Here is a 243,793-nt window from a genome sequence, read left to right as displayed (position 1 = left end):
TCGGATCACTCAGTTCTGGATCTGTCCGAAAACTGTTAGGTTTTTTGTCTTTTGTCAAGACACCTGTGCTGCGGAGAACACATCAAGCCAATAAATAGTTAATGCTTACCAACCCGTGTTAGAGCAGCGTAAAGTCTTAAGCTCAAAATCCCACTTTCTATGAAAGAAGAGGGTTGTGCTTAGCATTGGGATACACTTAGGTTTATGCTAAGGATAATAATAACGCAAGGTACGTTACTGCGATACTTTGGATATATCTGAAAGTCACACTATCTTTATTATTTTCACTTTGCGCGACAGTGTATTGTCTAGGCAGCGAGACCCTAAACGCATAATAAAGGGCACTAGAAGTACATTAGTAGTAAGTGCCTGGAGAACTTTATACAGCGCTAACACAACGGCTAAACGGATAAATACTTAACTAAGGGTATTGCACGAAAAACTGGGGGTTGAGTTAAATACTACTAAGTCTACAATGTACATAATTACACTTAAGTAACGGTCCCATCCGACGCACTTCACCACAGCTGTCCACTGAAACACCTTCAAGATAAAGTTACATTTCAATTCTTCACATACATCCATTGATCAATCGAAATTGTCCAGCAGAATCTAATACCTACGTATGATAATATAGTACTCTGTACTTAGTAGAAAAGAAGAGACGAATTGTTCTTGATATCTTATTTTATATTATCATCTAATCGATCAATAATGCCCAAATAAAGTCACGTTTTCTCGCTTTCCAGATATTTGGCCACAAATATTCTCAAACATTTACTTTTATCTGATTTTTGCCCAAATAAAGTCACGTTTTCTCGCTTTCCAGATATTTGGCCACAAATATTCTCAAACATTTACTTTTATCTGATCGAGGTTAATATACTATGGCATCAGGCCAATCCATGAAACGGTTATTCTTAATTCATTTTTGTTTATTTATCGGAAACTACCTTCTCTGAGGTTAGTCAAGTTTGACCATTCGACCTAATGACATAAACTCATCGTCATTTAATCAGACATTAGAAATCAATATTTTATTTTATTTTTAAATAACAATTTTAATTATTTTTTTTGAATCGTCTCATCTGCGTAAAATACTCCCACAAGGAATAACATCTAAATAACCATCTTCAATATTTGGTACTGCGATTAACTGCTTTTCATATCCTGTATTCCTGGTACAAGTAAGTCTCGATCGTTGATTTTATAGCAACATCCGACCAATACGTAAGTTTGGGTTGGAATTTATTTGGTGGGTAGCACGTGCGCTCCATACACCTGTTGATCTTCATGGCGTGGCGCGACATCTCGCGATGCTTGTCCGTGGTGAGGGTCGTGTTCAGTCAGCTGGCTGGTGTAGAGCTGCTGAAGGTCGGGGGGTCAGTAAAGCCGCGTGGTGGCATCGAGTGGGGGCGGCTCGGTGCCCACGTCGATGTCCGCGGGCCCGTCTTCGTCTACCACGCTCGCTGCGCCGCTCGCTCGTTGCATGCCACGCACCTGCAAGAAAGAGATAGAAACATTAACTAAAAGCCTTTTAATACTTCGTTGAGACATAGCCATAAATTAATATTTCAGTTTAGTGATATGTTAAACTAGAGCCCCGCCAATGGAGTCTGACTTGCATAATATGTGGGTGTTTAATAGGCATGTTTCCTACTAGAAATGTAGGAATGCCCGTTATTCGACGCTAAATTGCATTGCTTCGTGGGAACTCAGATTGCATCATAATAAAGCTTTTTAGAATCTATTTAATCATGTCTGGAAACCAGCGGAGAATATATTTTTGTCTAATTGAAACTAACTTTAAACACATTTTACGTTCCGTTCCACGTGCCATTTGTCACACAATAGTTTAAATATCTATCCTTCACAGCAAATCACGCGGAATTAGATAGCTTAGTAGTATTATTTCAAACACAAGTAATAAATCATTATCATCATTGCCGGCCCACTACAGGACACGGGTCTCCTCTTAGAAGAGAAGGGTTCAGGGTTTAGTAGTTCGTAACCTAAGACAAAGATATGGGTAAGGGAATGTTGCTCTGAGCCAATAGAGGTAGATATAGGTACCTGAAGGTAGATGTTGTTAGGCTGCAGTCCATCTTGGTACTCCTGAACCTCAGCATGCAGGCGGGCGACTATTTTCTTCCGGAACGCCTCGAGATCCTCGTACAGTTCTCTACCATCAGACGCCTGGTCTATACCAATGGATGAAGGTACCTGAAGGAGAAGGTTGTTAGACAGCAGCCGCGCCTGGTGCTCCTGTGCTTTGGCGCGCAGGCAGGCGATGCTGTTGTTGCGGAAGGCTTCGGGGTCCTCATACATTTCCCGGCCCTCCGGGGACGCGCGGCCCTTCGCTGACGAGGATGCCGTGGTGCTGCTTCCGGGGGAACTTTGCGCCTGTGAACAATTAATTATAGCCACTCAAATCTCAAATGTCAACTTTGTAGATTTATAAGCTTAAGAAACTGGTTAACTGGTTGCTTAAAGTAGCCCTGCGTTCTGAAGACTTCTTTCAACTTCTTATTAAAGGAAAATAAATGTCTTTTGAAATTCTAGCGAAGCTCTGGTCGACGTGAACGGTCGCTCGGACCATCGTCTATAAACTCCCAAAAATTATAGCAGAAGAAAAGTTGAAGTCTTTAAATGCTGAAAGATATCAGTGTAGCTATTTTCCATGAAGGGTGTGTAAAATATCAAAATAGATTTAATTTTATAAGTTTGAAACATTCGGATTAGGGTAAACCGATGCATTGACAATAAATTCGGGTTGTGGAAATTTCATTGGTCTATGTGATACAAAAATACGGCATTACTTTTATGTATAATTATACTGTTTGTTTCCCTTGAAAAGCTAATAAATAAATAAATAAGATAGAGACGTGTAATATTAGTGGTATAATGGGAGCGCGCGGGGTAATGCATCGCATTCTAACGAGAGACATTTGTCACGGCGTATTATGCGATGCGTGGAGTAATGAGCGCACGACGGCGGCATGCGGCATGCCGATTAAATGCAGCTGCATGCGTGAGCGTTCTGTGAAGCTTAGGCCGTGGCTTTGAGCAGTACGAGCATGCGAAGCTAAGCTGTGACCTCTACCAACAAAGCTGAGCAGTGCAACAATGCGCAAGATGAGCGAGGTAGATTAACGACAGAGATCATCAGCAACTATAATACTTATTAGAATGTGTGTCTAACAGACTATAGATCTAATCTAGCAGCAAGCAACGATAGGTATGAATAGCAGAGCGAACTTAGCTACGCCATTATTGAATTAAATGGCCCGGACGAGACAGATTAAAAAAGAATTTTTGATATGAATTATTGCTCTAACCGAGTTGTTTTTCATATATGTAGTTTTAAATGTCAATGTGAGATGGTGATAATATAAAGTACAACTGCCTCAGTTGTTGTTGGCTTCTTCATAATCCAGGGCGAGTTTGGAATTCTCATAGGTACGTTTAAACAATTTTATGTAACGCTCATATCATACGGCCTTGACCCTTCTAATTGCAAAAGTGCCGTGGCTGGTAATGGGTCGACATGACGATGATGATCATAGCAAGTGAAGCTTGCTGCGCGTTGCTGGTCTGCGGAGGGTACCTGCGCGTCGTGCGTGTCGTGGCGGTGCGGCGACGCGGAGGGCGCTCGCTCGGCCTCCGCCTCGGAGCCCTCGCGCTCGGAGCCCGACTCCTTGAGGTGGTGCGCCGCCTCCAGCGACTTGCGGTGCATGCCTGCAATAGACAAAACCCATGAGCGTCCTGCTTCACTGATCTCTCTCTTATACAGGGTTCAAGAGAAAATACCAGAAAGCTCCCGGCCTGTAGTTGTTTACTTTAAAACTAATAACTTTTGTTCTAAGACTAGCTTTCTGGCGTTCAGGCTTTCTGATACATTTTTTTTATGGTAATAATCAACGGTCCAAGCACATGGCCCACCCGATGGTCAGTGGAAAAGCATCGCCTATAAACAGAGTAACATTTCGCAGGGCATGCTCCTTGCATGCCCTGCAAGAAATATAAGAAAATTTATTATTCAATACATATTCTTGGAACGTTTAAGATTCCACTTGAAATAAAGTTAAGTAAAACATCGTGAGGGAACCTGCATGCCTGAGAGTTCTACATAATGTTCTCAAAGGTGTGTGGAGTCCACCAATCCGCACTGGGCCAGAGTGGTGGACTACAGCCTTAACCCTTTCTCATTGTGATCGGCGACCCGTGCCCTGTAGTGGTCTGGTAATGGGTTGATGTTGTTACAAATCCGCAGGCAGCACTCGGCCAGTGTGGTGAACTACTGTCTAAATCCTTTCCTTTTAAGAAATTATATTCCTCGAAATAATAATAATAATTAAGAATTGTCTAAATACCTTCGCAATGATCGGTCCAGCGTTTGAGCAAAGTATAAATAATAAGACATTTTCCATTATTTCGCTAAAAATAATCAAATGGATTGTCACAAATCAGCTAAATCAACACAGAGTGATGTGCGTAGCAGCGGCTCGCGATACGCGGAGCATTCAGACAATGCTTTCAATAGGACTCTATTATCCATTGTGGCTCCTTAATGAGAGAATAGACAGACAATGCGACGCGCGTACTTAATAAACAAGCGTTGCGCAACCCAACAAGCCTTTTGGGTTAGTTATCGAAGTTATTGTATATTCTCTTTAAACTTTTATTGTTGAAATGAAACTTCTTTAGATACGTTGTGATTTGAAAAGAAAATCGATGATGAAACGAAAATACGTCAAGATAAAGAGGCGTACACATAAATGTATAAAAAAGAAAATGTGTTAGAATAAATAAATACTACGAAAATCATCATCATCAGACATCGCCATCTAGCCCCAAAGTGAGCGTAGCATGTGTTATAAGTACTAAGATGACTGAAGATTTTTTATTGAATAATATACCTACATAATTAATTTTTATAATATACAGATTAATACCCAGACACTGAAAAAAAATTATGATTATCACAGAAACAATTTTTCAAGTTGTTGGAATCGAATCCACAGCCTCGCACTCAGAAAACAGGGTCGCTGCCCAATACGTCAATCGGCCGGCCGAATACATTACACATTTTGTAACCTTTATTATAGTTATAATTGACGGTCCAAGCAGACAATAATCGCATGTGTATCCAGAGCAATACTTCGTATGACATGCAAGGAACACGTTTTGCAACGCGCTGCCATGTGTTTATAAGGCGAAGGTGTGGAAGGCACCCACGCCCTTCAAATTAGAACACATCATTGTAACAATGCTGCTTAGCGGCAGAAATAAACATGGTGGTAGTATTTCCCCGGACGAGCTCTGCCACGAAAGCTTTACTAATACTAAAACTTCCTATTTTAGTTGCCATGGAAACTGATTAATAATATAAACCTAACTCCGGGCTAGTGGGTACAATTTTTGACTTGCCTTGAATCGAAAACGGGTCTGCCCGATACGTAGTGAAACATACGAACCACTAGACCAACGTGGCAGTTCTCGGTGTACACGAAAAGAAATAAAATATTATCAAGGGGCGCGTTCTGGTTTAATATCGTACGGAATGGCATTTTACGAGATTTTTACAGCACAAGACGTCTGCACTGAATCTCTAATCAGCAGACCTTATTTATGACCACGCAGTGTTAGACGGCGCCTCGCAGCGTTAGAAATTTATTAATTCTGTTACACTCGACTAAGTACCAACATCTCACCATCAACTTCTACATAACCATTATAGCGATAAAATAAAATTAACTGGTATATTATTAGTTAAACTGACACTTAGTTGCCGATTGTGAAATCAACATTTCTCAAGAACGAATTTTAGTGTTCAAGCTAAACGCTATTCGGAAAGATTTGCAGCGAGCGACCTTGCTAGATAGGCCAATTAAAAAACGCACCTAACTACAAAGTTACAAGTGGAGACCAAGTACCATCCGCGGCACAAACCTGTTACGTTTCAGTGTAATGTACGTCTCTATAAATCCTTTTGTTGTCTTCAAGGTTATTTAAGTTTAATGCACACATCTTCAAGATAATGTGTTAAGTGAAAGAGGAGACCTTTGCCTGGCAGTTTATTATTGCACTACACGTTAGCCCTTGCAATCTCACCTGGTGGTAAGGGATAATGCAGTCTAAGATGGTAGCGGGCTTAGATACCTACCTGTTAGGGAGTATGGCAGTTATACCCTCGGTTTCTACACGAAAACATACCGGCACGCCTTTGTCGGCCGGGTGGTAACTAGCCAAAACAACTGCGATTTATTCATTTATCAATCCATAAAAGACTAGAATAAGGTTTTTAAACGTGACATTCAAACTTATTCGCTTGCAGATTTTCCTTATTAGTTGTTTCGTTTAGTTATTACATCGCTTTTACCAGTAGGTATAGGTGTAAGATCTGGTTGGAATTCTGTAAATCATTAAGTGCTTCTTAGCATATTTAATTTTCAAATGAGGAGGTGAGGTGTAGAACCAAAGTACTAGAAGTTTATTTTGTTGGTTTCTTTATTTTTTGCTTCTTCTAGCAGAATATACTTAGTTGTCAACACCCCTTTACAGGCGTCATACGAGGCAACTAAGCGAATATAACTGAGCACGAGCATCCGGCTCCGCTTTCATCTCGCACAAGACAGAAAAAAAGTGTTATAATGTAAAAGGTAAATTGTTGATGTTGGAAAAGAGCAAATGCTGAGTTTCTTGCCGCCTTCTTATCGCTAGAATCTGCCTTCCGAACCCGTGGTGGAGTCACTACATACAGACAGATTGGACGTTTTAAAAGTGCTTATATTAGTCCTGCTTGAAATAAATGAATTTAGAATTTAGAATTTGAGCAGCAGCGTCCTCTGTGCTACTACTACCATCTTCTGCGACTACACCCGTCTGACCAGTGCGGTGATTATGGACTCACCCTGCCAATGCCAATGGTCCATAAGTCCTGCAGTGGACTGTTATAGGCTATTGATTAGGTACTTCTTCTATTTATACATTTTGAGTTTCTGTATTGTTTGCAAATTCTGTTTTAGCCTTTTACTTTTCTTTTTCATAATATATCAATGCTATTATGATATAAGAGAATATTCAGGTTAACCTTAAAGAACTATAATATTAAGAAGAGTAATCAACTTGACATAACTTTTTGCTATTAGCTGCAATTTATTACGGAGATATGTTAATATTTAATATAGTTATTACTTTGTTAAAGAACTTGTAATTGTAATTTACTCCATTTATTTAACATGTTAATATTTTAATAATTGTTAGTTTAAAACAATTATAATGATTTTGCAGGCCAATCTTTGCAGGATATGTATATCACGTCATAAGCTTAACATCAATGTTTATGTACCAATACAAGTTCAAGCAAAAATATTAAATGAATGAATAAACATTTTCTTGAAAAGCCTGTAAGTGATATTCGATTAAAATGGTTCGGGCACAGCCAATAATCGATACTCAAGAACCCTGTTCAGAGGAGCAAGCTGTGCGGTCATTATAACCGATGCGGAGTCCAGCTAGTGGAGCCGCCGCAAGTAAATCAAGTGGATTTATTACCTCCGCCGTAATGGAGGAAGTTGCTCTAATGCCCTCCTGGCGATTAAGGCTTGATGACCGACCAGCCGTATGCCTTCGAGAACTAACGCTCAGTTACCAACTTTAGCCTGCATTTTTGAGCCTCCGATGTAAAAAGTTGTGTGTGCCTGTTTGTGTGGCTGCGTAAACGTAGCTATCAAATGCATTTATTTAAGTATAGGTGTTGGTAATTTGAACCAGCACACGAGAACCCGATCAGCAGGTCCTCAAAATAAAAGGTACTAGGAAGAAGAATAAACGACCAAATCTTGCAGCGGAGTAAACGAATTTACGAGTAATTAAAATTTTGGTATTTAAACTTTTGATCATAAACAATATAGAATTATAGAATTAGGCACTTTTCACACATATCTAGTCACAAACATAGATAGTCCACACTATCAGCTTAATCGTGCTGCTGTCATTGTCGTTGACAGTAGGTATATGTTTGTTTGTTACCTATGTTTGACTCAGTCGCTGCAGAGCAGAGCTTCCATTCTAGAGACGGATAGGATATGATTACGGTCGGAAAATTACTCGGGCCCGATCGCGCAGCTACTTTATCTATGTATGGCGCAGGAGCTACACCAGTATTGATGAAATTTTGTACAAAGGTGGCCTACTTACGTCCTAGTTGCTGACATAGACTAGGGTCTTGGATGTAGGGCCTTTTAAGTCTCGCGTCTGCAGTATCCTAGAGTGGCTTCCGTTTCTCTAGAAACCTAATCGGCTGCTTTTTACATTACCCTAAGCTTGGTGGTAGTACTTCTACGGACGAGCTCTCAACTCAACTACTACTTCACCTATAGGCCTCAACTGAAATAAAGTTGTTACATATTATATTTAAAAGATTAGCTATCAAGCGTAATTTATTTGTGCTAGGTTGTTTATACATTTACCCTAAACTAGAAATGTGAAAAAGGCGAAATGGAGAAGTGTCCTAAGCGGCCAAGTATAATTTTAGGTCGCGTGTTAATTTACAAAGTTGTTAAAGCTAATACGGTTGTGTCAAGGCTCTCTTAAGGCTAACTTACACCGTTCACGTTAAAGGTTTTTAATGTTTTTTAATTTTTTTTTCTAGTATAAAAATGACATTAGCGCAGGACAAAACTAAAGCACTATAGCACTAAAAGATAAATTAACTACTTAATACTAGCAGGCGATATCAAAGGGAAGCATTAATTTTGATGCGGTTTCTTCTAAACATCCTTTTAGGGCGAGGGGTGTTGTTGCAAAGTTGCAGGGAAATCTTCAGAGGAACAATTCGATTAAGTTTTCACCGAAGAGTGCTCGCTGAGATTTTTCACTCACAGAAATGGTAAGGCTGCGGTCACACATGACTGGAATTCGTGAAGGTAAATTTAATTTTAATGTAATTTTAAAAGTAAATGGTTATAGACTTATATTATAATTATTATAATAAGGATAGTTTTAAATTGTGAACGTCACTTACGATAATAAATTGAAAAGTAAAAACTGCGCATGAAATTTATTTAATATCTAGGATAAATAACTATATGGCAATGGCCATTTCATAAAAATAATTTTTACAAGCACTCGTGCACTGTTAAAGCTATTGAATTGTGGAATGCACTTCCAAAAGACAGCCTAAGTTACTAGGCATGGTTGAAAATGCTGTTAAGGCTCATTATCATGCACAATAAAGATGACTATTATTATTTAAATCCTACTTATATTGAAGTATTTATGCAATGCTAAAGTATATATTAGTTTGTTTCTTTTATATTTATTTAAATTATTGTTTTATGTGTGTAGTCTAGTTTATATATTAGTATGTAATTATTCTATCAATAGAGTACGGGCCTTCTTTGTTTTCTTTTTAGTTTTCCTAATCCTAAGGTTGCCTGGCAGAGATCGATACTTAGCGATATTTTACCGCCTTTTGTATCCTATTAAGTACTTGAAAAGTCTGATTTTTAAAATTTTCTTACGTTGTTTTTCTACGTTGTGGAGCACAAATAAAGACTAAAAATAAAATGTTGATCCTTTTAATAAATAGGCCCCTAATTGAAAAATATACCTTATTTTAATTCATTAACAATATAGATAAAATAAAAATCATGTTGAATTAAAAAGCAAAGCAATGTGTTTATTAATTTAAGATTGGCAACAAAAAATGCTAAAGATTATATGATGTCCGTTTCCAACAAACTTGAAGCCTTCACTTTAGAACACATTAAAAATAAAACTCATTAAAAACAAATAAAAAATATAGATAATTTAGTAAATGAATGCTTTTTATTTGTTAATTCAAGCTTTTAAGGTTGCTGTGAGCTTTTCTAGCCTCAAAACAGCAAACTTACTTTTTGGGCTAATAAATACTTTCAGCCAGACCAATTATCGATTGCAACTGAATCTTCACCTCAGCGAGACGCGTGTAACGCGGGGCACGAGCGCGGCGTGCGCGTTGCGTCGCCCAGTGTGGCGGCAGCACGACGCGGTGGTGTCATTTAGAAAGATAAAAGAGTGATGTACAAAGCGAGTGTATAATAGGCAGATAATTCCCCAAGATGCACTCGGCATGCATTACGGTCCATTTGCCGGCACTCGCACTTTGATGTCTGAGCGGACACTTTCGTTGGCAACGTTGCCGAGTGGATTGGATAATAGAATTCCTTATTGTTTTCGAATATATTTTAAATTTCACTTTTATTAAGCACCCGCGTGAATTATGAACTTTCCGATGAGTCGATAGGTTAGTCGTGTGAAGACCCGGGAAGTGCGTGGATTCAAGGATTCACAAGTGATTCGATGAAATATGTTATACAATTAACAGTCGCGCAACTATCGTCCGATCGTTTCACTGTCGCTCACGGGGGAGAATAATGGTGACAGATAATTAATTCAACAACTTGACACTTGAGTCTAGACTACAGTAAATAGGTTCTCCATTGGCAGCCTAATTGATATCTCACTGTTGGGCATATGCCCCCCTTCTCATAGGACTAAGAACTGACGACCACCACGCTACTCTAAGGTGGTTAAGTGGGCTTAAGTCACAAACTCCGAATCTTAGGTAACGATTATCATCAGGTGTAAGATATGTGCTTGTTATTATAGAAGCGTAATTTTTATTGATTTAGTGTTACTGGAGAACTTTAATTAATAATGACTAGTGCATATACCCGACTTCGTCTGCGTTATTTTTTTTTTCAATATAAAAGTTACCCTAAGATATTTAGGAATATGGAACACAACGACGCTTCTAAAAGGCACTTTTATATTTTTCTAGTACAACATCCTTCTATTTAGCTTAGCTTGTTTTTAAAATAATTATGTCATTTTTACTTAAGTAAAAAAAATAATTCTCTTATTTATTTTTGTAAACAAAAATATTATGCAGTTCAAGTATTTTTAATAAATTATTAATAAACCTAAAATAATAAAAAAATTATAAGAACATGTTTGTAACAGTCACTCGACCTTAGAACCCTTAATTTTGAAAATGGACCCCCCTTCTGAATACGTCTAGAAAATACTATCTACGGTTTTTTAATCAGACATTCATACTGATATTATTAATTTAAAAGTGTTTCTGTTTGTTTGTTTGTCCCCTATGTTCGATTTAACCACTGTATCTGTATTGATAACATTAAGCAAAAGTTAAATTTTAATGAACATGGGATGTTTTTAATCCCGAAAATTACCCTGAAATTTTCCCGTAGGGTTCAAATACTTTAATACTTATGTACCTACAGTACCGTACACTCACACTTAGCAGCTGAAATAATCTTGACGAAACTTTAGATAGCTAGGCTAACATCTCCGGAGAATAAACGATTAAATGTAAAACCGAAACAAACGCATGTGAAGTCGTAGGCAACAGTTAGTTTTTACTCATAATAATTTAATATATTTAGATCGGATTCATTGAACAAATTAATTTCTTTGGGATGGTTTTTAAAATTTTAATTAATATGATAAAATAAATAAATAGGCATACGACGCATTGCACACATCACCATCGCTTACTTTGGGGTTCTAAAATAAATGAAGCTTGTATTATGAGTACTAAAATGACTGAATATTTTTATGAATATTTTCATAAATACTTAAAATATGCAACTGAGAAGCAATCATGTTCATCACACCAACATTTTCCAGTTGTGGGAATAGAACCCACGGCCTTGGACTCAGAAAGCAGGGTCGCTGCCCACTGCACCAGACGGCCGTCGTGCTGCTTAATAATTCTGTTGAATCTTTTTTGAATAGCGAAAATTTTATAGAGTTATAAATGAGTAAATTGTAAATTGTCAGGGGCGTAGTATTTACCGTGCCAATATCATAAAATATAATATTTCTGCCGCTAAGCAGCATTGTTGCAAAGCCGTGTTCCGGTCTGAAGGGCGTGCTTACCGGTGTAATTATAGGCTCATGAAGCTTAACACCTACGCCTCAAATTGATGGGCACAGGGCGGCATATTTCAGGGCGTGCTCCTCCCTGTTGCACTGTTGATAGGGGATGGTTTTCCACTTACCATCAGGTGGACCATTTGCATGGTCCGTCAATTATTACTATAAAAAACCATTAACCTGAAATAGCATGTTCACATGACCGATTGCAGTTAATTTGATAACATTGCGGGAGGCAGGTAACTGTCATCTCCCTAAAGCTGTTCCTATCGGCGTCTTATAGCTTTAAACTATTTTGTCTGTGGCATATATTCGGCATTCCCGTAGGAGATCCCGTAGTGTCCCAATACATACCTAGGGTGGCCACCGAAGTTGTTTTAGTGAGCAAGAATCCCAGATACCTAACCCAAGCATTTCCCTCGGGAAGCTAGATATCTCAGTATGAGATTTACATCCCGTGATTAAAAAAAATACCTTCATTAATACTTTCGAATAATGGTAGATTTGTGAAATGAACTACAGTGACAGAACAAATCAATTCAATTGTGATTAATATTTACAGACAAATAACGTTCGATCGTCTGATATAGTAGCAATAGTAGCATAGTGAGAATAATTAACTTATACATATCCTAGGCTTGGGCTAGGCTATTGAGCTAGACTATTAACAACAATTATGTATAAAACACATTTAATAAATCGTGGTTACGAAACGACTAATAATTTTCTTAACGACAAGGCTTAAGCTGCAGGCTGCTCCGCTTTAGAAAAGATACAAAAAATCTCAATTTAAACTGTAAAATGATATTGAAAAAGAGCAATTAGCTGAGTTTCTTGCGAACTCGTCTCGGTAGAATCTGTCTTCCTCAACGGCGGTAGAATCACTATAAACAGACTGACTCGACGTTCCAAAAATGCTTATAAACTAAGGCCTAGTTTTAAAGCTTTTTTTTAACGAGAAATAAAAGTAATTGTCGGTGTTAAATGGATTATACACTAGAATTCCAAACCTTCTATCACTATTACAGCGTTTTTACGTTTTTACTATGTCAAATGACTGGCAAATTATAACTTGTTTGCTCAGGATATGTAATAATTACAAACTAGCATATAAAAAAATATTTTTTTTTTTCTCTTTAAAGTATTAAAACAGATTAGACTAATAGTCTTTTTAAAAATAATATCCTATTGCTATAGAAAACTCTTTGGTAGATATCACTACTAGAAATAAGGACGTTCACAACTTTATTAAGGTTCCACTTTTTATATTGCCCCAAAAAAAAGTATGAATAAAATTAAACTATTTAAGAGAACATATTTCAGAGAATTCAAAATATGTAATTACTTAAAATGAACCATCTTTTCAGCTTCGAGAAATAACTATGCCAGTTCCTACACTAAATGGCCGTGGTTTTTGGTCTCTACTAATTTCTATACAATTTCAAGTTCAAGTATTCAATTTCAAGTTTTACATATTTAAGTTTAACATTTCAGAATCGTCTTTAGTTTTATGTGTCAAAAACATATAATAAATAAACAATACATTAAACTTTACAGTGTGCCTGTTAATGTAAAAATAAATGTTATTTTCCAGCTTCTTAGGTCAGCCGGTCTTAGTCTTCGGTCAGCTTATTAGCGTGCAGCATGTTATTCAGTCGCATAGTTAAGGAGATAATGTAAAATTCAATATTAGTAGTAAACGTGCGGGAAAGGACTAGGCTTAAATATCCTCTTGGCAAATATAGCATTACGTTACGACCTTTAGCTAACGCGGGTGAAACCATGGGATCCAGCTAGTACCTATTAAAGACCCAATGAAGATTATTAAAGCAATAAATAAATTAAATGAAAATAAATAACTTTATTAATGGGAGTCATAGAAACAAATAGGTTCTTTAATTAATTGTTTCAAAAACAGAAGTGAATTTACCGTCAGTAGGTAAGTAGGTACACCACAGAGTAAAGAAATACTAGAAATAGAGAAAGTTTGGTAGAGAAGATACAATTTGGTGGTTTTTACGTTACTTAGCGATATCTTTCAACTAAACAACCAATTCCATTGAATAGTTCCATTAAAATAGATTCATTATCATCATAATATCAACCCATTACCGGCAAACTACAGGGCACAGGGGTATTTTCCTACAATGAGAAGAGCTTAACGCCTTAGTCCACTACGCTGGCCCAGTGCGGATTAGTGGACTGCACACACTTTAAGATCATCATGGATAACTCTCAGGGATGCAGGTTTGCTCACGATGTTTTCCTTCACCGTTTGAGCAAGTAATATTTAAATTGCTTAAAACGCACACAGTTTAGAAAAGTTTGAGTCAAAGTCCTATCTACTGGGCTATCTATCACCTGGATTATGTTTTACGATTTTGTATTTTTTTCGTTTTATGAACAATGTACAGAATTCGACAAAAAAAATTCGTAAGTAATTAAATTTTATTTTCAAAAAGGAAAAATATTGCTCCGTAATGTCGTTAGCGTATTACAGCTACTAACAAGGATCTCAGTCTTATGTCATACTAGTCTAATGTCAGTACACTACATCTGGAATTTTCCAACTGTCATCAGCTAGAACTGTGCGATGAAGTTGAAACAATGAGTGATGTCAAAGCTGGGCTATAAAACTATGTGAACGTTTATACTAATGCTATGTTGTGTGATGCTTCCTGCAAATCCCTAGTTCACAAAACTTAATTGCCATTCTAACCACTCATTTATCTGTAAAACGTTGTTTCGTAAAAGGCATTTCCAGCATCGCGTAGCTTAGTTATGAAAAATCCTTAGCACATCTCAGTGGAAAACCACGTTAGTCTCTCACGTAATGTTCAGTGGGTATATTGATATGATTTTGTCATCGGTTACTTTTTTTTTTTACATTTAGAACATTTATTTCGGATGCGTTTTCGGTCAATGCGACCTCTGAACGAGCGCGCCGTGTCTTAGGTAGCCCCCCCTAAAGTACAAGAGTGAGGGCTTGTTGGCAGTGTGGTGACCCTTGACGGAAGATCAGAATACAGTTGTCACTACCCCCCTTCTTCCCGTGGGTGTGGTACGAGGCGACTAAGGGAGACAACGGAGATCGAGCAGCAGCGTCCTCTATGCTACTACTACCATCTACTGCGATCATCAACCTGTCTGCCCAGCAGTGGACTGTTATAGGCTCCTCGTGACATTTATTTATTTCATTATTAGCGGTTGCCCACGACACCACCCATATTTGTTTCGATTTTTAAATATCCCGATGACCGAGGACCATTTGTGTTCCATGGATGTAAAATCTCACATCCATGTAACACAGATGGTCCTGGGCTTCGTTGGCATAAAGGCTTAGACAAATCTGTCTAAGCCTTTATGCCAACGAAGCCCAAAGGTGTAAGAAGGTAACATAGGCATTTTTTTTAAATCCCACGTGTATCTTGGGTGCTTTTCTGGGATAAAAACTCCATATAGCAAACTATTTCATCAAGATCGGTACAAATGTTCAACCAAACATAGGTGCCAAACAAACAAAAAGGCAAGCACAAAATAAATAAACGATATACGCTTCATAATGTAATGGTATAGGTTGGGCATATGAATATGAAGCCTCGTCAGGGCAGTGCACTATAGACGAAATTATATTTGACATTTTTTTTATTTAAGTTATTTCATATCTAATGCCGATAGCGACTTTGGGCTATAGATTTTCATCCTTTTGTTAATATAAAGCAGTGTTTCTTCAGAAGTTATAAGGCGTGCAGCGAGATAAATTCCAATTTGGATAATCCATTCAATAAACGTAAGTAAATCTAGCAATAGAAATTCATCTGTTGAAACTTACAAGGCCTTAAATACCAATCGGTCGATTATAATTTGGATTTTTACTGACAGAACGCAACGTACTTTTCTTAAGGTCCACTTTAAATCAATCAATTAACTAACATATTGTAAATTAAGATGGGCAAACGAATGAATATAAGCAAGATTAAGATGAGCATAGCAGAAAACAGCGCTCGACTACGTAACCTAGGACACAAGAGCCAGTTAGGTAGGCCCAATAATGCAAAAGAAGTTAACCGTCTACCTAAATATACCTCAGTGCTTCAAAAACAAAGTTTTTGAATCGTAGTCGCTAACTGTGGAAATCATAAGAAGATTCACTTAGCGGGAGTTGAAGAAAGAGTGATCAAACCAGGGTTTGCTGGGTCGTAGATAAACCAGAGTTGCTGACATAGCTCATCGAGTCGCAAGCTCTTGTGGCAATGGGCACATGATGCTCTGAACCGATGGCCGGTGAGGTCCCAAGGTGCTGAATGGTGACAATGTGAACAGACTACAGAACTGCTGGCTCAAAGCGGCACAACACCGTGGAATTCGGAATTTCCTACAAAAGACCTATGTCCGTTAGAGGAACATTGGTTGACATGGCGATGACAGGTTGGCCATCTGCCGAGATACTTCATCCGCGTTTAAATTTTATTGTTTTCTACGATCCATGAAACCACATTACCCACCCCGCGCTTTTGCTTCGTTTACACTAAGCGTTCTATCTTAACTTTTTTTTCTCGTTGTTCGGCTGATGAGTCACGTGATGTTATATAACCCTCCTGAAGAATTTGGCTATCCGTTAAATGTAAAAAGACCAGCCCGGATGTTCATGTATTGCCTGAAATCAGCGCTGTACCTACTAGTAGTGAACTCCAGCAGTGCAGCATTACTCCGCCGTGATACACTTTTTGGATAAGCAAAATCAAAGCTATGCCTCCATAATATATAGCTGTATATGCAAGTAATAAATAAACATAGCCTCAAAAAGGATCCTAAAAAGAGGCTTATGGATGTTTTTGTGAGGGACCTGTAAATGCTAATAAAATAACCATTCATGAAAGCATCACTTGTTTATTGATGCCTACGTATTCATTTAAATATCTAGCAATTTTCAACGTCATACAAAATGGAATTATAAATTTTGTATAACATGTAATTTTTTAATATTATAATATTGTAACCTTAAAGTGTAACCATGAATAAAGAAAAGTAAATAATTATGTTTGCCACGCTACAGTTTGTCAGAATGTTTGTAAACATAGGATTTTTAATTTCGAAGCTTTTTTTGTTTTTTGGTATATGTTATTTTATAAAGTCATAAATTTTTAATTTAATTTAATTTTTAACTTCGTCCGCATCTGTTTTTGTTTATAAAGCATCGCGTAGGAACAGTTTATTTGAGATATGTGTGGCAGTAGCAGCAGCAAAAATTGGCGATTGCGCTGGGAAAGCAATGTTATCTGGAGTTAGTAAACGGAGTCGTTCACTTTGGAGGTTTGAATGAGAATTTAGTGCACGACAGTTTCAGCTCGCAACGAATAGTAATCGTAAAGTTAAGAGAGAAGATACTTACATTCGTAGTTCTAGTTATATTTTTTTATTCAACAGTAAACATCGTGATATAATTCCAATTAGTACACACATACACACATAATAATAATTGCAAACTAACATTAATATTTACAAAAAATATAAGCCGTCTAACTGTACACTTGTGGACATGGCACCCAAAATGCTGGCGCTATTGAATTTCTAGACTTAGCTGTTGGGCTTAATAAGCGCTAGCTCTGGGGTCACCAGATGTCAAGACCAAATGTTTAATGATATTGAATCGATAATAAAAATAAATAGTACAGAAATGAAAATAAATCAAACGTTGGTATTTTTTTGCGTGGGTTGATATTTTTTAACTTTAAATGCCCTATAAAGGCAGGGTATATTATAAGAAATATAAATGTCTTACATCATTATTTGCACATTCGAAATATTTTCCTTGTGTAGTTACATGTTACAACAACTTTCGTTCTGTAAGCAGTGAAATAACTTTATGTAATATATAATACGTCCTCAATTAAAGTTTTCGTTCATAAAATAATATAATGTAAACACTTTTACATAAAATAAATGCGACCCCCATTCTTTAAACCAAAATAAACGAATACAAGCCCTCCACCTAGGTACTCTCAGGTGAAAACCCATACAGCTAAGTACATAATTAATATGTAAGCGTGGCAACCCTCGTCATCAGGGCTGAGACAAAGCGGCGGCCATCTTGGAACCGCCCCCCCTCCTCCCCACCCTGCGCGCCGAAGGCTGTATGCACTGCCATGGCGATATGATTGTGCTCTGATTTGCCAGATTCATTTATGTATGCGTTAAGGATGGATTCACACCGGTGTGGGTTTAAGGCTTTGTTTTAGTTCTTTTTGACCGGTGGTTTGTTTTGATTTATGATTGAAGGTTTAGGACTGAAGATCAGGTTATTCAAAGCTTATCGAGCCTTACATTTAAGCATATCTTTTCTACAAGTACGCTTCAGCCTCGGTAAGTATTCCTCTCCTATGAGGTAGGACAACTGGAGGTGTGCTAGACAAAGAGTTTTTAGAAGAGCGATGAGGAAATCCTACCATCATCATCACCTTGCTTCACATGCATCACCTATTAAAAGTTTGAGAAATATTTAACGTTTGTACTAATTTTATTTCTCGGGACGGGTCATTGTTTGCTTCCTTTTTCCTGATTCTACTAGGCTGTTGATGTGTTTAGTGCATAACATTTCATTGAAATTATTCTTGCATTAGATAAAAATAAAGAAAGAAAGTGTACAGCAGCCACACACAAAACCAAATCGGTAAATGACACATTGCACACACACACAAATACATTTCGGATAACTGTACTTTTCGGTAATAAGGCGATCTTGCAATAGTTCGCGATTGCGATCTTGTTAAATATATATGTAAAAAAATTGACGGAAATTTTTTACTACTATTATTTAAACATTTTTTGTCACTTACAAATTTTAAAAATTAAAAAAAAATATATTCAATACTTTAAATAAATTAATTAATGTGCCCTACACGCTTTTGACGCCGCGCGCGCAATCGAAAAATTAGCGTTAAATTAAAATTATAAATAATGGAGAAAGTGTTCCGGGAGTTGCGAGTTTTTTATTGGAAATTTCCTCCTCTTTCAGAATATTTTTTGAAATTTCTCAAATATTAATAGTTTATGAAATATTGGCTAAAAACAAAATGCCATTTTTTTTTCATCTTCAATTGTTTCAACTTTAGCAAATTTTTATGTATACACGCTTTTGGCACATTTCTCTGGATCCAATGAGCTACCCCATATCATTTTAAGAGCAGTTTCTCTATTTTGTATCATTTCAAATCGTCGACTAAAATTAGCGATATATGAATTGAGCTTCTTGACATAATATTACGTATGCTTTAAAAAAAGATATGCATAATAGGCAATTGAAAATAACACAATTCAAAAAATAATCTGATTGGTTTATAATCTTTACATTATCAGAAGTAAAAATACACACTACTACGACGTATGCTTTACACTACTAGAAACTACAAAAAATTAGTGATTCCTGCTTACATTTTTATAATTATATTAAATAATTAATTTGAATCTCAGACAAATCTCAAAATAAGTTTAAAGTTTATGTAATGTTAATGAATGATACAACCTTCTAAATGTAAAAGGTGAACGATAAAAAAGATTGGGTATAAATGACTGGTCTAACGATGTAAGGTAATAACAATAATAACCAGCTAAGTGTGATGTGGGTTTGTAAGACCAGGCTTAAGATAAAAATAAGCAGACTATCTATCGCAGTTTTACATAATTTATCTACTATTCGCGACTATAATGCGTTGTGTCAACCGCCTTTTACTTCGTTTTCTCTTCGCCTAAGGGTCGTACAAGCAAAAAAAGATTTTTCTAATCCGGTTGGTAGTTTCAGAGATATACGCGTTCAAACAAAAAAAAAAAAACTATTCAGATTTATTATTAGTATAGATTTTTAAAACTCTTGAGATAATTTTATAATTTTTACTTGTAGTGTTTTTAACTACACTTAGAGGAATTAACTTTATAAATACTATATGCAATTTAAAAATTTATAAATATTGGCAAGAATGATACCCTACGGACGAATCTACACCAAAATGACCAACATCGATGTGTTGTGAAGAGCAGTAAATAATATTCAAAAATATATACTGTTTGCTATAATATTACACTGGGTGAACAAGACCCTACTAATATATTTGTGGGTGACCTTCAAAGTTTTCAGCCATTTGTAGTCTATGGACGCTCGTAAAAATCTATACTTTTCTTCAAGTTCGAATACTTCATTTGGAAAAAAATATGTTAGTTACTAAAAACGGTTTTCACAAATGTTTTCTTTACACATTCAAATAAATTTAAACTAAGATAAATAATCAAAATATAACTTTTGCGTCATTCGAAAAAAAAACTTTCGTATTTGACTTTCATAACTAGTGTTGCCCAAATTCAGTCTTGGTCTTGCAGTCTTGGTCTTGTTCTTGCGTTTTTGCAAGACCAAGACCAAGAACAAGACCGCGTATTTTTAGCAAGACCAAGACCAAGACTGACCGTGCAAGACTTGAGCAAGAACAAGACATAGCCTGCAAGACTCTTGCGTCTTGCAGCTAGGACTTAGCGCTATTTCACGGAGTAGTTAGGTGTAACAGTTCGGTGTATAGGTAGGTAGGTACGCTTAGGAATTCTATGAGACGCAAAAAACTATATCAAAGAATATGAAAAACTGGACCTATGCGCATTACGACTAATACCATAAACATAGCGAATAAAAAAATATCTATTAAAATCAAACTGAGTGCATGCATAGTTATGTTTTAACCATCGGCACTTTGATAATGCGGCATCAAAGGTTTTGTACTTACTTCTCAAAGAAATTTGCCGCTTTTCGGAAGTACATGGTTATGATACACGCGCCGGCGGCTTCTTTTGAAATCTAAAACAATCGTTGCCGCCGCGGCGAAATCATAACATTTGACACTATTCATGCAAAATAATTTCGAATTTTAAGAGTACCTACAGGTGTTCCAAAGAATAAATAAGTTTCAGAGTGCTTAGAATGAAAATGAATACATTATACTGATCACGCAAGTAGTATTATGATTAGGATAAAATGGTGAGGATAGGTAGTAGATGTCATAATAATTCATTCTAGTAAGTAATTATAATATTGATTACTTATATGGTTTTAAACTAATTACTTAGGTACTATTATTGTACATTTAGTCATTATATTTCTTAAGTTTTTACAAGAAAAAATAGCAAAAAAGTGTTCGAATATCTCTGAGAGAGATGATGAGAGTAAGTATTTACTAGCTGTGCCCGCGACTTCGTCCACGAGGAATAGTAACTTTGGAGGTATAGTGACGTTCAGGATTTATTTAATTATTTTAAAACTTCTGTCATCAAACATACAAACGAACTCTTCAGCTTTATTCAAATAAATGATAAATCGTAAAACTCTTTTATTAAATTTCTTATAAGTTGAGGGTTCAATCTCTTTCTAGACAGATAAGTATTGTTCTTTAAAATACAGTCAAGTTATTGTAATTAATTTGTTTTTTCACATGTTTTAGCAAATGTAAGCTTATAAATCATAAATGTTTATTAAGAAACAGTTACTTCCATGGAAAACGACATATAGGTCAGTTGATTTTTCGAATTTCTTATCAAATCTTCAGTTATTTATTAATCTGCTTGATCTTTACTATGGCTATGTTAATTCAAGCTCACAATGTTCCAATTCTAATACGTTTTTCTAAGATTTAAAGTAAACTTTAATAAATAGTAATAGACTAATAGGTAATTGCAAGACTTGCAAGACTCTTGCTGCAAGACCAAGACCAAGACCAAGACTGGGAGCGCAAGACCAAGACCAAGACCAAGACCAGGTGTATTGGCGCAAGACCAAGACCAAGACTGGCTAAGTCTCGTCTTGTTCTTGCATTTGGGCAACACTATTCATAACGCATAAAAAAAGACTGTAACCTTTTTGCAAATAGTCAAAGTTTAAAAAAAAGTAATGATTTCTATCCCTCTTGTCTCTCATCGAGAAGGTTCAACATTCAACTGCTATTAAGTACTGCATAAGTAATCAACAGCCTATACCAGTACACAGCTGGGATTAAGGTCTCTCCCAACGGAAGGGTATGCCTAAAATCACCGTGCTGCGCTGGTGATCGCAATAGATGGTAGTAGTAGCACAGAGGACGCTGCTGCCCGTTCTCTGTAACATTATTCCCGTAATATCGCCTCGTACAACACCCGCGGGAGGAGGTAAGTCAAGTCAAGTCAAGTCAAGTCAAATATTTCTTTATTCAAATAGGCACATAGATGGCACTTTTGATGCGTTATTATATACAAAATGTGTACATAGCAGTGAGTAGTGATGGCGATAACTACAATCGTAAACTTAAAACTAAAGCTACGAGGGTTCCAATCGCGCCCTGGTCTAAGAAGAAGCCCACAACAAACTTAGCCGGGTGTTCTTTTTGTTATCACCATCTCACATTGTCATTAGAAAATATTTAAGAAGCAACCTGGTTAGAGCAATTGTTTACACCCAAGCTTTTTTATCGTTTACGTAATCCTTTATACTATAATAGGACTTTTCTATAAGCTTTCGCTTAATACAGACTTTGAACTTCTTTAGTGACATCCCCAAGATATCAACCGGTAATTTATTGTAAAATTGTATACAATTTCCTTTAAATGAATTGCTTATTTTGTGTAGTCTAGTGTACTGCACTGCAAGTTTATTTTTGCTTCTAACGTTCAAATTATTGCAGTCACATTTTCTTTTAAATTTTGATATATTTTTGTGAACATACATTAAATTTTCAAATATGAAGTATCTTGTTGTTATTAGATATGAGAAATTTCCCTACGTAAAGATATATTTTTTTGTTATTTTAGATACAAAATGTAGTCCTCAGAACCATTTGTCTCAATTTACACTTCCGCGAAGCCACAACAACACTATTATAGCGCTACACCAACGCTACACACCCACTGGAAAACAAATAAAAACTTTGCTCATAACGCTGCACGTGCATTTGTACGCACAGCGTAGTACGTTACGCACGCGAGAAAAATGCTAAAGGCATGTGTAGATAATGATAGGGCAGATAATTGATGGGATATCTATATTATCATAAAGGAGTCTTAATTACGTGCAAGATATATTTTGTGTATCCAATTTGATAGCTGTTATTACGGTTTGAAAATTTCCTTCCCAACCTTCCCAATTCTATCAATATCTGCCTAAAATACCTAGGGTTTGGCAGAATAAAATACATATATAAATAGTAGTAGCAGTAGTGTATTTACAATATACAGATAAATAACATGAATGTTTTTCAGTATATGGGACACTGAAACACGATCATGTTTATCACATAAACATTTTCTAGTAGTGAGAATCGAATCGAGTCTTTGACTCGGAAAGCAGGGTCACTGTTAAGTGCGCCAATCGATCTTTTAAATATCAATAAAATACAGAACTGTGTAATAATGAGTATGTTACTTCGGAATTATTTTGCTTTTGTACCATATCGGAGCCACTCAACTAATATATCCATATCGGGTAGGATATATTAGTGGATTTAATCAAAACGTATATATTTTATATTTATAAACGTTTATATTCTTTCTAGTGTACTTGTCTTCCAAATTCCGTTGGTTCCGTCTATTTTCTGGTAGTTTATTTCAGATTCGCGAAAGCAAGGCGCCTGTAAAACTGTGATACAAATGGAAAGTCAAGATAACGCTATAACTAAAATACGTATATATATTTATTCGTAAAATCATACCAAATAATAACTTAAGTATCTAATCATTGAATGAGCAGCTTCACTTTAGAAAAAAACATAACGCTTATATCATTTATTGAAATTATAATAATAAAAAAGATGGCTCTTAGTCCTTGATGGAATATAGATAGGTGGCGTGACAATAAGAGCGGATGAGTGCGCAAGGTAAATTAGGTTGTTCATATAACTGTTGTTCGTTAGCTAAAGGTCTTCAATACACTAGGAGATTTAAAATCAAACAAACAATATCTTGGCTATTGGCACTTGAAAAATCTTAAAGTTAAGAAAAACTTTGCGTGCGGTGCGCGTTTATGTGAGAATATGTGTGAGATCAGCTTAAGCTACGTGAATTCACAGCCACAATATAAAGATACAGTTCTCATATCCACTATTGTCACTACATAAGGTCCATTATTGTGTGCGCGGTGTTTGAGTGTCGAGAGGCCGGGAAGCTGTGAAAAATGAGCATCTCTTGAAGCTGAGATTAAAAATTATATGCTTTGTCTTGAAGCGAGTGTGGTTTTTGCGAAGATGCATTTTATAATCTTACGTTTTGTAGTGGTTAGGTATCGCATACGTTCTCTCTATGAGATATTTTGCTTTTATATAGATTTCAATGGATTATATACGTATTTAGATTAAGTGAGTAAGGAGCTCAAACTTTTATTATAATTATTATTGTCACGTATAAGACAATAGACACAGTTCACAGTAGAAAATGTAAAGTCCAAAGTTTAATCTAATTCACGTAAGTATTTATCGTGAAAAAAAAATCTTTTTAAATAATTAGTATTTTTAAGTTCATACATTTGTGTACGTTATCTTAGCCATGAGCTGTAGGTACTTTGATATACAGCAGAACAGGATATGATATAAAATATCCATGCAAAACTAAATAGTTTTCCTAATATAACCTTCAATAATGGAGACTGCATATTATGCTCTAATGATAACAGTACAGCTCTACATGATTATCTGAAAATATTTTTTTTTTATTTATTTAATTTTTTTTTATTACTTGGAAATCCAACATACATAGATGTTTAGTCAGAAAAATGATAACCCTGAATAGTCTATGCTATTATTGCCTAGGAGTATCTAGGCTTAGACTGGGCTTGTTCTTTATGACTTCTTCAATATCTCGTGGGTGACATAAATCTTCTCAGTATTTCTATGAACAGATGTCACAAATGGTGTTATAAAATAATAAAATTTTGCAATGATATCAATCTCGTAAACAATCACGCCCAGGTGGACGCCCGGGTGGTGGTTACTTTATGCTAATTACCTACTTCGCAAATCATATAACATATTTAACACACATATAACATTTTAACAAGCCCAGCCTGTTTAAATACTAATTACTGTTGCATATAAATCAATACAAATCAAAGTGGGCCTGTCGTAATAAGTTTATTTAATCACTAGTGAGTTTATGCCGCCAATGGTATACGCGTGGTGATTTTGTTCAAGCTAATTAGAGCGTGGGATTGGGATTGCAGGAAGTATCGCGAGCACTGAGTAAGGGAGGGGTAAGCGGTGAGTAAGTAAGTAAGTTGACTCACCGGGCGGCGGTGTTCGGCGCTACGGGCGGCCCGCTCTCCCGCTCGACTCTTGAACAAAATCATCACGTCAGAATTCGCTCAAGGTATATTGTTTAGATCGTGTGGGGAGGAATGACGTATACAAGGTGACTCATTTGGCATATTCGTCACTTAGCAATTCTGCGTTTAGGAGTCAACATTTCCTGAGGATGCTCTGGTATCCGAGCAAAATGTGCGTTTTGGATGATCTGTGTGGTGTTGCGTGCACAAAGAACTTATACACTACACCGTACAGATTTCCCTGGTAGTCACGGATTGAAGTTAATTTAACAATTATCAAGAATTGTTAATATTAATATTACGTGTTGGCACTAAAATGATCTCGACATTATCACTTTTATCTAAAAAAAATAAAGTAGTTCAAAGTCTACAGTTTACAAATATTAAATTTTCCGCCTAAGTGGTAATTTTTATTTATTATTCACATTTATTTTTATGTTTATGTATTTCTATCTATTTCGGATATGTATGTATGTATATTTGCCCGATCCCGCTCTCTGGCAGCTGCTCCTTAATGTCAGAGGTCACCTGTAAGAGATTGTTTGCAGCGGGAAGGCCACCTTTGCATGCCTACAATTTTTGTATTATTTTATTTTGTTCACCATGTTATTTTACGTATATTTTGATGTGTTTGTGCAGTAAAGTATTTCTTCTTCTTCTAATCTGCATTGCTGACCAAAAATACAGCAGTATGTTTGAGTCCGGTCTACGTTGGTCTAACCCTACAACAGTATTCTTCCTGCCTATGGATTGTACCAGCCGTGGTACTTTTATTAGGTTAATGATAAACAAAAGGAGAAATACTCAGGTAAACGAAATCAATTGGTAGTACCTACTTGAATATGGCACGGAAAATAATGCTGAATATAGAGGTTAAGTCAATGCTCGAACATGAAAAGGAACACGGCTCCCGGCTGCTGGCTCTTTTCCAAAATCAAAACATAAAAACGTCACTTTATTATGTGGTAGCTATTAATCCTAACTAAGTGCGAAAGTGTGTTTGTTACACGCCCTAACTAATCAAACAAGAAACTTTATGCATCCCAGGTAAAACAACGGTTCCGAAAACCGTAATAAACGCGGACGAAGAACGGTCAAAAGCTAGTAATTTCATTATTTCAACCGATTTCAACGATTCTGTATATTTTGTTTCGTTGCTCTCAAATAAGTTGTATAAAGAATTTATAAAAGCAGCAAAAGATGGAGCGACAACAAGGAATCAAACGTGAACCATGCAAATGTTCATTAAACTTTAACTTTTGCAACAAGTGCAGCGTGAATAACAGTGGAGATGGTTCGCCAAACGCACTACAATCATCATCATCACATCAACCCATTACCGGCCCTCTCCAGAGCACGGGTCTCCCTCCCACAATGACAAGGCCGTCCACCACGCTGGCCTAGTGCGGATTGGTGGACTCCACAAACCTTTGAGAACATTATGTAGGCGCTTCCTGCGCTATCACCGCTTCTTATACTCGTACTGAAAGCACTACAATACTAAAGTGAAATACACGAACACTCTGCTCTCACTTCTACTGAGTTCTTCTCAACCTGTTCGCTGATGCGTACCATTCTTCCTGGCATGAAATCGCACATCACAACATCTAGGCTTAATAAAGAACATTGACAAGACACATGCCGGGGTCTGATATCTTTAATAGGGTTGTCATAAGTAAACACTGAGAATGTATTGAAGTGGAAAAATAAATATGCTTATTTTGATTTAATATTACAGGGTGATTACTTATGAAATATACTTATGCACCCTTCAACAGATTATAAATTGCACCGAATAGATTTCCCAGGTTTTCCCGGATTATAGCAGTTAAGCTTGATTTTCATTGTATATATCATCTGTAATAATCGATTTTTTTAATCGATGACATGACGTTTAATATCACAATCATCTATTTAATGGTTTCAAAATAACAGTCAGTTTAGGGGTACCATAGTCTATTGAACCGATAACTCTCACTGGAAGTTTAATTAGCGGTCGTTAGAGCATCAGAATAGAACCAACTAAGTTAAGCCTAACTAAATTAAATTCCTAAATAGTCATGATCCAAGAATCTCACCCTCCACTTGTAGCCGCGGCGGCTACGTCAGTGGAAATATTAAGCGTGCTTACATAGCTTTTCGCGTAATGCTTAAAAACGTATCTGGATCAAGGTAAACAAAAGTTGGTCTAATATACCCTTTTTGTTTCAACAGCTCACATTTCCCTGCACTTTACGTGTTTCCCACGTTCAAACGTTAGGGCAGGTTTAATAAACGTATTTTCTATCTTTTTTTCCCTTTGCTTTCTAAATCCAGCGAATAAGTGAATAAACGCAAACTATGTGCTTAGACTCTAAAAGCACTCGCGAACCTTTCCGACTAGGAGTCTGCTCCGACGGTGCATTACAATGCTTTTTGTCTTCTATGATAACGCACTCAGCACTCTTTCAGTAAAATAATTTATTTCTATTAAAATTAAAGTTAGAAATTTTTAAAGACAATAATTTTTCACTTAAAACGTTCAAAGCTTCACTTAAAAGCGTTTTACGACAGCGCGCGTGTGTAATTATTTCCACATTATTTCCATGCAGGAACAGTTTTTAACTGTGCAATAAGGTTTATGGAGCATCTAGTTTTTTAACTCTAAGTTGACGTAGGTACCTTCTACGCTGTGTGGAGTTGGGTATGAGGCACCTTTATTCTACTCTTAATATATTTCATACCGTGGGCTTGCATAAAGTGACGCCTGCTTCAATCCAAAATTATCTACTTTGGGTTGTAAGGTTTCAAAGTCAAAGCGAAAAGTATGCTGGTTACGAGTATCTGGTACATGTCGGGCTTACACTCTCTTCCATAAGTCTCCGGCTGGGCTACAGTCACAGTATACAAGAGTTGAGAGCATGCAATCGCAGTTTTCGTCGCACTGTCTAGCACAAACGAAATTAAACAAGAGGCCCAAATCCAATACTATTTTATTAAAACGGAATCAAATTTAGCACGCTTTCAATTTAATCAAGTTCTAAATTATTACTAATTTATATTAATATTTTAAGTCAGAATCAGAAATTAAGATATTTGCCTTTGGTTCAACTGGTAAAGGTTATAAATCTATTAGCTGATACTGAATTTTTTAAAATATTTGATTAGGATCATCAACATTGTTAATGAGCTTGTTTGACAGGCCATATTTTCGTTGTCCTTCCTAATAATTAATTTCAGTGACATCTGCACAAAAGGAACAGGAATAATTTGTGAGATTGAAAATCTGACTTATGCATAAGTTTAAACTATATAGTAAAACAAATTTATTACAGCGAGGTTACTTCGCAATGATGAATTTCTTTAGAAATATGCTTAATTTTGGTAAAGAGAAAACTGTTGGTCTGTCTTCCAAACCAGTGGTAGTCACTACAAACAGATTAACCTGGCGTTTCAAAAGTGCTGTTAGAAGCCAACTTGAAATAAATGAATTTAGTTTTTATTTAATTGTTTGCTGTATACGCTAACTAGTTCTAGTGCCGTTATCCGCCAGAATCATGATAAAGGCAGTCTTTTTTCTCCGCTTCAATCTGATGGCCGTGGGATGATTCCGTGCCATCACGTGTATAAGTTTCTAAATGTACTCCACAATTATTTAACAACAACCTCTTTTTAACTTAGTTTATTGTTGTTTATTTTGCCAAAGTTCCCTTTCTTTCTTTTTTTTTTTTTTTGATCAAAACAGATTGTGCAGCACGCTGTAAATACGTCAAGAATTCTGTAAACAGTTGTTTCTTGTTTGTAGTAAATACTTATTATAAGAAGATTTTCTGTACTTCATATTTTATATTGAGACTTCACAAAAATCACTGTCCCCAAGTCACCAAGGTATTATTAGGAAACTTCCTATAGCTTTCCCTGCATTTAGAGTTTTTAATTTATTTTGGCATTTCTAAGTATTTGTGTGTATCCGGCTATAACCAGGGATCATAAGCAAAGGAAGTTTATAGGCTCTTTGTTGGATTGATGAAGCAGGTCTACCCTAGAGCTCAAAGAAAGTTTCTATATAGATGTGATCCCTTACACGGTTGTAGAATACATTTTATCCCTTGCAAAACAAATCAACGCGGCAGAAGACGCAGACGAATATCATACTTACATATCTACTTAATGTGCAATTGTGTCCGTGCGTTTCCCGCCAATACACTTGATGTTACTTGGTTCATATTGCTTCCATTCTGCAGATGGACAAAGAAACGACGTCGGGAACGGGTTACAGCGGGTTTTGAAAACCGATCTTTACAAAACTTGACATTGAATACTTTGTTTTCTATTTGAATTTCAATACAAGTTAGCCCTTAACTGCAATCTCACCTGCTGGTATGATGCAGCATAAGATGTTAACAGGGTAACCTGTTAGTATGGCAGTTATATTAAACCCATTCCCTTAATCGGTTTCTACGTAACATCGAACCGCTAAATCGCTTGTCGGTAGGCTGGTAATTAGCGAAGGGCCAAAGCCTCCCACCGAGACCGTACGTACCACAGGAAATTTAGAAATTATAAATTTTCAAATTCGATCGAACCCAGGACCTCGTACATTAAAATTAAACGGCAGCGCTCACCGCTGCGCGAAGGAGGTCTTTTCAGTGCAGGAAAAAAAACGTGTGTATAACAGTGCAGTCCTCACCGAGCAGCCACGGCGCAACGTTGTCGTTCTCCTTCGCGCTCTTGAGGATGGTCTCCGGCAGCGGCAGCGAGTGTCGCACCATGGCGCCGTACAGCCCGTACTCCGCCATGATGGTGGAGCGGCCCCAGCACTTCTCCGTCTTGCGCCACTTCGCCCGTCTGTTCTGGAACCACACCTGCAACAGGAGTTTGAGATTGAACTACAGATATCTGCGTCTTTCATTCTCATGCGCTGGGGCTTAGAACTATCTTTCAAGATCGGAGCGTTGAATCTTACAACCATTGAAACTGCATTTTCCTTAAGAGAAATTGTGCACAATCGCGAGAATGATTTGCATGACTTTACGAGTCTATTTTGTCGCGCGTTTGCCTTTTTTATAGTAATAACTTATGGACCCAGCAGATGATCCGTCTAATGGTAAGCGGAAAACCATGGCCTATGATTATAGCAACACTTCGCAGGGCATGCAATGTACACGCCCTTCAAAGTGTGTCCACTAATCTGAGGCGTGAGGCTTTAAGCGAACCTGAGGATCTTATGTTTAAAACAATAGTTATTAACAATTGAAATAAGGGTTATTATGTTCTATTCAAGTGAATCCCAATTTAGGCAACAACTGCATCTTCCGTTAAAAAAGCAGATACTTATACAACTTGAATTCATCCTTCTAACATCCATCTCGCTCTCTAGATGTGAGTTTTCGTGAAACTTTTATTAGTGGATGCCTTTAAGACATAACAGCTATCTGTGCCGACTTTCACCTCGATCCGACCAGTGGCTTGCGTGCGTTGGTATATCAACAAGTCAGTAAGTTAGTCAATCATTTTATCATTTTATATTTTGATTTCTTTTTGTAAAGATTTTTAATGGAAGTGACAGTTTCAAGTTAAATTAATTTGTGATTCCTAATCAAGCGCAAGAATTATTACTCTTTATTTGTACACCACATAAAGTTAAGGATATATTATCCATGAAAATAGAACTTAAACACAAAAGGCGATCTTATCGCTTAGTAGCGATGTCTGCCAGGCACACTTGGAAATTATCTCACAGATAAAACAAAACGAAAAAATGCCGCCACAACCACTCGGCACTTATAACTATAATCAGGATTAATATAACCAAGGATTTATGAGAAAAGTAATTACAAAAATAACACTATTTTTAGTAAACAAACTGTTGGCGCCGTTTCTTAACGTCTGGTTAAAAACTTATTCGGGGAGTGTCGTAATGCTCACTGATTTTTGTCAACTTAAGTTTGTATACTCCTTGGACACTACTGTCAACTCACGGATCTATGCTTGTCAAACTTATGTCAGTGTACATTCATGCAAAGTACATAAAGTAAGCAGCTACAAAATGTTTTAAACATTTTACTGGCTGCTACTTATTAAAAAGTTTGCTTTCCGCAAACGACGTGATTGGTAGAAATGGAAAGCACTACTCTGCAGCGGCCGCAGTAACTAAGCATATAAAACAAACCAATTAGTAGAACACAGCGCGGCGGGATTCAATTTTCAAATTTGGGTGCGCGCTGTGTACTTAGCTAGGGTTGGCGAAACATTTCTGTCTTTCGAACATAGAGGTTTATCAAATCAGTTATTGTTTGGCATGTAGCTCCTATCCCCAAAACCTGGGGATAATAAATGAAATAATTTCAGGAACAAAATATGTAGTAACCATAAGCCTACTACTAAGAATAATATTTACAACTATTATCTCTGATAAGTATATTACAGCTAATAGACATAGTGCGCCGTGCAATAATTGTTGACATTACTATTCCACATGACGATAATCTGGTGAAAGCTGAAAAGGAAAAGTATCTAAATACTTGGACCTTGCTCACGAGATTACCGCCATGTGGAATGTTGAGTCGACCTTTATTGTTCCGACCGTCGTTTCAGTCAATGGTCTTCTCGTGAAAAGCTTCGACCAACATCTCGTTTTAGAAGCTTTCGCTTGGTTGTTGGATCAAGGGTCGGATACAGAAGGCAGTCGTCCTTGAAACGGCGCGTATTGTGAGAAGACGTTTTTTCTTATAAATAGTGTTTTTATTTTTTAACCATTGTCAAGAATTTAAAAAAAAATTAAAATCAATAAATGATAGAATATATTTAGAAGAAATATAAGCTGCATTCATTGATTAATATAATCGTTGGATTAGTAATTTGATACATAATATACATACTTTGATTATTTTAGGTTGAAATATTTTTTTCTTTTCGGTGTAAAGAGGCGCAAACAAAAAATTGATATAATACTTCAATAGGATGACTTTATACGCAGGCGAAGTCACATGCAGCAGTAGTTTAATATAATTCGTTTACTTAATAATATTACGCAGCACTACAAAAGTGAGTGGTTGTGTGATCAACTCGAACAGCCAGCCCTGCTCTCCCGTCGGCGAAACAGTTAATTTCTAATTAAATTTGTTAATTAAACTCGATCCGCGCTCTCTGCGCAAATTAATACTCCGCCCCATTATACTCCCAGGCTGCCGCTACCCGCGGCACTGCCACTACCTCGGCCTTTGTAGGTACTGTACGAACGTTACGACCACTGTAGGAAGAAATAATGTTACTATCATCCTAACAACCTATGGATGGAAATGTCTGAAATAAATGTTCATAAGTACTTTAAAATCAATCGATTGAAAACAAACTTAGAAACTACAACCCAAGACTTCATGATCTGTAAACCAACGAGGCACTTAAATGCAGATAAACTTTTGATAAACGCTTAGTTCCAATCCGCTTATCTTCATCGCAAATAAAGTAGCAACCAAACTCTGGCACTGTCGAGGCCGGTAACAGGAAATAAAGCAAACGGGAATGTAATTGTGCAAAATCTAATCGGATACAACGATCCGATCCCGATCGCTCGACACTCACAAGTTCACGCAAGTTCGCAAACCTAATTGAAGATTGTTTGTATAGTTTAAGATCTAAAATGCTTAGTGTAAAAAGGTATTTATAACCTCAAATAACCTATGTACCAAAATAAAACAACAAAATCTAAAACGTCTTGGAAATCACCGTAGCAAGGCAAAATGCCTAAGATGCTTAAAGCATTGCCCCTTTGAATGGTCGACTAATCCACGGTACGGCTCTAGGAGCACCGGTAGAGCTTGAGCCCCGGACGGTCCCGGTCTCAGCCAGCCAATACAAAAGGCACAAGAATGAAACCCTAATCAAACGTAATAATCATTAGCTAACCCTTATCGGCCCACTACAGGGCATGGATCTCCTCTCGGAATGAAAAGCTTTTAGGGACCACGCAGGCCAAGTGCGAATCTTTAGACTTCACACGCCCTTGAGATCATTATCGAGATCTCATAGGTATACAGGTTTCTTCCGGTTTAGAGCATTTGCATAGATTGCATCAGCAGCAGAGATATTTAATAGTTTAAATTAACTCCCGGCTACCTTAACCACTAAGCTATCACCGCTACAATTTTCAACAAACAAATTGGTCGAATATTGAAGCTAGGGGCTCTGCAGTTAATAATTCTCTAACAATCACGTTAACTCCAGCCTAATCTTGCCCCACAATTAGTCTGTCAGTGGGCCGCGCGACCCAATCAATATCGGGCGGGCCCGGCTCCCGGACGAGTCGCCTCGGGAACTGCTCAAGAAGTTTGGCCCCTTCTGTGGTGTATGAACGGACTTTGCCTTTATTAACTGATTTATTAGACCTCGAATAATGCCACAGACTATTTTAGTGACCTTTTGGCTATCGTCTAAAATGTCATAGAATTAGTCTTGGTTGGAAGTGTTTCAACAGCATAAGACTATTAATAAAATTATGAAATCCTTTCCTATTTAAGCATAAGTTGTTGCGTCTAAACTTCGAATGAATAGCAGGAGCCAAAAATGAGGTGGGCAGACGACATCTAACGAGTCTCTGCGAGCCGCTCGAAGCAAGCGGCCCAGGACGTTGGATTTTGGAACTCCCTACAGAAGTCATATGTCCAGCAATGGACTTCAATCGGATGTTGATAAAAAAGTTAAAATACTTAAAAGTACGAGTATATTCACTGTGAGGGAATCCAAGCGCAGAGTGACCGATAATATTTATTTGTTAGCTGTTACAATCAACAAAGTGTTTCTATTTAGCGGAACAGATTACTGGTATAATAGGAGGGCCGAGCCCCGGGGGACGGGCCGGGCCCTCAGCACCTGATTGTGCTTGGCGCTGAGCCCTTTGCGGCGCGGATTACACAAGTGCTAACTGTTGCGTTTAAGTCATAACACTCGCTTTATTTGATGATGGTTTATAACTTTTTTGTTAGTGCGTGATTTATCTGGGCCCTGATTTTCTGATTCGATATTATCTGAACACCTCAATTATGTTATTTCTGGTTATTTTGTTGTTGTACAAAGATAATTAATCTTTTAGCGTAGAAATAATAAATGATTAAACGAACTTGAAAACATGAAGTTCTATCATAATAACGTATTGGATGTACATAACACTAATAAAACAGCCATAATATCTTAGTAGTAGCGCGTTCTTAGTCAAGCTATTTGTCTGAGATCTGCCAGTTAGCTTCTGCAGTTCGTAACTATGAAGGATTTTGATGAGAAGAGGTCACGAATTGTTTTCGGAAAGAAGGACATCACATTTGTTCTTTGTCGTCATATCCGCTGATATATAGGATTAGTTTTAGTTAGATTATGTTCTATATACACTTAGAAGACTAACATGACGCTCAATAATTTAAATGGAAACAAACATTCGAACCTTAGAACATTGTATGGTATGTTAAACTAACAAGTTGTAGTAGAGCTTTTGCCAGAGCTCGTCAGGGGAAGTATTAAAGCCATCCTTATTTTTGCCGATATGGTTGCCAGTATATACAGGCCCATGAGACTCAATACCTACGGCTCAGGTTGATGGACACAGGGTGGCACTTGGTAGGTCATGTTCAGTGCATGCCCTGCCAAGTGTTGCTCCGTTTACCATCTGCTTGGTCCTTAAACCAAGGTAGGTAGTTACGCCGACTCAGCGTAGTAAATATACTTTATACAAGATGATCGCGGTACACTACCTAATAATCAAAAGCTCGATGTTCAGAGTTAAGTTTCGAGCTTTATCCAGTTTCACAAAATTGCCCGCCGTTATTGGAGTTAGCTTTCTAACAAATCCAACTGCTACAGCCGTATGGGCGCCGAACAAATTGTTTTACAAACATTACAAATACCCTTTAAACTAATGCGTCCACCCCGCTGCGACCTGTGTGCCTGCGCCCGGCGCACGGTCCGGAAGGCCAGGTTACATTGGCGTACGTCACATACAAGTAATAAATTGTCGGGTAGCAGTAATTTCCTCGCACGGCGCTCGCGTCATTAAAGCGGCCGAATGTGCTGCCAAATTAACAATTATACGGAACCTTTGCGCCTGTATGTTAATTAGGAAATTCGGGTTCCGTCGCAGTACGAGCGTACACTTGAGTGCCAATTACGCGATATTGTGCGAATAACTCAGCGATGTGATAGTGCAGGTACATCGGTGACTGTCGCCATTATCTGTGATGTTCCTCGACCCACTTCGGTACGTGTTCAACTACGTATCACGACATCGATTCATCACAAAAATGGTTAGGAATATTTCCGTTAAAAATTCTCAGTGCGAGGAAAGTAAGGCCACAAAATTGAACACTTTTGCTTTGTTTATTTCTCTTTAACTATGTTATTTTCCTTGGTGCACAATAAAAGTGACATTCTATCATTCATTCGTAGTAGTAGGACGCTAAGGGACGATGATGATGAATATCAATTAGTATCATGAATATTTTATAGCCAGACACATATATGTGGCGTATTAGGTATATTTTAGTAATAAGGGGAACTACTACCGTCATGCTTATTTCTGCCGCCAAGCAGCATTGTTGCAATGCTGACGTCGTGTGACGGGTGTAGTTGCCGGTGTATTTACAGGCACATGTGGCTTAACACCTACGCTTCAGGTTAATGGGCACAGGGCGACATGTTGCTGGACATGTTCCTTGCATGCCCTGTTCATAGGCTAAGGCTTTTAATATCAGGTGTGCCGTAGGCTTGATTCATCAAAGATTATTAAAAAAAAATATTTGGGAGAAACTCTTTACCGCCAAAACTTCGGTAGGTGCAAGATTAAAATAAGAAGGAACGTTATTTGTTAATATAGGGTGATAAGTGATCAGTTATAGAAGGGATATCCTCAGGGGATAAACTGCAACGACACAATGAGCTGCCGGGAGTCTCTGGGGATTCACACCCCGGCCCGCAACACCAGCCATATGGTCTCACCAGCACTTCGCAGATTATAATTAAGATGGGCTTTTTACACCACTGCACTGCCCAAAAATGGAAATCTTTTTTTTTCATAGTAATAATTGATGGAACAAGCATATGGTCCACGTGGTGATAAGTGGAAAACCATCGCCTATAAACAGATCAACCTAGGCAAGCCCTGCACGGAACCCGTCATAATAAATCCACCTGAAGTGCAGTCATGAAACACCTGCAACCACGTCCTTCATACCGGAACAGAGCGTTGCTGCTCGACGTCTGAAATAAACATGGTGGTAGTATTTCCCCGGACCAGCTCTGTGGCAAACATCTTTACTACTACAAAAATACACTAAATACACCAAACAGTTTTGTCTGGTCACGAATTATTTATTATTTAATAATCGAGCTAGCTCTGTCACTAGCACTGAAGCTACTTCTACTAAATCTTTCAGAGTTCATATATGTATATAATAATATATGTTATGTGAAGTATAAGAGATACTACGATTTTTCACATTTCTGTAAACCGTTTGTTTTCCAGGAATATCAAGTATCCTATATTACGGTCCGTTCTCACAACGAACTCTCTGCCAAAAGTAAAGTTGATTGGTTGCTGAGTTAGGGCGCTAAGCAGGGACAAACAAACATTTAAACAAACTTAACGCCACATAGATCCTCTATAAAATATGGAATTACACGTTTCGCCTTGATCGTGATACGCCTCGATGGCAACGATTGTACTTCACAATTTTTGTTGTGCTTTGTCAATAAGTATTTCCTGAAAATGCTCGGGTACTAGAGTAAACGTTCGTAGAGAGAGTATATGTTTTAGGGTCCCTTGCGATTTAATTTCCAATTCCAAACTTCTTTATTCGCAGGCACTGAAGCGTTCATATATATATTACTAGCTGTTGCCCGCGACTTCGTCTGCGTTTGTTTTTGTTTTTCGAGAGACATGTGGCATTCAATTTAGGTGTAATTCTACTGAAATTTTTAAGTTTTGTATTCTTATATAAAAAAAAGTAACTAAGTCATTATTTAAATCGGTTATCATTTGACGGCGTTATGGTGTAAAATCGTCAAAAACTTTCGTCCCCTCTCCCAAAAGAATTCAATTGATTCTATATTACTTCTAATATCTTCAGGAATATGTGTACAAAGTTTCATGAAATGAAATGAAAATGAAATGAAAATACACTTTATTGTACACCTAAAAGAAATTAAATTATAAACAAAAACAACACAATAAAACACAGGTACAATGGGCGGCCTTATCGCTAAAAAGCGATCTCGATGATGATCGGTTTTGTAGTTTTTGCGTGAAAGCGTAACAAACAAACTTACATTTACATTAATAATATTAGTAAGTAAGTATATATAAGCATGAGTAGGGATAGGGATAATATGGTACCAGTAAAGTGACGTTGATAATTACATTCGCTAACTGATGCTTATAAACAATTAAAGTATTATAAGTGAGAAGAAATGATACTTATCGCATGGTTATTATACCATGCGGTAAACCATGTCAATTTCATTCCCATAATCCACAACAGTTGATTCTATGGTTGGCATAATCGCAAGGTTTAAGGTTCCATTCTAATAATTGTGAGGTATTGAATTTCCTGTTGAACAATTATCAAGAGTACCAGGCCGGAGTTGGCAATGATCCTTTACTCCCTCCCTTAGTTTTTATCTCAAACATCTGATCATGGTGGGCCTAATCATTAAAGCCCACCAACATGCATTGTGGGCAGAGTGGGCACGAAAACCTATCTCCTACATTCACAGCACGGCTAACAGAGACAAAAATGCTATCCTCAGATTATATCCTTTGGCAAGAGATTAAATTTAATGAACCACCTGCAAAAACACGGTAATAGGAAAAAGACGAAGTTAACACCAGTATAATATTACACGTTTATTATTTGCACATTATTTCCACACGTGCGCCAATGCTGTTGAAAATAGCATTTTGTTAGAACCTTGTAGTGTTTTGTGTGTAGCTTCAGGTTTAAGTTGGCGAACGAAGTTATCACCATCCTCTTGAAAATATGCAAACAAATATGTATGAACGCTTCATGAGTGCCTGTGATAGGCATACAAGAATAAATAATTTTAAATAGTTTTTCTTTATTTATTCGGGACTTTTCTTAAGAAAAATAATATCAGCCCCATCGTTCCCTGTATGAAAATAAATAACAACAATTTCTTCTTATCTTAACCCAGAATGCTTTTACATTCAGGCTGCCTCTGAATAAGGTGCAGCCAGTGTAGGAAGATGGCAACATTAAATATCGAAACAGTGTGACAGCACTGCCCTCTCTGTTCTAGCTAAAATTTAAGACAACAGAAGTTTGAGTAAGGTGATCTGGTTAAAATAGTGTTTTTTAATTGTAACATAAACCAATATTCAACAGCCAAGCTACTTAGCCAAATCCTTACATTATAAACATTACTTACATCCTTACATTATAACAGTACCAATAAAAGACAAGTCCTAGCCAGTCTCAGAAAGTATATTTAACAAAACAATTAAGAAATTAACCCGTTACAAACGAAATGACTGCAGGGCGGCTCTTGATCGCCGGGCACGCCGCTGTCGCTCGGACAGTCAGCAATTCCATTACGCCAAGACGCCGAGCCCGCGCCTGTCAGTTTAAATAAGGCCAGTGAGCTCACAAAGGCGTTCTTATTTACGGAGTGCATAATTTCATTTCTTCGGCCGCTTTCAATGGAGTTTCCGAAGCGGGGAGGGCGTGGCGACCAATCCGGTGCAGGCGCTGTTAAATGGAGTTGCGATTGCGTCTGTTGGCAATTTAGCGGCAATTTGCGGTACAATGCCGCTCCGGACGCCTCGCCGCGCGGCGCCTTAACAGGTTATTATTCAATTTGGGGTGCGATGCGTCGGACACGTTTTGATTAGTCAATGAGTTAATGCGCGGTTAGCTGCGGCAGGTTAACTGCTCGCTTGAGCTAATGGTTATAATCTAACTGCTTGTTGCCGCGCAGACGCGGTTTTAATTCGTTGACAAAGTAGCGCTGGGTTGGGTCTCCAGTTTTTCCGTCTTCTGATTCAAATTCACGGTCAATTTATATAATGATCACTTTTGTAACATCAACATCATCTGTCGATCCAATACCAGCCACAGAGGTTGCGATGATGCTCCCACCACTTAAGTTCTATTGTCATCATCACCAAGTCAACCGATGGACGTCCACTGCCAGGTCTTGTTTTTGGAACTGAAGATTTTAAACTAAGATTGTCGTGGTTTATCAACATTTTTATTTAATCAAAAGAACACGAAAGCGGGTAGTTAGATTGAGCTAGTGACATCCAGCTCGACGTCTCGCATCTCTATAGTCCTTTTGTGACCACGGTCCATAAAACTGGCTAACTGGCGACTAATTTCAAAATATTATCGTGGTACGTATATATTTGACTATTTTTAAAAACAAAATTCAAATTTTCATTTATTTTGAATTAGTAGGACTAGTTTATAAGCTAGGCAGATTCTACCGAGAAGATCCGGCAAGAGACTCATCAGATTCCTGTTTTACAATCTTTAGACTTTTCTTGTTAGAAATGAAAGCGAAAAAATTCCAAATAGAGTTCGGGTTTATAGCTTATGCCGCTCTAATGCAATAGGTACACACAAAATCGAACATACAAATATACAGCTGTATAAAATTAAAACTCACAACTCGATGAATCTATTGTATTTCAATATGAGGTATAATATCTAAATATTAGGTAGGTATCTACATCTTAAGGAGATTTGCTGGAATCAGTCGATCTTGTTACTCTAATACTTGGATTAGGGTAAATTGAGATGGGGTGTGGGGGCGGGGAGAAATAAAATTCACTTATCGGATTTGAAAACCAAGTGGAACTGAGCGATATCTCAGAATATCAGTTATAATATTGGATCTTTGACTTAAGCTTCTAAATATGATCAATACATCACCGGTCCACTACAGCGCACGGGTTTCCTTCCTACCACAAAGGTTTAGGCCGTAGTCCACCACATTACCACAGTTTCCTCACGATGTTTACATTCTTAGTTAAAGCTTATATTTAATTGCTTAAATTAATAACGCATACAACTCCAAAATGCCAGAGGTGTGAGGGAGCGAGGGAAGCCAAACTCACTAGGCTATTGCTGCTTCAAAAATAAGAAATAAACGCATGACATTACCACCGGTGAACCAGACCAGACCAGAGATAATCCAGAAATAATAAATTCCTAAATCCCCTGCCGGGGGTCCATTTAAAACCACAGCGCTCACCGCTGAGATAGGGAGGTCATACAGTATATTATATCGGTGATTAAGAAAAACAAGTTCGGTTATAAAAACGCTAGTTGGAGAATAAATGAAATAACAGACGTAATTTCAAGTTCCTGCAGTTGCAATAATAATCCGGTGATTACACGAGCGGCCGGTGGAAGCGGAAACGCAGAAAGGCTGCAATTGTAACGTAACGTTGCAAGTCACGGGCGAACAGATAGCGGCGCACAATGAGGGCAGTAATGAAAATACACGTAACGAGACTTCCGACGGCCGCGACGCGGGCGCTCTAAAATAAACAAGACGGCATGTCGCGGGCCAATTATACGCTGTGTTCAACTTGTTGGGTGTGGGGCAAGAGACAGCCTTATGCGGGTGCTATTAGGGTTACGCCAAAATCCTTACTTAATATTGAAAATGTGAAAGTCGAAAACGCCCTAACTAAGCGAATCAACTCTGATTTTTGGCATAGAGTTGAAAGAACGGGTTTGTAGCATAGTCCACTTTTGTATTCCAGGACTAGGTTACTCCTACAATGACTGGGATAAAATGTAGCATAAGTGTTACTTTAAGGGTAAATGAATATGGGTTTATATTCCATGAATTAACCATAGAATTTTAAAGTTCGTGAACAGTAACAACAAAAAACAAACTCCACTCAGACCAACAAGCTTAAACGAAGCTAGTAATATTGTAATCCTTTCACATTTTTACTATATTTAATGAAGTAATTCATAGACATAAACCCACGCGAAGTATAAATCAGTCAATTTATTAGCTACTTTATTGTAACAGCGAAATGTTTTGATACATACAAAATATCACGTTTGTATATTGCCAAGAAGGACAGTAAAAGAACTACACGCATAAGTTAAAGCAATAAATAGTTACATCAAAGATACAATTGGTGTTATCTTAATCACAAGAGATAGTGGCACTTATAAAACCGCCGTCGTTTATCCCTCGGCCCCGCCGCTCAACAGCTGCGCTAACTAGGCAACTAGCGGCCGTGAATAAGCGATTTTGGGCAATCGGTTCTGTCCGGACGGTTTGCCCAATCGGCGCATAATTGCTATAATATCGATAATTTGCCGCAGACGGCCGCCCAATTGACGTCTAATCAATGAAACACTGTTTGTTTGACGAATTAAAACGAGAGCGCCTATTGCCTATCGAGGCCTGTTGTGAAACAGCCTCGGTCACTGACATGCATTCCGTCATTCTCAGATGGTCAATTCAAAGTAGGTATTACTGAATTGACTGCATAGATACACTTTAATATCGTGTTTATTATGAAATCATTTGCACAAAAACTTATTTAACCTACGAAATAATTGTGTAAAATATAACTGAACTGAAACTATTATTCCACAAAATGACGTACCTACCGCATTTTTATCAGACTTAATGATTTAAACTGTTTGATTTTATATTAATATCTATTCATACAAAGAAAATACAAACAGTTGTAAAAAATCTACGTCACATGTTATTGGAATCAGTACCTATATCTCGTGCGATCAATCGGTATAGGAAGAGACAGTTTAAAAAAAAACTCTAAGATTTTGTCATTAATAAAGCATACGAATAGGTAAATAATCATATCAGCACAAAATAATGGTACGCTTAAGTCAAAATATGTTATCAAAATCGGCTTAACGAGGGAGGTCTCCCTTACAGAGTCTCAACTCCACATATTTTAATTGGAGAGCGTAGGATTAGATTTTCCAAATGCAAACGGTCATATTCGATTGCGGCTTTTCTGTACATCTGCATACCGGTATCTATGACCATGTTGATTTAATACCGGTATTAATATAGATTACGGTGCGGCCAGCTTTGTGATGCGAAATTGAATCCTATTTTAAATATTGGATGATTGCTCAGGAACATTAATATACGGATCCGAGTCGACATAAAAGTAATTGGAATTTTGTATCGTCGTGATGATCGTGTGAATGGTAATTTATTATTTATACCGATTAATATACTACCTATCAATAATTAATTACGAGCTGACTGCTTTTATTTAATTTTTAATTCCATGCCAGAGTGCAGGCTGTGTGCATACTGTCATTAACTTATTAGTATTTTGTCCGGATTATGTAAATATAAAGTTAAAATGTTTCAATGCACCATACAATCTCACAATATTGAAACGGGTCTTTCATATAATTTACTTGCATTGCAATGTTGAAGGACAAGGCTCGCAGAGCAAATCAATTCAATATTAAATAAAGTAATTTGTTTAACAATGTTAACAATGTTAACAAAATTTCTTTTTTTTTTAATTTTGTGGTATAAATGCACGAATTGGGAAACTGAAATGTAAATGAAACTGAAAAATCAATCGTCAATTCCTTATCTAACATTTTACGCATTATGGATGGACGGAGGACGTTAGTTTCTATATTACAATTAGTGGTTAGTAGTAAGTAAGTAATAGTTCCTGAGATTACGCGATTAATTCGGTCACTCAGTAATGTAGTTAGATAGTTTATATAACTTTTCTATTACGTGTTGCTTGTGTTAGTAATATATGTCATCTGCAGATACGGTAAGTAAATACGGTACGTAAAGCATTAAGCCAAACGAAATAATTATGAAATATCAGAGAAAAGCTGTTTTCCCTTAAGGTTTTTGTAAAGATTTTAAAACTATTTTTTCCCCACATTATTTCGCGCTATGTTTAAAAGTTAAGCGACAGGCTTTTTTTTCATTATATTTCCGAATCGATGTGGTATCAAAAATCATACTTTTGTGTAGCTACTTAAAAAGGTACGTACTTACTTTTTTGAGATTCGAAAACAGAATGCATTTAAACGTAAGCTTACAGAAAAGTCCTATTATAGTATAAAGGATTACTGAATGATAAAAAAGCAAACCAGGTTGCCTGTTTTGAGTTGGAGTTGGTGATAACAAAAAGTACACCCGGCTTGTAATGTGCTTCTTCTTGCCCACGACGCGTTTGGTAATCTCGTAGCTTTAAATGTAAGCTAACGACCATAGTTATCGCTATCATCTCACTGGCATATACACTTTTTTTGTACGCATCAAAAGTGTAACATACACAAAAAAATGTTTGACTTAACTTTGACTTATAGTTATCATCTTCAAGTTAAGCGTTCGGTGGGAAAAACCAAGCGGATGTCCGGTTACCCACGTTCCTCTTTCTATTTTTTCTTTCGTTTAAATAAATTACTCCATGCCGTAGTGAAAATATAGAAATAGATAAAAAAAAAACTAATGGAACGATAAGTAAACATGATTTGACGACAAGAGACAAGCCAGCGGAGAGGCTTGGAGGGAACAAACAGACGGACGGAATGCGGTGAGCACACACTCGCTCACACTTGCGCCAACATAATCAGCTTCGTTATTGTGCTATTAGATCAATTCAATTCTTGTTTGCACTGCTGGGTGGGTGATTATGTGACAAAATGCCCAATATTTATTTATTTTTGTATTATTCATTGACGCACCAAGCAGATGGCCCACGTACCTGGTAACTGGAAAACCATCGCTTATAAGCAGAGCAGCGTTTTGCAGGGAAGAACAAAGTACCGCACTGTGTTCATCTGGCTCAAGGCTGAGTCACTTACGGTAGCGGTGCACCATACAACTATACAAAAAATCACTGCTTTTTTTGTATGGTGGGAGGCTTCGGCTGTGGTTAGTTATCATAGTTACTACTGTGAGAGTTTAAAATACCGACCTGCCTGGTGACAAGTGAGGTTGAGGTTGGCCAAATTGCCAACTTGAATTTATAGTATTTTCATCTTTTAAAAAAAGGCGTGCTTCCAAACGATTTAGCGTTCCGGTTCTTATAATGTGGCGTAGAAGTCGATTGAGCCATTATGGGTTTAATAAAGCTTTCATAACCCTAACAGATAAGGCCGCTACCATATTAACTTACCACCAGATGAAGTGCAGTCAAACTAGTAATTAAATTAAAAAAAAATGCAAATCAGTGTTGAATAAGTCTAAAGTATAAGTAGGTATTAAATTGTAATTGAGGGAAATACCTACTCGGTAATAACTGGAACTTTTGAAACCTTCATCACTGTTCATGCAGGCACAAAAGGCATATCCTCGATGAATTATTAATAATTCCATCGTTTAATAACATTAAATGCGGAGTGGCCTCGATGGCAACAAGTGCAACGCTAAAGAGGCCAGCATTGTCGAGTCACGGCGATTAGTGCGCATGCAGCGAATCATTACTGCACGTCGGCCATTTTGTGTCAGCCGCCATCTTGCTGTCACAGCTGTCACACGGTCAATTGGCGCGGAAACGGTGCATGTTATTGTGCACTCGTTATTCTTGGGTTAGGCTTGTTTGGTATTTTCTAACAGTTTATTAGTTATACCAGTGTTTATGTTATACCAAACTTACAAACGTCATCATCAATAGCCCATAAAACCAGTAGTCTGGACTAAAGGAATCTCCAAACGGCAGGATTTGCCCATAACCACCACGCTGGGCAGGCGGGTTGGTGATCGCAGTAGATGGTGGTAGTAGTACAGAGGACGCTGCTACCCGCTCTCCGTTATATTCCCTTAATCGCCTCGTACGAAACACGCGGGAAGAGCACGGGTGATTGACTTATTACTAAGTGTTAAACTAGCGCTTGGCTGCAATCGCACTTGGAAGTTGGTGTAAGATAAGTCATGGTGGAATTGAAATTGCTCTAATAATGCCCATTCATTCTTGCTTTCAATGCTGCTCTTATTATGGTGGTTATATTGGTGGTAGAGAAAAAGAAAACCCTAAGCATATTCCAGGTATTTTTGCCGATTGTATGGCAAGAGTTTATCACATAATATTAATAATTTCTAGTTATAAGAACTTAAGTCTATTAGTTTGTATTTTTTCCTTATTCTATTATGGTAATAATTGACGAATTATAAAGTGGCCTACCTGATGGTAAGTGGAAAACCATCGCCTGTTAACAGAGCAACACCTCGCAGGGCGTGCATCATACACGTATTACAAAGTGCCGTGTAAGTTAGACATCACCTAAAGCAGTTGGTCCTCGTTTTTATAACTGTGATAGTATATATATATATATAGTATATATGTATATATATATATATATATATATATATATATATATATATATAGTATTTATGTATATATCGACAAATATATTTACATGCACGACCTACCTCGCATCTTGATCTGTGTTTTACGCCATTGATTGTCTAGAAGAGATCTAAGTAGTCTATGTAGCGATAAGGCCTCCAAATTAAATATAAATTGTGTAAACTCGTTATTGTAAAATTTCTCCCATATTTTTATGTGATGTGCAATAAAAGTGTATGCATTCAGTCATTCACTCATTGTTCGAAAAAATGTCATCTCTGTCACCTTTATTCTCATACAAGACACCTGTCAAAATTGAGAAAAGACAACATTAGCAATTAATATGCTTAATTTGCCTATGAGAACTTTAAGTCAAATGATTATTCTAAGGTCACACAGTCACTTGTACTGTTCAGTTCGTACAAATTTGTTCCGAGATGTTTACTTAACAAAATTCCGTATGTTAATTTACACTTTGTAGTGACTATTAAATACGTCGACACCACAAAAGACCTCTCGAGCTGTCCATTACCTTTACATAAGCACATAATCGGACATCAACGAGCGCCTAATAAAACAACACTCGGCCCTCCCGCGCGCTTCCTCGAACCTCTCTACCACTAATAATTACTCATTTATTTTCTCTCAAAACCCCTTCTCGACAGCCCGAGATGCATCCCGTGTCAATCCTTTGTACCACCGACCAACTTCACTTTGCCAATACATTTTGAAACTCGAGATTTTAACACCCAATGAATAAGGCTGATTTTTGTATTTGATTTGGTTTTAGAATGGCCCGGACGATTCGGTTGTTGTGTGAGGTGCCTACACACTCATTAGTGTCTTATAAATAATACGGGGTCTCTTATTGTTGGAGTGTTGCAACAATATTAAAATAATAAGGCGATAATAAGGCTCTTTGTGTACGAGTGTTTAGTTTAATAACGTGGAAAGCTGTCCCTTAACTATCAAGAAATTTATAAGGCAGGTGAAGATGGCGATGCGATACAATGTGGTGATATGCAATTTAATATGATTACTCATCTAAAGTTTCAGTTTATTTAAAAACTCTTTGTTATGTTATAAGGTAAGCATCTAATTATAACTTGCTTTCGCGTGAGGAAGAAATCGAATGGAAAAAAAAGAATAAATCAATACTAAGTAGTTTTTATTCAAATGATTTAAAACCTTTAATTTAAAACTCCTACTACAAGCTGGAGTTAAGTTAAAGTTTAAACTTTAAATCTAGCACTTATCTTAGCTTCACAACAAATTATTCGTTTACAGTACGTAAAAATCTACAAATGATAAGTTTTACACCTTTTTAGTCCTTACTAAATATATAGTTAATTGATTCCAAAAATTGCAGACATTGCAGGGTTGATCTCTTATTTTTGGTAATTTCAAAAATCGCCAGTGATCAAATTGGCGAGAGATTTTTTATATATTTTTTGATTAAATTTATATAGTGATAGTTGACTGAAGAAACAGATGGCCCACCTGATGGTAAGTGGATAATCATCGCCTATAAACAAGGTAATATTAAACAGGGCATGCAAGCAACTCGTCCTGCAACATGTTAGGTCATTAATATTTTTTCTCGCCGAGCATTCCATTAAAATGTTTAACCTAGATTGGACAGAGTACCTATAGCAGTACCTATAGGTATGACAAAAACAATTCATACACACATACCTACCTACATCTAAAACTTGGTAGGTTATTATTCAACTGCTATTTTACCTTTTTTTACACAAAAACACCTCAATGTTTTGTTAATTTAGCAGTGGAGTACGCTCGTAGGTGGCGGAGTGTGGCCGCACAAACGGCTGGACAAACAAGTTTTTGTGTATGGAGTGTAATTGGCTGAGAGTAGGTGTGTTTGTTTAGGCTGGTGATAGATATACATTTTTGTATGATGCACGTCCTTACAATTTAACTTATGTTGTTATTTCACGAATTCAATGCGATCCTGAACTCTGTCGTTTTTTGTAGCTCAATGCCTTAAAATTGTCATCATCATCTCTACAAGAAGTCCACTTCTGGATTTAAGTGTTTTGTAGGTTTTACAAGAGCTACAGTTATTCCCGCTTGTATCCAGCGATTCCCTGCGACTCGCTTTCTAGTGTGGGGTCACCACTCCAGCACCTTTGGACCCCAACGTTCATCAGTTCTACGAGCTATGTGCTCCGCCCATTGCCACTTCAACTTCGCGACTGGTTGAGCTAGGTTGTCTTGTAACTGTGGGTTGTCTACGAATATCTTCATTTCTTATTGGATCAAGTAAAGATAATCCAATTTCCACTTCCTTTTGCTCTTTCTATCGTTCGCAGAATGACTCTGAGCATTTTTATGAGCCCATAGTTAGAGACCACGTTTTGTAGTCCGCGGCCTCGAGTCGTCATTGGCACTACGCACTATTTAAAGCTCTTTAGGTTCTGAGACTTCGTAAGATTGCAATCAATGACCGGGCGATCTAGAGAGCTATAGGTACTTAGAGATACTTTTAGTATTTCTACATGATAAAACAGAAAATGAAAAGGAGAATGAGACCCCTAGAAAGAACAAGAGCTACTGATATACTAGCTCAAAAAGATGAAAATCGGAACAGCTAAAATAAAAACCTTATGTATATATAACCTTACCTAGTGTATATGGGTGCCTTTAAATTTTGATTGAGTATTATCTGAATGTCGATAATAGGGACCCTCTTAGGACGCATCGAGAAAACAAAAATAAAAATCTGAGTACGTAGGGAGGCAATTAGGAATATCACGGTATAAAAACACTATTAACAAAGGTAGCAAAGTAATAAACCTAAATACATTTTAGGTTTGGAATTGAGATATACGAGTACAGTCAAACCTGGATAAGCGAGAGTTCAAGGGAGCACAATCTCATTCTCGCTTATAGAGGTTTCTCACTAACCCGTTTCTCGCTAATGCAGGTACATGGGTAGCGTTTCTCTCTTATAGAGGTACGCAGCAATAACAAGACATATATTCATGCACTATGTAATTTTATTTTATTTAGAACTTATTTACATTTAAAAAAATCCGTGAATTTCGTTTGGGTTTCTGTTTTTGTATTTTGAATGTTTTTTTCTAACTCATAAATTTTGTCGAATATTGCTTGCTCGACTGTCGCTTATAGAGGTATAGATAAGTAGCAGTCTCACTTACGGAGGCCCGTGAGGGAAAAACGACTCTCTCTTACAAAGGTTTCTGTTTCTCGCTAATAGAGGTTTTGGGAGCTTAAAATGACGGGTCCTGGTATTACTCTCACTTATAGAGTTTTCTCACTTATCCAGTTCTCACTTACCCAGGTTTGACTGTATAATAAATATTTGATTAAAGCAGCAAACTTTTTGATGTCAGTCATAAATATAACATCACATGCATGGAACATCATACCGCATCCATGCGTTTAACCGCGAGTCAGAACTTATTTCTTCGTTTCAAATTATATCCTCCTTAGCGATATTTAGGGGATAAAGCAATCCTCAAGAAGCTGCAGACAGAAGACGCTGTAGTAAATAAACAAAACAGGGCAACACACAAATCTCCCGGCGGGAGATTATACTAGTAACACAGTCAAGCAATAGTACAGTTGAGTATACATTGTGTGAGTAGTGTTTCTTTATTCCTTGCTTTAAAAATGCAGGGCATGAATAGTTAACCAGAAAACACGTTTGAATATGGTTTAATTGCGACTAGCAGTATCAGGGCATTATGGATATATGTAGCCTAGCCAAGCCTACACAGTAAATGATTTGGGAGTGGAGGGACTTGATATAATTGACATTGACACTCAACTCAGTGTTTGTTTGCGGCAAGAATATCTGGTTAGAGTATAAAAAGTAGTGCTGCCTTTTTCATACTGTCTTGGAAAGAATTCATTCAAGAAAGATGCATTCTTTCTTTTAGATTGTATATTTATATACATCAGAACTGAAATTACATTAAGGTTTTTTTTCGCTGCAGCTCACTCCGTGTCCAATCGATAACATTACGTTGTCCTACGATAAAAAAAAACTTTCGTAGATTCTTTAACTTTTAACTAGCTGAGAAAAAATAAACTATACTTAAAGACATATTTAAGTAAGATTTGAGATAACGAAATCCAAACCAAATTTCTAATAGTAGATTTACCTTTAAATCATTTCTGATTTGTCAATTAAACGATTTAAACGTAAGAGTATGTAACTCGGCTTACTGTACGGTAGCAGTTCGATGTCGGAACTAACTCGTTTACCGGGTCGGGCGTTATTTACCGGCTCGCTCGGCTGTTTGCGGCTGAGGCGATATTATCCGGTGTTTATTGAGGGCCGATTTCCCCGATACGGCTCCGGGGCGGATCTGTCCTGCCGTCCGACAGAAGTACGTTCCGTTAGCTCAGTAGGTATCTATATGCTTGTATGGACTCTTCCAAACAAGCATGGGCTTGGTGGCCCATGGAAAGCTTTCTGATACATACTGTAGCAAATCAATCAATTAATCTTAAGTCATTTATATCAAGTTGGACTAGTTAAAGTAGGTCTAGTTTATAAGCACTTTTGAAAAGTCAAGTCAGTCTGTTTGTAGTGACACTACCACCGGTTCAGAAGGCAGATTCCACCGAAAATAGCTGATAGGAGAATAGGCGGTTGTTTATATCCACATTTCGTTTATAAAGAGTACCTACGCCTCAGGTTGATAGACATAGCGCGGCGTGAGAACGTAACGTTTATAAAGCCGTATTTTAGAAAGTATTTTTCCGAACTAGAGTGACGTAAGGCATCTTCAGTGTATTTATCAGAGAAGTGAAAACGATGTTAAAGCCTCTTTTTTCTCAGCTAGTTAAAAAGGTAAAGAATCTACGAAAGTTTCTACGCTGCTTCAATGTGATATTGGCCATCTTTTAATAACCGGGTCTGGTAGCTTAACCTGATTTAAAATATAGGTGTGCACAGACTGAGATATAATATACATGCTGTTACACATAATTTCTTAGCAGTGAACTCCGATATCTAATATTTTTCGGGTATCTATCCTCGATTTTAGTTACTAAGAAAACATGCAAATATCACTGTTATAACGATGGTTTGAACTGTTTAAATATTAAGTTTAAACAAACTGGCTACCAGTTTATTTAAACCTAGAGTCGACTGCGAAGTTGTTTACATGCCAAATGTTTGTCGGCACCCGATGCTCTTTGGGTCCAACCGAGAAACTGATCGGAATCCGATGTACAAGTACGTTGATAAATAGGTGGGTAAATACATCACAAAATCTCTACTAGTAATAGATTCTACAAACGCAAAACCCATCTGTTAAATTGTTATTCTTCCAAGCAACAAAAGAGCTACGGATATACCTGAATTATTGAACAAATATGTGTAAATATTACCTACTTGTTTGTGATAATAGTCGTTAAAGCCCGCCAACCCGTATTGAAATAGCATGGTGGGTCGAAGCTCTTCACTCCAATGAGAGTCGAGGTCCGTGTGGACGTTAATAGGATGACGATGACGTTGTTTGGGCATTTTGTTTAAATGATATCTTGGAAAAAACACAGTATACCAACTGTTCTCAAATAGATGGGTTTATGTATTTGGAGTGGTGATAGTCTGGTGAATATACTTTAGCCGGCACACTCGCAAAACTTTCGGAGTTATATGCGTCTTAGATTAAAGCAAAAAGAAATCACTTGGTTGAAAACTGCAGGCCTGAGAGTTCTTCATAATGTTCTCAAAGGCGTGGGAAGTTTACCAATCTACACTGGTCAAGCGTGGTGGACTACTGACTTTACCTTCTTACTCTGAGAGGAGAACCAGACCCTGTAGTGGATTAGTAACTGGTTGATAATGATGTATATTGATAGTTTGAACGTCGTAGGTAGGTAGATACTGTAAATTGCCTGTTGTATATTTTCCATTGTTTGACTAACCGGTAAGCAATAGTCCTACAGCTATCTTGGCCGACTGCGTGGATAGCTGGTTAATTATTAATTAATCTCCCCGCGTCCGTCTGTCTGTTTGTTCAAGTGCGCGCGCGCATCGATTGCGCTCACGAGGCGTTGCCGTGTACACCGTGTTGGGCTTGTTACTGCTCTGTTGGCTGCGTTATGATTATTTATGTTGGTAATATACCTACGCAGGAAATATTTTATTCCACTAGCGCAACTTAGTCTGAATTTCTAACCCAACGTAACTTCTAAACGATACGATTTAAATGGAACGATTTGAATAATTTAAAGAGGAATTTGAAAGTACATAATCAATTTTAATTATAAAAATATTTTTTTGGTTAAGGATTAATATCATGATAGGGATGTCACCATCTTTAGATTGTACTCGTGTTTTGATTGACAAATTATAACAAAAAGCGGTTATTGTGATTTTTTGTAGCTAAAAATGATTACTTTAAGCATGTAGTACATAATTCTTATGTATTATCAATCATTTTCGCTCTAAATCTCTAATAAAATACACTTAAACCTTCCGCATGAGTCACTCTGTTCATTAGGGAACCGTATGAAAATCCGATCTCGCTAAGACAGACAGACTTTGTCACTTTTCAGGTCTTCAACTATGCCTATCATAGACGTCAATTGCGCGGATTTTGAAAGACTAATGCGATGATATCCTGTTGGAGCTGTTTGCTTTTCCGGGGTAAAAATAAGCCTATGAGCTATCCCAGACTATATTGTAGGTATGTCTCTGCCAAATTTTATCCTTATCGGTTCATTCGTTGTGGCGTTAAAGCGTAACAAACATCATACATCCATTCTCACAAACTTTCGCATTTATAATATTAGTAGGATGGTACGCATGCATTCGATCGTTGACCCATATGCCTTGTGACTTGCTGTGATTTGTGAACAGTTATGTCTTATATCTTCGACGATATTTATCAGACCTTCCTGAGGAACACAGCCATGTTTCTTGGGGGCAGAAAAAAGCATTGCGTTATTAATTTCCTGGACGAGCTCTGTCACAAAAAAGATCAATTAGTCGTCAGAGTTATCCATTTACTAAAACTGTTCAAAATCAGTGGATTTCGATCAGTTTGGCGTCGCACAAAGGAGTTTTGTACTCCATTTTCTTAGATCTTAAATATAATGTTGCGACTTAAGCCTCACGAATAAAAACGGGTAAAAACATCCTAAACAACAGAAACCTACATCGGTTTGACGACTGTTCGTCATTCAACCCTCAATTTTGGAACCCTCGTAGCTTTAGTTTTAAGTTTACGAATGTGGTTATCGCCATCATCTCACTACCGTGTGGTTCTTATGTACGCATCAAAAGTGCCACCTGTGGGCCAGTTCGGTTCCGGCGCCCGTCCAGTACGGATGTCTCGTCTATCGCTCCTAGCGGTGCGATCTTCTTTGCGTGCTCCAAGTAGTGTCCGATTGTGTGTGTTTCTGCGTTGTGGTTAGTTTAGTTTAGTTCCAGGGTCTAGGATTCTGTAAGTACACTAGAATAATTACCATAGGTACTCACACTCGTCACCTAAAGGCGAGGGCTCATTAGGGCCACACCTTAGGAACTCACCTCCCTGCTTCGGCAGGGAGGCACTGTATTTTGAATTCCGCGGCCACTATGGCCGCGTTAAATGCTAATTTCAACCTACAGGCCCTCATCAAGGACCTGCAGGTAAGAAACCCCGACTACCTGAGTCAGTTTATGACCCAATGTGGTCCCCCCGCCCCTTCCCCGCAGGACACCCCTCTGGGATTCCTGGAAACACCCCTGTCCCCCGACCCCTCCGAGCAATCTGCAATGGAGTCAGAGCCGCAACCGCAGACCACGAAGCAAAACTTTGTGGCTGCACCCGCCTCTTCCGATATGGAAGACGATGGTTTTCAAACCGTCGCTTCAAAGCGCCAGAAGCGTAAGCTGAAGGCAACCACGGCCAACCCACCTAAGCGGGCAACAACGGCCAGTCCCTCCCCCGCTCCCTCTCCTTCACAGACCGTTGTCGAAAACTGCGATGAGTCTGAAGACTCCCCAATGACCGACGAACGCCGCGAGCGAGTCCCACCTCTATTTATTAGAGAGAAATCTGCCTGGGAACGTATTATTCCACTTATAGACGCCGCGAACATCTCCTTTAACGGAGCTCGCTCAACGAACATTGGCATCAGAGTCCAATGTCCCAGCTCAACCGACCATCGGCAACTTTCGGCCCTCCTTCGCCATGAGAACGTAGGATTCCACTCCTACGCTCTAGAGGATGAACGCACCCTACGTGTCGTCATCCGTGGCCTTCCCGTAGAGCTCTCTGCAGAGCATATCAAAGAGGACCTTCTGTCCAAAGACCTGCCAGTACAAGAGGTACATCGTATGTACCATAATAAAACAAAGACTCCCTACGAGCTGTGCCTTGTAATTTTGGATCTCAGCCCTCAGGGCAAAGCCATATTCGATGTCCGCTCGATATGTCGCCTCACAGGCCTCAGGGTAGAAACTCCCCGTAATCGCGGCGCGATCGGCCAGTGCCATCGCTGCCAACTTTACGGCCACTCTGCCCGCAATTGCCATGCCCGCCCTAGGTGCGTCAAGTGCCTCGGCGATCACGGCACTGCCGATTGTCTTCGCAAGGACAAAACGGTAGGGCAGCCTAGCTGCGTCCTTTGCCAGACGGAAGGTCATCCCGCGAACTATCGCGGATGTCCGAAAGCCCCGCGCAAGCCCTTACGTGGCAGTAAGCCCCCCGGCCGCAGACATCCCCCTTCCCAGCCTCAGAGGCCTATCGAAAAATTTGTTCCCGCGCCGGCTCCAGCCACCAACGCCTGGAACAAACCCCTGCCTAAGTCGGCAGCACCCACCACAGCCTCTAAGGTTACTCCACCAACAGTGACTAAAGCCGCTCCCCCCAGCCCACCCGCTCCTAAAGAGCCCACAGGCTCGGGCTCTATTACAGAGAGCAAATCAGTTAAATCCCTCATGAAGGTCATAGCCACCTTCGGCAGGGCTGAATTCGCTCTCTGCATGAGCAAGCTCAATGATCCACACTACTGCAGGCTAACTGCTTGCATCGAACACGCCGACCTTATCCTGGCAATTGAAGCTACTACACCATAATGGGTAGTACGTCAATAATAGGTAGATACAAACCCCGATCTCTTAAAATCGCGTTTTTCAATGCAAACGGCCTTATCCAACAGATTAACGAAGTTAGAGAATTTGCCTGTGCACGCCAACTAGACATATTCCTGGTGCAAGAGACCTTCCTTAAACCTTGCAATCGTACGCCTAAAATATCAAATTATAACGTTATTAGAAACGACAGATCCCACTCCGCTTTGGGTGGCACTTTAATATATTTTAAAAGGTCTCTTCACTGTACTCCTCTCGAACCTCCCGACTTAATCAACATAGAAGCATCCCTTTGTCAGGTCAGTATGACCGGCCATACGTCGGTCATCATAGCATCTGTATACCTCTCTCCCTCTAAAGACTTGCTGGAAAGTGATTTCCGTGCACTTCTAGCTCTAGGCGGCTCCGTCATCTTATGCGGAGATCTTAACGCCAAACATACCAGCTGGAATTCCCTTGCCTTAAATACACGAGGACGACAACTATACAGACTGTACAACCTCTGTCCCGACCTAAGCTTTGATATCTTAGCCCCGGACGAACCCACTCGCTACCCGTTTAAAAATAACTCAAACGACAAACCAGACGTACTGGACATAGCTATTCTAAAGAACGTCGCACTCCATGTGCATTCTTTAGAAGTGCTACACGAGCTTAGCTCCGACCATCGTCCCGTCCTACTCCAGCTAGGACCCCCAGCCGATACTCCCGTTTCGACCAAAACCATCGTAGACTGGAAAAGTCTGACAGACAGACTCAAGACGCTCGAATCTGTGCACCTGTCCGAAATCCCTGAATTTATAGACTCAGTAGAAGATGCCAAATGTGCGGTATCTCATTTTGTGAAGCACATTAGTGAGTCACTGAAGGACTGTTCCCGTACAATTCCCAACGACTTCGGTCGTAGAGAATTGCCGGCGGATGTCCGACAGCTGCTGACACGTAAAAATGCCCAAGCTAGAGCCCATGCCCGTTACCCGACTGACGACAACCGGAGGAAACTCTGGAAACTCCAAAGAAAACTCAGGGCTCGCCTTGATATTCTGAGGAGCGACTCATGGGACAGAAAGCTAGGGGAGCTCACGCCATCCCATACTGCGTACTATGGCCTAGCGAGAGCTCTCAAAGCCGACCAAATTCAGCCACCCCTCCGCTCTTACGCCCAAATCTCCCACCCGCCTTCGAAGATTCGGATAAGGCCGAATGCCTCGCAGACACAATAGAATCCCAATGCACTCCGAGCAATGTGTCTATAGATCCCGACCATGTTAGGCTAGTCAATAGTAAACTTGGTAGCCTTGGTATCCCGTCTCCCGACAGCGACCCCATAGCTCCCACCTCCGTCGACGAGGTCCAAGCGATTGTCAACAAGCTGCACTCAAAGAAAGCACCCGGTCCCGACAACATCACCAATAAAGCATTAAAATGCCTCCCCCCACAACTATTTTACCTACTGGTACTAATATTCAACGCCCTTCTGGCAGGATGCTCTTTCCCCAAGGAGTGGAAAGAGGCAATAGTTATAGGTATACGCAAACCTGGCAAACCCGCCAATCTCCCTACCAGCTACCGCCCGATTAGTCTACTCAACTCCTTAGCAAAGGTTTATGAGAGAATTATACTGGCCCGACTCAAAGCCATCGTAGAAGCAAAAAAGCTTCTCAACGACGAGCAATTCGGCTTTCGAGCCAAACACTCTAGCATCCACCAAGTGCACCGCCTGACGGAGCACATATCCAGAGGTCTCTTTGAAAAAAGATACCCGCTGCTCACAGGAGCAGTATTCTTCGACGTAGCCAAAGCTTTCGACAAGGTTTGGCATGCGGGCTTAATATATAAGCTTCACGACCAGGGCATCCCAGATAGAATCTTGCAACTGCTAAGAGACTACCTGAGCGATCGCACCTTCCGTTACCGGATAGATGGCACTCTGTCATCTACCAGACCCATACGAGCCGGAGTCCCTCAGGGCTCTGTTCTATCACCCCTCCTATACGCGCTTTACACTAGCGACATACCAAAGAGCCCCTACGTAGAGCTAGCCCAATTTGCGGATGACACCGCCCTCTATACAACATACCGAACCATACCTCGCATCATATCCCGCCTCCAAAAGGCCATCGAGCGCTTAGGCGCTTGGTTTCGCCAATGGAGGATAGAGGTGAATCCGGATAAAAGCACAGCAGTGCTTTTCACTGGACGAGCCCGCCCTGACCTCAGGGACAAAAGGGACCTTAACTTATTCAACCGTCCTATACCGTGGCAAAAGACAGCCAAGTACTTGGGTGTAACTTTTGACGGTCGCTTTAACTTCGCAGATCACATTAGCGCAGCCCGTAACAAAGCTGCCTTCGTTCTCGGTAGACTCTACCCCATGTTAAACAGACGTAGCAAGTTGTCACTTCGTCATAAAGTGACACTCTATAAAACCTGTGTCCGCCCCATCATGTCATATGCGAGCGTCGCCTTCGCGTTTCGCCCTCCCTCCGCATATAAGAGATTCCAGACTCTCCAAAACCGCTTCATGCGCAACGCTACTGGGTGCCCCTGGTTCGTACGCAACGTCGATCTCCATAGAGATCTCAAACTCCCCACTATTGCTCAATACTTTAAAAAACTCTCGAAAATCTACTTTGAGAAGTCTATCCGACATCCCAACCCTCTCATAGTTGCGGCTTCTTTTTACTCACCCAACCTTAGCGCCACTCTCAACAAGAGGAGGCCTAAACATATCCTTCACGACCCTGACGATCAGATTACTACTGACAATGCTCCCTATCAGAACACACAATCAACCTATGCACAGCGTCTTCGCCGGCGAAGACGAGGTCCCCGACTTCTAACGTCAACCGGACGTGGGCTCGCACCACGTTCTCGGAAGCGTGCGGATTAATCACCGTCCGTAACCCTTTCACTCCAATCGTCGCCTGAGCCGAGGTTCGGCCTCACATGAGGCGCCCTCAGGCCGACGATCCCTTCGCTTCTTCGAGCCCTAGGGTTCAAACTCTTCCTGGCAGAGCCCCATTCCGAGGCTCGCCAACAAGCCCGCGTTACGCTGTTAAAATCATTAGGGTTAATCAGCTACACACAATCCGAAAAAAAAAAAAAAAAAAAAAAAAAAAAAACCTGTGGGCCTACTTGAATAAAGATATTTTTGACTTTGACTTTGACTTTGACTTTCAACTTCACTTACGCAATAATTCACATGGTATGCAGTAGTTCCTGCGCATTTCGTCAGCGAAACTCTATCAGGTTACTCATTTGCTAACGTTATTTTTAATTTTTTAGTCCATTTGTTAAAGCAATAATCAATAACTAACAAAAGGCTGAATTAAATTAACAAATCCAATTCTAACATCGGCTTAATTATTAAGCCATTAAATGAGTGGCGTGAAGCGGACAATGGATGCATTAACAAATGAATCACGAACGATCACAAATCGATACGTTTGACAAACACAGCGAGTATTGTGTCTGTAATCGATTCGACGCGCGACAGGTTCCCGCACTAGGCGCCGAAATGGTAACTGTGCGGCACGCATTAGATGGTACGTCTGTTTACATGCTCGTTGTTTTTATGAAATTAGAAGCTTGCGGTAGGAGTTTTGTTAGTTACGTAATGAAAAAGCGTTATACTAGTCGTTTCGCTAATCATGTATACATCAATTGTTACTTTTATGTAACTTTTTTGTGGTGATAGCCTAGTATGTAAGCCTTTACCATTCCTCGGCCGAGTTCGGTTCTAAGAACCGGTTCAGAGTGCAAAAAAATTTATTACTTTCTTTGACTATCAAGGATCGTTAGGAAAACTGCATGCTATAAGTTTAAGGGGAGAGATGATAATGTCGGGCTACGACAAAGACTGCAATGGTACTGTATATATTGATGAGGATTGAACACCTAAAGTATTAATTTTTAGAAATAAGTATATATATATATATAATATATCTTTCATTGATGGCTGTCAAACTACGTGAAATCGCTACCGGTATACACCGATTACGGTATGAGTTTAATATAACTGCCATACCCTCTAAAAGGTTAGCCCGTTACCATTTTAGAATGCAGACCTACCACGATGTGATGGCTGTTCGTGACTAACCTGTAGTTGAATAACTCACAGAATTAAGAACATACAGAAACCGTGTATACGACTACTTTTGAAGCATCAGAAACCACTCCACTTTAGTAGTGTTCCTCGAACTGGCGGTTAGCAACTTAATTTCATTTAGCAGTTGACAGTAATTATTTTACCTCTAATGTTCTAAACGCTTGCAATAAAATGGTGAAAATAGGAACTTTCCGCGGGTGTGAAGCAGCGCAGGGCGTTTTCACTGTTTTCGGATACAATGCACTAATGGCATGCAATAATGGCTGAATAAGGGTGGAAGTGGTGATAGCCCAGTGGTTAGGACTTTCCTTCACTTTCCTGGGGCCGATTTCGAATTCCAGGACGCACCACTAACTTTTTTAAGTTATGTGCGTTTTATGGAAATAAAAATATCATTTGCTTCAACGGTGAAGGAAAACATTGTGAGGAAACCTGCATGCCCGAGAGTTCTCCATAACGGTCTCAAAGGCGTGTGAAGTCCATCGATCCGCACTGGGCCAGCGTGGTGGACTACGGCCTTGACCTCTCCTCAGTGTGGGAGGAGACGCGTGCCCTGTAGTGGGCCGGTAATGGGATGAAGATGATGAGGATGAAGAACATACAGAAGTTCTTAAGTCTGTGAAATCACTCGTTATCGTACGTTTTATCGATCAAGTTCGGACTGACAGCAATGTTTACATGATCAGATCACTAAAACAACGAGGACGCGGCATGGCGAGGCAATAACATCGCGATGCAGCGGTCCATTAACTCGCACGAGCTACTGGCGGCGAGGGGGCTCGCACCACTACAATAGATTCGTCGCGGCCTCGTGTCCGCCGGCAATCGATACCAGATACGTTGTAAACATCCATGCAGGGTTAAGTTTTTGACCAACATTCTAAATTCATTCATTTTTAAGCAGCTGTGAACTGATTCTCTACAACTTACGCAACAAAAGGTTACAATACAAGATATTTGTAACGATACAAAGGTTTGACGGCCGACTGGCGCATTGGGCAGCGACCCACAACGACAGCTTTCTGAGTCCATGGCCGTGGGTTCGATTCCCACGACTGGAACATATTTGTGTGATGAAATGTTCATTATAAGTATGTATGTATATATTCATTTTAAATATATAAAGGCTATAAACCTACTTATTGTACCTATTATTTGCATTACTATATAATAGTAGACTAGTAGAATATAACTAAATAACACTCATTACTCTAGGCTAAATAAAATTGGTAGTTCATTGAAGGGAAATTGTACAGATTTTTTTTATTACAAGTTACCGAATAAAATCATTGAGATAGCTCTCAATAAGTTCAGAGTTAATAAACTAGGGCATAAATAGCTCTAAATTCAGCATCAAATATATACTGATTATATATAAAGCTTTAGGTTTAAGTTCACAATAATTATGTTAACATACAATGTATGATCGTTTCATACATACATGTGTTAGGCCAACATGAGGAAATAAATTTGGAATAAATATCTAAAGATCTCTCAGTCATTCTGTCTGCCTGTCTGTTAGTAGAAAATACTACCTCTTGAAGCGTCAAGTCAGCATATTGGTAGCACCACCGGTTCGGAAAGCAGAAACGGGTAATAAACTAAGTAGTTGCTCCATTCCAACATTCTAACCTTTTACAACATAACACGAAGGCCATATTTAAAGTGTGTGCGGAGTTTTTTATTCCAAATTATCGGAAAATATTGACTACAAAGATGGTTGCGGACTAACCTAAGGGAAGTAGAGCAAATTTAGCTTGTTAGCTAAAGTAACGCTTGATTCTATAATAGTGAAGAAGGTATAGATGTTGTTGAACTCTAAAACGTTGACTTCTAAAGAGCAACTGCAGAGTTTTCGCTGGCCTCTTCTCGGTGGAAAACATCATGCAAGATACAGAAAAAAATTGTTAAATCGCAAAAAATATGATGAAAAAGAGCTAATGCTGCGTTTCTTGCTGGCTTCTTTTCGGAATAATCTGCCTTCCGAACCTCTGTTAAAGCCAATACGTACAAACATATATACCTAACATTGACATTTCAAAAGTTTTTATGAGGTCTACTTGAAATATTTTACAGTTTCTTTCTCTTTTTCATTAAATTCATTAAACAGAGTATTTTTAAATCAATAACATAAAAGACTTGCTTTCCATATAACTTGTTTAATTTTAATTAACTTAAAAATTCTTTGGCATACAATTAAATAGTTGTAATTTTCAGGAGACACTAAAGGTCAAATGAACATTTCAAGAAGTTATTCTAATCTGTCGCAAGTATAACTGGAGCACAACAACCGAATCGCATTGAACAAGCCAAAAGCTCTCAAGAGAGGTTTCCGATATCGCCCACAAAACATTTCAACTGAACGCCTTGAGAAGTCGTCAATTTAAAGAGTTGTGCAGTTGCGATCCTGTTCAGTGTTGAGACTTCAGCCGTCGAGTGGGCAGTCGGGACGGACGGGATAAGTTTTAACGGGCACCGCTTTCCCTTTATGTATTTGCTATCGATTCGAGTATGTGTATTTGCCTTCGAGATTTCTTTCTTAAAGAAATGTATTTCACATCATAGTAGGTTAGTAGTACAAATACGGTATAGTAGTATTTGTACTACAAGAATTATTATAACTGAGAATTTTAAGGGTTCTTAACCTCGCAATGAAACAATAAATTGCGTATCTGTCTATCTGTTCATCCGATTAAGCGTATTGCTCTGAAGGTATGAACGGATGAAAAACTATGGATTGAAGTAAAATAAAAATGAAAATAAATACACTGAAAAACTCAGTTATATTTGATGTTTTCTTTTAAAATTTATAAAAACCAAATTTGTTTTCAACATATTTGGTTTATTTCTTGGTAGGCTCACAATAATACAGTATAATAAATTTTTCTTTTCAACTTCTTTGTAAAACTAATTAAAAAAGGCATCCTTTACAAGCTTCAATCTCTTTTTCTCTTTAAGAACGTCAAATAGACGTCGGTAGCCGAACTCGTGTATGTTTTAATGCACTATTTCTGTTGCTCTTCATTAAATAGGTCCATATATTGAAAAAACAGGTAGGTATCTATTACATAATAGAAACTGGAAGAAAACTAACCCGAAATTGAAAACTGGTCTTATTTCACCAAATTTGAGTGCATCGGGAAGCGGGAAGGAAGTTTATTCATTATTATCGACATGGCACTTTGAGGAATTTAAAAAAAAACCTAGGTACTTCGGTGTAAGGATTTTCTTTTCTTACGACTCCTGATACAATGAATAATATTTATCAAAACCAAAAAGAATTATTTTAACATACCGACCCGATACCGATATTTTAGCGTAAGGGGATATGAATTTCTTGCTAAGTGCAGATCGGCTATACCTAATGTAATAAAAACCCTTCGTAGCGTAGTTAAATCTTCTACTCGTTTTAATTCAATCTTATTAATTGAAGTATCGGCCACGACTCAACAATCAACGTAATGTACTGTAATGTATTGTAATGTGCCGTAGTGGGCCGCTCCGCGATTAAGTGTATTAGAAAAGCAATAAATTCCGCCGAGGAGTCGAATCCAGCACAATTGAACGGGTCTCAGCTATCACATTAGCGGACAATTGGTGGTCGGGCGATATTTCGCGTTCGAGGTCCGAGGAGGTAGATATAAGTTTATTTCATTTTTATATAATATAGTCTATGTGAGAATATTACTCTTTATAAACAAATAGCTGATATTAAATAACGACTTAATAAAAACAGACAAATTAGTGATAGCTCTTTTTTTAAATCATTTTACAGTTATAGCAATCTTTAGCATTTTTCTATATTGTAAAAGATGAGAGCGCAGCAGTCTGCATCCAAGCCCTGTCGTTCAGAAATTCATCAACCATGTGGTAACCATGATTTATTAAATGTGTTTTAATACATGTTTAAACTTTTACATTGGTTAAAGTTAACTTTTCCTTGTCCAATAAAATAAAATTAAAACATATCAAAAACAACTCGCCAGGGATGCATGTGAACTGATCCAATTCAGACAGCCGTCATTAGATTAGCAACAAACAAAACAGTCTCAATAAAACACTGTAACAATGAGATATGACCCGCGCCACCCCGCTGTCCGGTCGCGGCGGGGGGTCGGGAACATCGCTCGTTAATCGCGCGTCGCTCGCCGCTCGCCAATTATCGCAAATGAGCGTTTTTTTACAACTATGCGAGCGTTTTGAGCGACGCTTGCGGTGGGTGCGGGTGAGATGGGTCGGTTAGAGAGGGGGGCAAGAAATTGCATCGCCATTGCATTTAGTTTACAGATCTACGAAAACGTAGGAGAGTCAACAAAATTGTTTTCATAGGCAGACCACCCATATGCTTTGCAGATCACATTCTACGTCATCTGCCCTAGTTAATATTACTAAAACGGGATAGTATAATCGTTAAAGCTTGTGACCTTTACCAGCATTACTGCAGCGTAACTCAAAGGTCTAAAACCCTCTGTTCTGTAAGAAAGAGGGTCTTAAACTCCACAATTGGGCATTGTGGATTCAGATTATTGATGCCTGAATTCTATCAACCTGGTCTCGAGTTTGTTCACGTAGATTATTTACGTTTGAATTATCACCAAAGTTACAAAAACACCACATTTCAGAAATATCGAATTGTCAAAAATCGGTTCTCAATTTGGAACCGGAAAGATGAGATAACGAAGTAAATAAGATAAAATAAAAATGGCTGATTGTCTATAAAAAACAACAAGCGATTTCCCCACAATCACAGTAATCCCGTCGCCCGTAATTACGTGATCACGCACAAAGCCTGCGCGTGCGACCCGTAAGCTGCCACTAACGACCGCGCGCCGGATAATGACGGATCATTATGACGTCGTTACATAAATACAGACCAGTTTGTTTTATCACAACCTTTACTATTTACACGACTATCAAGAAAAGAAGTGTTATATTTTGAAGGTGTATATATGTATGTGAGTTTGGTTGTTCCATCTTATTTTATGAATTCTAAGCTAATATATCCCAATGCTACTAATATTATAAATGCCAATGTAAGTTTGTTTGTTACGCTTTCACGCAAAAACTACTTAACCGATCCTCATGAAACTTTGTACACATATTCTTGGAAGTATTAGAGGTAATATAGGATACTTTTTATCTCGACATTAATAGGTAGAGGACAGAACGCCTCAGCGGTCAGCAGCAAACCCCTCATTTAAGGCTTAGCGATACTGATTACATAATTGCTGCCACATTTATGAGGACTAAAGTGCTAGGACTAAATAAAAAATGTTAAAAATGTTCTTCGTTAACCTTTAGCATATGAATCAACTAAAAATGCGATTTCGATTCTTCCTTTAACGATAACTATTCTTTGTGTGAATTGAAAAATTACTTTAGAAACTACACCAGTTTTTTTTATAAGAATTGGTTTTCTTAAATTTTTTTAGGACTACGACTAACTAAAACAAAATGAAACGCAGACGAAGTCGCGGGAAACAGCTAGTATAATATAAAAGAAAGTTGTGTTAGTTACACCATTTATAACTCAAGAACGGCTGGACCAATTTTTATGATATTTGATTTTTTGGATTTCTCTTGGACTGGAATAGGATAATATGTATTAAAATATAACATTCATAAAAAAAATAAATATAAGATAGTAACAATATATTTTTAACTGACTGAAACATTATGAATACTACATTGGAAGGAAGTGAGAGCGAAAACACATTTAATCGTTATAAAATATTAATCCAAATAATATTAAAGGTAAAAGTACTAAACCAGACCAGAAACTTTCACCTCTTATTAAGCCATATGCCACCTTGATATGACGGAAGAGGTCGGTGCCCAGTGTTAGTGTTGTAGGGAGGATGTTGTCGACTTCTAATTTTGTTGAGGGGCGATTGGCGCCGTGGGCAGCGGTCCTGCCTTCTGAGTCCAAGGCCGTGGGTTCGATTCACACAACTATGAAAATGAATGTTTTTCATTTAAATTACAGCACTGACTTTCGACAAGGATTTCTTAACTGACGGAAATCGAAATGAATAAAACGAATTACGGAAATCTGAACAGATTTGACTGAAACAATTCCATATTTATATTAGATAATGATAAAGTGATGATGGCATAATTCGATTGTTAAACATCGCAATGTAGCAAGATGAGTAATTCTGACAAGATTCTAAATCTAATCTATCAATAATAAAAACGAAACGCTTAAAATTTAATTTTGTATCATTACCAAGTCAGCTAAACCCATAAATGGTAGTAATGTTTATAAGCGAAAAGAGGTTTTATATTCATGGCTCTAAAATACATTTTAGAAAACCATATTAATTGTTTACGACTGACATGATAGAATGTACAATAAAATTCTTACAAGTGATATTATTTTATACTCATTTGTAATAAGATACAGTTTAGGGTGAACAGTTTTTTTGCTTCGGATGTGCGGAAGGGTGTAGGATAAATATTAATAGTGATACAAACGAGAAAGGGGACGTTAAGAAGGGGATGTTTTCCGTTATTTGATGATAGATTACTGAGGTAGGTACTTGTTTTTGTAAAATTTCATGAATTTACAAAAGTGGGGTGGCATGTGTTGAATATTACGGAAATAAGATTTAAACGTAATAGCGTCTACATTTTTCGGATTAATACCTCAATAGTGTTAAGTAAGTAACCGCGTATAGTGACTTTGTATCCAGAACTATCTTTAGTGACTTTGTATTACAAACTATCTTTAGTGATAAGGTCAAAGTTAACGTTATGAAGTGCGTTTAGTTTGTGGTTACGATTTCCACGAGACATCGGTCCCTGGTGAACCACAACACCACTCACCAATCAGCAGGGTAGAAATTAAGTCATACAATGAAAGTAACAGATCTAAAAGCCAACAATCAAAGAATAACAACTCAAGAAATGAACCAATAAATCAATATTTAATGGTTCGTTCAAGAAAACGAACCAATACATGAATATTCTGTCAAAAAAAAAAAAAATTTATTACATTATTCTATAGAATGCTAGAAAGTTTTTCTGAGACTCACAAGATAGTTTTTTTACTTAAGGAATTTCTGAGTACTTACTTATTTAACAAAATACAGATTCACATTAACTTTGTTATTAATCTACTTAAAAATGTACAGCAAAAGCTCTGGAGCCAAATATTAAAAGAACCGCCTAACGTTGATGATACGATGTTCGGACCTAGTGTCATGACGAGAAGTATTTTAAGTTTTAGTTTTATAACCTCAATCAGATAATATATTTGTAAGTAATTTCCTAATATTTACACAATATATTGAAATAAAAAAGCTCTTTGAAATAAAATACTAATATAGTTTTGTTGTAATTTGAGGTAGGTTTTTAGATACGTTCCTAATTTTGTTAAAGAAAATACCAAATCATAATAATTAAAAAAATACTCGTAGCTTTGTTATTTAAGCAAATCTCTTTTATTGAAACTAATAACACGTCACTAACTTAATATAAATAGACTACAAGAGATTCGCACATTATGAATCTAAGGACATCGCCCATTATTGCTTTTAATGTAATTATATTTATTGTTGAGCGGTTATAAATGATGCCAAATATTTCAGCCGAAGGGCCGATGTGAGGGCGAGGGTACAATCGTATGTGCCCCTTTCCGTAAAATTGTTTTGTATCTTCGGGTGAAAACATGGCATTGTTTAAGTTATTCCAGTTATATTATGATATTGATTCAATGAAATGTTTCCTGGAATATGTGGATTGGGTATCCAGATTAATTTCACTGGCTGGATTGAATGAATTACAATTTCACTGCCAATCTGGTATTTGATTCCGTCCTGGAATCTTTTCATACGCTAGAATCAAAATGCTGATAACATTATTCATATGAGAATCTTGCGCAAGCATATACCTATTGTAACTACCTGATGAAGGATTTCAGTTTTTATATAGTTTCAAGGAAACTTTCGCGTTAATTTACCTACGTGAAAATGTATTTACACTACAAAAGCTCTGGAGACAAAAAAAACTGGCTAAAATACTCTTTGATTTTCCATGATTAGAAGTAAGAATACTTCTAGGATGTAAGTCTATCTTGGTGCCCAATTTTGTCAAATTTATTCAATGGTTAAACCATCCATTGTTATAAAACAAACACGCATTCGCATTTAAATAATAGGTATGCATTAGTATGGATTTCGAAAAAGTTGCAGGCAAGGGGACAGAGTCTTGTCTTATCTAGATGCTACAATTCGCCGATTACGCAAGATAAAAACATTGTCATTACTTGACAAATAGTTGGGTGACCAATTTTGAAGGTCCAAATTTTACCTTTATTACATTTTCTTCATTATATATATTGACTCGTCCATCCCAGTCATTATCACTGCGATTCTAATTGATAGTTTGAATAATTATTAATGAAAATGAGAATGTTAATGTGTGTTTGTAAACATTGCATCCTGGATATGGACAAAGGATACTTTTTACTCTGAAAAGAACTAGGTTCACTTTCCTGGGAAATTAAAAAAGCCTTTATTAGGTACCTTTTTACACATCTTTTCGATTTCGATTAGTTCGACTTATTATTATTTTGCATACACAGCAGCAAACCGAAAATTAGTTATAATCGTCGAGTGTTATTAGAAATGTCGGGTTGTTGTGTGAAGAGTCTTAGCCCAGTGCCCAGCTGTGGGACAGCATGGTGATGAAGTATTTGACCTTCCGCATTGTACAAACAAGTAACAACGCAACATTGAAGTCACTAAACCAGTTCATTATTAAACATTAGGGCCCAAGTATTTGCTCTCCAAAACGCATCCCTTTGTGTTCTGTCACCCATTTGCACCCCTATTACAACCCTTATGTCCATAGAAATAAGATCGATGATTTTGGAAATGAGATAATTTATAGTTTATCTCATTATAGTCTGAGAGCTGATGGAAAACAATAGCACATTCAAAATAACATATGCTGAAAGTCTTACTAACTTGTGATAATTCTTAAATCTTTGTTTCATATTTTGGCATCTTAAAAAGGATTTCAATAAATTAAAGTTTCAATATGTCTTAAGAATAACAAGGGATTCTGCTAGAAACAGATAAAAATTACGTATGGAGTAGTCATTAAAAATTTGAACATAATGAATTTAAACTTATTAAAATTGCAATTTTTAGCGAACTTCAAAAAAGAAAAAGATATTTTTAGTATACAGTGTCACGCAAATAGTGATTCACAAACCTGACCAGTGAAAATCGTGCATTGACCATGGTTTCTATATTCTACATTACAAAAAAGGTATCCGTTTCCACCACTATTATTAGCTAGTAATTTTGATATATTTGATATATTCTTTAATTTACATATCAATAAAAAATTGATACTCTCCTTCCTTTTAACTGACTCTACGCTAAAAATCTTTTGATTCAAAAATCAGTTGATTGGTTGTTTAGTTAAGGCGTGGAGGAAGTCAAGCCAACGAACATCGCACACTTTCACATTTATAATGTTAGAAAAGATCTCCTTTTTAATTATCCGCTAGCTCTTGGCGCATAAATAGATTATTACGTGGAGGGTGGGATAAGTCAGCCGTAATCGGATTAGGGGCTCGACACACGATCGTTTGCGGTGCTTATTAAATTGTTTTGCAAGTTTTTGTGTTTAATGTGGCGTTTTTTGACAGCATCGGCGATGAATCTTCATAAAATTAGCGTAATACGATGATGTAGTGATATTATTGAATTAGTGTTACGACTTTGTGTATCATAAGGGTTGTTTTTTTAATAGTTTTAACTTTCAAGTGGCTTGTGAGATTACATTTTCATATATGCACACACTTACATATACGAGTATTTGTTATAAAGATTACTTCTTGATTATCCAAAATTTAAGTAAACTAACATATAAAAAAATTACCTTTCGATGGACCTTTCGCGCCGCGCCGTGGCAGTTGTTAAACAAAACATCTTAACTATTTTGTAAACAAAATATTAAACTTTGGTTTATTGTATGAAATATATCACATAACCAAACACTTATTTAGAAGAAGAAGAAGAAACACTTTATTGCACGTATAACATACAGGAAAAGAAACAGTAAGGAGTATACAGTACACAATGTAGACATGCAAAGGCGGCCTTATTGCTGCAAGCAATCTCCTACAGGCAACCTTTGTAGATAGGACTTACAGCAAGAGAACGGGATAGTGCCAAGAGTGTTGATAGATATACATAAATACCAAAATGTAAAGATACAAATACATATATAATTTAAATAAATATTATTAGATTATTTTTAGAGGGTTTTATACCAAAAATCCTGTAAAAGGAAAACTTTTAGTCACTTTGTAGGTCGCTACGCCAAACAGTCTGACTAAAACAATATAAAAAAAACAATTGAGATCTCGACATCAGCTATTGGTGAGAACCATTCAAACGAGTAGGTGCAGCAGAGTGTCGCAACAAGGTGTCTAATAACATTTTTTTTATTTTGGCCTCTATAGCTATGAGGAACTTCGTAAAGCTCAAAATTCATTAAAGGAATTTTATACATAAAGAAGATTTGAAAGGTTAATAGTTACGATTAATAGTTCCTAACAGTGCTAGTTAGCCTTTTACTTAACCAACTTCCTTTAAAAAGGAGGAAGTTATCAATTTATTGGTAGTTATTTTTTCGTGTGGTCAGGCATAATTGAGTCATGTTCGGAAGGGGTTTATTCCAAAATGTCCTATTTCATATAAATCTGATAACCGCTATTGCTTCTATCGCATAAAACAAGTGATATTTCATTGCTTAGAGTTGAAAAGTGAGAATTGTGCTGGGATGCGAACTCGACCCCCAGAAAGTGAAGCCGAAGTCCGAAACACTATCACCACTTTACTTTTTAGTTCGTTTCAAAGTTATTATCAAAGTACCTAAATATTTTTTGCTCTCGGTTTATTTTCTCGTAAGCATTTTAATCGTTCTTCATCTACCGGCATAAAAACAAACTGCAACAAGCAGGGCAGGCCGCAGGCGCCATACGGCATTTTAATCAAGTTGGCCACTCGAACGACTTTGCAGCTTTACTGCGAGCATGCGTCGAGTGCAGCCACTTGCGGGGAGAGATTACACCGCTTGTAATCCGGCGCAGTGCCATAACATGTTTGCAACAATTACCTAACCCTCTTTAATGCTGGTAGCATAGTCAGTAGTTAGAAGGTCGACCCTACGAAAGTTGGGACCGAGTTCGATCAGAGTGAGTGAGATTTTCTTATACGATGGCGTAAAAGGTTACTACAATTTATATAGTATCGAAGGTGCACTCATCTAGTACAATACTGGAAAATAGTACTATCACTAGATGACGCTCTATCGATACCGTATAAATTGTAGTTCACTTCTACGCGATCGAATAAGTGGACGTAGGACGTGGACGTAAAGAAAGCAGTGCGACTCATATTGGAAGGAGAACTGCCCGAAACAACAACCCAGGACAGATTGTCTTGGCGTCGGAAAATTAGGAGAGCTGAACACACCTAAAGTGGGATAGAGCTAAGAAGAAGAAGAGGTATTACTCCCATGGACGGAATGGAACTACTAGTTGAAAGTAGAACTTGTGGTTCTTGTGCTGACATGCGGTGCCATTGGTTAGTAATTAATTTGAAAGCTTGTCAACCGATTTATTTAAACAATATATATTATGGGAAAGACAGCGGGAAAGAGTCGCTATCGCTTAGCAACTATAAGAAAATGTACAGAAAAGAGGCAACTTCATAAACAGGACTTAATATTTTGAAGGGTTTTATGAATGTTATAAAGTAATTTTCCACGAAGCGTTGCAAACGCAAAGTATCGATAACAAGACAGTAATAATCTTCATGTCATGAAGTCAGTATTAGCTTTCGTAGCATGGAGTTTAATTATCCCATAAAATCGTACTAAAATATACCAAATAACTAAGTGATTAGAAGAAAAAGGAAGTTATCTCCTTTAATAAAGCTCTTCGGAACAAACGGGGCCCAAATTAGTTTAAATTCAACTTATTAAGTTGTAAATTCTTTTGTCTGCCTAAGCCGTGCCGGGGTGGGGGGAGAGCGGGCAATGCGAGGAATCCTCGCACGCTAATTGCTAAATTTGCCCCTCTTCCCCCCACTGCCGTCCCCCGCGCCCCCGCCCGCCCGCCGTCTGCACCCGGCTTATTGTCACCGTTCATTAATGAAATTGTACGGGATTGCCAATAACCTAACTAGTGATAAGTATGTTGTGTATTTACCCGCGTGTTCATTATACCTGCTACATCCGGTTCCAAATTTAAGTCTAATTGTAATTGTCTAGCTACTACGTAGCTTAGCTAGCCAATTGCACTCCATTATAGTTTTAACCACTACATATCGTAATTTTTTATCAATAAATTGCTGTTTACAATTTATGCATAAAAATTATGATAAGTAGGTAGTATTATGTTTTTTTAGTAGATTAATCTCTTAGTGTTTGAGGTAATAATACCTACATGTAGCTTCGTAAACCTCAGACAAAAACATGACACGGCTTTTTGAGACGCTAAACGTACTTTTCGTGGCACGCCAATCCTATCTCCAGGCTGTTACGGGAAATTTCTTATCAGGAAAGCACAGTGGGTACGTAACAAGTCGACCAGGGAATCAATGTCACGACCTTCTGAGCCGCAGAAGATCATGCTGACCATTATATACCTTTGTGTGAGGACAATAGTAAGGTAGGTCTTGGATTTTTTTGGTTTTACGGTTTCCGTGGCTATTAAAATTGAAAAATAAATAAATAAAAAATATAACTTCGTTGTCTCCTCCTACAATTAGGGTTAAGGCAGTAGTCCACCACGCTGGCCCAATGCGGATTGGTGGAGTCTAAACGCCTTTGAGAACATTATGGAGAAAATAGCCAGCCATGCAGGTTTCCTCACGATGTTTTCCTTTACCGTTGAAAAGTGATATTTAAATTGCTTTAAACGCACATAACTTAGAAAAGTCACAGGTGCTTGCTGGGATTCGAACTTGCCCCCTCGAAAGTGAAGTCGAAATCCTAACCACTGTACTATCGCCGAATCATCTTTAGTATGTAGACTTATATTTACATTGTATTCGAGAGATATTGTGTGAAGTAAACTAGCTCTGTTTACACATTTAACTATGATCCAATTCGGTCCGGCCCACTATACGTAGTAGCTATTAGTAGCAAGGGATGCGTTGCAGGCTCGGGCACCGTTCGTCCGCATCCGGGGGTAATTGGCGAGAAATTCGATCACTTGTGTACGTACGGTACGTCCGCAGCCTACACGGGTTTGTGCCCCCAAAATTCAATATTAATTTATTTGAAGGTAGCCTTACTTTCGAAATTTCACCTCAACATCAAATTTCTCTGTTCGTAGTGACTCTACCACTAAAAAAGCAATAAAAGTAGAGCCACATGATTCCATGCAACATTTTCATTAACAAGTTAATCAATTGTATAATAACCTTGACATTAGGATAAATCTGTTGTATCTTCAATATCAATCCACTGCTGATCTCAAGGGCCAACGGGAGGGTTGGCCCATAATCTCCATGCCATTTATTTAATCGCCAAACAGCGACAGCTCAGGAGGCAACCTAAACCGGTGGGAGTTCATGCTATTGAAATGTTTAAATGCATATAACTTTTCATCATCATCATATAAACCCGGTGGCAATAGGTCAATAAAAGAGTTATCTTGTAATCCTTACTATTATAGTTAATGTGAAAGTGTGTTTGTTTGTTTGTTTGTGGAAGGAAGCTAACCAATCAAATTGAGTTTCTGCATAGGGACGGGGGAAACATAGGCTCTTTTTTATCCCAGGAAAACAAACTGTTCCCGCAGGATTTTTAAGTTCTTTATTTGTACTTAAGGCGGACGAACTGCTAGGGTAATATATAAATCTACCAACGTAATATTCTGACGGTAATGTGTGCCTGTGCAGGACGCTATGGTCAATATATATATATACCTGTACCTGCTCAGCGATTCAGCCCGGAGAGCGGTGGTATCCGGCGTGTAATTGGCGAGAAATATGATCGCATTCGTTTCCCCTGCTGTGGACCCATCGCTACCTACGTACCTTTGTTGATAAAGCCAACTGAACCGCAGAGTGCCTATAAGTGCGAGATTTTCTACCTACGTTATTCGATCGAGATGCGATTTAAATGGTATGGAGCGCCATCTAGTCATAATACTGGGAATTCATATTGTCACTAGATTGTACTAGACTAGATGTATTAAACTTTTACGAGATGGAATAAGCCAACGCAAGTAGACAATTTCACACGAGGCACTCTGAATAGTAAATTGGCAGTAGCGTGCACCTCATGCATGCATAAAGGCACTGCCTACTTTGATGAATGTTTTTTAAGTAATTTAGTTGTTAATAAGGCCGTACCTACCTATACAGATCTCAAGAATAATCTATATTATCAGGACATATACAACTGTGTGTTGGTACCTACATCTGAATGTTGTAAAACGAAAGTACCACTATTTTAGACTTTAGAAATATTTTAATTAGTGTTTTTTTTTTATTAATATAACTAAAAATAATTTTAAGTCTTATTGGACTATATCGTTTTGTAAACATCGGGTTCTCTGTCTCCCCAGTGTATAATATATTTATTCTAGACCAGGATTAAGTAAATAAAAAAATGTGCGAAATTATTTGTGATTTAAGTTATATATTTATTAATTTACTTATGTCATGAAAATAGAATGAATTAAATTCTCAATAGCTGATTTAAACTTGCTACTGCAGTGGCGAGTGCTGCAGTCTTTCTTATGGTAGATCCTTGGTTCGATCCTAGCCAACAAGCAGGGGCAATTGGGAGATTTAAAATTTCAGATAAACAGCCGTTACGATGACGCGCAGAAACCGATTAGGCTTAATATAACTGCAGTACCAGGCTTAAGTTACGTTAAGACTTCACCTAACCTATTATATGATCTAGTTTATTGTAGTCAAGGGGTAAGTTGTAATGGAATAAAAGATAACGCCCCATAGGCAGTTACGATTTATATTTTATTCCATTCCAAAAATATAAAGTTAATTTAACTTATAAGTAAGGTATTTAATATCACTTGATTTAATTTATTCAGGAGCTGATGGAAAACTTTAACCCTGAAAACGGCATCTCCGATTAGGCTTAACCAGCCGTCACCATATCCCCGGATATGGAAATTCATGCTTCACTATAACTTGGATGAGTGAGGTGTATCTATTGACAAATAAGTAAGAAATTGTAAGCACCGATAGCCTAGTGCATACGACTTCCTTATCGGGGGATCGAGTTCAAAAGTCAGAGGACTTTTCTAAGATATGTGCGTTTTAAGTAATTGAAGTACCCCTTGATCCCTGCATGCCTAAGACCTCTTAATAGTGTCCTCAAAGGCGTGGGGAGACCACCGATCACCCGTGGTAGTCTACGGCCTTAAACTGGGGGGAGACCTGTAGTGGGCCGGTAATGGGTTGATATGATCATGAAGTTGAAGAGATAATGAACAGTTAAGACAATCAGCTTTTCTTTGTAAAACAAAACTTTTTCGTTTTAATTATCTAGGTAGTGGGCTACTTATGAGTTGCGCAGTTTTACTAGGTTAGATAAGAAATTATATATAACTAGCTGACCCCAGCGCCATCTGTCGGACTGATTTGTGTCTGAATCAAAACCATCCAGGGTGCCATCCAAACGCGTACCGAAAAATTCATTCAAATCGGTCCAGCCGTCTAGGAGGAGTTCAGTGACATACACACGCACACAAGAAATATATATATAAAGATATATCCTACATAGTTAGCTACAAAAGTAGGTAGGTACACTCCGCGGATAAACAGTAGTTATTGTAGGTTCACGTCCAAGATGCAAGCAATAAATAGGTAAAAATAGCTCCAAATATCTCCAAGATCAGCGGATGAGCCGAACATGGGTAAAAAAAACAAAGTCACTTTTAGCATTTCAATATTTGTATTAATAATATTCTTACTGATTAGTATTCTATCATCTGACAGCGATTTTATTATGATTTAATACTTTACTAACCTGTTATGAAAATACGATGTAGGTACGGCGATACCTACACGCACGCTGATCGCATGCGTAGGTGTTTGTTATCGAGTAAAAAATAACAAGGACTAAAAGAATATCGCATGACAAATAGAAGGAGCCATTCATTAAACCATAAATCCGCCTCTCACGCACAATAACCACGACGTGTGTTACATACGTATGATAAATTGTGCGCCGAGCAAATAAAACAACGCAAAAAGGCCAACTCCGCTAAGACAAAACCAGTCCGCCATGCCTCCGAGGGGGGCGGAGCTAATCACTCCACCCGGCTAAACAAAAACCACCAAACTTATTACCCACTCACAGATTAAAAACAACTCTAAAACCAGGTAACAAGATTTAAATTTGAGTGGCTTTTTCTTGCAGTTACGGTATTCCAGATAAGTTACGAGTGGAGAAGTGGCCAATCAGCGTTCGGTTGCCATAGCTACGACTAGTTTACACGAGCGCACGATAGATGGCGCAAGTAGTGGAGTCTGTTTTGTAAAAACAGTATTGAACTTTTTAGCAGAACTTTTTGTTTGGAAAACGGTTATTGGTTTTAAATGGACAGCTTACATGGTTCCACGTGCTTGTACAAACTTGAGTGTTAACAATTAATTGTTCGTGTTTCGAATATTTTGGACTGTGATTGGCGCGGGCAACTGAAAGTGACAGTACCTACCTAGTTACCTCGGTAGCAATTTTAGTATCTACTACGCTAGGTTCGGTAGTTTAGTATGTTAAAGGGTTTTTTAAATGTTTTTTCCGATCAACAAGGTAGATTTAAGTAGTTAAGTTGCTAATAAATCCGTACTAATTCAAATCTCTAGGCTAATCTATACGAACAGAACTACAACTCTGTATGTACCTATGTTGTAAAACGAAAGTACCATTACTTTAGACCTGGTATTTTATTTAGCTGTATATTTTTTTAATTTAATAAAACAACTATTAAAATAATTTTAGTAACCTATACCAAGCTACTTACCATAATAAGTATAACTAAGCATTCTCTCATTCATTCATTGTACTCTCTTGATATGTATTTATATCTTTGTAACTACTTTTTTTTCTTTGGTGTACAATAAAAGTGTATTCATTCATTCATTCATTCATTCTCATCAGAATGCGCCATTTAACGGCACTCCAATTCTTAGTGTAATTTTGACATTTCGCTAAAACTGAGTATCTTTGCCCCGCATTTGCCTTCGTAGCTTTCTAGTTTTTATTCGAAAATCGCCAAAAGACTTAAAAAAGTCTAAGCTAAATGAAAAAATTACATTTTATTAGCAAAAGTTACATTGAAATTACCCTAACTATTAACCTACACTTTGCTTAAAATATCAGCTGTGTAGGTCAATGGCAAATTCATTGATATATTATAACTAACTAACTTCACTGTTTATTTATTGAAAGTACCTATCAATGAATAAACAGTGAAGCTTCATTAATATTATGAGTAAAAGCACAGGTTATCCTTCGAAGTTTCTTTAAACAAAATATTGACTATACAAAAAACGAGTCAACTTGGACCTACTAATATAAGAGGTTCTTGGTTTTAATTTTAAAATCAGCTTGCCTAGTCATGCCTGCCGAAAACCATTTGTGAATGAGCATTAAAAATTGAATAAAGTATTTTCAGTAAAATTTCTTTCACTTAAGGTAAATTTGAGAAAAAGGTTAAGTACCTATGTTAGTTTTAAATAAAGTCAAAGTCAAAGTCAAAGTCAAAAATATCTTTATTCAAGTAGGCCCATAATCACCTTCGTAAACTTAAAACTAAAGCTACGAGGGTTCCAAACGCGTCCTGGTCTAAGAAGAAGCCCACAACAAACTTAGCCGGATGTTTTTTTTTGTTATCACCATCTCACAATGTCATTTAAAATTATTAGAAGAGCAACCTGGTTAGAGCAATAATTTACACCCAAGCTTTTTTATCGTTTACGTAGTCCTTTATACTATAATAGGACTTTTCTATAAGCTTAATAATTTATAGGGTACTATGAGCGTACCTTATATATGCTCACATCACTCTGCTATCCAGTGCGGCGTGCACCTCATACATGCACAAAAGGATTTTTCCATTTTATGGCATTTTCCTTCTTTATGGATACCCTGGTCAGAAACTCTGTGCCCGCCACTACTGCTATCACTTAAATAAGTAACATATTCGATTTTCCCGCGTATTTTATAATTTTAATCACGAGATAATGTTTTACGGTTTTATATTTTCGGAAGAACCATAGTACGTTTTCCATACAAGTATCAGGACACTGCTTGCCTAGTTACCATTCAAGTATCAGGACAGATTATGGTACCGATGTATGAAACGCATTATTTAAAAAAAAACCTTTTAACATTCACCAATCTTCCTTCTCTGTGATTGATCTGTGCCCAGTTGAGCTATGAGAAAGGATCGAATTGAACAAAGAAGTTCAATGCGGCGTGTGGCTTTGTCTTAGCATACTAGAACACAGCCTGATCGCACAGCATCTGTTTATGGCAACGACTCGCACGCGCCCCGGCACTGCCCCGGTATTGGGAAAACGTAATCTCCAGAAAGCCATTATACCGAAAATTCCCCGGCATCACTCATAACCGCCTGCCATAACATCCCGCGCACTTTAAACCGCCCGCTATAGATTTCATTTTGCAATGCTATCAAACGATTTTCCTTATACGGGAAACTAAGTGGCAATGTAAATGTGTACCCTATACGCTATTGGTTAGAGTTTATTTCGCATTGTGTGCGCGCTCGTGAGTTTGGAAATGAAATTTTCATAAATGTGGCTGCGGGGTGAGTCAGCGGCGGTGGAGGGGGCGCGGGGGGCGCGGGTAGGTAGTATTTGTGTTTTCCCCGCAGTTTCCGAGGGAAGGCGCCCGATACTTGAGCTCTCGTTGTGTGTAGCCGGCAAACGGAAAAATTATTAATAATAATTACGCCTCTAGTGCCGAGTAATTATAACGTATGTACCTTCCTGAATAGTTGCAGCTGGAACATGGCTACAAATGCACGACCGTTTATTTGTTAAACCTGGCTTAAATGCTCGGCTCGAAATGATTTCAGTTAAGCTGAACCTAATCCTCGCCGCAAAGCCACTGCGCTTATGAAACTAGTTTTTCAGGAACTCATGTTACAAAGCTCTGCATTGCAATTTTGCGGCTTTTGTAATGTGTATTGACTCGAATACATCAGTCTAACCAGTGGGCTACATTTATTTATTTGAGATTGAAAACATAGCTCTCAATTCATTGTCAAGAGTAAATTGATCGTTTAGAATGCTCGAATCTATCAATTTACTCTTTAAGGAATTGCCATGACAAACTCGATCAGATATCTCTTTTAGCAGTACAATCAAATTGTCAAAGCAAAACACACATCACGTCAACTAACAAATCTTACAAATGGTTCTTGAAAGTGCTTCGAAAACACGTAGTTGAGAATAACAGGAACAAATTTTATTAAATTAAACTAGTATTAAACTGTCACTAAGACTATAGGAGTCTAGCTTTATGCTTTATGTACAACACAAATAACACCAATAGAATACATTGTATATATTGTATTGATATGTAGACAACGTACGTACCACACAGCTTTTTTATGTCCACTTGTGCGTCCGTTGTCCGCACAAGTGGACATAATATCCAAATAATATTTAGGTGTAATCATAAACGGGGGTAAATGGTCTCAGTGACTTAGCAGCCTCCTGGTCAAAACACTTCGCACGCCTTTGCTCGCTGCCGCTGCTGCTGTACCTGCTATTAGGCCGAATTAAGCATGGTGGTAGTACTTTTCCCAACGAGCGCTGTCATAAAAAACTCTACTACTACTAGCTTTAGTATATAACAATACGTACCTGCGTACTGTCGATCTCAAATTTATTAAACAAAATCAAAATGCAACTTGATAGGTTCTAATACTACTAACATTGTCTGTCTGCAGCCAGTCCGTTGTTGTAATACAGTCAATCCCTAATTCGATCAGACGTCAATTACGAGACATGCGTTCTCTGCTTCCCTAATTATCAAAAAAGCTCGCGCTGAACCCTCGGATTATTGCGGTCCAACAATTGCTCAATAGAAAGGCTTCCTTCCGCGAAATCTGTGCGATTCTTTGCGTAAAATATCGGATTGCCGCTTTCGGGTGTCAAATTCACCTCAACAAGGATCCCAAAATACGTTGACAAAACTTCACTACTTTCCAAATACTATTTGGGACCTTGAATCCGTGCAAAAGAAAGGTTTTGAATTATTGATATCATACGGGTTCTAGAGATGTGTAGGTACCTAAGGAATGATAAATATAAGATCTAATGTTTATAGCTTCGTCGTGACGGAAGAACTTTTTGCATTTAGGTAAATTTTTAAAATTGTGGTTGTATTTTAGTGGTTTTATTAGTTTTAGTAGAATATTAAGACAATTTATTTCATATCTACAAATACCATCTACTATCATGTATCTACAATAAGAATAATAATAAAATAAAAAGGGAGGAGAATCTGTGTAAAATAAATAAAAAAAACTTTATTTATTTCAGCAAATCAAGCCCTATGATAAGCTGATAGCTATTACTAATAACTTACCAACAAATATATTAAATTGTTAGATCTATAAACTGAAGTCGTTAAATAATTAATTCATATTAATAACAACTCAACTCAATTAAGTTTAATATTATTGATTGATAGACCAATCATTAGGAATAAGCAGTACCAATTAAAATACATGTTACGCCAGTAAATCTTTAGTAAACACTAATTTGTTCTAGTAAGTATCTTATTCGTGTGTCAACTGAAAACGTCGTCTAATTACCAAAGCGCTTCAAAATAAACAATACTAAATAAGTTAAGTTAAAACGTAGATATACATTTGGCGAGAGCTAAGGCTTAAACATTTGGGAGAAATTGAAGTACAAATAAACTCTAAATTAATGCTTCGTTGATAGGCAATCATAAAAATAGTGCAGGAGATAAGGTCAAGAGAACTCCGAAATATGATAATTTAAGTACTTTCATAATAATATGAATGACAAGAAAAATGTAGTCGCGGGGACGAATCAAAATCAATTGGTGTATGTCCTGAAAAATATGTTTGAGCCACTGCCGTCCTAACACTAGTGGTGGTTCGCGTAGCGCTCACAATACCGAGTGTCGAGTTACTGGCAATCGATGGCAATTGACGGCGTAATGGGATAATGGGCGTTTTTGTTGTGCCTGAGACCCGAGCCGAGACGTTTGTGCGGGAATCGCATAATCGAATTATACGATTTGCGGCCAGAGTTAATTGTGCGTACACAATGCGCATTGCACGTCCCGTAAGCAGTTGTAGGCTCAGCGTAGGATGCCAATCGATATTTATTTTTCTTACTTTTTTAAAAATATGTTTAATATGTAAATGTGCCCTTGACTCCACTAACCTTAAAGTAAGTGCTGATGCAGCCATATGCATCAATCGGATATATTGCAGAATCATAAAAATGGGAGTAGTTGTTCATGAACGATCGAACCGAGGTAAGAAGCTTTTGCAGCGTTAAGCGTTTATTGAAGATGCCTTGGTTCTATCATGTATGGGTATGTAGAGTCGACATCCAAGCACTAAGTCCACGCGATAGGCTATTAAAGAATGGTGTATCGAAATACATCCCTTCGTTATAAACGAATCCTCTTCATCATTGGTATTAATAAAGCATTGAAAATTAATATCTGGTTGCACAGAATTCTGAGACTACAAACCTTTTTGACACATGTGGTAGTACATAAGGAGCTATGTAGCTTACAGGTTAGTATTATTGTTTAATTTATAAAACTCGTTTTTTTTTACCAAATAGGATGTAGACTCTTATTCCCGCAGAGGTTATAACTTTTTAGGTTAATCACCGTAATCCTCTTGAATTGTCAAGTTAGAAGCTCCTTAGAAGCTTGCTGCTAAACTGGTATGAGTTAGCATTCAAATGTCACTTCATAGATTGACCAAAATGCACTTTCAAAAGGCAACCCAGTTTAGACAACAAATAACATTAATATACAACTTTTTCTTATAATAGGCACTTACTTGTATCCTATCTTCCGGGAGGTCGGTCTTTAGTGATAGCATTTCTCTGGCGTATACGTCGGGATAGTGCGCGTCCTTGAAAGCCTTCTCGAGCTCGTCCAGCTGGTAGGATGTGAAGATCGTCCTGCCACAGAAACAGAACGCAGATGGGTAGACATGGATAACATAGGCAAATCTAGATGTTTGTTACATCAGGGTAGGTCTCAAAAATTAACCACATCATCCAAGAGCACCATAAAACCTGTCAGGAACGGGACACCCTGCGACGTAGTGGGCTAGTTTCCGCCTTCGATCGGAGAACAGGCTACTAACTTATGCATTATGGACAGCATTGTAATTAAAAATAGTTAGTTTTTCAGCATAAGGTTTAAGCTTCAATATATGGACTTTTATATTAAATTTACACTCACGACCTCTTCGTCAGGTGTCAGTCCGTAGTGAAGCAGTTTACCAAATTTGTTCGGTGGAGGTTTGCCCAACTCCTTTGGTAACGTTAGCTGCACCGTGTCAGCCGGGCAGCGTAAAACCAGCCCACAACATCAAACCACCAAACAATATATCTGTATTTGCACTAATCAGTAATAGGAATTACTATTTTCACTAGTCGTTTGAGTTTTGAGTCAAAAGATTCTATAGCACTGATAGGGCGTGATTTATATGCGTTAATAGATTATATCCACCTGCTTCTAATAAGGATCAAGGAAATCCGACTGAGCAAGTTAGATTTCTTCGTTTGAATTATGTGTTTAATATGTGTATTAGTAAGTATAGAAAAGAGCAGTAGTAGAAAAAGTTTTAAGAAAATTTACCAACACGACATATCCCGTAGATTTCTGCACAGCCAATGTATCCATTCTATCCAAAAAGTTAGATGTCTTAGAAAAAGATAGGACTCACTGCAGTTTTGTATTCCATCTAAGTTAATGTGTCTGAAGAATTTAGTTTTAAGGTATCATACATATTGGAATGGTTTCGATTTTTGCTTATTGGTGTGAATTGAAGGACAATCAATATACCTAGTTGTAATATTAATAGGTGGCATAATTCTCTAGCTTTTGTTCAAATAATAAGGACGGTTACCTATGTCTGCGTTTTTTCTTCTTCTTCTTGCCATTGTAGCCGGTGAGGCCGTCGACTGTGAAGTCTTTTGCTGCTTCTAATGATGACACGCCTGCCGCAAAAAAAGACAATATATTGTTACAAGACTAATATATATTTGGAATCGTTCATCATCATATTCAGTACTACCAATACAGACTACATGCCTCTTCTCTCACAGCAAAGAAAAATTCAATGTTTTAACGGTCTAGTTTTATACTTTGTTGCCAGAACAGCCTTATAATTCGTCGCATGATACATGAATCAAACCCTAGAGCGATATTTTGTTGGCAGAAACCCCCAATACCGAATATTTTTGGCCTGACCCGGGAATTGAACTCTTATTGGTCGAAACAAACAGACCAGACCGAAGCACTTGTATAAAGTCCAAACATTGTCGAATGCTTCCAACAACCAACAAGTCACTTATCGACATCCCCGACCGTAATCCAGGGACGGCTTATCGCACGACACGCTCGGGGATTGTCACATAATTACCGAATGTGATTGCCAAATGAATTAGTAAACAGGCGTGCGGCGGGTTAATAGAATAGATCAGCGCCGGGTGCCGGGGGGCGCCAGCGGGGCGGGCGGGGGCGAGGGGGAACTCCCTCCGGGCGCCGGGTAATTGAATTTGGCGCCAATGAATACGACAATGAATTATTAAATTTAGAGCGGTTGCCTTATGGACCCGAGGGTGCTGTGACCAGGGCCGGTAGAATACCTGGATAGTCTTAATACCTACGGAAAATTTGCGATCGTCCTGTTTATTCAAGTACCTAATTGTTAAAGTAGATAATTGTTTTGTGATCCGTTAGAATCAGTGCAATAGATTACTATTAACTTAGTACCCATAACACAAGCTACGCTTACTTTGGGGCTAGATGGCGATGTTTGTGTTGTCGTAATATATTTATTTATTTATTTACTATAATCTTAAACTTTAGTTTTATTAGTAAGTAACTAATGAAAATCTATTTATACAACGCGTGACGGAATTACGAAATACTGTTGAAGGGTGCATAAGTATATTTCAGAAATCACCCTGTAATAATATTAAATCAAAAGATGTATAAGTATTTATTTTTTCATGTAAACGGATTCTAAACCTTTTAAGTGTTTACTTATGACATCTCAATAAAAGACCGACATGCGCATGACGTACCGTCCCTACGCGACACCTAAGGTGATTTGATTAGGTGTCATGAAGCCTCTACAGTATTATTTCGGGTTTCATTTACACGTTTTATAATTAAAAATTATTCTTTAATATGCTTAATTATAAGACTGTGTCCTGAAAAAAATATGACAAAGATGGTAGTCCCAACTAAGACACATTCGTATAGCATACATTACTCTTTTACTATCAACACCAAGGCACCTCATGTGAGAAGCGAGTAATGTATAAGGTGAACGAAGGCCGAGCGGTATGTTTGTCGGGCCGGCCGACAGAATGCGTGGCGAATCGCAAATGGATTAGTTAGGAAAGGGTGAAATGTTGCTGGTTAGTGGAAGGTCAAGCCACGTGCTGCAACATATTTGTTTTGCTGCGATTAGCACAAAGGCGTGAACTTTTAACTGTACTTACGGGACTGTTAATGGGAATGTTTGTACTAACTTATCACAATATATGATCAGTATCACCAACAGAGTGGACTCATAATAACCATAAAAGGTAGTACAACTGTCTTGTAAAACAATAAATTTGATTAAAATCTTCATATATTCCATTATAAACACGATTAAAGAATGAAATAACTAAACTGTATCGCGAGAGATAATAAATGCCATGACATCAATAAAATTAGTTAAGCCTTTACATTAATCAACACGCACACACACATGCGGAATATCGTAACTGATTATTTTGTATATTTATGTGCATAAATTAATGTCATAGATTTGTAATCTAGATTTGGCCTAAGTATTAAGTTAAACCCGTTATTAAAATAATTTGGAACTCTGTTGGATTAGTAATGAATAAATAACCGTCTAGTGGCTAGCATGTTCAACTACGGACCACGAGGTCCTAATTTCGAATCCCGGATCGGCCAAGTAATGTTAGGTATTGGAAAATTTCTGTTAAAGTATTTCCTTTACCAGTCCGGAGTTAGGAAATTGGCAGTGTCAACCCCGTGCCTCAAAGAGCTCGCTAAGCCGTCAGTCCCTCTGATTATGACTTGCTCGTGACTATAATAGTTTAAGGCGCTCTTAACCGTCTCTCCTAGGAGGCATGTATCCAGCAGTGAGACGAAAACAGGATGATGACGATGATGATGAAAAATGGTAATCAGGGAGTTTTTCTTCAGTGTGTACCAATTTGTTTCGAACTCTGTCATATTTTTACGTGATCTTTTAACTAGCTGCGGTGTAGTTTTTGTGTAGTTTCTGTAGTTTTTCCTTTACCGTTAATAATTGCTTAAATTAAAAACGCACATGACTCTTAAAAGTTATAGGTCGAAAAGGGAGCCGAAGCCAAGTAGGCTATCACGCGAACTGTAGAACTAATTAATGAAGCCGCTTTGATAGTATTGGTGATGTTGTAAATCGATGTGTCGGCGCTGCGCGAGTGGCCGTGGAAGGCCGCTATCTTTCTGTATAAGCAGCCGTATAGCTGGGGCCAATCAACGTTCCCGGCCAATCGATTGGACACGCCGCCGCCGCGCCTCGTGATCGCGCCTTGACCGCCTTTCCTTTGTCTGTATCTACTGTATACACTGTTTCTGTGCGAGCTTCCAACAACATCTTATTGGAAGCTCAACTTACTGAGGGCCGCATTTTCAATCGCCATATAATCTTCTAATGACTTCACTCATTCAGAAATCTATGAAATATATACCTCAGTCATCTAACGATCGAAAAAGTGGTCCTAAGGGAACTTTCTTTGACGTTTAATTAAATACACTTTTACGTTGGTATAACTAAGAAGTAAAACCTGTGATTTCAAACATGAACGATAAATGAATACGCTTTTATTGTACACCAAAGAAAAAAAGTAGTTAAAGATATATACACATAGAGCAAGAGAGTACAATTTGGCGGCCTTATCCTACATAGCGAGTTCTTCCAGGCAACCAAAGGCGTAAAAACACACACTTTTGTTAATGCTGCTTACAGGTATATTTCTTGTTCATCAATCAAATAAAATGAAACAAACATTAAACGATGCATACCATGCTTAATTTTCCTTTAAAAATGCAAGCTAGTTACGTTAAAATATTGAAAACTTGTAAATTTAATGGTTATTTGGAATCTTCACCAAATCGTGTAAAGCAGCGAAGGCCTATTTAGGATTTGCTAGCAGGTATCTGCAACTTCGTAATGTGGAAAAGACTTATCTGATTTCAACTCTTAAGAAGTCTTTTATTGTCTCTAGACGTTCCAAAAATTCACATACTATAGTCGTAAAAATGTAATAGGCCCGTTTTGACATTTGTGCAAGACAATAGAATGTAACTTGGAACAAAACTGAAAGAAACAATAAAATAAAAATCAATTACACACAGTGTTTTAAAAAATACGTAAATTTTTTTGGGACATTAAATAATATGAAAGAATATATCGCGAGTATTCTATTTGCGCTTACTTTATAGTAGCATGCAATTTATAATTGTTGGGAAACGTTTCGAAAACAGTTACGTTCTCAGTCTTTTTTTTTTATTCTAGAGTTGTAACCATTTTTTACTGAATATTGAAAGCCGCCGCGCTTGGTTCTCAAAGCCGCAAATAAAATTTTGAATTAACGACACTGGGTTCTAAATAATGAGTCTGAGTTGATGTATCTGACCAAGCGGCACATGACTGAAGCGTCCCCGCCCGCACTGCGTAGTTTTTCGTTCCCCATCTTGTAAAGTTGACTGTGCGCTCGTTTAAGTTTGATATATACTGTTTACTATTACGTTAACTTTTGCTCTTCTACTTTGGATATTGATTTAAACATACTGATTTGACTCAATTTTTGTGTTTGTTGTTATATAGTACGAACTCTGTTTCAACATGTTGAAAAGTGGACGTATAATCAACAGCCAGTCACGCGAATTGGTTGTGAGTTAAAGGAATACTTTTAACGAACGAACACTTTACAATACATAATAATATCAATCAAGTACTGATACAAACTTGAATTGATTTATCGTGAGTATCGAGTACCGAGTCTTATGGTTCCATAACTAGTAACGTCGCGATGACAAATGTCAAAACGGGCCTATTACTTTTTTACGACTATAATAGGTCACACTCCACATCCATATTCACAACAAGTCAATCATAAACCCCACGAGGGAATAGTGAGAGACTCTCGAAAGTATTAGACCTGCTCTCCCGTTGAGAATCATAGAAAACTGATCTCGAAATTAAACAAACAATGCATCCAATGGCTGAACAGCCTCTCGGGGTGGTCTCAGCGAGTTGGTTGCGTGTAACAATATTGTAAAAGGCAGTGCGCTCTCCACTAGAAGTAGCTTTCCTTCCACGAGAGTCATATTTTTCACTCTTCGGCCTTAGGGAGGGTCCTCCAATTGAAAAGCCAACATCCCAAAAGAATTTGAGCCCTACTACGTTACCTTAATGTGTATATTACATTGTAGTGGGATTCCGTGGTGTCGCATATATTATCCATTGGTTTTCGTGTTACGTTTTCCGTAATTGTCGGTCCGTGATATTTTAAACAGATTTACTATAAGACTTCGAAAAGGAGAAATTGAGAAATATTCGTTTTTGTTTGTTTTTTTGGTGATTTAATATTTTTTCTGCACGGAGTTAATTTAACAATGATTTTATTTGGAAAGGTTAAAATTTAATAAAATTGAATGAAGTATATATAATTATAGTGGAATTGTAAAACGGTAACCGTTAACGATAGGAAGTTGAAATAGAGTTTTCTAAACGTATTATGTTTTCTTCACCCAAAATTCATAGGTAAAATGTCCAATATCAAGCCTGCTTCTAAAAGAACTTAATTATTGAGAATTCGTAGAGCCATGTTATAACAGTGACCTTTTTATTTGTAATTTGATAGGATACTACGAGCATAGTTGTCTGTAGGGTGCTTATTGGCTGAGCTTTTTTAGAGTCAAAGTTAGGACCAGGGACTAAGTATAAGATTTACGGAAGCTGCAGAAATTGCCACATAAAGCTGTCAAATAGAGGCAATCTCGTGTTGTAAATATAATAAATATATCGTATAGAGGCGCCGAGGCGCGCTGATCGCATATATTGGGCCAATTGGAGTGAGTGGCGCCGCGCCGGCAATTGGCAATTTTCGCGAGATCAGCGGAAGATTGCGTTTAGCCGCGTCGACGCGGGCCCAGCCTAAGATGAGCCGAGAGATGTGCAAATTGCACGGAAATGAAAATCTGTTTTATTAGCTTCTATTAGCTCCGTGTGCGCGGGAATGTCCCGGGTCGAGGTATGCTATGTATGTTTTGTGTTGCGTTAAGGTATATTGCTTAACCAAAATGCAAATTTCTGTGTTTTTTTTTGTTCTTTTAGAAAACAAATCGAAGAAAATCGTGAAAGGAAGAAAATTTCGATTGACAGCCCTGGCATAAAATAAGTTTGCTAAAAGACGGCTTGTCTTTCCATTCGCATTATGAGCATTCGCTGGGTGTGCGAGCTAAGCAAATCTAGAGTTGGGTAAGCGATGCAAACGAGCTCGTCTAGGAGTTTAGCTATAAGGACTGGTGAGCGAGCCCTAATCCACGTCTTCGGCAAGTATTTATATGAAAGCCCAGGCAGTTGCCCACCTGATGGTAAATGGAAAATCAGCGTCTCAACGCAAAACTTCGCAAATACACACATACAGAATGCTCATTCAGCGATTATTGTTTGCAGTGCATTGTGTCCAAAAAAAGTGAAAACGCTCCGCGCACGTCTCACTTCAAACCCGTGGAATATTGCAGCTTAGAAACTTCTTCCCATTTTCCTATATTATGGTGAACGTTTAGAACATTACAGGTAAGTGTAACCATTACTGTCAACTGCTAAATGGTATAAAATGACTAACCGCCTTTTCAAGCAACTCTACTAACGTGGAGTGGTTTTTGATGCTTCAATATTAATCGTGAAAACGGTTTTTGTGAGGTCTTAATTTCGTGCTTCCTACCAAGTGTCATTTTTTGTCCCTCAACCTGAGGCGTACCGACGTGTTGAGCTTCATGTGTCATTTTTTATACCTCTACAAGTTAGCCCTTGACTGCAGTCTCACCTGGTGGTAAGCGAAGATGCAGTCTAAGATGGTAGTGGGCTAACCTGTTAGGGAGTATGGGGGTACACGACTTTGTTGGTAGGGTGAAAACTAGCCACGGCCAAAGCCTTCCAGCAGAACCGAACCCGCGACCTTCGAGTTAAAACAACAGGATTCACCGCTGCGCCAGGGAGGTCGTCGAAAATAATAACAGACCGGGACACAGCAATGCAGCTAGCTTTGCGGCAGAAATAAGTGTACGGTAGCTATGGTGATACGCTCGACCATAACAATAGGAAGATCTTCCTCCGAGCGGGTAATCGTGCTCAGAGACCGAGTTCCGAACATTCATTTTTGGAAGTTGTATATATAGACATTCTTCGTGAACACTTCGCTAGCGCGATGCATGATTTTGGTGGCGCCATCTAGTTCTGTTCTGTCAGAACTCTATTAGTGACTGCTGAACACATGCTGACCTATAGTCACAAGGTACTTTACCGTCGTTATCTTTGATTTTTATATTAAAACAAAAGGCTGAATCTTATCCGGGTGGCTTACTGACATCGATAAGCGCAGTATTATTTTAACGTTGATGAATCTAGTAGGTACACTTTCTGAATAATTAATCCGTTAAAATGGGCAAAGCAATGCAGCCAATAACTGTGTTAGTTATGGTTTGAAGGCGTCTCGGGGAAGGAGGGTAGGTTTCAAGGAAATGCCGCAAAGAGCCAATCGCACTAACGGATATTTAATATGATCGTTTTTACAGACGACAGATAAGGTAATGCCTTAGTAAGATACGCCGATATACGTTTCACCAATATTTTTTTTTAAAAGGCAACTCCAGGCTATGAGTTTCCTAACATTATAATTAGAGGCTTTCTACCAGCTCCTGAACTTGTAGTAATTAAGTCGACCAATGGTCTATTAAGTTTGTTTATGTGATAGTATTCTAGAAGAAGGTCCTTCTAAAATTGAATTGAGATCTCATGAAGTTCTTCGGAGATACGAGACGGAACTTCTACACTACAAATTACTCGCAAGAGTTAAGCATAGCACTTACAGGATACTTTTGATAGTAGTTGAACTTTTTGTGACGGAGCTTCTCCGGAGAAGTACCTACTACCACCATGCTTATTTCTGCCGCAACATTGTCGCAATGCGGTGTTCCAGTAAGTTTAACACCTACGCCCCAGGTCGGTGGACACAGGGCGGCACGTTGCAGGATGAGTTCCTCGCATGCCCTGCTTGCAGTTACCCTGTATATAAGCGATGGTTTTCCACTTACCATCAAGTGGGCCATCTGTTTGCTCCGTCAATTATTACTTTAAAAAAACATTTGTATTTTAGAGGTTAAACTTATGTAAAAGCGGCTGCACTCATGTAGATTTTGGCCGGAGTATGTCCCTTGAAGGAAGAGAACAAGGAAGGTATCAATGCAAACAACTCTTCGGAACTTAAACTTAGCTTAGGGCCTATTGATGTTCATGGGCGACTTATCATCAGATCTCGTGATGATGAGCTCGTGATCTCGAGCCCGTGTGCTCGCTGTTTATATAATAGAAACAACAATTGCCAGATTTGTGATTCAATTCTATGAAGGATGTTTGAAATGATCAGGTTATGTAACTGTATACTTAAGGTACGTCTCGTGCTCGAGCCACCTGTGTTAACCATCTGGTAATTTGCAACAGATTACACGCGACGAGGATTTTAAATCGGTTCTATGAAACGCCCCCGGCGCGCAATTAGTACGTGGCACGTGAGCCAATTCCGCGATCGAGAGATCGAGCAGTTATTTGATTTGCCGAAGCCTTCGCGACCCTTCTGGTACAGCAGAGTACGTTCGCGTTTGTCCGGGGATGGAGGAATTCAAATACTCTTGATAATCTTGACTTGATAATCAAAGTCATATAATTTTGAGATTATTAATATTTCACTGCTCGGCAGTCTCGTTTACTTATAATATGAGAGAAGAGGACTTACCTAATGTTCTGCTCAAATGAGGCTATGTCAATATGTTATATATAATGATATAAGTTTATTGTATAAAACCAGACCAGGACATTAAAAAACCTGTTCTAGGGACGCCGTATATAGAACAAAAATAGTTTTATTTTTATACGCAATATAGCAAGGCATTCTAATTTCCTGGCCAATGCTTACAATCTAACAAGATGGTGGCTACTTGAGGCCTACCACAATTAAAACTTTGGAATTATGCATCATATGACCCACAATCAATGAAAACTTTACTATAATTGTGTGTCAGTGCCACGTGGCCCACTAATCAACAATTATGTTTTCACTAACGATGAACGAGGCAATGCCTAAATACCTAAGTAACGCCTAATCTAAAGACATTCCTAGGCAAACCTCATCCGTTCACCTAAGAGTTGGTAGAACGTTTTTTTCTATAGATTCCTTCTAAATCATTAGGCGGTCGATTTAGAAAATTCAAATATGATGGAAAGCTCACATTCCAATTAAATAATAATCTATTTAATTTTTTTTTTCATATCTATATAAAAACTGGCAACGCATCGGTGGCTCCTCTGGTGCTGCAGATGTTTATGGACGGCGGTGATCACTTAACATCGGGTGACCCACTTGCTCGTTTGCCCGCTATTAATATAAAAAAAAGGTTTTCAATCGATAGGCTTAATAAAGAATATAAGGCTAGTGAAATAATTCTAAAATATTCGATTAAATATATCGTAACGGCATTTACCTACTTAGCTTTCAGTAGCTCATGAAGACAGGTAAGTAAGTACTGATATAATAATTTAAAGGAATCCGAAGCAAAGTCGCGGGTGCGTTACTAATGAGCACGGAGGGGGGAAGATTTTCATAGTTTACGAACCAATAATTGTGACATCGATATCGACAAAGTTGATACCGAGTTAACTTAAAATCCAACATAATATATTTTTAAAAGTATTATTTGTCTGCGAGTCGCTAACATAGTAGGTACGTATCACTCTAACAGACAGTTCTTGAATCATTGTATTATCATTCAATTACTTATTATCGGTACCTGGGAGTTTATTCTAATAGATCAATATGAATAAACAATTATTTTATTATTTGATACGGTCATAAACCGTACACTCATTAGTGATGATGCAGTCTAAGATATATGAGAAGGAGTATGGTAGTCATACCCCTAATCGGTGTCTACGCGACATCGCGTCGCACCGGAACACTAAATCGCTTAGCGGCACGTCTTAGTCGGTAAGATGGTAACTAACTACGGCCAAAGCCTCCCACCAGACCAGAGATAATTAAGAAATTATCTATTCATCCAAGCCAAACAATCTTCTGGCACCTCACCTTAGTTTCGTAAAGTAAACAAAATAGGTACCTAATTAAATTAATTTGAGTGAATTTTAAAGTGAACGTGAAGGTGAAGCATCTTCGTGCTTCTTCGGGAGTCCAATTAGAGGTTGCTATACATGTATACGTCAAGCCACAACAAGCCAATTGCGTCTTAGTCACAAAGACATTTGCTTGCACGCTTTGCCGGCTCCTAAGGACGCTACGTTTCGTTATCCCGGCACGTCTGGGCGGAGTGTTCTTGCTGCTTATTTTTAAATCCTTATTTCTACCCCAAGCAAGCCCTTGAGGCTTGCTTTGGGAAGAAATCCCGAGAGATATCTAATTAGCATTTATCTTATGATGGCAGTTTTGATTAGGCAATTTCAGCGAACCTTTTTGTCCGTTTATCATATGTTTTTTAAACCTGAATTAAGAACCCGACTGCCGCACTCTCCTCCAATTTTGACATCTGAAAATGTGTAGTAATTTTCAGAAAAAATAATAGATAAGCAATTTCCTTTGACTAATCCTTTTTTTTAGGTGTAAAGATTTTAAAGATACCCTCAGAAAAATGATTCATTATTCTGAGATGATACATATCTGTGGAGGCAGACCGGCAAGTTACGGAGAAATAAAGAAATTGGTTCTCTCACCCTTTTTTTTTGGCCACTCGTGTAATTACACAACTGACGGTAGTGCAATCTGAGATCAAGATGGAAATTTTTGTAACTAGCTGATCCAATGAACTTCGTACCACATACAATTTAATAATAGATTTTCTCAAACCGAATGCCGTCTGTTTAATGTACAGTGGAAATATTTATTGCTTTTATTGATTTTACGGTTATTAAAAATGGAAAAAAGAAAATTAAGAGAATTTCTTTTTTCTAAACAACCTTAACTTATAATTCAAATCGATCGAGATGTTTTTATATGAACACTAAAAAACAAGAAAATATTGGCGACTAAAATAATTGGCCTCTTTTTGATTCTGGATATAAATAAACGAGTGCATAAATAAAAGCCAATTAATCTGACCTGCCAATTGAGAAAAAGAATCAGGTAATTCATCCAATTGAACAATTAACTAAGTTTCTATCACATGTAAATTCAACCGACGATAAAGTTTTAATAATTAAATAAAAATTCAAAAATGTTTTATTCATGTAGACCTTATCACTTATGAAGCGTTCATACATTTAACATAATAGGTAGATACTTATCTAATAGATAATGAAAAATTTAGCAGCGGAATATCGTAATTTAGTTTGAGTTTTGTCTTTTAAACATGTAATCGTAGCAATTATTTAATGTATAGAATAATAGTCCATCGTAAAGCTTCTCTGTAAGCGAGCTTTCGGATTATGATTCGAGGCCCATACCTACTCGAGATTTTTCATGAACACAAATGAAAAATTTGTATTTGCAGCTTAAATAGTATATTTTAATCTGTAAATGTTAAAAAGCATCCGGTGTCTTGAAGTTATTAAAATAGTTAGTATATTAAAATCGTTACCTGAATAAAATTGTCGCACAGCTTTACATGAAACAAACAAAAAAAATGAAATTAAAATATTGTACACTGTAGTAGAACGTTGTAGTAGCTACCACTGCATCTATCAAATTCTAGAGAGGAATGTAAAATCTATAATATCTAGTTTATTAAAAAGTAGGTAGTAACGTAAATAACTCATTATTTAGACTGTGATATTAGATTCAACAGAATATGTATGAGCTCAGAGAATGAAAGTTATTTTATTGTTCATTTCTTAGTCTTGCAGTTAAAGTTAAGGGCACTATTTACTTGGAGAGGGTACATTTATTTACCCCTACCTCTAATCGTAAAAAAACGCAGGACAGCTTAGCCGCACAGTTCTGTCTGTAAAGTCTATAATAGCCACCGCCTGAGCTCTCAAGGCAAAACAAGCTGTCGTTCGTACCTACTGGTATTGTGTATGTCAAAAAATAACTTGTAAAAAGCTACCTTCTAAAATTATTAGATTTGCGATACCTTTTTTTAGGTTTCAGGTTCAGATTTTGAGTAAAATGTTAATCATGTTATAGTACTTCATTTTTGTAGAACTATTAACGTCCTTATGTTATGCACACAGTTCTTCTCTCATAGCAGCTGCAATGTTGGTGAGTGTTAAGTCTAAGGTTTAATGATCCTATGGGTGATAACCGGCACCGACGGCTTAACGTGCTCTCCGAGGCACGGTGTAACAGGAAAATGAACAACTCCCGACCGGTAATCGAACCCAGGTTCTCGTGTCACGTAGGTGCCCATGTACATATGGAACTATTATTATGGGTTTGCCATTCTTCAGGCTCAAAAGGATTTTAAATTTTAAAGCAGGACTAGAAATACAAAAAGGGCATGCAATTGAACAAAAGGTATGGATTCCCTAAAATACCCCAAAACTAATAAGTAGATTTGATTGTAGCATCATATTTTTATTATATGTCTTCTAACAAATAAAAAATACTTTGAGTCTTGGAAATCGGCATTTTTTTTTATCCTAAAGTACGTTTGCAGACTAATATACTGCGGATGACACCAAGGGGTCCAGCTAGTCTTTAAATATATTATCATGACAAAGAAAGCGTCAGCATTCACTGTTTTTTTCTCTTGCAGACCAGTTTACCAGCACAGTACAGTACAACAACTAACTTTGTGACGTACCTAGTATAAAATTACGGATAGGTATTTGTTGAACATAGTACGCATGTTTGATTCTAACTAATAGAGCATTAAAACCCTAACATAACTGAACCCAACCGCACGACGTGAAGGTACAATAAAAGGAGTATCGGGATGCTGCGCAGATCACGTTTCGTTCACACGCCGGGTGTGAGGAAAATGGAGCAAAACAGCACAAAGCGCTGATTGTCCCGCTCCATATTATGATCTCGCAGGCTCGCCCGGCTGCGCTCGGCCGGTCTGTCGCGAGCCGAAGGTGAACCTGTGCTCCGCAACACAATGTGCCACTTGCACTGGGCCACTCACACTGGGCCACTCACTCACTCACTAAGCACTTCATAATTGTGTAGTTATTTTGCCCACATAATTTCCGCGACTTCCATGCGATTCATATGTTGATGAGCGATGATAATGCTAAAATTAAATACACCCAGCTCGAGAGCGTTTTTAGCTAATAAATATCAATTAATTTTACGGTGAAGGAAGACATCGTGAGGAAACCTGCATGCCTGAGAGTTCTCTATAATTTTTTCAAAGGTGTGGGAAATCTGCTAATATCCTTCCTAAACCCTTCTCATAGTGACCGCCACGTGCCCTGTAATTCATTGGTAATTAATTGATCATGATGAATCCATGGACGTTTGCAATATAAAGCCAAAAATGTAACGGTGTGGAACGATGGATCTGCGTGTAAGATTTTTGATATTTTTTTTTTGTAATAATTGAGTTATTTCATATGACGAGAATTGAAAGTGGAAGTTCAAGGACACTTCATGCTTAAATTCATTTAGTTCCATGAGATAGAAGAAACGCTATTGTTTTATAACAAAAACAAGTCAACAACAAGTCGAAGTTATGAGCAACAGTTGGTAATATTATAATTACGATTAATTGAATTAAGGTTTATATAAGACTAAATGAATGTGTTTTGAAGTAATTGTTCTGCGCAAGCGAACGCACACAGCGTTATGGTAAAACGGCGCTGATTGCCACTAAGGACACAAGTACTTGTTAATAAATTATCTATTTGAGGTAAGTGCGAGCTTATCGCTTATTTACTTTACGTGCTCATGATGGGAGTAATTACGCAGCTCGGTAGAGACGCCATCATTCTTGATTTACGAGGACATTTCTGTTTGTTCTTATTTTACTCTTTTATGTTATGTAAGACTAACAGATAGTCTTTTTATAGTTCCATCCGAAGGGTGTCAAATGGACCCTTTACTAAGCCTCCACTTTTCGACTGCTCGTCCGTCAGTTCATCTATCTGTAAGTGGGTGTATCTGTATCTCGAATGAACCGCAAATTGAAAACAAACAATAATTTAAAAATTAAAGTAAAGAAGTTTGCACCTCATTCGATACCGATCTATTATCTGCTTAGGTGCGTTCGATATAATGCAAGAAATTTAAAAAAGCCAGTTGTAAGGCTACAATTTGGGGCCCACTGGGCAAGAAGTGCCAAGTGTATGCTTCTCTACAAGACACGTTTGTTAAATTAAATCTTTATCAAAATATTTTCATGCTTACTAAAAATTGTATAAATTACTCAAGAAAACAGGGTTCGCACGTGACTAATGCATACTTTTAAATTTATTTTCGAATTTAAAACTATCTTAAGTAAGGTAAACGCTTAGTATGTCGGATTTATGCTGCTTATATGGCGACCCTGCACGTAATCATTTGTTAGTAATTTAAGACAATATAACTCAATTAGCACGCACACATACCTACCCGGCGCCGCTGTGTGCGCTTGCGCAACACTTGTCCTTAATTACAGTCATTGTTGCGTGTTGTTGGTATCCGTACCGATGAAGCTGCTGGAAATGTCGGCTCAATGATACGCCTTATTACACGCCCCATATTGCGAGTGGCGATATTGCGTCACCGCTATTCTTCTTCTTAATTATTTCTTATATATGACAGGTTTCGTTACAAACAAGTCACTATTTTGAATAAAAACAAATCCTTAGCGCTACATTTACCTACCGTAAATCAGCCTTAGAGTCAGCTATAAAGAAGCTTAATAAATTTATATTAGTGTCATGTAAAGAAACTAGATAAGACGTAGATTTTAAAGTTCTTTGTAATATTTAACGGGCAAAACCGCTTCCGCTCGCTCGTTTCACTTTCTAAGAAATAGGTCCCAATTCGTGCGCAACGAAGCAATGATTAAAATGAAGAATTGGGAAATCGAAGTTTTACCCACTTGCTCCCATTCATAGTAGAAAGGTATTTAGCAGATGTAGGAAAACGTACCTATATACCTACCTACTCAAACCAGAGTAGGTACCCACACCTTAACCTTAAGGCATAGAGACATGGCTAAATTTCTGCTTAGAAGAATCGAGAAGGTGCAGATGGCGGTAAATCCCCTTTTTAAGCTTTCTTCATGTTTCTAAACAAAACGTGTCAGCAATCTCTAAACATATTATTACGTAATTTGTTACATCTTAGGTTCACAATTACATTATTTGCGGGCGTGTTAGGAGATTACTGTAATACGCACTCGGCGCGAGAGGGTAGAGGGCGAGAGTCTGAGAGCTGTTGGGAAACTTCTGGACGATCTTGATATTTCACATTTTAGACTTATCTATCATAACCTATAATAATAATTCTTCACTGCCCCTAGGATATGCACTCACTTAGATACACCAAGCTGTAATTTTTAATAAGATCATTGGAAAATAGAAATATACATTAGGTAGGTTGTAGGTATATGTATTCCAATAGCAAGCAACTCATGGGCAATATACCTATACCTGCATTTTATAAAACAGGTGTTTGTGAAGCTTAATTTTTTGCAATGAGTAATAAAAAAAACACTAATGGCGTACAGAAGTACCATTTTTAACTGGTGCATCGCTTTTCATTTGAATATTATGTAGGTTGGCCTACTTATTTTTGAATCTCAGTTTTATATTGATTAAAACTGTGGATTATTCTATGATGAAATCATTTATGCCTCGAAAACACATGATATAAAGAGGCATATATTAGTATTATGAGGTATTTCAGATATACCGTCTATAGATCGATAGTCTAGTTTTCTATAAAATTCCAAAATTATTTATTTGAAATAAGTAAGCTCTCTCCCCAAATGTCAAGTCTGTCTGTGTATACTGTATAGTGAAGAAACCGAGAGAAAGTCGGTTAGAAACTTAGCAAAACTTGCTTATTTCCAACATTAAGAATTTATAATTTAACATAGTACATAACACTTTCCTATCTTGTGAGAGATGAAATTAAGAAATTCATGAACTGAAAAAAAACTAATGCATTGCTAGCTCCCAAATTCCCGCAGGAGTCATTCTGGATTTCTGTATATTTCGCAGAAATATGCAGGATTCACTATTTGGAATACGTTGGTTGTTTATCTACTTTTCCTTTATAAAAAGGAATGTTCGGTCGTACAAATACTATTTTGTTATAAACTAATATTATTATATTTTTTTGCTTTAAACTACCTGTTTCTTAAAATACTTCACGTGATTTTTTTTTATAAATTGATCGCACAGCTATATTGCCATAGCCAGGGAATATAGATAAAATATTGCAAATTTGTATCATTAGCAGAGTTATAGCGAAATTTTCCACTAGCTCCCGGAGCACGAGGTCGGGGGCGCTAGTTCGAGGGGAAGGGGGAAGTCGCTGGGGGCTCGATAACGCTACCGTTTTTTGAAAATGATATTGTTGTTCCCGTAATGATGTAAAAACTTGTTCCTGCGAAGCCGATGTCCATTCCGTAATAGATTCGATGCGGGGCTTGGAAAATATTAGCCTATAATGTAATGTATTTATATAGACTTCTTGGTGCCAGTGCTTGACTAAGATATCCATGTTATTTAATGAAATTTACGATATTACAAGCTAACTCTTTCTTTAACACTTTCTGAATACATCTGCGTTACCTGTTTGAGGTACATGCGTGATGTTTTGTTGTGTGTTTGCTTAAACAATGTATAGTCATGTGATAGCGGAAATCGCGGTTGATTTGCTGTTGTAAAGACTTTCGATATCTGTCTCTGAAACTCATCATCAGATCTACATGAAATTTAAATGAAACCATTTTGACTTCTTCTTCCGAACAAAAAAGAATTTGCAAATCTGTCTAAATAACGTAGTAATGATCGTACATAAGAAAACCGAATAGGATACTTCTTTTATTATTGTATTTTCGTGATCTTATATTATCACATAAGTGATGTCATTTATACACAATCCCAACCATTGTTAGTTCTTACCTATATGTGACAAACTTAAAACTCTGTTATTATGCCACTTCATTCTACTACGTTATAGTTATGTATTTATGTATTGGTTACTAACTTATTCAAATGGTCCTTTGTTGTATCTACATTATTTATCATATCTACGTATTTCCACGCCAGTTCGTAACTATAGCGTTTTATTCTGTTGTGACTTATAACAATATTCACCTAATGTATGTAACAAACAAGTTGTAATGTTGAAGTTCAAAAAAACTTTTTCATTTTCAATAACCTCGTCAGAACAAATTCAGTTAAAAAATCTCTTTTGCCAGTCAAAATCAAAACCCCAATTAAAGTACTCAAAGCGGCTGTGCACTCACATCCACTAAAATTTTGGCACCTACGACTAATTGAAGGCCCTTGACACCAAGTCCCCTAGCTGGTGACCTACAAGAAGCTAAGGGTGGCGTTCCACTAGCACGGTCACTTGCGCTCGTAACTGCTGCTGGAAAACTCGTAACAAGCTTTCTTATTGTTTAATCAGACACACTCACGTGAATTTACGTCGGAGATTCCTTAACCCATTCGGTAAGCGCACGTAATTATGTTTGTTACGACTAATGTGATGTCATTACAAATCAATTTTAAATTATTTCGCTTTTTTTTATAACATGCATGTTTTCGATATACAAGCCTTCCTGCAGAATTAAACTTTCTATTGCTGAAACTGCATTAAAATACGTTACGTAGTATAAAAGATCTGAGCGGTCAAGGCCTCCCGAGCGACTTTGTTTGACTTATGTGTTATGACTTATGAGGATATTGAATGATATTTTCTCTTTTTGTATCAGGCCTTATTACAAATATTTAACACAAATAGTTTAAGTCCTAGATGCACGTGTGGGATAGTTCTGACTCTGGAAACATATTTAAGTTCCAATGGTTCTTATTACGTTTAAGCTATAAATAACCTTGATTCTCTTCTTTTCACCCACTGTAAATAGATGACAATGTTACTTATACATAGTATACTTCCATACTTAATATTATGAATGTAAAAAATGTCAGCTCAATCACTGATGGACACAGAATTATGGGGGGTTCAAAGAATGGCCCTAGTCATCTTTGCACGCCTTCACTGCTAAACCGAACTTGACAAACATTTGCATAGAGATAGCATCCTGGAGACGGGAAGTCCACGGGATAAATAAAAACCGAAAAAAATGGACTTACAACATGAAAATTCGAGTTTATTTGAAATCCTCTTATTTACAATATGATTAATTAATTGTCGAGGTTGTCTTGGTGCATGTACTAATAGAAAGTCACCCTAAGCTCCTGCGCTCTCGGCTGTAAGCGGGCGACGCCAGGGGGGGACGCGAGTTGATACAATTACCAGCATCACTCAACGAGAATATTTTACCAAAAAAACATATCTAATCCTTATTATTATATCTAACTTACCTTCAATAAGATATCTGGCAAGGCGATATCTAATATCTATTTAAAAAATCCAAAAACCTCCTTTTTTATAGAGGGTCAAAACCTTACGTTAGGAGAGTCGGATCAAACAACGATAATTCAATTTTATACATAAATACGATTTTAATAGTTTAGTCGCGATCAGAACGAAAGATATACATCTTTCGTTCTGATCTGATCGCGACTAAACTATTAAAATATATACAACACCTACTTTTTCGCTTTGTTTCAAAAAATTTTTTTTTATTGAAACACTTCAGAGTAATTTTTTGTTTTTTTTCTAAAACAGAATGGAAATATTGATTGCTGATCACTGCACTTTTTTTTAAATACAAAGGCTTTTTTTTTAATTTTGCTTTGCTTTGCTCGAACAATCGAACGTTTGCACCTGCTACTTTCTCATCCACAGCGCACGTTAGTCAAAAATATTATGCCTCTCTTCTATATGTGCGGAGGTGTGAGTACTGTGGTACATGTCATTCAAAATTCAAAATTCAAAGTTCAAAATTCATTTATTTCAAGTAGGCCTAATATAAGCACTTTTGAAACGTCAAGTATGCATGTTTGTGTGACTCTACCACCGGTTCGGAAAGCAGATTCTACCGAGAAGAGCCGGCAAGAAACTCAGTAGTTGCTCTTTTCCAACATCAACATTTACAATCATTTTGCTATCTTGCGGGAGATGAGAGCGAGGCTGGCTGCTTCCATTCTACCTTGTCATTGAGGAATTCATCAAATGTATAGTAACCTCGCTGTACTAGATGAGTTTTTACACATTTTTTAAATGTATGCATTGGTAGGTCAAGAATTTCCTTAGGAATCATGTTGTAAAAGCGTATACTCAACCCCACAAAGGAGTTCTGCACCTTTCGCAGACGATATGCAGATATCACTAATTTATGACCGTTTCTGGTAAGTCGATTGTTAATTTCAGCTTTTGATTTATAAAGAGTAATATTTTGCCTCACAAAGACTATATTATTATAAATGTATTGCGAAGCTACTGTAAGAATACCTATTTCTTTAAATTTTTCACGAAGCGATTCGCGTGATCCAAGTTTATATATTGATCGTACGGCTCTTTTCTGTAGTATAAATATACTTTCAATATCTGCAGCTTTTCCCCACAGCAAGATCCCATAGGACATAATACTGTGAAAGTATGCGAAATAAACAAGCCTAGCTGTTTCAACATCGGTAAGCTGTCTAATTTTCCTGATTGCATATGCAGCTGAGCTGAGTTTACTCGCTAGGCTTTCTATATGGGTACCCCACTGTAGTTTACAATCTAAGGTCACTCCTAGAAAAACAGTGGAGTTTTCTATTTTAAGTGTTTCTCCATTTATTATGATGTTTTTATCAATTTTTTTTACGTTAGGCAAAACAAATTCCAAACACTTGGTTTTTTTTGCATTTAAAAGTAAGTTATTAACAGTAAACCAGTCTGACACATGTGACAAAGCACGGTTTACGTCGTCAAAATTATCTTTGTTTCTATCAGTCTTAAAAATGAGAGATGTATCATCTGCGAACAGTACAATCTCACAAGTGCCCCTGACATGGTGTGGCAGATCATTTATATACACCAGAAAAAAATAAGGGACCCAAAATTGAGCCTTGTGGGACACCCATTAAGGCAGATGATCCCTTAGACTTTATGTCTTTTACGCATACCCTTTGAACTCTATCACTTAGATAAGAGGCAATTAAATTGAGTGCAACGTTTTTGATGCCATAGTGGCTTAGTTTTAATAACAACGTTTTGTGTTCAACGCAATCGAATGCTTTGGACAGATCACAGAAAACACCAATGGCATTCTGCGAACGTTCCCAGGCATCGTAAATATGCTTTATGAGTCTTGCGCCTGCATCCGTTGTACTACGACCTTTAGTGAAGCCGTACTGCTCCGGATGAAGTAAGTTATTTACATTAAAATGATTTAAAAGTTGATAAAGTATAATTTTTTCAAAGACAAGAGTTGGCAAGATTGAAATAGGCCTGTAATTGTTAAGGTCATTTTTATGACCGGATTTAAAAAGGGGTATTAATTTACTACATTTCATTAGGTTCGGAAAAATACCCATATCAACACATTCATTAAAAATTACGGCTAGATAAGGGGCAATAACGTCAATAATGTTAGAAATGACCATCACCGACATACCCCACAGATCACCGGTTTTTTTCAACTTTAATAACCTGAAATTCTTTACAATATCTATTGCAGATATATGTTTAAAATTAAATAAAACATTGCACTCTTTAACATTATCTCTCAATATACGCTGAGCTGCTATTGGTGAAGAGCTTAGAGAATCTGTTAACAAAATGGGAACATTCTGAAAGAAGTTTTCGAAAGTATTAGCAACCTCCCTGTCAGACGTCACTTTATTGTTATCAACAATAAGTTCAAAATCCACATCACGAGATTTAGTTTTTCCTGACTCGTAATTAACTATTTTCCAGGTTGTTTGTACTTTGTTATCAGATTTCATTATACTATATTTAATGTGTAGCAATTTCGCATTAGTGCAAACATTCTTAAATATTTTAGAGTATTTTTTTACGTGTTCTACGAAAGTTGGAGTATGATTAAATTGTTTTTCATCATACAGCTCATACAACTTCTCCCTACTTTTATATATATCTACAGTAGCCCAGTCACTAAATTTTAATTTATTACTGACATTGATGTGCTTAAAGTTGAATACTCTATTAAATTCGTTGTTTATAGTATTAAATCCCAGACGTCACGTCACGTCCCACTCGACACTATACCGAAGATATCCCAGACGTCAGCCTATACGAGATTAGTGTGGCTCTCAAGCAGCTTAAAAATGGCAAGGCGCCGGGTGATGACGGAATAACGGCAGAACTCCTGAAGGCAGGTGGAAAACCGATACTGAGAGTCCTTCAGCGATTGTTTGATTCCGTTATTCACCAAGGCACAACGCCAGAGGCATGGCACAGGAGTGTGGTGGTTCTGTTCTTCAAAAAAGGTGATAATACCTTGTTGAAGAATTACAGACCCATCTCGCTGCTGAGTCATATCTACAAGCTGTTTTCGAGAGTCATTACGAATCGTCTCGCTCGTAGGTTTGATGACTTCCAGCCTCCCGAACAAGCCGGTTTCCGTAAGGGCTTTAGTACCATAGACCACATTCATACGCTGCGGCAGGTTATACAGAAGACTGAAGAGTATAACCGGCCACTTTGCTTAGCGTTTGTGGACTATGAAAAAGCCTTTGATTCGGTGGAAACTTGGGCTGTGTTTAGGTCACTGCAGAGATGCCGAATTGACTACCGGTATATCCAAGTGTTGCAGTGTTTGTACAAAAACGCCACTATGTCAGTTCGTATACAGGATCAGACTACGAGACCAATCCAATTGCAGCGAGGCGTGCGACAGGGAGATGTTATCTCCCCGAAACTATTTACCGCTGCGTTGGAGGACGTCTTTAAGCTTCTGGAATGGAACGGACTTGGCATCAACATTAACGGCGAGTACATCACTCAACTTCGGTTTGCCGACGATGTAGTCATAATGGCAGAGACTCTGGGAGACCTAAATACGATGCTCGATGGCCTCAGCAGAGCTTCTCAACAGGTTGGCCTACGAATGAACATGAGCAAGACGAAGATTATGTCTAATGCTCATGTTCCGCTTCAACCAGTAATCGTTGAGAACACTGCACTCGAAATTGTTGACGAATACGTATACCTAGGACACACGATCCAGTTAGGTAGGTCCAATTTCGAGAAGGAGGTGAACCGCCGAATCCAACTCGGATGGGCAGCGTTCGGGAAACTCCGTGCCATCTTTTCGTCAGAAATCCCTCAGTGCCTGAAGACGAAAGTCTTCGAACAGTGCGTGTTGCCAGTGATGACCTATGGCTCTGAAACATGGTCGTTAACTATGGGCCTCATAAGAAGGCTTAGAGTCACTCAGCGGGCGATGGAGAGAGCTATGCTCGGAGTATCTCTACGCGATCGAATCAGAAATGTGGAGATTCGTAGAAGAACCAAAGTTACCGACATAGCTCAACGAGTCGCGAAGCTTAAGTGGCAATGGGCCGGGCACATAGTTCGGAGAAAGGATGGACGTTGGGGTCCCAAGGTGCTGGAATGGCAGCCCCGTACTGGTAAGCGCAGCGTTGGTCGACCCCCAACGAGGTGGACAGACGACATTAAGCGCGTCGCAGGTAGCCGTTGGATCCAAGCGGCTCAGAATCGTGGAACTTGGAACTCCCTACAAAAGACCTATGTCCAGCAGTGGACGTCTATCGGTTGATGTGATGATGATGATGATGATGATGAGTATTAAATAGTGCACTATAAAGACTGTCCGGATGAAAATGTTCGCACGCAATACCAGGGATTTTCGCAGAAATTTCACGTTTGAATCGCAATAATTTAGTCTTAGTTATTGGCCTACACTTTATAATTTGTCTGCTTTTATTGATAGTATTTAAAACAGTAATAAGTTGACCACAATGATCTGACCTTAAATTATTAATTATTCTTTTATCTAAAATGTCACAAATTCACAGGCAGAAGTTTGAGTAAAGCAATTAGTTGTAGGCGACAGTAGCCAATTTGCGGTCTTATACAAACTAGGATTGCCAGGGGCACTTGTCCTAGTTATAATCGTAAAAAGTATCTGCCCTATCCCAAATGACCTACAACGATTGTAAGACCTGCGTCGGACGCGCTCCGCCTCCTCCCCCGACACCCCCCCTCACAAGAAAGCTATAATGTTATTATCCAGCCATTATATTTTTCCACTCCGGCGAGCGCCAACAATGCTCGCCAGGGTTTTGAGCAGTCAATGTTAAGATGATTGTCAGTTTGGTATAAATCGGGCGCCTTTGCGGAAAATTCTCGTTTCTTTTTTTGCGTAAGAATTGTTTTACGGAGAAAATAATTTGTCGCATGCTCAGTGTACGTGAACAAATTCAAATTTGGAGATCCGAAATTAGTTCACAATTATTATAACTGTCTCACAGCTCAGCTAGACATCGCTTCTCTGTATGTTTACGCTTTGAAATTAAGGTATGCGAGCTTCATTACTGCCCTTGTGGCACTCGTGTGGATCAATTTGGTCACCATGGGTTTAGTTGTAATCGAAGTGCTGGCCTCTGCGTCTATTCCTGCACAATCGGAACCTTTCGGTTGATGATTACACGAGACCACGGTATGACTATAGTTCCGTGGTCGATGGGGCGTGCGCTAGTGCGCTAGAGTTGATACGTTGGCAGTTTCTCATTTGCCGAGTACGTCCCAAAAAGCGGGTGCAGCTGCCGAATCTGCTCAAATGCTTAAGCGCCGTAAATACTCCGTTATTTGTAATGACTACGTTTTTGCGGCGCTTGCGTTTGAGACTCTGGGCCCATGGTCTTCGGACATGAAAAATTTTAATAACATCATGTCCCAAAAGTTGGTTTTGACATCTGGTGACCCGAGGAGCTGGCCCATATGTAGCCCAATGGCTAAGTCTAGCAACTCAAAGGTTTAATAGCGCCAGCATTTTGGGTAGGTACCATGCCTATAAGTGAACAGTTAGACTGCTAATATTTTTTGTAAATTGTAATGCAATAGCATCTAATCAAAAATATAACTATTACCTATAAATTAAGCATATGTTTCTAGTAGGTACAGCTATACTAAAAAGCAAAGCGGTGACAGCCTAGTCGGTAAGACTTCGGCTTTCCTTTCGTGGAGGCCGAGTTCGATCCCCGGCACGCAACACTGACTTTTCGGAGTTATGTGTGTTTTTAATTTTATATCACAACGATGAAGGGAAACATGGTGATGAAACCTGCAAGCCTGAGAGTACTCCATAATGTGCAACGGTGCAGTGTACCAAACCGCACTTGACCAGCGTGGTAAACTACGGACTAGCCCGGGCCCTGTATTGGGCCGGTTATGGGTTGATGATGATGATGATATCAAAAATATATGTTTAACAGAAGTTACCAATTTTCAATGAGAACTGCCTGAAAGCATCCACTTACAAATAATCACAAGAGAAACAGTATTCAGTCTAATACTGAAAACTGAATTGAGAACATGATTAAATTAGTCGGTGAAAAAAATGATTAAATCTAATCTAAAACGCGGCGCTATCAAAACAGTGTCACCTCAAAGCTTTCTTTGAAGCGAGAAATCGTTAATATGTATGCCGTCAAAGTATGATAACCGACGTCGAAGGCGCGGGTAATGAGCTGGCACTCTGCGGGACACTACCTATTATCATTGCTAATGGCGTGTTCCTTCGAGAAAGCCCTCCTCGACCTAATAAAACACCTGTACTCATCTTTAATTCAAACCGATAAGGTTCGTTTTTGTGTAGTCGAATGGTAAACTGTCTGGTGTGATCGGCACTTAATTCATTATTCGATCAGTGGCCTAGAGAGGGGTCGGTTGGGGGGGAGGGGAGTAATCGTAAAGTATTTTTGTAGGCTCGTTATGCAAAGGTGCCGAATTGATCGCTTCGATTGTACGTTCGATGTGTAATATAGGAAATTCGTTCGCCAAAAACGGGAAATAAAGGAAACTGATCTAGGTATGATCATTCTTTGACAATGTTCATTACAAACAGTCGTGTATTATCTTATCGATCGCATTATAATTTATTTCATAAAGAGTTCATATACCTAAACCTATTACAAAATACCAATAACGTTCCATTTCATTCCATTTAAAAAAAAGGATCACATCCACCATGAGTGAAAATCTATCCGGCGCTACACTACAGAACATTTTAAACCATATGGAACAGGGAATAGAAGTGAATAATGTCTGCACGTATGATAGCGCTGCGTAGTTTAGTATAGAGTGTTTTCTAATTGAATTCTGTAACACAACCTACGCTGAGTGGTCGCGAATATTTGCTGAACACTCGCCGGTAATTAGTCCTTTGATTGCAAACTCCAGTTACATGTGCTGTTGGAGTTTACTCGGTAATATCGCGAGAGGGTAGCAAGTAATCATTGTTTAACTAAGTCACTATTACTAATCAGATTGGTACTTAAAGCATAGCAAGATGGCTTAATAGGGCAACATAATAAAAATCATATTCGACGGAATTGTCGAAAATTGGGCACTTTTAGAACTTTTGTAGTTCTCATGTTAAACCGATGCAAATACTTAAAAATTAACTATTTATTAACATTGCAAAAGAACTTTAGGTAAAAAAGAGTATTCAATTTAAGTTATTTTTACCCTATAAATTAATTTTAATGTGAAAATTCAGAATTCTTTTCGATCGAGGTAGTTTACTTATCATTTCAAGTTTTGAGAGCTACCAATTAAGAATTTGTTAATTTTCTTTTTCAATATAGGATAAGAATGATAGTAATATTTAGTTTAACATGTAATTACTGAGCTATAGGGGAGATAGTTTTCCTACCACATAAAATATGTGTCACAGAGTTTTCCTGCGGCAGAATAGGGCATTTTTTGGCAATTGCCGAACCAGTGCAGTGCGATATCTTTTAGAACTTGGATTTCCAACATTCTAACGCCACTAAAGTTTATAGAGCTTCATCCGAAATAACGATGCAATAACTAATAGCTATTTTCCACGACTTCGTTCGCGAGCGATTCGGTTTTTTAATAATCCCGAAGGAGACTTCTAATTTTTCCGGGCAATAAAAGCTCCCATATTTGTCCAGGATGCAATCTATATCTATGCAAAATGTTGTCAAAATCTGTTTTTTTATTAAGACGCATTGCATAGGTTAAAAAGGCTGGTTTCTCGAATGCAATGGCAACGCACCCTGGGTACTGTCCTGGACTAAAAATAAAAATATATCCTTTGTCCGTATCCAGGATACAAGCTATTTCTGTACCAAATTTCGTAAAGATTTGCGCAGTGGTTGACACATAGGTAACACACACACGTTGTTATCTATAATATTGATATAGATGAGACTATACTAGACTAGAAATAGAAAGTTTTCTGTCTCGTCGGTCTAGCATGTTCGAATGCTGATCCTCAGGTCTTGGGAGCGATTTCCGAGTCAGGCCAATAAATACTATTGGATTTTTGTATCAAGAAATTCTTGTTATCAGCCTGGTGTTTGGAGATTTGCGGTGATTTTCCTCCGTGCGTCGGAGAGCACGTAAAGCTGTCGGTTCAGCGCTTGATCTCTTTCCGTCGTATCGGATCTGCGGTCTCATCGGACTATGTGAGTAAGGGAATATAGAGTGCACCTACCTGTGTTTACGTACACACTGGTGCATTTTAATATCTAATAATACCGCGTAGTTGGTAAATCTCTCTGAAGATTGAACACCTCGGCTGAAATCGGTCAGGGAAAATTGATATAGATAATATCGATGTGGTTATAAGAGAAAGTGACTGTTTGTGATTGCTAAACGTGCAAGCTATCGCTAGGCAGCCGGTGGCCCGTAATGATGAGCAAGACTTTGGGGCAGCAGTAATCGGCACTCAGCTATTCGTTTGTCTGTTCTGCGCGAGTGCTCCGAGAGGAGACGAGTGGCTCTCTCCACTCCGCCTCGGTGGAAATAAACTATTTGAGCACATCTGCGATTGTAATGGAATACGCAATTGTCTCCGCTTGTTTGCTCGCTTCACGCCGGCAGGGGGAGCATGTTTGCACAGTGTTTCGCTTATTACAAGCTTTTTAATCGGCTGTCAACACTCAAGACTCACTCCGCGGCGCTCCGGCGACTCGAGCCACTCGGAGAGAAATGATGACTCGGAATTAGTCATAAATTGATTAGGGACTACAAATTAGCATACTTTGCATCTGAAGAGGGCTAGCACTCGTGTGCACTAAGTGGCACTTGGGGTGTTGTCTATTGACTGGAGCTGTAGTCTAGATCGTAAGCGATTTTTAATTTCTGTTCAGATCAAAGTTTAGTAGCAATTCGCGGCGTACGTATTTCTGCTTCGTTATACGTCTGAAGTATTACATATTATCCACTGCCCCATGCAGTTAGTTATTCATCGAAATGGCACAGTTCGTCTTTATAGAAATCGCATAATATGTCACCGAAATTTAAATACTCGTCGCTGTAAGGAGAAGTCTCAGCAGATTAGCAACTGCCAGTAAAGTCACTCAATTCCTGTGATGCTGGAGGAGATCATGCTAGAAATACGAAGTTCTGTAAACAATCCAGATTTCCGGACGTAGCTCAACAAGTTGCGAACTAGAAGTGGCTTCAGAAAGCGTACCTTCGCAGATTGTGAGACTGAGATATACTGGGATAGCGCCCTCTCATCAGAAATTCTATTTTGGTGGACCTATAAAAAGTTTATGATTAAAATACAGCCTTACCACAGTAAAACTAATTAATTAGAATCAACAGCTACATTGGCGCAAATCCCGAGGAGACTAACTAATTATTTTTAACGTTTTCAGAACTCAATAATGTTGTCATATAAAAACAAATGGAACATTTGATACTTCGGAGTGTCTTCAACACTAATAACTTGTTATTGTTACACGTCGCCACTTAGCGGCGTCTGTGACACCCGATATTGTGGTGGTGACACCCTTGACAAAAGCCAATCACGACCTTATAGCCTGCGTAATAAGGTGCAGATAAAAGCAGCTGAAATGTATCCTTGTAACAGGCGGAAAATATCCCAATGTGACGGAAAAAAAACTGTTTCCTCTCTACTATTATAAAATTATAATAGGTTATTTATTTGTTTGTGTGCTTCTGAAGAAGAAGATAGAACTTTCGACGTCCAAAAGCACAAAGACTTAAATACAATAAAACGTTTAGTATAGTAACCAGGTGAACCAAAGGATATTTCTATAAGATATGCCTATTTGTGTTTTTATGGCGTAGCCAAAATTGTTTTTAAACATCCCTGTTGTCACATTACAATTGACCGATGTTCCGCAAGTTTTCTCGTAAACTTAAGTAGTAGATGCCTGATTATATGTAAATACATATTATTATTCATATTATAATGTTCTGTGTCCATTCGCTAAGTGCGGGCACGAGCCGAGCTGACTCAATTCCCGCTTACAAAGTTGCGAAGTTCAGGCGAGTGCGGACTGCTGAAGTGAGGCTATGAATATGTAACGTGTGACTTCGATTGCAAATGTTGCCAGTTACAATCTGCCTCGTGTCAATCCACGTAGATTGACAAATAGGGGAATTGTTATTTTGTAATATCTTCGTCTAGGTTTTATTTCAATCTACGATGATAAATTGTCGAAAACAAATTCCTCTAGGAAAAGTTAGGGGTTTTTGGTTCTCTATTGCCATCAAAGTTCCCTTATTAAAGACATTGCGCTTTGTCTATGAGTTTCGCTTATGGGCCACAAAGACACTCCATACTTAAGCTCATCCCCCATAAAGGGTTGAGACCCCTTTAAGGTTTCCGAAAATACTTTTTTAGAACGCATCTACCGTGAAACGCCTGCTTCTATCCAATATCCAATATGCATCTACCGTTTAAATAATGTTATGTCCATATTTCTTATTAATTTACGTAGCGGTGTTGGCTGTGCATCATGTATCAATGCGTCAAGGTGCTGCTGTATAGGTTCTCGTGAGCAACGCTATAATTCAAAGGCTGGATTTATTGTGTGTCAATGTTACTCTTTATATGCGTCAAATATAAATGTTTAATCTTTATATATAGTGCATTGTGAAGTTGGCCCTATTTTTTGCTATTAATAATATTATTTGATGCTGATCCTTGGAAATAAGCTTTTTTGTTGATATGACCTTTGTCAAATCTAAAGCGATTTTAATTTTCTCTTTAAATTTGAAATGGTGCTTCATGTTTGTTACACCTAAATGTGGTGACGATGTAATGAAAATACTTGGAAAGATAAGATGGAGATCCACAATAAGCAGCAAATTATCCGAAATGAGTGCAGTAGTTAGATTTTCAGTTTCTTAGAAATTAGTTACTATTGTCTAACACAGTCAAGTTTGTTTATTTTTTTAAAGGATTAATCGATAGAAATTTAGGAGCTTTTCGACAGGTAACTGAAATATTTCATACAATTTAGTATCTTTTCGGTGGTCACGTCTAGTAACAATTGGATTCGACAAAAAAACTAAATTCTAAACAAACCTTAAGACTGTTCTTTGTTTTAATTTGTTAGTACACGAACACCTATAGTTTCAGACGTTAGTAGATTCTGTACATGTATTCGTCTGTTCGGCTGTGTGTTTACTATTTCGTAACTACGTCGATTCTGAAATGATTTTTTTTTTTAAATAAAAAATACCCTATTTATTTTGGTAGGATTACCTATGTACAAAAAAACCACCTCAATATTAATGTAGGTGCTGTTTTTATATAAACAATTGCAGGTTGACCAATGAACCTCACGTCTTGACTCCGAGCACTTACATAAACGCATTGTTCGCCGTAGGTACATAGCACAAACGACTCTTACCCCTAATTTTCAAATTAAAAATGGCGTCCTTCTAAACAATGGCACGCGAAACGACCATCGCGTTCATTGTTTTAGAAACAATAAAAAAGCGCGGCCATGATGGTAAAAATGTCAAAACTCAAATCTACTCGTGGATTCCTCCCTGCGGCGTTCCAAATATGAAATTCCCGCGTAGAAATGGCGGCGAAGGCAATTTTTACAAATGGCTGCCGGGCCCCCGCCGGGCAGGTGGTTTGTTTTCTGCGAACCGCTTTTCAGACTCCGCTAGGGTTGCGGCGCTACCAGGACACACGCCGAGCACACATTCCGAATCGTTGCCGATAACCGCCTCCGTGGCGCCACCTACCGCCGATAGTACAAGTGGCTTATTGGAAGAAAAAGTTTATTTAAAAACAAATGGAAAGGTTTACCTACTTGTTTATTAGTGCTCAAAGAATCTAAATAATTTTAACCAAAAGACTTATTTTCAACTAATTCATGGTTTAAGTCAAAATTTTAAGCTAACTTACTTGGCTATTTTGAAATAACTTAATATTATAATTGTACATAATTCTGTTTAAATTGAAAACATCTTACCTTACTACCAACTAACTATACTAAGTAATTACAGGGAACCTGGACATACCAACCCAATATGGAACAGCGTGCTTGGTCTATGCTCTAAAACTCCCTCCCCTTCATGAGAAGAGGCACAGCAGTGAGACATCCTTAGGCTCATGATAATGATGGTGCTGATGCCAGGGAAGTAGCTGGCCCGTGGTTTAAAACTTAAATAATAAATGTCCACCTAACACATCCTCACTAACACAAACTCATACCGACTGATAGACAACGTCCAGCTACGATAAGGTATCTCTAGACACACGAACTTTTGCATAGGAGGCCCGTAAGAAATAGCTGAGTAGGTACTGAGAAAGCACCATCATTAGGGTCTAAATATAAGATTTAGGATGGTGATAACTTGTCAATAATATTGTCATACTTTACCGAGGCACTGACCCGAGTGTTATACAAACAATACTTTTGACTGCCTGATGGCTAGTTCATGATTTAGCGCATACTCCACCGGGGTGGGTTTCCACTCAGTGAACCGGAGTGGACTCATGACATGATAATTTTGTGTCGTTATCACCCAATCTTGTTAGGTTAGGTAAAACCTATTCTTCTATTAAAACATCAAGGCTGTCTGTAAAACATTTCAGAATGGATCAGGCTATGCCATTTATTATAAAAGTAGACAATGAATCGGTTCTCCCATAAAAATTTGGTTTGATTGACGGAAAGTAACCTTATAGTACTACGGTTGCGAACTTGTGCTAACATGTTCCACGTGTACCGACTAACGACTGAAGTGGAACACGTAATTGAGTAATTTGAGTCACAGTCGTGTCTCTCGACCTCTCTAATTTACATTTAACGGGATATTTTCAAAAACCTCACGTCCCACCTAAGCAAATCTCTTCGCACGATGTCTCTTGAATGGGTGTATTCATCCCGAACTATCTAAAGAAAAGGGTGTTCTATGTTTGAAAGTGTAAAGTTGATTTTCCGATGGGGGATAGATTGGCATATGATTTGTGCGATCGGCCGGGGCGTGCGCGGTGACGTTTGACGTTTGGCGGATTCATTACTGAGACAAAGCCGGGGGTAGCGGCGCTGCGGGGTGGCAGCGGCCTGCGGGGCGGGGGCACACGAGGGACCCCACCCCGCCCGCACCCCCTTCAGCCACTTTCCTAAATCAGCAGCGAGGTATATTGTTTAGTATTTGTTTCAGGACGATATGCCAATTGGAATTCGTTAACGTTAGATTACGCACCTTCTTTACAAACACACATACGACGGGTTTATTTTATTAATAGGTCTTTATCAATCTACATCTAACCTTTGTTATCTCAGGATAAAAAGTAGCCATCGCCACTTGGTGGCTTTAACTATATATGTGCAAGCCAAGGTTCAGCCTCACCATGAGGCGCCTTTGGGCCGACGATCTCTTAGATTCTTCGAGCCCTAGGGCTCAAACTCTTTCATAGCATAGCCTAATTCCGAGGCTCCTTATCCCGCCAGGTTACGCTGTCGATACCCTTACAGCTACCAGTTAAACTCAGCCAGAAAAGGAGCGGTGACCCATTATTGTGTCTAAGAAGGAGAAACTAAGAAACAATTACATTTTTACAAAGCAGATTTTTATTAAGTTGGCAACTTTGGATCTTCAGTTCTAAAAATATTAATCTGTTTAGAAACCATATGAGCGTTCTGCTTCCTGCAGCCAACGGTGAAAATTAATTCGGTACGAAATTGCAAACGATACGATTATGACTCCAACTTTAAGAGAACTATTATTATCAAAAGTTAATGATAATGACTATGAACCTCGGATTAATTTGCTATCCGACGTGTGACGAGTGGAAGAAATTCCGATCAGTAGCCGGTAGCCCTCCAATAGGTACGGATCAACGTTGCCTTACTTACCAACAAAATAGTCTTATTAACGCTGGTCTAAATATTCTTTCTTAAACTTACAGTAGAGTTCTCAGAATTACAAGAAAAACATTGCGAATAAAATCTAGTTGAAATACTCAGTAATGTTTGTTAATGCTAGATAAGGTAGGTAAGTACTAACCTGTAAGGTGAGGCTGTGCGCTGGGACTGTAAGGTGATTTGATCTGCGGGAAACCTGCGAACAAGTAAACAATACATTAATCTAACTTATACAATACCGCCGACTGACGTGCCAGCGATCGCGACAACTCCTGCTGAACTAAAATAAGTATTTACAAGGACTAAATATGGCCGTCTCACGCTATTAACGTACATAATAATATGTAAAACTTATTCTTCATTAAGATTGATATTTTAAAAACCTAGAATAGGTGAAATTAGTGCTTCGATTAAAATTAATTGTTACAAGACCAAAACATCAGATCCATCGTACAGACTTTCAACCTTTACCGTGTCCCCTCCTTACCCGAACCGATTATAGAAAAGTCCTTTCTTAGCCTAAGATGCCTTCGAAAGATTTAGTATTTCTAAGTAGCGTTTTAATGTCAATTATTATTATAACTAGCTGTTGCCCGCGACTTTGTCTGCGTTTGTTTTTGTTTTACGAAAGAAAAAAGAGCTGGTGTAGTTTCAATTCACATAATAAAGAATGTCTTAAAAGTACTGTCTAATCAATCTCAGCTCCTCCAAAGAATAGTAATCATTAAAGGAAGAATCATTAAGAAGAAGAAGCGTAAAGTAACTAGGAACAATTTTGGACAACTTTTATTTAGTCCTAGCACTGAGGGCCTAATAAATGTGGCAGCACTTTATGTATTTAATGACGGGCTTGCTGCCGTCCGCTGAGGAGTTCTGTCCGACTACCCCAAATTTGAGCAAAATCAAACGGATATTATAACCTCTAAAGTACAAAAGTAATTAGTTTAATCATTACTTATCTACTTGTTATCATTTGACAGCGTTATGGTGTTAAATCGTCAAACACTTTCGTCCCCTCGCCCAAAAGAACTGAGCTTAATTTTGGGATAAAAAGCATCCTATGTTACTTCTCATACGTTCAGGAATATGTGTACAAAGTTTCATGATGATCGGTTTAGCTTTTTTCGTGAAAGCGTAACAAACAAACTTACATTTACATGATAGTTATCACGTAAATTATTATCCTAAAATATTGGGGTATTCGCAAGCTACATCGCATACATGTTTATTACTTCTTGCTTAACGAATATTATTTTTTGTAGACACGTTTACTGCTTATGATGCGATCTTTCTCTTAAGCAATTCAAATATATCCTGCTTTAACGTTGAAGGAAAACATTGTTAGGAACCCTGCATGCCTGAAAGTTCTCTTCAATGTTCTCAGGCGTGTGGAATCCACCAATCCCATCCAATCCAACGTGATGGAGTACGACCTAAATACTTCTCAATGTGTAATGGGTTATTAGGATGATGATGATGATGCTTAGAGATCATAGTCGTCTTACACAATCATTATCAATACACAATCTTCACCTAGAAGCCGCAGGGTGATACCATATCTCACCACAGGTTTCCGACAGGCCACCCGCATGTGTCTATCTCCGATGCTTCATGATGCCTGTGACTATTTAATATTAATTAAAGTTTTGACATGAATATATACTATATACATATATATAACTAGCTTGCATCAGATTGAGTTATTTATAAGTTCGTTACCGTACACCGTACCGCCAAACACTTTCTCTTCTTCGCCAAAAACTTCGAGCTCCATCACTTGGGAACATAGCACGACTTTTTCCCTGTTCTACATTAATTAAGCGACAACAATTATTGCACTCCCAGGAATTCCAATTTAAAACTCCTTGCCGCGATTTACCTGCTCCGGTCCGGCACGGCACCGGCCCGGCGCGCGGGAGCCGCGTCGTTTCAGCAACTTTATTGCCGACGCCACAGACAAATGAATTGTTTCGGGCGAGAATCGACGCAGATTAGCGACAAGACCGCGACAAACACGACTATTTTTTTAAATAGTTACTACAGCAGATGGCTGAATACGGACTACAATGTGACACCCTCTGCCCATCAACCTGAACTGTAGGTGTTAAGCATCATGTGCTTATAACAATACCTTTTCCATGGAACGCTGGGAACGCAACTGATTTAGTTACCAAGGCAAGAAAATGTAGTCTTTGTACAAACACTAAACTATTAAAGCATAAGTGTCTCATTATATTATTGTATTAAATTGATACGTATCAATTAAAAGTGTCGTGTCTGATGTCTGAGTGAAGTTTCCATTACGAACAGACAAATTATTTTTGTCTCAGAGTAAATTTACGAAATCCATTTTGGAAATCAGCTGAGGGTTTATTTGGCGAGATTGCCTTTCGGGTCATTAACTGCTGCTTAATAAAAGGGGCAGTCGCATTCTTTGCTTTACCCCAACTCTATCTTGTTCATTCTTTTTAAATTAAGTTTAGAAAAATTTCAATGGTATTAGTATGTTGATATTATCTTTCTGTTCGTCAAGCAATAAACGTGTCTAACAGTTTAGTCCTATTCAGATTTTTTTTACCCACCGGTGGCTATCATTTAAAAAGCATAACGACAGCACCAGTTTTATAGATACTCATCTAAAATCTTGTATACAGAGATGACATGTCACCACAGTTGTTAGCATCTATCTATATGTTTCTGAAAAAAAGTGAAGCAAAAGTTCGGTCACTAACTCCCTTAGTGTAAACTTGACAGCTTTGTTTTATGCTAAAAGTTAGCTCTTGACTGCAATCTTAACTGGAGGGCAGTTATATAAAACTCATACCCCTAATCGATTTGTTTTAACCATCTTGTGTACACAATCCTGAGGTTAAATCTCTTGTACCTGTAGAAACACCGGAACCGCAACCTTCAGACAGCGTTGCAACAATACTGATTGTCGGCAAAAATGCTCAAAAATACCTGGGCGGTAGTACTTCCCTAGACCAGCTCAGTCAACTAAAGCTCTACTGCAACTTTGTAATGATAGTATAAAATAAAGCGTAGTTACAGGACAGGGGTATCATATAGACGCTTCTGTTTCGTAATCTTCATATCAACAGCTTATTAGCTTGGTAATACCGTGAAGTGGCTGTAAGCTAAATAAGTTGTTGACTCTGGCACAACAGCGAGTGAAGGAGGCCCTTCTGATCCTCTTTCTATTGTCATAGGACGCCTCATTGACTAGTGTTAAGCGGGTAAAACCCAGACAAAGCCCGATGTTTTTTTTCTTTGATAAGTAAATTGATGTGATCTTAGATAAAAGGGTGTTTGTTATACCCAGACCACTCAGCGATACAGATCTTTCAGTAACTAACTGTGACTTAAACTAAATTGGCAGGTCTAAAAATAGTGCTATCCCTGTGTAATGGGAATATCGTTAAAATATGTAATACTTTTAGATCCGTTCAATTATTTTTGTGTACAATAGAAAATAATTCGCACCAGTGTTTTGACAAGAAAATGAGTTTTCTCAACATCCGCTAAATTCAAATCGTAGAATACATAGAACATAAAGCGTAATTTCCTATTCCGCGAATAGCAGGAGAATCTGCACGGTGTAATTCATAACATTTTCTTCTATCCTTATACTCCACAACTAACACAGATAAACACACATACAAACAGCAATGTACTGTCTACGCACGTTCCGCTCTGAAACCGTAGCATCCTCGGAGATGTTAACTTTAAAATCGTCCGCCAATTCGCGACTCGAGACAACGCATGTAGTGTTTTCTTGAAGCTCAACTCGGGCGGCTAGGTGCGATGGAGCGCTAACAGATGGTATGCGGAGGAACAGGAAACAACAGTGTGTCGTTGAGGTTGTTGTTCCACACACCACGCACAATGGCAGCGGCCGGTCAACACCTCTCGCGGACAAAGGCGCCCGCCATTACTACCCACTCCGCTCCGCTCCACCGCGGTAATTGCGGAAGTCTTTATTCCCTTTGTATTTGAGAACTTAACTCGATGTAGGGAAAAATAATAGTCGACTAAACGTCTTCCATCGATTGTCCGAGGGCGCGATTACGTTACACCCACAGACTACACGAAACTGACGGAAGCCGGAGGTTCCGGGTTCGAATACTGCCTAATACCTGCCTAATCCTCTGCTTTGCATAGCATTGAACGAACACCTCGGTGATGCACTACATACTTACTAATAGATTAGAAAAACCATGTCTCATTAATATTTATGTAGTTTGTTTGTCCTTATGATAAAAGAGTTAGGATAATAACTTTGACCGATCGTTCATTCCACCGAATAACATGCCAAACAAACTTGTAAAGACGTATTCGAATACGAATTCGGCTTTAAAGAAAAAGTAGTAATTTTATTTTTGTTTATTTAGTATGTATTAATGTATTTGTAATTGATAAATTAAAGTCGATTAGAAGAGCCTTGTAATAATTTCTGATTTTTTAAAAGCTTCTTAATGAACGATCAGATAACTTGCTCATTTCAATGTAAAATTTTAGTCTGAAAATAACAAAACTTGAAGTACTCTTGCGTGTTTTGTACTTATGGTATTTTTCTAAGGGTTAAGAAAATATTTTATGGTGTCTTTTTCCACTAATAATTGCTCACCTACTTCGTTCAATCGCATAAGCAAGTTCGTTAGCGACTCCGTCCACGTTCCCCTTAGTCTGTGCGCCATTGTGCGTGTTTTTGTCTAATCCTCATTCTGCAGTGGAATCTGATAGTGGTAGAAAAAATTAGATTTTGACAATCATCTGTGGCTTGGCCCTTTGTGGCTCGCTAACTGCTGGCCTGTGTTCGCGTCGCTCGGGTATTGTGCGAGCTTCATTTATTTTGATGGCATTTTGACGGTTTAGCTCCACTGCGACGGCCGATTGGTGCAGTGGGCAGCTACCCTGCTTTCTGAGGTCGAGGCGTGGATTCGTAAATACATAGGATATTAAATTATACAAATTGTAAGAGAAAAAAAGAAATAAACATGATCTTCAAAATAATATACCAATAGTAGTAGGTACCTACTAGTAACTTTGTTATGCTCTTACTCAATCAAATTAAGTTAAAAACATAGTACAGTTACATTTTTCACAGTTCTGCAGTTCTAAAAATCGTGTTCAAGGACCCGAAAATATCACAGTGAGGTGACTCCGCCAGCATTGCATTTAACGCTGATAGAGTAGGTACGAGGTACAACACATGTAAATCACACGGAAGTCTGCTTCGTACTTTTTTTAATCTTCTATGAATAAAGCTTCGGATCACAGCCGATTAGACGGTAATGCTATTGTGATATGATCTTTGTGAACGACCACTTGACATTTTAAATAGATGTCAACTTTTATGACAGAAAAAGGCGCTTCCGCATGTAAGCATTATGACATTTTTTGTGCTTTTTTTTAACTTTTAGCTTTCCTATTATATGGCATTTTAGCTCTTATCGCTAACTTCTCGTAGCAGTTTACCATAATAATAAATTAAGAAGGACTGAATGAGAGAGAATTCATATTTTGTTTGTACTGTTTATCGTTGATGTATTTGATCCGTGCCAAAGTTAAACTCACAACTACTTGCATGTGTAGGTAATATATAGTCACAAGTATTGCAATTTAATGTTCAGCAAGATGTTGGGTTTTACACTAAGTAGAACGATTGTGAAGTTTAATTAAATAATGGGATGAAATATTGGGCTAGCATGCACGTTGCGAAATAGTTATCTCTATACGTTACTCGTTGCTTCAGAGATATATACGTAATAAAAACCAAACCAAAACTCAATACCATTTTAAATGCTTAGAAAGTAGAGACGAAATCAAAGAAGTGTTACTTAGCTTTTAGTGTATCTTTTCAACAATTCAACAACAAACTCTGTTGGGCTTCTTTTTGTAAGAGATTAAGAACAACACAAATACAACCTATCCTCCATATCTTTACATGTTTTCTATCAGTGCACCTGATTAATAGAAAATATGAATAATGTTGCCATAACGCATGGGAAGAGTTTTTAACCCTCTAAGTTGGCATATTAAAGTTAACGTAATTAACTTTTGAATTAATTATATTTTTGCCTCTAATAAGTGGTTAAAAGCAGTGATATCCCAGTGGGTACGACTTTGGTTTCGATTCCGGATAGCCGAGTTCGAATCCTAGCACTCACTTCTAACTTATTTAAGTAATGTGCGTTATGGTTGATATCACTAGCTCCAAAAAGGCAAAAATCGTTAGGAAACCGGTATGCCTGAGAGTTCTCAATAGTGTTCTCAAAGAAGTCCACCAAGGTCTAGCGTAGTGGTCTACAGCCTAAACCCTTCTACTTGTGATCCGTGCCTTGTGGGCCGGTAATGAGTTCATATATAATAATGATGAAGAATAAGTGATTTTATCATTTTTCTTGAAGATTAATTTACATTCACCGCCACTTCAGTTTCCTAAGACTTGTTACGAGTAAGTTGGATACTGGAGCATAGCTTGTCTATTATTCAATAAGATATTCAGAGCTTTCTTATCAGACCCATTGTTAGCGATCACGTTCCTTTCCAGCACAACCGTAAGACCATAGACTAAATACCATAAAAAAACAAACATCAAAAGTTAATTACTCTCTCGTCAGCAATTACTGTTAATTTGTTAACGTTCCTTTTCTCGTCTTGTGAACTTTGCTTCAGATGTTGACACGCGGGTACATTGGAAGTTGCGGGTTTGTTATTACCATTCGATTGATTAATAATTAGATGAATACCTAAGCCCAATTCCCGGGGAAAGCCCCGCCCTCAATTAGCAACAACACCCGCCCGGGGTGTCGGCGAGGCGTCCTAACGAGCCGATCATTGTCAGCTGGTGTCAGGAGCGGGCAAAAGAACTCCTCTAATTAACAAAAATGTTCCGGAAATTAATTAAGGCTCGCCCTACACTCGCCGATTTTTATTACATTTTGAGGTATTTTTGACGTGATTGGGTTATCCACAAGAGTTTTTGTCGGTGAATGTCCGACAAATTTTGGAAACGGCAGGGCTTATGAGTATATAGATTTGCTGTGCGTCGTGTCCTGCTAGCTAGCCCATAATCAAGGACCCCAAATCTTAAAATTAGCATGTAAAAGGAAATTTGCAGGGCATATACATATTGCATTACTGTAATAGGTATCTATACTTTTACTATACTTAAATATTGACATACGACAACTTTTTTTCTGGGTCTTAATAGATTTTTAATTTTTTTTATAGTAATAACTGACGGACCAAGCTCAGATGGCCCACCTGATGGTAAGTGGAAAACCATCACCTACAAACTGAGCAACACTTCGCACTACGTGCCCTTGGCATAAGGGCACGTCCTGCAACTTGCTGCCTCGTATCCATTAAGCTGATTAATTAAGCCTCATATGCCTGTAATTACAACAATGCTGCTTAGCGGCAGAAATAAGCATCGCGATAGTACTTCTCCGGACGAGCTCTGACACAAAAAGATCTACTAGGTACTACTAAAATTAGTAAGTGTATGGTATTTTTATTATAGAACACCTTAACCATATCACGATTCTGTGATACTTAACTATGTTCAATCCATAAAATCAAAATAAAATTCTTTTTATTTTTCTATTAATGTTGACTTTTCAAAGGCACCTATGAAGCGTTCATACATATTTGTGACCATTACTGTACGGTGGTGGTGAAGACCTACATCCTTTTACTTTAAACTAAAGCCATAAGGATTCCATATAAACAGATATAGTCATTTGTATCTAAGCGATGTTATTATGATTATTAAAACATCTTTTTTTTTAATTAAAAAAGGGCTACCAGCACATATAAATGATTACTGGGTAATACTATATTATGTGTTAATTTAGACCCAATAAGCGGCTACCTCAGCTTACTTCAATAATAATAAGTCAGGAAAAAATTACTCTAAAATAATCATTTCGCAAAATAATGCCGTAAAAATATTTTTCACCAGGATCTAGGTGTTGCCGGCGTTTTACAAATCCATTTATTTTCTTAAATCTATATCATAAAAAGTAGCCTAGGATGGCTACTTAGTTACGGCGGGAACGAAGGACAAACAAACGAACTCACTTTCTCGTTAAGGAAGGATTATTAATTAAAGAATTCACTTAACTATAATAAAATTACTTATTCTTATTGTTGTTGTGCTCGTGTGGAAACCGCGTAAGGATCCCCTTCCGAATTCCAGCACCCCCTCAACCGACGTAAAATAGGGGCACTAGTCATATGTCATGATGCGCCCATCAATCTGTCAATCGCTTCTCGTTAGTAAAGAATTAAGTGAGTAATGTTTACATGAACAATTAATTAAAGACAATTAAAACCTTGGCTTATCATTCTAATATAGAAGAACTCAGTAATAAAGAACCAAAGAAATATCATTAAATTGTTCTAATAATAATTCACAGTAAGCATAAAAACTTGCTTTGCTGCAAAATAATAAACTTAATTTCAATATTTCTCGGCTGGTGATTGAATGACTTCGTTTCGAACCTGTACGAATAAAATACCGGCAGCAGAGGACAATTAAACTGTACCTATAACCGTTTTTTTCTTACTTAGTTACCTATCTTATATAAACTGCTACTTTTTTACGAAAATTAATCTTGGACCTACCAATGCATATATTTAAACAATGTGTGAAAACAAGAAGAAGAAAGAAAGAAGAAATTCGTCGTTAAGAAATTCATACATTTTATACGATTGATGAATTAATGATTGAAAAATTTGGAAATTTGGAAGCAGGCCGATCTGCTTCCTCAAAATAGAAAAACCCTAAAGATAAGCTGTATAATATTGTTGAAAAAGAGCAATCTGCTGCGTTTTTTGCCAGCTCTTCTGGGTAGAATGCCTTCCGAAGGATAGAGTCACTAAAAGTAGAATAACTTGACATTTCTAAAGTGTTTCTATTAATTTATTATATAGTGTGTCATAGGCAGTGACATAACCGCATATATATTTTTAAAGCTATTTCTATAAAAAATACTGAAAAGATTTTTTCCACCATGTAAGAAAATACGGACTATAAGCACAAGGTACACATAAAATATTCAAATTGGTCTATAATTGCAGGTAGTTCGCAACATTAGTCTGTCAACACATCCGGCGCGGCGGCCATCTTGCCGCATTGAAATTCATCTCACGTCGCGCCGCTTGTACGCACTTGCTCTTAATGCAAACGATCACACGTGATGTTTGCGCGAGTCTAGCCCTTACGGCGGGGCAATAAAGACCCCGGGTGGCAGTTTCAATAGGTGTTGTGGCGGAGGAAACCGTGAGTGTTTTTTAATCTATCGCGTTAAGCTGGAATTTATAATCGCGGGGTTTAGTCGTGTGTCGGCTGGTTTTGTTGGAAATCTTTTGTTACATCATTTTCAATGTATCTTTTATATAAACAGCGGGAAAACGAGCTGTCGGGTTACGTACGTGATGTTTATTTATTTATTTTGGCTCATACCCCGAGGAGACCTTTCCATTCCCGATTCGTCTTCGATTTCTTTACAAATTTTACAGAATGTTAATATGATTAGCTGTTCTTATAAATGTATAGGTTCAGTGATAGCGCATTGGGCAGGAGCTCGACTTCCCTTTCGGGGGGCCGAGTTCGAATCCCAGCACGTATCTCTAACTTTTCTATAAGTTATGTGCGTTTTAAGTAATGGTATAATTTGGTAAATTTTGTCAAGATCTGTACAATGGTTGAGCTGTACTTATGTAAAGAACAAACAGACATATTTTCGAATTTATAATATTAGCATGAAACCTGCGTGCGTTATTTAATTTAATTATACGGGAAGGAGTGAGGCTATTAGAGCTTCAACCCTTCACACTACACGATTGCAGCTTGGGATGAGATAAAAATCGTCGAGCCAACTGATGAAGCTAAGACTGATTTTTCAGCGTGTTTTCGGAATCTTGGGATGGACAACACAAATTTCCAACAGCTAAAGTCGATTGAGATACTGATAATTTCTCGATTGGTTAATCTTAAATCTGTTGGTTATTTGTCCAAAATGAAATACGAATCTAGATAGCTATATATATAATTAAAACTAAACATAAAAGTGCTTTTTAATAAATTTAAAATGCACATAAAACATTTCGAAACCGACGGGATTTGAACCTGCGACTCTCTGGCAATCGTGGCCTGAACGCTTTAACCAATTAAGCTACGTTACGAAAAAACTGCTTGTAAACAACGAGCCGGGTTGAAAGCGATGCTATTTCCCAAGTATATTACACTCGTGATATGTTGTCAAAATGCTATTCCCTACTTGACCAAAGAAGCAGGGAAAGAAATCTACGCAGCCTGACTATTCAAGTGAATAAATCCCAAAGTACCTTAATCATCATATCAACCCATTATGGAGCCACTACAAGGCACGGGTCTCGTCGCAATGAGAAGGGATTAAGGCCGTAGTCCACCACGCTGGACCAGTGAGGATTGGTGGACTCAACGTAACGTATGACTCAAGTAACTTAATGACTCCATTATTTTAGCAGATACGGAAAACTACAATGGGCTTGGCATCTATTACAGCGACGCGATGCCAATAAAATTTCAATTATTCGCTACCGCCGAGTAGCGTGCATCTGGAATTATGAGAGGGCTTTTGTTCGCGGATTAGCTGAGCGGCCGCGGTAATTGAAATAGCTGCGAGCTTAGTCGGCTCAGCCACCCGCCAGCGACGCTGACCCCGCCCCCGGCGGGTCTTGCCTTTACACAACTCGCAATAATGGGATTTACCAAACTTGACCGAAATGACTCAATGCACTGATTGTCCTCAACCTGATTATATTGCAATGAGCTCAAAAGACTACCACATTGTTATCGAGATCTTTTCGTCTTGTGATTTTTACAGATGGCAGCATACACGCACTGATGGAAAAGACGGTAGGTATCTCAAAATCCCCTTTCTTCGTCGTCTCTGATTCGCACCGCAAAAGCCTGGAATCCTTCCAGCTTCTTTTTTCCCTGTACCTATAATATGAGTAGATTTAAATCAAGAGTAAATAGACATCTTCGCGCTCCACCTTAGGCTGTATCATCACGCACCATCAGTGTGATTACAGTCAAACGCTCGACTATATTCATTAAAAAATTGTAATATGGAGCAAAGGATTGCATCTTCGACGCCTAAAGAGTAATCTCCTATTTAGTGAAACGAGAATACAGTATCTACCAAGTCTTCGAGCACAACTGAACTGTATTAAATATAGAGTTTTTTATTCCTTTACAAGTAAGGTCTTGACTGGAATCACAGTATGGTAGTTATATTAAGACCCCAAATCGGTCTCTAAGCGCCATCGTATCGGTACACATTATTCTTTGTCGACAGGGTGTTGACTAGCCACGGCCAAAAGCCTCCCACCAGACAAATGTAACTCAATTTGAAAATCAACTAGTGGGTTATTGGTTAATTTAAAGTAACGTAACTTGACAGCAAACCTCTTGCTGAGACACTTGGCAATTGTAGCCCAGTGGACAGAAATTCCTGCCAATCTTTTTGATGTAGGTTCGAATAAAAATTCTAGTGTGTTTAATAATAATATTCAAACTTAATGTGGGGCAAGATAAAGTTGCAGTACTACTAAAAGTAGGAAGCCAGCTGAACTTATATCTTATATTAATCGTTCGGCTATTAAAAAGCTACTTCTCTTTTTACGGTAGTTTTATTTAGAATTATATTAATTTAGCAAAAATATTTAAATAAAAAGTCTTAAAGCCCTAAAGACTTTGAAAAATATTAATATACAATAATAAATTGCTCTAAGGAGATAGCTGTGTACCATAATCATAAAACGCACACCAAAATCGAGTAAAAATAATTATGTTTTGTGGCTGTAAAACATTTCCAAGGCTATGCCCAAAAGTGATTCTAATTATGTTTTTTTTTGTAATATAAATCTATCGAATCAGTCTCAGTTTGATACAGAAAAAAGGTCCTCAAAGGACTCCAGTTGATCTCCAAGGCTAAGTTTACAGCAACGCTGTAAGTACTTAAATACAGTTTCAAGAAACAAACACTCAGCGTTCAAAATTGGTAAGGAGGTACACTTTTCAATCATTAGTAGGTATTTAGTTGTATAGAACACATTGACATCTGCTTTATTATTTTTTCTAGTTTTGAAATGTATCTTATTTGAGTTTGTCCCCAAGCGTGTATCACAAGGGTGAGCGAGGTCGGGGTCAGGCTACACTGGTGGCGGCGACTCCGCGCCACATTCTTGGAGGATTACAAGTTCAGTGTGACAGAACCATTTTCAATTAGGTAACCCCTAAAGTCGATTAGATATTAATTTATTGCATTGCTGCGCTGTCGAGTTATGCGTGGTCGAAGATTATAGATATTGATTGCGTTTTGGCAATTTTTAACAGATTTTAAATAAGTTTGTCGGCATGTTACGTAGATGTTCACGGGTTACGTTTTTTTTTTGGAACCGTGCTCTGCTGCTAGCAAACGTGATAGTAAATACGATTCTAGTGATATGTATAAGGGGAAAGAGGAATCAAAACATTACGTTTTTTTTCATAAAATATAAGCTACTTAAATGTGTAGCTTCTACGATGGCTCGCTCTTTGAGGTTAGAAAGGTAAGTAAGAAACCAAAATCGAAGGGTTAACTAAATGTAGTAAAGATTCGACCCTGACTCGTCATAGTAATTAGTTTCGGATAAGTTCCCAAAGTCCTGAATTAGTTTTTTTATTTTCTATGCCCATCCCGCAAGTATTATATGTTTTAAAATCCAGTACCTAACTTTATTTTCTTTTAATTTAATACCTAATATTAATACATGAAAATGAGGAAAAACAGAAATGTAAAAAAGTTTCGGATTACTGTCCAAACATGGCTTTCTTTAGGTGATGCAAAGTTCACTGGCTCATCTATTATGATAATTAAAGTTCATCGTAAAATCCTGGGATCGATATGACGATGATCATCAAAGTCCGTTACATGGATCAAGGGTGTGAAAGCTCAATATTCCTTAATAAACTAAGACATAATGGAAAGCTTAATAAAAGCTTTATATAAGCTTAGAAATACCTTGAGCTTCACTTAAAACCAGTGCAATAATGCGTTAACCATTTTTGACATCGAAATATTGTCTCAAAGTCTTGTTCAGATTTTGATTAAATTTAACGCCATATTGCTGCAAAATTTCTATAGAATCGCTGTCAAGTTTCACTTCATAAATTGCAGTGCGACTGTGTTACGATATGTGAGCGTGTCAGGGACCAAGGGCCAGGTAGAAATAACATAATTATGCACTCGAGTGTTAAAACAACATGAAATGTTGCGAAGTCACATTGCGGGCACAAATCACGCGTAACGCAGTGGCGGTGGCCTGCGTGGCCCAGTGGCCTGTGCAAACAAATTATAGTTTCCGCGAACCGGCCACAAAAACCTGTCAAAACAAGTGTCGGCGCCACCACTGACAACCCGATCATTACGTGCTCGTGTTGCGCGGGTCTGAGTGGTCCCTCTCTATTTAAGAATACTTTCATAGAAAATAGTGCAATTTTTTTTATCATCCGGTCTACTTCATCATCCTCAGGCTTTTGTTAATAGTAATAATTGACGGACCTATACCCACCATCGTGAGTGGAACCCATCGCCTATAAACAAAGCAACACTACGCAAGATATAAGATGGACATGTACTGCAAAGTGAAGCCCTGTGTCCATCAATCTGAAGCGTAGGTGTTAAGCCTCATGTGCCTCTAATTACACCGGCAACTACGCCCTTCCGATTAAAACAAAGCAATGCTCTGCTACTACTACCTAGCCTATTACCGTCCTATTGCTCTCAAGCTATAATACGCGAGAGGAATTCAGAGCTTAGACAATTCAGCCTACGCCAACAGCAAACCCAACAGGTTAGCGGGCTCCAACAATTGTTATCATATATTAGTTATAAGATAATAACCAGCACCCAAGGCTTATAGTATAAAAAAAAACAAATCCAACCTCGCCTTTACAAGACTATTAAAGCACTGTTCAGATATGACATATTAAGGATCTGAGTGATGAGCGAATAACTATCAGGTTATACTGGCATCATAAATTGCAGTGACTAGATTTAGTAGATATAATAAAAGCGTTCGGATATAACATACTTAGTGAAGCATTATATACGCAAGAACCACAACGAAATTATTATGTTAAAATAAGCACTTAAATGAAATTTTATACACATTTTGTCTCCTGTGATAATGAAGCAGTTAAGGAAAAAGCTGTGAATAGAATGCCTTTATTGTGTAAAAAACGTCGAATAATGGTTACACCTTCTTGACTCGTCATCCGAAGCGGTCCCATTCAGATGATTAATCCTATTCTCCTGCGGGCGACACGCCACACAATCGGCTCAGCAGCCGGACCATTATACCCGAGGAAGTAACACTTTCTAACGGGATTGTGGCTCACAATGCGTCTGTCACAATATTTGGGAATAAAATTAACAAATTGCACCCCAGCGGCGAGGGGCAGGGTAAATATTAATATAATAGTTGAGAAAACGCCTCCTTGCTCTTTGTGTCGTGGCGGGTGATTATTATTTATTAACATGTCATTATAACTTTGTAACCCCTTTTGTACTTATTTACATTCTACGTAATAAATTAATAGAATATGATTTTAAAAGTGAAGCTGTTTGCGTAAGTGCGTTTCCGAAGATCATGCTTAACCGATACTAATGTTATAAAAGCGAAAGTGTATTTGTTTGCAAGTATGTAAAAAACTTTCTTTACGCCCTAACTAAACCAATCGACTTGATCTTTAGCTAGAGTTAGTTGAGATAACGGAGAGTAACATAATCTAGGCAACAAACTGTACCCACAGGATTTGTAAAAAAAAAACTGAAATAAACGCGAACTAAAAACGCAGACTACTAAAATACTGGATACCAGGTTATTGGTTAAGCTGAAGTGCTTTCGAGGTATGTATGTATTTGCTGCCACCAAGTCACATGTAAATTTAGTCTATTACAAGTAGGTAGGTAAGAGCTCCACTACGATGTTCTCACGTGAGGGTAGGTAAAAAATGTTTGGTATACTAACCTAAGTAAATTATGAAATGTCTCTTTCTTTAGTCATCCCACGAAAATTAAAAACACAAAAATTACAAAGTACTCATCCAAAACCCATTGTAAGTGTGTGTAGATTCCCTTATTTTTAAATTTCTGCTAAACAAAGATAATTGGAATTTGCACTTAACATTTGGTGTAGTATTCAACACCAGTGACAAAAAGCAAAGAGTGATTTGTTTTATTTATATTGAAACTGTAGATATCATAGCAGGCCTAATATTATACGCAATTTGAAATTTCAAATCTGCCTGTTAGTAGTGACCTAACCTACGGTCTACCACCGGTTTGGAAAAATCAGTATAATAACTAAACCTACCATATAGTATACTAGCTGTTGCCCGCGACTTCGTCTGCGTTTGATTTTGTTTTTAAAGTATTCAGTATCGCTTAGCCTTAAGTGAGTATTGTAGTATATATATACATATATATAACATGTGACAAATAATTTGCAATAAAATAAAATTGCGACTACAATTAAAGATCTAAGATATCCTATCTCTTAAGTTGGATCAGACTGCTCATGGTGAGCCAATTTTATTTAAAATCGGTTAAGTAGTTTAGTAGTCCATTGCGGACAAACATCGTGACAGGAGATTTATATATATTAAGATTTACCAGATTATTGACAAAAATTACTCGAATACTAGAAATATTTTTGTTAGGTTTATCATCAGGATGCGGCAAATTTTATCAAGATCAGTGCATTGGTAGAGCCACACATATCCCACGAACAAATAACTAAGCACACACTGGGTGCGTTTAAAGTATTAGTCTCCGTGTTTATTTTTACTGAAAATATTTCTTTTGCAGTAATATTCTCAGGGTAACACAGATGTAATTGAGGTACGAGTAAGTACTAATGTTCTCTGTTAATGTTTACTGTTTATCTGAGTAAGTAAAATTTCAGCATATACTTAGGTAGGCAACTAGATAACGATTACGTAATTATTTACGACAAAAGTCTTACTGTACACTTCGCGTGAGAGCTTACTACCATCAATTAAAGCAGAATTATTTTAAAACCTACTGTTTTTACAAACCCCGCGGGAACTGTTTGCTTTCATGGGGAAAAAATTAGCCAAAGCAACTCTCCGTCCTATCAAATAACTCTGAGCCTAATTTCTAGTTTATTTGTTGCTACGTGACGGAAGGAAAACAAACTTTCGCAAACATAATATTAGTAAGTAGGTAGTATTTTTAACTGACGTTTTAAAAATAAGGATGAATCGAATCTAACAAAATGTCTACTATATTAAAATATTACTGCTCTAAGCGATACTAGTAAGCACTTTGATTGTGTACAATGACGAAAATCGTGCCGACACACAGAAGCTACTATTGACAAGTGGCGACACAGAGCAACGCTTTCATTGTTGATTAATATCTGATTACTGTATCCGATGCAAGATGGCTCTGAACAAGCTAACTGTCGTTCTGTAAAGCCTCTACGGACGGTGCTGATTTCTTAATCCAACTTACGTTCCGAACTTTTTCGACACCCGTTTAGGAAGAGCTCATTATTCGGCGCAACTTTTTCACATTTAAATTTCCTAGAATAAAACGACAGGATTGCTCAAATTGTATTTTAGTCATGTTCATTTTAATGGCGATACTTACTCGTATATGAATGCAAAATTGAACAAGGTTAAACTAAACTCATGACGATAACAAACTTAGGAACTTGCAGTGAGGTTGGTTGCCGTGAACAGCAACTCACGCCAACTTACGCTTCAACAAGAGGTGTAATTAATAGTTTGGGCCCCCGCAGATACAATCAAATACAAATGTAACGTATATGCCTAGTAGATCAAGGTTGATTACATTTGCCCGGACTTGCACTCCTATTTGGTGTAAAATTCACTCATCCTATCATGATTTAGAGACACACGATGAGATCTAAAATATAGAGGATTTAGACCATATCGACTCACTAGTCGGCTGAAAAGTTATTGCTTGGATCTACCTGACTTTTATGTGCAGTCATTGAAACCATCAGTCCATCGGCACTGTAAAGCTTATATCTATTTAGCTAGGCCGAAATACTTCTTGAGTCGACCAAACCACCTCCCTCCAATGTCCGTTTGTCATAGAACTCTGATGGAACTTAAACTCGTATACTGATTTAGGAAGCGCCTGAAGTTCAACGTTAAATTTAAATATGAAAATAGCTTACTTTGAAGAACAAAATTGGATATGCCGATTACAATGTTGGAACATAAGTTGGAGGTGGAAATTGGTTTCGTCTGTAAAGGCTTTATATTCCTGTATCGCGACGGCTTTGACGCTCGTTCACGCCAAGCCTCTGTCCAAATCATTGTTAAACAACACAAACAAATTCACACCTTATTACAATCAAGACAAAGTTCAAACTCCATTAAATATTTTGTGTAAAATAACATAGTTTGTCTCCAAGCAATTTTAAATCCTATTACGAATGTTTTTGGGTTCTAGGTTGAATAATTAGCTGGGCAAAGGGCCTCAGGCAGCGAGAGTCTAGTGATGGAGAGACGCAATTATTAAAATATATTTATATTTTTTTCGTTTATAAATCATCGTCTATTTTTTAGTTCCAGAGAGATACATGGCATTCATATTCATGACGAGCTTTTCTGTGTCCCTGGTGTTACAAACGTGACAGAGGCGTAACGTAACTGCCGAATTTCTATTGATGTTTGGATGGTCAGTAGAAAATAACAGATTTAGGCTTAATTTGTGTAACAATAATTTTATGAAGTGGGTAAATAATTAAACTTCTGATAACTATACATTCATATTGGCCAGATATTAATTTGATTAGGTTTTTATTAATTTAATAAATAGTTTCCAAGAAACAATTGAAATTATATTTTATTAACAAGCAATGTTCATGGTATTTCGATATAAATACGGGTGCATTTTCTATGCAATTTAGTCCTACATGAACTCGATCGATGTAAAGATATATTCAGGTGTCTTAGTCGTTTATCACTTGAGTCTACGTCTATATAACTCACTATATAACGTCAGTCTACTTAAATGCTTACACTAAATGCACTGTTTTAGGCTTTACAGGATATTACGGTAAGTCTTCTTACTGTCCGACTGCTGCACACAGGCCATCTCTCACAGGAAATAGTACCTAATATAGAGTTTAAGCCTCGTTGCTCCTATATGGATTAGCAGGCTGAGGTAACGAGTGGTAATGAGTTACTAATAATTAAAACTGACAAGATCTTAACTTGCTCTCCAGAGCAAATGTTAGGATCAGGCCTCTAAAATGTGACTCCTTAAGCTACAGACCCGGGTAAATGTTGATTATTCAGCGCAGACTGATAGGCGTCGTTACAATACTCAAACATAATTGAAGAATGCAGGTTAACTTTCTTTCACGCAGCGACGGGGCAATTAATAGACGTGATGCTCTGTGAGTCGGAGTGTCATAAGCTTCTTTTAATTAAGAGAAAACCAAACCACTCAGACGTTCACGCAAGCAAAGGTTAGTCTTACTAATATATGCATAAATAACATAGTTTGGATGTTTGTTATTCGTACCGGCTTAAACGATTTGGCTGTTTGGAATGCAGATACACATTGAGTTCAAATAATGGCTACATTTATCCCACAAAATTTAATAGAGATCCATAATTATAATAGTAACATGTTCCTCGTCTATATCGATTCTCGAATGGAACCGTAATTCGTAATTTATTAGTTGTTTACATCACTATCCCAACACCGGGGGGGTGAGCAGTGTTAATAGCAGGCAGTTAGGGCCCTTTGTCGAACGTGTGAAGTGAGCACTGGGGATACGAGGCTGTGCTGCCGGCCACGCTAGCGAGCCCCGCCGCACCTCCCCGCGCGCATACAGCCGGCGGAGACGCAGGAGACGAAGTAGAGAGCGTGAAAGGTCAAGCTATTCTGGACACGCGAAGTATGAAACCTGTTTATTGCGACCTACCACGCTTCCTGCGCCGATGACTGTACACAACTCCACATTTCTCATTAATTCATATGCAATTTTGCCCTCTAATTTCAAGTTTTTAAGGCATATTTCCCCGTGAGCGTTCTGAGGTGAAGACAGTGAATTAAACTGCCGGTTGTCGGTACAGTTATTGCGCGGCTCTGATGCTGTACCACAGCCAGGAGCGATGCTGGGGAGGCATTGTTCTACCAATTTTCTTGGTTTTGATATCATTTTACCGAGGCACGTGGTGCATTGGAGTTAAAGTTAAAACGCTTTAAACAGAAATGAAGCTTTTGCTGTAAAATTGTAAGCGAGCATTAAAAATGTAAGTCTTGGCCTCGGAAAATTGTTTTATGGAATTTGACTTAAAGTTTCTGCGATCGTTTTCTAGCATCTTCGTACCCAACTACCAGATCTGGATTGTATGTTCGTTTTAATTTACGGTGAACTAATGATTTTTGAAACTAAACTACACAAAGTCTTAACATTTTGAATTCACGTGGATTTTATGAAAAAAATATGCAAATATTAATTATTGTATTAAAAGTGTGTAATGATCCTTTAATTAACTATTTGAACGAGTATTGGAGTGAAATTTCAAGGACTCGTCAGTGTTTGACAAACTTCCAACAACAAAGAAGATTACAGCATACCTTTCGTATAGAGAAGCTGACAGAGAGCGACAACTGTGAGTGTCAGGCACGGATGCGATTCAGAGGTACAACTTCTAATCCAAAATGGACACAAATTAAAGAATAAGGCAAAATAGCGCGCTATTTTAGTAATGCAGTGTTCCTGGGAACGGGGTCGGGCGCTTTTGTGCGCGTAACATGCGTTGACACGTTATACGAGACAGCATCAAGTCTCAAGATCGGGAGCCGTAGCTGAGATGGTGGATGAAAACTAATAGAGAGTTACATATTTGTTCCGTTTGCCGTGGAGACCCTGTAGTCTCTCTTGCAGAAAATATCTTGCAAGACATTTCAACGCGGTTGATTGCCTCATCTGGACAGAAGGCCAGGGTATTTTTTTATGCAAAGAATCAGCCTGGCTGTTCAGCGCGGAAATGCAGCCAGCCTTCTTGGCACTATTCCATGCGGCCATTGTCTTGACATTGCCTTGTTGGTGAAAACGAGGGTGAATCTAGCTAGCCTAGTTTTTTAAATAATAAACTTTACCTTTCACTTCTATACCGGTCACTAGTGGTGATCTCTTAAAATAAGTGTTTCCTTGTTTACGTCTGTTTTTTTGTCTTGGCACTAAATAAATAATGCTATTAGTATCAGTTGAGATGAAGTTACCGAGGTTACCAAACAATACACGGCTGGATGTGTTGTGCTGTGCGGACCTGTTGCGGAATATTTAGAATTATTTTACTATTTAAGTTAAGTAGAATTAGTAGAATTATTATCACCATAAATTAATGACAAATATTTAAGAACTACGCAAAAGTAGCTTACAGCTTTAGTTCTTTAAAAATTAATTTTCGGGACTTTTGAGATGGGAACATGCCTAACTAGCAAAAATTGGAACGAGCAAACGAAGCAAATGATTAACATACATTTCTTTATTGCTGATCTACAAACTTAAGTAACATAGTCAAAAATTAATTGCTGAGGGTCTCACAAGAAATCGGATTTTTTGCCGAGCTAGTATAAAAAAAAGAAAATTAGGAAAACCCAAATTATAATTTGTTAAAAAAACCATAAAGACATGCAGCCTGTGTTTGCTTGTTCACCACAGACGAAGTAGCGAGCCTCAGCTAGTATCTTCGTAATTAAATTTGGCGACAGATTTAGGTTGTTCATTACACATGTATGAAGGGTGGCAGATAAGAGGCTGCACCCCTAGTGCGAGGTCGGCCCACCTCGCAATCGCCAATGGTTTATTAAGTTTCGAAACATTGTATGCCAGAGTGAAATGCCACTTGTTATAAAATCGTACATCGAATACTACCGGCTGCAATTTCATAATATTTTCGCTATTGTTACTAGCTTTAGATATGTGGCCTTTGCCCGCATCTGGGATGACCTCTAAATAATTATAATATTTTAAATACAATTAAGTAACAAAAATGTAGGAAATAAAAACAGATAAAAAATAAAAAAAGAGATTTCAAAGAAAGCCACTAGGTGGATAGATCTAGGGGTAGGCTTAAATAAATAATTAAAAAGTATGGCAGTTTTATTAAACCAATCGGTTTCCACGCGAAATCGTACCGGGAACCTAAGTCGCTTAGCGGCACGTTTTTGTTGGTGGACAAAGCCTCCCGCTAGACCACACTAGGTAACATTTAGATATTATAATTGCCAAATGGCCAAATGGCCCCTGCCGGTAATCGATCCCGGGACCATCCGTTTCAAAACAGAACACTCACCGCTGTGCCAGGGAGGTTGTCAAAAATGTCCACAGAAGAATACTATCGACACATGCGACTCGTGCAATTTCGTACTAGCAGTAGCTGTAGTGTAGTGCTGATGGTGCCTCGAGAAAACGATAAAAACAACCGATTCACATCCTTTGATGTTCCTCGACGACGCCGCATCGTGTCCTAGACAACCGTGTAATCGAAATGATACTTTACAATGATAGTAACAGGGTTGTAATTACGCTAGGGGCGAAGACAAAAGGAAAACAATTACCATGTCTTTACTTAGCTTTGTGTTGGTTGACACAGCGATGCCGAGGGGCCACTGCCTTGCTGCAAGAGCGACGGCTAAACGCCTGTCGCTGTCATAGACACTCGTGATACCAACAATTTGGCATTTTTATTCATTTACCTACCCATAATTCGGATATTCTTGCGATCGTTTTATTTTTGGTTTATATGGCTTGCAATAGACGCGTCCGTCAACATGCCGCCTTGTATCCATTAACTTGAGGTGAGTGTTATGACACTTGTGCTACACCACTAAAAAATCGTTATTGAAATAAACCATTTATAGATACTTTGAAGCATTCATAGTATTTTTTTCCCCATTGTTCCACTTTAAAAAGCGCTGTCTTTGTGGGAATATTTTAGCACGTACTTATGCATAATTGAAAATAAAATAAAAAACATTTTATAATTGCCTTACATATTGTTGTATACTAAGCTGTCGCTTTCTGAAAAAGATCGTGGCCCCGCGGACACGCCCTCCTTGTGGTAGGCAGGGGGTATGGCAAACTTCACACTCACACTGTGTAATCAATATTTGGATTTGGAATTGAAGTTTTTAGTGTTCTTTGTAACGACGTTTGTTTTGCAGCAACGAGAGCAAAGTAGTTGTGCTATAAGCATGACTCTTTATCACGTTCTAGTAACACACTGTTTGTTAAACTTGAATGGTGTTTTGGGACAGAACTCGTCAGGGGACGTACCTAGTACGGCCATGTTTGTTTGCTTCTAAGCGGCATTGTTGCAATGCTGTATTGCGGTCCGAGACCTTGGTTGCCGGTGTAATTACAAGCACATGGCTTAACACTACGTTTCAGGTTGATGGATTCAACTCAACTCAACTCGTGCAATTCTATTCTATATTATATTATAGTAAAGAGGCTAAGTTTTATTGGAAAATTTATACTTAAGAAATAATTATTAATTAAAATAAAAGTCATATCAAACCAGACTTGTAACAAATATTCTGATTGTAAGAGGGTTCAAAACGCAAAAAAGGGTGGAAGATTTGTGTGGAAGAGGATTTATTTACAGAAAAATGGAGAGAAAATTGAAATTGTGGAAGAAGGAAGTGAAAGGGAGAAGGAAGAGAAAAATAGTAGAGGAAGCCAAGACCCACAAAGGCCGAAGGAAGTAAGTAAATGAATAAGAGGGAGTCAAAAGCTTATTTTTGACAGGTGAAAATATAATCCTGAAGATAAAAATAAAAGACGAAGCGCCCGTCAGTGCCATAACCTAGAATGTGCAAAATACCAAAAATGCATCAAAATCGGCTCAGTAGTTTTCTGATAAATTGTGGCAATAAAGCAAACCCCATAAAGCTAAACGCTCATGGGTGTAAAAATAACGTATCGACGTAAATTTAGCACTACCGCGAGCGCGTGCACAGCAAGTCATTAAACCAGCACATTAACACATCGCGGTCAAGGCCGAGCTCACTACATTTGCCGTTTTGAAAACGTCCAAAATGGTGGCATTATACCAAACCAAATCTAAGCACCTATGATTTTTGTATGTAAGAAAAATCCGGCCAAGTACGACTTGCGTAGTTTAGTTCTCTATGGCATTAAAGACTTAAGTTTTTTTTGTTGGAATATTATAATATTCGCAGGCTCTATCCTCGGTAGAGACAAAATGGCAATTTCTAATTTCTGTTTTTTTTCGAATCTGGTCTCACATGGTAAAATTATCTGTGTAATCTCCCTGTGAAACAGGTAGGTCACTTCACTTAATCATTTTCAGCTTCTGAGGTAGTGCTACCTTGCTTGATTTTGAAGAAATTGAAAATGCTCAGACTAAAGCTTTGTAGAAAACACTATGGAGAGAATCCGGTTCCCTACGTGGATAATTCATAATTCTAAATAACGAATGCTCGAGAGACACCCATCCAGATTAAAGTAAAAAGCCAAAAAAAATATTTTTTATTCAATAAAATCTGCAAAATACAGTAAATATTTAATACAGACTCATTTTCTTCATTTAATCTGTGATATTTTAATAGCAATAATGTTTTCTCACTAAAAGCTTTTTACTAAAATAATAATTATCGCAGCGAAGTGTCATCTGTCTTCTTTAAGCATAAACATTAAACTTTAAAGTATATACCATTAACAGTTTCGCTGGTTTTGATGTTTCAAGAATAAAAGGAATCCTCTGCAATTTTATATTTTATCGGTTTGCTGTGTCCTTAACGATATCCTTAAGAATATTTTAGTTTTTATAAAGAAGATAATCACATCTTCTTTTGCACGAAATAATTTGTACAAAATTAGGGGTTTAACTGCTGAAGCTGTAACACTAGTGTCCAAGGAATTAAAGTTTGAAATACTAAAACATAGGTAGTACTTATAAGTTCCAGAGACACTCTAATGTCAATAGAGGCATTGATATAATATGTTATTATACTTAGAGGTCAGTGAGTAACCAAAAATACTTTATCGACATCAGTATTTCTTATGTTTCCCGAGAGAGCAACACTGATACATCGACGAAAATGGCGAGATGTCATGTTACCAACATTGCAATATGACATTTAATTTAGTAGCTCGGTTTGCGAAATGGCGCTAAGACTCGCGATCACATCGAAGATTAAAATCGCCATTCGAGATTTAGCTTTAAACAAATTACGTAGGTACGTGTACAACAACGTAACACTTTCTTTCCCGGATTTTACAATAGCGTATCATATACGTACATACGTCTCTTACGATTTCAGTTCCCCTAATACGTGATTTCGGTAACTTTAGGAAATATATGAAGGCATGCCGCAACATTAAAAATATAAAATTAACAGTTTCCCTGATCGTCTTTGACCACAGTTGTCAATCACCTTTTTACCATGCTTTAATAGTCAAATTTACTGGTCCGTACTGGCAGCTACTTATGTACGTAGTAAAACTAAGACAATTACTAACAAGATGTACCTATGCCGGCAACGTAAACCACGTGGCAGCTACAAGAAACCGTACTGTACTCTTAGTACCTACAAGATTTGCTTGCTCGGAATCGACAAGTCATTTTCGCGTATCAAACTCTGTATCGTTAAAGTAAAATTGACCTAATGTCTCTAGTTTTAGAGACGCAAATCTCGTATTTACCGATATCTGATTTTTGTTTTTAAACGTTCTGTCAATAGCGAACTGTAGGCAAATTTGAGCTTTAGTTCACGGCAAATAAGAGCTGTTTACTCCATTTTATTCCGATACACGAAATTGACTCCTCGATTGCAGGCGTTTTACCTACGTATACTTATTTGATCGCTTGAAAGTTAACTACTATTTATACGGTATATTATGAGCGCCATCTAGTGACTAAAGTAAAGTTTCGCAACATTGTCAATAGATGGCGCTTCTTCGATAACATATAAACCGTAAGTGAACGTCTAGGTGGAAAATCTCACATTTGGCACACAGGTGAGCCACACTTGGCCTTTGGCGCACAAAACTCCGCAATTATGGCCCTTATTGCCTGCGAAATTATTCTATTAGTGATGAGCGAGATCCTGGCATTGTCCCGGCCGGGGCGCGGAGCTCATTACGCCGGGATTGCCTCGGTTCGCGCTTAATAAGAAAATAGCGACTTCACACGGACACGGCCGCGCCGCTGCAGGCACTCTGACTTGACAATCCATACTAATATTATAAATGCGAAAGTTTTTTTGCTTTACTTTACGCCCTAAATAAGCCACCAATCGACTGGATTTTCGGCATAGAGTTAGTTGAAAGATCATACATAGACTAACATAGGCTACTAATTATTATCCCAGACAAACAAACAGAGTCCGGGATTCGTTCTTCGTCCGTATTCATTACGGTTCTTTTTATTACAGCTAGTACGATTTATTCAAATGAACGAATAGATTTTAGAACGTTGCAAACTAAAACGCGATACTCCTCCTACGTTCCGCTCCGTGCACGTTTAGATTTCCCCTTTTTGTACATTTGTTTTAGCAAAATAAAATGAAACATAGCCAAAATAAACGATATTTTTTATTTTATCTTCAAGATAACCCTTGATGACTATCGCACCTAATGGTTAGTGATGACGTAGCCTTAAACCCTGGAACAAAGATCGCTGCTCCAAAGAAGTCGTAAGAAATTATATGTTTGTTTTCAATATACACATTTTCTATGCGATCTTTGAGAGCAGCATTACTTTAAGACCTGTGATTCTTGTTTAGCTGAGGTTAATGTAGATAGATAAATTCTTTATTGGACACAATTAAGGGATAATATATATATATATATATATATATATATATATATATGTATATAAATATGTAGGTAAGTCAGTACTGGCAAGATAATCGGACATTCGGATAAGTATGTTGCGATCCGGTGAGTCTTCATGTTTGGACATTATGCTTCTTAGCGCAGCTAGAGGGAGCCCGAAACAGAAATAAATAATAACCACCGGCTAGGAAGGAACGGAATATTCCTTCTCTTACAATGTGAAGGGGTCTGGTCTACTCCGCTGGCCCTGTGTGATATTTTAATTGCTAAAAACGCACATAACTAAGAAAAGTTAGAGGTCTGTGCTGGGATTCGAGCTCGCCCCCCAAAAGTGAAGTCGAACTCCTACCCACTGGGCTATCACCGCTTCGCAGACCGTTTCTAGTTATTAGATGGTTTATCCATCCACATAAACCATCGAGTTATAAAGTCTTTGTTTGTATAAAATAATTATCTCCTTCTAGTACTTTCCTAGTGGTTAAGTGATGATGCATTTTATTTCAATAAAACGTGAGCATGAATAAGACGTTATAAAAATATGTTCTGGTAGTGGACGCGAGCACTAACTGGAAGATAATTAGTTTTCGCTCCAATTAAGAGAAGTAGGATGCAAGATTTACTGAATCATTTAATTTCTATTTTCATTTATTTATTTTTTCTTTCGTCCCATAGTGGCGCTACAAAATTAAACTTTTATACGCAATTTTCAACATTATTTTCAGAAGCATCATCGTTGTCATAATCGACTATTACGTTCCAGTGTTGGACACCGGCCTCCTTTTCTCATTAGTGAGAGGTTTAAGAGCATGAATCCTAATTAATTCTTTTAAAAAAAATAGGTACCTACTGGCTGTGAAAATCTGTTCGAGTTCCTCCATTCACAGATATACTCTGTCCGGTTTCTGATTCTTTATCGTTTTAACTACTTTAGGTTTAAATACTCGTATGACCTCAAACTGGACTTCCCTTGTACGTCGAGGTGTCACTTTTTAAATCACGTAATGGAACAATCCAAATTCGCAATAATGAATTTTGAATTTGAATTTACATTTATATAATATATAAATATACTACGACAATACACACATCACCATCTAGCCCCAAAGTAAGCGTAGCTTGTGTTATGGGTACTAAGATAGCTGTTGAATATTTTTATGAATATAATACATATAAATACTTATAATATACAGATAGACACCTAGACACTGAAAAACAATCATGTTCATCACACAAACATTTTCCAGTTGTGGGAATCGAACCCACGGCCTAGGACTTAGAAAGCAGGGTAGCTGCCCACTGCGCCAGTCGGCCGTCATACATTGACACTGAGCGATTGTAACGATTACCACGGATGTCATACAAAATTAGGTCAACGATCATTTCCGAGCGAAGCGAGATCTCAGCATCTGCTTGGAGAAAATATCTATCCTTTATCCTGTTTTTCTGCCAGAGTTCACTAACTTTTCAACTTTAAGAGCAAATTTTTACGATGCGCGCGGACACAGTCACAAAAAACAGACGACCTGAAGTTAGCTATAGTCAACATTTTAGTTTTCAAAAAAAGGTTTGACAGTGTATACTTTCAATTGTCAAAGTCTGCGGGCTCACTCTGGTGTTTAATTGATTTACTCTAATTTTAATGTTGAGTGAAACTTAATAAGATAAATAGATAATGCGTTATAATAAAACTATTACCTAATGTATTAAATACCTGTTTTATATTGTTAGTGTAGTTTTTACTACAAGCGTAGAATACAATTTTTGAAAAGATTTTTATCTTGTTACGCCAACGAAGTAGGTAGGTATAACTTCTAACGAGTGTACATAAGAATACACACGTTTTTTTTAAAAATCTATTACCCCAAAAAACCAGGATTATTATTGGTGTTAAAAAACATTGAATAATTATATATAAATTGTCGTAGTATATATAAATAAATATACTACGACAATACACACATTGCCATCTTATCCCAAACTAAGCATAGCTTGTGTTATGGGTACTAAGATAACTGATGAATATTTTTTATGAATAATACACATAAATACTTATAATATATAGATAAACACCCAGACACTGAAAAACATTCATCTTCAACACACAAATATTGTCTGGTTGTGGGAATCGAACCCACGGCCTTGCACTCAGAAAGCAGGGTCGCTGCTCACTGCGCCGAACGGCCGTTATCTATGTCTTATACTAATTGATTTATGATGACAAGCTTGTTTTCTTAAATATATTTAATAGTATTATGATAATCTAATATGAGAGCAATATACCATACCAACAATATCGCCTTTCACGGCGAGATCCCAAAGCATTAATTTTTTAGAAATTAAGATCGCAAAGAAACACGCAATTACCAACTTCAAAATTCGGCTTGTAATTAAGTCCTTGCGACTGTAGCACTCTAACACAACGGAACGGGGCCCATCCCCTCGCTGGGAAAAACGAAAAAAAAGAAAAAACAAATCTTTATGTATTGTCCGAATTTCTAAATGCTAATCCGGCATAAGAGAAGGGGGATGCCTATCTCCCCACCTCAATCCCCTCACGGCCCCATCGCGAAGATCCTAATGGAGTTTTTAAGAAAGCCAGTGTAACTGTAAAATGGTCGGCCGAAGAAAATTAAGCCATCTTGGGTTAAAAAGTCCTAAACTGGCGAGGGCGGGCGGGCGCCTCGTATAGATTTTTGGGGGTGAGCTGCGCGAAAATAAATGTTTAGGAGCGATACCGGGGGCCCGGGTTATGATAATAGCGGTGGAAGCGCCGGGAAGCGGATCCGTGTAACTTAATATACGAGTCGTTTACAAATACATCCCGCGTCTGTAATATCAATAGGTACGAGTAGATTTTTTTAAATAATATAATTTGACGGCCGATTGGCGCTGTTGGCTGTGACCCTGCTTTCTGAATCCAAGGCCTTGGGTTCTCTGTTGAACATGCATGTTTTTCAGTTTCTGGGTATTTATCTATATACTGTAAGTATTTTTCATATAAAAAAACATTCATTAGTTGTCTTAGTACCTACCCATAGCTACGCTTACTTCGGGGTTAGATGGCGATGTGTGTATTGTCGTAATTTATTTATTATTATTATTTTTTTGGTCAAATTGTTAAACTTCGTATTTACTAGAAAATATTAAACAGGTTTTTGGTTTGGCCCACTACTGTCAGTGCTAATAAAGGGATTGTTCTTTGGCAACTTTAATCCTGTCAATAATACATCGGAATAACACTTGACAGCAATCTATAAATGAAAGTCCCAATGCTTACGTTTCAATTTGTATTCAATTTTAAAACAGTGATAGTATTGATTTTCATGAGGTTTGATCGTAGTTTAAAAATATACCAAGTGACCATTCCTTTGGGCCATGATTGTCTGAGACGTAAAACTTGTGACGTCAAATACAAGCTGTTAAGTTTGATTGATTATAAGCATGTACAAGTGTGATGCAACTTCAACATCAACATTACCCTCTTCTGCGTAGTCGAGTGCTTAAGAAAAAGAAGCCTTAATAGGCATTCCTACTACAGCTATCAAAACCCATGCGGCCTGCGCCCGTAGTATCATAGTTTTTAATTATTTAATTAGGCCCTCGAAAAGCCAAGCGAATGAAAAGGTCTGCGTAAATAAAAAAGCCCAGTAAATAAAAAAAACCCTTGACGCTACGAAATTATGACTCCGAGTCGTCATTAAGCACTCAAATTATCATAAAACGCTGAAATAACTACATAATACTCCACGAGCGTTAATAAAATCTCCATAATAAGATCATACGGCTCGAATTAAATAACTCATTGTAAATAAGCACCCAATTCATATTCAGTCCGGGGGAACATTATCATAATCGGTCGCTTCCGACTTTCCGCGGGAGAGAGACGGATAACGCGCGGGCGGCGCGGGGGAGCGGGACGCAGCGTCTTTGTATGGCAGCTCTCAAAACTGCTTGCCAAAAGTTGAGTTTTATTGGAGTCCTCGTTATGTAATAAGGCTATGATTCAGGAAATACAAAATCAATAGCGACGATGCGTTGCTAGAAACAAACTCGCGCCAACACGAACTCTGTGGAATTTATGAATCGTGAGCACACAGTGGATATTTCAATGCGTTGTGAAGTTAGTGTGGGCGAGGCGATTGTCTGTTTAGCCTAGATTTCTTGAGAGTGGAATTGAAACCCTCTTTCTATCCTGATTTTTTTGTAACTGTAGCTTCCATTCTTTAGCTATTAAAATAAATGCAATAGTATTTTGTTGTGTCTTATTGGTTGTATAGTTAACACGATCAACAAAAAATATATGTAAATATCATAGTTTTAAAGACCGCCAACAGTGAGCGTGGTACAGCGTGGTGGTTCGTAACTCCTGAGCCCTCTCTCAAGCCCTCGCGACAAGATCAAGACGATGATGATGATGCAATTATTCAAAAATTCAAGTATAAGTGACCGTCCTAAATTAAGTCACCGAATTTAATCGTGAATTTAGTAAAATAAATAAGTATATAAATATACTACAACATCACACACATCCCTTATGGGTACTAAGATGATGAATATTTTAATGAATTATATACATTAGCTGACCCTTGCAACTTTGTCTGCACCAAATCGGTTATTACCGGAAAACACGAATAAAATGACATTTTCTAAAAATGAATCCTAGCTAGATCGATATATCGCCCCCGAAACCCCTGTACTTATACTAAATTTCATTAAAATCGTTGGAGCCGATTCCGAGAATCAAATTATATATATATACAAGAATTTCTCGTATAAATATATAAGATAAATACTTATAATATACATATAAACACCCAGCCACTGACCCACCCAGACAATGGATTTAAATTGTGTGATAAACATTCATGTTCATCACACAATTTAAATCCATTGTTTAAATCGGGTAGTACTTCTGACCCCACTAACTTTAGACCAGTATCCGTACTACCCACTTTCAGTAAAATCTTTGAAAAACTCATTTTAAATCAATTACTTTACCATTTTCATAAGTATAATTTAGTGATCAAACGAACTTACCTTAAGTGAAGTTCGATCTTAATTATCTTGACTTCGTCGAAGAGATTTATATTAACCATGTAGTAGCCCGGCTACGCTTTAACCTATCGCACAAGCATTCAGAGTGTAGGAAAAAGAGAAGCAATATATACCCGTCTCTTTCCTACACTATCGAGTTGTTGCCGCTCGCGGTTGCACCTCATTATTTTAGAGCAAGAAAGAGCAGCATTGAAATCAGGGGTGACTAAGAAGAGAAGGGATGGGAGGGAACCTAAATCTCTTCGACGAAGTCAAGATAATTAAGATCGAACTTCACTTAAGGTAAGTTCGTTTGATCACTAAATTATCTTGACTTCGTCTCCGAGATTTATATTAACCATGTAGATGTTTAGAGATACAGATCAATTTCAATGTTGCAGGATTAATAACCAACAACGAATTTAGTTAAATGTTTATTTTTAATACAGAACATAAGAAAAAATAACAAACTTAAATGAACTAACTGAACTTTACTAAGTTTGATTCTATAATCTAAGGTTTCCAAATCATCTAAAGTAAAATAGGTAATAAAAAAAAAACCTATAAACTTAACAGATTAGGAGTGGTATCAATAATCGGCCTATTGTAAAAGTTGGCAAATACCGCGGATTGGTCAGACCAACCGGCTGTTTTTCGAATGACATCGACGCTTATACCAGCACGAAATGCAGCGGAAGTCGAGGCGTGTCTAGTGCTATGAGCACTAAATAAAGAAGTGTCGATGCCACTCTCCTGCAGAGTTTGCTTGATCCAGCGTCCTAAGGTCTGAGATGAAGCAGCTCTATAAGGTTTTTTAGTGGTCAATATTAAACGATCTTCGTTGCTAGGTCTTATAGTAGTAGTTGAAGACAAGTATGATTCTAAGGCGGCAGCTGGGCAAATAATTGGCCTTTGATGAAAATATGGAAGATTTAAAATAGGTTGGGCTCGACCAATAGCAGAATTCTTAATCACATCTGTTATAGAAATAACTATCCGATCATGAAACTTTTTCATATTTGAAATTTTTATAAAAGATAAAGTTTGTGTTCTTTGCCCAGTAGCCAGCGCTAACAACATTACTAATTTTTTGACTAACAATTCTAGGCTAATAGTATCATTTGAAAGGTTCGCCAAATAATCTAACACAATACTGGGGTTCCACGTTACATTATATTTGGGAAACACAGGATTCAGTTTAAAAATTCCTTTAAAAAAACGTTTGATTATTTCATTGTGTCCAAAATTAACAGATGAAATCAAACAAATAGCTGATCTATGATTGTTAAGGGTTCCGTAGGATGAGCCTGATTTATAACATTTAGTAAGAAAATCCAATAATGAACCGACGCTGACTCTATAAAAATCACAATTGTTTTGATTGCAGTAGGTCCACCATTTTTTCAGACTAGAAGAGTACTGACAGATGGTATTTTGAGATAAGGAAGAAATCGTTATATCTACTGCTGATACTGGCACCCCTTTTTTAATAAAGCCTTCCCGGATAACACACTCACTGCCAGGGAAAGCCTTCGATGTAGCGGGTGTGTTGACCTGAAAGGAGATGTAAGGAGAAATTTATTAGGGGGAAAAACCAAAATTTTTGATACAGTTAATGACTTAAAGAGGGGATACCATGGTTGGGACGGCCATTGCGGCACAATCATTATTCCCGTAGCACCGTCAACGATAATTTTATTTAGTATTTTCAGTATTAACGCAAATGGAGGAAACGCGTAGAAAAAAAATGGCGACCAATCAATAGTAAAAGCGTCAATATTATAGGCATCGGGATCTCTCTTCCATGAAATGTATTTGTTACATTTTGCATTAACCCTAGACGCGAATAGGTCAATATCTGGCTGCCCAAAAGTATTAATGATTTTTGAAAACGCATATGCCGCTAACTCCCATTCCGTATCGATATTAAGATTTCTCGATTCACCATCAGCTTCGGTATTTAGAGAAGACTTAATATACGAGGCAAAAATGAATATGTTCCTTGCTTCACACCATTTCCAGATCATATTCGAAATATTATTCAGGTGGGGGTACCGAACCCCGCCCATTCTGTTGACGTAAGAAATTGCTGTTGTGTTATCGACCCTTAAGAGGATATCACAATTTGTCCTTCTATTGGCGAATGATTGAAGTCCAAAGTAAACCGCTAACAGTTCTAGATAATTTATGTGATGATTAGACTCAAACTCGGACCAAAATCCTCCCGTTTTTTCACCATTACAGGCAGCGCCCCACCCTGTAGTGGAAGCATCAGTAAAGATCTCCATTGTGTAATTAGATTGCGAGATTTGTTTTACAGTTGTCAAGATATGTTTTTTCCACCACAGTAGGTCATCACGTAAATTATCTGGAATAGACATGAACTTATCATAATTTTCATTATTATTAATAAGCGCCAAGTATCGAGCCCTTTCGAGTGACTTAGTGTATAACCACCCGTAGGCCACCGCCGGACATGCAGCGGTAACAGACCCAAGCACACGAGCAAAGTCACGAATACGTATAGACTTTGTTATCAATAACTTATCAACAGCAAGCAAAATGCTACTCCTTTTCCGTTCCGGTAATTCTAACGTCATTGATTTGGAATTTATCACGAAGCCTAAGAAAGTACATGAGGTTTTGGGCTGAAAGCAACTCTTTTTGTAATTTATTATGAAACCCAAGTTGTTTAAGCATTCTAATGTATTTTTTACGTTATCTAAACATTGCTCTTCGGAATCACCGAGTAAACAAATGTCATCTAAATATCGAACAGATTTAAAACCACGTGAGCGTAAATGGGTTATAGCTGGTTGTAAAATTTTTGTAAAAATATAGGGTGCCGAACATAGTCCAAATGGTAGGGCATTAAATTCATAAAAACATTTGAAATAAAATCGAAGGTACTTTCTATGATTTCTATGTATAGGGACTAAAAAATAGGCTTCGTGCAAGTCTATATTAGCCATAAAACAACCTTCCGTTACTAATTTAATGGCAGTTCGAATATCTTCCATCTTAAAATGTTCGACAAAGACATGTGTATTCAATTTTTTAAGATTTAAGATAAATCTCATGGTACCATCTTTCTTAGGAACTAAAAAAATATCAGATACATATTGTCCATTAACTGGGTTACATTTTCTTATGGCTTGTATATCTAGCAAATGTTGTATTTCTTTTTCTAACGATAAAGATTCCTGTGTAGAAAAAACACGTTTAGGATATTCTTCTGAACATTGGTTTGGTACAGAAGTAAACGGAATAGAATAACCAGATACAGCATTTAAAATAAAATTGTCGTTTGTTATAGAACGCCATGCGTTTAAATAATATTTAAGACGTCCAGCATGTACCTGAGGCTGCGTAGCTACTTCTGCCGACGATTGCCGGGCACGTGTTCCCGGCGCTGTGGCTGGCGCCGCACAGGCGGCGGCGGCGGCGGCTGCCGGCGAGCAGGCTGCGGCGGCGGGTTCGTGGCGGCTGTGCGCCGGCCACGACTCGAGAACGTTGCCCGCTGCCCACCGACTCGTTGCTGCGTGTAGGCCTGTCCTACCCACTGCCGCCTCGGACGAGTCGATGGGCCTTTGTAGTTTAAATTCGTGTTAGAAACAGGTGCAGCAGCTTGAATAAGTTGACTCGTCTTTTTAATTCCTCTAGAGTTCTTAACCACCTCGCCTAAGCTCTCTCCGAACAAAAGACTGTCTCTCTTCCGATTTTTAAAAGAGTCAGTCAGAGATTTGTCGACTAACGGAATGATGACCGTCCGACGAGTGTCTGTTTCTGCGAAGTGGCAATCGGCAACGAGATTTCCTGCATCGTTCAAAGTGCGCACGATTTCAGGAATGTCGGGATTGTTTTTGAGAAGGCCCGTCATAGCTTTTCCTAAGGCTGACAATGCCCTGCCGATCTGATTCTGTTTATTTTGCAGACGTTTGTCGCGGAGTCGGCAGGTCTCCACTAACATAGCCTCAATTTCCGGGTTTAGAGTTGGTGCCTTCAAGTAGGGAACGTTTCTTGGAAAGGCATATTTTTTTGTAAGGTCATCTTTAACAGTGGTAGGTAGACCCTGAATTAAAATTTTTTGGAGTCTTGTTGCAACCTCAGAATGCAAGTCATCACCGTATTCATCCACCTCCGATTCAACGCTCCCCAGCACTTGCAGCAGCTCTGCGTTGTAAACATCGGAAGGAGGGTCTTCAGTGGGTGCTTCACTATTGTTGGGCAGCTCGCACGGCTCTTCGTCGTTAACAGGCACGGAATCCGTAGGACTTTCAAATATAATATCACTGACGACGTTTGTAACACCCACATCTCCAGATTCGAAAGGTTCTGGAAACAAATTGTAACGTTACACGAACGGACATGTTACGGTTTTTGTTTATTTGTTTTTCTTTTTTTTTTTTTTTTTTTTCAAATACCCAGCTTGAAGCAACTAGTGGATTCGTTTGGTGTTGGTGTATATAAATAAGGTGTAGGTAATTAAATGTATACCCACAAATAAGTAATATGATCATGTCAAATATTATAACTTCAAAGCGATCAAAGACATCAATATGTCAAATAACAAGTGGAGATCGAGCTAATTAGCAAACGATCACAATAGATCCCGAAGAATACAACGGGCTTAAAAAAATAAAGAATTGAAATATTTTATTCGCTCGAAGAATTCAACGAGCAAATATAAAAAAAACCGCGCTTGTTGCCTTGGTAATATATATAAGTATAGCTGCATAGAGTATTAATAATTTTCTCAAAGAATACATCGAGAAAATACAAAGCGGCATTAATCACCTTCGGGTTGCACATCTTCTTCATCGCTGGAGTAATTTATGCGGCGAAAATGACGTCGACGTGTCTCATGAAGTTTTGATTCATATTTCTTCATCTTCCTTGCCCACCTTTCTTCCTTAGTTTCTTCACGCTTGCGTTTTGGCATGGTAACCACCAGCTATAAACACTTGTGCAGTCGGCGCGAGCGCACGGACAAGAATGAGGTGCAACCGCGAGCGGCAACAACTCGATAGTGTAGGAAAGAGACGGGTATATATTGCTTCTCTTTTTCCTACACTCTGAATGCTTGTGCGATAGGTTAAAGCGTAGCCGGGCTACTACATGGTTAATATAAATCTCGGAGACGAAGTCAAGATAATTTACTTCATATAAGATTCAATTTGGTTTCACACGGGGTCGCTCAACAATCGACGCAGGTGTTGAGCTAATACAAAACATATTTGAAGCCTGGGAGGAGTCACGTGATGCACTTGGTGTGTTCTGTGACTTATCTAAGGCGTTTGATTGTGTTCAACACGAAACGTTAGTTAGGAAACTACACCACTATGGAATTCAGGGTGTAGCTCTAGACTTAATGAGTAACTATCTACGCGATAGAATTCAGAAAGTCGACGTGAATGGAAAACGGTCTAATGGATCAGTTATGAAAATAGGTGTCCCACAGGGGTCTTTATTAGGACCATTTCTGTTCCTTATTTACATTAATGACCTTCCTTACCTTGCCAAGGATAAACACGGGATAGTTCTGTTTGCCGATGATACATCACTGACTTTTAAAATAAATCGACGTGAACTAGCTTTTGACGTTACCTAATGTTAAACACGTGAAAACCACTGTACTACTTAATAATGAGGAACTGAAACTGGAGGATACGACAGTTTTTCTAGGAATAACGTTAGATTCTAAACTTCAATGGGGCCCTCATGTAAATAATTTATCGAACAGGCTTAGTTCTGCTGCCTATGCGGTAAAGAAGATACGCCATATGACCGACGTAGAAACTGCGAGACTGGTATATTTTAGTTACTTTTACAGCATTATGTCATATGGAATTTTACTTTGGGGTAATGCTGCTGATATTAGCACTATTTTCGTGCTGCAGAAGAGGGCTGTTCGTTCTATCTACAAAATGGGTCCGAGAGAGTCATTGAGAGATAAATTTAAAGATTTTAAAATAATGACAGTGTATAGTCAGTACATATTTGAAAATTTAATGTACGTTCATAAAAACATTTCTAAATTTAAGAAAAAATGTGACTGCAATAATTTAAACATTAGAAGTAAGAATAAACTTACAGTGCAATATACTAGGTTACATAAAATTCATAATTCGTTTAAAGGAAATTGCATACAATTCTACAATAAACTACCAATTGTCATCTTGGAGATGTCTCTTAAAAAGTTCAAAGTTTGTATTAAACGGAAGCTTATAGAAAAGTCCTATTATAGTATAAAGGACTACGTAAACGATAAAAAAGCTTGGGTGTAAATTATTGCTCTAACCAGGTTGCTCTTCTAATAATTTAAAATTACATTGTGAGATGGTGATAACAAAAAAAAAAAAATACGCCCGGCTAAGTTTGTTGTGGGCTTCTTCTTAGACCAGGACGCGTTTGGAACCCTCGTAGCTTTAGTTTTAAGTTTACGAATGTGGTTATCGCCATCATCTCACTACCGTGTGGTTCTTATGTACGCATCAAAAGTGCCACCTGTGGGCCTACTTGAATAAAGATATTTTTGATCTTGATTGATTCATTGATTCATTCATTTGATCATTGATTTTTGACTTTGACTTTGACTTTGACAATTTTTTTCCAGTTGTGGGCATTGAACCCACGACCTTTGACTTTGAAAACAGGGTCGCTGCCCACTGCACCAATAAGCCATCAAAATAACAATGTCTTTAACAAACACATCATGTAAATGTGTCATCCTACTCAAAATTTTATTGTAAATCAAATTTTTGGGTCCAATTTTTTTTTTGGGGAAAACGTATTTGGGTGTTATTTCATACCTACAAGTTAATAAAGAAAGTATTTTTTCCCCCTATATAGTTTTTTTAATTGCTTTAATTGTGTGGTTTTTTGACCCAAGGCTTTTCCAAATATTGACAATATAGTTGCTATTTAAACCAGTATTTACCATTAATATTTCATTCTTTATTTATATAATGTTTAATTTCTTGTAACTTAAGATGTCCATATATTGTGTTTCTTTATAAAAATTGACTCAAAACGAACCACTAATGTTTTGCCTGAACCTAAATAATAATATTTATAATCAATTATTATGTCCCATTGCTGGGTACTGGTATATTCGTTTAGGAAAGTCATCAGGAACTATCAATTGTTAGTGAAAACACCCCAATGATAGTTTCAAGTGCTCACTCCGTCGTGCAAGGTTAAAGACCAACTTGGATCCGGGGAAATACAGGTCTCCTTTCCGTTACCAACGAAACGTTGGAAAACTGATTTGACTGAGGCTTGCAAACGATGGAACAGCGTGGTGGACGTCAGCCATATAACTCTGTCCTGAGTGTGAACTGTGTCCTGCAGATAAATTACTTAGGATGATCAATGACGAATCCAATGTACCTACAACTTAACGACCAATCGTGAAAAACAGCATAAACATAAAAGTTACCTCGATGTTTGTATGTTCCAACTACCAACACGAACGAGTTCTAGTTGAATAGCATTTTTATTTTTCGCGGCCACATTTCCGCCAAGTTAGAAACCTTAAAGGTATTTTTATGGGCAGAAGATATCCCTGCAAATACTTGAAGGAAAGTGTTAGGACTCTCGACGAGGAAAGGAAACATAGTTTGGGGCCCTTTTATGTCTTGGTGAGTGTACAAACAGCTCGTACTCGGAGCGAGGAAAAAGTAAAATCCGCGGGAAAACTCGCGCCACTGAGAGGTCGAGTGTCCTCTATTATTGTTACTCTACAGCCATTCAGGAACAAATCTAACTACCCTCAAAATAAAGTGTAAATTGAAATGGCGGCGAGATAGTTTCGTTTTCAGGCTAATTAGAGGCGAGGGAGGCGACTCGCTGACGTGAATGAATTTCAACTCTATTACAGAGCTTCTGAATTTTAAATTGAGTGAACTTCGTGTTGAAGCTTTAGTTTGTTGGCGTCTAAAAGAAAATGGAATTGGCATGTTTGTTGTTTTGGATTTTTAGGAAGTTTTAATTAAAATTGCAAATGAGTTGAAAGTCGCTGGTTGAAAGATTCGCTAAAACATTTTTATTACTTATTGCTCACGAAAGATAAAATAGTGCACGTCACCAATTAGAGGGTGCAAACAACCAACATTTCTGACCATAATGGTCAGAAATGTTTGTACCAATGTATGTTGTAACCAATGTACCGGAATTTTGTGAGCAGCTGAAATGCAATTAAGGGTTAAAATGCCTCTGAGAGCCGAATACATATTTTTTAGCGGTCATGATTTGAGACGGTTAAGAGAATACCTACCTACTTAAATTAGGCAGAACAAGCCAATCTTTTAACCACGTCGAAAAGTATATCGGACTGCGGTAGCATTTATTAGATTTTCCATGTTAGTATATACGCGTAGGTTAGGTATGTACGTAAGTAGGTACAAACGCATAGTGTTAGTGTAGCACATGTACATTCACAAAAAGATGAATCTTGAGCGGAGACTAAACATTAAGTATTCACCGACAATGGACTTTGAGTCTCATCACAAGGTAAAACAAAACTGAGCCACAAACTTCTTCTAATAATAATTTTAATCCAGGACTTCTACACGGTAATGACGTAACACCGACAATGGACTCCAAGTAAAAGAAATTATGTATTAGTTACAGTTAGTATTCAGCGTAGAACTATAATTTACTAAGTTATCTATTGTGTATAAGTGGTTAAGTGGTTGGATTACCTACCATTAATTTACATAAGAAGAATATGTTCGTTATGTAACCAGAATTTAGCTGGCTCAAACAAATGCCGAAAAACACTTAATTTTTTTTTGTTATTATTTCTTAGAGCGGCAATAGAAATTTACATGCAGTGATAATTTTAGGTGCCGCTATTCTGTGTTGAAATTTACTAGTAGGTACCGGACACGTACGGAACTGAAAAAACGCTTCATTACGTATAATTCGCTGACAAACGCACGGACGAACCAATAAACCCCTAAAAGATAGCGATGCACTATGATAAGTTAAGATTTCGTTTTCCTTTTCGATTTTGTAAAAAGGAAAACCAATTATTGTAACTATGAATGGAAAAACGTTGCCCTACAAAGTCGCTACAGGGTTTTTTAAATTGCTGTAGAAGATTATAAAACTAGATTTAGTATTGAAAAGTTTCATACCGGCATGGGCGCGACCGCAACTTGCAACAAAGTGCAAATATGATTTTTCTGTGACAGCGCCACCTTTAGGAAAAATAACAAAGTTTTATAACTGTAATTGTTTCTTTCCAATTACATAATTATTTTACGACTAGCTGCACCCCGCGTTGTTACTCACGGTGAATAAGTCGTTTAGGGGCCTCGTTAGGACTTGAAGGAACGATGATATTTGGTGTGAACATACGAATGTTCCAGTATGGGAATTGATTTTCCAAGACCATAAGCCTATGTTACTCTCCATCCTTTCAATGAACTCTATGCCAGAAATCAAGTTGATTGGTTACGCAGCAAGGGCGTGAAGGCAGGACAAATGAACACACTTCCTCATTCATAATATTAATAAGGTTATGTCGGAGCGCGTACATGGTTGTAGCCTGTGTGCACTAAGCTCCATGGATTGAAGAAAATCACTTTACTAAACATGTTATAAATATCATTTGCATTTTCAAATTCAAAAATTCAAATTCGAATTTCATTAATTTCAAGTAGGCCTAATGTAAGCACTTTTGAACCGCCATGTCTGTCTGTTTGTAGTGACTCTACAACCGGTTTGGAAGGCAGATTCTACCGAGAAGAAGCCGGCAAGAAACTAAGCAGTTGCTCTTTTCCAACATCAACAATTTACATTTTACATTTTTACATAGGGGGAATGGTAGTGCCAGGTTTAAGGAAAGCAATGAATTTATATATAAAGTGAACGCAGTAATAAGGATATCATCATCATCATCATATCCACCCGTTACCCGCCCACTACAGGGCACGGGTCTCCCAAAATGAGAGGGGGTTCGTAGTCCACCACGCTGGCCCGGTGCGGATTGGTGGACTCGACCCACTTTTGAGAACATCATGGAGAACTCTCAGGCATGCAGATTTCCTCACGATTTTTTCCTTCACCGTTGAAGCAGTTGATATTTTAATTGCCTATAACTTAAGGTTTTGGGATTAACTGGGATTCGAACTCGACCCCCCGAAAGTGAAGTCCTTCCACTGGGCTATCACTGCTGTTATAAGGATATAAGACTTGATTTTTACGAGAGGTTTGAGTAGTTTAGAATAACGACGAACCTACAGAGAAAAAAAACCCAAGCCTCTACAAATAACATTACAATAACATTTTCTTTGTGCACGTATTAAGAAAGTAAGAAATAGTTAATTATGCCTGTTCAACTAAAAAATGATTCTACAATTAATACAAGTTACTTTGACTTTTAAATTCGATTACCTATTTGAAAAAAATTGTGTTCATAAACACGCTTTTTTAAATTATTTGTCTTTTGTTGCCTTATTTCTAAATTGTGATTTTTCTTTAACTTTCATTAAAGTCTTTAATGTAATGCTTTCCAGTTCGGTATCTTTCTATCTAATTTTGTCACTCACCGACAGTATAACCAAATTATTTTAAAACAATATTACGTCAAAAGCCGCTTTTGTTCAGAGCAACCCCGTTATCCGTTGTCTCTCGCATTAACATTGCACAAGCAAAGTAAACCAGCTTAAGTACTGAAAAAGAGTAAGCCTATAGAAAAATCCTTTTATAATATTAAGGATTACTTAAATCAAACAGCTTAGGTATTAATAGATAACAATGTGTTTATTGTGAGCTCTTCTTAGACTATGGCTCGCTCCTTTCGGTTCTTAAGAACACAGTTATCACTATCACCTTACAATTATGTTAACATATATGTATCACGCATGTGATAGGCCTACATTAATAAAGATTTTTTTATTCTGATTTTTTAAATAAAAAAGGGAAGTTCAGCCGGCGCCGGGCGGCGAGCTAGAGCTGTAACTAGCTATTACCGGGCTTTGTGGCGAGGTGTCGAGGCGCTCCCCATTATTACACCTAGCCTGGCTGCGGCGCCCCACCCCCCCGTGCGGCGTGCACGTCACTGCGGAACGACTCAAAGTAATCTTTACAAGGTGTTTTTAACCGACTTCATACAGAGATGTTTATCGCGGATATCTTTTACTTTTTTTTTATTCCGCTACAAGTTAGCCCTTGACTGCACGGCTAGCAGAGACAGAAAAAAAAATTATTTCCCCCGATTATATCCCGACAAGAGATACAATTTACGGCTCCACCAGCCCAAGTGCGGTGACGGGGAATAGAAGTTTCATCATCATCATATCAACAATCTTACCGGCCAGTACAGGGCAAGGGTCTTCTCCCAGAATGAGAAGGTTTAGGCCCACCACGCTGGTTCAGTCCGGAATTGTGGAGTACCAAGTTGGAGAAGATTACCTGCGTTTTTTAATACACGTATACTATTTCCATATATATAATAATTAAATAAATAAATATACTACGACAACACACACATCGCCGTCTAGCCCCAAAGTAAGCGTAGCTTGTGTTATGGGTACTAAGTTGACCGATGAATATTTTTTAATGAATAATATCCATAAATACTTATAAAATACATATAAAAACTCAGACCCTGAAAAACATTCATGCTCATCACACAAACATTTTCCAGTTGTGGGAATCGAACCCACGGCCTTGGACTCAGAAAGCAGGCCGGCAGCAATCGGCCGTCATAAGAAAATAACATTTCGTCCTTTCCCGGGAAGAAAAATATATCTTGCCCTTTCTAGCCATACTGGTGGTAAGTTTTGATTTAGTCTAAGATGCTAATGGGCCACGGCCATGTTAGGAGGTATGGCAGCTACATTAAACCCATACTCCTAATCGATTTCTTGGTGACATCATACTAGAACGCTAAATTGCTTTACGTCACGTCTTTCAGGTAGGGTGGTAACTACGACCTAAGCCTTCCACCGAATCAGAGAAAATTCAGAAATTATAATATTGAAAATTACAATTCGAATTGTACGATTTGTCGGATTGTCGCACATAAACCCATTGTCGATAAACTAGTTTCCATTATTTTATCATTAACTCGTGTAAATGATTGTTAAAGCCCACCAATCTTCATTGGAAGATTTAAAAATTACTACCGGTATGACGGTTAAACACCGCACTCCTAAAGTTAAGGGAGGTAATGCCCAGCTGTGGGTTAGACTGGCGATCATGATGCTAATTATATAGACCAATTGATCATATCACGGGCACGGGCCTCTTCCCACAATGAGGTGGGTTTAAGCCGTAGTCCACCACGCTGGCCCAGTGCTAATTTGTGGACTCCATATATGCCTTTGAGAACATTATGGAGAAGTATCAGGCTTGCAGGTTTCCTCACGATGTCATTGCTTAAAACGCAGATAACTAGGAAAAGTTACAGATGCGTGCTGGGATTCGAACTCGGCCATCCGAAAGTGTAGCCAAAGTCCTAACAACTAGGCTATCAGCCCTTCTAGACAAATTAATGATGATGAAATTGCAGGGACTCTAGCGGGTAAAAAACGTTTAGATGATGAAAATAAAGTGCACCGATGTCGAGAGATCCCCGAGAGCTAAGACGAGATTAACTCGACGGGATGCTGCGCTGGATTTTAAAATTCAACAGTTATTCGATATTCAAATCGAGTCGCCGTAATATGTAAGTGTTTCCGAGTGCCACAGCCTAGCGAGTAGCGACTTCCAGGTACTGTGTGCATATCAGATTTTGCAAAAAAGAAATAAAACTTTTTTTCTTGTTAAGTTGTATTGAAAGTTTTATTAACAAGAAATCCTGTTTCACCTGGTCGACTTAGGGGCAAGTAAATGCGATTTCTGTAACTTTTACCATGTTATTTATTCACCACGTCAGTTTGTATACTGCCATTTTTAACGTCTCGCTTTCGCATTTGGAGCGTGACGTTTAAGGTTTAAATTACATTCTCAAGCGTCCCAAAATTATGTGGATAGTTCTCAAAAAGTGGAAATGTAGCAAAGAGAAATAAAAAAGTACTAAATTCAAAGGAAGGGTATTCTTATTTTAAGAGCATTGCGATATAAAGTCTTAAATCAAACTCCTTCGAGAGAAGACATTTGTTCCCGAACATTAATAGGTTATGAATAATGATGATAGAAATGTATAAATTAAGGTCACTGTGAAACGGTTATAACAAAAATAATACATGTCCGTATTAATCATTAGTTTCTCCTCGGACGTTCTCAGATAATTAGTTCGTCATAAAGCTGTAGGTTTTTAGTTGTAACACAAAGACTATAAAAAAATATTTATAAACTACTACTATTAATTTCCTTTTTTTTTAAATTAGTGTTAAAATTCATATCTCTCCAAAATATATAATATGTTAATTTTGCTTTGAAAAAAACTTAAGCAAAAGATAAGTTAATAACATGCCGTTAATGGTAGCTCTCGTGTAGCACCCATAGCTGGTCCCCGTGGCATGGCACGATAGGTCCAACGTGACAATGACTAAACTGTACATTCACGGACCTAGGAAAACTTCTGCTGCAATCAAAAGAACCCCTCTCTCTAGCATACTACTGGCAGCAAAAATCACATGCGATAGTTCTTTACTATTAAAATCATCAAGTTCTAAAAACTTTAGTATTTCAGATAGAGAAAGCGATAACAATATTCATTAGATTTTTTGCAAGTTATTTACTTTGAAAAAATAAAATAAAGTATTTGTAATTAAATTTGGTACCGACCTTTTGCATAAAGGTATACCTATGTGATCTTTGATAGAATTAAGAATAAAGATATAGGTACTTAGCTAAGCTCAGCTTTTCTATGTTAACCTCATATTATATAAAATTTTGTAATCACAATTTACAGAAAAAAAATTTACATAAAAAATTAAAGTAAAATATACCTAATTTAAATGAATAAATATAATTAATATCACGTTTTGTGACTACTCCCGAATAATTCACCTTTCAAGTAAAAAAACAAAATCAAAATCGGTTCATCCGTACGGCAAATACGAAGCCACACACACACATACAAATAAACAGACTCGCGCGCGCAAACACACACACACACACACGCACACACAAACACTTGCACACGAACACACACGTCAAACTTATAACATCCAGTTGATTCTGCGTCGCGGGTTGAGAAAAGGATCATTAAAATAATCATAACTTTAATGCTGGATCTACATCGGAAAGTTGCTTAGTCCTACTCTCTACTCCCGTAAAGTAAAGCGAACAAAATGAGTTAACGAATGTAAACAAAGTTTAGCGTAGATTGCGAGACAAAACGACACAGATACTCGTATTGTTTGCCCTGCTGTGTTGCACGCAATAACGATACAGCTTCTTTGTATTATTTATCCCGTCTTACTGGCCTTACGTGACTTTAAGTATGGTATGTGGTGGTGATCTACCACTTTCATATAAATGTGCTACAAACACATGAAACAGTGAAGTTTCAAATATCCAGTAGGTATCTCACTTGCTGTGACGGTTATAATAGAATTAATGTAAGGAACGCTTCGAGTTGGTAACTTGTGAGTAGAGTATTGAATACCGAACCGCGCCAGCGCGGTGTTGGAAAACTTTTTTGGACTCACTAGTACCTACGATCCGTTAGAATTCAATTTATATTGCTGGTGAATACTGTTATATTTTCCATTTCTCGAGGCTTTCATATGCGAAGTTTGAGATTAAAATTTGTATTTATAGCCATATTGAAAATGTATTTGCATCATCATTCCAATCTATTACCGGACTTCTGGTTTTCTGTGGCCACAGGTTTCCTCACGACGTTTTCATTCACCGTTAAAGCAAATGATTTTAAATTGTAAAAATAAAAAAAATCTTTGAGACATTGATTGACATGCCTATAATACAGTCTCTTTTCAGAAAAACACGAGCTACCTAATGACTAAAAGTAGCTTAGCTCTTTTGAAAATTTTCTTTAGTTTGTTATATTTGAAGTGAGAAAAGCTTGCAAAGTAGAGATTGTTGCGGGCGGTACCGCGCTCCGGCAGCAGCTAATATCCGCGAGCACTCGCTTCACACCTTCACGCGAATCTCCACAAGTAAGTACTTCGCGTGGCCTCGCTCACGAGCTAAAGCGATTCCTATTGCCACATTTTTATGCCTGCTTTTAAATTAGTGGTCATATGAATAGGCATAATGGCAGTAACAAAGAATCGCTAAAATATTGTATTTATATGATGAAAACCGCATTTTATTTATATTCGATGTGATATTAATAAAATATGTAAAACTGCAAACTCAAGGGATCCGCCATGACTAGTGAAAGGATGAATTCAAAATTATGATGTCACGTTTTTATGAACGTAATTTTGTACCGCATGAACTCCAAAAATCACATATTAAGTGTTTTGTGGTTTCAAACTATAAATTGCTATGATTTTTGCTATTAATACCAACATTAATAGTCTTTAGCTATGGAACAAGGACTTACTGAGGCTCTAATATGTGTATGACGCACGCACGGCACGCAAAAATAAGATATTTTTTGTACATAGTAAATACTTCCCAACATAAAAGGGCAGTTTTTCGAAATTAGTCATGATGCATATTATATAGTGGACTATTCTATTGAATTATAGATAAAGCATCATGTGACACAGCTTGTCCGGGGACATACTATCTCCATGTTTATTTCTGCTGCCAAGCACCATTCTGCAGCTTTACCGACAAAGACGTAGGTACCTACTGCAAAACAAAAATTCCGAAATGATGCCCGTAGAAACCTATTTATTATGTATGGGTAAGTATTTAACTAAACTGCCATTTAATAGCTAGGCCGTTATCATTAGATTGCATCATCACTTACCACCAGATGAGATTGCAGTCAAGGGCGAACTTGTAGTGGAATTAAAAAATAAAAAGTTTCTGACAAGCGATCTATCACTTGGAGCAAGCCCGAACACACTGGTTCCACAATGAAGGGTTAACTGCACACACGCGTAGCGCTCGTTACCGCGGCTGCGTGTGTGCGTGTGGCAAGACGCGGCTGAGGCCGGGTGAAGTCGGTCGACTCCTGCAAGATGCATCACTATTGTTCTATCCGTCGCGATTTGCACTACAATGCGATCCAAATTCAATTCGCAGTTAGCATTTTGTATTGGGTCAAACCGAGTATTGGTACTTTTTGGTGGCGCCATCCATATTTCACTGTAGCATGGCATAGCACTACTTTTAAGGATGTAAATTAAGTTGGGTAAGCTTTCCTTATAGCCAAATTCTTCTTCTCCTTCTTATTTGTGTGCGTTATAGCAAAGATTATTTCAGAAGTAATGCAATAGCGGTTCCTGGAAGGCTGAGTGGAAAGGGTTTTTTAGTCCGTATGCCGTTGGGCAACATGCCCAATGGATTCCGGCAAACAAATGGCAACCATGAGGACAAAAAAACATAGATACTAAAAAGCTACATGTGCGATTTTTCGCCACTGTGCATTTATTAGCGATCGCCACATTTAGCATGACCTTTTACATTTGTATGTTCTACGTGTTTTTACTAGTTACTAACTATAACGCTGATTTGAATGAAAAAACGAACACTATTGGAACATTGTTATATTTAGTTATAAGAATTTAATAGAGTCACTTGAAACAGACAGACTTGACGTTTCTAAAATGTTATTACCTGCTTGTAATAAATTAATTTTGCATCAAAAATTTTAAGATTAACTTGCAATAATACAAAAAAAAAGTATGAGGAGTTCATAAGCGTCTGTCGTAGCATATACAAAATATCCAATAAAATATTTTCGTTTGCGGTGATAGCTCAGTGGTAGGATTTGGGCTTCACTTTTGGGGAGGCTGAGTTCGAAATATAGCACGCACCTCTAACTTTGTAAGTTATGTGCTAAGTTAAAAATATCACTGGCTTTAACGGTGATGGAAAACATCGTGAGGAAACCTGCATGCCTGAGAGTTCTCCAAAATGTTCTCAAAGGCGTGTGAAGTCCACCAATCAGCACTGGGCCAGCGTGATATTGATAAACATAATATAATGTGAATCAATAATATCATACGCACTGTATTGTGTTTTATCTGCTAAAGAATTTTCAGTACCAGCCGGGAACAAGAGTCAAACCTAACAAGTAAAACAAGTCAGACAAACTTCGACTAAATTTGGTGAGTTTAGCCATCAATTACACATCTAAAATGAACTATATTCATGATAGTTTAAATTCTAAAAAAGTTTCAAACCTTGGAGAGCAAGCCCTCGATTCCGGCTACTAACACTAACTCGTGTTAATAGATTAAAGCCCATCAACACACATTGGAGCTGCGTGGTGGGTTGCTCTTAAACCGTTTCTCCTGAGAGATAAGCTGCGGATGATGTAGGTACCTAGAAGGTCAGATGTAATAATTAGTAGTAAATGACGTCACACATTTCCGTGTAGCTGTGTCATCCCAAGCTTAGCCCGTAGGGTTCCGCGTCAAGCGTCTCACTAATGCGCGACTGGTGTGACGACCCGCGGTCGACGGGGAACCCGCCGCGAAAGCTGCTAGCCGAATTTGTAATTCGCACGTGTGCGATGCAAAACAGACCAAAAACTGACTAAAGTGAGACGAATTATTCAGATCGGCGCCTACATTATGTCTGAGACACTGGATCACTTCATTTATAATCTCTAGCTTGTTTGTGTGCTCGAAATGAAAACTGATAATTATTCGTGTTGAGCTTTCAATATCGTGTAATCGCTGTTTTGTGGCAGCGGACATCTCGGATCGGTTTTCTTCAATCATAGCTAACACTCCCTCCAAAACAATATTAAAAAAGTTTCATCCTTTCGGCCGGTACGACGACACAGACAGACACACATAGACAAGTCAGAGTAATAACACTCCGTCATTTTGCGTAGGGGGTTAAAAGCAACTGAGCAGTCATATGAACGCTAAAATTCCAGTACAAGTAAGACCGGGACTGCAATCTCACCTGGAATAGTACCTAAGTAATGGAAAGAACAAACTTTTAATCGGTTTTTATGCTATATTAGGACCCTTATGCTGTATTAACAGAACCCGAAATAGCTTGGCAGCACGCCTTTGACGGTAGAGTGCTAGCTGGCCATGACTGAAGCCTCGCACCAGACGAGCCAGGCAAGACCAGAGAGAAGAAAACTCGCCCCGTTGGGAGCTCCAACTTATAAGACCACGGCCCTTGCCAGAAAGGTCCTGGAAACGATTGTTGGACGAGGTAGACTACATCTACAATGGAGTTTAGCCTAACCTTCCTACAACCCTCCTATTGAAACCATAGTAGTAGAGCTTTTACGTCAAATCTCATTCGGAGAAGTACTATTGCGTTCAGGTCTGAAGAGCATGGTTGCCGGTGTGATTACAGGCACATAAACGCTTAGGTGTTTAGCCTCATGTTGATGGATACAGGGCGGAATGTTGCAGGACGTGTTCCTTGCATACCTTACGAGATGTTTTCTGTTTATATGCGATGGTTTAACGGACTTACCATCAGATGGGATATGTGCTTGCTCCGTCAATTATTACTATAAAAAAACCAGAGCGTGACTAGCTGCGACAACGACCCCTGGCTCCAACGACAAGCTACTCGTCAATAGACGTCACACGACGCACTGCTCGCGACACCTCCGAACGCAAAAACATGCTTTGAACGGAATAAAGACAAGACATGGAGGGCTGCCACTTCGCACCTCAGAGAATGCCCTTTGTGCACCACAATGGGCCCCGCATAAAGGGCCCCACAGATTTGTCAGTTTGATAATAGGTTAGCTGATATCTCAACATTCATTAGTGGTCAACGGTTCAGTCTTTGTGCCCCGCTTTGTCTTGTCCGATTTCTTTTCAGTTTTGTTTGTAATGATGAAGTTGTTGAAGGAAATATTTTTAGGCCGCCTTTGTGCGCGGGTGATGTAAGGCTTTGTTTCTGCTGCTCGCGATGAAAGAACATTATAATAATTATTTGTCATACACGGACCTGTCGTGTTCGGTTACAGATCTCGGTTGTCTATGACGACTAATAATGGAATTTGAAGAAGAAAGAAACTGACTGTCGTGTCTTATGTACTAACAATTTTTGACAGCTTTCTGTTTAGGACATTCTGACCCATTGTCACCCGCTGAAAAACCGTATTCTTTGTTTATTGATCGTTATCTATTGATTACAACATTTGATAGGAACCTCGTCAACATAGGCAATCATCATTTCAGCGCTAAATGCACTGCTGACAGAGTCGCCTCACTATGACATATTTGCGGATCCTTGGAACACCGTTGTTATCCATTACCTACAGTAGGTACCTACTGTGAGAAATATAATTGCACCATGTTTTTAACCTAACTTGATTGTGGAATTTTTAAGAAGTGTAATTGGTGTTAACCGTACTGATTGTATTAAAAATGAATAAATAAGAAAATAATAAATCAACAGACCTCCTTTCCGAAAAGTTTTAGAGCATGTTTCAAGCCGGGTCAGTAGCATAGACAAATTACACAATGAGACAATAGAGTTGCAAAAAATCAGTAGTAGTGAAAATAAAGATTGAATCGAGAATCAAATATATGAAGCCTTGAACATAAAATTGTACAATATATCGACAAACAAAACAAACTATTAATAAGATGTAGGCTCTCTTACTATACAGATTCATGGAAACAAAGGCAATTACTTTATTCTTGAATATACCATTGCCCCTTTTTTCCAAACAAACTAATAGATACCGCCACTTAAAATTGCATTGGATATATAACCGATTTATTGATTTTACCGATTCTAGAACTCAAAACTATCAATATTTAACCGGATTAACATTTATATAAAGCTAAAAGGTTCCAAACGTATCTAAGTAAAAGTCCACAACAAACTTAGTAACTTAATACTAATAATTCTAATAGAATTTACTATGAACTTTTAAGAGACATTCCAAAGATGTGATCCGGTAGTTTGAGGTAAAAAAGCATACAATTTCCTTACTACAAATCATTAATTACATCACTCAAAACTTACCGTTATAAAAAGTGATTTCAAATGACCTAACTCTAATTTTAGGTCCCGAATTCAAAGCTCGATTGAGGCGTCGTTTGAGGCACATTGAATAACGCAGCTAGCGGGGCCCACGGTTGCGCACACGCTTTGTTAAACTCGCTTTGTGCACGCTACGGCCGAGAGACGTAAGCGCCTCTAGAGGCGTCCACAACCACTCTACCTGGCATCCACGGATAAAATTAACAAGAGACTTCAATAAAATCAAAGCTTAAATACTACTTTCTATGCACAGTTAGCAATATATATTATCTACAGTATTTAGAAGTAGATACCAGTTTGATGCCTTTAATGCTGAGTTTTAAGAATCTAAGGTGAAGTAAAACATCGTGAGGAAACTAGCATGATTAAGAATTCTCCATAATGTTTTCAAAGGCGTGTGCAGACTATCCATTTGCACTTTGTAAACGTGCTAGGCTACGACCTAAACGACCTATACCCTTATCATTCTGAAAGAAGACCTGTTCCCTGTAGTGGGCAAGTAATGCGTTGATAAATATGTCGTGTTAATTGCTGCTACATGATCTAGAAAGCGACGTCCCTTACTACAGAGGTCAGTAATAGTCCGTATGGCCCCGCATTTAAGGCACGATTGCTTTGTCTAGCTACACGGACCTCATACTTACTATCCTTACTCTGGGTTTTTGTCCCACTGTTGGGGACGAGCTTCCTGTCTCATAGGAGAAAGGGAGTAAGTGTGTTGATCCACTAATGTAGATTGGCTGTCTTTTACGATTCACACGCTAGTGATAATGTAACCGGGACCGACGGCTTAACGTAGCTACTCTCTAGGGCACAGGGATAGACGCCGCCTATTTCCTAAGCCTAGACTAGTACGGAATATTTGTCCCGACTCGAGAATGGAACTCAAGACTTCGTTATCCGTAGTCGTACATGCTTACCGAAGTGATATGCTGCCCAGGTAAACCGCTGTTGTGATAAAAACCTCGAGCACCTTCGAGAATCTTCTGGCTCTTTAACAACTTATTTCTATAAGAAGGTTTCAACTATTTTCGCGACGTTTCTTGTCATAAATTTAAACCGATTTTCATGTTTTTTTATTTAAATAATTTCACTGTTTTATTTGGTCTTTTTTAAATTTTAGACGATAATCTTCCTGAGATTGAAGTTTAAACTCCGCAACGGACCACAGCTGTACATTAATTTACAATCATAGCTTTTGATAACAATGATAACAATGACAATAGAACACTGGTCTCGGGTTACATATTTTCAATCCTATCTTCTTGGCTTCAATCAGTAACATTTTGATAAGTTTACCGAACTAACTTATTTGCATTTCTATTTATAAAGTTGCAATATTATACTCAAAAAGATCAATAAATAGGTATTATAGTGTGCGATAGCAGTGAACTTTATAATTAACTTATTCTGACGGCCGATTGGCGCAGTGGGCAGCGACCCTGCTTTCTGAGTCCAAGGCCGTGGGTTTGATTCTCACGACTGAATAATGTTTGTGATATGAACATGAATGTTTTTCAGTGGCTGGGTGTTTATACTTATATTATAAGTATTTTATGTATATTACCTATTCATAAAAATATTCATCAGTCATCTTAGTACCCATAACACAAACTACGCTTACTTTGGAGCTAGATGGCAAAGTGTGTATTGTCGTAGTATATTTATTTATTTTAACCTTATTGTAAATTTAATTTTAATTTGACTATGCGCTCTTAAATTCCTAACTGTTCAATACGAAACCTTTTTAAACTCAGTTGTCTAAAATAAGATCATAGATACCTGTATAATTATAAAGGTAGAAGTATTAGGTACACTTTTACCTTACATTACGTCATAGTTTTTCTAATTAATTAAGTTCAGGATTTTCAATTAAATTTTTTCTTAAAGGTTGCCCTTACATATTTAATGTTATTAGTGTTTTTAATCTTATCAAACAAATTAACAGTAAGCTTATTTATAAGTGATAGCAGCATATATTTCCAGGTACGCTGGCCATATGCATTATTATAAGAAGGTACTTTATAAGTTGGTAAGTATTTAAGATGTCTTAGGTTCTCTGATCTATTGTGTACTCTTAATGAATTAATACGCGGCCACTCCTCACAAGTAACTGCCAGTTTAATTTTTTCTTACACATTTAAAACTTTGAAAAACTTAAACAATCCCACCTCATCTTTCCTGCAAGATGATTTAACATGGTTAGGTACAATTGTTTTTAAGATTCTTAATTGTATTTTATAAATTTCTTGTATATAGGTTTCATAGGTTCTACCGTAACTGCTAAGTCCATAATTAATTATTGAATTTGCTAATACCAAATATAAGATTCTCAAAGTATTGAATGGAATTTCAAATTTAAGTATTGCTATGTTACAGAGTATTGCTCTTATACCTGTAATTCGGGTTAAGCTCGCCCGCGATTTAAATTAAATTTGGCACAAATATAGGTTGAGTCTTGAAGATGAACCTAGGAATCTTTTCAACCTGGAGAAACTCCCGGTTTTAGGACAATGCCTTTGTTATCACTGTTACTAAACCTATCTCAATGAAATTTTGACCCAGGTAAATTAACTTTTTCCGTGGGTTTAAAAAAAAGGTAGTGGGCCATAAATAGGCAGCGGATAGTGACTACGATGTAAATGATAACAGGTACTTTATATGTAATTCCTTGCGCCTTGCATTTATAGCTATTTTCTTTTACACCTTTCATTGCCTGGAAGCAATTGCTACGTAGCGGAAAGACAAACAAATAATATCCACTTTTAAACTTACTTGATTGTATATGCATATTTCTGTTTTTCTTTTATGTACATACAATAAAAGTGATGATAAGTTTTGTAATTTTTTTTACGAATATCAGGTAACTAAATGGAGTTCCATAAATAAAGAAACATCAATTTCCAAGAAGAAAAACAATTGAAATTATGTGTGTATTATTTTTGGTCGGCCGAGTACTAACTCGGATTTCGTCAGCCGTCGGCTCGCGAGTTTGGGACATCGCAAATCTCTGAGTTACAAATTCGATTGTATGTTAATTTTTTTTTTAGATTCATCTGTGAAAGTTAGTCTAGCTTAAAAATGAGCTTACCTATGTAATTATGATTGGATAAAAGTATTTGCATTAGCTTTTGCTCGCGCTATTACGGTTGAGTACAAATCCCGTGGGAACAGTTTGTTTTCAAGAGATTAATATGTTGCGTAGCCTATGTTACCCTCCATCCCTTCGGCAACTGTATGCCAAAAATCAAGTTGATTGGTTGCTTCGCCAGGGTATGAAGGGAGGACGAACAAACAAACACGCATTTCTAATATAGGTAAAGATTTCAAGTAGGTTAAACTAACTTTTCCATCGGTTACTTTGTGAGGAGTCTTTTCTTAATTTATCATGACAGTTAAAGAATTTATATTTAAAACTACCTGTTGCCCGCGACTTCGTCTGCGTTTGATTTTGTATTTTAATGTGGCATTCAATTGGCATTCAAGTATTCAGTATCGCTAAGCCTTAAACGAGAGGTTTGCTGCTGTCCGCTGAGGAGTTCTGTCCTCTATCTCCAACTACATTCATCAGATCTAAACAAAGTTTTGCCAAAATTCGACACATATTATAACTTCTATAGTACAAATATAATTATTTAAATCGGTTATAATTTGTCGGAGTTATGGTGTTAAATTGCCACACTTTCATCCCCTCTCCCAAAGGAGTCGGGATAAAAAGTATCCTATATTACTTCTAACACTTCCAAGATTATGTGTACAATGTTTCATGAGGATCGGTTAAGTAGTTTTTGCGTGAAAGCGTAACAAACAAACTTACATTTACATTTATAATATTAGTAGGGATAGCTTTTCGTCTTAAAGTATGAAATGCATTATTCAAATGGGAAAATTATTATACAAACCCTTTTTTTAATTGTTCATTTAATTATCACTTACTTACAATGTCGTATTACTTACCATGTAGTGGTGATAATTATACTATTGTACTCGTAGACTTAATGTAAGTTTAAAATTTGGATATAGAGGGTTTCAACCCGCCTTGGTCCTAGAACAGCCTCATAAGAAACAAACGGATATTCAGGTTCGCATTGGGAAATCAGAAATGGTTACCTACCTACCTTCCTTATACAAAAAATCTCAAAGACTTTATTTAAATAACCTGCTTGCTACACACTTACATTATTGATTAGAGAAATAAATAAATTAATTAATTCCTTGGTTTTATAACTGGCTGATATTAAAACGGCCATATTGAATATATCTATTGGAAATAATAGAATATCTAACGTACTACGGTAAAACAAAATAACAGACTTGCTTAAATTGGTAAGAGAGTTACCTAGTAATCTGCAGAAATAGAGCTGCACGGAATATATAGATTCGGTTATGGTTTTTCATTAAATCACAACAAATTGTGGTTTTTTTATTAATACGTATAAAACGTAAATAAAAAATATATTTTTTACGTTAATCGAATAATTTGACCATAAAGCTTAGGGCACACTCTCGTGCTCACCGCACTCCGCATGTTACGGAAACCCGATCCGCGACCGCCGCCGCATTGTCCGCGAGCCATTGTCTCACACAGAGCTAATTATAATAGAGAAAAAACGCTAATTAAACACGCCGAACAGCCGCCGGCGACAGCTCTCCAAATTCAAAGCCTTTTACAAAATACGCGAGATACCATTGTGCGATGTGTGATTTAATATTCTTTATCTGCTTATTAAAATCATGGTTGCCATTATTACGACGTTAAAGTGCTCCGTTCAATTAAAACCAGCTTATTGAAATGCCTTAGATGCGCTTGTGTAGTGCGTATTTGGTTTTATCATGTAAAGCGACGAAAGTACAATAACGTCAATTTAATTAAATAATACTTTAAGAGTAGTAGTACCACCTAAGAACATACGAGTAGTTTATTTCTGGATAAGTTCTAAAATAGTTATTTTGGGTGCCTATAGATTGAAACATCTACTAGAATCAGTTGAAAACAAATAAATGCTCTGTAAAATAGATCCTAAAAAGATACCCGTCTAATATCTCGCTAGAAAGATAACTCTGCTATTTCTATCGGTTACTATTAACATAGCAAAGTACTCACCAGGTGGTGGGTGTAAGAGTGGAGGGCCCGGTAGGAATGCCGCTGCGACGGCTGCTTGTGCGTTGAACGCCGCAGCGTACGCGACCCGGCTAGCCATTGACGCAGGCAGCGGGAACTGTGGTGTGTACGTCCTGAGCTCCCTGCTCTCTGATAAATTCAAAACTCGGTCTCCGTCGCGATTCTCAAAATATCGGTCTCTACTGTCCCGGTTGTCTGACAGACCAAGGAGTTCTTGTATCCCGAAAGGAGACCGTTGCGGCGCTCTTGGCGCGCTTGCGTTTGCACTCATTGCTTGCATGTTGGATGCCCGCTGGTGTACTTCTAGCTTAACAATGATATCGCATAATTTGCTATATAAAAAACTTGCTGCGCTCCATATTTAAAGAAAATATATCACAAATTTTGCTGTGGGTTTTTGGTTTAATATTTCTTCTCAAATCACTGTTATTTTAAAGTTTAATTTTCGAATTCAAAATAAACACTTCTATTTTACGAGTCAATTCAACAAACTCAAGTCCTTTTAATTTCTACATAGTTAGAATAGAATTTTCAAAAGAAGAAAATTTTATTTTTATACGAAACGATGGAAAATCGCGAAAATGATGTAAATCACGTATTTTTTGCAAAGCACGATACGAGCGCTCACCACGGCGTCCGGAGCGCATCTGCCCGCGGCACCGCCCGTCTCTTTGTAAAAACGAGAAAACCCCCCTTGAAACACCGGCACCGGTGACTCGCGAACGAAAAATCGTAATTCACCACCCTTTCTATACAACGAAAGACCTTTTGGAACCGAGACGTGAACCGCAGTGCAATGCTAAAAACGGCGCAAAAACCTTCCACGGATGCGGTCTATACGGCCTTTTAGAAGGAATACTGCAACCCCCCATTGCGGGCGGGCGGGGCCTACTAATAGCCAATACGGATATTTTGTTACCGCACTCTATTGGCCAGATTTCTTCGCGGGGGACACGCCTACTCACCGATTTGCCGAGCGAAATTACACCGTTATTCTGTTGGATAGAGTATAAAACGGTGTGCAGCGTGAAGGTTTGATTTAATTTTGATTAATTGTAGAAATGAATAGAGCGAGTGTGGCCAGCGAGGGGGTGAGGCGGCAGGCGCGTGGGGTGAGCGGGGTCGGTCCGCGGAGCATCGCGTTTCATCCGCGGCAGGTGGATCGGCGCGTAATTTCCCAGTCTGTCCTCCGCCTTATTTCGTTAGTCTCAATGGCGAGGGAGTATTAATTTCCGCGCGTCCGTCGTTTCACACGAGTGTATAATGTCCACTATTGATCACTGCCCTCCGGCCCATGTGGGCGCCGCCAGGATAAAGGCTTGTATGTGCTATGCCAACATTGAGCGACAGCCTTTGACTGAGCTAGAACCTGATTTCACTCACGGGGTACAGAACCTTAAGATTTGACATCGACTAAGATTTAAAGGGCTTTTCATGTTTAGAATATGATTTGTTTTTATGGATAGATATGGGCACATCCATACAAAACAATTTTTTTTAAACGTTGAACATTTTTAAATTGTTTTCGGTCACTCATCCATTGAGGTTTATAATAAAAAGATGTGTTCAGTTCAAGAAAACATTTCAACAATCTCATATAGGTATTAAAGAAATTTCTACCTATCTTGTTAGGCAGTCAACATCATCACCTAAGTGTTTAAATGAGAATTCATTATTTATTAAGCTAGGTATATGGAAAAACAATAAAAACACAACAAAATTTACAATTCTACGATTCAATCTTTGGAAAATAATTGTTGCTATTGTTTTAGTAGATATGAATACCTTATGGCAACACGGTAGGACGGAAGCAGGCGTTACTTTTCCGAAGTTCATGCTAAAAGGTCCTATATCCACATCAAGTTTAATTTCTTACAATTCGAGACAATAATCCGCAACATGGTAAAATATGAGCTATTTAAATAATCTAATTTTATTGTATTTACCTGTAATATTACCTGATTTAAGACAATTACTTTACTATACTAATTATTTTTAAGAAAAAAGATTTTTCCTGTACTTATATAATATGACTGTCCCTCTATTATTATAGGTACGTACCTACTTTATCACTCACAAAATATTTATTTCTTTAACATTATTGTATTATTTCATGAATATACTATTTTATATATAATTTTTGAAACTTTTTGGCCATTTTAGTTGTACTAATTTTTAATTTCAATTTTATTAACCTGTCTTATGAACAACATGTTTCACCGTTCACTTCTGGAATAAAGGCTTATCCCATAGGAGAGTGTACCGACAATCAAGAAGCTTGGCAAACGGATAGACATTTCTTTGTTTATTATTATTTTTGACCGACCTCTGAGCTAGATTTAGTTAGGTTATTTTCTCGATAGCTGTAGATCTTCACGTGTTTAAGTGTTCTTATGACATACAACAATTGAAGTCCAAAAAGTAGATAATGCCAATACAACAGGCCGTGTTCCCTTTCAAAGTTTGCTCGTTTGAGTGGGTCAAATTTTATTCTGATCGATTACCTTCTCTTCTTACTTCCCCTTTTACATGGTCGCCATTCTAAAATCTCACCTAGTGGTATGTGATGATACTGTCTAAGATGTCAGCGGGCTCACCTTTTAGGGCTATGGAAATTCCATTTAACCTATACCTCTAATAGGTTACTACGCGACTGTTTTTAGCCACATTTGAAGTTTCCCACCAGACAAGACAAAGCTCAGAAATTGTAAATCCCAAATTGCCTCCGCTGGAGATCGAATCTGGGAACTTCCAGTTATGATACCAGGACTGCGTCTGGGAGGTCAACAAAGTTATTACAATATCATTATTATTCATTTCACAAATTTCTTCAATTGTCTATTTCACAAAATTTACAATAGTAAAACAACGGAATAAAGTACCTGTTAGTCATCTAAATCCACAGAATTGCAACCTACGTACACTGCGGGTGCACAGCAAGTGCCGAGCCTTTGAAGTAGCCGACTGCTTATATTTAAGTAGTATGTCTAACGAGTGTTAAGCACGTTATTTTGTGTATTAGCCTCAGTCAACTACTTAGACTCGCATAGAGACATAAAACCGACCTAATGTGTGCTAGTCTTGCACACAAAGTATTTTGTATGCAGTACAAACCACTACGTAGTATCTATTAATATTAAGATCGAGCTAAAGCGTCGCGCAAGTATTTTTTTTTTCCGCTAGTTATTTGTTATTATTTAGGGAATGCTAAGGTAAGTATTTATTATTACTATAATTTTATTATTTTAACCTGTGAATAAATTATTGACTAATTGTTATATATTGTGTATATTTAGTAGTCAAAGCCTATATAATCTGTAGCCGGGTCTTTCTTATTGTTGGTCTATGTCCTGACCATTTACCTAAAACTAATAAGTAAGATGTCCTTTGCTACCCAACTACAGCGAGGCAAAAGAAGTGTATTGTATGTTACATCAAAGTTTTTAATAAAACTGGTTTTTACTTTATATCTACTCAAAACTAAGAACTAAACTACAGATATTTATATGTATTTTGATGGTTAAATCTAGTGTTATTTGTGTTTCTTTTCGTATTACTTTTACTTCTTTTTCGTGTACCTACACCCTAACCCTATACGTACTGTAACTTTTCTCTTCTCCTGTGCTACGTTGCATTGTAAGTAGAGATCGCTTCTTAGCGATAAGGCCGCCTATTGTGCAAGCCTTATATTTTTAATTTTATTTATGTTTTGTTGTACAATGGTGTTAAAAAAAATTATATCTGCAACTAGGCCCACCGGCTGAAATTGAAAAAGCGTGTTGGATCCAAACTCTACTACAACGGATAAGCTCTTGAATTGTCATTGAATTCCTTCATTTGTGGGGTATTGTAATTCTGTCGTAGCAGTAGATCCACAACTGGTAAAAGCTTTACCCTTAGTTGGAGGGGATAGAGGAATCTTGTAAGTCATGTTTAATCAATCCGATAATTATTTACAACTACAATTTATCACGGTCTAACTTTGAAGTGGTGTTGCTACCATCATCATCACACCGACCCATCACCGGCCTACTACAGGACACAAGGTCTCCTCCCCCAACGAGAATGGGTTGAGGCCGTAGTCCACCGCGCTGGTCCAGTGTGGTTTGGTGGACTTCACCATTAAACGGCCAACTTTTGGCGGTTGGATTACAACAAAGCATTCATACGTCTTTTATTTTTAATAGTTATTTATTAATCAGGCAACAAAGATCCAATCATCATCATCATCATCATCATTTCACGGCCGTTGGCGCAGTTTGCAGCGACCCTGTTTTCTGAGTCCAAGGCCGTGGGTTCGATTCCCACTAGGTACTGGAAAATATTTGTGTGATGAGCGTGAATATTTTTCAGTGCCTGGGTGTTTATAAGTATATTCTAAGTCTTTATGTATATTACTCATAAAAATATTCATCAGTCAACTTAGTTCCCATAAACCAAGCTAAGCTTACTTTGGGACTAGATGGCTTTGTTGTATTGTCGTAGTATATTTATTTATTATTTATCATCAACGGCCTATATAGGCCTCTCCCAACGGGAGGGTTTGCCTACAATTTTGAAAACGGATTGGTGGTCGCAGTTTATCGTAGTAGTAGCACAGAGGTCGCTGCTGCCCGTTCTCTGTTGTATTCCCTTAGTCGCCTCCAACGACACCAGTGGGAAGAGGTGGGGCGGTGACAACTAAATACTGACCTGCCGTCACAACACGGCACAAATTACAATATTAAAGCAAACTACGTTAATATTTTATAACTAAAAGGGATTGCCCGAATAGCCTCAAATAATAGACTGTATATGAGGGCAATGGTTTGCACAAACAGACTGAAAAACATTCAAATTTATAGCGCATATATATTTAAGTCTGGATATAAAAATAATGTCTAATAGTATGAAGGATGACAAAGCCTACGATACGAAAAAGTCGCTCGATAATCCAATGTAGGCGCAGAGGTATGTTAAGTTTTTGCATAATATCGTAGGCTCGTTCTATCAAACAGAGTTGATATGTCGATTTTAGATTAATTAATAGAAACATTGTATATTTGCATCGTTCATTAGAGAATCGATACGATTTGACGGACATATCAAAGTCCGTAGAATAGGAATCTCTCACGCCCTGCCGGGTATTTCTTACAACTTTTTGATTGGGTAAACCTAATTTGAACGGCCGACTGGCGCAGTGGGCAGCGACCCTTTCTGAGTCCAAGGCCTTGGGTTCGATTCCCACTACTGGTAAATTTTTATGTGATGAGCATGAATGTTTTCCAGTATCTGGGTGTTTGTATGTATATTCTAAGTATTAATGTATATTATTCATAAAAATATTCATCAGTCATCTCAGTACCCATAACACAAGCTACGCTTACTTTGGGGCTAGATGGCGATGTGTGTATTGTCATATTATATTTATTTATTTATTAATATTCAAGTCCCTACAGAAAATTGTTTACCAAACTTATATCTACTTTGGAGTAGTTCGAGTATACAATAACAAAGGTATTAACTATAAATCTATTGCTGGCTTTTTCACATCTAAGAATTTTGAAAAGGACCGTCTAATTATCACGATTAAAATCTCGCTGTTACATAACTGCACTACATAGGTTACTTATCCCAGTACTTATAATATATACGATATTCTAATTGAAATTTTATTTACAAACTATAAACACCTCACAACTGCAATTTAGGCGTCAAAGTTGGTTTAGAGATTTTATACGAAGGGATGACAATAAACCTAAAAATAGACCTCGTAATGTTTGATTGAATGGAGAATCAATTATATTGTTATGTTATTAAACGCAAGATCTGCTAAGGGTGAACCTAATACCATATTTTATTTTGTATGTTTATTAGAAACTAAATGAATAACATAAGTATATCTTTATCGACATGCCTCATGGCTTAAGACAACGCAAGCGTAAATAAATACTCGTAGTTTGTTTAATTTTGTTTACACGAAAGTAACTTTGAAACCTTTTGTAGAACTCTAACAGTGCATGAAATTGTGTGATACATTTAAAGGACCTTTAATATGTTTGTTGTACGTGCTCGAAATAATAAAGAAAAAGGAGTAGTAGGGCTACACCTGTCTCATAATATTCTGGTCTTCCAGAACTGTATCCAGTATAACCGGTGGCGTGCATAGAGGGTATGCACAGGGTATGCAAATTATATCAACTGAAGAAAATCTCCCGTACGAGTTATAAAAAAGCTTTAGGATAGGCATTGTCAGAGTTATAAAAAACCTACCCTTAAGTATTTATAACTCGAACTGGAGATTTCCTTCATTTTATATAATCTGCATACCCTGTGCAACATTTTCAAATGTGTGTGCCGCGTGGTGACGGCAGATCAGAATAAACTTGTCACCCCCCCCCCCCCCCCCCCCCGGGTGTCGTACGAGGCGACTAAGGGAACATAACGGAGAACGGGCAGGAGCGTTCTGTGCCCCTGACTTCTAACCCTTCCGGGGAGGCATTTAGTCAAGCAGTTTGTATATGCTACTGATGTGATGTGCGTGCATGCATAAGTAAAATAAAAGTTAGCTATATATAATGCTAATTTATAAACTTTATATTTTTGAATATCATACTTGTATGTCGATCGAGTATCGATTCCATTGCATTGAGACAGCAATCAGTATCGATAGAGTCTGGAGCGAATCAACAGGCCTACCCGCGAGCACTAGTCGGATTGGCGTGAGGCGCCTCTCATTAGTAGATCAAAGTCTGCTGTGCGTGGATCGGGCGGGCGGGTCGCTCGCTACTAATTAATTTTGACTCGTCTCGTCTCGCCGCCCGCCCGCCCAGCGTGACGAACAATTATGAGTTTAACTCTAGCTAGTATAAGTGTATCTGCTGCACTCATACTGCGGTAGCGCTGGCGAGATTCAACACCAACTATTTTTTTTTGTAATTGAATTTGACTCTTCTTTAAAACCTACACATTGGTATCGACTAAAACTAAATTGTCAGCTGTAAATTTAATGCTATTACGCTGTTCTGATAAAAGATAGCGCTTTTTTATAAGACGAGACTGAATTTGTACTAAAATTACAGCTAAGCCATGATAATATTACAAATGCAACAATTGCTTTGATCGGCTCAACCACTGCACCGATCTTGGCGAATTTGGCATAGAAATAGTTTGCATGTAGGTTTTAATGATTAGGTGAAGGACTTTAGATACTTACATATTATAGAAGACGGATCTCCTTCTCAGAGTTAACTTACTGCATTCCGGTCAAGTTAGACCTAATCAGTTTTTAAAAGAAGTTATTAAGTATCAGATACATAATATTATCTACTTTTAAAACAAATATATGCAAAAAACGGATTAGGTACCTATTAAGCCCATCGTGCGTATATAGGTACACTATTTTTGTTTCAATTTTATAATAACTTTAAAAGTACTAGGAAAAGTAGGTAGAAAAAAGTTATGTGACGGGTTGAATAAAAAGCAATTTTCCTCGGGGATACCTCGGAGATTCCTCTGCGTATCTCTACGTACACGCTTATTTTGGTAAGATGGCCATGATTATTCGTGCTATAATATGACAAAACTGGAGCAAAAAAAACCTTACAGGTAGATAAAAAAGGTTTCGTGTGAACAGTGTGAGATGTTGTGTGTGTTTTGTGCGCGATCAGAGTTTTTTCCAAACACGGTAAAACAAATGGCGGCGGTCGGCCATTGAAGGCCGTAACGTGAGACGACCGCGCCGCGCCGATGTTGTGATAGCCGCAGATGCGAACATAAATAAAAATATAAATATTGAGTACTACTACTGCGAGAATCACAACTGCCTCCTAGCTACTTGTTTCAGTACTAGCATTTTTGACTACAGCTTGCCAGATCTTTCGATTCCCGATTCGGATCGAAAACTAATTAAATTGACAAATTCTAGACAGAAATTTATGTTTTCAGTATGGACAATACAACCAGCAGCAACCTGTATGAAAACGGACTACAATCGTTAATCAATGTTAATTATCGTGATATAATGTAGGTATATAATGTTTAAGTATTATGCACTCAAGTAACAGGTACTACGTAGTAAGTAGAAGGTAGATTAAGTAGATAAAATGCAGCTATAGATGTAAACGTTATTCCGGAGATTTTCAAATTTTCGAGGATAAAATGAAACCATTGTGAATTCGGCGTAGGCTATAATCTGTGAAGTATCTCTGTTTCAAATTTCAGCTAATTCAGTACTATAATTAAAGCATGAAACAAAACATCCAATCTTTTACATATAAGTCTGTGGGTACATACAGGTAATTTCAATAAAAAAAATACGTGCTGTACAGATTTATTCTTCACCGCGAAAGAGAAGAAAGAACAATATTTGAGTATAAATACGAATATTCCTGTAAACTCTCTCACACTCTTCGAAATTAGTTTTTTATAGGGCCAAAAGAATCATGAGGCCATAGGTACCTCAGTAGGTATAGTTATTCATCCTTTCAACTATCCGTACGCCAATTAAATTAGATTTTTAATTAGACGTCAAGAAAGAATAAACAAATAAATTTATAATATTAGATAGTAGGAAAATACATAATTGGAACGAAATGAATCACATGACAAGCGAAAAATAATTCGGTGTTCCAATTCAAATTCAAAAATGTTCTATTTATGTAGACCGAATGAAGCGTACATATATTAAACATGTTAAGGCTAATGTTAGCTAAAGCTACGAGGGTTCCAAACGCGCCCTGGTCTAAGAAGAGCCCACAACAAACTTAGCCCGGTTTTTTTTTTTATCAACATCTCACAGTAAGTGTAGTTAATGTGTAGCTATAAAGTTAGAGCAATTCAAGCTTTTTTTTATCATATGTATATGTAATCCTTAATGTTCAGTTTTGTTCTAAGCTCACCTATACCTATTATATTACAAAAAAAATCTAAACTTATTTATCGTATACAGTATTAACGCCTGGTTTCTCTGTCACCGCATTAACTACCCAAGGGTGCATCTTTCTACAGAACCCCGTGAACACGAGTGAAAGCAAATAGAGCTTGTACAACAATAGCATAGTTTAGTCCTGCGAGTGTGCACGGCGATATAAAGGCGCCACTGACGAGCATCCTCCAAAGAAAGCAATTTTTTCTGTTCCCGCAGCTTTGTGCGTCACTCTTGACAGGCGGTGTCGTCTTGAGAGCGCTCCACAAACACTCTGTCTACACATTACAACCGCTTAACCCTTTATTGTCATAATTGGAAAGAAATAGTGAGCACTGGATGGCACATCTGATTAGTTGAAAATATACCATAGCGATAGTTCTATCGATAGTTACATTTTCCCGCGTTCTTCTTCCGCGATTTTTACGGTTTTTAAAAATTGGAAATCTTGGTTTTTTAGGAACACTAACTAACTTTAACAGCCCATGCTGCAAACATAAACTACATTGGTTATTGGACAGAAGCAGGCGTTATTTTGCGGAACACCATGATATGTTATGAAAATTAAGCAATGTACCCTCAGGTACATTGCCGAAGATCTGTTTGATTTAGAGATAGATTGAAGAAGTTATATTGGCGGAGTATAGCAAATTAAGCTTTATTTTCTTAAGTTCATTGGTTGCTTAGTTATGGCGGGAAGGAGGGACAAAAAATATCGTAACAAAGTCGTAAGCCCTTACATTTATCGACTCAGATTTTTAAATTTGAAAACCGTCAGTCCTCAGTAAACCAAATGAATTTATTTTCAACTAGATCAACGTAGAAGTATTCAGATTCTAATTCAAATTCAAACTTCATTTATAAGGGCCTACTTATCAAGCACTTTTTTTAAGATGTTGGTTTGATACTTTGTAGTGACACGTGCCGGTGCGCGGCAGTTTTTACGTAAGAACTGTCAAGAAACTTATCCGTTGTTCTTTTCCAACGTGAGCAGTAAAAAATAATTTTCTTATCCTAAGGCATATTAGAACGGAACTGATTATTGCCAAACAACCAAATAACGAAGTAAGAAATTAAGAAATTCATCAATAGATGATGATGATGATAATGAAAATAAAGTAATATCCACTGATACTTTGCTGAGTCAACTTCTCATGGTTGCCACTGAAAACGCTGCTTTAGTAATACTTCCTCATATGGATTAGGTACTTTCTGCAAATCAAGTAGGAAGCTCTGTTTAGGACACAGGGTGATACGTCGTTTAGGGTGCTTCAAGAGCTAGTTTGCTTAATTGTTTTAACAAACGTTCGTGTATAAGTTATCATCATAAACCAATCATCAACCTATTACCAGACCACAATAGGGCACGGGTTTCTTTTCATAATGACAGGCTTAAGGCCGTAGCCCACCACTCTAGCTAATTGCAGAAAGTGATATTTAACTGCATAAATCATAAATGCGCGCAGCTCCAATAAAATAAAATGCGATTGAACTGAATTGAACTCGGTTCTTCAAATGGGAGGCATAGGATTCAAAATTCAAAATTCAAAATTCATTTATTTCAAGTAGGCCTAATATAAGCACTTTTGAAACGTCAAGTCTGTCTGTTTGTAGTGATTCTACCACCGGTTCGGAAGGCAGATTCTACCGAGAAGAAGCCGGCAAGAAACTCAGCAGTTGCTCTTTTCCAACATCAACAATTTACATTTTGCATTTTAACATTCATTTTTCTATCTTGTGAGAGCTGAAAGCGGAGCCGGATGCTTCCAAGCAACCTTCCAGATTAAACCACTAGACTAGGCTGGGTAGCCGAATGGGCAGTGACTCTGCTTTCAAGTCTGCTTTCTGAGTCCAAGGACGTGGAGTCGTTTCACACAAAATATGTATGTATATTCACAAAAATATTCATTAGTCATCATAGTACAGGAGCTACGCTTACTTTGGGACTAGGTGGTTATGTGTGTATTGTAACAAGTGATACCTGAGCATTATTCTACAGGCATTATTCTATTACATTATATGAGAGCGGATTTTCTGTAAATCTTAATCTTTTCCCCAAGCCGCACGGCACAGATTGTCTGTACGTCTGGCCGTAGCGCTCTGCGACGAGTCTTTTCCCTCGTTACATTAATCTCCGTTAGTCGTCTTATTTATTGCTCCGCACAAATCGAGTTAGCGGCCCGATGCCCGATGCCCGATGCCAGTAATCCTCTTATTGCTGCATTTGTGTTACGGAAATACGTTTACTTTTATTGATGGTTATATCGGGGGCTATTGGGTGGTCGATCTTTAGTTGATCGTTTCTAAGTAGACTTGATGTGATTACACTTAGAAGTAGAGAAAAATAAGTTTATACATGACATTCTTGTTTCGGAGAGTGCGTTCAGGAATTTTTCGATTCAGCCCCACCTTTATTTCATTTAGTCATAATCATCATGAATAAGAGCAATCTGCTGAGATTCCTGCCGGCTCTTCTTGGTGGAATCTGCCTTCCGAACCGGTGGTAGAGTCACTACATACAGACTGACTCGACGTTTCAAAAGTGCTTATAAACTAGGCCTTCTTGAAATATATGAATATTGAATTTCATAGAACCGAGAAACATAGAAAGGGTTTTGCAATATTACATATCCACTTTACTGTAGTTGTGGGTTTGGTTCGGAAGAACGAACCTTTTCACGTTAAAAAGCTTACAGTCACCCAAATAACTAAATGTTAAATATAAGAAATAGGTAATTTATATATAGTCTTTTCACTATCTTAGGGTAGGTAGATACGTATGTAATATTGTTTTGAGGAATAATAATATGAAAAATACTTTTCTTTCCCCTCCATGAGCAATGAGCATATCCGCATCTCTCGTGGGAAATTCTGTACTGGGGCAGAATTTAAAGGCATGCTAAGGGTAAGAACAATTACATCTCTTGAGGTAAAATAATAACAGGTGCACAACCTACGACGCAATAAATTAATACATAAATAATTTATTGTTTGTTGTAGGTAGTACAGTTTTGTGGAGTAAAAAAGAGAGAGGAAAAAAAGTTTCAGATTTAACGCAAAGGGAAACGGAAAGAAGCATGCTCGGATTTAGGCTCAACGGTAAAATAACTATTGTGTGGTGCCCACGCTATGTTACTTGGCGTTGAGATAGACAGCGAACCCAGTGGCGTATGGATATGGAAGAGTTTGCAAGCCTTGGGGTACTTTGGACGCTTTAAAGCTAACGCGCTTAAATTCGAAACTGACTTTAATGTACTTTATAGTATTAATAATGTTTAATGTTTAACTATGGAAATAAATAGATAAATTATGGAGGCATTAGTTCCGAAGGAATAGAGTTCCTTCGGAACTATAAACAACAATTTTCAAACTGAAGATTTATTTTTATTTATTCAGAATATTAGTAAGCGTATATTCTAGTATGTGCCAACCCGTAGCGTTAAAATATGCTTTGCTCCAGAATGCAATTTAGCTCTATAACAATTAAATTAATATTGGTTCAGCGGTTGAGCCAAACAAACATGGAAAACATAGGTATATTACAAAGCAAATATTGTTATGAATCTCGTAAAACCCTAACTTTCCTGGGATAAAAAGTATCGTATGTTCAACTCTTAAAGTGCGAGCTAGCTCTGTGCCAAATTTCATTGAGAATGGTGCAGCGGTTGAGACGAAAAATAATTAGGAAATAATAAACAAACAGGCACACTTTCACTCTTACAATATGATGGGTAAAGAACATTAAATTAAATAGGTATATTATGCGTGCACGTCGCCGAAACCATCGGATAGAATTGCGAATTTCTTACTGCTTTTTGGAGTCGGTTATAAATGAGGAGTCGCACGCTACCGGTCGCGCAGTGCCAGGGAAAGTGCGTACGACCAGTAAGCGGCGGACGCGGGGTGCAGGCGGCGCGGGGTTGCGGGTTCCCGCGGCCGCAATTATGCACCCTCGGGGGAGGGGCCGCGGAAAAATGTGTTGCTTGCGGCCAGCGCGGATGCTAGGGTTGACATCTAGCAGTTTACTCTTACCAACACTTCCATATCGGCCATCATTATTTACACATTAAGTATAAACAAAAATATTAATAAATATGCTACGACCGGGCTTACCACCGCGGGCACCGTAGAAAGTACAGAAGTGCGCCACTAAACGTAACTTCTGTACTTCAAAAAAATCACCACAAAATTGTTTGTTAAACTTTGTGCAGTGGTGTCACGGCTTGTCTCACACTTTGAACAATTGTGTGGATAGCACCAAGCTCAGCCAGCTATTGTTGGAATAACTACCTATCTATTATTTTTCTTAATTCTTTGTTAAAATGTATTATTAATTACGGTTTTATTAGTTTGATAACGATTACGGTTTTATTTTTTGCACCTATCTGCCTAATTAACAAGTACCTACCTATCTTTTTGAAGGGTCGGTAACCCTTGTGTTACGACAGTACACAGATCGCCCTATAGTCCCAAAGTAAGCATAGCTGATATATCATAAGTAGGTAGGAATTTATTTCAAAATGGTCATTTGAATTTTTCATATAGATCTGATCAGTAAGCATATAAATTTAGTAACATATTAAATTAATGGACCTGATAATGAGTTTCGGTGATAGACAGCAAAACTTTTCAAAATTGGCAGCAAATCAACAGCGATAGCTGCAATTGCGTAAATATGCATTCTTTTCACAAACAGATAACACACAATCACGCCTGCACACTGGAAAAAGTAACGGAGATGTATTCAGTTTGGCGAGGTGCGCACACATTTCCTATCTAAGTTAGTAGTAGTAGATATTTTGAATCGCGAATAGAAGCTAGTTGTAACACATAGTATTCAAGCTCGATTTATACAAAAAAATAAATTACTACTTAGTTGGTATAACATTTATTCCCGTAGGATAAATATAGGTCTGGGAAATATGTAATGAAAATGTATTAAAAACCAATTTGAAACCGGCGTGAAAGAAAAAATATCTCACCGCACACACTCACACGCACATGAACTTAATTAAGTACTAATAATTAAAATTTTAAGTAATAATTATTATGTGTGATAATGTCTTAATAATTGTAATTTCTAATTAATTAAAAATTTAAATTTAATTAATTTAAATGTAAATGGATTTCATCTTTAATGTGAAATATTTTTACACCGGAAACAGTAGTGTATGAATTTTTTTTGTTTGATACCTAACAACAAAAATACCCATATTTTGACAATTAACAGTCTTATCTTATCATACAAACTTTCGCCTTTTTAATATAGATTGTTCCATGCAAAATATTAGTTCCACCAAATCCATTATAAGACATTTCTCTCATTACGTAACAGTTACATTAATAGCTTCAAAAATAAATGCGCTTTTGATGCGTGTACAATGTACATTTTTCTTTTCAATTTATATGATAGTAATAAAAAAAGGTTTAAGAATAAGCTCAAACCAAACCTACCCGATAACTACAGGAAAACACTATCAAAAATTACATCAAGCTTTTATTATATTTAGAATAACTGTACTCGGCCATGCGACGTTGTTCAGCCTGTAAGTTAAATAAAGAATTTGTTGTTTTTACGTCGAAATGATGGCGCATAGCTAAATTTTAATGCAATCGACGAAGAACTCTCGAAAACTTGAAACATAACTAACTGAAATAAAATGTATTGCCTTTAAGAACATTATTTGTTATTAATAGCCTATAACAGTCCACTGCTGGACTAAAGGCCTCTCCCGACGGAGAACGTTCTCAGTTATGTGCCCTTAGTCGCCTCGTACGACACCCGCAGGAAGATGAGGGGTGGTGACAACTGGATACTGATGTACCGTCACCACACCGCATATTGGTTTGTATTTCGCTAGCAACCCAGTCATTAGAAACAAACAATTGCCGTAAGTACGAATATTTTAATTCGAATTTGTCTAAGTGTCTTCGACATCATAATTATACGAACACGGTTATGAGGGATTCAATTCCTCTGCAAAGAAAGACACCAACTGAAGTCACGTGCTCATCCCCTAATGTTACGTCTGCGCATACCCGCCAGGGTATAAATCTAATAAAAATACAGAAGAGTACTTTGCTCATAAAATATCTTATTTTTTTAACTTATATTCGACATGGATATGCTAGTGATTTACGATATGGAGGATATCCCACGCTAATGAGACAAGTTACTCAATGATTAAAATAAAAGAAACCTACTTATAAAAATGTAACAGCCAAAGTCACGGCTGCTTTTGCAAAAATTTCTTATCAATTGACTTGAAACCTTTTGTTATTGGTAGGCAAAGAAGACCCAAAAAATAACCTTCGTCAAATCTATTGGCTTTGTACTATGTTTATTAGTAAGTAAGAGATAAAATCTCCTCTTACAACGTCATAATATCTGTAAAGTCCCGCTTTAGGTAGTTACATTCTGGACATCTTTTTTAGTACCAAGAATACCTACTGTAGTTAATATTATCAATGCGCAGATATGTTTGGTTTGTCTCTCTTCCACGCAGCAACGAAGCAATCGAGTTTGAGAGTAACGTAGAATACATTTTCGAATCAACAAGGAAAAGCTCACGCGTAAAACCTAGTATTAAATGAACTGCGTACAGTAGATTGCACAGTGCTGTATGTTTTAGCCTTTTCATAACATGAAGAGCGAAATAAGGTAAGCCTGCATATTATCAAAGCAGAGGGAATTTCAAGGAAATGTTTGTTCTGCCTCGACACGGCGGAGTGCATGTCATTTGGCAGAGAGCACCCCGACATTAAAGGACGGCATCAAAGCATTACCGAAGGGTTCAAGTGGCCGCGCATCTTCTACTCAAACTATAATTCGTTCGGAAATGAAAACACAATCGGCTTTTGATGCGGAACGTTTTAAAACGATAATTGCACCTCACGTTCGGTTTCACTTAACGAACGAATGGAAACTATTATCCATTTAGATAGTAAATTGCGTAAAACGTGAATCGCTGTGAATTGACGTCTGAATAAATCAAATGGAAAAGAACAATGGAGATATTTTATATCATTACAACGTCGCGTTTATGGTGTAGATTAAAAGTCAGCCGCTTATAAATCAAGTAGTTGGATCAATGAATTATTTATCATCATCTCATCATCATCTTAACGGCACCATTTCTGGCCCACTACAGGGCACGGGTCTCCTCCAACAACAATGAGAAAGGCTTACCCCTTAGTCCGCCACGCTGGCCCAGTGCAGATTAGTGGGCCTCTTATGCTTTTCAAGAATATTATGGAGAACTCTCAAGCATGAAAGTTTATTCACATATATCGGTGACAGAAAACACCGTTTGATAAATTGCTTAAAACGCACTTAGAAATTATTTATGCCCTATACTTCAAAGACATATAAATGCCTTAAAATGTCTTAACATTTGTATTAAAGAAATTCGTTTGATTTTGTATCAACTGTCGGTGTTTCTTGTTGTCAAGAATGAGATAATAGACTTTTTGAGTGTGTTCGTTAGTCGATGGGACATGGTTCTAAGGTATGGAAATCTATTTCTTTTCAACGAATATAATATAGGTACACGCCTCTATGTATACGTAGTAGACTTGCAAAATACTCATTTTTAAATCGTAACCGTTAGTCTAGAATCGTTTTAATGTTGAGCTATGTCTAATTCAATCGCATATCAGAAATTACAAAACTGGATGAATATTGAAAATCTAACATTCTGCTTATTTTAAATTTTCGGCAAGGTTAATTTGGGCTCCTTTAAGGACCGGCTCGTTTGGATGTCTCGTCACTTTTAGTTTTATGTTAGAAAATCGCTAAAATGTCTTGTACGTAGATAGCACTAAAAAGTGTCTTCAACTTTAAGGTATGTATGTACGTAAATATACAAAAGTTGTGAGTTTGGCTTCACATAATCAAAAAAAAGATTAGATTGATCTTCAGAGTATCGCCAATAAATACGAGTAGGTATACAAAAAGATTAAAAACAATTGAAGCTATATGTTTAATGTCTATTACTATCTAAAGCTATAGCTTTAAGTTCGCTCTGTAGCCATTTTGCATTTTTTGTCTTCATTATTCATTTGTATTCTGTAGTTGGGCTGCCAATAAAATTGTGTAACATTTATTGTATAAAGTGGGTAAATAACAAAACTTTGGATGAGTATATTTTAATTTCTAACAGATATATTACTAAATTTAGCATTTTAACAAAAGTGCTGATAGTTCTTATTTAACTTATAAATAGTTTTCAAGAAATAGTGAAAATTATATTTGATTCACAGCCAATGTTCATGACATTGTGCCGATGGGTATTTTGATATCAATACGAGTGCATTTTCTCTGCACTTCAGTCTTGTATGAGACTTTACAGGATGCAGAGATACCTGACTGTGTCTTAGTCGTTATCGATGGTCTTTCAACAATTTTTATCGATTCAACATAAAAATTTCAAGCCAAGCTACCTATATAATACATAAAACGCTTTATTTGCGCGTAGGTACTTCATTTTTATTCCATTGCAAGATTTAAAATAAGCTCCAGTATTCTTTAACTCTTTTAGAATAATAGAGTGTATTTTTTCAGCGGCTAAGTTTTTTAGTGTAAAATAATTTGTAATTCTGGCGCGCGTACAAGTGGGTAAGCACAAAATACTTTACTTCCAGTTTACTATTTGCTTGTAAGATGTAATTACACATTCAAAACCACATTTTCTTCAAAAAGTTCGCTATTCGTGCTAATTTAATAATCCGCGCGAAACCCGCCGTATTGTATAGGTATACAACGTTAGTGCTGCAACGCACTGTGGTTTTTCACCGCGCGCGGTGCAGCTACATTCTAACCGCAAAACCGCAAAAGCTTTGCACTAGCGACCAAGTACATTTTTTTTATAAAAAATAGTATGTAACTAGAGTCCCAAGAGTAGAAAAGATCAGTTTACGTCTATGAAAAGATACTCTGTTTCCAAGGTAAACATAAACCTTAAGTTGCAAACCGCTACACCAAGGGCACGACTTGTGTCTTATATCTTTATTCTTCAAAATTTATTGCCATTAAATACGAACTGTCCGTGTTTATTATGTTTTTTTACAAATCTCATGGGAACCGTTTGTTTTCGAGAGATAAAAAGTTGCCTATACCTATTACTAACTCTCCGTCTTTAACTAACTCTATTTAAATATACCTAAATTGATTTATTGCTTAGGCAGGGCGTGAAGGAAAGCCAAACAAAGTCACTTTCGAATTTATAATATTTATGATCACAGTAGAAGCTAGTAGTAACACAGAGAACGCTGCAGCCCGTTTCACCGTTATATTATTTTAGTCGTACGACAGGATGAGGAGGAGGGGTGGTGACACCTGTATTCTCATCTGCCAGTTTACCATTCATCACCATCATATCACCCCTTTACCGAAGGATTTAGTCTCTTTTATCATTCATAACTAATTCTATGCTATAACTTCTGACGGCCGACTGGCGCAGTGGGCAGCGAACCTGCTTTCTGAGTCCAAGGCCGTGTTGGCCAAGTGTGACAACTGGAAAATGTTTGTGTGATGAGCATAAGTGTTTTTCAGTGTCTGGGCGTGTATATGTATTTTCTAAGTATTTATGTATGTATAATTAATAAACATATTCATCAGTCATCTTAGTACCCATAACACAAGTTACGCTTACTTTGGGGTTAGGTGGCGACGTGTGTATTGTCGTAGTATATTTATCTAACATTTATTTAACTAGCTCTAAACAGCGCAACGGCACTTTGTCAGTTGAAATGGACGCCGCGCTGGAGCATAATGCTAAATTAGTGGTAATTTAATATGCTTAGTAAAATAATTGTGATTGTGTCTAGGAATAATTTAGTAAACGCATTGGCAGGTGATTTGATACTGTAGTTCTGGGTGTAGGTAGTGTGTAGAGTAACGGATGATAAGTTGCATGGGATGGGTACTAAGATGACCGATCAATATTTTTATGAATAATATTCATAAATACTTATAATATACAGATAAACACCCAGACACTAGAAAACACTTCATTCATTTCATCACTCAAACATTTTCCAGTTGTGGGAATCGAACCTACAGCCTTGGACTAAGAGAGCAGGGTCGCTGCCCACTGGGCACCCGGCGAGTCCGACATACCGACCTGGCTTGTCTATGGACGAGATGTGTAAACGTATTTCCCAGCGTCAAAAAAGGCAAGCGTTATGAGGGGGTAAAGGGTAAATTTATAACAATTTCAATTTCCTCTGGTCTGATGGAGGCTCTTAGGCCGTAGCTAGTTATCACCATATCGATAAAGATGTGCTGCCAGGTTATTTACGATGTCGTGTTGACACCGAATAAGGGTAGGGGGAGACCGATTAAGAAGTTAATAACTGCCCTAACCCCCAAAATAAAAAAATCTAAATTCATATATTTCAAGAAGTCCTTGTTCACAAGCTCTTTTGAAAGGTCAAGTCAGTCTGCTTGAAGTGACTATAGCACTGGTTCATAAGGCAGATTCTACTGGCAAGGCGTAGCAGCTAGCCCGCTACCATCATAGACTGCATCATACCCAATCATAAGGTGGGATAGCAGTGAAGGTCAAACTGGTAGTGGAATAAAAAAAACTCTCCTTTTCCAAATTTAAGTGAACGTCTTCCAGCGGTTATCCGCAGTGCGCGGCAGCACGTTAACCGCATTAAGCTTGGTAGACGTAGGTAGGTGGTGGGTAGGTCCGCGCTCCATTATGCCGCATACTAATGACAGGCGTTGATTAAAAAACCTAAGTTGGGGGCGGGGCCGCGCCCGGGAGCGCCCACCGCGCCGCGGCTCATCGCGATCACTATTGATGTGTGAATTTATTGCAAATGAGGCATCACGTGTAACTAATGCCTACACCGGTGCATCTAACAGAACAATTTATTAAAAAACAGAGGCAGAGAGAAATGAGGGACATAATTTACCAACTTTGTTATAAAATAATATAGGTACAATTTCCCTTAGATAAATTACCTATGGTATGTAGCCTGGTAAACTATTGATATTGTTACAGTGTTTTTTCTTTTAAAAGACTGCTGGCAGAAGTCAAAACATTCATTGTTATAACCATGCTTCGACAGTAAATACATTTCTACATGCGGTGAAAAGCGGTGATGTGCACTTAGTATGTACCTATTTGTTGTTCAAAAACTAAATAAGACTTATACCACATAAGTTAGAATTATTAACACAATATCATTTTTCAGAAAACGCCTGGAACATAGGTCTATTGGCAATGAAAGCCAACCGAACCTTTTTTTAAGGTGAACTAGAAAAAGATTTCTGCTCTATTTGAATAGAGTTAGAAAGATTTTACATTATTGTGATATCATTTGGAGGGGGAAAATGAAGTGATTTTAATTGTCTTCTTCTACTCAAACTTAAGAGGATATAAATGCCCAAACAAGCTTGGTTCAAGAGCATTATAAAGATTATCAAAATTCAATAGAGTTTTTGTGTCTAGTACGTTGGTAAGTCTGTAAAGGCCCACTGTCTTATAAATAAGAAGCCGCTGCTTTGCCTTTTTCGGTGTTTTTCCATGGATTCAAACTAAGTACCTATATCTCATCAAGATCTGTGCAGTAGTAAAGAAGAACTTAGGCAAGAAACTAACAAACACAATTTCGCATTTACAACAAATGAAACTAATTTAACCTATAAAGTTTATAAGCGATACCATAAACATTAGCAACATTCACAAATTAGTCAACTACTGACGCGTGATTTGCGGTGTTATACCGACTAGTTCAATTTCAATGTATTTATAAAGCCATTTCCATAATTTTGCATTTTATAATATTACATTTCAGGTAAATTAAATTAAACAATGTAGCGTGTGAATGCCGAGTTTGGCCATTGCAATTTTGCCATTTTAATAACTCTAGCAGGGAAAGCTATGTTAAATGGGATGTTGCGTAGTATAAAACCAATGTGTAAAACCATTTTCGTATTCTGTATTGCTTACGTAGAAGCGCCGTTGGTTGTAAACTATTACCGACATCGCGCATCGTTGAGTTAAATGTTATTTATACTTTTTTCACCCATGTTCTTAAATTATATATTATTATTTATAAGGCTATGTGTAATCTGACTCAATTTTTTACGCTTGTACATAAAAATTTAAGTTATAGGTAAGTACCTAATTGAATTTTCGGCTGTGGGTTCTAGTGTTTTTAATCATAAGGCATAATCTTCGTAAGGTTTTTTTTGAGGAACAGAGTATATAAATACTACGTTCTCTGATACTTTTTAGGGATAGATAAAACTTTTTATTGTATTAACTTTCAACTGTAAGTACATTTTTTTTGTAAAGTATAGTCCAAAAAGAAGTCTGTCAAATTGAAAAAAAAGAGCCCCGCGTTTATTTTATTTAAGTAGGTACATAATTTTATTTATTCGCATTCTTAAGTAGCAAATAGACCTCAAATTAAATTCCTCACATTCGAAATGAAAAGCAGTGTGTAATTCAATACTAAAATATGTTTATAAAATCAATTGTAAATGCGCTTGTAGCTCAATCTACTATTTCATCCTTTAAGGATTACGACTTTATGCCAGGGTTTTTCTTCCATTTAAGCATAGAAACGTACCTATGTTTTTTTGTAACAGTTACTTTTTATAATAAAATTGTAAAAAACATAAGTTTTAAAAACCCTGTCGTCTTAATTAATTCAAAAATTTCCATAATTTTTAATTGAATCTCAATATTAACAACTGATAGCCTCGAATTTTTTTGAGTGTATTTTGAAGGTTTTAATGAAATAAATTATAATAATAATAATCTTATTTGTTATCAATTATATAAAATAATGTTCTGAGATTTATAGTGTCTTATTAATCATTGTATTAGTGATTTAATCACAATTCTAAGTTTTAATGTCAAATAAATTATAATAAATTAATAAGAATTAAAACTTAATTAACATGTCAGAAAATTGAGGACACTCACATATGCGAAATTAAGCAGGAACCACAGATATTTCATGATACCCATATAAGGTATGATAAGCAGCTAAGGTATTCTGCGATTTATTCAATTGCAAAGATATTGTTTGATATTTCCGAAAAAACGTGTATGATAAAAGCTATGAATGTGTTTATTTTTCTTTCCTAAAAAAAAAACCTTCTTTCCTAAACCTTACCTATTTAATTTTTGGCAAAGAGTTACTTGAAAAAGTGAAGAGTAATATAGGCAAATTTTTATCCCCGAAAACGGTTCCCATGGGGTTTGTAAGATACCTTAATAATCGCGGAAAGGTAGTAAAGGAAGGAAGTCTTAAAGGTAGATTAAGTGTCTTGGCCTTGCATTGGTAAGAAAAGATAATAAACTTTATTTATTAAGTTTTACAGACATAAGCTACACAGTGAAAGTTGATATCAAAGTGAGTGTCGCTGCAAGTCAGTTAATCCGCAAGACGCCATGCTTGTAGCAAAAATCAATCACAGTGAAGTGAAGTGAAGTGTGGGGAGACGACAGCCGCTGATAGACTTCACTTAAGCCCTCGTTTCGAGTGGACTCCGCTCTAACTAGGTGCCGCTCAGACGACGAGGGCTTCACGGGAAATGACTAGGGATCTCGGTTAGCTGAAACACCTACAACCCATTTTTTTTAGAACTTGTCTTACAATCTTTTCATTGCTTCTTAGTGTATATATAGTAGGTACCTACTTACTTAAAAATAAAAAAAGAACTGTAAGTGTGCTTTAATAATTTAAGTGTCAACTCATTGCCAAGTGCAAGATGTAGCAATTTTTAAATTAATTTTCAAAGATATTAACGATCTATCGTGCCCCCCGAGTTAAGGTTGGCTTTTCAGATTGCAGCTTAAGTTTTGTTATTAACAGAATCAGCGGACAACAAATCCATACTTTTATTATAATCTTAGTTGCCTTTCCACAAAACCGATCATGGCGGATTATCGTAAAGAGTTAGCTTGCACCCTGGAGACGGACATAGGATACCTTTATCCCGGAAATAGGTACTAACAATTTTCAATAAATTCGAACAAATAAGCAAAAGCGAAGTCGTGGTTTAGTAAATTTAATAAATATTATTTCAAGCAAAGACGGTTTAGGCCTTAAAAATTTTTTTAATAATTAATATATAAACTTAAGTGTGTTTTTTGGCTGTCTTTACTTTAAGACAACCAATCAATTTTTGGCATAGACTTGGTTGAAAGGACGCTGAGTAACATATTCTAATTGTCATCCCAGAAAACAAACTGTTTCCACGGCATTTGTAGAAAACCGTAATTAACACGGACGAAGAACGCGGGTAACAGCTATTAAACAATATGGAAAGTTAAATTATATAATCTATTATTATTATTAATTACAGCAAGTGTTGCTGTTAAAGAATAGCCCTAATAAAATGATGCTGGTACTAAATTCAATATCATCATCATCATATCGACCCATTACCGGTCCAATACAGGGCACGGCTCTCCTCGCACGATGAGAACGGGTTAAGGCCGTAGTCCAACACGCCCAGTGAGGATCGGTGGACTAAATTAGATTGTAGGTACATAAAATTCTAAATTGATTGTTTTCAAAACAGTTTTAGAATCTGATTTGGCTTTTGTCAATATTGGTTAGTTAAGGGGCGTCTGCAGTAGATAACCAAAGACTGCATCATCCGTCAGCACGTATAATATGATGTGATTGCAGTCAAGCGCTATAGAGATATAGACATACAAAACATAGGGTACAATTTGGTTGGTGGATATCAAACGTATGTGGAAACGTAAGTGGTGGAACAATCAAACCTTTGCACCAGTTCGAAAGTAACTATTCTAGTTGTTCCCAACAACTAGAACAGGAAGAGGCCTATTTAAAAAAAAAAATCGTGCACTTGTGCGCTAAATACAAAAGTAAATTATTGTAAGTGAATTTTGAATTAAAAATCTTCATCAGAATGATGCCAATTTGATAAGAGACCTAAAGGCATGTTTTTAACGTGTTGCGTAAATATCAACCACATATACGCCGTCGGTCGGATTAACCTCTTTCATTTTCTGAAGTCGTAAAGTAAGTAAAAGTACTTTGTTGCTGAGCCTCTTTAGTATATAGATGGTATACGTTATTATTCTTCGCTAACCGCAGAACCATAACGTCTCGAAATACAGCCTTTTTTTCAACGTATTCAAGTTACACATAACACATAAGTAAGTATGACTCAAATGCAATGAAAAAAGCTGCCTTTAGCAGGCACGGCGCTGAGAGTAGCACAGGGTTACCAGATCCAAGTGTCGTTTGACTGAAACAAAGCCTGACTGATCAGAACATACATTTTCTGTGAATATGTGCCCCATGAACAGACAACGATTTATTATCCAATGTTTAGTTTATACGTAAAAGTTTACTGCATGTAAAGCTTATCTCTACTACTAACATGTACACATTGAAACTTTTCTCAATATTTATAAGTTTCTTCTCGCTAGCGACTAAATTCTGTTATTCAGAATAGTATTTAATATCTATGTTTCTACAATATTTTTAGATGAAAGAGATCGTAGAATACCTCTGGGCTGACTCATTTGCAGTATTCTCTATCTCTGTTTAAGACGTTATTATATATTATTCTGTTTAATGGATATCCTTACTATGCTAGCTTTATCTCTAAAATAATTTCTTAGTTATAAGGTTTTAGAACTTACGTTATAGAAGACACTACAGAAACTCGTTCTCCTTACCGCTTGTCCTGCGCTCTTTTGGTTTGGTAGAACGTTTTGTGTACGGGAAGAGAGCGCAAGCTGAAATGAAGGTAACAATTTTGCAGTGTATTTAGTTTAATACATAGTAAATATACATACTTGAGTTATTGTTTTATCAATGAATAAAAAAAAATAGTAACCAATAAAGTCCTGGAAAATCAGAATGCAAGTGAAGGACTGTTTAGGAAAATTCCGACGGGTTGGTAACCCTAGGAAATAGGGACAGAGAAATACATAGGCGAGTCAGGAATGGAGGCGGCCCCCGAGCCCCCGGGGGCCTGGGACGTCGTTACGCAGTGTATGGAGCCACATTGTCGCAAATGCAAGCAAATGTAAAACCTATTTTTTTCCAAACTCTTTCAAATTAGGTAGGTAGGTGATGAGGCTTACATAAACGGTAAACATATCAACGACGGCGTGTGTGCTGTACCTATCAAGGACCAATGCCTTTGAGTCCATTCGGGAATTTAAATGTCAAATTAGTTACCGTTAGTTCTGATTTGGTGGGAGGAGGTCGGGAATGCTCCCTACTGGTATCCCTAGCAGTCGCAGAGGGTGCTGATACAGTACCCGGTACTAGGCCACCATAAGATATAAGGGTGCCGGTGTCAATGTTTAACTACATACTTACTGTAATAACGGTTGGATATAAAATACAATTGAATTTGGCGATTGCTAAATGTATATTTAAAAAGGAATATCAAGTGGATTTTTGTCGTTAATTTCAAATATTTAATCAAGAAAATCCTATTCCAATATTCTAGAATAAATAACATAATACCATGGGGGTGAATAGGTAAATAAATATACTTCGACAATACACACATTGCCGTCTAGCCCCAAAGTAAGGTAGCTTGTGATATGGGTACCAAGAAGACTGATGAATATTTTTGTGAAAAATATACATAAATACTTATAAAATACAGATGAATATCCAGACACTGAAAAACATTCATGTTCATCACACAAACATTTTCGAGTTATGGGAATCGAACCTACTCAGAAAGCCGGGTCGCTGCCCACTGCGCCAATCGGCCGTCATATATAATTATTGTTCTAATTACATTTTTTTTTATGTAACCTAAGATGCTGATAACAAAAAAACATGCTTATCTATTTTTCGGACATAACCTACCTATTTAAACAAAGAATGTATATAAGTAAATTAAAATTAAACTAATAAATTGATGATACTCTAAATTTTAAAGTATTATTTGGTTTAAGAATTTCTCCACAAATAAAAGTCAACCCCAAAACAACATTAAGTACCTATACCTAAAGAGGGTAAGCATACAGTTGGGTTAGTGAAAAATACGGTATCTCCATTTTTGATCCAGTAGTCTTCCAGACTTCTGTCCAGGCCTGGACCTAAATCCAGAACTACATCGGATCGCTGGAAGCTAATATAATGAGAGAAATAATTAAGTTATAAACTAAATATATAATAAAATTTAACTTTTACCTTAACTGCCATGCCTAAAAGTTAATTCTAGTAGGTATCACACGTTTAAACACTTCCTCGGACCGTTTATGGTCTCACTCAAATTTTAACGGAACTAGTTTATAAAATCGAACGTCCCTCAATCAGCACGTCGCCATGTCTACTGCCAGATGCCTGTCGAACCCACAAGCCCAACAATTGATTACAACAATACTTGAAAAACAATCAGTTCACCCGCCATTTTGATTTGAAGGACCTTTCGTAACACACATTGTTCTAATCGACCAATCTTACAGCAATAATTGGGGATACGAGTGGCTTCGACGTGGCCGCCATTAACACTCTCGTTTAAACAATCGAATAAAACAATGGTTCCGGAACAATTATTTAACGCTCGGCGGCCATCTTGGATGCACTATTAATTGTTTAATATAGGTAGGTATTTAAAAAACGCGTGCGGTGTTCAGTTTCAGTTTTTGGCAAGTTTAATACTTAAACGCTATGTAAATAACAATAAAATTATAATATTATGTAATAATATTAAAATCAGTAGGCTCAGTTTACATTGATTCGCGTAAAGCGGTTATCTTCTTCTTCTTCTTTTGATTTATGGCTTTTCGTAGTGCCAAAGCTAATGGTTATTAATCTTGTTTATTTATTTTCATCATTATAAATGATTTAATTTTTACTTATATGTGGCAGTTAATAAATAAGTATTAATTGTATACAGTCAATGGCTGTACGGTGATATGTCTCTGCCTTTTCCCTATGGGAATGAATAAAGAAAAAAGAATATACAGTCCGCAGATAAACTACTATAGTATCGCCTTCATCTGAGGTCCATTCGCTATCACTTGTAAAGCTAACCTTGCTGTCAAACCAACTGAGTATGTTTCAATAAAAATAATTAAAATTTTTAATTCTGAGAGTAGGTACGTCAACAGACATTAAATAGGTGTAAAAAACATGTTTTTGTTAATTCGTAAATGCACCTGTGGGACATAAAAATATACTTTTAATCCCGACGAAACAAAGGCCTTGCGAATTTTTTTCGAAAACTGAAACAAATGTGGAAGAATCGCAAGCAATAGCTAATAGAGTAATTTTAACTATTATTTTATTTATTAATATGATAATTAACCTTTATTTAAAAACTGCCAATCACAGGAAATCTAAAATACAGTAAAGTAGCTCTTCCGACAACTGACATTAAATAAATTTATATTTTTTTCTAATCTAATCTAATTTTGTATATAATAAGTATTTATTTTTTAATTTGAATTATATTCAATTTATTTATAAAAACAAATTATATGATTTAAATAATGAGGTCAATAAATATAACCTAAACTAAACTATGTAAAACTAAATAAAATCTAAAACGTCTTCGAAGCCACCGCAGCGCGGCACAGTTCCTTAGATGCGGGCATAATTAACTATATTAACATTCTTTTAAGTATGACTTTATATGTTTACCTATCTCCCAAGATTTGCACGCATTGAAACATTTGAGAACCTATTGTTGATATAAATGTTAAATTTAACCTATTAGGCTTTCATAGATAAATCGTCAATTTTAAATCTTATCAAAATCAGAATGTCTCGTTATTTTCTAGAGATGGTAACACTAAAAATATCGGATATTGTTATTCAAATTGGTAGCTCTGTTTTGGACATTCGATTATGCGATGCTACACCTGCACCTAAAGTCACATCGGCGATTAATATTTATGACCATTTAAGATTCAGCTTCACGCAAATATACTTACGTGTGCTTAGAAAGTTTAACTGCTTGCACTAGTGTTGTCTCTTCTGAGTAGAAGAGAGCAATTTCAAGCTTTGACCCACCACGCTGTTCTATTGTGGGTTTTAACAATTATAATCACATTTTAATGACGATAATGGGAATTGACGATCATAAAAAGTGGTAAAAAAATCTAGTCGGATCTAGTCCGTGCCTTTTTTTTTTTTGTCGTGGTGGAAAAGCTTTATAGCTACCTCTGTCCTTTTGGGCAGGACAGAGGTTATGTGGGACTCGTTTACCCGAACTAAAAACCACCACGGCATGTCCCTCTCGTTGGATTTATTGGACGTCCGGGGAACCCGTTGTACACTTCCCAGACATCTAGTCCGTGCCTAACTATGATTAGGAAAAATTCTTTTACTTTTTCTGTCTTGAGTATTGGAGTTAGGAAATTGCCGGTGTCAATATTCGTATAAAATTATTGGGTCGACCCGAGATTCAAACCTAGGTTCCATAGTGGACCCTGCTAACCACTAAACCAACGAAGCAGTTGCAGTTTATAATGTAAAGTGTAATTAAAGTCAGATTAATGATTAAGATATGATCGTCAACGCTTTAAGAAAGGAAATGTATTACAACACAATGAATTGTAAAGCAAACATCTTCTGATCGGAGCGAAGCGTGCGTAGAGAGTACATTTTGGAAGTGCTCTAGAAGTAGGGCTATTTTTGCTTTGTTAAGTACAAAGTCTACACACGGTTAAAATAGTCATGATTAGCTATTAGTTGATAAGATATTTATAGGGTATATGTTGACCACATGACATGATGATAAAGATATGAGCGTAAACGCATTAGAATACTAAGGAAATGCATGATAAACAACGAATAATTGCATTGTAAAGTCAACATCTCATGAAATGCTCCGGCATCGAGTACGAGTATAAAGGTTGAAGAAATTATAAATTACACAGTACAGATTTTCCTGCTATCCGCGGATCCGGGCAAATGAAGCTTTAATATTCATAGTAGGTAAAGGTATATCATTCAATTCATAAAAAAAAAGTCTGCTTTTATCCAATATTGCAATATGTAACAAATCAGGGCCTAATGATCTGATTCAATATAACTGTTACACCCACCTAAGTCTGTTGAGGCCGTCTTGTTAGACCTTGGCTTTGACTATAAAACTTTAATTTTCGGGCTGCAATAACATATTGATATATGCTTTAATAGAAAGGCACAAACACCCTAGGCCATATATATTGTATATATATTTTTAATCCACTACAAGTTAGCCCTTGACTGTAATCTCATCTGCTGGTAAGATATGATGCAATGTAAAATGGTAACGGGCTTACATGTTTAAGAATTACAGTTATATTAATTACCCATACCCCAAAGCTATTTTCTACGCGACATCGTACCGGAACGCTAAATGGCTTAGATGCACGACTTTGCGGGTAGGGTGGTAACTAGCCACGACCGAACCAAACCAGAAAAAATAAAAATGAACTCTGCACCTTCCACTTAAAAGTTTGCTGCACTGCTGCACTAGCGAGATCGTAAAACTGATATAGTTAGTCTGTCCGTACCGGAGAGTAATCCATTGTCCCCACAATACTTACCAGCAGCTATAACCATACAGATTCTTTATCTGGCACCTTATTTAAACGTTCCTCAGCACATGTCCCCGGGTACAATTGACAACAATCTTGGTATTGTTTGGCTTAATGCGGCCCACCAATGTCTCTCAGTTTGGTGCTTTGGGTAACAATAGCTTTACATTGTAGTTGGAACACGGTAGAGCAATCAATCGGTTCGGATGTCGCATTGTCACATCTCCTTTATTATTTATAGATAGTAAGTATTTAATTTTTAATTATGTACTAGGTTTGTACGTGCTTTATATAAAGAACGAAGCGGTGATAGCCCAGTGGGTAGGAGCTCGACCTAAATTTCAGGGAACCGAGTTCGAATCCATGGATGATGATGATGATGATGCTGATGATGATTTAAAAAACTTTTCACATTTTTCTTTATTATAACTGAGATGGTGAACACAAGTGCAAGGAATTGAAAAACTAAGATAATATAACGCATAAAATATGGCGCCATTCATCGGCGATAGTCTAGTGGCTAACACTTTGGCATCCATTTCGGGGGACCGAGTTCAATCCCTATATGCCCCTTTAATTTTACGTTGCTGTGTGCGTTTTAAATTTAAGCTATTAAATATTACTCTTGCAGTACCGTTGAAGGAAAACATGGTGAGGACAGTCTGCCAATCTGCACTTGGCCAGCGTGGACTAAGCCTAAACCAGTCTCACTCTGAGAGGACTCCCGAGCGTTGCAATGGGCCAGTAATGAGTTGGTGATAATGCTGATGATAAACATACATAGAGACCTGATTTAAGCAAAAATAAATATTTATATAAAGAAATAGTAGAAAGGTCAGATCGTTTACTGTGTGTTGTCTAATAACTTTTGAGAGCCAATTTAGTAAACAGTAGTTGTTTTCAGTTAAGGATTCTATCTTTAGCTGTGATTTCGTTGCTATAGGCAGTGACTGCGACTGCATTTTTGTGGCGGTTCGCTTAGACCAAAAACTGCTTAGCACGTCTACCTAGCAAGACTTTTACGTTTAGTCTGCACTAATATCCGCTTTAGATCAACTTTATTGCACACACACATTTTATACAGAGTAAATACATTCACAGAAGAAACTAAGAATGCAAGAGGGAGCGTGCCAAGCCGGTCTTATCGCTAAAGCGATTCCTTCCAGGCAACCTTTGACGTTAGTAAATGTAACAACAATGATTTTTTATTTTACAATGCATGTAAAGACAACATCTCATAAGGATGCCCTAGTGTCGGAGTTAAGCGTGCGTAAACTGGTAGATCGGTTCGGAGTTGAGTATAGAGGTTAAAGAAATTATAAATCGCACCGTACAGATTTTCCTGCTTTTCACGGATTATAGAAAATTAAGTTGTGCATTGTATATCATGTAATTGCGCAATTCTCTTTTCTATCCTATAATTTAAAATTAAATACTTAGCAGATCTTGGCCCAGCAGGGCAATAGAACCCCGTGATCCACAGTTGAACATGCTAACCACTAGAGGGCAGTAACGCGTACAGATAGTCTTGGCTCAACCTGCTAAACTGTAGAGTCGCTAAGCGGCGGAGCGTGCGGGCGCGACGCGAGTAGTCCGCCAGCCCCGGGGGCGGTATTCATGAGGTCTCGTTATCTCGCGGGTAGTTTTGACTTTTAATTTTACATTTTTCGCTGTTAATTAATCAACCGACCCAAGTGGGTTCGTTAAAGACTGAAAAGAATTAAAATTATTTTATCAATTAATGTCAGTGTTCGGTGCTAGCCTATAAAAGGTATTACTACCCAAACTCGAAATGTATTTACAGGCAGTTTACAATCTTTTGTAAACGTTTATGGATATTTTTCCATGATTTTAAAGTAGCGGTCATAAAATTTTTGTTGAAAATGTTTAAGAATTATACATAATCCTTATTAACGGACGTCACAAGCTTAAATGGTGCCCCATGTCACGTAGGAGTGTCCCCGGAACTAGAATTAAAGTGGTTGTGGTAAATACTTGAATTCTCCTATAGCAACGTCTAACGAACCAGGCAGATGGCTCTAATTTAATTAGAATGTACAATTCATTTATTTCATGTAGGCCTAGTTAATAAGCACTTATGGAACGTCATGTCTGTCCGTAGGAAGTGACTCCACCACCAATTCGAAAGGCAGATTCAAATAAGAAGAAGCCGGCAAACAATTCAGCAGTTGCTCTTTTACAACATTAGCATTTTACAATCATTATTGTCTTCCGAGAGATTGTAAATTCTCTGTAATAAATGTATGATACATTGTTTAACTTTTGCATGGGTGGTGGGAAGTGCTGTGAGGTTAAACTCTGAATCTCTCTCTCCCTTGAGAGTGAGCGTGTGATGCCTGTGACAACATACGGCCACAGCACAAAGAGCAACAAAACGTAACCTTTGGACTACCATACCGTTTCCTAATCATTTTTATTTATCTTTTTAGTATAGAGAGTGTTCAATAAAGTCCTTTGAACATAGGTGCATAGTGTATAAACCAGCTTTTGACCTTGGTAGGTAGGTAAGATAGAGTTTTGAACCCCGTTGTCGTGCTTTTTTACTCGAATTTTTTTTTTTTTTTTGTTGTCTATGAATGATTGTATATCTCAAAAAGTGGCTTGCGCTGACGGCTGACCAAAAGTAAAACATAGATCTAATAAAGTTAGACGAAGTAGTAGATATAACAGTAGTCACCACCCCTGCTTTTGTCCCGTGTGACTAATGTAATTATTTTAACAAACCCTCCCGTTAAGGGCGGCCTTTAGGCCAGTAGTGAACTGATAAAAGCTATCGATGATGATATTAATCCGATTGGCGTAGTGGGCAGCGACCCTGCTTTCTGAGACCAAGGCCGTGGGTTCGATTCCCAAGTGAACAATGTTTGTGTGATGAAAATATATGTTTTTCAGTGTTTGGGTGTTTATCTATATATATATAAGTATTTATGTATATTATTCATACAATTATTCATCAGTTATCTTAGTACCCATAACACAAGCTACTTATACTTTGGGACTAGACGGCGATGTGTGTATTGTCGTAGTATTAAAAGTTCAGTTCAGTTTCAATTCGCAGTTAAGGTAGATTATTTAAAAACAATAAAAAGTAATCCATTATATCATGAGTTTTCAGAACAGCGTAGAAAGTGGTCTGTCGAATTGCTTGATTGGACATTCATCGCTCCGCGCTCGCCACTTATTAATTAGGGCCCTTCTACTATTTCAACTGACTTTATGACCCGGATTATAGGAAAATCATTCCTATTCACTTGTATTTTTCTGCTGACCTAGCAAAGTAGGAGCTAATTCGTTATTATACTAATATTGTTAGGGTTTAACAAGCTGGCAAATTTCGACAAGATCGGTACAATGGTTTAGTGAAACATAACAAACAAACAGACTATTAGTGCAATTGTTTCAGTTTTTTTAAATATCATGGAAACGTTTAATGTTAATATTAATATCACCATATGTCTTATCTCATCTCAGACGAATGGATGGCCAGACAACGGCATATTTCTATCAAGTTTTTTCAAATTTAAATTCTTAAATGTGTACAACTTCAGCCTTTCACAGAGACTCGTGCCCATAACATGCTTTAAGGGACTTTTATTTACTTTACGATTATTTTAATACTGTTAACGCTGTTGTTTCAGAATAAAATAATTATAAGTTTATTGAAGGGAAATTAGCGACCTTAAAATTCTTTATTCATGTTATCCGATCATGTCGTATCATATGCACTTGCTTATGAAGCGTTATTTTTTTGTGACGTCAATAAAGCTAGAACAGTTCCAATTCAAATTTAAAATTCAAAATTCATTTATTTCAAACAAGCCTAGTTTATTTGCACTTTTGAAACGTGAAGTATGTATGTTTGTAGTGACTCTACCACAGGTTCGGAAAGCAGATTCTTCCGAGAAGAGCCGGCAAGAAACTCAGTAGTTGCTCTTTTCCAACATCAGCATTTTACTATCTTGCCGGAGATGAGAGCGAGGCTGGCTGCTTCCAATCTACCTTGTCATTAAGAAATTGATGATGAACAATGAACCGTAGGTAGGTTAAAAGTGTCCAAACTAATGTGTTTGTTTGCTCATTACCTATATTCGACTAAACGCCTACATCAATCTTAATTAAATTCGACACTTAATATATATAGCTTAAATCCTGGAGATAGACTTTTTATCTCGGAATATTTCCTGGGGAAACATAAATATCACCGCGGGATTTTATAAACCTAAAAGATGCGTACGAAGTCAAGGGCAACACCTACCGCCGTATAAAACTGTTATTATACATTAATACTGCTTTAAGCAGTGGCAGTAACGTCACAGTAACTATTCATGTGTGTATGGTAGTTCTGAAGCGATGGATCGCTGCGATCTGCGTGCAATCGATCGCTTGTGAATACACCGATGCGTGCCCGCACAGCACTGTCCCCATAAAGCCCACAATGCGGATTTGTGGGCATTATGGGGAACCCTCAGGCATACAGGTTTCCTTACGAGGTTTTCCTTCACCGTTAAAGCAAGTGATAACTTAGAAAAGATAGAGGGCGTGCTGGGGTTTGAACTTGTCTCACAGCCCTAAACCTAACCACAATCTCACAGAATTAATGACATTCAGAAACCGTGAACACGACTAATATTGTAGCATCAAACACCACTCCACTTCAGTAGTGTTTCTCCGACATGCGGTTAGTCACTGCATTCCATTTAGCAGTTAACAGTAATTATTTTAATGTTCTAAACGTTTACCATAAAATGGAAGAAATGTAAAGTTTGTGAGCTAGCAACATTCCGCAGATGCGGAGTGAGACGTACGAGGGGCGTTATCACTGTTTTTGGACTCAAAGCACTACATGTAATAATAGCTGAGGGGTTTGTGTGTAATCTGTGTGTCCTCCACACAATCGAAGTAATTTTTTGTAACAAAAATATCTTGGCCTAATTATACATTTTCAAGTATACGAATCTTGTTTGTTAGTTGTTGTTTTAAACGCTTTAGTGAAAACCGTGTCGGGACACGGCTAATATAAAGCCACTGTCACACCGAGAGTGGCGCGGTAGCAAAACGTCCACTGTGCGTGACATCTCGGTGCACTCATTAGCGAGTTGTCCAAACTCGTTATAACTTGATATCCTCCCCGCCCGTCTCCAGCCCCTCGCTACCCGCGCGATTGACTCGTTCGATCTACTGACTAATTTTTCATATCCAGGGATGACAAAAAGGTTATAGAGCAACAAGTAACGCCAAAAAAGTTAACGATGTTGAGAGTTTACTTACATTGTGAAATATATTTTCAAAAAGCGAACTTTAAATCCAAGTTCATAACTACAAAGTAGAACATACACTTTGTTGTTGTAGAAGTATTTTGAAATTTTAATTTATTAACGGTTTGCGTAAACAAAGGAACACTTTAGGAAGCCTTGTTTGGAAGTCAGTGTATAAAATGGTTCTGCACTTATTTTATTGTTGCGAGTTTGTTTGTTTGTATACCTGTTACGACTAATGCAATTATTGCATAAAAATATTTACGTTATTTTTAGGGGATTATCTCAGAGCCGGTATTTTAGATATGTGCGAATACAATCTTTATTTCTTTTATCAGGAGAGAAAAGAAACTTAATTTAAGAAAAATGTACTACTTAATACAATACTTAGAATTTATATTTAAATTAAAGCAGACTAAAAAAACAGAGTAGAAATGTATAAAGAGTTACTAATAAAATAAATAATTTATTTGCTAATGAACAGCAAACAAAACAGTTTCTAGCTAGCCAGCCCTGAGGCGAGCACGTACTCGCGAGGCGTCGCCGCGGGCGCTCTACGTGACATCGTGACTTTCGACCGCCAGCACCCGGTGCGCCCCCGCCCGACCCCGACCCCCAACACCCGACACCCTGACACCCGCCAACCGAACGAATTATTCTATATCGTAATATATTGCCGATGATCCATCGCCCGCGCCGGCCCGCATACAGGTTGCTCTCGATACACTACATCTTTTATTTAAATCTGAAACTACGAAGGTCACCACTAGGAGGCATCTTTGCGCCGTCCGAATCCCTACGAACAACTTAAGCGAATGCACCCGTATCTAAGCAAAGTACCCACATGTTGAGCTATAGTTACCGAAAGTTTTAGTATTTACCGACTTCACGAAATATTAAGTAAAGCTAAGAGGGTATCACACGCTTCCTGGCGGCCGAGTTTGCTATTACAATTGTATCTTGTGTTGACAAGATGACTACTAATTCAATTGCATCGTAATAGTTTTTCAATGGTGAACCATTTACCATTGCCATTGATACAATTGACATTGATTTATAAAATGCCTACAAAAAATGGTCAGGTACCTTTTATAACTATATTCTTCTCACAGTCAATTATTATTTTTCTACTTTCGTCCTATGTCAACTTTTAACCAATTGAATTAAAAAGAGACATCTGAAAAATTTAATTCGGTAATTTGTATAATTAAAATGAGTTGCAATTACATTGAAATGAATTAGTAATTTTGTTGAGCCTTGTTAACCGCACTACAAATTTATACAACCAGTTGCGTGCACTTCACACATGCACAAAAGCACAGCCTACACTAAAATTTATATATAAGTCGTATAGAATAAGAATGTTTGCCCTTTTTACGCAATTGACATGCTGAATGCATACCCTGGTAAGGAATACGGTGCACGCCACTGCATACAATAATGTCATTAATCTCCACACGCCATCCTCTCCACTACGATGGTGCTACTGCTTCACAGCAATATCCTTTCCACTAACAAAAATAGTACAGACTTTAAAAATAGTATTTAGTCCGAACATCCTGTATCAATGATTGGTGATATCGGTCGGGCTCGCTCGTTAGCGCCATGACGCCGTGGCGCCGTACGCTGTGACGCCGTGACGCGCTAATGGCAGATAATACGCCGAATGCGATGATTGAACTTATTGTAACTTGTTGCAGACAATTATAATGTCACAACTTCGCTACCCGCGGGCCATGTGGAGGGCTGGGAGTAGGCATCATATCTATAGAAGCGGTGATAGCCACGCAACGTTTCTAAGTTATTAAAATATCACTTGCTTTAACAGTGAAGGAAAACATCGTGAGGAAACCTGCATGCCTGAAAATTCTTCAAAATGTTTCAAAGGCGTGTGGAGTCCCCCGATCGCATTGGGCCAACGTTGTGGACTATGGCGTAAAGCCTTTCATTGTGGGAGGAGAGCCGTGCGCTGTAGTGAGCGGTTAATGGGTTGTTATGATGAAGATGATAGCGATAGAAGTTCAAACCATATCAGCTGTATGGCCGCGGGCATAGAATTGCTCGCATTCTAGTTATTCCACGTGCCTACTATTATTACGAATACCAAAACTTTTCCTACACTAACATCCTATTTTCTTGTTTAAAAACAAAACTCTAACCCCTATTTCCCTTCGGATCGATTTTGAAGAAACTCTTGCTCTATTTAATTTGCTATGTCCCTAACTTTTGAAAATATACAACGCTTTGTTCAAACCCCTATGTCATTGAAGGTAATTTCTGATATAACGTGGTAGCCTGTGTACCTCTATACATCTTTGAAAGTGTTATTAAAATGGTTAAGCTTTACTTTATATAAGAACTAGCTGTTACCTGTGACTATGACAATTTAACATCCGGAAGGAACCATTTATTCTTTCGGGCTAAAGTATTCCATGGGACGAGCCTCATGTTTCTTTCACTTAGCTCTTTCTAAGACCGATCTCGGGATTTTAGCCTCTCTGATCTTTTTGAGGATTTCTTGTACAGTGCGTTTCCTACTCCCCACATTTTAAAACAAAGGTATTCATAGTTAATAGCAGATTCAGTATCTTAAAAAAATATCTGTGAGTTTTAACGAATACGTTAGAATATCGTATAAATACTTGAGATTTGCTTCGTACGTTCTATATTTCGCTCCAAATTTTTTCCACTTTAGAACCCAGCATAAGGCCATCATCATCATTTCAACCGATTGACGCCCACTGCTGGACATAGTGTTTGTTTTTGTAGAGAGTTGCTAAATCTTCGATACTGGGCCGCTTGTTTCCAGCGGCTTTCAGCGACTCGCTTGATGTCGCCTGTTCACCTCGTCGCCATTTCAGCCGTCGCTTCGAGCTATCACTTCCACTTAGCGACTCGCTCAGCTATATGGGTCAATCTAGTTCTTCCACGGATCTCCTAATTGCTGATTTGATTTCAGAGAGGTTCTCCTAGCATAGCTCTCTCCATTGCTCGCAGAGTGACTCTAAGCCTTCTTATAAGGTTCATAGTAAGCGATCACATTTCATAAATTTCACAATGCTAAAGAAATGTTCAAAATCTGTAAGATTCGAATAAAGTTCGCTTATACAATGTAATCAAAGAGAAAATTTAGTCACTGTACCAAAAGCTTGCATACAAATTGAATGCCTAATTGCGATGGATTGAGTTGATATCATATGAGCATGAAGATATATGGTTATTTCTTGGTTGCATCTCAGTCGAATCACATCAGTTGTGGTCTTCAGCACTGTACTCTCATATCCGAGAGTTTATGAACTAGGCACCCCCATAGTTCTGAAACGAATTATATTAGAAACCTATTGCTGATGGATAGGCTTGGTTAAACCAATAATTAAAATTATCACATTAAGTTTTCTATGGAAAAGACATGTGCAAGTTTCGTACGTTATCGCCGTTGTGAATAGATATTATAATAGTTTAAATCAACGCCTAGAGAGAAAAATACTGAAAATGAAAATAGAGTGCACAAAATAATTAAATGTCAGTGTTGCATACAGCTCAGAAAACCAATAGACGTCGTGTTGTTAAGAAGATACAATACTGCATCTGATAAAATAGCGTTGATATCCCCTAGGTGGCCACACGACAAGAAATTCAATGTCTGGTTACAAGGACCACAAATTTGATGAGTTTCAAAAGACAATGTGTCCAGCGATGAACGTTCATAGCTGGTACAGATGATGGTTTTTTTTTTTATGATATAAGAAATGCAGCTGTTATTATAAGAGAAGATTGGAGTTTGGTTCAGCCGCTAATTTGGTATAACTAATCTTCTTATCATTTCAAGCAATCGCCTCCACTCACTAAATAGTCACCTATTATGGACGCTGACTTCTAAGCTTCAATTTCTAAATTGTCCATGATGTTTAAAAGAAACTTGAAATAGGTAATTTATTATTACAGTGCACACTTATTGTGATTCTTTTGTAAATTATTCAAATAAATTAGTCGGTACTTACTACTATTTTATCGACATCCAGAATCGTAGAAAAATTATAGTTCCATATTTAAATTTCTTCTTAATGACTTGTGGACGTCTAGCGCAACGCACTGTACTTCAATATTACTCCCACTTCTAAACTTTTTAAATTACAAAGGACGATTAAAAAATTAAAATACAGTTTCGAAAATCCTGTTTCGAGCTCAGAGTCTCTCCGCAAAGCAAGGGGCTCTCTAGGCACCAGTAGCTTTCACTTATAAAATCCGCCCTCAAACATTTTCCTCTGAGGGTTGAGGGTTGGAAACACTCAGCAAACTATAATCTCTTTTGCTGACGGTACATGCGACACAAAATGGCGCCGGTATTTACCCGTTTTCATATTTCGCCCCCGGCGTAGACCCTCTATGTAAACATTCCAAATAAAAATGCGCCATTACTATTTGAATTCATATCTAAAGAAAACATACATGCTAAATACTGGCAAACACTATAGCCGACTACAACGTATCTTCAACCTTATTTGTTTAGAATTAGAGTTGAATATTCCTGGTATATCGCAGTTACGATGCGTGCAGTGGAAGTCACAGTGGACTGAATGCGTGTCTTCTATCTCTATCCCTCGTACGGTTGCAATGCCCCGTCCTGCTCCATCAGTAAGTAAAAGGTGGGATGATTGAGACGTAACTGCCAACTGCCACTGGTCCCATTATACACCTCGAGAATAGTAAACAAGTCTAGGGATGTAGCTTTTGAGTTTTGACAATATGTCGATAATGTGAGAGTCTCATTGGTAATACGGAAGAATAGGTGTAAAATGTAACTGACAAAAGTGCACTAGGAGATAGTTTGAAAAGAGAATTGTATGGGGTTTTTTTGTAATGGAACTGGGTCTAGGCCCCGCATTTATTAGTTTAAGTTAAATTTAAAGACCGTATCATTCTAAATTTCCGTAACTAATGTGCTGCCCAAAGTGGCATCCCCTTTACTTTATTGTCTCTCTAATTTTCTTTTTGTCCAGATATTTCTCGCCTATTACCTTAATGAAAGACTTAACTATACCTAGGTAGCACAAAAATGCGCTACCTTCTCCATTCAAAAGTATTTGAAAGCATACTTAACTATTTTTTTCTTGTATTAATGTTTCTGTAACTTTATTTTCAACACTCTTATTATATCAGTGAATGTCATAATATACTCTGGATATATTTCCATATTTTAAGGCAGCTGCTGCATACGTCTCAGTGTGTTAAAGATACAAACAGTATGGTTTACTCTCTTACTCTACTACAATTAATATTCAATTATGCAACACCAAAAGTTCCTTCAGTATTATCGACATTGCATGCCACACAACCCTACCGCTCCGGCTCGCTCACCCAACCATAACTAATAGTCGTGAATAAATCGCCCGAGTCCGCACAAAGCCACATTTTTTTCCTCGCACCGTTTCCACCAATCAGAGTGCGCCGTCAGCGACCGCCTGAACCAATCAGAGAGCGACTTTTCAGAAAAGAATCTCAAAATTATGCCCGGCTCAATTCATCGCATGTTTTTCACTTCAGCCCCAGGCCGGCCGTGGTTTCTTTGGTATGTTGATTGCAGTTGTTGTATTCTAATTTGGACTCTCCATCGAGTGCATAAGGGTCAAAGTGGAGTCAAGTGAAACACGCTTTTCCCGAAGGGTGCCGATGATTGTAATTGCGATTGCAAATGGCGGAGACACACGCACGGTTAATCAAATAATTGGATTGCGATAGAGATTTTTATCGGAAAATTCCTTGGGTGAGTAAATTAAGGAAAAACTGCATACCTGACGGTGGAATGGCATAATGTCTTAGGCACAGCAAGACTGAGTGGTTATGAAACTGAGGCAAGTCTTTAACCGTATTTCAGAGCATGTATGAAAGCTGCCTCGAAATAAGTATATAGGTATACATGGTATCTGTTTTATTACTTTTGATCCTATCAACACATTGAACACTTTAGAGCTGATTCTATGACCTTGCCTCGCTTCGTTACCATACTTTATTACTCTGATTGAAGATAATCATACCTCACAATCGTATGTTAAGTTATTTTTATAAATATCGGGGAATTCATTATGTCAAATTCTTAGCACATACCCATGATTCAGAACTTTGGATAGGCTTTAAAACGCCTATACCAAGTTGAACTTTCTGTATAAAAACTTTTCTGGCTACCTTTTCATCAAAGCTTAGCTAAGCGAAACCTGGGAAAAAAGCGATCAAAACATCTTCGCACCTGTTAGATGAAACGTCTGCGCTCTTTGAAATAGTGACAACTTATACTCCTGCACTCGGTAAGAACTCTGTTATATCTATGACAATTCAACAAAAACAGATATGAACGTGATAAATAATATTCACCTATATAGAAGCAAAAACAAATTGTAATAATTCACACGTTATTTGAGATCCTCAAATCTTTTGTGGCTTCTATAAGATCCTCGGTGACATAATCCTATTATTTCCTTTGTCCCGCTTGGTCCATATTGAGTGACGGCCATTGATAACTTGACCATTCTTCATCAATAAATTGCAACGGTCCACGAAAGACTTATACCTATTATGAACTTAAATACTGTGTACACAAGGTTCTTTATATTTATCGTGTTTCCTTGCAGACGATTTTGCTCACTTTATTAAGACACCTTTTCAACTATTTGTCACAACAATAATAAATAATTCTAAGCATCTCAATCACAAATAGTTTGGGATAAGTGTGTACCGCCATTTATAAAAAAAATATTATTAAATTCATTATTGACTGAACAGGACACTTCTTGTGCTTACAAGTACAACATAGGTCGAGAGTATTTCTTTTGTATAATTGATGGACTAGGCAGATGGCCCACCTGATGGTAAGTGGAAGACCATCGCCTATAAACAGAGTAATCCTAAGCAGGGCTTGCAAGGAACCGAAACGTGCCATTAAGCCTCATGTGCCTGAACAACACCGGCAACCACACCCTTCAGACCGGAACGCACGTTGTAACAATGCTGCTTAGCGGCAGAAGTAAGTATGGCGGTAGTTCCCCGGACAAACTCTGTCTCAAAAGCTGCACTACTACCATAAAGCTTAAAAGAAACCTTTAACATTCTTGTTTTACGTCTTTCTGGACCGGAATAAGAAGATGGGTCAACACGTTTAGGCATCTTGCTTTTTATTAAGCTTTTCAGTCTGTCAAACAGTCTACCCGATAGTCCCGTAAGAATCGTCCATTTTTCTGTGATTTACCTAAAGAAGCACTCTCCGGTCGATAACTATATTTTGCCCTCAATAAATTTCACCAAACCCTTGCGCTGCTACTGCTCTACTGTTAAGCACAAACCAACGAACACAATGTCGGATTTGTTTATGCTTGCGGTCGCCTACTGGTCGATATTCTACCATAATTAATTTCAATTCAAGTTTAAACATAATTATGGTTCTATTGTCAAAGTTTCTTTAATGTTAGGTTTCGCCAAGTCTACATAATTTAAAAAAGAGTATATAAGCGTCTATGTGTAAAATACAGGATAGTGTGTGTAACCTATTTTTATTGATTTTATGAATGTTTCATCCAATTTTTTTTTTTATTTGTTGTTTATTCACTGCTTCTCTATATAAACTAAAAGTGTGGAAAATTTCATACTCCTCCCTCCGCGTAATTTTCGTTAAAAGGCGTATAAGTTTTTGCTTCACGTATTAATATATTAGAGAAGCCTACGTTTACGTTTCAGTTTGGAGGCAAATCATCTGAAGCTCTCCGTATAAAGCAGTCTGTAGACAGAATTACTGTAACATTCAACAAATTTGTGCACTATGTACAAAATATTACAGTTATAATCACATTCAAAAATTCAAATTCTAAAATTCATTTATTTCAAGTTGCCCTAATTTATAAGCACTTTTAAACGTGAAGTCAGTCTGTTTGTAGTGACTCTACCATCGGTTCGGAAGGCAGATTCCACTGAGAAGAGCCGGCAAGAAACTCAGCAGATTGCTCATTTCCAACATCATTTTGAAGTTTAACAATCTTTAGAATTTTTCTGTTTTGTGAGAGATGAGAGCAGAGTGGCCTGCTTCCAAGCAGCCTTGTCGTTAAAGAATTCATCAATCGTGTAGTAACGACGATATGTTAAATCTGTTTTAATATATTGTTTAAACTTAGGTAAAGGTAGATCTAATATTACCTTCGGTATCATGTTATAAAAGCATATACCCATCCCCACAAAGGATTTCTGTACTTTTCTCAAACGATATGCAGATATCACTAATTTATGCCCGTTTCTAGTTAGTCGACTGTTTATATCGACTTTTGATAATAATTACTTATGTTTTGTTTAATAAAGATTACATTATTATAGATATATTGCGAGGCACAGCTCTTTTCTGTAGTATAAATATAGTTTCTATATCAGCAGCTCTACCCCACAACCAGATCCCATACGACATTACACTATGGAAGTATGCAAAGTAAGAGCACTTGCATATTACACGTTTTTAAATTTATATAGCCGAGACACATATGCTATGTGCGTTCCATAGTACTGTTAGTCACTTCCCCACTATTCGTCTATCTAGACAGGTTGGTCAGACCTCTGTATCCTTAATCTGTGGAAATGCAGCATGTTCAGTAGACAGGTGTCATGGCATAGACAAAGTAGCGCCGTCATCGAGGCTTTTGTGTCGGGTCGGCTGACCACAATGGTGCATTGTGATATAATGCGTGACAATGTGTCGAAGGGTAGCGCGGAACTGTCACAATATGTCACGTAAATGGTGTTTCTATAGCCCTTGTTGTATGGTGTATTGTATTGCCAAAAAACTTAATTTAGCTCGTACTAATATTCAAAATTCCTACGAGTGTTCTATAAGCACCTTTGAAACATTAAGTCTGTGTGTTAGTAGAGACGAGTAACGGCTTAGAAGGCAGATTCTACCGAGGATAAGCTACGCGCATCATTTTACAATAAATATTTAATAAAATTATTACAATGTCCAATCAATTATTTATTTACTAATATAATCTATTTGTTTATTCAATTTATATCTCGACACCTTTCAATCACCTTTGATAAGTCGTAAGGAGGACCAATATGTGTGTTCGGGCCTAATGTAACGATGCGATTTTTGTATTCCTGCGATTGACCAAACAAGCAGATAATTACCAACCAAGATCAGTTAAATGCTGTATACGTAATCACTTTTGTAAACTTGGAAACGACCACTCGCGTCACATCTAGTTTAATAATAATGACTATAACACATTGATTGAACTATACACAGGACCTCAACAATCAACCGACATATCAAAATAACAAAAGGCCTCAAATCTATTAAGTCAATAACAGAACGCCCAGTCACGTACCTGTTGCAGATGCGCATCCAAACGCGATGAATTTCTCAATTGTATTATTTTTTGCCACATTCTTTTTACCCAAGTTCCTGTGTTATAACACACAGTTTAGCTGCATTAGAGTTCACAATCGTCTACCACTCGCTGAGCAGCTCTGATGGGTTTGAGATGATATCTTCTGTTGGGCTTGCTATTGTTGAGGCCTGTTCGATCACAACGCACGTGGCGGTCGCTAATTGACACCTCAAGAATGCACTCATGTTGACTTTTTTATCGTAAATTAATACTTGGCGATTTAACTTAGTGGTAAATAATACCTAAAAAAACGTTAGTTCAGCTAGAATTATCAACCGGTTGAAATTCACTGCTGGATCCTATGTCTTTTGTATGAAGTTTTAAAATCCACAGTCCTCGGCCACTTGTGGACAGACGACATAAAACGAGTGTCACGAAGAAACTCGTCTGACAACCACGTTGAAGGCCGACCACCTTGGAACCCCAACGTCCACCGGCTCTCCCAGCTATGCCCCACCCATTTCTCAACGGTAAACTAAAAAGAACTATACTAATTAGAATGTAAATTTTATGTTTTATAAGAATTAAAAACTAAGTTACAATTATTAGTTGCTTAGTAAAATAAATAAATGAATACTAATGTATCCTAAGTGAAAAGCAGGCAGATTTTTTTCTCTAAAGCCCTTGAGTGCAATCTCATCTGGTGGTAAGTGATGATGCAGTCTAAGATGGTAACGGGATAACCTGTTTGGGGGTACGGCAGCTTTATTAAACCCATACACTTGATAGGTTTGTACGCGACATTGTATCGTGAAATCACTTGGCGGCACGTCTTTGTCAGTAGGATGGTAACCAGCCACGGCTAAATCCTATGCTGGGGATTGAAACTTTGACCTCCCACCAAAAATCACAGCGCTCACCGTTCCGCCAGAGAGGTCATCAAACCCTTAACTCAAGTACTTCACTCCTTTAATTTTAAGTAATTAAACCCTTAATCTTTCTTTTTTTCTTCTGTTCCAGGGCCTGTCTTTGTACTCAGTAAGTAGAAACTGTCCGTTGTCTAGGTACAACGGACAATTTCTACTTACTTACGGCCGCTGTACATTCCACATTCCAGCCTGAATGGTTGGAGTGCCCACTGTGATACCCCCGCCAGCCGAGCTCACTCCAGAGGGTTGGCAGGCCGCCTAGCTTGGCGAGTGTTTCAGGGAGTGTAGTGTATTATTGCAAGACGCCTTTTAGATGTGAAACATTATTCGTATATATAAACATATACATATATGTCCATGAAAGGAAATAAATATACCATACATCCGTATCTAGTTGAAATATAAAGCTTGATGAAACACGGATTATTTAAATTCTTTATTTTTAAAATACTATGATTATATATATATATTTCAATCCCTCTTTTTGTTATAACCTGAGTCATTGGGTGTTTCGCAAGAAAAAGGGTAAAACTTAATATGTTAACTTAAAATGAATTATGAATTTTCCATTTTTCTCCTCATGACTACTAGGACACATCACTTTTGGCTGCAGTTAAGTGCGAATAATATTAACCATGGCATATTAATTCTTAGCGAATAAAATTATTATTTTCAACAAAACATTGTTTGTTTGCTTGGTAGACGTAAATTGTCAATCATGTGTTTTATCTCGATCTTGCAAACGATGTCGAGGTGCCGGGTCGCCACGCGGGGTGGCGGGCCCCAGCCCCACGGGCAAATTATTATATTTAGTTATTTACATAATGGGGCAGTCACAATGGCACGTACAAATGTTTTAATTTGACAGCTTTTGACAGGCTGGCGATGGAGGGACGTGATTATGTGTTGCGTGGCTTTGTGCGCCGCTGCGGTGATAAGCAGCTGTTGCTAAGTAAATTGGGAACTTTGTTGTTATTAATAATGATTGAGGTTATTACTAAGTGAGCTTAGTGCTTTGAACTATTTAATACCTTTTTTTGTTATGTGCAGTAACCGTCGCTCAACCCATCGACATCCACTGCTGGAAGTCTCTTGAAGTGGTCTAAGACGTCAGTTGGCACGATACCATCGGTACACTTATTCAACAGATTATGATCTTTTACCAATAGTTTAATTAACAAAACATCAAAAGAAACCGCGTTAAACCTTAAACTATTAAGTACGAGGTTCAATATTAAAAGAAGTTTGGAAAACTTTGGTCTCAGCTCTATTTCCCTAAGTTCTAATAAGCTGATGTTGACGGAGTAGGTATATTGTATATAGAATCACAGCTTTTATTCAAAGCTGTAGGCCGTCTACGAAGCGCTACGTCAAACGCTACGCCATATACCACAACCCTAATTCAAAAATAAGACTTCAAAGTTTTACAGGGCTATGATAGCATTTAAGCTAGACAAAATTGCTTATTATAAGTATAGCCCACCATTGGAGCAGCGTTGTGGGTCTAAGCTCTAATTACCTCTACTATATGAGAGAAGAAGCTTGTAACTACCCAAAAGTCGGCTGCGCGTGGATATGTTGTTCAATATACACTGAACTTTAAGTAATATGCAATAAGCCAACATTTTTAAAACAATCAATTTAAACTTTGCTTTCTTAGAAGAAAATACTCGTATTTCAGTCAACGTACCAAGATATTGATTGAATATTTATTGCCCTACAATATCTATAGTCCTTGGTTCAATAAAAAAATAAACAATTCAATCCTTCATTATCATCAAAACAGTGTTATTCAACGCAATCACCACGTGGGACTGAAAATATAACCGATACAGTTAATTAAAGATCATTCAATAATCAACAAGTAATTCAGCGCAATACAAAACAAACGTAAACAAACACTCAATGCAATTGGAGTATAAAGTTGTGCAATCCGACACTCCGACAGCAATCGGATGGAGCGATCGATTTTTTCGAGCCGTTTCTGAATTCGGCGGAAGCTCGGTGTCAATAGCGCGAATATGTTTTATTGATGACAAGGATCGATGGGATATGTGATTTCTGTTTTTGTTTTGAATGCTGTGATGTTAGATAAAGAATGGCTGAGTTTAAAACGGGTGTCTTTTTTACCTAGTTTCTACCGGTTCGTGCAAAATTACTCCCTTTTTGTAAAATAGGACGTGGTAAACCTTAATTAGACAAAAAATAAATAAGCATCACGCGATTTTTTCCGACACCGAAAGTCAGCATTGTGGCATCGCAATGGTTCCGCAGTTGTGCGAGATATACATTTCGGTACTTAAGTTTCTTCATTCATAAGTATCAATCAACAGTAATGTCACTGTAACAGTCCAGTACTGGACTAAAAGCCTCTCCCAATGGGAGGGTTTGCCCATGAGCACGACGCTGGGTATAGTGGTCAATGATAGTAGTAGCACAGAGGCAGTTCAACGTTATATTAAATTCTACATAAATTCTGAGGTAATAGGGGCGAGAACGAAGAATTCTAAAGGGGCCTTATATGCGGGCCATCGACACACAGAGCTCTTCAGTTCCACAAACACTGTTACCAGCGAGCTCATGAATGCCAATAATCTGCAAATAGGTGCCTACAATGAGCACTTCAACCACAATTTACATGCACACAAAAGCTTCCATCTAAATAGGCACCCACTCGCGCCTAAATGCGACGTGACATCCGCTAACCCTTTCATTGTTACTCACATTTACTGACGCGAGCACATCCCTCCGATGTATTGTACTTCTTATTTATTGGAATTCAGAGTGCAAATTATTGTTTATTCAAATCATAAAGTCCACCAAATGTTTTCCTACATTTCCTAGGTAGGTACTTTGAATGTGTATTGTGTAATACGATGAACAGTATTATGGATTCGCATATAGTTTATTTCATTCGCAATATTGTTCTTTTGGGTGCTTGAAATTCAGATGTTTTATCATACGTGCGAATTTTTAGACTATTTTATTTTAAATAGTTTTATAACAACTAAAACACTTGTGCTTAAGCCTATTTGAAAAAATTGTAATTTATAATTTCTTCAATCCTTATACTCCACACAAAACAGATCTTCGGCAATGTACCCCTAGTGTTATGTATGTACTCTTCATTGCCGAAGATCTGTTTAGTGTGGAGTATAAATAACACCATACAGATTCTCCTGCTTTTCGCGGAGTATAACAAATTACGCTTAATTTTAATATTAAAACTTTGTGGTGTTATATTTATAGCTAATTAATAACTTTATACTCCAGATCAAGATCTTTGGCAATTAACTTTCTGCGCACGTTGCGCTCCGACATCGAAGCATCCTCAGGAGGCCAATAGACTAAAGACTAAAATCAAAATTTACATTATCAATTATAAATAATTAAAAATGTCATTTAATTTTACATAAAACTAATACAAAGGTTCTAATATCTAGTTTTTTACTCCTGGTAGCCCTACATGTAATTTTATGCAGTATTTGTAGATTCGAGAGTCGAATCTTGTCTTCAGAATTCCATTGCTGCTTATCCACACTCTTTTTATCAAAGATGCTAGTATTTTCCTTCTTATGTCAAAACTGTAGTCAGTATGGGTCCTCGAGAATATTCTATATGTGAAGCTATAAGCTTTCAGAGTAGCCTATGTATAGCTGTTCCACTAGGACCCTTTTCTTCCTGGCTGCACGGGTAAATCTGGTCCAAAGATTACAGCGCACTGCAGAAGCCCACTCGTTTTATGTTTATAACTTCCTTAAGGTTATCAGTTACAATATGTCCTGGGTATTTAAAGTGTTTTACACTTTAACGGGCAACTTTGACCACACATTTTTTGAATTTTAATTCTTTGCTTATTTTTCCTGCGCTTAAAGATCATGTATTTACTCTGGATAATATGGCCTCAAAATCCGATTAGCGATTTAACCCTTTTTGACCCGTATGTGGGACTCGCTTACACGAGGCCAGAATACCCACGAAAACGGAGCCGTCTACGCCATACCGGGACACCACAATATCGTTTTCGCATGCTATTGTGGCATCACGACTTAAACCTGCACGCCGCCATCTAACCCTAAACTAACCATGTTGTATTTCATTGTTATATGCCAAACGATTCCCTCTTATCACTAGCTCCCTCCGCGAGATTCTTTCCCGTTGTAGAGAGGCACGTACATCGCTAAGCCTATAAGAGTATAACTGAATTACAATAAACGTGATTTGAGACGTGCGTGAGGCGAGGGTGTGTGATTGCCGCTGATTGCCAATCGGAGGGATGATCGAGTTACGCGCCCCAGCCTGCAGCAGCGGCCGCCCGCCCTTGCTACGCAACTTTAAAATGTGAACATTTTGTATCTATTAAACGTTTATTAGGTAGATACTAGCTGATACACAATTATAAATTAATCTTTCTAATCTTTTATGGTATTTTCACATAATATTTAGTTATATATTATCAGAATAGTAAAGAAGTAACATTTTTTTATTGAGCATCTCTAATTATCTTTTTATAATTTTTATTAGTGTTTTTACCTACACTTGGAGGAAGTATCGATGTGTCATCTCTTGTTTCAAACGTGTCTCATTGTAATATGGACCTTTGAAAAAGCAGATCGAAACTGCAACATTTCCTACTAGATGACGCTACAGTCGCTATAAGACTGATGTAAGAGGCATAAACTAATGTCAGCATCGACGGTAGGAGAGCCGTAGCTTAATTGGTGAAAGCGCTCAGGCCGCGATTGCCCGAGAGTCGCAGTTTCAAATCCTGTCGGTTCCGAAAATTTTTATATGCATTTTAAATCTTATTATCTTGTTTTTCAGTAGAAGTATAACAACTGGTTATTCAATAAAACTCAAACATTCGCTACAACATTCAGTAAATGCAGCAAGGAAAAGGGTTTAGTTCATGAATATAAATAGCAATAAATCATGGAAAGATATACCCGAGCTATCTAATGCTAGATACTTGAAAATATGCCTATACATTTACCTTCAACGTGAAAGCAGCGATTATTATGCTCCAGCTAACCGAAACGAGTGTACGAGGGATCTTGAATATAAATTGACATCACGCTTACGTGGCGCCTTCTCCCCACACCTACACACGTTCAACAGCTTACCTCGGCGGATACAAAGACGTCATATTTACTGCCAAGCTTCTTTTAGTGCAAGATAGGCTTGCTCTTCGCTGAAACACTGCCTGATTGACAGCAGTGATGAGCTCTCGGTAGATGAATAAGATACCAATTCGCCATTATTTTTAAAGTATTGAATTCTTCATCAATATTAATAGCTCAGCTATTTTGTAAAGATTTCCGCATGCTACAGCCTTGTGTTTCTTGTGACCAGCTGTGACTCGTTTGATGTTACCTATTGCCACTTTAGCTGAAATAGCTTTAGTTTAGTTTGAAGTGAAAAACTGCCTCTGTACCAAAACATCATTGTCTTTTAACTTTCGTCCGTTCCCCAAAAATAGTACATTTAACTGTAACGGTCACTTTCATCGCCTCCGCCGAAAGATAAATTGTAATTATAAAGAGTTAGTTTGGAATCCTAAGGCCGTCTACCCACCATACTACACATTGGGGTACAGCGGTGTCTATCTCTAAGATCCCCTTCTCATAAGAAAGTGATATTTTAATTAGATAAAATGCAGATATCTTACAAAAGTTAGAGGTGCGTGCCGGGTTTCGAACTCGACCTCCCGAAAGTGAAGTCAAGCTCCTGCCCACTGGGCTATCAACACTTTAATCCGTGATAGATAAAATATGATATAGCGAAAAGCTATAGTCGTATTCCCGAGTACGCTTACCGATTGTACCCTACACGGACAGCCAATAAAACGCTGTGTATATAACTTATCCAATAAAGGTAGCGCCAGTCTAAACGACGGACTTAGCAGCGAGGCTCTCTAGCTCTCGCAAGAGCGAGGCTGCGGGGGGCGGAGGGGCCTGGGGGGACGAGGGGATGCACGGTTAGGCGGAGGGCCCTCGAGGGCGCGAGCACTCTTTAGGAAATCGCAAATCGTCCGATGCGACGAGTGCAATGCGCTGGCATCCGACGGAGGTAAGAAACAAATCGGAAATACACCAACACAACAATTTTACATGTTTGGATATTTTGCAGTTTCTTCGTATTTTTTGCTGTAGTACAGTGACAGAGCTCGTTCGCAAGGAACTACCACCATGCCTATATCCTCCGCTAAGAAGTATTGTAGCAATGCTGTTTTCCGATCTGCAGGGCGTTGTAGCCGGGCCCATTACGGGCGCATGAGGCTTACCACCTACGCCTCAGGTTGAAGTAAGACAAATGTGTTAGTTAACCTTTCGCCCAAATCAGCAGAAGGTACAGAGTTCGCGGAAAACGTTTTTCATATAATGCACTGTGAGCAAAATAAAAATGTTTTTCCTCCGTTGAAGCGAGTGATGTTTTAATTACTTAAAACGCACATTACTTAGAAAAGTTATTCAGGTGCATGCCTGGATTCCAATTCGGCCCACCCGAAAGTGAAGTCGAGCTCTTTCCCACTGGGCTATCGGGAATTGGCATACGCTTGAACTAAATTATAAATCTTCCTACATCTATTGGCAGGTGTGAGAACTGCGTTCGTAGCTCGTTGGTGTTCGACAGCGGGACAAGCCATTAGGTTGCCGGTGCTTGGCGGATACAAGTTGCCGAACGTCCCGAGAGCGGCGGAGAGGCGACGCTGAGAGGCTGAGCGGCCGGTACTCGGCCGCAAATTATCACATTGCCTTTTTTCCTACCACTTACCGACTCAGTTTACACTTACGGCCAGTGTAAAGTCAATTAAAAATGCAGTTACTCACAGTTTGGAAAGTGAAGTAGTTTATGATGTCACTTTTGTCAATTTATTGGTCAGTTGAATTTATATGGTTTACAGACACTTTCTGTTTTTCCTTATTTCGAGCATCAGTAGATTCCTTTCTAGTGGAATAAAGAATTTCCATGAAGAGCCTGAGACATTCGAGAGTTTGGGACTTGTAAAACTGCCTATAATTATGTCCATATCTGGTGAATCGACAGCTTTCTTGTTTTCAGAGGTCAGCCTAACGTAAAGTTCAGCCCGGAAATGCAGGTACGATTTCACGCAGATATTAGGTACTTATATATATAGTAAGTATAATTCGTTTGGGTTATATTTTTGCTTATTTAACAAGTTTGTCAAATTTTCAATAAGAATACCATACAAATTACCTACTAGCTGTTACTTACGGTTTTTTATAAATCCCGCGTAAACTGTAGTTTTGAGTAGCGTATGTGCTATTTTAAACTATCGCTATGCCAACTTTTATCCCGGCGATCTGGCGTGATTGAGTAAAAAGCATCCATCAGCAACTTTTAAATTTAGAATAGTTAACAAAATAGATATATTCCCACGGGCTGCGAGAAATCAACACTAATCAATCAGCTTCCAGTGTACACAAATTTATATTATTTTGGACCATTAAGTTTGTAGAGCACAAACATACGATCTCCTATAATTTACCACTGTCTGTTTCGTTCACTTACAGGCATGTTTCAAAGAAATTTTCCACAGTCTGATTTCTCCGCAATCTCAAAATAATGAGTCCGCGACTAACTTCATCTCAATTTTATTGTTACTATATGACTTCTGACTGTAACAATTTAAACTGTTTGTTAACATTTAGTCGTTAAACTGTTTTATATTACTGTGAGCAGTCGCCGTGCTCTTACTTAGGTGAAAGGTCGGGTCGCTATTCCACTGGAAATAGGCTGTTTGTTTATGTATTTTAAGTTAAAAGATAGTTTTAAATAATAAAGTATAATTATTATTTGAACAAATTTAATTTAGTCACTTAGTTTTTGCAATAATTGGTAACCAAGCGACTATTATAAACAATTACAAAAGACGGTAATATATATATATATATATATATATGACGTGTAACGGTCGGTTGCTCAACATATCGTAACAATTTTACAATAAACTACCGGATATATTCAACGTGAATTATTTTATCGCAGAATCTAAATATAGACCAAAAGATTACATAAGCTATAGAAAAGCTTGGGTATGTATTATCAATCTAAAAAGGTTGCTCTTTAAATAATTTTAAGTGACAGTTGTGTTTGGTGTTAAGAAAGAACACCCGGCGTGTGTTGTGAGCCTTGTTAGAACAGGGCGCGTTTCGAATCTTCGCAGCTCGAGTCGTAAGTTAACGAATGTCTACTATCACCATCATCTCCGAAATAAATTTTATATTTAAGCATCAAAAGTGGTCAATCCGTATAGTTTAACAAATACATATTAAAAACCACTACAATATTATTGGTGACGCCATTTTTACTTTCGGGGAATCATCACCATAAAATGGTATTTATTTTCTTTGTAAATTTAGTGGACTGTATATTTTAGGTTTTGCTGGATTCTTTTCCCCTTTTTAATGTTTAAACTATGGCTTTAAAGGATATAGAACAAGGGATAACTAGGGTTGGACAGAAAAGTATTTGCACGTGGACTTACAGTTCGTCGTAATGCAGTTCTCTTGATTTCTCGTCACTTCACAAGGTTTCACAGGTTATCACTAAACACTAAAGCACTGATGTAGGTTTAAATACTATTAATCGTCCAGTATAAGGTTCTTTGGCCGGCCGACCATGTGGTTTTATTGAGCGGAAGATTGACGTGCGTTTGCCGCGGATATAGGTGTGCAACTAATTGGCGGCGTGATGCGGGCAGATAAGGATGCGGAAAATATAAAAAATGGAGGATGGAAATCCATAGTGTAGCCATTATCTATTACTTCGACCACAGATTAATGAGAATTTATCAAGCATCCCCCCGGACATGAAGGAACCCTTCATAAAACGGATATAAACATAATTGCAACTTATAATACGACCTAATATTGTAAGTATACTATACAAGAGTAATGCGTAAAGAAAAATAAAATAAATTAACTAAAGCATAATAAGGTTAAATGAGAACTAGTGATAAAAATTATTGAGTTGGCAGCGGACATAACTTAACGATAGGCCGGATATAAGTCCCGTTCTTAGTTTTTATTTGAACTACGCGGACAACTCCATCTTTGCCAGGTAGCACCTTAGTAATGACCCCAAGTGGCCACTGTAAGGGCGGCGCGTTTTGTACAATAACTATCACAACAGTCCCTATTATAAGCGGATTCGTGGGAGTGTTCCACTTTTGACGCACTTGCAAATTGTGCAGATATTCCATTCTGAATCTCTTCCAGAATGACTGAACCAGAGAATCCAATAAAGAAAATCTAGACAAAAGACCAGCGCGTTCTCCAGTTACGTCTGGAGCTGGAATGAATTCCAAAGGTACGATTGAAAGAAAATGCGAAGGCGTTAGCGCGGAGGGTTCAGAGGGATCTGAACTTAAAACATACAGAGGTCGACTGTTAAGTACAGCCTCAATTTCATTAAGTACAGTAAGCATTTCCTCGTATGTCAGAATTTGTTTGCCGATTACGCGAAAAAGTAGAGTTTTAACACTTTTAATATTACTCTCCCAGACTCCTCCAAAATGGCTTGCAGTTGGTGCATTAAGTTTCCAATCTATACGATATTTAGCTAATTCGGAACTAAAGTCCTTATAATAATCTTCTGACTTTAAAAAGGTATGTAACTCATTCAAATAAGCCTTGGATGAAACGAAATTGGTCCCTTGGTCTGAATACAGGACTTCGCAATTTCCTCTCCTGGCCTGGAATCTTTTAAAACAATTTAAGAAGGCGGAGGAACTCAGATCAGAGGCTAGCTCTATATGAACCGCCTTTGTAACCAAACAAACAAATAGGCATATATATGCCTTCTGACTACGTATGCCGCGTTTCCTAGTCAATGTGATATAGAGAGGTCCAGCGTAATCTACACCTGTGTGTAGGAATGCCTTACTTTTCTCTATCCTACACTTAGGAAGGTCAGACATAAGTGGAAATGTAGGCTTAGGATTATGCCTAAAACATGCATTGCACTTATGTATGCGTTGACGTACCACACAACGAGCGGATAATATCCAATATTTTTGTCTCAATATAGACAGAAGCAATTGAGGGCCAGCGTGTGAATGATTACGATGATAGTGATCAATTAACAGATCTATTATGTGTCCCTTCTTGGGTAATAAAATTGGGTGTTTATGCGAGTAATCTAACGACGAGTAAGCAAGACGTCCACCCACCCGAAGAATGTCCTCAGAAACAAAAGGAAATAATTTTCGTAATTTTGACGAACATGGTTTATTATTTTTAATGTTGTCAATATCAGTCTGAAAGACTGAGCGTTGTATTGTGCGAATTATCAGTAATTCAGCTGCATTGATATCTTCAGCTGTAATAATATCTCTGCGCGGAAGTTTTTTCATGAATCTGAGTACATAAATCGTGGCGTGAAGAAATTTAGTCCAAGAAGAACATTTAGATCCAAGCTTTATAATTGTATATTCATCGTGCGATATTATTAAGTGCGTTGTAGTTTTCTCCTCAGGTAATGAAGAAACCTGATGAGAGGAAAACTTTATTATGGGCCACTCTTCTGAAGATAAAGACAACCATGGGGGACCCTTAAACCAAAGGTCGTGTTTTGAAAACTGTGTGGGCATAAGGCCACGAGACACACAGTCCGCGGGGTTTTGAACACCAGGTATGTGATAAAAGTTCACCTTAATTGATGTCAATAACGTATGAATTTGAGAGATGCAATTAGCTACATATGTATTAAACCTGTGTGGCGAAGAGAGTGCCCAACAAAGGGCGACTTCTGAATCAGAAAACGCGAGTACTTCCTTTATTTTTATGCGGGTTGACAATATATTATATACTGAATTTACAAGTCGAGCAAGCAATACTATTCCATTTAACTCTAACCTAGCTAGCGTGACCGTTGGTTTTACCGGTGCTACGCGGGATTTAGAGCAAATAAGTGTAATTATAGGCCTTTGATTTCTGTTTTTAACGTATAAGTATAAAACAGAGCCAAATGCTTGCTCACTAGCGTCAGAGAATGCGAGAAGATAAATTTCAGAAGTGTCTTCTATTCCAACATGACGAGGATACTTAAGATTCTGAATAATAGGCAGTTCAATTATATAATTTTGCCATTTTTCACATATGTGTTGAGGGGGACACTCGTCCCATCCTATTTTTAGAAGCCATAACTCCTTTATGAGTAATTTAGCGAATAAAATGACTGGACCAACAAGACCTAGAACGTCATAAAGACGCGCGGTAGCTGAAAGTATAGCTCTTTTGGTACAATCACTTTGCGGTTGCGAAACTCTAAAAATAAATTCATCAGATGCGGGAAGCCAATGAAGACCAAGAATCTTAAAAGAGTCATCAGTGTCAAGAGAGATCGACTCAGATTGGCGGTGAAATGAAGGAATGTGTCCGAGCAATTCAGTCGAATTGCTGGTCCATTTCACTAAGTCAAATCCACCAGCCTTAAACAGTTGTATCAACTCTTGAGCTATCTTTACCGCTTCATCTAGAGATGAGGCGGAAGAAGCTAGGTCGTCCATGTAGACGTCTCTCTCAACCACTGATGCAGCGAGAGGCCATTGCTGGCGCTCGTCACTAGCCAGCTGACGCAGTGTGCGTAATGCCAAAAAGGGCGATGAGCGGAGACCAAAGGTCACTCGAGTAAATTCATACATTTCAAGTGGGTCCTTTGGTGAAGATCGATAAATAATGCGTTGATATTTGCGGTGCGGAGAATTGACATATATAGACAAATACATTTGTCGGACGTCAGCAAAAAATGCGATGCGGAAAATGCGGACATTCAAAAGAATGTTAAATATGTCTGCTTGCAAATTGCAACCAGTATACAAAATATCATTTAAAGATAATTTCCTATTTGCGGAGGGTTCTTCTATTTTAAGAAGAGAATAATCAGTGGGACAAGAACCATCTAGTACGATTCGTACCTTGGTACTCTTGTCTTCGCGTATCACTGGATGATGCGCTAAGATATAACCTGGTGAAGCAGGTTCATCAGGTGGTAAGCGTTTGAGGATACCCTTATCAAGGTAATCCTTAATAACTTCATTATATCTAATATGAAGTTCGGGATCTCTAATGAATCGTTTTTCCAGATTGAGAAAACGCTTCTTTGCGGTAAAATACGAATCACCTAATAAACTAGGATCTTCTTTGAAGGGAAGATCTACCGAATATGCTCCGTCCTGTTGGCGTACAGTGGAAGCCGTATATATGTCCTCACACCTTTGTTCATCAGGACTTAAGAATTTGCGGGAAGGAGGCTCTTCTATTGTCCAAAATCTCTCTAACATTTTATCTAAAGGTTCACTCGTGAAAAAACACAAAGCGCGGGAATTATTAGGTTTAGATAAAATAGGTGCATCGCCCATAATTATATAACCCAAAGAGGTTTCAAATGCGGAAGGCATATTTTCATAACCATTTATTTTATCAGCCATTGCTATTTTGCGATACACATTTACCCCTAGTAATATATCAATTGGACCAGGTTCTGCGAAATCATCATCAGCCAGAGGTAAATTTTTAATAAGACCATCAATGGCTGTGATGTCTACATGAGAGTCAGGCAGTTGAGAAGTGATTCGCTCAACTACAAGAGGGCGTATTGAGTATTCATTCGCGTCATTAAAACGAGATTTAAACGTAAATTCTGAAACACCAATTATTTTTTGCGATACTCCGCCGATGCCTTGAACTTCAGAAAAACGACTCTGAAAGCTAATAGGTAGCGAATATTTTTCACAGCAACTAATTGAAACGTAATCTCTTTGCGATGCGGGATCCACTAGGCATCTTATAAGATGTGCACAATTATTTTTGTCATACACTCTTATTTTCGCAGTACCTAACAAAGTGGTTGTTGTGACGCGTTCTAAACAATCATATGATACGTTACATACCAAAGTGGTATTTGTGGTCTGAGATATAAAATTATTTTTATTTAATGTATTTTCACTAGAGGAGCTTGTCGAAGGTGCCTCAGTAATAACTGATGACACGCGAGGCGAATTAATTGCGTTAGGAGATGAGGGCGGTTTACCTATGTTAGATTTGGACGTTTTAGGTAATAAATCTTTAGCGTTGTAATTGTTGCGTTCAAAATGCAATTCAGTATGATGTGATGCCGATGAGCACCTTTTACAGTTTCGCTGAGAAGAGCAGTTTAAAGTTTTATGATGAGTCGATAAACATCGGTTACAAAAGTTATTATTTTTTACATGTAAATGCCGCTCATGCGGAGACAACTTCATAAATGCAGGGCAAGAATAAAGATGTGTGTGTTGACCAATTTTACACAAACTGCAAGCTGCACTATTTAAAGTATTTACAGTTTCTGTACTTACAAAACTTTTGGTAGAAGGCTTCGGAATCGAATTCCCCTTATATCTATTTTGAGGTAATTCTAATCCTTTATTAAGAGAGCGCGACATTACTTTATTCTGTTCCTTCACAAATTCTATAAGACTCCTATAGGTAGGAATTTGTTTTTTGCGATTTATTATCTCAAACATTTTAACTGTATCAGCATCTAATTTAAGCGTGGCTAAGTGAAAGAATATAAAATCAGTAAGATCGATTTTTAATTGTTTGAGAGCTTCTACTGAAGAATTAAATGTATTTATAAAGCTATCTAATGAATTAGCATTAGTACTAGCAAGCGGTTTAAATTGCAATAATTGGTTTAAATAAGCGCAGGCTAACGAACGCGGATCGTCGTATTTTTGTATTAACGCCTCCCAAATAATAGGATAATTTTCTGCGGTGGCTGGCAATCCTGCACATACAGATGCGGCTTTCCCTTTTAACCTACCAACTAAATAAAATACCTTTTCATTATTGGTTAAGTTAGGATTATCATGTATCATGTTTTTAAACTGCTGGTAGAACAAAGGAAATTTAGTTAACTGACCGTCAAACTCCATTAAGTCTATAGGCGGAAGATGGGATTTTAATTTAGGAAAACTAGAGATAGGACGTGCGCTGTCATTCTCTGAACTCGTATTATCAACATTAGAGTGACGCTCCATTATTTGTTTGACATAGCAAAACATTTCTTCAAATGAAGTCCACGATTGGTAATTAATCATAGCCTTTGGATTCAACATTAACTGCGCCTCATTGAATAAATCTAAATTTAACTCAAACTCTTTGCGTAAAGTGTCTATGTTTGAAGCCTGAGACAATAAAGAAGGCAGCTTACTGCTGTCCGATTCGACTTGAATAGCGGTGTCAAACATTCTTTGCATACGAGCAAATATAACGTCCCGTTTGCCTTCCAACAACCGTAACTTACATTCTTCCTTGCTATATGGACTTGGTGAAGAAACCGACTCTGGTTTATTCATTTTGAAGGAGTAAACCGAATTATAAAAATAAAAATATAATAAAAAGGTGTATATGTGTTTGCAAATGCGTCAAGAAATGCGTAAAATATATAAAGTAGTTGCAGTCTTATAATAATAAACACACAACCCCTTTATAGACGCGAGCGGTTAAATAAAAGTGTTATAATGCTATTTTAAAAACTAAACCGGGCAAAGAACTAGGTATAACAATTAACAAGTTAGCGGTCATGCGTGACCTTGAATGCAGCGAGCGACAAAAACGACTGCGGCCGAGCGCATTGTTTGGTAGGTATGATGCGTTTGAAATAGATATCTTTACCTACGATTCATCCGTTTTTAATACTAAGTAGCGGGGTAAAACTATATAGAAATACTAAGCAAGCGGTGCGGAAAAGAGATATATAATTATAAAATACTTAGTACTTCTTTACTTAGTAAACAAAACGTTAAATCTATTATGTAGACAATATCTTAGCGGTATTAAACTTACAAACTGAACTAGTGAATACCTACAATATGGCGTACTTTAAGTTGCATAGACTAATAATAATTCCGAACTTTAAAGTCATAGAATGTAATGATTAACGATAATTTAAATCCTAAAATTATGAATTTAAATCGAATCGGCCGATCTTCGGATCGAATGACTAAAATTTATGAAATTCGATGGAAGTGATCAAATATTTTTTATGAAATCGGCTCGAAGTGACCAAATTTTATGGTGACGCCATTTTTACTTTCGGGGAATCATCACCATAAAATGGTATTTATTTTCTTTGTAAATTTAGTGGACTGTATATTTTAGGTTTTGCTGGATTCTTTTCCCCTTTTTAATGTTTAAACTATGGCTTTAAAGGATATAGAACAAGGGATAACTAGGGTTGGACAGAAAAGTATTTGCACGTGGACTTACAGTTCGTCGTAATGCAGTTCTCTTGATTTCTCGTCACTTCACAAGGTTTCACAGGTTATCACTAAACACTAAAGCACTGATGTAGGTTTAAATACTATTAATCGTCCAGTATAAGGTTCTTTGGCCGGCCGACCATGTGGTTTTATTGAGCGGAAGATTGACGTGCGTTTGCCGCGGATATAGGTGTGCAACTAATTGGCGGCGTGATGCGGGCAGATAAGGATGCGGAAAATATAAAAAATGGAGGATGGAAATCCATAGTGTAGCCATTATCTATTACTTCGACCACAGATTAATGAGAATTTATCAAGCAATTATGTACAACAAAGTTATTGGTTTAATTGATCGTAGCACCAGCTTACGTGCCAACAAGCTTCAATGTCGATGCCCTAACAGAATATCGCAAACATATTTTGCTGCCGTTAAATTCGAATTCGTCAAGCTATTCGAATAATAATAAATCAAATATAATAATTTAGTGTATTATGTGAATGCCAAAATGGAAGCATTTATTTTTCAACAGACGTATCAAGGACGAGTCATATAGAGGCACTTTTTTGGGGTTATTGTTATGGAACATCAAAGCCACGTTGTAATGCGGGCGTGACGTTTCACAAAATACTGTCAAATAAGCTGTCAAATGACAAGTAAAATGACGCTGTTGTTGAAAGACGACACCATTATTTGAACACAGGCGGATAGCGGGCAAACGAGAGAATTCGGACTGCAACTGGCGCACACTTCAGACTCACTGCGTGCAACTTTCGTAATGTTTGAATAAGATTAGCTGCTGCTGGCAGGTAAATGAAGCTATGAAAAAGGTATCAAGTCACCATTCACCAAAATCGGTTATTTTATTATTAACAATAATTATTTGTAAAGATTGTTGTTAATCGCAAAGTGAGCACACTCCAGCTTGTTGTTTTCTTAGGTAATATATAACGTATTATATATGTGTTTCTAACATATATGAACGCTCCATAAGAGCCTTTGATAGGTCTACATGAATAAAATATTGTAGAAATTTGAGTGTTTTCTTTAAAACGTAGGACTTTATGAAAAATATCGCGACAAACGAAAACTATTTTAACTTTACTTACTACTTTAGTAAGCTTTTCATAATGATAGTAAAGGCACACCTTTACAAAGTTCTAAAATAGTTTTGTTTTTCTTTTTCAACCCATTAACGGCATAAGATGAGAATGATAAGAGTATCGGCCTTGGTCTATCACGCTGGCCAAATGGGAGTTGATAGATTTCAAACGTCTTACATAATAATTAACTGCAAGGCTTATTGTTTAACCCCGCGATGTTTTCCCTAACCAAAAACCCTAATTACTTCTAACTCACATGGCTCTTAAAAGTTAACGGTGAGTGCCGAAGACTGAACTCGGTCTCCCCAAAAGAGAGGCAGAAGTCCTTACTACTAGGCTATCACTACAAATAGTTACACTATTATAACTGTAATTATTAATGATCTGCCAGATAGTCTGTTGTCTGCGCTCACCCGATGGTGAGATATAATCGAATCGATGTATCCTTTTCTTCATAATAGCTACCGTCTGTAATCCACTCTGCGAGTCCGCCGGGCTATTGTAACTGTCACGATGAGATGTCGCTACAAACATGCGAGACTCCTAGCCGCCAACGCCTTCAATGGGTTTTTTGTAAACCTTTGTTGGGCCGAGATTCATGTATTTTCAAAAGCCCTTCTTGAAAAGCTATGTAGTAAAGAAATAATTTTAAGTAAAAACACATTTTGCATCACATTGATAAAAATATAATTGAAATTCCTTACATTACTTTTTTATTTTAGTGTAGGTACATCTTACTCCTGTTTACTTACATCTATTCGGCAACAATTACACAAATTGGTCAAATTGATTCATGTAAATTGTATTATTTAATCTATTGAACATTTTACATCAAATCTGGCAAAAATCATGACATTTTTAAATACCCTCTGTATAACTAAAAGCTTTCTTAATAATTGTGCATTCTAAAGTCAATATCTGAGGATGATCGAGCGTGAATTTTGAAATATCTTTTTGGTCGTCTTAAAGAAATTGTGCATTTAGGTAGTTTTCAGGTATTATAGCAAGTACAACTTGAAAACCCTTTAACATTGCTTTTCATGCATAATTTAACTGACTCAGTTAAATTATATTAGAAATCCATCTCCAATCTTAGGATTTCACCTATAAATTAATTATTTACTCAATAATCATTAAAATTAAGTATCTAAACATGTCATTTATCAACTATATATAATTCTAGTGTCATGATGTTTGTCCGGTAAGAACTCTGAAAGTACTGACCGACTTGAACTTTTTTTAAATACGTGTTTTGTTCCTTTGCAAGAGATGCAAATTTTCATTGCAATATTTTGCACATTCATGATTCTTTACCAATCACTTCCTTTATAATACCAATCGTACGTAATAATTGAACGAAATACAAGAAAACCATAGCAACGCGTGGCCGGGGCTGCTAGTATTTAATATAATTAAAACTGTAAGTGTGAGTAATATATAATTCGTTGTGTATACCAAGGGACACGCTTATTTTTCACTGGGAAGTTACTATGCCAGATCCATGAAATTCCAAGGTCTTCCAGTCTTCTGAGCTAGGGGAATGTGCATCTGTGAATTCGGCTGTCGTTGAACTAACATGTTACTCCTGATTCCTCAACAAACGTACTAATTTAACAAAGCACAACAAATCACTCATCAAGTCGTCACTGTTACAACATTAAGTTATTTTGAACTTATTATCCAGCTCATAAATACATTTTCTCGATACACCTTGGTCTCTGTGTGTTGGCTACGTGATATAAATAACTGAGAGTTTATATACTTACCTTGTATGTATACCCGGAGCGTGCCGGGTCCTCCTGGATAACTGGAGAGGAGTGATCTCGCCCACTACGCTGATTGACTACGTACAATAATATCCGCCTTTGTGCCACTGTAGAGCGGACGGTACACTGCAGAACATTTTACTTGAGCGCTACAATATTTTCGGATAGCAAGTAGCAAATATAAACCAATTCACCTAATAGCTTTGTAAAATCTCATGTTACTTACTGCGACATGCCAGATGTTATACTTTGAAGCAAATTTACATATGCGTAGCGTCAGGCATTTCGGCGGCCCGTGATATTTGTCCATTGTCCATGTACGAGTAGGTATATGTGTGAAATAACAGCAAAATATGAATATTTTTTATAACCAAATATTTTAAAACTCATCATTATTAATTTTGCTAATATCGACTTTGTGCAATTATATACTCGTATTGATAATTATTACAATGTAAATACTAGGAGAATGACCAAACCAAAATAATACTTTTTGCAAAGATGTAAGAAGTTTTATTCCTCTCTTCAACTACTTTAATTATTTACTTAAAAATTAAATGTACTATTTTTTTGTCACCAAGTGTAAGCTATACTTTTCCGATGTTTAGAAATAGGAGTATTGTGGAGAGATTGGAGTGGATCGCTCTGTGATGTTTTCATTTCGCATTTCCATATTATTTTGTTGGAGCTTTGTGCGGCTAACGAAGGACCCTACAGAAACGTCTCAAATACAAATTTCCCTTTGAAAAATCTCCCTCATTATGTTGATGTATAATTTATTACGGAGAAGACATCTCGTTTTTTTTCTGTTATCTTATATAACATTTTTGCTATTTGAGGTATTTGAGCTATTTTATATTTTTATTGTAAAACATTATTATAAGTGTTATGATTACATATCGATGCGTGTCTGAAATATGGATAGGTTGTATTTACTAAAATATAATATTCGTTTTGGAAATTGCAACTGAACTATGCAATGGGCATTCAGCCTCTCAGATCAGTAGGTGGCAGCATATTTTTAAGCACGTGACGTCACCACGCTGGGCAGAAGGGGTTGGTGATCGCAGTAGATGGCAGGAGAAACATGGATGCTGTTGCCCGTTTTACGGTATATTACTTTCTTCACCTCGTGCGACACGCGGGGGAAGAGGCATGGCGGTGTATTCTGATCAGGCTTTACCACACAGCACCAGGGGAAAATGTTTGTCACAATGTTTTTCTCATGGCCATAAAGTGTAATTCAATTTAATATTATTTATGTAACAGCCTCAACAGCTTAAAGTTTACTAAAATCTTGAGCAGACATGTTATTTTATAGAAAAACTAAACCGACACATACTTACTATAAATAATTATAAAATGAGTCAGAGCGAGCCTATAGAGTTGTACAATAAACTTATTCCAAAGTATGCGTTGATGTCTTTTGTATGCAATAATTAATAATCTTCTCATTTTTAACTCCTATTATCAGTTATACTAAGTGTTATTTTTATCAAAGTCGTGTATTTAAATAAATATAAGCTATTTTTCACAGGAAAAGACTCAATATTTTATGTTTTTGAAATTGTGAAGTCTTATGAGACAGATTTTTTTATTGGGGATTTTTGCTTGTTTAGAGTTAGTAGGTACAGAGCAGGTTCCTGATTTTTTTTATGTGGAAAGTCACCAGGACGCCCTTGAGAAGTCTGTTATCTGTTTTCCTTTATGTATAGTTTTCCACAGATCATGTTATGATGACCACCAAAACTTCACCAGAAACAATGTAATACAGCTATGGAAAGGAGATTAGTTCTGGATACAAGACTTCCGACTTGTTTTTAGTACTACACTACACTTTTTTATTCAAGTTTATTATTTTATATAAAAGTGCAAGTTGAAACGTTCTGGTTAACTTTTTAAATGTCAAAAGGGAACCCTTCGACTACATCTAAGTTATATACTTATATGCATAGCTCCTAAACGATACATCATCATATTTGTGGAATACAAAGTTTCCCTCGGGAACATACATTATGTAGGCGGCGACGTCGACAACCTCTTGAAGGCGACAAGTAATAAGTTTGCACTGATTTCCTTATTCAACTTATCTGCGAATAAATATTCTGTAGAACATCAAAGCGGTGTTACGAAATATTTGCACAAGTTAAACGAAATGTTACTTTGATTCCAACTCAAAATTATGTAGGTATGTTTAAAAATATTTCACAAACTCTTTTACATCATTCACATGTACTTTCTTACATGTTTTTCTTTCTTCGGAATTTACATGAGATTCCAATACTCCAGAAACATTTATACAATTTTAAGAAATGATAACCTTAGATTTTGTAGCTATTGCCTATAGGAAAACGTATCTCTATTTCTCCTAGTTAGTCATTTAAAATCCAAATAGGATTATCACCCTAGATTGTAGATTATTAAAAAAATAGCATTTAATGTATGCGTGCTGCGTGTGGTTTTCATTAAAAATTACTGCAACAAAACATTTTGTGGAATCATTAAGTGTATGTATTATCATCATCCCATTTCACATAAAGATGAGCTGGATATAAGGACCTTATCTATCTTATTTTGTTTGTTAACTCATCAAACATAATATACATAATATATCACAGGACTTCATTTGAAAGTGTAAGCATAAACTCAAAAGAACTTTTCCTCCAGTCGTTGGCAAAGTTTTGAATAGGTAGAGGAGATATTGTAATAATTTAATACAAATCTATAACTTCTTGTACGAACGTTTGCCCTTACTTTCACCAAATGCTTTGGCCAATTCTGAAAGATGCAGTTAACTTTATATACAAGAATGTTGATTGTGCCATTAGATTGCTTGCCATTCTATTTACTCATGGTCCCACTAAAATCATACTAACAGTTTGTTTTTTTACCTACAGATAGTACTCAATCGTCTGCCACGTTAACTAGGTCGCTGTTGCAAGACGAAAAAAGCCATCAAGTATATAAAACAATCGTCCCGCTGCCGCCCGCAGGCACGCGCCAGCACATAATGTCAGTTCACATAATTATGCGCGCACTCCGAGCATGCGGCAGGGACGCGCCTGATTACGGCGCTCATTATCAAGATGAATCGCTCCAGCCACAACCGTTCGCTAGCACGCGGGCGACGACGCAGCGAAAACTCCATACATATACCTTTATATGGCATATATCTTTATACGACTTTTGTTACATATTTTTTAACACCATTCAAAATTCAAATTCCCAATTCATTTATTTCAAGTAGGCCTACTTTATAAGCACTTTAGAAAATTCAACTACGTATGTTTGTAGTGACTCTGCCACCGATTCAGAAAGCAGATTCTACCGAGAAGAGCCGGCAAGAAACTCAGTAATTGCTCTTTTCCAACATCAAGAGAATATAACAGTTTACTGCTGGAGTGAAAACCTCACCCAACGTAATATTTTGCCAACAATCACCACGCTGTGCAGTCGGTTTGGTGATCGCAGTAGATGGTAGAGGACGCTGCTTTCCATTCTCCGTTATATTCTCTTAGTCGCCTCGTACGACATCCGCAGGAAGAAGAGGGGTGGTGACAACTGTTTTCTGATCGGCCGTTACCACACAGCACATGTAACACAAAGTAAACCCTTACAAGTATTATATTAACTGTATTTGTTTTGTCGTCGTTACACGTAGCTATTTTAGCGTTATAAATGCTAAGTAGGGTACAAAAATATACCCAAATAAAGCGGCGCGCCATGATATTCGGATTAAAAAACGAGATCGTAGTGTCAAGTCCAAAACGAAAGTACTTCTAACTTTATTGAATTCAATTTCTAGCCTTTTTTATGTTTATTGAAAGTAATAATAAGCTGCTTTGCGGCATAACGTTTGTACTTTGACTGGCCGATCTCAGTCACAATTCTATGCGATAGTCGTAAGAGAGTTTCGCTTCAGGCGACGTTCGGTAAAACGCGCTCGGCTCAGCCGCGCTGCGCATTACTTGATAGTGCATTTTATATATTTTTACATTTGCGCGCACAAAACGCTCATTACGGAATGCATTTGCTAACGAACGAGATGAATCCGCGACGCGACGCCGCGTACATAGCGGCACTAGGCGAAGAGACAGCATACGTTTACTTCTTTACTGACACACGCTTAGGAATACACTGGTTATGAACAAGATAAGAACGTTCCAAGCTGTACAATTTTCATTATATCAATTACCTATTTTCCATACATTCATTCATTAGTGCACAAATAAACTACGCGATCATCAAGCGCGTGACACTCATCAATTTATCAATCAATAAACAATATTTTTCAAATCTCTAGCATTTGTATTATTGTATGTTAACAGACCATACATTATTAATAAAAACTCATCAACTTCACAATATATAAAATGAAACCGTACTGACTGTAAGTTGTTTACCAGATGGAGCTATCAAATGATTGATTAAAAATTTTAATTTAAAAAATCTCGAACTTCTAGAGTGTAAACAAATAAATGATGTTTGAAAATTCAACTCTTAGAAGGTAAAACAGAAAGTAAAAGTTCTTGTTATTTGGAAATATGATATTTCATTTCCTGAGAGAAAACTAAAAATCTATGTGAACCGAGTGCCGAACTCATTGCATCTAACGTATCTCGTATTTTATTTAAAAGTTTGATAGAATAATGTAATAATGGCAACAATAACACTAAATAATAAGAAAAAGTTTCATGATTTCTAGATTTCCCTTCACCACCAAATCAAAGGAAGGAACGTGTATGAACATGTTTTAAATAGTAACAACATTAAGCAAATTGCTAATGTGTTAAACCATATTGCATATTTTAAAAAATAAACATATTTGCAAATATGTTGTACTGGATGTGCTGCACTTACCGCTGAAGCCACCAAATAAAATGAAATACTTATCGGTTAGGTAGTATAGGATGGAAAGTTGGTAATCTTTAGAAAACTATGAAATCATTAATCGTTACCCCTGAATGAATGAATGAATGAATACACTTTTGTAGTACACCAATGAAAAAAGTAGTTACAGAGATAGAGAGTACAATTTGGTGGCCTTATTGCTACATAGCGATTTCTTTCCCTGATATAATTTGAAGCGATTAGGAGCTCGACTACACTTTCGGGGGCCGAGTTCAAATAACCAGCACGCATCTCTAACTTTTCTAAGTTACGTGCGTTATAAGTAATTATTGTGTGCCGAGACCCGTGCCCTGTCGTGGGCCGGTAATTGATGATGGTCATGGCGTCAAAAATCCCTAAAGACGAAAGTCTTCGAACAGTGCTTGTTGCCAGTGATGACCTATAGTTCAGAAAAATGGTCGTTAATTCTATTTGAGAGAATGGTCGGCAACCCTACGTGCAAGTGAAGAGAAAGGTGCACGGCGAATGCACTCAAGCGTGGCTCGGAATGCTGGCCTCTTACAAACGGAGGTACATGCCGAAAAACTGCATACAGCTGAGATGCGGAAGTTAAGATGGACAGACGACATCACCCTTCTGGATTATGTTAAAAAAAATAACAAAGAATCGGATTTTTTGTATACCAACAAGAAAGTTAATAAATTTTTGTAATCTAATTAGCTTCCAGTCTACAAAAAATATGCAAATACTACAAATTTTGGTAGAAAATGTGTGTTTTTACTGAATACATCTGCGTAACCTTTTCGAATTTGCAGGCGTAATGTGTAATTGCATAAACAATGCATGTTTATGGTATATCAGAAATCGCTGTTAATTTGGTGTAATGTAAATGATGTGACGGCTGATTGGCGCAGTGGGCAGAGGCTCTGCTTTCTGAGTGCAAGGCCGTGAGTTCGATTCCCACAACTGGAAAATGTTTGTGCCATGAACAGGAATGTTTTTCAGTGTCTGGGTGTTTATATGAATATTATGAATATTTATGTATATTATTCGTAAAAAATATTCAGACTAAGATGACTAATCTTAGTACCCATAACACAAGCTACGCTTACTTTGGGGCTAGATAGCAATGTGTGTGATGTGTTTTGTCGTAGAATATTTATTTATTTATTTTAATTTTTGACGGCGTCCGTTGTCTATCTCCGAAAATCAGATGGAGGATGGAGAATGGAGCGAGCTATGCTCTCGTAATATCTCTACGCGATCAAATCAGATGTGGACATGCGTAGAAGAACCAGAGTTACCGACATAGCTCCACGAGTCGCTAAGCTGAAGTGGCAATGGGCCGAGCACATCGTTCAGAGAAATGATGGACGTTGGGGTCCTAACGTGCTGGAATGGCAGCTCCGAACTGGTAAGCGCAGCGTTGGTCGATCTCCAACGAGTTGGACAGATGACATTAAGCACGTCACAGGTAGCCGCTGTATCCGAGCGGCTCAGAAGCGTGGAATTTGGAACTCCCTACAAAAGACCTATGTCCAACAGCGGACGTCTGTCGGTTGATATGATGATGATGATGATGATGGTGACAATAAATATAATTGGTAGTAATTGAGTTGGTACATAATTTTTTGAAAGACCAGTACATACGTGGCAGCGAGCTCTTCAGCTATCCAGCTCAAAAATGGCCGGGCACATGGCTAGAAGCTTTGTTTCTAGGTAACGACGCAGTTCCGCCCAGTAACGATGTCCTCCCGCTAATGACACCCCCGCGCGGCCCCTCGCGCTCACCCGCCCGTCATCATCTCAAAACAATGAGATTATAGTGGGAGTAGTTTTATATAGCCCCGGGAGCAGCAATATCCTTTATTGCGAAGTGCGCGGCGAGGGGGCGGGGGCGGGGGCGGCTTCAGCCATTATGTAAATTGCGTAGGTGATAGTTGCTCCGCGGAGGTATTTTTACGTTATTATTATCTGCATAGGCTTTCTTGCTTTGTACATTATGTGGGTATGTTCGATCGTCTCTTTTACTTTTAATTTACATATTCTTTTTAGATAGGCATTCTTTCGCAACACCCGCCTAATCGTACATACTTCGTTATAAAAGAAATAGACCCACGTTAAATGAAATGCAGTCTACGCATTAAGAAATACTTCTTCTAAGGTGGGAGCTGAGATGGAACCTAAAGGGCGAGGACCACTTGTAAATAGCAATAATCGTCTACTTCTTCATCCTACCGTGAGTCTTCTAAGTACTCTAGACCCGTTAAACAGACTACAAGTTCAGGTAGAGCGATTGCTGTCTAACTCAGAGAAACCAGTTAAAGCAAAAGTGCTTAGAGCAACTCGTGATTTGATAGCTCCATATCTATATGATCAGTTACTTACTTGTTATTAAGTTTAGCGCTGACTGATATGACGACGTCTGAACAGCTTCTCACCTCATACCAAGCTCAGGTCCGATCGTGCATGGAGCACTGCATCTTGAATCTTCGTTCCATTCCAGCTTCCATTTTCCCCAGTGCCTACCATATGAGTACTTTTAAACCAATCTTCTAGACAAGCGCGCTCCACCTTAGGCTGCATCATCTGATGGTATCAGATGTGATTGCAGTGAAGCGCTCGTCTAGAAACATTTAAACAAAATGGGGCGGGTGGATGAGGGGATTGCTGCGGCTGTTGGGCGACATCACCACATCTATGTTCACTATGTAGCGTTTAGATTAAAACTCAAGATCTATTTCTGTTCAAACGCTTTCTCTAAGTAGGACCAGGCGGGTAGACCCATTACAAAAAGACTGACTTGAATTTGACAAATAGCTACTTCAAGTAACTTATTACAATAATAATAAATAAATTTGTGTTTTCATTAGAGTGAACGCAAAATGGAAAGGCATAGCTAAAAATCCGTTTTGAAACTGCTTTATTCCAGCACAGCCATTTTTATACAAAAAGTAATTGAATATGAAAAATTGCTAAACCTCTAATAAAGCATTGTTCGGGCTTTAACTTTGAATAGGTTTAAAATGAAATTGGACGAATGAAAGAAATTATGCGCGATTCAGCGCCGCCAGAGGGCGCGTGGGTCGGGGGCGCGCCTAACTTGCTTACTATATACTTTTTATGCTAAACAGGGGGTAGGGAGGGTTGCAAATTGCATAAAACCAACCAAGCAGCATCTACAATTCCATCAAAGCCTTAGTTCACCTCGTTGGAAATAAACGCTCTAAAAATTTCGTATACCCAAGCACGATTTGTTGTGGGGGGTTAAATCATTAAGCTCTACTGTGAGTACACTTATTTCGGAAACTGAATATACCGACTGAATTACTTGTCAAATCATAATGTTCCGACACATACATGCTTTCCACAACACGCCTATTGTGACATTATGGTGTAGTAGTATGTCTGTAGTTTGGAATCGGAGTATCCAATAAAAATTACACATGCAGAGCTAGATCCTTAACTATCATACATTATGTGCCAGGGCCCGACGCAAGAGATTTTTGAGATATATTTAGTATTCGCTATCGTCGACTTTGGATAATCGAAGAAGTTCAACAACCGAAGAACAAAACATCACTAAATATAAATCTATTGACCAATTTTTTTTCAGCATGGGTTTTCTGTTTTCTATATCATCGTCATAATTATCTTCCCAATACCAGCCCAGTACTGACTGACTGACTGTTTTCATGACTTTTGTTGAACTGAAATATTTTTTCTGAGTAAGAAGTACACTAAATCAAAGTCAAACTCAAAAATATCTTTATTCCAGTAGGCCAATAGCTGGCACTTTTGATGCGTACATTACATGAAAATTACGTAGTCCTTTATAAGCTTACGTTTAATAAAAACTTTGAACTTTTTGAAAGACATCTCCAAGATGTCAATGGGCATTTTATTGTAGAATTGAATCCATTCATCCTATATATATCGATCGATACATTTATATGAACAACTTTCACGTGATGTAATTTCTGAACTTATTAATTTCCCCACAAAAGACACCCCCGTGCATGACAGCGTGGCGAGGGTATATCTTCATGAGGAGCCAGAGTGAGAACTGATTGGATAATTCGCGGCCGGGCTCGGCAAAATGGCGACGTCGTTATCAAATTATACCCGAACAAGGAGCCCTAATACTGTAAGTGGCAGTGACGGCCAGGGATGTGCCACTTGCTTGAACTTTAATATTAATCTCTTCGAAGCTAAGTCTAAGTTAATATTTCTACTAACAGTAATTGGAATCCTGAAATCGTGTATTTGTAATAATTAATAATTATAAGAGTCAAACTGTTTCTTATTGCTACGCCCCGACAGGGCCTTAAGACTATGTAAAGGCATGGATGCAAGTAAATAAATAAAGAAATAATAAATAAAGATTTTGTCTGTAAAAGATCTGTTAGAACTAAATGTTTTCCTTTAAAAATTAGGGTTTCTTTTGCAACTAAAACGAAAAAGATGATTGTAAATGTTTATGTTGGAAAAGATCAACTGCTGCTTTTTACCGGCTTATTCTCTTCTAAAAATTGCCTTCCGAACCGAGGATAGAATCACTAAAAACAGACAGACTTGACGTTTCAAAAATGCTCATACAGTAGGCCTTGAAACTGAATTGAACTTATATATTTATTATGCAATGATAAGAGCTTCCTGCACTGGATTAGATAGAAGCTGATTAATTGTAGAGTAATAAGCGAATTTATTTTTAAATGACGTCTCCAAAATATTGTTATCTGCCAAAAGCCAAACAGGTACACCTGTTTTATTTAGTAAAAATTCAATTAGTACGATATTTTTTTCAAAATGATATATATATGTTTTCTATGAACTAAACCCTTTCCTTGTGCCTAATGAGCTCCGGGATATTTAAGTTCACAATGAACGCATTTCTTGGTTTGAAACAAGTGGGAGTGCTCCAGAACATAGAAACTACACCTTTTTAATATTAAAATGAAAAAAATGGGGACAGCCCTGTGAACCAAACTGTAACATCACTGAGAAGATCGGAAACAATTTTCACTACTGACGGCCGTCCACCTAAACCAATCTTTTATAACAATTCAACGACCTTATCATGTTCATTTAAGGTTCATTATAGCTAGAACCAACCGTCCTGTTTCCTTATTATTGATGAAAAAATTGATTCTGAGAGAGAGGATATATTGGGAGTTCGCAGGATTACACTTATTATCGTAAATGGATGTGAAATTCACAATGCTGAAACATCGTCATCATTTTCAACAGTTACCGTTGATCTTTTGGGTCGTTTGATGATATTTTCACACTCAAGGATCTTGTGCCATTAATGTCTGAAGAATTCCTGCGTCTCACTTGTCTGTCTGCATAGCGGGGGTATTCCATCTATCTGGTCTATTTAGCTTTCCCATTTTTTTAATCTTTGCTCGCTTATACTGCAGTTAAACTTACCTATGATGAATGATTTGAAGGTACTCATATCATATTTGATTTAAAGCTCGAAGTAGCCTACCATTTAACAGCAAAGGCTTCTGGCAAAACAGGGTTACAGAATTAGCGACTCTAAAATGACCATTAGGTCCGTTGTACTTTAACGCTACAGAGCGTTTCAATACTCGTAAACGACTCGACGATCGTGAGCGTACAAATCTTATACTAAGGGTACTTTAGATGATTATATAAGCTAACATAATTAACAAAAAAACGTGACAAATGTTTTTTGAACTTAATTTAAAAAAATACGAAAGTATCACTTTGTAGGTGCGTAGGAAAAAAACATGTAACCTGCGATAAATTCTTTTCTTATTTACTCTCTTGATTACATAAGGTTTTGATACCTTAAATTAGGTTTTTCCTGATTTACCTTTACCAATCTTAGAAAAACCGATTTACGATTATATTACTTGTATGTTCTAAAGCTTATTAAAAAAAGAAATTAACCTTATATGTAAATACATAT

At 37.6% G+C, this 243,793-nt stretch overlaps 3 protein-coding genes across 3 annotated transcripts; 1 reads left to right on the top strand and 2 right to left on the bottom strand.

Moving 5' to 3' along the window:
* Window positions 1-1,383: 1,383 nt before the first annotated feature.
* Window positions 1,384-170,161, bottom strand: LOC120631584 (visual system homeobox 2-like). Its single transcript, XM_039901221.1, has 10 exons — window positions 169,864-170,161; window positions 113,902-113,955; window positions 93,002-93,022; window positions 81,966-82,056; window positions 81,566-81,568; window positions 80,886-81,009; window positions 29,934-30,108; window positions 3,608-3,738; window positions 2,224-2,403; window positions 1,384-1,500 (listed from the first exon to the last, which is right to left on the bottom strand). Exons 1-10 carry the CDS (start codon window positions 170,159-170,161, stop codon window positions 1,384-1,386), a joined length of 1,194 nt encoding a protein of 397 aa, XP_039757155.1.
* Window positions 53,816-55,220, top strand: LOC120631585. The gene has a single exon (XM_039901223.1). It carries the CDS (start codon window positions 53,917-53,919, stop codon window positions 54,655-54,657), a length of 741 nt encoding a protein of 246 aa, XP_039757157.1. The 5' UTR covers window positions 53,816-53,916; the 3' UTR covers window positions 54,658-55,220.
* LOC120631583 lies at window positions 146,207-149,704 on the bottom strand. Its single transcript, XM_039901220.1, has 3 exons — window positions 149,526-149,704; window positions 148,088-149,063; window positions 146,207-146,282 (listed from the first exon to the last, which is right to left on the bottom strand). The coding sequence occupies exons 1-2, from the start codon at window positions 149,668-149,670 to the stop codon at window positions 148,102-148,104; spliced, it is 1,107 nt and encodes a 368-aa protein (XP_039757154.1). The 5' UTR covers window positions 149,671-149,704; the 3' UTR covers window positions 146,207-146,282; window positions 148,088-148,101.
* Window positions 170,162-243,793: the final 73,632 nt, after the last annotated feature.

The sequence above is a fragment of the Pararge aegeria genome, chromosome 18 (genome assembly GCF_905163445.1).
Source record: "Pararge aegeria chromosome 18, ilParAegt1.1, whole genome shotgun sequence".
Classification (NCBI taxonomy): domain Eukaryota; kingdom Metazoa; phylum Arthropoda; class Insecta; order Lepidoptera; family Nymphalidae; genus Pararge; species Pararge aegeria.
This window is presented reverse-complemented; position numbering and strand designations above follow the sequence as displayed.

Coding starts and splice junctions, on each gene's coding strand:
- LOC120631585 (XM_039901223.1), top strand. CDS start 53,917: ATGTACCATAATAAAACAAAGACTCCCTACGAGCTGTGCCTTGTAATT.
- LOC120631583 (XM_039901220.1), bottom strand. CDS start 149,670: ATGCCAAAACGCAAGCGTGAAGAAACTAAGGAAGAAAGGTGGGCAAGG. Junction 149,064..149,525: donor AGAAGATGTGCAACCCGAAG/GTGATTAATGCC, acceptor ATTTGTTTCCAG/AACCTTTCGAATCTGGAGAT.
- LOC120631584 (XM_039901221.1), bottom strand. CDS start 170,161: ATGCAAGCAATGAGTGCAAACGCAAGCGCGCCAAGAGCGCCGCAACGG. Junction 82,057..93,001: donor TGTGCGACAATTTTATTCAG/GTAACGATTTTA, acceptor TTTTTGCGGCAG/GCGTGTCATCATTAGAAGCA. Junction 30,109..80,885: donor TCCCGGAAGATAGGATACAA/GTAAGTGCCTAT, acceptor CTCCTGTTGCAG/GTGTGGTTCCAGAACAGACG.